This window comes from Balaenoptera borealis, assembly GCF_965194805.1.
Source record: "Balaenoptera borealis genome assembly, chromosome: 3".
In the NCBI taxonomy this organism is placed as follows: domain Eukaryota; kingdom Metazoa; phylum Chordata; class Mammalia; order Artiodactyla; family Balaenopteridae; genus Balaenoptera; species Balaenoptera borealis.
Genome location: NC_138866.1, coordinates 133,478,046 through 133,766,403, shown reverse-complemented (window position 1 = coordinate 133,766,403; position 288,358 = coordinate 133,478,046). Strand labels below are relative to the sequence as shown.

At 44.7% G+C, this 288,358-nt stretch overlaps 2 protein-coding genes, 1 long non-coding RNA gene and 2 pseudogenes across 15 annotated transcripts; 4 read left to right on the top strand and 1 right to left on the bottom strand.

Annotated features, from left to right (window-relative positions):
• The first annotated feature begins 107,752 nt into the window (after nucleotides 1–107,752).
• ALDH1A3 (aldehyde dehydrogenase 1 family member A3) lies at nucleotides 107,753–143,188 on the top strand. 2 transcript variants are annotated; one of them, XM_082385156.1, is made up of 13 exons: nucleotides 107,755–108,440; nucleotides 113,481–113,585; nucleotides 115,717–115,857; nucleotides 120,317–120,446; nucleotides 120,763–120,824; nucleotides 122,923–123,051; nucleotides 124,601–124,714; nucleotides 126,946–127,048; nucleotides 128,630–128,814; nucleotides 133,430–133,594; nucleotides 134,991–135,148; nucleotides 135,924–135,998; nucleotides 141,319–143,188. In XM_082385156.1, exons 1-13 carry the CDS (start codon nucleotides 108,342–108,344, stop codon nucleotides 141,389–141,391), a joined length of 1,539 nt encoding a protein of 512 aa, XP_082241282.1. In that variant the 5' UTR covers nucleotides 107,755–108,341; the 3' UTR covers nucleotides 141,392–143,188. The 2 variants fall into 2 exon arrangements, with proteins under 2 accessions (XP_082241283.1, XP_082241282.1); XM_082385157.1 differs by lacking the exon at nucleotides 124,601–124,714 and having other exon boundaries at nucleotides 107,753–108,440.
• A 2,596-nt stretch (nucleotides 143,189–145,784) lies between these two features.
• LRRK1 (leucine rich repeat kinase 1) lies at nucleotides 145,785–264,059 on the top strand. Of its 10 annotated transcripts, none has more exons than XM_082385126.1 (34): nucleotides 145,785–146,469; nucleotides 151,369–151,619; nucleotides 187,180–187,343; nucleotides 189,873–190,044; nucleotides 194,408–194,587; nucleotides 195,006–195,154; nucleotides 213,823–214,076; nucleotides 215,126–215,253; nucleotides 215,345–215,508; nucleotides 216,345–216,482; nucleotides 217,648–217,760; nucleotides 220,377–220,453; nucleotides 225,773–225,902; nucleotides 226,544–226,656; nucleotides 227,086–227,300; nucleotides 229,300–229,464; nucleotides 229,975–230,147; nucleotides 231,249–231,369; nucleotides 231,627–231,786; nucleotides 232,177–232,453; nucleotides 235,629–235,800; nucleotides 238,180–238,343; nucleotides 238,839–238,978; nucleotides 240,808–241,057; nucleotides 243,527–243,693; nucleotides 246,384–246,581; nucleotides 247,557–247,834; nucleotides 249,449–249,643; nucleotides 250,427–250,578; nucleotides 255,088–255,205; nucleotides 256,476–256,592; nucleotides 259,482–260,332; nucleotides 260,719–260,820; nucleotides 262,711–264,059. In XM_082385126.1, exons 2-34 carry the CDS (start codon nucleotides 151,520–151,522, stop codon nucleotides 262,886–262,888), a joined length of 6,075 nt encoding a protein of 2,024 aa, XP_082241252.1. In that variant the 5' UTR covers nucleotides 145,785–146,469; nucleotides 151,369–151,519; the 3' UTR covers nucleotides 262,889–264,059. The 10 variants fall into 10 exon arrangements, with proteins under 10 accessions (XP_082241252.1, XP_082241253.1, XP_082241250.1 ...); XM_082385127.1 differs by lacking the exon at nucleotides 145,785–146,469 and adding an exon at nucleotides 146,479–146,749 and having other exon boundaries at nucleotides 213,823–214,049; XM_082385124.1 differs by lacking the exon at nucleotides 145,785–146,469 and adding an exon at nucleotides 146,479–146,749.
• Nucleotides 162,948–186,912, bottom strand: LOC309626903 (annotated as a pseudogene). Its single transcript has 2 exons — nucleotides 186,814–186,912; nucleotides 162,948–164,309 (listed from the first exon to the last, which is right to left on the bottom strand). The product of its transcript is annotated as an uncharacterized misc_RNA (transcript).
• Nucleotides 264,060–270,821: 6,762 nt separating the features above from the next.
• Nucleotides 270,822–286,190, top strand: LOC309625548. Its single transcript, XR_014242587.1, has 2 exons — nucleotides 270,822–271,762; nucleotides 278,804–286,190. It is a non-coding gene; the product is annotated as an uncharacterized lncRNA (long non-coding RNA).
• LOC309625541 (polyadenylate-binding protein 2 pseudogene) lies at nucleotides 276,944–286,190 on the top strand (annotated as a pseudogene). Its single transcript has one exon. The product of its transcript is annotated as a polyadenylate-binding protein 2 pseudogene (transcript).
• Nucleotides 286,191–288,358: the final 2,168 nt, after the last annotated feature.

Here is a 288,358-nt window from a genome sequence, read left to right as displayed (position 1 = left end):
CACAAATGTTTGATTCTTTCCCTTTGTTTACCAGTTTTAGAATAACAAATTGACATTCTATTAGCCTACAAAGATAAAATAAGGTTGGGGTTTTGTCTTATTTTGTTTGTTTGCTTAACATTATGACTCATGGATTAAACATGTTTGATATGCTTCAATCAGTTTTAATCATTATTCTTCTTGATGCTTAATTTGTATTATCTTTGGTCAGTTGGAGCCTTCTCAAGTTGGCTCCTGAGTCTTTTTGGCCCAACCTTAGTAGTCCATGATCACGTCCTTGTTCTCAGACTTGACAGATTCCAGGTTCCTCTTGTTCATTTCCTGCATCAGACCAGGATTCAGTCACTTTTTTCAAGGATGCTGGTTCCTTTGGTGGAAAATGGAATTTAGAGACCAAAATCTGAACATTAGTGGTATTCATTGCTCCTTGGTTAATTACTGTTTTTAGGCCTTTGCTAGTGAACCAGAGCTAGAAAATTCTTTTTTTTTTAATTAATTAATTTATTTATTTATTTTGGGTTTCACTGGGTCTTTGTTGCTGCACGTGGGCTTTCTCTAGTTGTGGAGAGTGGGGGCTACTCTTTGTTGTGGCGCACGGGCTTCTCAGTGTGGAGGCTTCTCTTGTTGCAGAGCACGGGCTCTAGGCGCACAGGCTTCAGTAGTTGTGGCAGGCAGTCTCAGTAGTTGTGGTGCAGGGGCTCAGTTGCTCCACGGCATGTGGGATCTTCCCAGACCAGGGCTCAAACCCATGTCCCCTGCATTGGCAGGCGGATTCTTAACTACTGTGTTACCAGGGAAGTCCCCTCCCTTTTTTTTTTTTTTAAAGAAAACACATCATGAGTTTATATTGATATTTTCAAATTTCAATTTAGGATCACAAAGATTTTACATTAAATCTTGATTCCTAACAATATTAGTATAATTACTTATTTACTTCATCCATATATATATATTTATGCATGATTATTAACAGTTAAGATTTCCTTGTAGCTAATTTTTGTCCTTGGGGTATATCCCAAAAGAAATGTTCAATAAAATTATTGTGTTTTAAAAACATTTGCAGTTATACCTCTTTGTATGAATAAGCCACCAGCTCAGTACACGGATTTATTTCTTCCAATTGGCTTTTCTATTTTTATAAATTACTTTATAAATGTTCCTTTTATTTCATTTTATGTTCATGTAAAACATTGGCACAGCTGTAAAGTCAAATTTCAAAAACAGGGTACATTCAGAGAAATATAATTTCCATCCCTGTCCCTTCCACTATGTTTCTTCCTTCTCCAATAGGTAACCATATAAATATACTAGTTTTTAAAATGTATTCTTCAATAATTTTTCTTCATATAATAATGAATTCTGGAGATCATCTCTAGCAGTGTATAGATATATTTCTAATTGCTCTTACCTTCATAGTACCCTATTGAATGGAAGTACCATAGTTTATACACTTATTTTATACAATCCCATTGATGGACATTGAGTTGTTTCCTGTTTTTTTGCTATGAATAGCCTTGTACATATATTTTTCATATTTTGGCAATATGTCTTTAGGAAAGATTTCTAGAGGAAAGATTTCTGGTCAAACACTTACATAATTTTGCAGTATTTCCAACTGTCTTTCCATAGGATTGTAGCACTTGTTTTACTCCCATAGCAATTAGTTTGTTGTCAAACTTTTGGACTTTTTGTCCGCTAATAGGTAAGAAATTATAATCAGTATAATTTTCATTTACATTTCTCTTATTATGAAGAAGGTTGAGCATTGTACCTGTGTGTGAGGGTCATTTGCATTTCTTTTCTGACCTACCTGTTCATAATTCTTGTCCATTTTTCTGTGAGGTTGTTGGTGTTTTTCTTCTTTCTTTTTAGAATCTCTTTTTTTCATAGTTGTCATTTGGCCCTTATTCCTTATTTATGGTGGTTTTTTTTCTTTGTTTTTGCTATGCAAAATTTTTCTCTCATTTATACACTGTCAGATTTGTTAGACTTTTCCTTATTGCTTTTGGATTTCAAGTCATAGTTTAGGAAAGTTTTCTCTGCTCTGTAATTTTCAGGAATTCAGCCATTTTCCCCTATATTTTATATGATTTATTCCATTATTATTCCATATTATTAAATATTCCATTTAATCTCTGAGCTATTTGGAATGTATCTTAGTATCCAGGATGAGAGACAGATTCAGTTTTCTTTTCTTCCCTATGGCTATGCAGTTATCCCAACACCATTTATTTAAAAAGTCTATCTTTTAAGATGCCTCCTTTAGTATATAAATTTCTATGAGGAATTAATCCCATTTTTGGATTTTAGATTCTGTTCTATTAGTCTGCCTATCCAGTACTAATTCTACACTGCTTTTTTTAAATGACGAAGACTTTGAAATACGTCTTTATATTTGGTAAAGCTAGTTTCTCCACATTGCTTTTTCAAGGTTATCCTGGATATTCCTACTTGTTTGTTCTTCAGTTGAGCTTTAGAATCAACCAGTCTAGCTCCAGAAAAAAAAAACTGGGATCATGTTAAATTCATAAATTATTTTAGGGTGAATTGGTATCTTTTTGATGTTCAGTCTTCCTATCTATGAACATGGTATATTTCTTCATTTCTTAAAGTATACTTTTTTTCTTTCATAAAAGTTTTATATTTCCCTTGAATAGGTTGGGACATTTCTCATTAAGTTTGTAGCCACTGTCTTCTTTTTCTCCCTATCATCAATGAGATCTTCTCATTCATTGTTTCTTCAAATGACTTTTATTTATAGATATTTAGGCCATTGCTCTTGTTTATTGATTTTACAATCTGCTACTTTACTAAATTCTTTTATTGCTTTATTAGTTTTTCCATTGGTTGTTTTGGGTTATCCCAATGTATTATCATATCATCCACAAAGATATATCTTTTGTTGTTGTTTTTTTTTCAAATTCTTCTGCTTCTAATTATTTCCTTGTTTTGCTGCTTTACCTAATACTTCCAATACAACTTTACACAGTAGTAGTGATCGTGGGCATCTTTGTCTTGGTTCTGATTTCAATGGGAAAGTATTTTTGCCCTGAATGAGTGCTGCATTTCTCAAATGTCTTTTCTGCATCATAAGAAGACTATCATATGATTTTTACCCATAGCTCTATTAACATGATGAATCATATTTCTGTATTTCCTATATTGAAACACATTGCCATTCCTGGAATAAACACCATTTGCTCATAATGTATTATCTTTAATATGTTATTGGATTCTATTAACCTAGATTTTTCTTTAATATTTTCATATCAGTATTAATAAGTGAAATTGGTCTGTTTTAATTTTTTATAAAATCTTTCTCAGATTTTCAAATTGACAGTATGTTTGGCTAAATAAATACTTGGAAGATTTCCCTCTCTTTCTGTGCTATAGCACTAGGATTATCTGATTTTAAAGGTTTGCTAGAATTTCCCTGAGAAACCATTTGGGTTTGATGCTCTTTTAGGGGACTGGTGGGAGAAATTGTAATTACTTTCTAGTTAGTGATAATTGGTCTGTTTGGACTTTTTGAAGAAAAGGGGCCACTTCTGGTGAGTTATGACCTGCAGGAATTGAAGAAAGAAATGCAGATATTCTTTGTAGCTCAGGAACCATGGATACTGGTTTTATTGATATATGCCTTTGTTTTTATGCTTCAAACACTTAGTAAGAAGAAATAGTTCTTCCTCACAACTTGCATTAAATCATCTTGGAATTAGAATGTAGTTGATAATAAATTGTGAGACAGATAGTGTTCTCTAAGACTTTGCTTGGGAACAAAAATTTGTATGAAAATATGGGTGTGTACCTATCACAGAAGAGCTGGGGTCCCCAAATCACCAATTGCATATTTCAATTTCATATCAATTCAAGAGTTAGACTAAAATGTAAAGCTTTAAGTTTTAGTTAAAATCTCCAATAGAATTTATAATTCATTAAAAATGATTTTTTAACTCTGGTTGGCATTTGCCAAATGAGGATGTCTTACTTTGCTTTGGAGTTTGCAATTCTGTGCTGAGAGGAACTTCATGAGATTTTAAGTGCTATTTCTTTCTATTTCACTCCTAAGAAATCACAATCCTCCACTCTTATCCCTCACTAACTTTTTCTCTAGATAATATTTTCCACTAGAACTTTGGGGAACTAAGCAGATGCATTTGGATTCCTTTGTCCAAACTAATGACTTGTTTCTGGACAGAAAAACGTTACCATCAACAGGATTTAAAAAAAAAAAAAATATTATAGTGTTTTGTTCAGGCCAGCAGTGTGGGATGGGGATTTAGTCTCCAGATTTGCCAAGATGTTTATGCAGCAGGAATGTTACTTATGTAAGCCTGGAAGTGTTCCTGATGGGTTCAACTCCCTCTCCCATCTCAGCTTTTTTTCATTAAAAAGTTGATTTTCCTTTCATGATACCACATTATGTGGCTAAAAAGAAAAGAAAAAAAATTGTTTACTGTACAAAATAACCTAACTGTCCGCAAAACATCCATTTGGTTAAAGGAACCACAAAGAGTTCTGGAAAACTGGGCTGCAAATTGTTTTTTTCCTTTTGGCTTGGCTCCTAACTCACTTCCTATTGCCCCCCCCCCCCCAGAAGCAATCAAATTCAGATTTGGGAAAAAAGAAAATATTTTTTAAATAAAAGAAAAAACAGATAAACAAACAAAGAAAACACACTCTTTTACATTTTTTTCCTGGGGACTGCAGATAAATTTCCATGTAACAGAAAAGTGTAAAAATGAGGGGAAATCATAAACGATAGGCATTAATAAAGTATATTATAAATAAAATCTACATTAACAACTGTGAGAAACTAATGCAGTATAGGATTAGAACTAACCTTGACACAGGTAAATAAATATCTACATATTTATATAATCAATCAACAAAACTCACTGAAAGCAAATAGGGCATTTGGGGGGTGAAAACAGAGATGACTGTGAAAGTCATGAGGCCACACTCCCATCCCTCCCTACTTACCTCATCCTCCCACTTTTCTGTGTGTGCTGCCCAATGAGTCAGTCAAGATGATAAACTTAAATGATCTTAAGCAGATGTGTGTCAACACTCCTTGATAAAATCATGCCAGAACCCTATACCAGGCTGTATTAGCACCCACCCCTCAATAAACCAACAGAGTCCCATCTAAGTTGGTAACAATTCCAGGTTACACTCACCAAGCGCCCCTTCCCTGGGGACTTCTGTGACATCAACAGCTCAGAGGGGAGATATTCTTCACAGAGGAGACCCTTAGGGTGGGTCTTGAGGCACTGGTATGAGTTTATCTTCTGCCCATGGCTCTGTGAACCTCCTGCATGAAATGTTGGGGCCAAGGCTCTATGCTGACGTGGTTTTCACCCAGATAGCAATGAGGCTGAGGCCATAATCCTGAGACATTACCAGTCTTTTTCAGTGTTAATCATTGGAAAAGAGATGGAAACTCAGCCTGAAACATCAAGGTGAAGGGGTGGGGTCCTATTCTCTCTCTTTCTTATTAATTCCTCCAACTAATATATTTTGAGCAGACAGGTACTGGCAGTACTGCCACATACAGCTGAGAAGTTTGCACGCTGCACAAGGGTGCTTTATCCAAGAGTCATCACCCGCATGGTAGATATCATAGATTTGCATAGATTTGCAGTTTTTTGGAGGATACCAGTATAGTATCTTGAATAAGGGATGCCTTTTCCCCAGTTACACAAAAGTGTTACCTATGCTTGAGGTACTGGATAGATGGTTTTCTGTGGTGGGAATCCCAAGATGCGTGGGATAAGAAGGCTTCTCATAATTCTGGGTTTTGCTGTATGTGTACCAGGGCAGAGGGGGTTAAGATGGTGAAGACCAAGGGAAGAGGATGACCCCGGCTCCCAGGCCCACGCCCCTAAACAAGCCATATCATATTGGCCATACTGTCTGGAGAAATGCTATACAATACAAATACAATATGAGACACAAATGCAAGCCGCATATCTCATTTCAAATTTTCTGGTAACTGCATTTTAAAAAGTAAAAAGAAATGGATAAAATTAATTTTAATAAAAGAATTTATTTAATCCAATATGTCTAAAGTATTATAATTCAACATATCAATATAAAAAATGATTAATGAGATATCTTATACTCTTCTTCTTTTTTTTTTAACCAAGTCTTTGAAATCCAGTATGGATTTTACACTTTCAGCACATCTCAGTCAAGATCAGCCACGCTGGGCTTCCCTGGTGGTGCAGTGGTTAAGAATCCGCCTGCCAATGCAGGGGACACGGGTTTGAGCCCTGGTCCGGGAAGATCCCCCATGCCACGGAGCAACTAAGCCCGTGCGCCACAGCTACTGAGCCCATGAGCCACAACTACTGAAGCCCACGCGCCTAGAGCCCGTGCTCTGCAACAAGAGAAACCACTGCAGTGAGAAGCCTGTGCACCCCAACGAAGAGTAGCCCCTGCTCACCGCAACTACAGAAAGCCCGCACACAGCAATGAACACCCAATGCAGCCAAAAATAAATAAATTAAATAAATAAATTTTTTAAAAAAGATCAGCCACATTTCAAGGGCTCAGTAGCCTCCTGTGGCCAGTGGCTCCAATATCTGGTAGGGCAACTCCAGAATCTTGCTGGTAATCATCTGATCCTCTCCCTGGGTCGAGGGTGAGGCCTCCCTACCAGAAGCAGTCAAGCCTGGCTGTGGGTCTCCGAAGGACCGGAAGTGTGGATGGGCACGGGGGTTCCAAGGCAGGAGCACAAGAAGGCGGGTGTCCCAACCACCCCCGTGCCACCCCACCCCCCAATCACTCTTCCTCACGCCCAGAGGCCTGGGGGTAAGGGATTGAGGGAGTGAGCACTTTGTGGATCTGCAAGGCATTCCGACCCGGTGCTGTTCACATCAGAGGAAGGAACCACAGACCATTCTTCAGGGAGCCACATGAGTGAGCAAGTTCAGAGAGGCAGGAGGCCGCAGGGCTGGGTGGCCTCCCTGCAAAACTTGAACGCAGATCGTGGTCACAACCACCACCACCACCACCACCACCACATCCCAGGCTGGCCCTCTGGTCTCCGCAGTGGGCACCCGCCCCGTGGGAGGTAGGGAGTAGCACCCTGTTTTGCTAGGAGGAAATAGAGTTTCAGAAACACAAGTGCCTTGTCCAGGGCCTTACAGATGGGGCAGGGAGGCCACAAAGCTTCTCCTGGACACAGGTGGCAGTGTCATCCACAGGGTCCAGAACTTTGGCCAAATCCTCTGGTCAGGTAGCCTCAGTGACCCTGTCATCCCACGATGCAGCCTCATTCACATAGCCTACGAAAATAAACTGAGACTCAGGTTCAGATTGCTACATGTGGGACGATCCCTGCTTGCCCCGACATTCGTTCGTCACAATAGCCTGAGAGGGAGGAGCAGTTGAGTCTGTGTCCATTCATCCCAGGGCTCATTTGGGATACGTGGGGCCGTAGCAAGGTGCTTTGTCCCTGGCTGGGTGTGGGTAAGACCTCAGGAGTCGCCCTGAGCAAGTAGCTAGGGACATGGGACAGGCGAGGAAGGAGAGAAAGGACCAAGGGTGATCAGATGAAGGAAGAACAGAGGAAGGTGTGTGCGTGTGTGTGTGTGTGTGTGTGTGAGAGAGAGAGAGAGAGAGAGACACACACACACACACACACACACGGGGGTTGGGGGCAGGGCAGGAGAGGAGAGGCAGGCAGACACACAGAGAACACTAGGGTCTGAGGACGGAGATGAGGGCTCTGGGAAGGGCAGGGGGATACCCAGCAGAGTCCTCTGAGTTGAGGCTTAGGGAAGAAAGGGAAGAATTACAAAGCAGAGAAATGATCAGGGATTAGAACTGTGGTGGGTGCTTCTATCTAGGGGTAGAACCAGGGCCACTGAGTGCAGAAACCTGTATTTGTAAGAACTTTCTGGTGGGCCCAATCAGAAATGAGCTGACTCCAGAGGCATTTAAGTCTGTGCACAGTGACATCTTGGCCAGGATAGTATTGACTGGGGGCTCAATGAGATGTCCTTGGTGGGATGGGGTGCTGACTTCAGCAAGAGAGCAAGGAAAAGCACAAAGAAGGAAAGCCACAATCACCCTGGAAAGCTCCGTGTATGTCTTTTTATGCATTTTAAAAATAATAAAAGAAAGATCTGTATGATAAAAATTACAAAATGCTGATCAAAGAAATCAAAGAAGACCTATGTAAATGGAGAAACATCTGTGTTCATGGAGTGGAAGACTCAGAAGAGTCAAGATGTCAATTCTACCCAAATTGATAACAGTTTCAGTGCAATTCCCATCAAAAACTCAGCAAGGTTTTTCCAGACACGGAAAAGCCAATTCTAAAATTCATATGGAGAGTGAGGCACTCTAGAAAACAATCTTGACAAAGAAGAATGAAGTGGAGGTGTCACTTGTAAGCCTTATCAAGGCTTACAATAGAGCGGCAGGAATCAAGCCAGTGTGGTATTGGCAGCGGAACAGAATGGAGGCCCCAGCGCTTGGAATTCCTTGACTTGTGAGTGTTGATCCATCCCATGGATTCTGGAGTCTCTCCTCTCTCTCCTTCTCCCTGGGTGGTCTAATTCTGGTGGGCATTTCCGCATCATCCCAGCATGGGGTGGGGTAAGCTGGGTGGCATGCGAGCCTCCCCTGCCCGTCCTCTCTGCACCGTGATACCCCTGTCTCCTCTCTGGGCCTGGGCCTCCATCCACCCCTCAGAAGGACAAGGCCCGTGTCCTTGCTGCTGACCTCGTAGCTACCCCCACACCCCTCCTGGGAGCCCCAGGAACACTGTGGATGCCCCAGGGCTGCTCTGGCGAGGGCAGGTGCCACCTCACCTCTATCCCAACCTCCTCCACCACTATGTTTCTCTATATGGCCACCAGCAGGGCCTCCTCACACCAACCAGGACACTGAGGGAGGCTGTCACCCCCAGAGTCCCAGATGGAAGGTGGGGAACAGAACCCCTGACCTGGCACCCCTCAATCCATGAGGGTGGGGTGAGTGGGGTGAGTCACCCCACAGTCCTGGGATGTTCCTGAGGCCTCTCGGCCAGCAGGAACCCCTTGTGATGCCATCCCACACCTGTCCCATCTGTCCTGGGTAAACCCTATACTCTGAGTCTTCCTGGGACAGAGCTGAGCACTTTGCTTTCTTAAAGCAATTGTTCTGCGTGTGCTTCTGAGAGCAGAGTTTGCATGGCATGGTGGGGTCTTCCCCTCCTGGGCCTCAGTGGACACCTCTGGGTCTTCCTTCCCCAGGAAGTCAGCCTCAGCCCCAAGGTCAGGCTTGAAAGAGGAAATGCTGCAGGGCAAAGAGGGAAGGCCAAGGAGGAGGATGGTGGCCACACATCTCCTTTTCATTCTCTACTGCAGACCCTGCCTGCTGCCTCCCTGAGGAGAGGAGGACCGTCTCTGCTCCAGCAGGCGGACAGAACACAGAGCAGGAAAAAGTTCTCTCTCACTCAACTTGCAGTGACAAGCCTGCATCCCCAGACCAGCAGCAGCGTAGGCACTCGGAGAGCACGAGGCCAGGCCTGCAGCTGCCTGGAGCCCCACAGCAGACTCCCTGAGGAAGTGCTTTGGTTTGAGGTCTGAAGGATGAGCAGGACTCGATAGGTGTCCAAAGGTGGAAGAGCCTCCAGGCAGAGAGGCAGCCTGGCTGAAGGTCCTGGGGCAAGAAGAAAGAGCTGACAGCCAGCAGGTGGGCTGAGGCAGCAAGATCAAGGTGTGGGGAGAGGCTGGGGGACAGGCAAGCCCCCCTGCCACCCATGGCAGGTACTTGGTCTTTATTTCAGTGTGTTTTCTACTTCATTCATTGAACTTGAAGTGAAGGGTAGAGGGTTTGGAACACTTGGCTCAAGTCCTTATATTGCCGCAACTCCCCACAACTCACCCCTGGCCCAGGGCAGGTGCTTAGCCAATGCTGAGACTAGCAAGCTATGGGGGCTTAGACATGGAGCCCCTTTCGTCTTGCTAATGAGAAAATGTAGGCACGGGGGTTGAAGGGTCCTGGTCAAAGTGGACTTAACCCTGTTCTTATTCCCTTTCCTTATAACAGCTCCCCAACTTTTCCTCCGGACAGCAACCCCACCACCACTATTTTCTATCATGTGGTTCTGTGGCCCAGCATAGCTGCCTCCATTCTGGAGGAAGGATGTGAGCAAAGCCACAGTGCACCGGCTGGCCATCATGATTGGCTCAGGGATGAACATATGGACAAATTCAAGCCAATAAGAAGTAGCCTAAAAACTTGTTTGCAGCCTATGATGTAACCCTGGAGCTGCTGAAAGGCTGGTCTTTGGAAGAATCTGCCTGAGAGTGAAACCAAGTCAAAGAAAGCTGAGTGAGTGACAGTTCCTTGATGGCCTCGTTAGAGCACCTGGATCCAGCTATGCCTTGAACTTCATCGATGTGTTTCATTTTTTGCTTAAGACAGTTTGACTTGTGTTTCTAGTATTTGAATCTTGTAAGTTCTGGCTTGGCTAATCTAGCACCCCTGGCCAAGCCTCCTTTTCCTCATTCTCTTCTTGGCCAGTATAAAGAATGGAGCTTTCCTGAGGCTGTTTGTAGCATGGAGCACTTCCACTTGCCTATGACCTCCAGTTAAGGGGTTGCTGTTTGAGAGAATCTCATTCTTCTTCACAGAGCCCCTGGCACTGCTGTTTTGCACTTCTACCAATATGGATCAGCCCCACACTGGGTGTAGGATGCATTGCCAATCCCTGTGGCCCTGTGCTCACCCAGCCTCAGACCCCAAGGTCCTCTTGACCTTGCAGTGCAAGGGGCTTGAACTGAGAGAGGATGGATTCTGAGACTCCACAGCCCAGTCGTTGCCCACTGCCCCAGTACCTCCAGTGCCTCTCTGGCAGCTCTCAGGCCTGCCAGCACGGACAAGGTATGAACACATGTTGCTGGGGGGTGGGGAGGAGGGTTATTTTCTCCAAAGGCCTTTTCCAAGCCAGAAAGAACTGAAATGTGAGCTCCCCCTACTTTAACCACCAGCAGAACTGCCAGCGCATCCAGGCTCACTCCTCCTGTGTGTTGGGAGCCCCAGCAAGCACACGGCCACCGCAATGGAAAATATCCCCCCAGTGGAGGATGAAGACATCAGGGGCTTCCTGTGTGTGAAATAAGAAAAAACAGCCCTGCTAGGGGGTTGGGTTCCACTAGCCCATTTTCCTCAGTGAGTCTGAGGTCCTAGGAGAAGAATTTGACATCTCTAAGCCTCAGTCTCTCTACCCATAAATGGACATAGAAATACTTCCTCTCCTGGTCATTGAGAGGAAAAAGGATGGAATCCACGTGGAGGGTTTAACACACTGCCTGGCGCCTGGCCAACGCTCAGCTCTCCGTGAATTATTCTAGCTGCAGCAGTTATCCCACGAGGCAGTCACCTTCGTCACCCCCCTAATACAGAGAAGAAGGCAGAGGCTCAGTGGGGCAGGCAGCTGCCCAAGCTGACAGTGGCAGCCCAGGTCAGTGTGAGGGCAACACGCAGGACAGGTGGCTTAAATGGGAACACGTGAGAAGACTGGGCGGAGAACAACCGTTATGGGCGTGCGCTAGAGTAATAATGGGGCTTCATCCATTTCGGGAGGGTAGTCACTGAGCCTCCCAACAGGCCCCTTCATCTGGGGGTCTGGGGCAGCGTGGAGCAAGGGTACTCTGGGAAGACCAGCATCCCCGGATGGGGACTGGGGACGGGGTGGAGTTTGGGGGTGGGGGCGGGGTGCAGGCGCAGAGGCCGGTTCCCAGGCTCGCTGCTGCAGATGCTCTCCCCAAGGAGGAGGCGGACGCTGTAACTGGCTCTGGGGGCCCTCGAGCTGTTCTAAAAATAAAACAAACTGTCCAACTCAGGTGAGAGTCAAGGCTGAAAAGAGAGAAAGCCCCCAAGAGCCCCAGGACATGTGCTATTGGGTGAAATAATTAAGAAAACCTGCCTGATCTCCCACGGAGACATAAATCATCCTGTGCAGCTAGGGACTGATACTCACTGCTGAGCTCCTAATTCTTCACAGCTGTCCCCGCGAGACACGACTGGGGGGGAGGGAGGGGGCGAAGTGTGAAGCAGGAAAGGGGGGATGGTGCCACAGAGGCACAGAGGGAAACAGAGAAAGGAAAAGTGAGACAGACAGAGACTCACAGCGTGAGACAGCGATGGAGAGCTCAAGAGGGAACCCACTGACTGAAGGGGATGTGAGCACTGCGAATTGAGAGGATTAGGGAAATTAAGAGGATCTAGTGAGGTCTGGGTGTTCCTGGTCCAGGAGGTCTTGGCCTGGCGCTGGCCTGTAGCCCCCGTGAGCCTGGGCAGCACAAGGCAGCCTGGGCAAGGAGGCCACAGACACCAGCCCAGATCTCATCCTCTCTGTTCCCTCCTAAAAGGGAGCACGTGGACAGTGTTCTCTGAGGCGGGCACAAGGCTGGGCTCTGGACACGGCCTCACTGCCTGAGCTCCTCACAGACCACCCTGCAGGTGAGGAGAGTGAAGTACATCCCCCGGGTGGGGAACCAGGCTGGGGAGGGTGCTGCAGGCAGGCTGGCCCGCTGCCCCAGGCCACTCCTTCCTGGAGACCTGAGAAATGCCCGTTTAAAAGCTAAAGGCCACTGAGGCCAAAACCCACCCCTGCCTCTGCCTGTGGGAGAGCCTGTCCTACCTGCCCTAAGGATCGGAGGGGAGTGAGATGCCTGCTCCCTGTTCCCCAGAACATCCCTGAGGGGAAACCTTCACCCCGCTTTACAGATGAGGAGCATGAGGCTCAGAGGGCCTGAGCATCTTGGCCAAAGTCTCTCAGCTGGTGAGAAGAGAGACCAGGAAACCAGAAACTAGAGGGGATTTCTCCCCCTCCTTCCCTCCCCCAACTCCTTCCTTCCCTCTTCCCTCTGCCTCCCCCTCCCTCCTCCATCCCACTTCCTGTCTTCCCTTCTTCACTCATCTGTGTCTCCCCCATTTATCTGTTGACTACAGAGAGGAGAAGACAGCAGACACAGAGTAAGGAGGGGAAGCACCCATGGCCTTGGGGGAGAATGGCCAGGCTCCTCCTGCTCCAGCACCAGCTCTGAGCATCCTGCATGAGGGCACTAAAGACCCTTCTGTAACAGCAGAGACACCTGAGTGTCTCTGCTCCTCCCTGTCCAAGCCACCTGAGCTGGTTAGGGATGAAGGAGCTTGCAGGGCAGCCTGGAAGGAAATGAATTGCTCTTCGGAGCAGTGAGGGCTCAGAGCACACCATGGCCCACAAGCCCTGCAGACCCGGAGGCAGGGGTGGGCTCCCGGCACCCCCTGCACACCCAGGGCTGACCCAGGCTGAACCAGTCAGGTGCCCAATCTCAGCCTCTCTCCCCATCTCCCTGTCTCTCATCTGAGGGGTGGAGGGGTCTCTGGAATTCCGATAGAGGCCTCAAACTTCACTTGACCTGCATTTGAACCCTGGGTGCATGTGGACCCATGCATTGTGCATCGAGCTTCTCTGATCATCAGTTTTCTATAAAACGGGGATAGAGCCACCTTGAAGACAAGTGACAGTGGAGGGTGGCCGGTGTGCATGATGCCTTTCCCGAGCCTCTCTCCGCAATGGTGATGGGGTCGAGAGGGTGTGGCTTAGATTTCTTTACAGGCATCAGGGAAAGAGCTGCAGGAATCTGAGGACTAAGGGAGGAGAGGGACATTCTCGAAGTCCTCAGGGAACTGCAGGGAAGCTACTTCCCCAGGGCAGGAGACAGTGTGCTCCCCTCCTAGCCCAAGGACTTAGTAGGGCTTTTTGGAACCTTGCTGTCTTTGCAAATGCCCACGTTGCTTCCCCAAGAGCCCCCAGCCTCACCTACCAGAGTAGCCAGTCTTCCACTACTTAGAAGCCTGAAATGTGGGTTGTAGGGGGATTTAACCCTTTTCTAATCTCTTCTGCTTTATTGTTGCTGTTGGTTGTTATGGCCTAGATGAATCCACATGGAGGCATTAGGTCAGCATTTCAGCCTGGGCCACCTGGCCAAGTCCATTACAGCACTGCCCTCCAGGAATGGCCAGCAGCTGCCCAGCCCACTGGCCGCCTCCACAAGTCCTTCCCTCCCAGGGGTGGCCAGAACGACCTGCCCAGTCCATCAGACTCCACCCCAGGGTGCAGAGACCTCCCCTGCTACACGTGGGATCATGGGAGGAACCCGAAGTCCCCGAGGACCCAGTGCCTCCGTGGAATACCCTGACCCAAGATGGAGCAGTGGGTGGCAGTCCTACGAGTGGGCAGCCAGACGGGCCTGGGAGCCAGATGGGCCTGAGTGCCAGTCCCAGCTCCTGACAGCTGACGACAATCACAGATGTTACCTGTCACTCTCACTCAATGCCAGGAACTTGCTCTAAGGGCTTACATTAATTCTCACAAGAGTTCTGTGAGATGGGTCTCATGACATCTCCATTTTACAGAAGAGGAAACCAAGGCACAGAGCAGGTAAGAAAATGCCCTGGCAGGATTTCCCAAGGATTGGTAGTGTTCAGAAAGGCCCCTGCAGGGTGCTGGGACCTAGTAGGAGTCCAGAGGAGAGAAACCATCATTATTGCCCCTGACACAGTCCACCAAGAGCTGGGACAGGAGCTAATGAGGACCCCTGACATCAGATGAGGAGCATGAGGCTCAGAGGGGCTGAGGCTCTGCCTCCCCCTCCCTCCTCCATCCCACCTCCTGTCTTCCCTTCCTCACTCATCTGTGTCTCCCCCATTTATCTGTTGACTAAAGAGAGGAGAAGGCAGCAGAAGAGGGCATGTGGGCCTGCTACCCTAAGGCTGATGAGAAAATCAGAACAAATGGACCAAACATCAGGAGAGCCTTCCTGACCCCACCACCTCCTCCTGCCACAGCTTTTATCCTTGGGGAGGTGCCGGGCCACTGACAGCTCTGACTGTGCCCATCCAGCCCTGCAGAACCCAGGACTCAGGACCACCTGATTCCTAGCCAGCCCTCCTGGCTCACAGGGATGCCACTGTGCCTCCTCATTCCTTGGGGACGTCACCATGCTGACCCACATGTCTGTGATGGGCTTCCGTTTTGGAGAAGTCACTTTAGCTGAACTGCAATAATTTGAAATTCGCAGGAAGAAACCAAGGCACTAATGGGCAGCTATTTTTCATCTGCCTGCTACAGGAATCCCATTCTAAACTCTTCAAGGCTCGAACGGGGTTTCCATCTACTTACTGATTCTGCTCCAACCTCCATGATTAATGGGGAAATCTTTGCACTTCTCCCCATTCATTGGCCACAGGTGACCAGGTCAGGTATAAACATGGAATACTGGCTGGACCAATCAGAGGCTTCCCCAGGACTTTTTACTTGGGCAGAGAGAGCCTCAGTCTGGCTCCTGGCCAGAAGCTGGGAGGTGTGTGGGGCAAAGCTGCCCAAGTGTCACATGTCTGGCTCTGAGGAGGAGGGCTGTCTGAGAAAAATCAGCTAGCTTAGGAGAGGGAAGAGTCTTGGGGTGTCAGAGGCCTTGTTCTAGTTGTCCAACACAAAAGTATTAATCCTGATAAAAGGAGTTTCAGTAAAGTAAAAATGACAATAAGAAAAAGGGACTTTTTTAAACTTCTTCATGGGAAAACAATCATGAAATGAAATTACTGTGATGGAATTAACTCTAGAAAATACATTCTTCTCTAAAAAATGAATATTGAAACACTTTCAGCTAATAGTTTTATCTTCATAAACATAGAGTCAAAAGCCCATTGAGATGGTGGATTCAAACCATTTTCCTCTTGTTCCTTCCTCACCCACTCCCCCATCTGCCCTTTCTTATATACACTTCATATGAAAATAGCACATTATTCCTAACTTTTATTTTTAAAAAATCCCTTAAGTGAATCCCTTGGCAACTCATAGATACCTTCAAGTTACTTTATGTTTTCAAAAGTAATCTAAAGTTGTCAAATTGCAACTACTTAATATCCAAGATTTTGAAACAACTCATATGCCCATCAATGGATGCATGGATAAAAAAGATGTGGTATATATCTATATATATATATACACACAATGGGATATTATTCAGCCACAAGAAAGGATGATATCCTGCCATTTTTTGACAACATGGATGGACCTTGAGCACATTATGCTAAGTGAGATAAGTCAGAAAGACAAATACTGTATGATATCACTTATATGTGGAATCTAAAAAGGTCAAACCTATAAAAAATTTAAAAAGCAAAACAGAGAGTAAAATGGTGATTACCAGGAGATGGGGAGTGGGAGGATAAGATTGGTGGGTACAAACTTGTAACGAGTACTAAATAAGCCATGGAAATCTAATGTACAGTGTATTAATATAGACAATAATATTGTACTATAAATATGTAATGTGATAAATATCATTACAACAACCAAATTACAATATATAAATGCATCAAAGTAGCATGCTGTACACTTTAAATTTACACATTACATGTCAAGTTTATCTAATAAGAAAAAATACTCTAAGTTTCCAATCTCGCCCCTTCATTTTCCTCACACTGTTTGTTCAGTTTCCCGATATTCTGTCCAATAAAAATAAGTCAGTGTCATCTTCATTATCATCACAGCTTGTCTCTCTGAAGATGAGAGTGTGTCTCTTACAGGACTAGTCTTTGCCAGGCCTTTCCCTCTCCGTTACATATGGCCCACCCACGGGTGTACAACGCCAGGCAAGGAACTGGCTTGGTGTAGAGTGGGCACCTGGTTCTTTCCCTCATGGGAGGGCAGCATTGACATCTCTGACCACTCTGGCCCAGAGGACTGGGGTAGGTCAAGGTCAGAGGTGGCCTGGGTCAAAGTGAGATGTCTGAAGCAGCTGCCAGGCAAGGAGAGATGCAGGACAGTAACTTCCTCCAGGCAGCACAGGCCCCATATTTCTCTGGTTGGCCGCTCCAGGAACAGAGTGGTTCTGCAGCCACCTCCTTTTTCCTGAGTGTAAGGCCAGGGCACCAAGGACTCCAGATGCCAGCTTAGAGGTTGGAGGTCCTGCTTTCTATTTTTGCACTCTTTTTTCAAGGTGCAGATATTATTGACATATAGTGCATTAGCATATACTTGTATATATTGCGAACTGATCACTTCAATAGGTCTAGTTAACATCTATCACCACACATAGTTACAAAATTTGTTTTTCTTGTGATGAAACTTTTAAGATTTACTATCTTAGCAAGTTTCAAGTATACAATACAATATTATTAACCATAGTTCCCATGCTGTACATTACATCTCCATTACTTATTTCCTGTATAGCTGGGATTTTGTACTTTTTAACCTCCTTCACCCAACAAATGATGTTTAATAAGGGCACACAGTGGGCTAACTTGGCTTGCTGTCCTGGATTTAGAGAGATGGAGGGGGAGGGGGAGGGAAGGTTGGGAGGGGACAGGGAGGAAAAGGAAGAGGAGGTAGGAAGGGAGGGAGGAAGGAGAAAGAAGCATATCACACAGAGCAGAACAGAGTGAAGCTCTGCCCTTATTAGTCAGGCTTTTACAGTGAAGATGCCCAGCCCCATCTGAAGACAAGTCATCTCAGAATTGGGAGAAGTTAGGCAGGTCTGGGGCTCAGAGATGGACTCCAAGCCCCGCGAACCTGGGAACCAGGAAGAAGCCCTGGGCCACCATCAGTCAATCATTGGGATAGCCAGGCCATGTGCTAGCAGGAACAGGGAGGCTGCATTCTCTGGACACCCTGGGGCTGAGGACAGTGGGGAGGCATTGCTAGACGTGGTCAGCCACACCATCGATGCACCATTAGACAGCAGCATCCTTGAGCCGGCTCATTACGGCTCAAGGAGAATGCTGTGAAACGTTCAGAAATTTTGTAAGCTGCCTATTAAACACAGCTTTTATTAAAAATTGAATTGTAAACTTCATTAAATAAATTGTATCAAAAACAAAGATAATACTCAAAACTCATCAAACTCATGACTTCCTAATTAATTTCTCTATATTACAATTGAGTTTATTTACATCTATTTACAACTTACATGGTGCTTATATGGTGGAAATACCATGTCATGTGTGCTCTGCACATCTCTTCCCAACTCCAGGTTCAATCATGTCTAGTTGGCGGGAGTACGTACACCACAGACAAACACTACGAATCAGGGTGCATCTCCTCTTCCCCCTGGGAGCGCTGGCTGTGAATCACACATGACATTTCAAGAATACTGGTTTCCTGGGGCTTCCCTGGTGGCGCAGTGTTAAGAATCCGCCTGCCAATGCAGGGGACACGGGTTCGAGACCTGGTGCCGGAATATCCCACATGCCGCGGAGCAGCTGGGCCCGTGAGCCACAATTACTGAGCCTGCGCACCTGGAGCCTGTGCTCCGCAACAAGAGAGGCCGCGATAGTGAGAGGCCCACGCACTGCGATGAAGAGTGGCCCCCACTTGCCACAACTGGAGAAAGCCCTCGCACAGAAACGAAGACCCAACACAGCAATAAATAAATAAAAATAAATTTTAAAAAATTTAAAAGAGATAAGCAAAACATTCTCTCTATAAATTTGATAAAAAAAAAAAAAAGAATACTGGGTCCCTTTGGATTCATCACACTGTCTGTTCTATGGAAGGTGCTCAATAAGCAGCTCAATTTTATCGACGGGTATTTAATAAACAAAGTAAAGCACAGTCAGGATTTATGGCGATTGTGCCCTTCAAACGTTCCAGGACAGTTTCAATTCAAATACTCATCCCTGTGATCAGAATAGGGGACCTAACTAGGTTTCAGAGCCAAAGTCAGAGTCGACGAGGGCACTGCAAGGTTAGTGGATAGTTCACAGACTTTTCATTCTCTCTTTTCTCCATCCCCACAGCCCAATCAGTCTTTTCTTTGTACATTAATTTCACTTTTAATCCCCCAAATTTAGGTCCTAGATACCTCAAATTACCTTCTTGTTTACAGACTTCAAGCTCTGATGTTGAAATCTTGAGGAGAAACAATCAGTCTCTTCCAGGGCCAGATCTGAAAATAAATTAATAATAATAATAGAACTCTCAAAACTTAAAACTCCATTGCCTAAACTAGGCAGCTCAGAGCTCAAAATTCAAATGACTCACAGACCATGCAGCTGGTGACCACCACCCCCCCAAGCTAATTGAATTTAAAAAACACAAAGCTTAGAGATGCCTGGTCTCTCCAAGAAGCAGACGCGCGCACTTCCTCTCCCCCAGGCGCTCTTGGCCACATGAGGCATATAAAAACCCCATTTGGAGAATCACTTGTTTCCCATGTGGCTCTTCAGTCAGTGTAATTTAAGAAACATAGAATTCATGCACCCAGATTTGGAAGTCACAATTGGGACACACCTGATAGGGAAGCTGAAGGATTGGAGGGGTGGTTTTCCTCTGTGTGTAAGTCCCTGAGCTGGCTCCTTGAGATTGAAAACACCTTCTGCAGAGAAGAGGTTGATAAACACTTGGGGGAAAGTCGATCCATAAATTCCAAAGGGGATCCCAGCCTGCAGTGCCATCAGGAGTTGGAGGGAGAAATCAGAAGGAAGGATGTCAATCTCAACCTCCATATGTTCCTTCTCTAAGTCTGTGAGTCTGCTTCTGTTTTGTTTGGGATTGACATGTACACACTCCTATATTTGAAATAGATAACCAACAAGGACCTACTGTATAGCACAGTAAACTCTTCTCAATACTCTGTAATAACCTAAATGGGAAAAGAATTTGAGAAAGAATAGATACGTGTATATGTATTATATAACTGAATCACTTTTCTGTATACCTGAAACTAACACAACATTGTTAATCAACTATACTCCAATATAAAATAAAAAAATTTTTTAAATGAAAATAAAAAAATATTTTTAAGTGTAAAAAAAAAAAGGAAGGATATCAGTACGCTGACTGTGCTCCTCTCTGAGTGGTGGGGTTGTAGGGATTTTAGTTTCCTTCTGCACAGTTCTCTGAATTTTCCAAATCCTCTGTGATGAACAGATATGGCATTTCATTTATAATTGCAGTAGGGAACATTCTTTCAATCCATTCTAATTTTGATTGAGGTATCCACATGCCCAGCAAAAGCGTATTCACTTCCTGACTCTCCTGCAGCTCAGTGGCCGTGTGGTCCAGATCCAGAGGAGAGACAGGTGACCAGCTTGGCCAGAGTGGCCCTCGGCCTGTTCTCCCTCCTCCTCCTTCTCTCCTCCTCCTCCCTTGCAAAGTGAGTGAGAGCTGGGAGGAGCTCAGCTCCCTGCTTGTCAGCTGCTCCTCCCAAAACAGGGCCTGCCTTCACTGGACACAGCCACTGACCGTTTTGCTTCCCAAAGCAGAGAGAGTCTTCCTCCAAGATGAGCTTGGCTTCTACCTCTGGCCAAAAGGAAAAATGCTTTTGTGGCTTCTAGTTTCCAGCCCCTCCATTTCCAGGACTTCTGGGCCTGAGAGCCCCCTAGATACACCCAATTAATGAAGGACCACCCAGCTGCTCGGTGTGGGCCTCCCAGGTCAGGGGCACAGATCTCCGGGGTCTATTCCATACCCTGCGGCAATCTATTCACTGAATCATTCATTCATTCCTCGACAAATGCCTCCGACCCAGGCAAGGTTCAGTGGGGACAAGACTGTGCATTCATGTAGAGATGCTAGCTAGTAAACAGATATAGATATAGAAACCTCAGGTGATAAAAGTGCCATGAATAAAACTATAACAGGGCAGTGGGATGGGAGAGGCTGCCCAGCTAAGGTAGTCAGGCACAGGGCTGTGTCATTGCCCTGTCATAGATAAGCAGGGGTCTGATAAGAGTGAGGGGTGAGCAGTTTGTAAGCTTAGGGAAAAGACTTTAGGTAGCAGAAACAAAAGGACATGGGGTGGGAGAGTGAAGATGGGGCAAAGTGAAAGTAGCATCGACATACATACACGATCCGCTCACTGCTTTGCGATGACCTAGAGGGGTGGGATAGGGAAGATGGGAGGGAGGCTCAAGAGGGAGGGGATATGGAGACATGTGTATGCATATGGCTGATCGGCTTTGTTGTGCAACAGAAACTAACACAGTACTGTGAAGTCATTATACTCCAACAAAGATCTATTAAAAAATTAAAAAAAAAAAATTCCTAAGGCCTGGAAGTGGAAATCAAATAACAGCCAATGCATTGTACAATATACTGGGCACTATTTTTTAGTGCTTTAAATATTTTACTTATTTAATCCTCACAGTGACTCTTGGAGAAAGGTGCTATTATTATCCCCATTTTATAAATGAAGAAATGGAAAACCAGAGAGGATAAGTCATTTGCCTAAGGCCAGACAGCAAATCAACATCCTATCATTTTCTATTTTATGGATCCAAATACTGGTTTCAGGGATAATAAACATTCAACCCTTCTTCTGTAAAATCATAAGACTATATCTAGGTCTTTAATGTCTAGGAATATCCTATTATTCTGTCGTCCCTTTTGGAATAGGTGATGGGATCAATTCTGTCTTACCACTATTCTAAATATCCGGATGTAACTGACAAAACATAAGTTAATTATTTAATCCTACCAAAGCCCCTCAAATGTGTGGGCCAATTGGTGGACAGTCAGCTGGGAATTATGAAAGTCTGAGTCCTGGAATATGTTGAGGATGCAGGTTCTTGTCTTTTTTTTATTAACAGTTTTATTGAGATATAATTCACACACCACACAATTCACCCACTTAAAGTGTACAATTCGATGGCTTTTAGTGTGTTCACAGGATTGTGCCTCCATCACCACAATCAATTTTAGAACATTTTCATGACTACACAAAGACACTCTGTACCTGTTAGCAGTCACCCCCACCCCACCCCAGCTGTGGGAAACCACTAATCTACTTCTTGTCTCTGTGAACTTGCCTATTCTAGACATTTCATATAAATAGAATCATACAGTATTTGTCCTTTGTATCTGGCTTCTTTCACTTGCCAAAATGTTTTCAACATGGTTCATCCATATTGTAACATGTATGAATACTTCACTCCTTTTTATTGCTAAATAATATTCCGTTATATGAATATACCACATTTTATTTATTCACTCATCAGTTGATGGATATTTAGGTTGTTTCCATTTTTTGGCTAGTGGGAATAATGCTGTTATGGGCATTCATGAACAAGTCTCTGAGTGGACATATGTTCTTCATTCTCCTGGGTGTATCCCTTGGAGTGGAATTGCTGGGTCATATGGGAACTCCATGGTTAACCAACTGAGGAGCTAGGATGCAGCATTACTACTCTCAAGCCATTTCTCTCCAACAACTGCACTCATACCTGAAGGGTGTGTTTGAAACCAGGGGAGGGAGAGGGACATTGGTTCTCATAAAATTTGTTCGGCCTGCTCTGGTCATCTTCTTTAGACAGTCAGACACATCTTTCTTAGAAAATTTTGGGGACTAAGTGTTCTAATTAATGACATTTTATTACTAAAGAATATTTTGGGGGGCTGGCATTGTTTTGCTTCTGCTTAAAGGGTAACTTCACACACACACACACATCCCACCTCTGGGAGTCAGACCCTTGGAATTAGCCATTTGGCTTATTCTCAGTGGGAGGAGAGAGTCAGAATGGAAATAAGTGGATTTCCTCCTTCATAAGCAAAGGCTTAGTAGCTATGCCCTCCTTCCCCATGTCAAGGTGAATCCCCCCGTTGCCCCATTACTGCTAACGATCCATGAGAACGGCCAGGACACTCTGGCTGTCAGGGCCTGGTTACAGGCGCAGGGCTGCCCAGAGCTTAGAAAAGCTCAGAACAGGCTCTGCCTTCCACCCCCTACCCCAGGTGTGTCCAGTCCACAGGGAGATGGGCTGAGGCCCCTCCAAGGAAGTGGAGGTCTAGCCAGGTGCTCCTCTCTCCCAAGTCAGTGCCGCACTTAGAGGCCGGCAGGCTTCCAGGTGGGGAGTGCAACATCCTGACGTCTTCAGGGCCTGTGCAAAGATCCAGATGTTTGGCGTCGACAGCCCCCAAACCTGGGGGATTGAATCTGACACTTTTTTTATAGACTGTAGGCACAGCTGTCCAAAGGAAGCTTGTCTTTATTTGCTCCTTCTCTCCCAGATTGAGTGTGCTTTGAGTTCTGATTCCAGCAACCTTTTGGCAGCTCTTTCTTCCATTCTTATGCTGGGAAAAACCCAAGAGTCCCCCAACCCCTATAAGAATGGGGGAGAGCGGGGGGCCTGGCCAATTTGATGGAGCAGTGGGAAGGGGGGTGCAGATGAAATAGTGACATGGGAGGGGAGGCCCTGCACTGGATGGGGGTTCAATAAACAATCTTTGAGGTCAGTCTCCATTCTAGGCTTCTAGGACCCTAAGACAAGTTCAGCAGACCCCACTCCTAGAACCCAGAAAGAGGTACTTCCTTAGGAGGCCTTAGAGGAGGCATGAGACACAGAGAGGATGAGAGCTGGAAGAGATCCCACAGGGGACCCTGCTTAGTCTCTTTTCTTCTCCCAAGTCATTCTTCTCCAGCCACCCAGCAACCTCAGCGTCCCCTCTGACCCGCTGGACAGACCACCTGCCTTTCCCGGGACACACCATGCTCTCTGCTGCCCTCCTTCCCTTCCTCGGCTGCCTGTGACTCTTCCTCATCCTTCTTGGCTCAGGCCCAATGTCCCCCTCCCTGCGGCCTTCCATGTGCTCCCAGGAGAGCAGTTGCCTTCTCTTCCATAAGCCTGGGAATGGGGCTGCACCTCCACAGCAACGTTCATCATCTAGTGTGTCCCCAGGACAGGGACAGGGACCGTCCATCTCCACAGCTTCCTCCCCTGCCTGGAGATGGGAACAGGATAGCAACATGATAGCTCAATGAAAGTTAGTCTGCATGAAATGAAGTGAGGATCTGCCAGAGGACAAAGAGATGGTACCAGAGTCAGGCAGAAGGCACACATAGGAAGAGGGGAGAGAGGTCATCTCATGGCACTGGGGCTGCAAGCTGGGCACCTGCAATTTGGGAACACTTAGACCTGCATCCTCTGAGGTTTTTATTTTTTTAAAAAACAACATTAAAGTGTCAACTTTAAGAATCAAAAGATGGTACTTAAAAATCCAAGTTTCTGGTGTTGAGTAAAAAAAATCAGAGGATCCCAGCAGGAGAGGCCAGAGCTGGGCAGGGGCTGCCCCCTCAGCCAGGCTTAGCTAGACAGCCTTTTCCCTCAGTGGATTCTGAGCTGGGCCTGTACGTCCCCTTCTATGCTGGGAGGTGTTGAGAAGGTAGTTGCTTTGAGAATGGGTGGACAGAAAAGAACCTCCCCAAATTTGGGTTGGGGCCTGTCCGGGATTTTAAATCACACTCCAGAGCTGCCTTTAGCTTCCCAAAAGGAAAAGAGACCTCAGAGGGTGATTCAAAGCAGCCTCCGCAGCCCCGGTGCCTGAATCTCAGGTTCTCCCGCAGCCTGGGCCTGCAGGAGTTCTGCATAGCATTGCTCGATGTTTTCCCTGTTTTCCAGAAAACCAGAGCAAGTGGCCTGCAGCAGTCCTCACAGGGGTGTGTGGAAGGCTTGCCCAGCTTCCGGCATGGACCAGAGAAGCTCATCCCTCAGTTTTTACTTCCTGTTGATTTCTGTTTATTACAAGTCCATTCAATGAAATTTAATTTGTTTTAGTTAAAAACATCAATAAAAGCAAGAGGCACAGACTGGGGGTGGGTGAAAGTGGGTGGAGGAGGTAGGGAGGAGGGAGGGAGGGTTCCAGAGGGGATCCAGGAAAGGTTGGGGTTTGGGGAGGGGTGACGATGTGCTCATTATTTTGATGGTGGTGACGGTTTCACGGAAGCCCACCTGAGTCTAAGTTATCAAATTGTGCACTTGAAATGGGCACGGCTTGGTATATGTCAGTTATACCTCAAAGAAGCTGTTAAAAAAAAAAAAAAAAGGACCAACAGAATTTAGTTAAAAGGTGATGGCTTGACATGGAAGCATAAACCTCATTTGTGACTCCTATTTGGACAGTGTGTTGAGCATTTGGGAGAGTGGGTCAGTAGGGAGAGAGGCCCAGGGCAGGATTCAGAGGCCCAGGGGCCAGGGAGGGTCCTGGTACCCTCAGGAAATCCTGCCTTTTCCTCACATATGCCCCGCCTTGTCCCCCTCCTGGGGCTTCCTTCTCCCTGTCCCCTCAGAAGGGGGGCTCTTCCAAACCCTGTTGGGAGGAGGAATCCCCCAGCAGATCCTGCCTCCCAGAGGCCCCTCTCTGGAAGTGAAAGGCATGGGACCCGCACCCTCCCTCCTCCTCTGCAGCCACCCATGTCCTATGAGAGCCGCCTGCCAGTGGTGGCCGGCTCGCCACTGCAGCCTCTCCCAGGGGCTCAGGGCTCTGTTTTTGTCTTTGTTGAAACCCACAACGTACAAATCAATAACAAGTGTCTACGAAACAACTAAAGAAGTAAAAATGAGCAGCCCTGTGCCAGTGACAGAAGTTCAACTCTACTGAGCACTCTTTCTCCGCCCCCCTGCTCACCAGCCCCTCCAAAGGCCCGCAGGGCAAGCTGTGGACCAACGTGGGTGGTCGGCTTGCCCAGAGGCCCCTCCAGTCCGGTTCCTGTGGGCAGCCTGGGATCGCTGCTCTCCATCTCCCTAATGAACTCTGACGCTCCTGGAAAGCATTTGTTTGCATAAAATATAGCTAGGGGAGGAGTGGGTGAGTGGAGAAGGAGGGGCACAAGGCCTCTGGGGAAGGTGGGGACAGTGCCCTTCAGGCAGATTTGCCCTTCTGTGATGGTGCTGTCTGGGGACACTGGGCTGGGCTGGGCTGCAAGGCATGCTGGGACCTCCACTGTGGGTGGCCACAGGCCAGAGAGAGCTGATCTTACTGCAGGACAGTAAGGGAAGGGGGCATCGGTCCTGTGTCCAAAGAGGTTAGACACCTTTGGCCTTGTTCTGGCCACTTCAATGGTACTCAAGGGTTTGGGGGCTCCCAAAGGCGGAAGTGAGGGTGAGGAAGTATCAGCAGTCAGGCTGGGACAGCTCCTGGCTCCAAGTGGTCAGTATCCTAATCATAGGGTGAGACTGTAGGTAATGGGGCAGCCCTTGGGGTCTTAGGGAGAAGAGGATGACCAGGACCTGACAGAACATGGCCAAGGTGGCAGCATTCAGCACAGGAGATCTGGGTCCAGATGCAGATACCTTGGTCCTACCCTTGCTCTCAGGCCATCTGTCCCATCCCTGCACCCTAGCCTCTCATTATCAAGCAGGCACATCACCCCCAGTCTGCCCTGCCCCCCTTCCCAGCACATCTCCTGTTTCCCCACATCTGGACTCATTTCCTCCTCCTGGACTTGACTCTTGAGAATCACCTCTTAGCTTTGAATATTCACTGCCCTCATAGCCCACAAGGCAGCCAGTCCCAGGGGCTACTCAGGTGTGGTGTCAAACACCCAGTAGCCCAAATCAGCTCTGGACCCTGTCTTGTAGCAAGGATCATTCAGGTGATGTCCACAGCTCCACTCAGGCCTACAGGTGAGACTAGATGAGAGCCCAGTGGTGTGGACTGGACTGGCACTGCAGCCCGGAGCTGGCAGCTCACTGGAGCTCAGGATCCGGCCCACCCCAGGCACCTCTCTACCAGACAGTGCTAGGGGACCCCAGGGGGCCCCTGTCCTGCTCTGGATTAAGTCCAGAATTGGCAGTGTTGGTTGAGCAGGGAGTTGGATAGAGCCTGTGGGAACCAGCCCCAGTGACCATTTGGTTACCTATTGCTTCATAGTGAACCACCTCCACTCATACATCGGGCAGCTGATGTTGGCTGTCAGCTGAGACCTCAGCTGGGACATCTCCATGTAGCCCCTCAATATACATGGGCTTCCTCACAGTATGGCAGCCAGCTTCCAAGGACAAAGGGTCCCAAAAGGGAGCCTGGTGGAAGCTATCTTGCCTTTTATGACCATGCTTCCCAAGTCATGCTGCATCATTTCTGCCTCCTTCTACTCGTCAGAAGGGGGTAATTCAGCATGGCCCAGATTCAGGGAGAGGGGAAGCAGACTCTACCTCTTGATAAGGAGGAGTGTCAAAGAACTTATGGACAGGTTTCAAAACCTCCTGGGTGACTCCTGCTGAGCTGGGCCTGGGGGAAAAAGGCAACAAAACTGAGGGTAATTTCTGGATTTTAACCCCCCTCATTGCCTAGAGGAAACCCTCCAGGATCTTCTGCCCCAAGCTGGCTCTCCTACTGTTGATGCCCTTATAATAAGCTTGCAGCTCAAAGATGTCTGCTCATGGGGCTCAGACACTAGAGACTCTTTAATGGGTGTGACTGGCCTTCTCAGCGAGTACCTGCTCACCTAGGCTGGGCAGTCACACCCTCAGTACACAGCACAGTGCTCACGCGTCGTGGGGAGGACAGTCCTGCTGATGGTGTGCCGTGAGAAGGGTCACGAAGGCCTCCTCTGGATTCTTGCCTTTGTAGGGGAGGAAAAAACTTTTTCCTCTACCCTCTTAGGTTCTTAACCTGGAGACCTGCAAATTAAACTTACAAAAGACATGTTAGCAAGAGAAAAGAACAGATGGAATTACATATGTATGCACAGGACTTCACAAAGAAATGTGACTCAAAGAGACTCTCAGAATTTGGAGCTTGTAATACCAATTTAACAAGAAGCTGATAGAAGAAAAGACAAAGGAAAAGAGCCTGGGGCTTCTAGGGACGGTGAATTGTGGGAAGATAAATATATGGGAGAAAGTAACAGAAAATAAGGGGTATCTCAGTAAGATTTGTTTATGCAGATTCAAGTCAGAGCAGCCTCCAGTAATGAGTGGTCTCTTCCTGGTATGGGAGAAGGGAAGGGAACACCTTCACACACGGAAATTTATGCCCTGCCTTTAGACAGATAGGGGCATTGGAGAGAGCTTTTACTGTGTCTGCTGTTTCTCCATTGCCTTCAGCTCAAAATAATCCTTATGTCAAAGAGGCCCGTTTTAGAGTGGCATATTCTGATCCCTTCACCATCCTGTCACAGTGCCTTTGAATCTCCCCACCACACTGGCTTTGCTGCAGCAGGGGATGCATGATATGCATGATGGAGTAAGACAGTGTAGGTGAGATTCCCAGCTCTGCCCCTGACCAGTGGTATAATCTCTGGCAAGGCTGGCCAGCTTCCTGAGCCTGTTTCCTTTTCTGTAAAGCAAAGGGAGTCTCCAAGGAAGCAGTCTGAAGCCTTCCATGAGATAGGATGAGAACAGGGATTTCTGAGCCATGCAACACGTCACCCTGAACACTTTAATGGATACGATCTTACTGAATCCTTAGAGTTCTTTCATTGCGTGGATGAGAACATGAAAGCTCAGTCCAGTGCTTGGCCCAGGTCACAGAGCCCATGGTGGTAGCTGGGGTTCCTGGTCCCACGCAGCCGCTGCCACTGGCAGTGCTCACTAAGGCGATAAAGCCTGACGTCCCTTTTTGGTGCCCAAAGGTCCTAGAAAGGTGTGGATGGACGGGAGGTTTGCAAAGGGCTCTTGGCCCTTGGGGAATGTGGGGCTGGAGTCGGGGGAACGTTGTTCTCAGGGCCAACCATCTGGAGTGTTGGAGAGGAGTGGAGCAAAGGGGGCTCTGCCACTGCCCAAGAGAAAAGAAGCATCAAGACCACTCAGTGTGCTCCTATGTAGAGTGGGACCAGCAGCGCCCAGCTCCAAGGATAAATGAGACACGTGTGTGCATGGGCAAGCAGCAGGAAGCCCTCACCACACCTTGGTTGCTCCTAATTTCTCCTCTCTTGCTTTGCACCCTTTTCGCGTCCAATGATTCCCACCATCGTACTCATCAGAGGAGGTTCCCACATACCTAAAGAGGGTGTCCTCATGGGATTCTCCCCTGACAGATCCCCACCTACCTCTGGAAACTTGCTCTCCTGCTTTTCCTTCTGAGAACCTCCAGTCAGTCTCTTCCAATCCCACAGCAGGCTCCAGGGCTGGGGAACGGAGGGCAAGAGGGGACCCTGAGGCAGGTGGGCGGGATGGGAGTGGGAAGTTGTGGCAGCCTTCTTTTGGCCGCCTGGAGCATCCCTGCAGTAGCTCTGGGACCCCAAGCTGGGGCTACACACTGCACACCTTGCATCTTTACTCCCAGGAGTCAGGCAGTCCCGACAGACTGGGAGAGCATGCTCGTCAATGTCGGTGAGCTAGCTGAACAGCGAGCGCCCTTGTGTGGATTACAGAAGGTGTCCCTCTGGGCAGTGGCAGCCCACAGGCATGGCTTGGCAAGTGGGCTGTGGGCTGAATTTCAAGTCAAATATGCCTCCCAGCTGGGCAACTTTGGCACAACACAACTGCACAGCTGAACGGAATGGCCCTGAAATAATTGACACTTCCTTGTCACATGAGGAAACCATTCCCAGCAAGGGAAACTCCAGTTCATTCCAAGGCCTGATTTTCCATCTAGAGGAAGAACTCCTTGAGGGAGGCAATGGCCTTGCGATTCCCCTCTGGTCCCCTCTCTGCCTCACAGAGAGTGGATCTGTGGTCCCTGTACCTGTCTCTGCTCTGATACTGTGGACAGCCCTGAGTCAGGATCTCTCAGCAGATGCACAGGATCTGGGTGAACATGGGGACAGACACAGTCTTATGGAGGCAGTGTGGGCTCCTGGTTGCCATAGGGCAGTTCTATAGCAAGGAGTGAATGACCCTTCACAGCTCAGTGCACCCCCACTCCCCACAGAGATGGGGAGTTCCAGGAGGGGGGGATGAGCTCTCACTGCCAACAGGCTCCAACTGGAGGACACAGGAATATCATGGAGTCTGCTGTGTGGCCTTGAAATCACACCACGTTTATCCCCTGCCCACCCTCGGTTAGATGCTTTGCCACAGTGCGTGTGTTGTGGCCCCTCCACACCCCTCTGAGGGATGAGAGCTCATGCACGTTTCACAGATGACTAAACTGAGAGGCAAGAAAGGAGAAGAGAAATCCTTGCTCCAGATCTCCAAGGGGGTCACATCACACCGGGATCTTTGGCCTCCATGTCCCCTGTTCCTTTCTCCACCCCTCCTCCCTGCATCTAGCCACCATGGATGTGGAAGGAGCCTGGGATTCTGAGTGGCCAGCGTGTCTTCCAACAGAGGCACCCAGCGATGTCCTGATCATCCTTCCATGCATTCTTCAAGGGCAGCCTCTGTAGCCAGGCTGACTGGAGACCTGAGAGGGCCCCTTAATATCTCTGCACTTCCATTTCCTCATCTGCAAAGTGCAGGTGGCCGTTACTGCACCCAAACACTTTGAGAACTAGAGAGGAGACCCTGGCCAGCACACACACAGGCTTCAGAAGCAGCAGTTATGAGGGGCATGGGTTGCAGCATCCATCCTCAAGCAAGCATTTTCACAGCAAGGACTTCCTGGAATATTTCTTTTTTTTTTTTTTAAATTAATTAATTTATTTATGGCTGTGTTGGGTCTTCGTTTCTGTGTGAGGGCTTTCTCTAGTTGCGGCGAGTGGGGACCACTCTTCATCGCGGTGCACGGGCCTCTCACTACCGCGGCCTCTCTTGTTGCAGAGCACAGGCTCCAGACACGCAGGCTCAGTAGTTGTGGCTCACGGGCCCAGTTGCTCCGCGGCATGTGGGATCTTCCCAGACGGGCTCGAACCCGTGTCCCCTGCATTAGCAAGCAGATTCTCAACCACTGCGCCACCAGGGAAGCCCTCCCTGGAATATTTCTTTTATGAGGCTCCCTTCTTCAATTGGCTCTCCCCCTTAATGTTGGGGAGAAGCCCCAAGGCATCTAGTGACTTCTTTTGCTTCATAGTCAAATATGTTTCTCTCACAGAAACTACTAAGACCTTCGTCGATCACCACCTTGTAAAATTAACCAGTGGATGAATGGTAAACAAAACGTGGTATACTCATACAATGAATGCCATTCAGCCTTCAAAAGGAAGGAAATTCTTACACGTGCTACAACGTGTAGGAATCTTGAGGGCACTATGCTAAGTAAAATAAGCCAGTCACAAAAAGATAAGTCCTGTATGATTCCACTTATATGAGTACCTAGGGTAGTTAAATTCATAGAAATAGAAAGTAGAATGGTGGTTTCCAGGGGCTGAGGGGAGGAAGGAATGGGAAGTTACTGTTTAATGGATACAGAAGAGTTCAGTTTTGCAAGATGGAAAGAGTTCTGTGGATGGATGGTGGTGATGGTTACACAACGATGTAAATGTACTTAAAACTACTGAACTATACACTTAAAAATGGTTAAGATGGTTACATAATAATTTTATGTTACATGTATTTAACCACAAAAATTTTTTTTAATGATTTCTATAAAAAAAAGAAATAACTGCCCTCCAATCCTAAATTTGATAAGACATAAATTTGGAGATTCAAGAAGCTCAGCCAACTCCTAGAAAAACAAATACAAAGAAATCCAAGACAGAGTACAACAGGGTCAAATTTTTGAAAACCGGTTTGTTAAACAGAGTATCTTAAAAGAAGCCAGAAAAAAAGAAAAGATGTTTTATGTACAAGGGAACAAATATTTGAATTATCACTGACTTCCCATCAGAAACTATGGAGAACACAAGGTATTTAAAAGTTTTTGAAAAGAAAAATGGTTAACTTAGAAGTTTATGTCCAGTTAAAATATCTTTCAAGAATAAAGACAGCATAAAGATGTCTTAAGATAAAAGAAAATTAAGAGAATGTATTGCCTGCAAAAACGCAATATAAGAAGTGCTTCAGGAAGTTCTTCAGGCTGAAGGGAAACAATACTGGAAAATACTGGAAAATTGAATCTTTAGGAGGGAATAAACATCAGAAATGGTAAATATAAACACTTTTTTTCTCTTAATTTCTTTAAAATAGAACTGTCTAAAGCAAAAATTATAACAACATCTTGTGGTGTAATGTATGAAGAAGTAATACATATGGCAACCACAGCATGAAAGCGAGGGAAGTGGCGAGTGGACCTATACAGCTTCAAGGTTTCTACAGTTTATATCAATAGTACAATATTAATAGAAAGTAACTGTGAAGAGTTAAGCATATATAGAGTAATCCCTAAGACAAGTATATAAAAATGCAGAGATGTAGCAGAAAGCCAATAGATAAATTGAAAAAAAAAAGTTTTTAAATTTTTAACTCATAATTTTTTTAAAAAGGGAGAATGAACAGAGGAATAAAAAAGAGAGAGCGGGAGAACAAACCTAAAACAATTAAGCGGTAGACCCAAATCCCACCTCAACAATAAATGTAAAGAAAATAAACACATGATGGATTAGAGAGCAAAACCCAACTATATGCTATTTATGAGACACAATTTATATAGAAAGACACAGATAAATTGAGGGTAAATGGATGAAAACAGATGTACCATGCAACCAGCAAGCACAATAAGACTGGCATGGTTATGTTAATATTGGTTACAATAGAACACAAGACAAATAGTAATTATCAAAGATAAAGAAGGGCACATCACAACAATAAAAGGGTGAATACATTAGAAATAATAATCATAGATATGCTTATGCCTAATAACAAAGTCTTAAAATACAGGAAACAAAAATTGATAGAATTAAAGAGAAAATTAGATAATTCCACAAACAAAATAGAAAAGTTTATCTCCTAGGAGTAGTTAGAAAAACTAGACTAAAAAAATCAGTAAAGACACAAATGATATGAATAACCTATCAGCCACTTTGATCTAATTGATATTTTTAGAACAAAATACCTAAAACTGCAATATACCTAAACTTCTTATTAAGTTCACATAGTTCACTCATTAAGATAAACCATAGGCTGGGTCATAAAACAAAGCTGAATAAATTTACAAGGATTTAAATCATATAGAATATGTTCTCCGATTACTATGAAACTAAATTAAAAATCAATATGAATAAGATACCTAGGAAAACCCTAAATATTTGGCAACAAATAACACACTTCCAAATAACCCATGCGTCAAAGAGTAAATCACAATGAAAATTTCAAAATACTTCAAACTGAAGGATTTTTTTTTTTAAACTACGCATCAAAATTTGAGATTCAGCTAAAACACAATTTAGAGAAGAATTACAGCTTTAGAGGCTTATATTAGAAAGGAAAAAAAGATCTTAATGATCTGAGATTTCACCTTAAAAAGCTAGAAAAATAAGATCAAAGTAAGTAAAGGAAATACTAAAGAGCAAAACTGAATGAAATAGAAAATGACACAGAAAAAATTTTAAAGCCAAAAAGTGCTTCATTGAGAACATCAACAAAATGATAAATGCTAGCAAAACTTAGGGGAGAAAGAAAGAACACAAATTACCAATATATGAATACCAGGAGCGAAAGAGGAAACATCACTACAAATCCTGCAAATATTCAAAGAATAATAAAGAAATGTTATAAGCAGCATTATACCAAAATATTCAACCACTTAGATGAAGTAGAGAAATTCTTTGAAAAATATGATTAACCAAAACTAACACTAATTCTGAATAGCCCCATGTTAAAGAAATTGAATTCTACCCATAAAGAAAACTCCAGGCCCAAATGGTTTCACTGATGAATTCTGTCAAACATTTAAGGATAAATAATACCAATGTTATGTAAACTTTTTGAGAAAATGGAGGATGAGGAAACACTTCCTAATCCACACCCACACGTAACCTTAATAAAAAGACATTACAAAAAGAAAGAAGAAAATTACAAGCCAATGTTCTTTATTAACATAGATGCCAAAATATTATCCAACAATATATAACAAGGATATTACATCGTGACCAAGTAGAGTTTACCCCAGTTACGCAGGGTTTGTTTAACATTAGAAAATCAATCAACTTAATTCAGCATATTAACAGACCCACGCTCCCCCAAAAAAGAAGAAAATTCTGTCATATTAATAGATGCAGAATAAATACTTAACAAAATTTAAAACCTATTCACATTAAAACTCTCAGTTCTTAAGGAATCTTAAGTACTGTATCTTAAGTAAGTACCTTAAGTATCTTTAAAAAGATACCTTATTTGCTACTTCCTTAATCTGATAAAGAGCATCTGTGAAAAACCTTCAGCTATCATCATACTCAATAGTGAAATATTGAATGCTTTTTCCCTAACCTCAGGAAAAGTCATGGAGGCCCCCCATGCCATTTGATTCAACATTGTATTGGAGAGTCTAGATATTCCAGTAAGGCAGGAACAATAAATAAAAAATATCAATATCATACAAGTGACACACTGCTTACATAGAAAAATCCTAAAATGACCAAGAAATCAACTACTAAAAATAATAAGTATATTAGCAAATTCACAGACAGTAAGGTTAATATACAAAAATCAGTTGCAGCAAACAATTGGAAACTGATTTTTTAAATATGATTTTATTTATAATACCTTAGAAAACGTAAAATACTTGGAGATAAATTTAACAAAAGACATGAAAGACCTTCATACTGAAAAATATAAAACATTGCCGAAAGGAATTAAAGAATATCGAACTAACAAAATGGTGATGTATTTCAGTGTCACAGATTAGAGGATTCAACATAGCTAAGACATCAGTTTTCTCCAAGTTGATCTACAGATTCAATGTAGTCCCTATTAAAATTCCAGAAAGCTTTTTAAAAGAAATTGACAAGCCTCTTCTAAAATGTATATAGAAATGCCATATAACTAAAATAGCCAAAGAAATCTTGAGGAAAGGAGAACAAAGTTGTAGGACTTATCTTACCTAATTATGACGCTTCTTTTAAAGCTATAGTAATCAAGACTATGTGGTACTTGCCCAACTACCCACAGATAGATTCATGGAACAGAGTAGAGTTCAAAGTAGACACACATTCATCTAACCATTTGATTTTGGACCAATGCACCAAAGTAATGCAACAGGAAAAGAAAATCTGTTCAAAAATGGTGCTGGAATAACTGGATATTTATCTAGGGGAAAAAAATGAATGTTGGTCCTTGTCTCCTACCATACATAGAAATTAATTTTAAATGGACCATAAATTTTTTACAGGCAAAATATGATAGAATATCTTCATGGCTTGAGGGTAGGGAAAGGTTTCTTAGACAAAACAGAAGGCAATAACAACAAAAGAAGAAACTGGTAAACTAGACTTATTTAAAATTACAATCTTCTTCTCATGAAAAGATACCGTGGGAAAATGAACAGGCAGACCACAGAGTGAGAGAAAATATTTACAAAATATATATCTGACGAAAACTAGGACACTTAAGGTACTCCTACAACTTAAGAATGGAAAAGAAAATTTAATTTAAAAATAGGCAAGTGTGAACAAAAGGAAAGCTAGATTAGAAATAACATCATATAAAATAAAATTTAAAAAACAAAGTAAAAGTATTAAAAGACACACAGAGTTACATTTAATACTAACAAATGAACAATAGACCTACAGGGAAAAATAAACAAATCCATAATTATGGTAGATGTTGGCACATCTCTCAAAAACTGATATACCATCTAGACCAAAAATTACAAAAGGATATAGAATGAATAATATAATTACAAATTTAATATAACTTTGCATCCAATAAACAAACAAACAAAAAAACACATAGAACAGTTATAAAAATTGATTACACATTTGGTCACAAAGAAAGTCTTGGCACATTCCAAATATCCAACATCATGCAGGCTGCATTCCCTCTTCATGATGCAATAAAATTAGAAATCAACAACAACAAAAAATTAGCTAAAAACATCCCATGTTTGAAAACTAAGACTCATACTTTTAAGTAATTCATGAATTAATAAGGAATCATAATAGAATTATAATTTTTCAACAAAATGAAAATAAAACTATTATGTATCAAAAAATATGGGATACAGCCAAGATGATACTTAGAGGAAATGTTCCAGTTTGACTATATTTAGTAGAAAATATGAAAGACTGAAAAGATGAGTTTAGAATAAAGGGGCAGAAATTAATGAAATAAATAAAAATCAGGGTGGGAGAATCATAGATAATAAATAAAACCAGAGGTGTTTCAGAAGACTAATAAGATTTTTAAAAATTCTTTAACTGGACTAACTGATTGAAAAAGAAGGTAAAGCCTAAATGGGTGGGATAGGGAGGGTGGGAGGGAGATGCAAGAGGGAGGGGATATGGGGATATATATATATACACGTATAGCTGATTCACTTTGTTATACAGCAGAAACTAACACACCATTGTAAAGCAATTACACTCCAATAAAGATGTTAAAAATAAATAAATAAATAAATATTTAAAAAGGCAAAAAAATCTTTCCTTTAAAAGAGAAATAACTACAGATACAGAAATTTTTTTAATCAAGAAAGATATTATGAACGTGTTAAAACTTTTGAAAAAATAAAGAAAATATAGACTATAAATTGCCTAAATTGACACAAGTAATGGAAAATTTGAATAAATCAATAACAATTAAGAAAATCAAGTCGCAATCCACAACTTCTTACTAATTTTTTAGGGTATGTTTAAATCAAGTTGTTAAAGAACAGATAATCTCTATTTTTACAAGTTATTTCACGTAATAGGAAATAAGTAAATCTGTTTGTTTACTTACTTATTTATTTATTTATTGTTCCTAATATTTATTTATTTATTTTCAACATCTTTATTAGAGTATAATTGCTTTACAATGTTGTGTTAATTTCTGCTGTATAACAAAGTGAATCAGCTATAGGCATACATATATCCCCATATCCCCTCCCTCTTGTGTCTCCCTCCCACCCTCCCTATCCCACTCCTCTAGGTGGTCACAAAGCATGGAGCTGAGCTCCCTGTGCTATGCAGCTGTTTCCAACTAGCTATCTATTTTACACTTGGTAGTGTATATAAGTCAATGTTACTCTCTCACTTCGTCCCAGCTTACACTTCCCCCTTCCCGTATCCTCAAGTCCATTCTCTATGTCTGTGTCGTTACTCTTGTCCTGCCCCTAGGTTCATCAGAACCATTTTTTTTTAGATTCCACATACATGTGTTAGCATACTGTATTTGTTTTTCTCTTTCTGACTTACTTCACTCTGTATGACAGACTCTAGGTCCATCCACATCACTACAAATAACTCAGTTTCGTTTCTTTTCATGGCTGAGTAATATTCCATCATATATATGTGCCACATCTTCTTTATCCATTCATCTGTCGATGGACACTTAGGTTGCTTCCAAGTCTTGGCTATTGTAAATAATGCTGCAATGAACATTGTGGTACATCACTCTTTTTGAATTATGGTTTTCTCAGGGTATATGCCCAGTAGTGGGATTGCTAAGTCATTTGGTAGTTCTATTTTTAGGTTTTTAAAGAATATCCATACTGTTCTCCATAGTGGCTGTATCAATTTGCATTCCCACCAACAGTGCAAGAGTGTTTCCTTTTCTCCACACCTTCTCCAGCATTTATTGTTTGTAGATTTTTTGATGATGGCCATCCTGACCAGTGTGAGGTGATACCTCATTGTAAGTTTGATTTGCATTTCTCTATTAATTAGTGAGGTTGAGCATCCTTTCATGTGTTTGTTGGCAATCTGTGTATCTTTTTTGAAGAAATGTCTATTTAGGTCTTCTGTCCATTCTTGGATTAGGTTGTTTGTTTTTTTGATATTGAGCTGCATGAGCTGCTTGTATATTTTGGAGATTAATCCATTGTCAGTTGCTTAATTTGCAAATATTGTCTCCCATTCTAAGGGTTGTATTTTCATCTTGTTTATGGTTTCCTTTTCTGTGCAAAAGCTTTTAAGTTTCATTAGGTCCCATTTGTTTATTTTGTTTTTATTTCCATTTCTCTAGGAGATGGATCAAAAAGGATCTTGCTGTGATTTATGTTATAGAGTGTTTTGCCTATGTTTTCCTCTAAGAAGAGGTTTTATACTGTCTGGCATTACATTTAGGTCTTTAATCCATTTTGAGTTTATTTTTGTGTATGGTGTTAGGAAGTGTTCTAATTTCATTCTTCTACATGTAGCTGTCCAGTTTTCCCAGTACCACTTATTGAAGAGACTGTCTCTTCTCCACTGTATACTCTTGCCTCCTTTATCAAAGAGAAGGTGACCATATGTGAGTGGGCTTATCTCTGGGCTTTCTATCCTGTTCCATTGATCTATATTTCTGTTTTTGTGCCAGTACCATAATGTCTTGATTACTGTAGCTTTGTAGTATAGTCTGAAGTCAGGGAGCCTGATTCCTCCAGCTCCATTTTTCTTTCTCAAGATTGCTTTTACTATTCGGGGTCTATTGTGTTTCCATACAAATTGTGAAAATTTTTGTTCTAGTTCTGTGAAAAATGCCATTGGTAGTTTGATAGGGATTGCATTGAATCAGTAAATTGCTTTGGGTAGTATAGTCATTTTCATAACGTTGATTCTTCCAATCCAAGAACATGGTATGTCTCTCCATCTGTTTGTATCAACTTTAATTTCTTTCATCAGTGTCTTATAGTTTTCTGCATACAGGTCTTTTGTTTCTCCAGGTAGGTTTATTCCTAGGTATTTTATTCTTTTTGTTGCAATGGTAAATGGAAGCATTTCCTTGATTTCTCTTTCATATTTTTCATCATTAGTGTATAGGAATGCAAGAGATTTCTGTGCATTAATTTTGTATCCTGCTAATCTAACAAATTCATTGATTAGCCCTAGTAGTTTTCTGGTAGCATCTTTAGGATCCTCTATGTATAGTATCATGTCATCTGCAAACAGTGACAGTTTTACTTCTTCTTTTCTGATTTGGATTCCTTTTATTTCTTTTTCTTCTCAGATTGCTGTGGCTAAAACTTCCAAAACTATGTTGAATAATAGTGGTGAGAGTGAGAAACCTTGTCTTGTTCTTGATCTTTGAGGAAATGGTTTCAGTTTTTCACCATTGAGAATGATGTTGGCTGTCAGTTTGTCATATATGGCCTTTATTATGTTGAGGTAGGTTCCCTCTATGCCTACTTTCTGGACAGTTTTTATCATAAATGGGTGTTGACTTTTTTCAAAAGCTTTTCTGCATTTATTGAGATGATCATATGGTTTTTCTCCTTCAATTTGTTAATATGGTGTATCACACTGATTGATTTGTGTATATTGAAGAATCCTTGCATTCCTCGGATAAACCCAACTTGATCATGGTGTATGATCCTTTTAATGTGCTGTTGGATTCTGTTTGCTAGTATTTTGTTGAGGATTTTTGCATCTATGTTCATCAGTGATATTGGCCTGTAGTTTTCTTTCATTTATTTGGTCTTGTAGTTTTTTACCTTGCTCCTTCATCTGTAATATATTTTTTGTCATTTCTTTTCTTTTTTTTTTTTTTTTTTTAATCAGTGGGGCTGTATTCCTGTCTTACTGGTTCTTTGGCCTGCGATGTCCAGCACTGAAGTTTGCAGGTAGTTAGATAGAGCTGCGTCTTGGTGCTGAGATGAGGACCTCCGGGAGGCCTCACTCTGATTAGTATTCCCTGGTGTCTGAGGTTCTCTGTTAGTCCAGCGGTTTTGACTTGGAGCTCCCACCACAGGAGCTCGGGCCCAACCTCCAGCCTGGGAGCCAAGATCCCACAAGCTGTGTGGTATGGCAAAAAAAAAGAAAGAAAGAAAGAAAGAAAGAAAGAAAGAAAGAAAGAAAGAAAGAAAGAAAGAAAGAAAGAAAGAAAGGAAGAAAGAAAAGCAGTACAATATCAAAGAATAAAAAACAATAAAATTTGAAAGATAAAAAATATACTAGGAAAGATAAAAATATAATTGAAAAACTGCAACAAGGTAAAATAAAACCACAAAAAAAGGAGGAGGGGGAACAAGCCAAAAGGAGAAAACAATAACAAAATATAAAGAATAAAATAAAATTAGAAAAATAAAAGATTTATTAGGAAAAATAAAAATATAAATGAATCAACAACAATGAAACAAAAAAGTAAAACAGAACCCCAATGTAAAAGAGGAAAAAATAAGTCTTGGCTATGGGACTGGAGTTTAGGCAGGGGCAGGGTTTAGGGTGGTGCTGGACCTAGGTGGGTGTGGGGGTGATGTTTGAGCATGAGGCAGGGCCTCTGCTTAGGACCTGTGGAAGGGGAGAGGCAGCATGTGGAAAGGAGGACCTCTGAAGTGTGGAATTCCGGAGTTTGGAGGTAGGTCTCTGAGTGAGGATGTGTGGGTGGGGTTTGGACCCAGCGCATTGGAGGGGGTCTCCGAGTATAGAGTTAGGGCCCTGGGTGGGGTGTAGGTGTGGGGCTTGGGTTCTACACAGCAGGAGGGAGGCTCTGAGGGCAGAGGATTAGGCTCGGGAGCCCAACAGGCTCCCCAGTGCCTAAGTTGACAGGGAAAGCCACATTCCCTTCTGTTCCTCTGCACCCCACCCCCACCATCTCCCCCAGGATCTCTCCCGTCACCGATGGATCCCTAACCGTGGGTGGGTCCTTCTGGGTGTAGGAAATCCTCCCCTCCCCCAGCCACCCCTCAGGGGTGCTGGTCCCATAGGTCCAGCCTTTACTTTTGCTCCCCTTTCCCTCCCTCCCTCTCCCTGAGGACCTGCGTGGCTGGAGGGGGCCTCAGTGTGCAGAGGATCAGGCCCCGGATCTCAGCAAGCTCCCTGGGGCCCAAGTGGGCAGGGGAAACCTGGCCACACTCCCTTTTGATCATCTGTCCTCCCAATGGTCCCCCATTTTCCCTCTTTGGGCATTGGATCCCTTCCCCTCCCCCAGCCACCCCTCAGGAGTGCCAGTCCCGTCCCACCTCCAATTCTCCTCCCCCTTCACTCCCCCCATGCCCCACATCCTACCCAGTCACTGGGGGTCCCTCCCATCCCCTTAGGTGTCCATGGTTCCACACCGGTGCCTGGTAGGTGCCTTAGTTGTTCATTTATTTTTGAGGCAAATATAATCTGGGGTAAAATAAGAACTGGAGAGCCTCCAGAAGAAAAGAAAATTACAGGCTAATCTCACTGAGGAATATAATTGTAAAAATCCCACAGAAAATATTAACAATTCTAATCCAGAAGTGCATTAGAATAATGATTTGTCATGACCAAGTCAGGCTTTTATACCAGGAATGCAAAGATGGTTCTGCCATGAGAATAAAAGTAGATATAATTCATCTTATTAGTATATTTAACATACTAATGAAAAATCATAAGGATCTCTCAAAAGATACAGAAAAACATTCAATAAAATTTAAAATCATTCACAAAAAAGCCCATAATGCCTAAACATTAAAAGAAATGTCTTGAAAATGACAACTGGTAGTTATCAAAACCTACTTCAGACAGCATATCCAATAGTGAAACAGCATATTTAATAGTAAAAAAGTATGTATTATCACCACTACTATTTAGTATAGTACTGGAGTTACTAAATGATGCAATAAGCTGAGAATAAGAACTAGAAAAGTAGACAAAATTATAGATAATATAATCATCTACATAAAGAAAAAATCAATGGATAAAATAATAGTATTAGTAAAACAGTGAAGAGAGGATACAAAGTTATAAAAATCAATAATATTGCTTTAAATGTGCAATAAGTAACTAGAAAGGTAACATTTAAAATTTCACAATTGCAAAACATAGGCATATAACATCCAGAAATAAACCTAACAAAAATGTGTCAAATTTACAGAGATAGTTACAAAACTATGAAAGATATAAAAGAGAAAAACAGTTAGTCACTGTTCATACATAGAAAGGCTTAATATTGTAGAGAGCTAGTCAGTTTCCCTCCAAATAAACATATACATTAAGTGCAATTCCAATGACAATTTTTGGGTCTTTTGATTGATCTTGAAAACAGATTCTAAAATTTGTCAACTCTCTTTGGTTGTTCTTTATATTTTCTAAAAACTTCTTGTAACTTCTCACTCTGTACATCCATTCTTTTCCCAAGTTCTTGGATCATCTTTAGATCATCACTCTGAACTCTTTCTTGGGTAGATTGCCTATCTCCACGTCATTTAGTTGTTCTTCTGGGGTTTTATCTTGTTCCCTCGTCTGGAACATATTCTTCTGCTGTCTCATTTTGTCTAAATTTCTATTTGTATTTTTATGTATGTGAAAGGTTAGTTATGTTTCTCGACCTTGGAGAAGTGGCCCTTTGTGGGGGATGTCCTATGTGTCCCAGCAGTACACTCTCTTCTTATCACCCAAGGGCCAGGGACCAGCTGGTCCCAGGGCAGGCTCTGATCTGTGTTTTCAGACTCGGCTCTGCAGGCTGCTGGATCATAGTTTTCTTGCTTCTGGTGTCTGCCTCCTGGTGGATGAGGCTGGTCTAGAGGCTTGTACATGCTTCCTGGTGAGAGGGGCCGGTGCCTGCCCACTGGTGAGTGAAGCTGGGTCTTGGCCCTCTGGTGGACAGGGCTGCATTTAAGGACATGTCTAGAAGTGGCTGTGGGCTCAGGAAGTCTTTAGGCAGCCTGTCTGTTGATAGGTGCAGCTCAGTTCCCCACTCCCATTGGTTTTTTGGTCTGAAGTGTCCTAGCACTGGAACCTACTGGCTCTTGGGTGGGACCAGGTCTTGGTACCAAAATGGTGACCTCCGGGAGAGCTCACGCCAATGAATATTTCCCTGTACATCTACCACCAATGTCCTTGTCTCCACAGTGAGCCAGCCACAGCCACCCCCTGCCTCTCCAGGAGACCCTCCAAGACCAGCAGGTAGGTCTGGTCCATGCTCTTATGAAGTCACTGCTTTTGCCCTGGGTCCCAGTACACACAAGACCTTGTGTGTGCCCTCCAAGAGTGAAGTCTCTGTTTCCCCCAGTCCTGTGGAGCTCCTGTGATCAAGTCCCCCTGGCCTTCAAATCCAAATGCTCTGGGGCCCCTCCTCCCAAAGCCAGACCCCCAAGCTGGAGAGCCTGACATGGGGCTCAGAATTCTCACTCCTGTGGGATATAATTATCCTCCAGTGTGTGAGCCACCAACCCGGGGCAGGGGGTATGGGACTGATTGATTATATCACGAATGCACCCCTCCTACCATCTCGTTGGGTCTCTTCTTTATGTCTTTGGGTGTAGAATATCTTCTTTTGTAGGTCCCAATCTTTTTATTGACGGTTGTTCAGCAGTTAGTTGTGACTTTGGTGTCCTTGTGGGAGGAGGTGAGCTCAAGGTCCTTCTACTCTGCTACATTGTCCCTCCTCCCAGATTCTATAAAATTCATATAAATTCATATAAAATAATAAAGGAATTTGAATAGCAAGATCAATTTTGAACACTGTCATCAAAGAAAACCTCACCCTACCAGACGTTAAGCTATCTTACAAAGTCAGTGTGGTATTTGTGCAGACACTGACAAGTAGAGCAATGGATTACAATGGAGCACACAGGAAGAGCTTGGGCATTTATCAGAAGGCAGTGTTTGGTAGTGGCAGCATCGATATGCCTGGGGAATAGGCACTCAGACCCAGAAAGACAAATTCCAGATGAATGCTGTGAAGGAAAGGAAAGAGGGGCAGTAGCAGGAAGGAGCTGTGGGAACAAGGCAGTTTTGTTTTGGGGTGAGTGTGTGTGTGTGTGTGTGTGTGTGTTTTAATGACCTGAGTGCAAAAAAACCAATCGGAAGGACCCAGGTGAGTGGCAGGGTGTAAGCCTAGTAGAGGGAAAGGGTGATCTCTGGGCTAACTTTCTGGAGCACTTGGGAGGGGATAGGAGGAGGGCAAGTTTTCATCAGGTCCAGGAAGAGGAGGCAGTTTCTGTCTCTTTATTCACCACTGTTCCATGCACATTCCCTGGTGTACAGTACCTATCTACACTTTAGCATACAGATAGGTAGATTCCATGGGAGCCTTCATGTCTGTGAAGGTCAAACTCAGGGAACTTACCAGCTGCTGCCACTCAAGGACAAGGACCACGGAGGAATCATCAGCTCCAAAATAAGGGAGGAAGGCTGCAAGCAGAAATCACCATTAAATGTCTACCCAGTTAACATGTCTGCATGTGCAAAGCAACTCCACTCTCACGCAGTGAAGTATAAATGCATTCAGTGAGGGGCGAGGTGCATTACTGGGTTTGATTTAATGTTGGGTGGGACACTTCAAAATATGATTCTGCTGAAGGAGTAAGGTCTCAAACTAGTCCCACCTGTCTCTCCACTGGTCATTCGTTTTGTGAACTAGAATGAAACAAATACACAGATTAAAAGGGACTGAGAAGATACCTGGCCCTCATGCCTAAAGGGAGAATCAAGCTAGACCAAAGAGGTGGGGGACAGGTGGGGGCTTTGGGGAGACAAGGGGGGATATGTGACCCAGGGAAGCCAGGGAGAATAGAGCTAGGGAGTGAGTGAAAGCTAAACAAAAAGTCCTGGAATAAGCCCTGGGGTCAAAAGTCAGGCTGAGCATTTCAGTTATTCTATCTGAAGGGTGAGCAGAGAGAAGGGAGATGGGCGAGCAGGACAGGAACACGGCAGGAGGCAGGGAGGAGGTTCTAGGCCTCAGGGTGAGCAGAAGGCATAGGCCCAGGACTTCATTCCCAGGCAGAACTGGGTGGGCCCAGGAGAGAGGCACAGTCTAAGAGGGGCATACAGTGCCAAGGGAATGGAGAATTGGAGACAAAAATTATTCTGCAGACAAAAATCTGGGGTATCTGGAGCAAAATAAAAAGGAACCAGTGGCTGTCTGGGGTCCAGAAACAGCAGTTATAAAACCCAAGCATCTGTAAGGACTCAGAGTTAATTTGGCAATGTCAACTGTGGCCCCGTGGAGGTGGGAGTGGGGGTGGGGTTTGAGTGTTGCTGGAATCCTCAAATAATGTCCCCAAACCAATACTCCTAGGCCTGTGGAAGACATAATTGCTGTCCATGAGGTTGAGTGTTTTATGCTCTGTTCATTCATTTTGGCCATTGTATCTGGGCTCTATGACAACTGAAAAGTTCCAGAATAGTCCCACCATACAAAAGGTCCCCCTGGTCTTCGGAGCCGGATTGTTTCAGACCTATAGGAGAGGTGCTGGTGCCCCGGAATGAGCTTCATTTTCTTTGACAAGAAACCCAGCCACCATGGGTTGTTTTTATCATTATCTCTGTAATTATCATCATTGGCAGATGTGAGAATTTCCTCCAAGCAAGTAGCTTTGTACCTGTGAGGAACAGGGCCCAGAGTGTGTGTGTGTCCCTCCATCCCCTCGCATGGTGTTGGGTGTCGGTTCTTGCATACCTGTCCACCACCTGCCTGGGACAAGCAAGGCCCTGAAGCCTGGGGTCTAATGACACAGCATTAGCCTTCTCTGCTCTCAGGTGTCTAGGCCTCTCAGGCACCCACCCCTGGGAGCACAGGCAATGTAAGTGCCGTTGGGCTATTCAGCCAAAACCTGGGGGCAGTGATTCTGACAGGGCTCCAGTTTCCCTTGTCACTGTGGGCAGAGATTAGCCACCCATCTCCTGCAGGAAACACAATCTGGCAGGCTTATTCTCCGCTGAACAACAGACAACTGTCCCTACCCGGCGGGCTGCTCGGCTGCCTGCCCAGGCCAATGCCAGACATGGAGCAGGAATCCCAGGAGCCCTTTCCAGCATTGCTGTCTCCTGGGCCCAATTAGGGAGGTGGCCTGGGCCTCCAGGGATGTTCTTGCGTGACTGGCCCCACTGCCCAGGCCTCTTTCCCACCACACATCAAAGGCGACCAGGTTAGAACCTACTTCCCCTTAGTCATAGGCACAAGTTAAACAGTCTCAGGTGTCCTCTGATGTCCCCTCTGCCTGTGTTTATTTTTGTGTTTATCCCTACAAATAGGTCACAGCATTTCCTGCGATGCTGAAAAAGGCAGAGCAGGCAACAGCCTGGATTTAACAATAACCAAATAGAAAACAAAACAAATGAAAAAACTCTCATCTTTGAAGCCAATAACCAGTATCTAGATAGTACCAGCAAACACTAAGACACTCCCTGGTCAGTTAGCTTTGAACCAAAGGGAAAAGTGGCCTTATAGCCAGCACAGCAAGGCCTGTGCAGTGAGCCATGCCTGCTTGCCCCTTTGCAGCACTGTCATTTAATCACGGTGAAGGCTAGTGGCCACTTTGTATGTTGTTGGCAGCAATAGATCAGATGCATTTCAGCAGCCCAGAAGGTTCTCTGATCCTTGCTTGTCTCTGGAAACAGATGATAGGCACAGAGGACAGGATGGGGAAATGGAATTTTGCCTCTGAGGTTAGAATGTGCCATTCCCAGCAGGGCCAGGCTGTGCTCAGGCTGCAGTTGCCATGGAGGTGGGTGTGGCTCAGGCACCAGTGCACAGCCCAGCAGCAAGTCCTTGGGATGGTCGGCTGCGGGTGCCTGTTGAGCATGGCCCTCTGTCCACAACAGGTTAGGAAGCTCCCTGCCACACCCAGCAAGCCCTGAAGCAGGACAGCACTGAGCATCTCAGGGCCCTGACTGCTCTCTTTTCCTACCACACAAAAGACCTACTGAATTCATTAGGCAGTTTCCATCCTCGGGTTTAATGAAGCTCCTTAGGGCCCATTCTCCCAAGCTATTTCTTGAGCAGAGCTTAAGAATATGTCCTGCGACTTTCACCAGCTAATTATATGTGCACAAGGATCTGTGAGCTTGAAGCTTCCAGTGGCCCTAATGGTGGGTCCAGAGGACTTGTTTGTCCACCCTGGGTCACCCATGGCTGAAGGCACCCAGAGGTCATTAAGAGCCTCCAGGTCTGAGAGGCCTACTTCTGCCACATTGGGTGTTTATTAAGGATGTCAATTCAAACTCCAGCTATTTGGAGGCAGTGGGTGCTTTATGAATAAAGACATTATACTTATTTATAGGGACAGTAAACCAACCTGGGAAATATAGCTCAAGTTTCCACCCTCGGGCTCTGGATGAACTTGGGATATCAGGCCAGAAGGCATTATTTCCTGTCAACAATTTAAACTCAAATCTACCAACCAGGAACACTGTGAATAAACACACAGGGACCTGTAAAACACGGAACTGTGGGCGAAAGTGAGTTTATCCCTCCCAAGGCCAGATATCAGATGTTCACTTCCCAGGCTGTGGGGGACCTGGTAAACAGCCACTAGGGAGCTTCCTGCCCTTTTAGTGGTTTAGTGGAGTGGTTCTTGAAGCAGATGTCCAATGTGAGGGAGATGTTGATGGCAGCTCTGGGTCCTCTGGCCTTTGAGGCTGAAATAATGGAGAAAGCCCAATAGGCCAGAACAGGAGAGAATGACTCCATGGCCAAACCACTGGACCTCAAATCTCCTACACAGAGTAGCACCTTCCTTAGTTTACAACCCTTTGTTATAATATGAAGAACTTAAAAATGTTATTAAATGTGTTGTTTTCAAGCCAGAGTCCAACAATGCTTAGAAAGGCTCTTCTGAAGAAAGTTTTTCTCAATCTCTTTTCTAAACTTCACTTTTCAGAGCGTGAGACAGAGGCAAAAAGCTCTCTTCTCTCCCCCACATTCCCACCTGTCCCCACCATGGCTAACACACATTACACTTGATCACTTTGGGAAACTCTGGAAAATGCACATCCCAAAACTAGTACCAAAACTTGTTACCTGCAGCAAGGCTGCAGGTAAAACAGAGCTTTCACAATTTAGTTTGAGATTTGCTAGTGTTTAGTCTTTCCATGGAGCTGGAAAAGGGTAGAAATAATGAATATAAGAGCAGGAATCAATGCAATATAAGACAGAAAAAAATAAAGAAAATCAATGAAAGTAAATATGGTTCTTTGAAAAAGTCAATAAAATTGGTTAACCTTTAGCCTGATTGACCAAGAAAAAAGATGGAAGAAACAAATTACCAATGTTCAGCCAGGAGGTGGGGGGTGGGGTGCTTTTGAAGATATCAGAAGGATAATAAAGGGATGCTATGAACAACTATATGCACATATAATTTAACAATTTAGATGAAATGGACCAATTTCTGAAAAGCCACAAACTACCAAAATTAAATCAAGAGGAAATAGACTACCTAAATAGTCCTATATACCTATACCAAAGAAATTAAATTTCTAGGTTAAAAACCTTCCAAAAAGGTAAACTCCAGGCACAGATGGTTTCACTGGTGAATTTGGCCAAACACTTAAAGGAGAAATAATGACAATTCCTCATAAACTCTTCCATAAAATAAAAAAAGAGGGGCCCTTCATAATTCATTTTAGGAGGCCAATATTATTCTTATTGTAAAACCATACAAAGATAAGTATAAAAAAAACCCCACAAACAAATATCCCCATGAATATAGATCCAAAAATTTTCAATAAAATGTTAGCGAGTTGAACATAGGAATATTAAAAAGAATCATACATCGTGATCAAGTGGAGTTTATCCTGAGATAAAGGTGGCTCAACACTTAAAAAGTAGTTAATGTAATTCACCACAATAACAGACTATAAAAGTCAGGATTTTTCAGAAGAACAGAACCAATGGGATACACACACACACACACACACACACACACACATTCATAACAAAATAAGGATGAAATATTCATGACAATTACAGTTCTCGTTTCTGTAACTGATCATGTGGTTATAATTGGTATTCATAGCTACCTTACTCTACTACCCAATCCATATTCTCTTTGCCTTCAGCCAGCCACGACCTCAGTTGGTCGTCATTTTTTATCTGGTGGTGTAACCCAACCCTTAATTCTAGAAAGGTTTGGACAATTAGTAGTCCTGCCTGGATTGGGTTGTTGTAATTTTCCATTGACCTTGATCACAGGGCATAGTAACACTAAGAGACACTTAGTCACTTATATTCCAGACATAATATTCTTTACCTCTATTGTACAGTAGCAGTCCAATTTCCCCTTGGTGATCAGGATCAATCACCCCAGCCAGCACTGTGACTCCCTTCTTTGCATATTGATTCAGAGACATGAGGAGTCCAAAATGGCCAAGTGGCAATCTTAACTTCCAGTTCAATGGAGTCATTATTGTGTCTCTTGGTGAAAGTGTTCCTCCCTCTGGAACTAAGACCTCTAGACCAGCAGAGTATAAGGTTGTGGGGACAGGAAGCAAAATTTTTGCTACTGGATCACTAGGGGGAATAATAAATGGTTCCACTTCTATTTCTACCCCGTGATTCCTGGACTCGTGAATCCTGGCTATGGGGGAAACAGCGTCATATATTGAATGTTGATTCAGAGCATAAGCAGCCATCTGAAGAAACTTGCTCCAGCCCTGCAAGGTATTACCACTCAGCTGGCACTGTAACTGATTCTTCAAAAGATCATTGCATCATTCTATAAAGCCAGCTGATTCAGTATGGGGATTGGCAGGGGACAGGTCAAGACTAGTGAATTCCATGAACATGAGCCCATTGTCACAATTCATTTGCTGTGAAGTGAGTTCTTTGACCAGAAGCAGTGCTGTGTGGAATAACATGACAATAAATAAGACATTCTGTAAGTCTATGGATGGCAGTTTTGACAGAAGCATTATGTGCAGGACAGGCAAATTGATATCTAAAGTGTCTATTACAGTAAGAAGAAAACCCTACCCCTCCCATGATGGAAGTGGTCCAATATAATCAACCTACCACCAGGTAGCTGACTGATTACCCTGGGCAATGGCGCCATACCAGGGACTCAGTGTTGGTCTCTGCTGCTAGCAAATTGGGCACGAGGCCTTGGTGAATGGAAGTCCATGTTGCTGAGCCCATGCATGCTCTCCATCCCCACCACCATCACTACTTTTTTCATGAGCCTATTGGGTGACTAGGGAAAGAGGCTGACAGGTATCCACAGAACAGGTCATCTGATCCACTTGATTATTAAAACATTCTTCTGCTGAGGTCACCCTTTGGTGAGCATTGATATGAGACACAAATATCTTCACCTTTTTCATCTATTCAGAGATGTCTATCCATATCCCTCTTACCCAGACTTCCTTATCACCATTTTTACAATTGTGTTTCTTCCAGGTCCCAACCATCAAGCCAAACCATAGGCCACAGCCCATGAATTGGTATATAATCCCAGGTCTAGCCATGTCTAGTTCCAAGCAAAATGAGCAACCAGGTGCACTGTTTGAAGTTCTGCCAACTGGGAGGATTTCCAGAAGGAGGCTGGAGAGCTGTGGCTGTCCACTTCTGAGTGATGCCTTCATATTATGCAGAACCATCTGTAAACCAGGCCCAAGTTTTCTCTTCCTCTGTTAATTGATTGTAGGGAACCCCCCCATGAGGCCATAGGTACAGACTGGGAGGGAGAAGGTAATATAGCAAGAGTAAGGAACACAGGCATTTGGGCCACTTCTTCATGTAATTAACTTGTGCCTTCAGGGCCTGCTCTGGCCCAATCACATATATACCACTTCCATTTGATGATGGACTGCTGCTGTGCATGCTCAACATTATGGCTTGGTGTGTCACATAAAACCCAGTTCATGGTGGACAGCTCAGGTAACACGGTAACTTTATGGCCCATGGTTAAGCATTCAGTCTCCACTAAGGCCCAGTAACAGACCAAGAACTGTTTCAGAGTAGTTATCTGCAGACAGTGGAAGGGCTTTGTTCCAAACTTGAGCCTCATTGTAGCAAAGAGGGTGTGTGTGTGTTGGCAGGAGTGAAGGGTGTGTGGGTAGGAGGGTCGTGAGGAGAATCAGAATTGTCTTGCATGGCAACTGCCTGGGGTGGGGGGGCTCTTACAGTTTCCTCTGCCAATGTAGGATTAATCCCCTCAGATGGGGTGAAAAGGCAGCTTTTACTGGGAGTGGAGAGGCTGTTTCCTACTGGAAAAGAAGACTCATCAGAATTTAGGGGGTCAGTGTCCCCAGGTTCTTTTGGGTCTCCTCACACATCCCCATTCCAACTTTCAGGAAACCATTCCTTCCCAATGGGAATTACTTTAACAGTAGATGCCTTGCAAATTTGGAAATTCAATTTGCATTGTAAGTCAGTCACTCACTGGATGAGATTCTACCTTTGGTTTTCAGCCATCTCAGCCATGGGGTTACCGGAAATAAGGGTCTCTTTCAGGGCAGACATAGAAGCTTTTAGGTCATTTATTCAGTACTTGAGCTGGGAATTTGATTCCTGAGCTCATTCTTTTCTTTCACCACTTTACCCAGCAATGCTAGAAGCAACAAGCCAATCTCATTATACTCATTAGTTTGACAAAAATGTTTGAAAGTATCATATATATGGCCACTCAGATTCTTGCTTCGTATAAGTGTTTGATTAGGAATATCCAATGGTGATATTTTACATATCTCTATTGGCCAGATCATGCCATAGACTATCAGTGCTCTTTTTACTACCAAAAATAAAATGCTTAGTGTCTAGATTAAAGAGCCAAATCCAGAAACCCTGGAACCAATTCAGAAAATTTATTCTTAACATTTTGTTCCTCTAGAATCACCCTCATTACCAAAATATGTATTAGGCAGAGTTCTGTGGAGAAACGTAACCCACAGGAGATGTAATATATACATTACACTTGACTCTAGAACAGCACAAACTTGAACTGCATGGGTCCGCTTATATGCAAATTTTTTAAATAAGTACATACTACAGTACTATACGATCCATGGTGATTGAATCCATGGATGTAGAACGGTGAATATGAAGGGTTGACTGTAAAATTACATGCAGATTTTTGACTGAGAGGGAGTCAGCATCCCTAACCCCACATTGTTCAAGGGTCAACTGTATATTATTTTATATTATATAGAATATAATGTATATTCTACATAATATTATATATTATATAGAATATATATAATTATGTAGTTATTAATAGAATTAATACATATTATATTCCTTAGAATAAATAGCTAATTCCTTAGAATAATTCTCTTTACATATATGGCTAACTATAGTTATATGTAATATGTAAAAAGATTTATTCAGAAAGACTGGCTTCCCTGGTCAATATATTTTGTGTGTATATATATTTGTATATATATGTGTATATATATACAAATGTATGATTATAAACATAATAACTATAGAGATTTTATATAATAGACGTGAACTTCTATATATAAATATAAAATATAAATATATATATAAGGAGATTTATTCTAAGGAATTGGCTTACATGGTTGTAGGGTCTGGGAAGTCCAAAATCTGCAATGTGGGCCTGCAAATTTTTGGCCCAGGAGAGCCCGTGGTGCAGATGAAGCCCAAAGGCAGTCTGATGGAGAATTTTCTCTTGCTCAGGGAGGCCAGTCTTTTTGTTCTACTCATTCCTTTAACTGATTGGAGAGGGCCACCCACATTATAGATGGCAATCTGCTTTACCCAAAGTTCACTGATTTAAATGTTAATCCCATCCCCAAACACCCTCAAACTGACAACATAAAATAGCTATCATAAAGAATTAACAAGAAAAATCACACGATTATATGTGATTATATCAATACCCATAGAAAAAAGGATCAAAGCATAATTTTAAAAAGTAATCTAGGGGGCTTCCCTGGTGGCATAGTGGTTAAGAATCCACCTGCCAATGCAGGGGACACAGGTCCGAGCCCTGATCCGGGAAGATCCCACATGCTGCGGAGCAACTAAGCCCATGCGCCACAACTACTGAGCCTGCACTCTAGAGCCCACGAGCTACAACTACTAGCCCACGTGCTACTAAAGAAGCCTGCGGGCCTAGAGCCTGTGCTCCTCAACAAGAGAAACCACCGCAAGGAGAAGTCCGCGCGCCGCAAAGAAGGGTGGCCCCCACTTGCACAACTAGAGAAAGCCTGTGCACAGCAACAAAGACCCAACGCAGCCAAAAATAAATAAATAAATTTATTTTAAAAAATTTAGGCAAACTAAGATAGAAATGTACTTCTTCAATCTGATAAAGAGCATATGTAAAACAACTACAGTTAACATAATTCTTAATAGTAAAAGATTGAATGCTTTCCCTCTAAGACAGGAGCTAGACAAGGATGTCTACTTTTACTACTCCTATTCAATATCATACTGGAACTCTTGCAAATATAATAAGGCAAGAAAAAAATAAAAGATATTCAGATTTGAAAGGAAAAAAAACTATCTTTATACAGAGATGATATTATTATTTTATGTAGAAAATTCCAAACACCTGAGTTTTTAAAAAATCTCTTAGAACTGATAATTGAGTTTATCAAGGTTATAGCACACAAGAGTAATATACAAAATCAATTACATTTCTGTATAATAATAATGGACAATTGGAAACTGATTTTTTAAAAATAGTAACATTTACAAGAGCATCAATGTAATTCTTACATGCAAATATAACAAATTGTGTGTAGGATCTGTATGCTGAAAAATACAAAAGATCAAAAGAAGACTTAAACAAATAGAATGACATACTGTGTTCACAGATTGGAAGACTTACTTAAAATGTCAATCTCCCTAAATTGATTTATAGATTTAGTCTTAACAGGATTCTTTGTACATAAAGACAACTTGAATCTAAAGTGTATATGCTAAAGTTAAGGAACTAGAATAGCCAAAACAATTTTGAAAAAAAGAACAAAGTTCGAGGACTCACGTTACCTGAGTTTAAAATAGGTGATAAAACTCCATTAATCAATACAATGTAATATTGGCAAAAGAATAGAGACACCCATCAATGAAACACAAAGAAAATCCAGAAATAGGCCAAACAAATATGGTCAACTGAATTTTGACAAAGTTGCAAAGGCAGCTCAGTCAAGAAATAACAGATTTTTCAATAAATGGTTCTGGAACAACTGAACACCATGTGCAAAAAAAAAAAAAAAAAAAAAAAGAACCTCAATCTACATACACCTCACACCATATTAAAAAGTTAACTCAAATAGGATCATAGACCTAAATGTAAAACATGAAACTATAAAACTCTTAGGAGAAAAATCTTTATGACCTTAGATTAGTCAAAAAGTTCTTAGACATGACACCAAAAATAAATTTTTTCCACTAAAAAAATTGATAAATTGAAACTAATCGAAATTAAAACACTTGCTCTGCAAAGGATATTGTTAAAAGAATAAAAGGACAAGCCATAGACTGGGAGAAAATATTTGCAAATCACATATCAAAGGACTTGTACCCAGAATCTATAAAGAACTCTCAATGATAAGAAAAATAATAATAATAAAATGAGCAAAGCACTTCACCAAAGGAGACAGATGGATAGCAAATAAACACATGAACAGATGCTCAATAGCATTAACTATTAGGGAAATGCCACCACACACCTATTAGAATGGCAAAAAAATAAACAAATGAAAGACCAAAAACATGAACAACACCCAGTGTTGACAAGGGTAGAAAGCAGCTTTCAAACATATATTGTTGGTGGGAATGCAGGATGGTACAGCTACTCTGGAAAATAGATCGGCAGTTTGTTACAACAAACTATGTTTACACGTAACAACTTGGATGAATCTTGCAGGCATTATGGTTAGTGAAAGAAGTCACTCTCAAAAAATACCTACCGTGTGATTCCATTTATGTGACATTCTGGAAAAAGCAAAACTGCAGTGATGGAGAACAGATCAGTGGTTGCCACGAGCTAAGGGCAGAATAAGGATTTGACTACAAAGGGGCAACACAAGGGATTTCTTTGGGGTGTTGAAATTGCTATGTATTCTGTCTGTGATGGTGGTTATAAGAATCTCTGCATATGTAAAAACTCACAGAACTGTTCACAAAGAAAAGTTAATTTTATTGTATATAAATTAAAGCATTAATATATATTGATATATATATGTTTCAAGTTATATATATATAACATATAAATGTACGTATATAATATATATATATATCTGAAAGTCATTATGTAATATGAAACTGTTACTGATGAGCTAGAAATTTTTTAAATGAGGAAAAAAGAAAAAAATCATTTTAGAATGCTTAATTATACATAATTTATTGATGAATAGTCTGTACATTTTACAAAATTGTCATGGGAATTGGATTCCTAAAATTACAGTTGTCACATTTCTTGGGTATAATTAGATATGGAATAGCATTCTACATTGTTTAAAAAGAGGGAGTTGGGGAGAAATGTCAAAACTTTTCTGTCTGGCTGAAATGATAGGTCAAACAGCACAGAAATTTCTTTGGTTTTGGAAACTGGCATTTGGGCCTAGATTGTCCAATTATCTGGGCCATCAGCCTCAAGTCTGAGCTGTCCACAGTGATGCTTTCTAGGCCCAAGGCCAAGGCCTCTAGGCCAGGAAAACCCTCACTGACGTCAGGAGGCTGAAACTGGAGAGGAAGAGAGGGAGGGATCCTCCCAGGATCCATGCCTGCCTTGAAGGAGATACTTGACTCTTACTGTACAGGATAAGAAGGTTACCTTTTCAAATTAGTTCACAATGATACAGCATGTGGAAATTCAGTAAAAAATCCCAGTGCATACTTTAAAAGGAGCCCAGGATTGTGGAGCTGGAAGGCTTCTGTCTTGTCCTCTTTCCAACAGTGTATCTCTTCCCCAACAGAGCCCACAGTGAAATCCCTCCCAAACTGTGGAACCCTGAGGTGAAAGGTCCCCTTGAAACCAGCACCTTGGAGGCAAATCCAGTTGTGATTAGAGATGGTGCTCAACTTGGGACTTCAGTTTTTTAAAGAGGCTCCCATCTTCTTTATGAGTGGATACAGATCTTATTTCCATAAAGCCTTCACCAACTAGTGGGAGATGACTTGCCAGTGTTTGGCTTTGTCACAACTTATTGGGTGATTTATACCTTGAACTCTGTGCCAGCTTCTTGCAGCAGCCCACATGGACTGATATGAAGGGCTCTGGAAACCACCTACTCTCCTAAATATCTCCTCCATTGGCCTCCAAAGATATCCCAAATGCCTACAATATTTACCCTTTGAACCAAGTTATTAAAATGCAAATGTTAACCAGGATGGAGTAATCCATTAAATCATCACCATCCAAGTGGTTGGCTATTCCATCAAGGAGGAGAGCCCTGGGGAGATGGGACTGTTTTGGGGGAAGAAAGCATTTAGAATCTAGGACTTTGGGGCAGTCCTACATTTGAGGGGAATACGTCAATGTACTGGAGGCCTGAGAGAAGGGGAGCACCAAGGGACACATCTACACCTCACCATGTTTATCATTCCATTCACAAAGATCTCCCAAAGCACCTGTCAGGTGCCTGACTATGCCTTTCCTTGAGTTGCTCACACAGAGTGAGTTAAGAAAACTGGTATGGTTTCCACCTCCTGGCAGCTGACACATCAGCACAGACTATACTGTGCCAGATTGAAATATTAGAAACAGACATCAATTAATAAACTGGGGGTTTATGTTTTTACATTAATGAAAAGCAAATGGGTCAGTGTGTTTGGTGGAGGAATGTGTGAGGAAGGAATTGTGGTAGGAAATCAACACCCTTTATCTAAATAATGGGGGAATTTCTTAGTGGATACGTATCTCAGAAATGTTTTAAGAGCTGGGAAGCAGAGTGCTTTAGTGAGCTGTCAGGGAGTGGGTATTCTAACACAGACATGGCTTTGGGAAAAGGGTGGAACAGGAACAGAATGTGAAAAGATAAAGGGCTTGAATATTTAAGTGCCAGGTGGATACAGGCAAGATGAGGGGGTGGATGACAAAACCCGAAGAGGATGCAGACTGTGTGGAACAGGCTTCTGTCTTATCCCGTTGATGTCCCCTTGATTTGGGGACATCTCAGATCTCCAGCCCCTCAAAAGGGATGGCCTTTTGGCAGATACAGCTCTCCTTGGCTTGGGATTCTAGGCATCCTGGACTAAGAACTGGCAACTCTGCTGGTTCATGCCCAGAAACACTCAAAACTCATTTACACCTAGTCAGCCCATCAACAGCATCTCTCCCCTGACCTTTGAACCAATCCTGTGGGAACGTGGCCTGGCCTTCCTTGTTCCCTCAGGAACCTAACTTCTCTGTTTATTCTAGCTTATCTTTGGGGTCCATTTAAAAAAAACTTTTATTATGGAAATTTTCAAATACACTCAAAAGTAGATAGACTAGTTGAATGCACCCACATGTACCAATGAACAGCTTCAATAAGTATAAGTGACAGATAAGCTTGTTACTTCTACACACTGACTCTCCTCCCCACTTCCCCGACATACTAGATTATTTCAAAGCAAAGCCCAGACATCATACCATTTTGTCTGTAAATAATGAAGTATGTATATCCAAAAAGTTAAAGACTCATTTTGAAAAACTAATAATAAGTTCAATATCAGGATCACATCTATTTTTTAACAAAAAGCCTAAGTGCCATCAAATATATGGGATATCTCCTCAATGTGAGCACTGGAGTAAGGAATGCAAGAGCTATGGGTTAGGGCTCAGGTTCTGAGTTCCAGGATGGGGTCTTCCTAGAAATCTGATAACCTTGCCAGAATCCATTGTTCTAACTTTCAAGTCGCCTTGCTTTGCCTTCCAGCTCTGCTTTACTTGGTCCTACTGTCATTGTCCTCCATCTCTGTTTTAAGTCTAAAGTAGAAAAAAGAAAAATCTGCCTGTGCTTGATGAATGCCCCTGGTCTCTATTTATTAGCTGTCTGGTCTTAGGTCAAGACTTAGAGCAACAGTTTCCTCATCAATGAAATGAGATTAAAGCATTATATTGTAAGGCAGTGGTGATCATTGAGGACAATATTTGTCAAACACCTGCTTCACAGTGGGAGCTCAGAACTGTCCCTCTGAATTTGATTCTGAACTTGATGACATCCTGATTTGTTGACTTAGCATCAGACATCAACTCATCCTGTGTCCACCCAGGCAATGCCCATCTCCCTGCCTATGGTTTACTTTCAACCTACCTATATTATTATAACTGAAGTAAGTTTCTTATAGACAGCATATTGATTGGGTCATGATCATTAATCTATTCTGCCAATCTCTGGTGAATTTAGATCATTTACATTTAATATAATTATTGATGTATTAGGGCACTTAGGTCCATTTTATTGTTTTCTGTTTCTCATTCCACTGTTTCCTTTTTCTTTCTTTCTTGTGAGTTACTTAAACATTTTCTAGAATGCTATTTTTATTTATCTGAAGTATTTTAAGCACATCTCTTTGTGTAGTTTCCTTCGTGGTAGTTTTAGGGATTAAAATATGCATACATAACTTACCACAGTCTACTGGTATCACTATTTTACCACTTTGAGTGAAATGTAGAAATCTTACCATTTGGGTCCCTTTAGCATCCTCCCCACACTTTATAATATAATTGCCTTAAATATGTACTCTATGTACCACTGAGCACTACACTGAATGATGTTATAATTTTTGTTTCATCCACCAAATTTAAATTTTAAAACTCAAGAGGAGAAGGAGAGTCTATTTTATTTAACTCTATTTTACCCATTTCATTATTTCTGGTGTTTGAAGTTTCCTTCTATTATCATCTTTTTTCTGTTTGAAGAAATTTCTTTAGTCATTCTTCTAGGATAGGTCTGTTAGTGACAAATTCTCCTGATTTCCTTTATCTTAGAATGTCTTTATTATCTCTTCATTCCTGAAGGATATTTTTGCTTGATATAGAATTCTGGGCTGACAATTCTTTTCTTTCAGCACTTGAAAAATATGCCACTTCTTTCTAGACTTGGTGATTTTTGATGAGAAATCAACAGTCATTCAAATATTTGTTCCCCTGTATGTAATGTGTCATTTCTCTCTATGCTTTTCCTATGTCCTTAGTTTTCAAAAGTTTGATTATGATGTGTCTGAGCATGGATTTCTTGGATTTATCCTGTTTGGGATTTATTCTGCCTCTTGAATATAGGTTTATGCCTCTTTTCAAATTTGGAGAAATTTCAGGCATTATTTCTTCAAATATTTTTCCAGCCCCATTCTTTTTCTTTTTTTCTTGGGATTCTGATGACATGAATGTTAAATATTTTGTTATTGTCCCACAGGTCTTTGATGCTCTGTTCATTTTTTTCAGCCTATTTTCTGTCTTTCGTTCAGACTGGGTAATTTCTACTCATCTGACTTCAAGTTTACAGATTCTTTCCTCTATTATCTCTTCTTTGTTATCAAGAGCATTTAGAATTTTAAAATTTTGGTTATTATATTTTCCAGTTCCACATTTTCCACTTAGTTCTTTTTATATTTTCTATTTTCCATTTTTCAATTTGTTTCAAAAGTGCTCTTAATTGCTTATTAGAACATTTTTATGATGGTTGCTTTAAAATTCTTGTCAGAAAATTCCAACAACTGAATCATATCAGTTGATTATTTTTCATGTTGTGATTTTCCTGGTTCTTGGTATAATGAATGATTTTTAAAAAATTATATCCTGGACATTTGGGAATTATGTATGAGACTCTGAGTCCTATTAAAATCTTCCATTTTAGCAGGGAGTCATCTGTTTAGACTTAGCATGCAGGTCCAATCTTCTTCTTTTATGTGTTACCTCCAGGCTAATCTGAAACCCTGGGTGGTATTCTCTACTGTAGTTCTCAAACTTTTTGTCATGTTAATTCTGGTCAGTTTCATGTGTGGGTCACTTGGGGTCACTTCGTATACAGGTTAAAGAGTCCCTTTCTCTAGTCCTCTTCACTCTGTAATCCTCCCAACTCTCTAGTTGAGAAAGGAGGAGTCCAATCTGCCACTTCTGGGTGGTGGATGGAAGTCCAGCCTCCCCACTCAGCTTCCCAGACACCACTCTGGCATGGGAATCAGAGTGCTCCCTGCTACTGCTGGACAGGGGGTGGATGTCCAGGCTCACTTTTCAGCCTACACTGGCAATTGGGGGCTGGGGAGAGCTGCATTTGTGAGGTATTGTCAAAATGATTTCTGCTAGGCAGCCCTTTTCCTGGTCCTTTGACTAAGAGAGAGCAGACTTTTCTTGGATATTTTAAAAATCTGGACCTATTGGTGTTTCTGGGTTGTGAGCTTCTCCAGTGCCCAATCCAGGATATATGAAAGACAGAAAGAAAATCCAGGAACTCACTGCTGTGTTATTCCTCAAGTGCTGAGATCCCTAGCCAGTCTGTCCTCTTCTTTCTATTATTCAGAGGCTTCTTGTGTTTGTTTGTTGTTTTATAGCAAAGATTTTCAGTTGTTCTTATGGGAGGGTTAGGGAGAAATAAGCCTCCTCCATCTTGCCTGGCTGGCTTACCACCTGCAGAGGATTCTCTGGGACCAGGTGAGGATAGCACCACTTGAGCAAGAGGGACCTTTTCCAGGGTCAAGGAGCTGCTTTCTGACTTGAGATGGCTCCTCTTGAAAGTTCAAGGTGCTTGGGAGTCTTGGAGCCATCATGGAACACATTCTGGATTCCACAGTCATGGCTGAAAATGACTCTGCGGCCAGAGGCATCCTGGCTTGTCTGCGTGCATGGTGCCTGCCCCTCACTGTGCTGGGGAATCAACCTCAGTATCCTCACCACAGGACTTCTGTCCCCTGAACACCATAACTGTGCCACAGAACAGTCCCAATATCCTGCCTTCAATACCGGGAGACTGCAAAAGCCAACAATTAGGGAAAAGAAATCAGTCCCAGAGCTGCCATGTCAACCCTGTAAGCACTTGCTGACTTTTTTTTTATATATATATAAAAATTTATTTATTTTTGGCTTTGTTGGGTCTTCGTTGCTGCGCGCGGGCTTTCTCTAGTTGCGGTGAGTGGGGGCTCCTCTTCATTGCGGTGCATGGGCTTCTCATTGCGGTGGCTTCTCTTGCTGCGGAGCACGGGCTCTAGGCGTGCCGGCTTCAGTAGTTGCAGCTCACGGGCTCCAGAGCGCAGGCTCAGCAGCTATGGCACACGGGTCCAGCTGCTCCGAGGCATGTGGGATCTTCCCGGACCAGGGCTCGAACCCACGTCCCCTGCATTGGCAGGCAGACTCCCAACCACTATGCCACCAGGGAAGCCTCACTTGCTGACTTGAACTTCTCAGACTGTTATAAATTGAGGTGCTTGCAGTATTTCTTTATGTCTACCTTTGTCCCAGAGCAGAAAAATCACACCTAGGTAGAGAATATTTGTTTTAAAAAGAAAAAATCATATGAAACTCCAGTAATTATATTTTCTCACAGAGGAAACTATTGCTATACAGCAATACTATCATTATAGGTAATCTTTTATCACCTCACCTTTTTTTTTTTTAGTTGCTGGATTTATTTATTTTTGAATTTAATTTTATTTATTTTTTTATACAGCAGGTTCTTATTAGTTATCCATTTTATACATATTAGTGTATATATGTCCATCCCAATCTCCCAATTCATCCCACCACCATTATCCCCCCCAGCACCCTGCTTTCCCCCCTTGGTGTCCATACGTTTGTTCTCTACATCTGGGTCTCTATTTCTGCCTTGCAAACCAGTTCATTCATACCATTTTTCTAGATTCCACATATGTGCGTTAATATACGATATTTGTTTTTCTCTTTCTGACTTACTTCACTCTGTATGACAGTCTCTAGATCCATCCACGTTTCTACAAATGACCCAATTTCATTCCTTTTTATGGCTGAGTAATATTCCATTGTATATATGTACCACATCTTCTTTATGCATTCGTCTGTCGATGGGCATTTAGGTTGCTTCCATGTCCTGGCTATTGTAAATAGGGCTGCAATGAACATTGGGGTGCATGTGTCTTTTTGAATTATGGTTTTCTCTGGGTATATGCCCAGTAGTGGGATTGCTGGATCATATGGTAATTCCATTTTTAGTTTTTTAAAGAACCTCCATACTGTTCTCCATAGTGGCTGTATCAATTTACATTCCCACCAACAGTGCAAAAGGGTTCCCTTTTCTTCACACCCTCTCCAGCATTTGTTGTTTGTAGATTTTCTGATGATGCCCATTCTATTAGCTACTGGATTTAGAAGTTATATCCCCAAATGGCCCATGTCAAATATCAAAAAAGCTGCAGAATTTAAATCTTATAATTCATAGGTCTTAATGTACTTATCTCCAGGCTGACCTATCGGGAAACTGCAAGTTTCCACTGAGGAAATGTCTGCAGTGTCCCAGCAACACCCTTCCTTGATGGTGTCACTCCAGGAGTGAGCTTTCTGGGCTCATTTCCTCAGCAGCACACCTCTTTGGTCTCTGGCCCTTATGGAAATTCCTTTGCTTTTACTCTGCCCATTCTCCAAGAATTCCCCAAAGCCACTGTTCCCTGAAGAAACCCAAAACACCCTTGGAAATGGGGGTCAAGAGGGAGTTGGGCCATCAGTTGGGCTGCCCCAATGGCACTCACAGGGGGTGCCAGATGGTCGGTTCAATGGGAGGAGAATAGTGGAGAGTAAGGGATAAGGGGACAGGGAACTGCCAATTTTCAGGACTCTATAGGCAGCTCCACTAGCCTCACCAGGCACAGAGGCAAATGCCCTCAAGAAATTCATCCTTCCCTACCTGGCCTCTTTCTCAGGGAGCACAGGAAATGGGTACAAATTTCCCAGGCAATTTTAACACTTCTGGGATATTCCCTAAGAATGATGTTCAGTGATGCTGACATTTTAAATGCTCATTGATCCACGATCATTAGGATTTAACTCAGTAATGAACAGATCATAGACCCAGACCGGATTTTCTGAAATGTAGAGGATTTTTTTCCACAATTTTTGGAAATCCATAAGAATTCCTTTATCTTGTTTCAAAACATACTGGTTTGAGTGGATCTTTTCATTACAGATATCAAATTAAGCAGTTGGCTTCTGATGATCTTTTCTCCACCATCAGCCTGCTCTTTCTTTCTTTTCTCCCGCTTCCCTCTGCCCTCATTTTCGCAGATTTCCCTGGGTAAAGTCATCCAAAGATTATTCATAAAGCATCATTCTAGAACTTTACAGTAAGAAGTCTTTAAACTGTCATTAACTCACATGCCTTCATTCTAAAGGAAGAAATTAGGCCACAAATCATGAATACAGGGCAAATAAATAATACCTTGTCTCAGCTAAACCACATTTTAGAAACCAGCACACAAGTCACGTGCAATGTCAGACATTAGCAATGTCTTTAAAGATGTTATCACACCGATGACAAATTATGGTGAGTGAAGCATGGTGTAGCATCTGAGACGGGGACAGGAAAGAACATGAACTAGCCGTGAATGACTGCTGTTTGATGATGGAATTTGCAGGGTAAAAATATCAAAGCTCAAGACATGAAAATCATAATATTCCACGTGAAAGACTTTAAGTAGCAGAAGAATGTTCATGACTATAAAAAAAGGGTAGAAATAGTACACTGCAGTAGATTGCCAATGTTTGTTAAAAATTGATCAGAAATACAAGAAAGAGTGAGTGATGGTTTCTAACTAATTATGAAAATGAAGCATATCTCAACTAAATGGTTAACACCTGAGACAAGTGACATTTCATTCAATGTGTGCCCAGATGATCTAACAGAAAAATTCCACTTCCTTTTTTTTCAGGAAGCTATGGGAGGACGTGTTGCACAAAAATGAGAGAGTAAAGCAAAAAAGAGGACAATGTGGTTCCAGGAAATGAGATGCAATGAAGAGGAAGGTAAAGGAAATTTGTGGAATAACGATGAAGGGAATTCTGAGGCCAAGAGCTGTGCAGCAGGCCTGGAGTACTGTCTGTGAATATTGCAGTGGGATGGGGACTCTGGGTGGTGGGCTCCATTGTGCAATGGTCCTAGGGAGCTGGCTGGCATCAGCATGTGGGAGCCCACTGTTAAATATTCAGGAAATTTGCAAGCCATTATCTAAAATTAATTTGTATAAACTAATATTTAACTAAATTATATTTTAAAACAAAGGTAATAAATATTCAAAATTCATCTCTTTCTGATTATTTTACTACTTTTTCCTTATATTTATGTTCCTGAGGTTACTTACGGTTTTTGTATCTGGATGGTAGAAGTATATCATATGTGCCATTGCACATCTCTCCCCAACTCTTTGTTCAGTGATGTCACACTGGTAGCTTGAAATTGGCCAAGGTGGGAGTATTTATACTATGGAAATTGGCAAAAGTTACAAATCAGGCCTTGATTTATTATTTTGATGGTCTACGCTTAAGAAAATAATGAAGAAATGGTTAAGAATGTAGATTAAACTTTAAAATGTGTCCTGCTTGAAGCCATTATATTGTGAATAGCAGGAAAAAAACAAGGAAGTATTTATTCTTCTAGCATTTGAAAATGAATATTTGATATAGCAAAGAGGTCGCTCAAATCATTTAGGAACAAGACAAATGAAGTTCCAAAAAAATTCTTTATTGTTTCACTTTTGTCTTATTGATACTTAGTAAGATAAATGGAAATAGCAACTAACAATTATTTAAGAACTACACTCATTTGTTATGGATACAAGAGTTTGGCAAAAAGCAGGGAAAAAGTTCTATGAAAATAGAACGGCTATGTGGAAGTTACAACAAAGAGTAATTGCATATTTTATGGTTAATTGTATATTGTTTGCTACATGTTTTTATGTCAGCTTAGATGCACTTTGGCCCAGGACAAGCAAGCTACCTTACAGAGCCACCGTGAGAAGGAACCTGGGGCAGTATCAGGTCAGTCTGCTGGCCCACCTTCTTTGCATTAGTATCACGTGTTTACATGCACATAGCCTGCTAGTGTGTACATGGACCCTTAGCGTACACATAGCCTGTGCCTGTTTATAGAATTTTCACAGCAGGGCAGGCATCATTCTTATTACCCTCCCCTTCCATTTACAGACATGGGAACCAAGACTCCCAGAGGTTCATGGGCTACACAAAGTCACACAGTGAGAGCTTGCCTCAGCTTGCAGCCCTGCAAAACTGCACACCTCCCTGCGATGGGGGGCTGGAAGCTCCAGAGGTGGCTGGGAGTGCAGGTGAGCCCACCCCGTCAGCCCAAAAGGCTCTCTGTTCACCTAATGACATCATCTTCTGCTCTGCGTGACTGTGGTAATCCCATCCACCTCATTCTTTCCCTGAGAAAATAAATTAAAGCAGGGTCCTCTCGGTCCCCAACCCACTTAGTTGTCCTGCCTTCACAGTCTTTGTTTGAGAAACATTCCCCATGTCTTAAGACCCTTCAAGCATGTATCTGTCTTTCGGTGGTTATTTCTGGAATTCGGGCTTTGAAATTCCACTCCATTTACAAAACCTGTTTTATATGTGTCATGTATCTCAGTCACTCAGTCTACACACAGTGCCCTGTCCGCCCAGAGGAGAAGCTTCCAGCCAGTCTGCAACATAGGCCCCACAACCTTCACGGCAGATCCAGGAGACTTGCAGAACACCCAGGAGAGCGTGGGGTTACAACCAGCAAGGTCAGTGAACAAACAGCAGGGGGCAAGTGTAGATGAATGGGCACACAGACATCTGCCACCCTCAGGATTGGATGGTCCAGGCAGCCCCCAGGAAGCCTCATCTGGTTGTACTCCACAGAGTTGGGGCAGAGCCACAAATCAACCCCAACCTTCCCTGAATCACATTAAGGCTCTGAAACTGACATCTGATGCTGGCCAGATAAAGCCCTCTTCCTGCACTGTGTGCAGGAAGAATTATAGATTTTGTGCAGAATGCTTTTAATTTTTATCTATGTCAGGGCAATGTTTGTCTTAACTAAGCCCTAAGTTGTGTGATGATTAGTGCCAGGGCACCCTGGGCGGTCCTGATCAGGAGCACCGTCCAGTGAACCAGGATGGTCTTTTTCCATACTACATGGCTATCAAGCATCAGATTTTAATACTTTCTATGTATCCAGAGGGTTGACTACTGGGGATGGCCACGGTCTGCTCAGCCTCCTGGCACACACCTGAGTCCACCTCAGTGCTATTTGCAGACCCGTCTGAACAGGGAAAGCCAGGTCTTTTAGTAGGAGACCAAATCCCATGCAGTGATTTGTGAAACTGAAGAAGATACTACAAAAGCAAGTGGAAAAGTCATTTTAAGAGCAATCACCAGTGATAACATTAAGTTGTTCTGGGGTTTGGGATTTATTCCAGTTTATCTGAAAAGGCAGGTCGGTGAAGTGTGGTGGAAAGCTGGGATCAGAGATACCAAGTTTGAAATGAATGAGTTACATGACCTTGGACCAATCATACTTAGAATAGGGCTTGGCACATAGTTAGTGCTCAATGAATGTTAGCAAATTGTTCATTTTCTTTTATTGTTAATATTTGAATTTACATACAGTAAAGTTGACTTTTATTTGGTGCACAGTTCTATGAGTTTCCCCACGTGTAGATTTGTATATCCACCACAACAGTTAGGGTCCAGAGAGCTCCCTCACCCCAAACAATTCCCTCATGCTGCCCCTTTATAGTCAAACTCTTCCCCCAACCCAGCCCCCGAAACCACTGATCTGTTTCCCATCTCAACAGGTTTGCCTTTTCCAGGATGCCATATAAAGCAGTGGTCCCCAACTTTTTGGCACCAGGGAATGGTTTCATGGAAGACAATTTTTCCACAGACCAGGGCGGGCCGGTGGGGGGGCGGTGGTTTTGGGATGATTCAAGTGCATTACATTTATTGTGCACTTTATTTCTATTATTATTACATTGTAATATATAATGAAATAATTATACAACTCATCATAATGCAGAATCAGTGGGAGCCCTGAGCATGTTTTCATTTGCCACTCACTGATAGGGTTTTGATATGAGTCTGCAAGCAATTGATTTATTATGGTCTCTGTGCAGTCAAACCTCTCTGCTAATGATAATCTGTATTCGCAGCCACTCCCCAGCACTAGCATCACCGCCTCAGCTCCACTCAGATCATTAGGCATTAGATTCTCATATGGAGCACGCAACCTAGATCCCTCGCATGCGCAGTTCACAGTAGAGTTTGCGCTCCTATAAGAATCTAATGTCGTCGCTGATCTGACAGGGTGCGGAGCTCAGGTGGTAATGCAAGTGATGGGGAGTGGCTGTAAATACAGATGAAGCTTCGCTCACTCACTTGCTGCTCACCTCCTTCTGTAACCATGTCGTCCCTCACCCCAAACAACTCCCTCATGCTGCCCCCGATACAAAGGACTCATACAGTAGGTAACCTTTTGAGACTGATTTCTTTCTCTCAGCATAATGCCATTGAAACTCATCCATGTCATTGTGTGTATCAATAGTTCACTACTTCTTATGGCTGAGTGTACCATTCTTATGGCTTATTCCATGGTGTACATTTCTGTAGTTTGCTTATCGATTCATCCATCCAAAGACACTGGGGTTATTTAACTTTGGGGCAATTATGAATATTGTGTCTATATGTGTTCATGAGCAGGTTTCTGAACATTTTTTTGAATGTATTTCTATTTCTCTAGAACAAATATCTAGGACTGAGATTATTGGATCATATGGTAAGTATGTGATTGCATTTATAAGATACTGACACATTGTTTTCCAAAGTAGCCACAACCGCACCATTTTGCATTCTCATCAGCAACACATGAGAGTGACTGTTGCTCTGCATCCTCACCAGCAGTTGGTATTGCCAGTTTTGTTTTTTCATTTTAGCCATTCTCCTAGGTGTGGAGTGATATTTTATGATGGTTCTAATTTGCATTTCTCTAATGATGTTGAGCATCTTTTATGTGCCTATTTTTTTATCCTTACATCTTCTTTGGTGAAATGTCTGTTCGGATATTTTGCCTATTTTAAAAATCATGTTTTTTATTTTTCTACAGTTGGTTTGGAGAATTTTTTTATGTATTCTGGATCTTTTATATATTCTGGATCTAAGCCCTTTATCTAATAAATGATATGCAAATATTTTCTCCCAGTCTGTGGTTTGTCTTTTCATTTTAATAGAGCCTTTTGCAGAGCAAAAGATTTTAATTTTGATGAATTCCAGTTTACGAAGTTTTTCTTTTATTGATCAGTCATGCAGTTGATGTCATATATGAGAATTTTTGCCTGACCCAAGGTCATGAAGATGTTCTCCTGTTTCCCCCTATGAGGTTTATAGTTCTACATGGTCTATTTTGAGTTAATTTTTTATAAGGTAATAGGCTTAGTTCAAGAATTGTTCTTAGGTTTTTGTTTTGTTTTGTTGGCTGCTTGTGGATGTCCAATTGTTCTGTTGGCCAATATTAACATGAATTTTGTACCCCCTTTTTATATCAATTTTTCTATAAATCAAAGATCATTTTACTACCTAAAATAAGAAGATATATGTGAAAGGGCATGGCCCACTGCCTGGAATGTTGTTCATGGAAAAATAAATAAATGTTAGTTTAAAACACACACACACAGAGAAAAAAAATTGCAAAACAAATCCAAAGATTAATATCTGTCATCTGAAATTAAATTCTGGAATCACAAGGTAAAGTTTGCAGCACTAACTCAAAACCACCAAAAAGTAGTGATCACTGACTCCAAGGTGGCCCTCTGGAGACCCTCTTGGAGAAGAGTGTCCCCGCCTTTCAATAGAAATGAGGTCGTTCCCTTGTCCACTCCAGTTAGTGGTCAGATGGACCCACTGTTAAAATGCATTGACCTCAGCTGAGGTTGAAAACTGTCCTCATAAGATGTGGAGTGTAGCTTGTGTGTGAGTGTGTGTGGGTGTGTATGAAACCCACTCTTTCTGTGCAGACCCCCAGACTCTGCCTGTGCAGATCCCTCGTGGGAGCCGTGTTCATGTGAATGATTTACCCCAATGACTTTAAGACAATAGAACCCATGCAACAAAGGAGCACATTTCTTTTCTTTTTTTAATGTTTTTTTAATTCCTTTATCTATTTTTTGGCTGCATTGGGTCTTCATTGCTGCACACGGCTTTCTCTAGTTGTGGCGAGCAGGGGCTACTCTTCGTTGTGGTGCACAGGCTTCTCATTGCGGTGGCTTCTCTTGTTGTGGAGCATGGGCTCTAGGTGCACGGGCTTCAGTAGTTGTGGCTCATGGGCTCTAGAGTGCAGGCTCAGTAGTTGTGGTGCATGGGCTTAGTTGCTCCACGGGATGTGGGATCTTCCTGGACCAGGGATTAAATCTGTGTCCCCTGCATTGGCAGGTGGATTCTTAACCACTGCGCCACCATGCAAGTCCACATTTATTTTCTGACATGGTTAATATCCTGATTTAATGGTCCTCTTATATCACACACAGCACCCTAAATTATAGGGCAGCCCAGGCAATTATACCTCAGGATTTCGCCTGAGAGCAGCAGCACGGTTGTCACACAACTGCCACCGGGGCTCATGTGAGAGTGGCTGATGGAAGACTTCATCCCCTCCTGTGAGCAGCGAGCCTTGCCTCTCATTAAAGTAATCGTTTGCACCTCCTTGTTGCCCCAGATCACTGTCTCCTGAGATTTTTCAACCACAGGAAATATTATTCTGAACATATAACTTCTTCTGTGAAAGTTTACAAATGTCTTTCTTGTTGTTATTACTGAAGAAGCAAAGCCCATGTTTCTTAATTGTGTATTAAAGAAAAAAATCCCATCTCCTTGGCATGCTCTGAAATATTTCTGTTATAAAAGATCATTTTCCATAATGACCCTTTGAGATGAAAGTAGTTATGGCAAGGATTTCACAAACAGGAGTCCCCGAACTTGCTCCTAAACACTGCCAGGCTCAGAGTGAGGCCGATTAGGCAGGTTTAGTGCCTAACAAAAATTTGATTGGATGAGTTTGAGATGTTTACCTCCCTGGCATTAATTGTAAAGTTAATGTAAGGTAAAAAAGTTTACCATATTTACCATTTTTCAAGGGCTTACATCCAAGAAAACTGGTAGCAACCTCTGGTTGAATCTTTCTAAGGAGCATTTTTTAGCTTTGATCTATTTATTCAGTAAATAAAGAATGACCTTCAAGTAAACTAAACAGTTGAAAACATAAATTGTCTGTGAAATGAAATTTTACTTTTAAAAATAATGTCACACTCTAAAGCTTAGATTCCACTTCATAAATATGGGAAGCAAAATAATGTAGTTTCAATGAGACAAAATAAAGAATAACAGGTTATAAAAATTAGTATTCATAACAAGAAAAAATAGCCTAAAATCCTCTAATTATATCAATTTGATTTGCTAAAAGTAGATCAGGTTAGAAGGAGGGCCTTCATGAGAGAGAAGAATTGCAGGTAGATAATAAGAGGACTGTATTTTCTGCTCCAGACATTGTTTCACTCCATTCTGAACCCTCGAACTCTCTGCCTGACTCTGAGAAAGGATATATTGCCACTTTGGGGGGGAAGAGACTCTTAAAAAGCTATAGAAAGGCCTTAGTAATCATGGCTATGTCTTCCTTATGGCATTCCCACCATCACTGGTTATACGATCTGGGCTTTTATCTCATTTCCGATTTAGGTGAATTAGTTGCTGAGAGCCCTCAGTTTCCTCATGTGTAAAATGGGAATAAAAATGCCTATATTATAGAGTTGTTGTGAGGACTAAAGCCTTTAGTCCTCACGTAAAGCCACATGTAAAACCTTTAGCAAAGAATGCCTTGACATAGAGTGAAGATTCAACAAAATTTAGCTAGTATCATTGTCATGGTTATTATTTGATGGATGATACCTTGAGGTCATTCGAATTGGGAAATGCTGTATTGTTTCCTGAGCTGATGGTTGACCTAATCAGTGACAATACCAATACGTCCTCATTCTCTTTCTCTCTCTCTCATACACACAAACACACACACACCTCACATACAACTGACTTTAATTATAAGCTATTAAGCATTAGAATGCCTGGTTGCTTTCTGGCTCTTAATTATAAAACAATAGTAATTACTATAAAATAATAATTATTATTACTACATGGCACTGAAGTCAAGTACTGGTGGAATTTATAAGGGACATGAGCAAGCTGCCCTGAAATCCATATACAGCTGTTTTTGCTCTAAATAAAAGAAGCTGTGGAAAGAGAAGCAAAAAGACATAAAAGGCAAAGTACAAGGGAGAAATAACAGGTCATGTACTCTATCCCCTACTTTGAGCTGACCAACGCAGGGGACCCAGGCCACTCCCGCCAGCTGGCAGCAGAAGGAAGGCCTGGTTCAGGGGCAACTTAGAGCCTTAATGGAAAACACCCCTCAGTCCCATTGGAACTGTAGCCTGCTGTAGCTGATAGCATGTAATACAAAACACATTTGTCATTTTTCTTTATACCTAAATAAATAAATACCCAGGAGGAAGGGGAAGCTCACTACATATTTGGATTTGGTGATGTGTCTTGAGCAAGAATGCACACCCAAGGGCTGGCACAGAAGATGTGGACAGCAATCAGCCAAATGAAACAACCAGAAAAGACCCACCACGTTGGGACAGGGTGAAAAATGGCAAATGGTGTGGGCAATGGAACCAAATGAATCCCTTGAGAATTATATCATTTTTCATCAGATTGAGTCATTGTGGGAAGATTTGGGGGAGCAAGTCAAAATCCATTACTTACGGAAGCACTCAGGGCTAAAGTCACAGTTTTATAGGTTGTGTGCGAATAGTAATAAAACCCACGTTGTGTTTTACATGCCACGATTCTGAATGATTTGAAGTAACACCTTCTCTTGGAGACACACAGCAGAGGAGGGAGGCACCTCAGATTGTAAAACTGTTGGAGAGGCTCTTGACCTCTGCAGTGGCACGTGGGAAAGATAAGGGATGGAGTGTGACCACTCTGAAGGCCAAGGAGTAGAGTAGGGAGTATTGCCCATCTGGTGGAGATGAAGTTATCTGTTCTGAGGTTGTTGGCTAGATTGTCAATTTTCCTAGCTGAGAAATAGAGCTGAAAGTGATGGCCACCCAGTTAATGATATAAGTAATGTCGTGCTGCATTGTACCAAAGATATTATGTCTGCCAGGGACTGCAAGCGCATCCTATCTCAGCAGTGGAGACTAGAGTCACTTGGCTTCCTAAGATATGAAATACACAGACTTTGGAGCATATTTATGTCCTTTATATCTATATGTCTCTAACATTGCAATTTTTTTTCTAACTCCTCATTGAACCTAAACTTCTAAACCTATACAACCTCTCAAAATGACATGATCTAATAGTGCATTTTCTTTCATTTAACTGAAATCTCAATCCTGGTAAATTGTGAAAGTAAAGTTAAATTAGTTAAAAAAAAAAAAAGAATTGAACTTCTGAAAATGTGGGGAGACATGGCAGAAATGAAGAGTTTTGCTCTATCTGCTTTTGATTTATCAGGAACATTCAAGGCCAAACAATATTCATAGAGAAAAAGTTAACAGTGTTACTCATCTATAAGGACAGATAAATATTTTTCACAAATAAATGTAATCAGTCTTACAAGTGCTGTTTTTAAAAGCAACAAATTTCCGGTCCAAAATGAAATAGAAAACAGGACTGCAGAATATTAGAAAATAAAAATAATGAATATATGTTACAAAAACTATATGATATAGCTAAAGCAATACTCTGAGGAAATTTCATAGCCTTAAGTACTTAAATTAATAATATTTGCACTCAGAAATTAGGGAGAAAGCAATAAAATACATTTGAGGATATTACAGGGAGAGAAATAGTAAAAATAAAAGATGAAAAAGTAAAACACAGTAGAATTTCCAGAAAAGTCCAAGAGCTCTTCCCTCCCCTGCCCCAGTAAAATAAACAATTAACCAAATGAAGGAAAACAACACAAAAAGAAAGAAAAATATGGAAATGAGAAAATTCTTAGTGACAAAGGAAAAATTTTAAATAATAAATGATTACCCTGCTCAGTTCTACAAAAATAAATGTGAAAATCTATATGATTTTCTTAAAAAATATAAATTGATAAAAATAGAAATCAAAAGAGATAGAAATAGAAACAAAATGATTTGCATAGTAGAAATGTTTAAAGTTATCAAAAAGTTACTTTCCCGAAAACACCCAGTTCCGTTGTTATCATGGATAAATTCTACCAAATATCCAAAGTACAAATACCTTCAGTGCTCTTTAAACTGCGCTAGATTGTAAATAAAGAAGGAAAGTTTCCAAATTACTTATTATTTCAGAATTTTTATTTTGATTTTAGATTAATTTTTAGATTTACGGAAGAGTTGCAAAGATAGTTCAGAGTTCCCACACATCCTTCTCCTAGCTTCACCTAATGTTAATGTCTTATATAACCTGAATACATTTGTCAAAACTAATAAATTAACACTGGTATAAAACTATTAACTAAACTACAGACTTTATTTGGATTTCACCAGTTTTTTCACTAATGGCCTTTTTCTATTCCAGTATCCAAACCAAGATACTGTGTTTGTAATTAGCAAATTATTTTTATGAGGCAAAAAAATTATATAGTGGTAACAAAATTTGACAAGGCCTCCTAAAGGAAAGATATTAGATTTTGTTAGTGAGATTAATCTCACTAAGAAAAGCTCCAAAATGTCTGAATAATCCAGCCATGCTTTAGAAGAAAAATGCACCACAGCCAACTGGAGTTCATTCCGAGTTGTGAGACTGTTCCAACTTAGATAATCTATTAATATAGCACAGAATAGGTCAAAGAAGAAAAAGTAAATTAATTTATCCATAGCTTCAGAATAGGCATTTATTAATTTCAACATAATTCATAATTTAATATCTTTATAAGATAGAAACAGGCACTCACCTTGATTTTACACACACACATGCACAGCAACATTTTGCTTAATGAGAAAACATTAAAAGTATTTCCATTGATGACAGGAAAGAGACAAGGATGCTCACAATTCCTATGGTTATGTAAAATTGTACTAGAATTACTAGCCAATGTAATTAGGTAAGAGAAACAAAATGCATAAAAATTGGGAAGGAAGTAAATTTTTCATTATTTGCAGATGACAGAATAGTATACCTCAAGCACACACATACACACACACACACAAGAATCAACTGAAAAGCTATTAAGAGAATTTTATAAGATGGCTGGTGACAAAATTATACAAAAATCAGTAGCTTTTTTATGTGCAAGCAACAACTCATTAGAAAATATAACATAAATAAAGAGTTATAAAAAAACAGAGCGAGAGAATATATGGGACAGATATTCTGTCCCAGATATTCTGTCCTAATAAGAATGTACAAGTCCTATATTAAGAATCTTTAAATGATACCAATGGACATAAGAAAGACTTTAAAATGGGATAAACTACCTTATTATTGGGTAGAAAAACTCAATGTTGTAAAGATGGTAATTTCCCTAAATTAATGTGATCTCACTAAAAATAGTAAAAGGATCTCCTTTTTTAAAAATTACACAAGCTAGTGCTAAATTCACATAGAAAAAAAATAGACATTTGATCAGTTCCAGAAAAACTGTTAAAACTCAAGAGCAATGAGAGGATCGGCCCACCACATGTTAAAATTTTACAAAGCTGTAGTTTGGTTTTTGTGTACAAATAGATCAAAAGATCAAGGGGACTGTGTAATGAGTACAGAAACAGGCCAAATGCATATGGGAATTTGGTATATGATCAAAATTACATTTCAAGTCAGGAGGTTAAAAAGGTCAATGATTCAAAAATGGAGTTTGGGCACCAGGGTAACAATCTGCAAAAGATGATATGGAGATTTTTATCTCATTTTATTTAACCAAAATCTTCTTGATAGATGAAAAATTTAAACACATACAAAAGATAAAACTACCAAAATATTAGAATAAAACTCAGGAACATTTTAAAGAAATACCCTTGGATGAATAGATAAAGAAAATGTGGTATATACATATAATGGAATACTATGTTGCTAATGAACATGTTTAAAATTTCAGTTATGCAAGATGAATAAGTTCTAGAGACCCGCTCTACAACATTGTGCCTGTAGATAACAATATGATATTGTGCACCTAAAAATCTGTTAAGAGGGTAGATCTCATGTTAAGTGTTCTTACCACAATATTAAAAAAAAAAAAAAACTAAAAAAAATATAGTGTAACATAAAAAATAAAGCAATTGTTATATATAATAAATAAACAAACAAACAAACATCCTTGAGTGTTTTTGAAAGGCCTTTCTATACAAGACATAATATCCTGACATAATAAGAGTTATGAATCTGACCACACAATTCTGTTTGGGAAAATTTATCATAAACAGAGTCAAAAAAAATGACAACCTAGAGGGAAATATTTGTCACAGATAAGATAGAAAAAGGGTTGATTTCCATAATATGCCATGATCTGTTGAGATTCAATAAGAAATTGAACCTTTTTCCATGTAAAAAGGAATGTCCAACAAATGACTGCCTAACCTTAATCATAATTTAATCATAATTAAATAAACTTCATTTGATCTAAAAGTATAAAACTTTTACCTTTCAAATTGGCAATTATAAAAGAGTTTAGTTGTGCACACTGTGGTGAAGCAGGACTGTCCTTCACCAGCTGTGACAGGTGTAACTTCTTGGGAGGTAAACTTCACACTATCTGCACTTTGACTCAGTTGACATAGGATTTTATCCATCATTACACTCATAGAGGTGTGCAAAGACACACACAGAAGAAGATTCTCAGCTACAATGTTTGATCCAAACAACTTAAATGGTCATCAACTAGGAGAGTGGTTAAGTAAATTATGGTACATCCTGACAATGGAATATTACAGTTGTATAAATGAATGAGGAAATACAACCCTATTTTTATAAATAAAGGAAAGAAAAAGTAAAACTAAATGAGATATTATTTAGAGATTATTACATATGGAGTAAAATGATTTTTATAAATTAAGGGACTATGCAAGATTTAGATAGGATCTGGTTCTAAGCTGGGTTTGTTGGTTCAAGGGTCTAGGTTTTATTACTGTGCTTAATACCACATACCCCTTATATATTCTATTGTATCTGTCAAGTATTATGTAATAATAGCTGTTTTTAAGGAAAGAGGTGGCTCCAGGCAACAACATAGGCAGTAGTCACACACAGGTTCTGGGGTCAGAATCCTGGGTTGGCCCCTTCAGACTGGTGGCCTTGGGCAAGTCATGCCTTTGTTTCCACATATGTAAAATCGGCTTAAGTAATTGTACCCACCTCATAAGGTTGTTGAGAGGATTAAAAGTATATGTACAAGCACCGAGCTGGTATCCTGCCATTAGTACAGTGGAGGAATAACCTGCAAAATACACGGAGAATTGAAAAGAGCAGGAAGCAGATGTGAGTGAGTGGGCACTCCCTTTGGTATAGAAGGTTGGGGAGGACCACGCTTTGTGAATTCCTAGAATATTTACACTCACTTCTGGAGAGGAGAACTCAACTGGGAATTTAGGATGTAGGTAGACTTGCCTTTCATTGTATAGTTTGACATTTTTTCCCCCCCATGTGTATGAACTCCCTTTTTAATTAAACAAATAAATCTAGTATTAAGCCAGTAATAAGCTGAAAGCTTTCCTGCCCAGGCGAGGAGGAATTCCACATGCCCACAGCCTTTCTCTCTGCCCACTGATGCTTAAGCTATCAATAATTGGAGAGCTTGATGTCATGCCAGTCCCTGGTGGTGCTGACAGGCTCCAGCTCAAAAGTCCCTTTATTAGATCTTGTCCCTCAATAAAGCTTGCAAATTACTCTGATCTTAGTAGACAAAGCCATTGCTCATTCTCTGAATCTCTGAGCATCCTACACAATAACGTAAGAATTGGCGAAAATTACCCAAGATAAAGTGTCCTTTAGAACATCAAAGTCCCTGATTTCCAGGCTATAGGCTGCAGGTATGCGACAGGCCTGACAGGCCAGATGGACGGCAGAGATAAAGCAAAAAGTGAAATTCTCCGGTCAGAGAGCCTGTGTTGGATTTGGTGCTAGGTTTTCTGTGTAGAGGATTAATGTTATCCTTGGAGGCGTGAGCACACATTGCTTTTACCTTCAAAACCAGGTAATGAGCAGCAGATAACAATCAGAGAAGGAAGTCTTTAAACCCTCTGTGAGCTGCAAAGCTTTTCTCCTGCTGGGTTTGTTTAATTCTGGACCAGGTCATTTCAAACTGTGTGCACATATTTTCCATGTTTTGGCTCAATTCCTTGTTTCTAACTTTATTTATGATTTGGGCGTATTTCCCTCAGTACCATCCTCACTGTGCTTTCAGGAGCAACGGCAGCCTTGTCTGTGGCATGGAAGATGGGGTCTGGCAAACTTACCACTTTACTCAGTCGACATAAACACTGTACATAAATACAACCAAGATGGAAGCTTGTATGCATTCCCCAAACTACGTACACACCCGATCTGAAACCAGCAAGACGAGTTAGAAGTTTAGATATCCCCTCCGAGGAGAACAGTGGTGTCTTACAACTCACAGAGAAGTTGCTTAGCTCTAGCTGTCTTCCTGGAAAGGAAATATTTCACCATATAACAAAAAGAAATATGAAACTTTTTGTATTTAACAGCTGGACTATTGGCTTTACTCTGACTATTCCAGCATCAAGAGTTCTGTTCATAAAAATAAGCTCAAGTCACTGAATTGGAACGTGACCTCGTTTATGTAGATTATGGGAAACTAACAAGAAAGAGGTTGGTAATATGGAAATAGTAACAGAAGTTTCTGGTATAAAGTCAGAAGTAAAAAAATGTTTTAGTTGAATTCAAAGTAATCTTGATGTAAGTATAGTTTGTAAACATCATTGACCCACAATAGCCCTGGGACAATATTTTCAAGGAAAGCAGAAAATAACTCAAATAATTCCAGTGCTATGATCTCTGGCTGAGGAAATTTAGTAATTTATAGAATTTATTGTTTAGATAGATGCTTCTTGAACCTGGAAGCAACATGCACGTGGCTTGATCTGTGGGGAAATGCTGTGAAATAGAGTGGACGTCAAGCTGAAGGGTGTCTCTTGCAGAACACAGCTGTGTTGGAAAAGCATAAGGCATGGCGAATGAAATAGACAGATCCCCAAAGAACTGAATCCAAACTTGCATGTTCAGTTGGGCGCTGCCTCTTTGACAGGCTGGACATCCACTTCCATGATGGAGTTTTAGAACATTCTTGGAAATGTTATTTAATAAGCCTCCCCCAAAAAAGTGGTCTCTTTACTTTTCTTAGGATAGCAAAATGATTTTAAAATTAAAAATGGCATTACCTACAGTGATTATTTTTTCACCAGATCTGAATGATTTTAGAACTGTTTTCACCCTTAAAAACAAAGATTTTTCATCCCAGAGGAAAATCAAAATCCTGCACCACCTGCCCTGAGCTCTTCGGTCATGTTGTAGACAGGGCTGGATCTCTGGAGCAGAGCATTGTCCGCGGAAGAGCCCACTCCTCTCAGGATGATACTGGCTACTTGTGGAAGGGCAGTGTTTTTGAAGCATGGCCTTGTGGCCTCAGTTGATAACTGTGTAGTATGTGGTTCGCACCCTGAATGGCGTGCTCCTCTGGTGTCACGTCTGTGGAATCTGACTTACTGAAGGGCCAAACAGCCTTCGAATCGACAAGACCCAAGCCACACTTAGCCATTGTCCCCAGATCATTTAGGACTACTTTCCCAAGGTCATATGGAGTCACTTCAGAGGATTCCATCTACTGACCAAGACTTGCCCTTGAAGGAGCTCAGGTCACAGGTGCCAGACTCCAGCAGCTCAGAGGCCCTCTAGCATCATCAAGAATAGGAGGGAGAGAGAGGTATGAGGGACCAGAAGACAGCTGATCATGACCTTGTGCATCACAACCCTTTCAAGGAGCAGAAGCCTGGACACACCAAAACCCTCGATGGCGTATTTCAGAAAGACAGCAGGACATCAGGAATTAGAAGACTGCTCTGGTTTTTGGTTCATGGTTAGGTTCAGTTCAAGACCCTAATCAGAATAACTTCTTATTTACCTAAGATATCTTAATCCAATGCATAAACAACAAAATGACATATTTTCAACTGAGAAGTCACTCACTTTCCTGAAGTAACCTCACCCAGAAATAACTTCTTTCTTTCTATCACCCCCAAGAATTGACAGTTCGGAATGTTTGCAATGTCTTCTGATGTGGTTAAAGCATGTGTACATTTGGGATTTTAAACTTATTTTGAAAATGAGAAGAGAATGGGTGTCCTTGTGCAGGTGGACAGTGTCAGGGTGAGGGCATTGGGCAGGGCAGGAACCCGTCAAGCGACTGGTCCTACTTTGTGAGTGGTTATCATTATGATACTTTATAACTAAACAATGTTTCATACCATCTGTTGTGCATATTAATATATTTTTCAAATGAGAATAAAGGGGAAAATAAACATCTTCAATTGCTCTAAAAGAAAAACTGTGGTGTGTGTAAATACATAATATACACAGTGGAAAATTATTCAGCCATAAAAAAGAAAGAAATCCTGCTATTTGCAACAACATGGATAGACCTTGAGGGCATTATGCTAAATGAAGTAAGTCAGAGAGAGAAAGACAAAGACTTATGATCTCACTGATGTGTGGAATCTAAAAACAAACAGACAAACAAAAAACCTGTACTCATAGACACAGAGAACAGATTGGTGGTTGCCAGAGGCAGAGGGTGGGGTGGGCAAAATGGATGAAGGTGGTCAAAAGGTACAAACTTCCAGTAATAAAATACATAAGACCTGGGGATGTAATGTACAGCACGGTGACTATAGTTAAAAATACTGTATTGCATGTTTGAAAATGGATAAGAGAGTCAATCTGAAAAGTTCTCATCATAAGAAAAACAGTTTGTAACTATGTGTGATAAATGTTACAAAAATACAATTTTTAAAAATTTTAAATAAAAGAAAAGCTGTTATTTATTGAGTCCACACTCACCAGGTACACCAACCCCATCCCTGCCCTGCACAGGCAGGTGCTATTCTCCCATTGCACAGATGTGGAAACTGAGGCTTGGGTCAAACAGGCCATCCAGCTGAGAAAGGTCCAAGCTGGGACTGAGGCTCAGCCCTGTCTGATCCAAAGCTGGCATGCTTGCTACCCCTTGTGCCCACTTTGCATGGACCAAGTATTGGAAAAACAGGCTCACTCATGAACAGTCAGTGACATGGCCCTGACTTTCTTTGTTTTTGCTTTTATGCTCCTTGTTGCTGGATATTTTAAAAAGTAAATAACTCTCCTAATGCATGCCTTAAACTAAACTGAATTGTGAACCAAACCTGGGATATTAGTCAGACAGCATGTAATATTTTATAATTCTGATACATATCACTAAGTTACTTTCTCAAAATTACAGGATCAATTCCCAGTGCCACCAGTAGCAAGCCCACAAGCAATACCAGTTTTATTACAACCTTGGGAACCTAAGTAGGCCCCTTCCAGATAATACTCACTGATTTTCATGATCATTAAAATATTTAAAATGTTATACTGGGACAAAGTGAGAGAGTAGCATTGACATATATACACGACCAAATGTAAAATAGATAGCTAATGGGAAACTGCTCCATAGCACAGGGAGATCAGCTCAGTGCTTTGTGATGACCTAGAGGGGTGGGATAGGGAGGGTGGGAGGGAGGCTCAATAGGGAAGGGAAATGAGGATATATGTATACATATAGCTGAATCACTTTGTTGTACAGTAGAAACTTCACAACATTGTAAAGCAATTATACTCCAATAAAGATGTAAAAAAAATGTTATATATTTTCTGAAACGATTACAGTGGAAAACAATAAAACATCAAAAGAAATATAAAACAGAATTCAGGTATTATTCTGTTTATAGAATTTTAGAGCTCAAAAAGACCTTAGGAGGAGAGGAAAGCAGGAGACACTTCACCCTCATCCTTTATTTAGTACGTGAAAAGTCTGAGACTCATTTGCCTGAAGTTACAAATCAGGTCAGTAACAAAACAGATGGACAAAACAACTGAGGCCTGCTGGGCTTTTGATGAGAAGTCCAGAGCAAACAAGAGACTCCACCTCCTTCTCCTCAGGCAAAAGCCCCAGAAGGAGTAGGCCACTGCCTTTGAAAGGGAAGTCCGAACATTTCCTGGTGATTTCTGATGACTTGGATCAGTGTTAAAGGGCATTTCAAAAGCTGCCGCAGATAGTCTCTCAGTCCCACGGGGCAATGTATTCCGGACCTCTACCCACTTGGATCTCACCGTTTCTCCTTCCTCCTCCACCCTCCTACTTTTTGTTTTTAATAGGACCTTGGAACTAGCTCATTAGGTCAGATCCAAGTCATTTAAAGAACGACTTTCAAGTTGTACCTTTTAAGGAAAATGACTCCTGGTCTCCAGCCTCTATCTGTCATTACACTCTCATGCATCTCAGGGAAATTAGCAACTTGATTCTTCCCCCGGCTGTCATTTAAAATAAAACATTCTTATTTGCCATTCAAGAAAAAGTACAGTAAACCTAGCACAGGTGGATAGGGGTAATGAAACACAACTAATTGTATTCAGCAGGCTCTCAGTACCATATTTACCTGCATGTTTCTCGGTGGTGTAACTTGGGTATGATGAGTATTGGCAACTGGCAACAGTGCTGCCCATGCAGCATGCATGTGGGTGTGCAGTCTGTATGTGATGAAGGGAGCAAGGTGTCCCACAGAATGACCTCAGCATCCCCAGAGCTACCCACACTGTCCCTTTGCTGGATATACAGAACCAGCATGTGGTATCCATTCAACACAGAGCCTTCAATGAACACTGCTGTGTATGTATTGAGGTCTCTTCACAGAGGTGGTTGGAAAGGCACCTACATCTTCTGATAATTGATTTCCTCTGGCTAAATACGTGTTTTTCCAAACTGCATATTCACCCATGCTTACTGTGTGCTAGGCACTGTCCTAAGCACTTTGCTGATATTAAAATGTAGTGAGTCCTCTCAACAAAGCTACAGGAAGATTCTGCCACTCTCCCCAGATGAGGAAACCAAGGCACAAAGAGGGAGGATGGTTGTTGCAGATGAAAAGAGACTAGGAAGACACAGTGTGTCTTCTTAGATAATATTACAGTATCACAGGTACTAGAATTATGATATCTCAGTATTGTTCATTCTCTCAGGGGTGACTGCTGTGTTGTGTCATGCAGGGGAAAGTCCTTAGTCTCTAGGAAACGCATGCTGAGGTCTTCAGGAGTAAAGGATCATGATGTCTGCAACTTAATTTCAAATGGTTTACAAGGGCACACAGGATACAGAGATAAAGCAGATATGGCAAATGCTCATAGTCACAGGATCTAGGTGGGGAGTGCACAGTTATTCATTGTATTGCTCTTTCACCTTTTCTGTGTGTTTAAAATTTTTCATAATTTAAGTTGGAAAAAAAATGGATCTGATTATACTTATTTTGGAGTGTGCTGACTAAAAAGAGACCCATAACCAAAACTTAGAACATAACATGTTAGGGGCAGAAGGAAACTGAGACAGCCTATCATTTCAAAGATGAAGAAAGTAAACATATTTAATAGTTATTAAAATAAAGTATTATAAATATTCCCATTAAGTGTTTATTTATCCTTTTAATGGTTTTCACAATTTTGATAAAGTTGGAAAAAATTAAAATGTAAAGTATCTAAATATTTTACTAATTATTTTTTAAATGTTTATTAATTTTAATAAGTTAATAATATTGATAGATAATTACACAGTATAAATATAAATGATTAGCATATTCAGCCCATGTTACCAATCAAACTAGAGAACAGAAAGGTCCGGGACTTTACCAAAAGTATAAGTGGGACAGACCAACTTGAGTTTAGTTTGAAACAACTCTAGTGGAGGAAAGGCAAAAGATATTAAAACCTAGGAAAAAAGGGTGGAGAGAGGGTGGCATGTGATGATTTTACTGAGTACTTCTACTTTATTTGTACCATTCAGACAACACCTGCTACAATATGTATCTGGGAAGCCAGGTCCAACACTAATGGTCCAAAGCACATCTCAGCTGTCATCAGCCAGGTGTCCAGACGACCGCTTTGTGACCCGACAAATGTGCTTTGCCTGGACCAGTGCTGTATGTATAGGCATCCAGCATGGAGAGCATTCACCTGGGGGACCAGGGTGGAGGTGGGAGACTGGGAACATGGAACTGAAAGTTATCAATAACTCAAAGTGCCCACATTTGTGGTTTCCATCCTCTTCCCAAACCCTTATGTATGCCACCCTTAACCCCAACGTCCTCTCCCAGCCCCCAAATTGCTGACTGCAGGTCACCAGGAAGGCCCACTGCTCATCAGTTCTGGTTCCCCAACAAATGGACTCAAGAGAATGAGAAACAAAGACATAATCATTAGAACTGTGAGTTTACCACAATACCCGTCACCCAGATATTTTAAACGTCTCCAGATGTTGTCCCAGTTCTGCATCTGAGAAATTAGCCATGGGCACCTCTTGGAATTGGGAGCAAGAGTGAATCAGGGCTTGTAGAGCTGCCCCAGAAAGATTCTCAATCCTTCAGCATTTTGCTGCCTGGCCCTGGACTCTTTAAGAGGCTTAAGTAAATGCATCAGCAGATCTGGGCACCGATAAACACCTTTAATCACTCTCACATTACATGTACGTGTTTCTTAATGCTCTTGATTTTAGATAAAATATGTTCCAATAAATTCTAATACTTTAAGCCCTTCATATGTGTAAGTCTACATTATGAATTAATGTAGTAGTACTTTAAATAAAAATTCCTGGAAAGGCATGAATTAATATAATATGTTTAGGAAAACCTGAGGTATTATTTCAACCCATCTTGGGTACTTTATAAAATTATGTTCTACAGATACCAAATACTATAGCACCCTCGACAAATTTGTAGCAAGTGACTTTTGACACTTAAATGTTGACTTTTAGTTCTGTTACATAATGCTATTTGTTTGGGCTTTAGAGCTACACATTAGCAATTACTAGAAAGACTAAATCACAAGGAATAATATAACACACCTTGGTGTGTTATACTTAGAGAAATGCCAGCAAAACTTCCATGGCGACCCCGACCTCAGAGGTGGCTGGGGAACTGGCAGCCTATCATGTGAGGCTCTGCTCAGAAGGCTGAACACTGACCCCACTGAATGTTGCATTAATGAGCTGGGATCTTCCCCCCAGCTCCCTGTTTTGAGTTTTCCCAGTTACTACATGAATCAAATTACGGGCACCTCTGCTGGGTTTCCTGTGAAATAACAGATCTTACTGTAACCAAATATTACCATCTCGGAAAAACTTTATGCAACTAGCGAGGACACTTCATTCTCAGGCAACAGAGAAAAGCTTCTTTGTTTTGAGATTGAACACCTGGAACACGTTATCCAGGGGGGCCTCCCTGGGCCCACAGTGGAGAGGGGGCTCCCAGGACCCAGTCACACCCCTGCCTGTGGAGGGCCGGCCCGCCCAAAGCTCCGTGTGGCCCAGTTTCATCCGGCTTTGCGGTTAGCTGTAGCCACATGGCAGAGGGAACCCTGCATCTACATGGAAGGGCCACGCTGGTGAGGACCACAGAGCTGCGAGGCAGCGTTCCATGGGACAGAGGAGAAAGGGCTAAGTGTTCAGGGATGGGAGGCTGGGAACCAAATCTCCTGCCCCCAGACCGCTCTCACCCTCCTGAAGCATTTAACAGATAAGAATGCTGGCTGTGTGTCTGAGAGAGCAGGCAGACACTTGGCATGGCATCAATCAGGGTGTGCAGCTGTGGAGGGCTTCCCCTGGTAACCAATGAAACCCAGTGTTTCCACATTTGCTTCAAAACATTGACTTTCTGTAAGAAAACCTGTGTTGCTTCTTTTATCTTCACACCATGGCAGACCCAGCCGTCACAGGAAGGAATCTAACTTGGGACAGTTTGGAGGCGCAAGTTAAGGCTGGCATGTAGGGGTCAGGATGTGGAACCACGGCCTCACCCCTCCTTGTTGAGAGAACAGGAAGGCTCCTCAGTGTGGAGAGCCAGGGGCCATCCTAAGGCAAATCCTGTCCAAACACCAGTGTAACTTTTTGAAGATAATATTCCATCTTTGTTCACATCTTTTAGTCTTATCGTAATGAAATATAAGGTCTTTGCTGGAGGGGACACGCTCTTACTCATCTTTGGGCCCCTCACTTACGATGCCCAGAAGGAGTATATAGTAGTCACCCCATGTTACTGGAACTAGTCTTCTCAAACCCTCGTGTGAACAGTAGTGCCCTGAGATGCAGATTCTGAGTCAGTAATGGAGTCAGGCCTGACACAGCACTTTCCTAACAAGCTCCCAGGAGATGCTGCGGCTGCTGGTTCAGGCCACACTGAGTTAAAAAGGGATGTCCTAATGACAGTTACTAGCCTACAGAGCAGGCAATTTCCCACATTCAGTGAAATTCCTATCTTTGACTCTGAGTATCTAAGATAGTTGTATGAACATAGCTTTTTTTCACCCCAGCAAAAAACAACAATAATGTCTGTGTGCTTATTCTTGTGTCATTAGTTCAATCATTTACATGTGAATATGAAGAATAAATTTAAGCAACTCATCAGCACTTTAGATGAGGAACTGAGGAAAAAAACTTGAGGAATGAATACTTTTTTACAGAAAGGTGCACTGAACTATTGCAAATAGCAATGATCATTTTAAATAAATTTTAATAAATAAATAAATTTTAATGAATAAATAAATTTTAATAATTTTTTTATTTTATTAAATAAATTTTAATAAAAACCATTAACTTTTGCTAAAGACTCAGAAATAGGGGTGCTTGTCTTTCTGCTGTGTTTTGAGAGGGACAGAAAACCAGGTAAAGCCACTCTTAAGACTCTATCCTTTGCACAAAAGTGATTGGGAGCCTACACCTCACTGACCCTTTAAAAGTGCGTTCCTTTACTTCTTAACTGTTGATATAGGGTTCTATTGGTTTGCAGATTATTTCCTTAAAATGGTGGGAGTACTATTAATTATTTCCAGCCCAGTGCTCTGTTTCCAGAGACCTGGTGTGCTTCTACTCATCTAAGCTGATCTCTCTAGCAAGATGCAAGTCAGCTGCTTCATCTCTTTTTAAAGCAAGTTTAATTTACTTGATTAAAAGTATGCCTATGTTCAATGTGTCTCCAAAGGGTCAAGGAGAGACATTCATGAAGACTTTCCCTTTGAAATAAAATATACAGATTTTGTTTCCCAGCGTTTTCACGTCGATCTTCCTTGCTTTCTTAGTTTTCATGTAGTATCCAGTATCACAGAGGTTGGCAGCAGAACGACAGGGAAATGCTTCTGATGGGGGCCCATTCTCTGGGCTTGTAGGCGTAACATATATTTTACAAGAACAATGAGAAATCAGTGGGATTCACTTTTCACTGTTCCCCATGGAAGAAATTCTCGTTGCAGCAGAAGTGGGGGTGGTGGGTCAATGGTTGTGATATAAAGCCCTCAGCAGAAAGACAAGCACCCCTATTTCTGGGAATTTTCTGTCACTACGATCTCTTTCACAATGTTCCTTTGCCTAGATTGTTCACACAAACCATAAAAATTCATGAAGAAAAAGGAGCCCTACTGACCAGAATTCATTACACAATTTTTTTTTAAATGGAGTGTTTTCTATTTATTTGTATGTTCATATCGTTTAGAGGAAAATATATGACGTATATTATTTTTATCATGATGTGCAGAAATTCCTTAAGCAAATATGTGATTAGGAATTTTAAAATATAAGATGTATTTATATATAGCTTACACCCACACATTTATTTTTATTTAGCCAAAAGATTGAAACTGCACTTTCTTGCTCCTTTCTTTGGTTTCCTGTTAAAATATATAATCATGCAGATTTTTAATGTACCTAATAGCCCTGAGGAGACTAAGTAGTGATCTTTTTGAAACTAAAAATATTGGTAGGAAGCTGTTCTCTTCTTTTTTTCCCCAAATTCAATAGCTCAGCTATTCGTTTCCTGTTTCCAACAGCCAAGGTAATTAGACCATAATGAGAACTTTTTGCTTGGAGGATGACATCTGAAAGTTGAAACTATTTGCTGCACAAACCTTGACACAGAGGGAGGGGGCAGGGTTCACCTCGTCAGAGGGAGAAAGTTCTGCTGCTAGAATGTCACTCCCCTCAGATTATTTCTTCCTGAAAAGACTCTAAAATCCAGGAGGTAAAGTGACACTATACTGTTTTTTATGGAATGATCAATTCTTCATTGTAGAGGAAACATTTCTAAAAGCTCCAGAAAGAGCCAGAACATGCAGGAAAACTGGTTACCACTTGAACTATCTTTCTTTCTAGGCAGAGCACACATACAATGATGTGCACACATCTGAAAGGTATACCTTGATGAATTTTTCACCTGGGTATATATCTGTGTAACCACCACTGAGATAAAAAATCACAATTCCCACCCCTGAAGGCTCTTAACCTCTTCCTGTCATCACCCCACCCAAGAGAGCCCCCATCCTGATTTCTATCCTCCAGAATGGTTTTGCCTGTCCCTGGATTTCACGTAAATGGAGCCATGCAGTATACATCTTTCTGTCTGGCCTCTTTCTCTCAAGGTTATGTGTCTGATCCATCCACATTGCCCTGGCTAGTTGGGCTCTGGTGTCTTCACTACAGTGTAGTTTTCCTTTGTGTGCATATACCACCCTTTGTCCGTTCCACCTTTTATGGATGTTTGTGTATGTCCCAGTTCTTAGGAAGAAAGCTGCTGTGAACATTCTCCTCTGCATCTGTGGGTGATGGGAACACTCTTGTTCATGTCTTTGGGTGAACGTAAGCACTTGTTTTCCTTGGGTAAGAGTGGAATTCCTGGGGCATCCAGTATGTGCAGCTTTGGTAGATTCTGCCAAACCACTTTCCAATGAGGTTATATCAACCAGCCCTGCCACCAGGAGCCCATTGAACACTTTCTGAACATCAATAATGGGTGCAATCTCACCATTGAACACAAAGTCTCAACTGCTCCCAAAAGGAGTCACTGTGTTTGGGCAACAGGAGAGGGAGGAGAAAATAATTCAAAAACTGAAAACTACTCCCAGGGAAGCAACTGGCTCCAGGTTCACAGGCTCTGTCCAGGGTCTGACAGTGCCCCATCTCCCACCCACTCTGGTCAGGGAGGGCGGGCCAGCAGCGCTGCCTGGGCAGCTCACATCCTTAGGGCTTTTGGCCATGTGCGTGGCCGGGGCTCTCCTGGGACAAACAAGGCTTTCTGGGGTCAGGCTGCCTCTAGCACTGTCCAGCCCAGTTCATGGCCTTGAAGACTGACACTTGTGTGACTTGCCTAATTAATCCAGTGAGTCACCTGAGCCTTTCTCATTTAGGCCAAATTCCATATGTTCTCTTTTTCCAAAAATCTTTCTAATTATTGACCAAAAAGTAAATAGTGGGACTACTTAAGGAAGTCTGCCACCCTCACAGCCAGCAGTCCCCCAACTCACAGTGGCCCTGCTGCCCTTTCTGGGTCCTGCCTGCCCTGGGGACAACACCACATCCTCTCCACTTTACTCAGACCCTCGTGGGGCCCAGAAAGAGGCCTTTGGGCTCTGGGCTGTAACTAAGCCAGAATCCCAAGCAAGGTAGGAACCCAAAACACCACTCCCAAGCAATTTTAGAAATAAAGGCGACAGAGGTTGATACAAGACAATTGTCCTTACTGACAACTTTTCTGAACAACCACCATGATGTCATTTTTAAAACTTAATATACCTGCTGCTCTCTCTCCAAATTGAGAATCCTCCACCAAGATCTGTGTGGGTTGCCAAAGAGTGAAGCTGGAGGCCCTCTGACTGGCAGTGGCCAGAGCCTCTGGGTTAAGGCACCTTGGCCACCTCACGCCCCGCTTCCATCACTCCATTTGCCTAATTCCTCCTAGGTTTCCCCTAGAACTTCTGCTCCTTCCTCTAGACTCTAGTTTGGTTGGTTGAAATCTCTGCTGGGAGTTCCACATGGGCCAGGATGTTCAGCAGGCCCTTGGCCTTGAAAGTTTCATTTGTAACTCAAAGGGTTGGGTGCATAGTGGTTCGTAGTTTTGTGGTAGCATAAGGTTGGACCCCAGGCCCTGGAAGCTTATGTGCTTAGTATATGCTTAGTTAGTGAGGGAGCCCAGCTGTCTGTTCACCTCTACACAAAGGGGCATCTTCGGCTGCTTAGGCTGAGATCCCTGACTCCAACGGTCCACCCACCTGTGGCAGAGTTGAGCTGGGTTAAGCACGAGAAGAAGTTAGGGAGACTTTGTGGGCTTAAGTATTTCCCTTCTTTTGTTCTTTTTCCCTTTCAGTAGGAGACTGTTTTGAAAGGTATGCCCTACTCTCCTCTCACCCTCCTCCTGTTGACCAACAGGGACAAATGGAGAGGCCCAGCTACAAGTGAAGAGGGTTGCACTGGGACCAAATGGACTCGCAGCCCTGCAGATTGGTCCCAGAATCTGACAGTTAGCTGGAGAGCTCATGCAGGTGAAGGGATATTAAGACATGACCCCAGATTCTTGGATACTCCTCCCTTTAAGAGGCAATGCTTAATTCCCCTCCACTTAAGTGTGGGCTAGACTTAATGTCTCCATTTTCACAAATAGAAGAAAGCAGAAGTGATGGTGTGTGACTCCAAGACTATGTCTTAAAAGGCATTGTAGTTTCTTGCTTGTTTCTTTTTTTTTCTCTCTCTCTCTCCCTCTCCTCTCTCTCTTTCTCTTCCTCTCTCTCTTTCTCTCTTGGATCACTATCTTTGGGGAAAACCAGCTGCCATGTCATGAATACTCTTGGGCAGCCCAGTAGAAAGACCCACGTGGTAAGGAACCAAGGTCTTCTGCCAACAGCTATGTGAGGTGCCATGTTGGCAGCAAACTGTCCAGCCCAGTCAAGCTTTCAGATGATTCAGGCCCAGCCAACATCTTGACTGCATACTCAAGAGAGACCCTGATCCAGCATCATCCAGTTAAGCTGTTTCCAGACTCCTGAATAAGAAAATAAATATTTATTGTTTTAAGCCACTAAGTTTTGGGGTGATTTGTTACACAGCAATAGATAACTAAAACAGGAGGGTTTTAGTACTAATAACCAAATATTTCTGGTCTACCTTCTAATGGCAGGAGGATATATCTTTCCTCTGTGGAAGTTTTAGATATGGATATATAACTTTCTTTGGCTTGTGAAATGTGAGCAAGACTGATGTGGGTCACCTCACTGAGGGCACTTCAAGAGCCAACACACTGTCACCATCTTTCTCCCTCTACCAAACCAATCATCAGTGTTTCCAATAAGGGAACAATGCTTCATCAGCTTAGGGCCCAGAGTGGGGGTGATGTGTCACAGAGCTCCTAGCCAACTGACCATGGACATGTAACAGAAGAAGAAATAGGTCTTTGGGAGTTTTAAGTTACTTTTTGGGTGTTTGTTACTGCATCATGACTAGAACTATACTAACTAAAATAAGCAAGGCTACACAGGAATAGGAATCCTCCATCCCCCCACCTCCATCTCTTACCTCTCTTTGGGTAGGAGAAAGCCAACATCTCCATCAAGGTCAGCAGAATTTCACCCTTAACATGGGATTCCCACCATCCACACAGGGAACAGCACTTCCTCATGTCAGAGTCTGGTTCGGGAGTGGGTTGGGAGGTTGGGTACTGTCACCGTGGCTCTTGTTGTTTAGAACCCAGTGGATGGGAAAAGCTTGCATGTGAGTTAGAGGAGTTTAAGGTGTTAAAGGCCCATGTGATCCAGTTCTGAAAGTCACAAAGTCAACGCTGATTGATCCTTTGCTTTCTTTTCCGGAACCATAAAGAATTTGGGGAAAATTACTCTCTGGCCACCCAGAAAACAAAGGCCAGTTAGGGTTTGTTTTATTTTCTCTTCTTAGTAGACCAACCCCCAGTTCCCCAAGGAGCCAGTGTGGTTTGGAGCTTCCTCTGTGCCTGCCTGTTCAGCTCTTCTCCACAGACCCCCTGCCCAGCCCCTCCCAGCCCCCTCAACGGCCCTTCTCTCCTTCCCCAAAGCCCCTGCTCCTTCCCCCAGTCCTCAGGCTCCAGCCTCCTCGTTAGGAAGTGTTAGAAAGTTGCTGGAGTGAGAAATGAGCCTGTGAAAGCTCCTTGTCCTAATTAAACTTCGACAAGGAGAGTGACAAGAGGCGACGGAGAGGAAACGGGTGCCACCAGGGTCTCAGCCCGGGCCCAAACTGGGGAGGCCTTTGTCCTGCAGAACAAAAGCCGCTGTTTGCATGTGTTAAACCCCATCAAACCTCATCAGACCCAGGTGCAAAAACCCACATCCCAAATGCCATCCAGGCTTATGCCACCTTCTCGAGCACTGCCGGGGCCCCAGCCATCATTCCTAATCAGGACAGGGCCCCACATCAAAGCTGCACCCCCTCCACAGACAGCTTCTGCTCCAAGATGCATTGTTGTTACAACTTCCTACACTCAGCCCTTGCCTGACAAATTAGGGCACAGAGCCCCACCGTGGCATGGCTGGTCCCTGCTGGCGTTGTTAATGAGGTAGAAAGGGCGGGTTTGTCCTAGCCTGGGACTAACATAATCACATAAAGCTGTTGCTTTGGAACAGACTGAGCTGCCCCAGAGTCAATTTCCCTGAAAGCGACGCAGAGCAGAGCTTCCTGGGAGAAAACACAATGCTGCCTATTGTCTCTGTCGCTTCCTCTCCACCCTCCCAGCACTGAAGAATCTCCTCTACTCGGAGCCACAGCCCTGTGCACAAGCTGTTTGTGGATGTCCCGCCGCGGTTTCCAAAACCCCGTGAGAAGCAGTTTCTGGCCACAGTCATTGTTTCCAGACTGGCCAAGCCAGCTGGGGAGGAGAAGCCAGGCCCAGGGAGACTGTCTTCCCAGCCCTGGGAAGAGGCCAGGCTTGCAACACAGCACCCTAGCATCTTAGGGAGAACTAGATGCACCCCCATATCTGGGCAGCACCAGGATGGGGCAAGGCCCAGGAAGAGGCTCCCAAGAGGCCGGGTCCCTGGCTGAGGACAGATTGTGGATCATCTAGCAAGTCCTCAGAACCATGCTGGGCCCCTGACGACGAGCTTCCTGCCAGGACCAGGCAGCCATCTGGCCTCTGCCAACCTAAGCACCTCCTCCTAACCATTGCCCAGCCCCAAGGGTGAGGGCCATTCCCCAGAAGTGGTTGAGGTTGGGAGGAAGTTCCCGTCACCCTCACCAGCTGTCCTCAAATTCATCTCTGCCACCAGCCATGTGGTCTGAAGAACCTAGTTGGGGGGAAGAGGGGAGTGGGCTGGGGAGCCCACTGGGAGGGACCAGTGAAACATGGGGGGAACCTGGGCAGGAGGCTGGATGGCACGATGGAGCCACGTCTTCCCAGCTGTGTATTCCTGCTGCATTCACTGGGTCACCAAAGAACTCTGGAAGGCCACCAAGATTCTAGGTTGGTTAAGACATGAGCCCTCTCTTACTAGTCGGGGAGAGCAACACGTGAATGACCAAATACACACAACCCAAGGCGGGGTTTACTGAGGGTTGTTTCAAAGGTTCAAAAGGTGTCCTGAATGAGGAGGAAATAGAAAGGTTTGGTCAGGAGAGAGGAAGCCTTCCTGAGAGGGGCTGCCCTCACTCAGCCTCGGTGGGTGAGTGGAATCTTGCAGAGGGAATGGAGCAGAGGTGAGGTGACAGCTTTGCAAAAGCACTGCTTACAAAAGGGGTAAAAGCATGTGCTCTCTTCCTGGCCCTGAGTTAGCCTGTCTCTCCAACCTAGTCCTTGGCATCCATGGAAAACTGAGACTTTTCTAATCTGCAGCTGGCCCACCATGTCTTCCCACCTCCCCCTTTGCAGTGTGGTGTGTGTGGTGGGTACTCGAGAATACTCACTGATCCTGATGATGAAGCCATAGCACCGGGCCCCTGGAAACCCAAAGGGCCCACTTACGCAGATCGCTCTTGGACACTGGCAAGAGTGAAATCACTTGATAGGTATTTTGTCGTGTGTTTCTTTTTAACTATATAAAAAAAGGGTGGCTGTGCAAAACCCAACCCAAGAATATCTTGGCTCAGGCTCAACTAGATGAAACTTTAAAAAATGATTTAATGTTATGTTAGACTGTTGCATATTAAAGCAATGCAATGCCTTCTAAGAGATGAAAATCAGATCTGGTAGTGATGACTCTGGTGAGTTTAAAGAGTTATATAGCTCACTTCTCCAAGGAGCAACAATAAACATTTCACCCAATGTGTACAGCGGCCTGCACCTCTCATGATAGTATGAAATACCCTTTTATTCCCAGATTATGATGCTATTACCACCTTCTATTTCCCTTTCTGAGCCTCACATTTCCAAACAGCAACAATGCGAGGGACAGGAAGCTCCTGGGAGAAGGGAGTATTCAGGCCCGCGTCAGCTGTAGAGCAGGGCTATGTGATCACAAAATCAAATCGCTTCCCAGTAAATGCCAGTTTCCAATGGCTCTCTGGCCAGGGTTGCCAGGGGTCTGTGTTGGGTATGGTGCATCTCGAGCTGTGCAGCTGTGGAGACCTCTCTGTACAGAGGCATTCATGGAAAATGATTGGGCAGTCAGCCCACAGCAGATGTGATGGGAAATCAAGCCCGAGGAGCCAGGATGCAGCCTGGGAGGGGACATGAGGAACTGGGAAGCCTCACAAGGTAACCACAGGCGGAAACCCAAAAAATGAAGATATTTTCACCAGTTCCAGAAAATGGGGCTAACTTAAAATGCAACTCCTTTCCTTGAAGTGGGCTTGGCAGGTCCAGTTGTTGAAAGGCAAAAAAAAAAAAAAAAAAAAACATGTTTTCCATTTGTCTGGCTTGCATATCTAGCTGAGTTCTCTCCAGACCCCCTCACATGCTGAATTGATGTGTGGGATCAGAACAAAAGGAATTTAGAGTAGGCCTTTCTATAGGGCCCAGAGCGCAGGAAGTTGTAATTGTAAAATATTGCTTCATGCATTTATGATACAAAATCAGCAAACAGATAGTGCGGGGCCAAGTCCTCTCGGAAGTTACTAAAAGTCTTACAGCTGTAGCTTCTCTGGCCACTGCTTTAGAGGGTCACCTGTGCCCCTTGCCCTCAGAGGCTACCTGAGGGCGAAGAAGAGGGAGGTAAAGGTCCATCTCCCCTAACTTTGCAAGTTCCTCTTTCCCCATCACGTTCCAGGGCCTCAGCTCCTCACTTCCCTCAGCCTGCCAGTCTGTTCTGTAGAGTGGAAACTCGCTCATACCCAAGTGTGAAAGGGGACTCCAGCTTTTTTGGATGGAGGGGAAGGCTCATATTTTCACAGGTCTTAAGCTAAAGTAAGCTCCTGCTAGGCAGATGAGGGAACTATATTTAGGGACAAAAGGTCCATATTGGACTCCTGTGCGTTCCTGAAAGCTCCTTGAGATTTCTTACCTCTGGACTTTATGCAAAGGTTGCTTCTGCAAAGCTTTCTCCCTAATGAACTCATCCTTTCTTTCTGCTTAAAAATGTCACTTCCCCAGGATGGAACTTCTGTGATTAGGAAGTGGTCCCTGTGGCAGAAGCTGCTAGTTGCCAACCAATACCTATAACTTTTTCTTCTTGACTAACAGACCCCTATATTGTTGGGGGCAACAATGCGCCCAGCAAAAAAATTACATTTCCCAGGTTTCAGACATCTGTGGCCAAGGAGATGTAAACATCTTTTGGAGAGGGGTGGTGCTTCAGAGAAAGTTCTTCAAAAAAGGGATAGTTAAACCTGAAAGTAGGCTTTCTTCTTTGCCTTTTCCCCTTGGAATGTAGTCATGATGGTTGGAGCTCCAGCAGCCCTCTTGGGACCAACTTGAGGATGGAATGTACAAGCTAAGATGGCTGAGCTGAAGGAAAGACAGAAGACATCAGGCTCTCCAGTGACTGAGTGTGGAGCTACCTCACCAGCTCTTGACTTCCCATCTCTGCATTTCTTTTATGTGAAAATAAACCTCTATTTTCTTTAAGTCACCATGGTTTCCAGTCTCTCTCACCAGCAGCTAAACTAAACTATGTCCTCCTCTTTCTGCACTTCCCCATAATGCTATTCACACTTGCAATGTCTCATTCTGAGTCTGACTTCTCCCTGGTCTGTAAGAGCTATGAGATCACCAGTGTATCTGTTCTTTTCACCTCTGGAGCCTCATTGCCTGGCTTGGAGTCTGGCACATAGTAGCAGCCCTATAAATATTTGTTAAATGAGAGGCCCCTGAAATATGGCTCTGCCTGTGGATAGGCACACTGGGAGCCCCTTTCTATAGAGTTAATCAAGCTTCCAGGATATCAGGAGTCAAGGCCCATGAGAGGTGAGTGTTTAGACTAATTAGGGCTCAGAAGAGGGAAAACCACCTATTTATATTTATTTATAACAATAAAATGGCTATTTTTGAGTACCTGCTATATGCTAGGCACTATATTGGGACTTAACAAAAAAAATCTTTCCAATCCTCAGAGTGGATACTGTGTAGATAGCTAGCATTTCTTACTTTAGTATATGCCCCAGGTCTTGTGATCTATTGTTACATAATAAACTGCCCCAAAACTCAGTGACTTAAAATAATTGGCATTTTATAATTTCTCATGATTCTAAGTGCTGTCTGGGCCTCAGCTAGAAGGTCCTTCTGCTGGTCTAGTTTGGTGTCTCTCATGTAGCTACAGTCAGAAGATGGCTGGGTTTGGTCATCCAAAATGGCAGCTAGGGCTGATTGTTCAAGATGGTGACAGGTTTGGACATCCAAAATGGCTTCACTCACTTGTCTGGAGTTTTAGCAGGGATAGATAGAAGGCAGGCAGGACATTAGGATGACTGGTCTTGTCTCTTTCGTCTCAGGGCCTCTCCGTCTCTCTGTAGTCTCTCTACATGGTCTCTCTGAAGGATATCTGGACTTTTTACATGGCAGCTTAGGCCCCCAAAAGTGCAGAAGCAGAAGTTGCAAGACCTTACTTAAGACTGTAGTTAAACCAGAGGCAGAACCAGTCCAGAGTTAGCAAGGGAGGGACCACTCATGGACGTGAATCCCAGGAGGACCGTTCATGGGAGCCATATTTGGGGATTAGTTGCCCCTGCCACACCCCATGAATAGGTGTGACAATCTGTATGTTATAGGTGAGGTGGCCTAGGTTGAAAGGGGCAAGGGGGCTTGCCCAGGCCCCACACCACTGAGGGTAGGAATGGAACCCAAGGCAACCTGCCTCCACAGCCTGCCCTCTTCTTCACTTGGTCTTTCATACAAAGGGGTGTTCCTGAAGGCACATGTGAGGCCAAAGCACACACTGCCAAGGGTTGCATGCATGGGGTTGAGGACAGCTCTCTCCTCCATGTTTTAGATCTGTCATTTACAGTAGTGAGGGGGTTCTGGGAAAAATGTTGCCAAGATGAAAGGTGACTTGATGGGAGGCTCACACACAGAGGGACAGGGTCACCCACACCACCCCACACCCATAGCCATTGGCTCCCTCTGTCCACTCCATCCCATTCTTTTAAGATTTCTGCCTGTGCGTCATTATCGCAGGTGAAAACATATTCCCACACGCACATTACCTGCCTCACCCACCTCACCCTCTCCCTCCTCAGCCAGGAATTTCCCAGTGGGATCTCTGCAGGTGCAACAGGAACCAGGGGCCTTGAGGGGCGAGGTGCTCAGAAGGGGGGAGATGGAAGCACGACTCCAAGGCTGGAAGGAGCCCCTGAAGTAAGGTCCCCACAGAGCTTGAGGGTTTCCTGCATCGATTTTGCACAAATGTGTTTTTGGACACTCAGTTCCCAGGGAAGAGTAGGCCAGGCCTCCTGGCCTCAGAGCTCAGCCTTCAGGGTAGGGTAGGAGAAAGAATGTAATCAGAGTTATGGCTTAATGAAATGAACCGTGATGACTGTAAACAGACGTTTGGGATTTGGTTTGTTGTTTTGTACAAGGCATTACCTTTTGACGGTGACTGGTGTTAGGGTCAAGCTTCAAACATTTTCATGTCGCCAACAAAAAGACAGTGATGCCATTGTTACACTGTACTTTTCCACCTTAAAATGGGATTGGTTTTGTGGGTTGGGAAAGTTACCAAAAATAAGTTCTTTCAATCACAGAGGTTAACACAAAGGAAGTTGCTCCATCATTTGAAAGACGAGAGACTGTAGGTAAGTAAGTGCTGTTATAGACAAAGGTATGCCAGGCCACCTATACTCAAGCTTTTGTTATGTTTAATGCCCATAAGAGACAATAAACCCAGTACAACTGGAGGAGAAAAAGTAAGTTGTCTATTAGTCCCTATATACTGGGTAGAGCTGAAATAGCAGTATGTGATTGTTCATAGCTACATGCTATGTTTTTTGGGGGGTTTTTTTTTGGTTTTTTTTTTTTGGTTGCGTTGGGTCTTCATTGCTGTGCATGGGCTTTCTCTAGTTGCGTCGAGCTGGGGCTACTCTTCATTGCGGTGCACAGGTTTCTCATTGCAGTGGCTTCTCTTGCTGCAGAGCATGGGCTCTAGGTGCGTGGGCTTCAGTAGTTGTGGTGCACGGGCTTAGTTGCTTCACAGCATGTGGGATCTTCCCGGACCAGGGCTCGAACCTGTGTCCCCTGCATTGGCAGGCGGATTCTTAACCACTGCGCCACCAGGGAAGTCCTACATGCTATGTTCTAAGGAAAGCAATAACTAAAGAATGTTTTCCCTCTTGAGAACCAACACCCTAAACAGTATGCCCAGCGTGGGTGTGCCAAGCATCCTGACAACGCAGCTTCCTGAGTGCCAGTTCAGGGTGGAGGAGACAGATTGGGGGTGAGGTCGCCTCTCTCTCTCCTTTGGAAGGTGGTTCTCCTCTAAGTTGGTGACCTTTATTTTGTGTCCCAACACATAGGCCAGACACCACCAATAATGCCCAAATCAGGCCTCTTTTCAGCACTTCCAGATTCTGCAGCCATTCGAGGACTCCCTGAGGAGTTGCCTATCTTTAAAGCACACACTAGAATGCCTTACAAGAGAGATGCTGGGGGCCAGGCAGAAGTGGAGGGTCCAAAGGATGACGGTGCCAGGCAATACATTGGGCCACAGCTCACCAGCCCCTTGGCCCCAGTGTAATGCACACAAGCCTCACGTAGACTTGAAAGTTGGGACTTTCTGGTATCTTTGGTAGAATTGAGCCGATGCTGCCTGCTCTTATCTTACCCAAGTGGGGTGACAACACAAAGGTCCAAGTATGTGATCTTTGATTTCCTTTTTTTTTTAAATTTATTTATTTATTTATTTATTTTTGGCTGTGTTGGGTCTTCGTTTCTGCGCAAGGGCTTTCTCCAGTTGCAGAGAGCGGGGGCCACTCTTCATTGCGATGCGTGGGCCTCTCACTGTCGCGGCCTCTCCCATTGCGGAGCACAGGCTCCAGACGCGCAGGCTCAGTAGTTGTGGCTCACGGGCTTAGTTGCTCCGCGGCATGTGGGATCTTCCCAGACCAGGGCTCGAACCCGTGTCCCCTGCCTTGGCAGGCAGATTCTCAACCACTGCGCCACCAGGGAAGCCCTTGATTTCTTTCTTTACAAAAACCTTCCCTATACTCAGGAGTAGCATCTCTTGCCTCTCCAGAATGGCATAATATCTTGAATTGATAAGTAATTATGCTGCCTGGACATATTTTCCCAGCTAAGTTACAAACTCCTTGAGAGCAAAAGCCATATCCTATTTTTCTGTAGTCATCAAGCCCAGCTCATAAAATGCTTTAACAAAGTGTCAAAACTTTTGGCTTAGCAGAAGTCCATTTTGCTCAGGATTGCCTTACTACTTTTTGCAAGATACAAATCAAGAGGGTGCTTGGGCACTTATGCCTGAGGATCATGGTGCAGAGGAAAACATCCTGGACTGAGAATCAGCTAACTCTGTGACTATGGACAAAGGCTACCCCTCCGAGTCCAGAGTTGATTTGCCTGTGAAATAAAGAAATAGGTTTTGGAGATCTGTATGGCCTCTACTAGGTCTACTACATCAGCTAACCGTTGATAATGTTATTTCATCAATTAACGTCCCAGGAATGGATGGGAAGACAAGCAGAATTTGTTTGTATTACTCCAACCCAAAGCCTCATTTTAATTTGTTCTAGAAAGAGAACTAGTCCTGATACATTCACTGCAGACCTACTAATAAACTACCCAACTCACAGTTGATGAATATGCCAAATATATAAATGGTCATTTGCATTTTGAATATTTTGGGGCCCCTTGCGACATCTGCTACCAAGCTGTCCTGGGTCCACGACACCACCTGGTGGCTGGTGCGGGGATCTCTACAGTTGTGCACTTAGGTTCTGGAAGCAGGGTTCCAGACAATAAACCAACAATTTGAAAAGTATGAGAAGTGCTATAAAGACAGTAGAGTTGGGTGCTGTGAGAGAAGGATGGGGACACTGTTTTAGACGGGTTATTCGGGGAGGCCTTTCTTATGAGGCAGCATTTGAAATAAGACTCTCATGACAGAAGAGGTCACAAAGAGCATTCCAGAAAGACACAAGTGCAATCACGAAGGTCCTGAGGTGGAGACATGATGACCATGTTTTCAGAACTGAAAGATACCCTGCACAGCCAGCACCTGGCAAGTACACAGCATGGTGTGGATGTGGCGTAGAGCAGGAGGGCAGTCACAAGCAGCCTTGCAGGGTGGGAGGAGTGGCCTCACTGTGGGAGGGCTTACAGTCAGAGAGGAGGGGGCATGGTCCTGCTATGCTGTGTTCCTTCTGTGTCTTATGCAGTAAGGTCTACTTTAGACAGTGTTTCTTCCTAGTTCAGCCTTTGCTCGGGTATCTCCAAGCAAAGGCTGGACTAGGAAAAGTTCTCTTCCCTTAATCAACCTTCCTTTCCAACCCATTGGGAGCAAAAAGACCCTGACCTTTGCCAGTGAATGCCCTGCGGCATTGGAGAACCCCTCCTTGAGGAGATGAAGGGTGACCACATGCCTAGCCTGACCAGGCACCCTCACCTGGAGAGGCTTATTTTCAGAACAGCCCAGAGCACCAGGCCATCTACACAGCTGTGTGCTACTAAACTGTCCCATTTCACAGAGTAGGAAGCTGAAGGTTAGAGGCCTGCCCCAGGTCACACAGCCAGCAACTGCTGGAGCCAGGATGCCCGAGAATAGTTATTTCACCTAAGTCCATAATAAAATATGGAAGCAATGCATCGACTCAACATTCAGTGATTTTTTTTTTGGCACCTCCACTATATTGGCCACTTGGCTTGGCAACAGTGGAGAGACTAGACAGTGTCCCTTTCTTCACAGAGCTCAGTTTAATAAAGAAGACCAATACTGAATCAGTGACTACACAAATAGATGCTTAATTATAATTCTGTATACACAAAATCATATGTTTATTATAATGTAGCTACCCCCTTAGTTGGAATATGTACAATGCCTAGAGCTGATGCTCTTATGAAGAAGCTGGAGGCCCACTGCCATCTCCATGCTCTGGCCTCCTACCACCTGCTTTGACCATCCACTGACACACTTGCCCCTTGGATGTCACCACTTCAGCCATTCTGGGCAAACACCTTGTTGTAACCTGCTGCCCCCTGGGAGGGGAGTCTCATGTCCCAGTGTGGGCCTCTGGGCCTAGTAATATCCATCCAAGCCCCTCCAATGGGCACAAGGCCTAACCACCAAAGTGCCCTAAAAGTCCCCCTACCTTCCCCAAGTCTGTATTTCTTCCTGTTAAACCTGCCATCCTCAAGCCCCTGAATTCAAGATGGATATAAAGAACAATTTGTATTCCATGTAATGAAAATATAACCTCTTCATAGTATTGTCCTGGTATTTCTGGGCTTTGATCTTGTAAAACTGTATTGATTTAAATTCTGCAAAGCCATTCCCTTGGGGGCAGCTGAAGGAGCCTCTGAAGAATTTTCTTGGAATTTCCTTGGGCTCATGGTGAAATGTAAAGTCATCTTCAATCTGAAAAGTAACAACTAGAAAGAGATGAAGGACTTATTTCAGCCATCCTGACAAGGTGGGCTTCAGGTTGTGGGTGCAGGGGGCACTTTTCACAAGATGGTGCTTGGTGGCCCTCTCCTGCCATGATGTGCATGTGAAACTCCTGGGGCTCCAGTTAACATGCAGATTCTTTCTCTGGAGGTCTAGGGCAGGGCCTGAGAGTCTGCATTTCTAAAAAGCTCCCAGAAGATGGTGATTCTGCCAACCTAGAAGGGTACTTTCTAAGATACTTGTCAGTAGCTTGTTAGTGGTGCAGAATCCTGAACCCCACCTCAGACCGATGGAGTCTGAATTTTAACAACATCTCAGGGGATTCCTGTGCACCATACAATATGACAAGGCTGGTTTCTAGGGCTTCCCTGCATGCTGTGCCCACAGCAGACATAGCTAATCTATCACCACTCTGATGATGAGTTGAGATGCTTCTTTGCACAGTGCCACAAGTGCCCTACTCATGCCTGACAGTCAGCCTGGGAAAGAAACCTTATGGCTGGTCTGGACTAGTAAGATTAAGAAGAGTCAGCCCTCATAAATGGCTAATGAAACGGCAGAGAGAAACAAGTCAGAGCAAAGTCTGGCTTGCAGAAGCCCCCAAACCAAAAAGATTTCTAAAAGGATCCCAGGAAGTGTCTGCAAAGATGAGATGAAGCATAAATATATGTGAAGGGGAATGTTTCAGGGGGAGTAGGTCTAGAGTCAGCCAGAGAAGGGTCTCTGAGGTCTGGACCTGCTGAAAGCCACCTGTGGCATTGATCAGGGAGAAAACCAGGAAGAAGGTTCTAGAAGGGTTGAAAAGCTGCCCACCCAACTGAGAGTTGCTTGGCCAGGGTTGAAGGAAGGGGCTGGGGTCTGTCTCACCAGCAGGAGAGTCTCAGGGGGCATAAATGGGGCATCCCCTACACAGCAGGCAGAGACCAGCCCTGTCACATCATGATCTCATTTAGGTCTCTCGACCTGTGATGGAGGTCCCACCATCCCCTTCTGACAGGTGAGGAAACAGTCCCAGAAAGTTTGAATAAAGAGGTTAGAAAATGCCTTAGCGAGAATCTGACCCATTCTGTATGCTTACAAGGCCCATCTCCTAGGCTCATACATTTTTATCCTTTAGCATTAAAAAAATCTATTTCCTGCAGTCTCTTGGCAAATTTCCATTGGAGAGTCCTTGGCTGTCTTGCCTGTGTGAAGGACAGGGAGGGAGGAGGATTGGGTGGGTATCCAGGTGGGAGCGATGGTTGGGAGCTGAGGGCAGGCAGGACAGGTCTCTGTCAGATGAATGATGAGTTGGGCAGCAGTGATGTCTTCGTGTCTGTTTCACTGCAAGTGTGCTTGGTGTGTCACACCTGCTCTCTCGTTTATCCCCACAACCCCCTATCTGGGCAGGAACCGTGACTCCCATTTTCAGAAGAGGAAGTAGAGGCCTGAAAAGCTCAGGTGCCAGGTCTGAGTACTCCCTGGGCAAAGAATCACACCCACATGTGTCTGGTCTCAAAAGGCAGGACCCCTTATAGGCTCAATAAGAAGTGAGTGGGCTTTTGTGGGCTAGTCTGTACACTAATCTCCAGTTCTAGCATTGTGTCTATGATACAATTGAAGTTTGGGGCACTCTTATGTCAACACCATTTCTTTGTAAGTTGGGGAAGTCCTATTTCTCACAGTGGAAAAAACTTCACTGGCAACTTCCTACTTAACTTGGTCCCATCTAGTGGCCAATTGGAAGAGTGCAATGGAATTACTGGACATTGCTAGCAGGTGCAAAGGCTGGCACTTCCTGGGATAAAAGATGGGCTGAAATTCATAATAATTGAAGTGTCCGTGGAATTTATAAGATGCACATTTAAAACATGTGAAATCTATAATTCCAGTTTTGTTCCTAATGTTTATGCTTATTAACTGTTGCTGGTAGAAAATATACCTTATCCAATCCATCGTCTTTTAACTGATAAACTGTATTTGATGATAATATGATATGACATATAATTAATATAAATAATAGAATTAATAGAATATAAATAATATATGTAATATAATACAAGCCCAGTGCTTGCAGACATGCTCAATAATGAAAAACATAAATTTGAAAATGCTACAGGTCACTAATTAATCTAATCCCCTAGGGGTGGGATGGATGTTTTCGGATCACCATACTGCCATATCAAAAAACAAAAAACCGGGCTTCCCTGGTGGCGCAGTGGTTGAGAATCTGCCTGCTAATGCAGGGGACACGGGTTCGAGCCCTGGTCTGGGAAGATCCCACATGCCACGGAGCAGCTGGGCCCGTGAGCCACAACTGCTGAGCCTGCGCGTCTGGAGCCTGTGCCCCGCAACGGGAGGGGCCGCGATGGTGAAAGGCCCGCGCACTGCGATGAAGAGTGGCCCCCACTTGCCGCAACTAGAGAAAGCCCTCGCACGAACCGAAGACCCAACACAGTCAAAAATAAATAAATAAATAAATAAAGTAGCTATAAAAAAAAAAAAAAAGATGCTGTTTAAAAAAAAAAAACAAAAAACCAGATAAAAGTATACATAAATAGCCTTCCCATCTGTCACACCTAAACATATGCTAAGACATGATGTACTTTCTAGAGACTTTCTAATCACAGGGGAACCTCAAGAGCTCCGACTGAGCAACTCTTACACCACAAACACAAGTGCAGGAGAATCCCCAGGTCATCTCATGAGAACACAGATTTTAACAACCTCTCCCACCCTTTCTCCACTGCAGGATTCAAGTAATGGCAAAAACCCAAAGGAAGATTCTTTGGTAATTGATGCTTCTTTATAGGGAGTCCTGGCTGAAAGGCAGGAGGAAAGTCTTGTCACTGTGAGGTTAGGATGGATGAGCCCAGGAGTGATTCGCCAAACTAACACACTCAAATTAGTTTTCAAACATTTTGGGTTTGGCAAACTGTATCTTGCTAAGCCCCCTTTCCCGACATTTTTATACCCCTGTGGATTTCAAGGAAAATTTAATATGTATGTTTCGGATTCAGTTCGGCTTAACTCAGCACAATTGTTTAGTGAGAGCCACTTTGTGTCCAAGAATCTTCCAGAACCCTTTTATAAGCCCCTTAAACAACCTTCCTTCTAACCAGGAAGTGTGTTTTGTCAGGAGTAAATTGAACTCAAACGCCCAAATAATTCAAATTTGGTTCAGAACTCAGAATCCCCGAATTTTTAAGAGGGTTGGAAAGTTTACAAACAAATCTTCATGTCACTGAGAAAGTCCCGTGGCGGTACTAAGATGTGTAGAGTATTACGAGTGAGATGCAATGATTACATGTAGTGACATTTTATGTGCTTTAAAGCCAAAAGTCTGACTTTTTGCTGCCTGGATCCAGTGCTGGCCTGCCCAAGCAGCTTCCAGGTCTGGGTGGCCCAGGACCTGTGCGGTCCCATCAGCTTTCTGAGTGTTGGTACCTTCCTCAGCAGGCTGGAGAGTGAAGCCGCAACAGCTAACACCCACGGGCACCATAGAAAGGTGGGCTACCTGCCCAGCCCCATGAGGGCCTTTGCAACAAAAGGTCTCTCTTCCCTAGATAGGACCTCACCATCCAATTTAGGCAGTTAAAGTTGTAGATGAATCAATGAGCTAGCTTCATTTATTCTATCCCAGGGTTAGTTTTGTCTTTTCAAAAAATTTTACTGTAAACCTGAGCACAGAATGTTCAGAGCATTTGATTAAAGCCAAAAACGTACAGATGGTGATAAGACTTTTTTTAAATGTGCTGCTCTTTCTATACAAACATGACATAATTATTCCAGTTGAGTTTAGAAGTTTATTTTTCTAGTCATGGTGATGGGGCATGGTTTAAATAGCCAGCTGTATCTCTTAGTAATGAGGTTCAGCCACATGTAACAGAAAGCCCAAATAGCAGGCTTAAATAAGACAGGGATTTACACTTTGTTCACATGTAAGAAATCCAAGAAAGGAAATCCAGGGCATAAAGCCTAGTTCCAGGGTCATCAAGGACTTGGGCTCTTCCTGTGTGCCTGCTCCAACCTCCTTACCATACAACTTCCATTCTCCGCATTGCTTTATGGTCATAAGACGGCTGATGGAGGCCCAGCCCTCATGTCTATGTTCCAGGCAGCAGGAAGAAAGAAGAGCCTCTCAGCTGACTCAGTCCCATGTAACGAGCTTCTTTAGAAGCCCAAACCAAAGACTTTGGCTTATATCTAATTAACAACTACTGTCTGTCAGAGAGGCTGGAAAATATGTTTTATCAAAGCACATTGCTGCCTTCAATAATATAAAGTTCCACCAGCAAGAAAGAAGTGAAGAATTGGGTGGTCAATCAGTTGTCTCTACCTTACCTGCCATGCTCTCTCCTGCCCTTTTCACAACTCTTAGTCACAGCAGTTACTGGTGGAAGGTGGACCAGGAGAAAATTCTGGCAGCCATGAACTGTCAGGCTGAGTGTGTGAGACCTAATCAAAGCCTGACCCACAAAGATTCTGATGTGTCTTCTTTGCTTTTAGGTACTTAGTTCTCTGCCTCCGCCTGGACTAAAACTGATTTACCCCAGATCAATATTGTGTGTGGAAGATCTTCCCTCAAGGCCAGAAAGGACTAGAGGGGCTGGAGGGGTTGGGTGTCAGCTGGCTCATCTTCCTCAGGCCTGGGCGTTCCTGCCTCTGGTGTCATCACTGATGAAATCTTGCAGGAAAGCAGATGTGTTTACATGTTCCCTGAGGAGAGAATGATGTAGTAGCATGGGAGTCTTAAATTACAGGGAGCCTGAAAGGCAAGTAGTCCCCTACTCAAGTCAAGTTTGGGCAACATTGAACAATACACATGAAACGTGGCATCCACTTCATTGACACCGATTGGGAGGTGCTCGCAGTAAAGTCTTTCCTCACACCGTCAGCCCAGTCTTTAGCCAAGAAAAATGAGGTGAGGTCACCTGCACTGAAGGGCCACACTGCTTCCCTTCTTTAGAGAACCACCTTCACCCAAGGAGCCTGGCTTTCCATGAAAGGCTCCCACATGCCCAGGTCCTGGAGGCTGACGTTGACTCCTGGGTGCTGGGTGAGGTGAGTGGCCTGTGGAAGGCAGCTCTGCAGCTGGCCACCAGCTCTGGAGGTGCTGAGGGCCCTCAGCAGGCCTCTGGGAACCCCCAGTAAGGCTTAGGTACCCGACTGGAAATGAAGTAAAACAAAATGGGGTTCCGTTATGATCATTCTCCTTATCATTATGAATTACATTTGCTACAGACCTCAATATCTCCCACAAAGTTTATGCATTTAAAAATGAATTAGGTTGAGATTTTGGAGGGGGTAGGATATCTAACTTAAATTTTATCTCAGTCTTTTATCTTCATCTTTATTCATGATTATTTTTATTAAATGTTCATCAAACTAGTAAGCCCTCGGCGTGAGATGTCCTGGACTTATATAATTTGAGATGCCAAGAAGCCAAGCAGCAGACAGCCACAGCACCACCACAGAGTTGAATACAAAATACAAATACTATTTTTACAGTGAAATTAGCAGAGTGACTATTGCTTGACCAGGGAAGTTGGTGGAAGCCAGAGAGAAGGCAGGGAGGCTTGCTAACTTCCCAGAAGAAAGCCTGCTAAGAGGAATCAATCTCAAGGAAGAATACGAAAATGAGGAGCTGGCATGTATACAGCACTTTACAGCTTATAAAGCACCATTTTCTTACTTTAGCTTCCCTAAACACTATAAAGCGAGATTATTTTACAGAAAAAGAAACCGAACCTCAGAATGAAGTGTACAACCGAAGGGCACACAGCTGGAATCCAGGTCAGGGATGTGGTCAAAAAGGTTGGGCCTCTAAAGCTTTAGATGTTCAGGCAATCCCCCGCCACCCAGACATCCAATGGCTGATAATGGGAGAAAACAGTCTTTCCTCCTTTCCTGGCACCTATGGTCACCACCTCTGAGGCTGGTACCTAAGGGTTTGATTTCTATACAAGGCACACCTGGAGGGATGCTGCTACCATTTTGCACCTATACGTTTGCTGTGCTCTCTGCTGCCCCAGTGACATGGGGCCACAGTAGACAGGTGCTGCCTTTGGTGAAAGAAGGGTGCAGAGGCAGGTAAGAGAAATCCCTCCTCCACACCCTGCACCATCCACCCACACACAGTCTGGCCTTGGTTCCTCCACTGCAGGTGATGTCTGGTACAAGTATCTGCATGCCTCTGTTTACTTACCCGTAAAATGGGGAGAAGAGCATCTTGCTTTCATCCCTCCTACTGAGTGGCAAGACGGGAGCAGAGGTAGCCTGCTGGTCTGAACAAATCTCGAGCCAGGCCCATCCTCCTAACCTGCTCTCTGGGAGCCGTCTCCTATGGCTGAGTACCCCCCTCTGATCCCAGGCTCCCAGGATCATGTGGGTGGTTGTCAACAGGAGGAGCCACAGGTGAGGTTGTTGGCCCCCAAGGCCAACTGCTGCTGGTCAGGAGGGTCTGTCTCCAGACCCTGCAGGCCCTGCTGGGCCCAGGCACCCAGACGCTGGGGCTCAACATCCAGGTAGAGGCCCTGGCACAAGACATCTGCCCACATGTTTCCAAGAGGCCTGAGTGGGGGCCACGGGGCCTGCCAGGCAAGACAGGGAGCCCAGGGACTGGCAGGAGCATCTAAAGAAAGAGACAGCATTGTTCTGGGACTCATCAGTGTCAGTAAACCTGGCATCAAGAAAAGACTCACTGATGTCGGTCAGCCCCGGGGGACCCATTATCCCCTTTCCCTGCTTCACCTGTGCATTCTAAGCCACAACAGCATAGGACCCTTTCATTCCCAGAAGGCAGGTGGTCTGATGACAGGTTTGCAAAAGTTTAAAAGCTTATTCCACTATCTAGGACACTCAGCAGCATTGCAGTGAGGAAGGAGAGAGAGGACAGAGATGGACACTGAGACCCCCAAAACAAACAGGAGCCTCAGGACAGTAAGGAGTGTCCGCATTGCTTGGCACTTGAGATTACTCACAGAAGGAAATGGACTGAGGGGCTGAGGGTTCTGGGGATTAAACCACTGCTTTTGTCCTCCAGTTGATGCCCCACAGCATCGTTCCAGAAACCTGAGGGATGACATACATGAGAAGCCGCTTCCATGTCTCAGATAGGACCTGGAGCAAGTCCCTGGCTTTGGTGGAACGTTTGAAAGGAGCTGGACGTGCTTCCTTAGCAAGTTGAGCAACCTACGCGATAAGCGCTTCAACACTTAAAGCTGCAAAGATCTCACGTGCTTTCTCTTTTGTTCATTTTTTTAAAAAAAATAAGGTATAATGTATGCCTTTAAAAAAAATCAGAACAATTGCATCCCAGGGCCTCGGGCTGGAGCCCCGCTGTGAGCCTGTAAAGGTCAGGGGCCCGGCCGCGCTGGGACGCCACAGCACGGGGCAGGAAGGGCCAAAGGCTTTTCCTTAGCCTTCTGCCCCTCGGCGTGTGACGCCCAGGGCCGGGGGAGATTCCGCGCCCGCTTGCCCGCAGTCCCGGCACGGGCCGAGTGGGGCGCGCCGGGCGTCGGTCCTGCAAGCCCGGCCCCGGCGTCTGGACTCTACGCCGAGGCACGTGGGCAGCGACGCGGGGCCTCCCCGCGGGGTCCCCGACCCCCGACGCGGCGCAAGGCCCCCAGCGGGCGGGAGGGCGCGCCTTCCCGGAGCGCGGGGCGCGGACCGAAGTTGGGCGAGTGCACGGAGCGGCAGCGGGCCGGGGGCGGCAGGTGCCGCGGGCGGACTCGCCAGCCAGCGCTGCGGCCCCGCGCCCCCGATTCCTGCCCCGGCCCGCTGCCCGAGCCCTGGGACTTCCGGGGCCCGGCGGCGTTTCGGGAGCTCCTCCAAGGGCAGCCTCCGGGGCGGGGAGCGCGCGGCGCGGTGGCCGGGCGGGGGGTGGCCGGGTTCCCGCAGGGGCGGCGGGCGGGGTGGGGTGAGGCGGGCCGGCCCCCTCCCCTCCCGCCCGCCCTCCCTTCCTCCCGTCCTGCAGCCAATTAGACAGCCCCCTCGGGCGGGAGGCGTGGGGCGCTCCATAAAGCGGCGCGGAGCTGTCACCCCGCGAGTAGGCTGCGCACCGCCCAGGCCGGAGCAGGCGCCGAAGACTCGGGTGCTTCGGACCCGGGAGCGTGGAGGAGCCATGGCCACCACCAACGGGGCCGTGGAGAACGGGCAGCCGGACAGGAAGTCACCCGCCCTGCCGCGCCCCGTCCGCAACCTGGAGGTCAAGTTCACCAAGGTGAGACGGGCCCGCGTCCCACCCGACGGCCGCCTGGCTCCGCGCTGGGCTGCCCGGCCACGGTGGCGGGGACCAGTGGTCAGCAGGCCGGGAGCCCCGCTGCTCCGCTCCGAGAGTGCGGGGAGCTGGGGCGGCGCGCCCTCAGCTGAGTTCGCCTGGCGCTCCTGTGACTCGAGCCTCTCCGCTCAGCCGGGTCCTCCTGAAGCAGCCTTCAGCACTGGGCATCCCGGGCGGGCGTCCACCGCGCACCCCAAAAGGGACTCCAAGATCCGCACCCCCAGACGGGCTCTCGGGCGCGAAAACCGGGCGAGGGAGGCTCTGCGGCGGCCGCGCGGTGCCAGGCTGAAGCCCGGTGCGGCCCCGACGTGCCCCTGCAGGGCCCGCTTTGAAGGCGAGCGGTGGTGCGCCGTGACTTGGGCGCGGTGGTCTTCCCGCAGACCCTGCGGCGTAGTTTCCGGGGCTGAGGGGGTCGGGCTTCGAGAAGGTCAGAGGGTGCCTGAAAACACCAAGAGCCGACTTGAGAGGTCAGGCTGCCTCGGAAGTGTCCGGAAACGTCAGCGGGAGCAAGCGGAGAGAAGTCGGGCACCTCCTGTGCTTAGCTCTTACCAGCTTACCAGTAGAACGAGGGCTAGTAGGAAGGTGCTCACTGATGAGACTGTCCCGGAGCCCAGAGACCTTGGTCTTGGCAGATCATGGTGTCAGATCTGGGCCTGGGAAACCGCGGGTGGCAGGGCCCCATCGCGCCGCGGAGTCCCGAGGCTCGCTGTCCTTTTTGCGCTGTGGACTAGGAGGCTGGAGCACTGGCAAAGCGGTGAGAACACCTGCCTAGGGCAGAAAGGAAGATGGCGAGGCCTGGAGCCCGGGCTGAGCAGGGCTGGGAGATCCGTTGCCAGCGGGGAGCGTGTCCCCTCCGGTAGGAAGACGCCCCGAGGCTGTTTGGAGGCCGTTGGGCTGGCGCTGGGGGCACCTCAGGGGTGCAGGCCAAGAGCCACGGTTGGCTCCACTTTCCCCAAGTTTGTCTCCTTTATTTTTGCATCTTATCCATTGCCCCCAACTCCAGCTGACACAGCACTTAGAAAATTCCTCCATCAGTTTTACTTTCACAAGTAGCAATTATGTCTCAAATAGTTTTTAATCAAGCAGAGAAAGTTGTAGGCCACTATGTGCGGCCTTCAGATTTTGATCTCTTGGCGCTTATTGTCGGCTGGACCTCTGATCGCATGACATTAAAATTAACTGTTTCCAGAGGGCTCTGTAATCAACAGAGGCACTTCGATGGACATTATTTTTAATGTAGTTTCCTAAGTAGTCTCAGCTTCAGAGTGCAAATTCCAACTCATATTCTGGGAACAGTGAAAATAGTACCTAAATTTTTTTAGCCCCTAACACTCGTGGTGGTCACCTGTTGTTGTTGGTAGTAGCATTTTGTTTTATTTTTATTTTATTGGATTTTAAAAAACAGTATAGAAACCGGAAATTACATATATTATTTTCCTATTCCTTTTTACCTTTTTTTAGTGCTATCAGAGCAATGGAGCCACATATGGAAAGTTACCTTTTTGTGTGCAATTCTTTCTGTCCCTTCACAAGTGTAAATGCAGCCCTTAGGTAGAGAGGTGCATTGTAGCACATTCACAGAGTGACTGGTGTTTGTTGTCCTGCTGGGTGCCCCCTCTTCTTAGTGGAACAGAATCGGGTTGTGACTAAGGCTGAGGGAAGGGCATGAGGTGGAGGGGGCTGGAGAGCCAGGATCCTTAGTGGCTCCTAGGCAATGATGACTGCGGCAGCCTGACAGTAGGCTGCTGTACCCTCCTTTCCTCTGGAGGGCAAAACCTCTGCCTCTCTGTCCTTGCTCCAGGCCCACCTCCACAGAGGCCTCCTCCTAGCAGTTGTGGGGTTGGGGCAGCCTGTGTGGTTGTGACTGAGGGTGGGGAGCCCAGGCAAGCAATGCTTAGGGAGCCCCTGGCTGCAGAGGCAGCCCACAGGGCTGAGGAAAGAAGCGGGAGAAACAGAACTACTGTATCGAGGCCCCCGAGGCCTCCGAGGCCCCCTGACTGTGGAGTGTGTGAGCAGTAACGGTCTGTTATTTTTCAAACCTGACTCATGGTGCTTCTTGTTAATGGAGGACAAGCTGGAAATGGTGGGTCTGAGCCCCAGCCTTGGGGGACCATTTCCCAGGGTAAGTCCAGTCTCCAGAAGGACGAAGTTCCTTTGTTCTCATGTTTTAACACTGGGTTCTGCTCTGTGATTTTGGTGAGGGGGGTCCCCCCCAAAACCCCCACATAGGTCTCAGAGGGTAGCAGCCCCTTTCACTTCATAGGGCCCCTTCCTTTCCTTCCAGTAGCAGAAATTCTTTTTTAAGATTTTCTGGCTCATTAAAACACTGGTTTTTATGATCTCTTTTATGAAAAATAAAATTCACTCAAATTTCCTTTTCTGAAAATATATTCCTTTTGAGTATAGCTGAGGTCCAATGGAAGTTTCTATAAGTGGCGTCAGCAGAACTCACTTGTGTAACCACCACCTTAGCCTCTTCTGGGGCACCCATATCTTGACAATAGCTGTGGTTTTCCAGCTCAGTCTGGATAGTATACCACTCCATTCCTTCAAAATGTGAATCCCGTCCACTCAATGTAACATAATTTTATTCCTCTATAAGTTTTGTTTCATACCAATTCACAAGTCAAGGGGAACAGTTTTTTTCTAGACCCATTTTCCTGTTTGGGGGTTCAAAACAATACAACCAGCATAATTGGTAGGCCACACTTACCCCTTCCTCATTTGTGTTTTTGTTTTCTTTTATTGGATAGAAAAAGCAACAGTAGAAACCACTTACAAAATTACTTACTAATGTAGTATAAAGAAAAAATTTTTGCTAAATTAGAAACATTGTGATGGGAAAATATGAGTAGAGTTGAGCAGTCTGAATTTTTTTTAAGTTGCTGGTTAGAAAGGACTATGGATCAATGTCATGAACGACCAAGTAATTTTTTTTTTTTGGAGGAGCATGCTTGGAGATGAAGTATAACAGACATCTGATCATTGCAATCTGTTTTTATCCCCTTATTTATATTCTCTTCTACCACCTTCTCATTTTCCCTCCTCCTTGGAATTGATACCAGGAAGGTCCTAGAATCAGCAGTTTTCACTGACAGTCTCTATTATCTAACCCACGAAATTTCATCTTCCGACAAATGGGCCTCTCTTCCTGGCTGCACTTTCCTCCCCACGCTAACTTAACTCCTCTTCTCTACTTATTAATTTCTCACTGTTACCGAGTGACTGCTTGCTGAATGGCAAAAGTGAACTCTTGGATTTGGTTTCAGCTGGAAGAATAAACCTGTAATTGTAGCCTGGCCTTTTCCGCGCGCTTCCCTGGGGGCCTGGCCTCACGTTGAAGGCGCTGAGCTTCCAGAAGTCAGATGGGCACATCTCACGGTCGAGGGTCGCTCTCAGCTCTGGACCCCACACAGGGAGGCAGGGGCCCTCTGCCCACCTGCCCAGCCAGAGCTGGCCTTCTGTGCATTGTCCCCACCGCACTCAAATTTCCCTGCTTTCCAGGGAGAGTTATCAAAACAGTGCACCAGCGGCTTCCCAGAGCGGGCTTCCTTCCCTGCGAGCTTAGGATTTTTTACAGGACAGCCCAGGACAGAGAACATAGTCAGACTGCACACTGGATGAGTTGGCTCCCCTCTCATCCATCCTCACTGGGGAGTCAAGTATTCCAAATGAATGAAATTCATAGTCATTGAAATTAATCCTTGTAGTGATGCAATTCTCTCTTTAAATGACTCAAAGATATGCATAGAGAGATAGAGATAGAATAAATGCGTATAGAGATGTGCATATAAACATATGCATATAGATATAGAGATGGAATCTGATGAGCTAGTTCTGTACTTAGAAATTATTGATGGCATTTTACTTGATGGAAATGCTTCTAAAGCATATCAGTCATGTTTGTGACTGGGGTCTCTCTGATGCCACGATGGGCTCTGATGACAAAGTTGTCCCAAGCTGGTACAGCAGGAGATTGCCTGTCCTCTCACTGGGTAGCCAGGACCTCCATTCTGTCAAAACATGTTTTATGTATTATCTATCACCTCTGTTCCTAGTTCTTTCCCAAAAGCTGTCTCTTTTAATGCTTTTTTAAGGCAGTTAGAACTTAGGGTAAACTAAGAGTAAATAGTACACACATTTCAGTGCATGGACTTGTGGATTCTTTTTAGTTTGCTCATGATGTCTTTTTCTTTTTAATGTCTCTATTCTCGGCTGTGTTCTAGATAACTGAGTCTCTGAACTAAGTGATTTTTGTGAGTTAATTCTTTGGTTCTGGATATAAGCCGTTATTTGCTACATATGTTAATATAACCAGAACATTTCCTAACACGGATATTTATCTTTGTATTCCAATACTGGCTTTTATTAAGCCCAACATGAAAATAGACATTTTAAAGAGAATGGGGGAGGGGGGCTGATGTGCATTAATGAGGGCTAAAGGGTTATAGTAAGATTCTTTTGTATAATGCCAGTTCCTTGGTGATCTAGCTGGGGGTTGCAGCAGGAAGGAGGGAGAAGGTAGTGCTCACTGCTGACATACTCTTCAGGGACAGGTGGATTGCTTGGCACCATATATATATATATGCATATGTAATCTTCCCCCGAACTTGCTGAGTGTGTAAAATTTAACTTATACCGTTTATGTAACTATCTAACCCTGCTATTTCTCTGTGAATCCATCTTCTTGTTTAAAAAAAAAAGAGAGAGAACATTTTAGAAAAAAATTCTAAATTAGTTTTATTGTGACAAAAATGTAGTTCTCTGAAAATGTATTAAAAGTCAGGAGACTTGGATTCTAATTCTGAGTGTGCTCCCGGTTGGGCATGTGGCTCCATCCCCCTTCCAGGTCCTACCTATAAAAAAGGCAGACAGGTAGGTTGGAGGGACGGAAGGAAAAGACGTTACCTAAGGTCCTCAGTATGTTGGAATTATATGATTTTGATTTAAGCCTAATGCATTACAACTTCCTTTCCTGGTTAGATATTCATCAACAATGAATGGAACGAATCCAAGAGTGGAAAAAAGTTTGCCACATATAACCCTTCAACTCTAGAGAAAATATGTGAAGTGGAAGAAGGAGATAAGGTGGGTGACCCCCCTCCAGTAATTCAATTACAGATCACTAGAGGAAAAGGAAACGCTTCAGCTGAGTTATACGGCAGAACTGGCCCACACTGAGGTTGGACCTAAGCGAGCTGCTTCTCAGACACTTGGCCCAGAATGGGATCAATTAGGGACGATGTGCTGCAGAGTCACTCTCCTTTGATAGATGTTTCTCCATCTATGAGGATGACCTCAGCTATCCTTATCACGTGGCTAAAGGAAAGGTTTTTATCAACTGTTTGATACTGGTAGCATTAAATAATCTTTCCAGAAAGTATTTCCGGCTGGTGTGTTTCACCAAATGCGGCATTCTGGCAGGAGACACTTTAAAAAAAAAAAAAGACTTGAAGGAAAACGACTTGCTAAGTCATGCAGAGGTAATAATGTCATGCAACTGCCAGATTTCTTTTCTACCAGAAACTTAAATTATCTTGTAAAGCTATAGTCTATAACCCTATTTGATAGTGCAGGGTATATTTTATAAGCTATATTATATGTATACATTATATATTATATATATATAAAGCTAAGGGACTCCTGGATGTGTCCTTGATACATTTCGAACCATAGAGTATCTTTTGAATATGTATCATTGGGGGAAAGGTTGAAGGTACAGCTTTTGTAAGGAGCGAAGGGAAACGTAACCCTCTCCTCAACCACTAGAGTACTCATCTGATGTTCTTAAGTGTGTAGGTAATGTTGAATGTGAACAGGGTGAATGACACATGTGTAAAATAGGCTTGAATTTGATCCTACTAGTGATGGTTTTGTGATAGGTATGCAATGCACAGTGTTTCCACCTATACATACCCTCCCATGTGCAGCGCCCCATGCTAAGCTCTGTTTACAAAGATACTAGCACTGAGGAGCTCGTGTGAAGATGTGAGGGTGTAGGGGTGGAGCATGATGCTGAGCAGGACTCCCAGGTGCAGTATACAGGTATCAGGGAGGAGAGTAAGATCCCTGCCCCCAGCTCTGGCTTGTCCCATGGTCTGAGTGACTGTTCCAAGCACCAGAAGACAGAGGCTGGCCTGTTCCTGCAGCTGGAGAGGTCCTGGCCTCCACCCCAGAGCCTGGGACAAGGAATTCAAACTCCTAATATCTCCCTTGCCAAAGCTTCTGCTCACCTCCAAACCCACTTTGGAGACACAGAATCTTGGTGGAGTGTCCCTCTTGACTGGTGCCAGGGGTCCACTGCTGGCTGTACCTCCCTAAGGAAGAGAGGTTCAGAGGGTCCTGGGGGGTGAGCCCCTGCCCATCAGCAACCAGAGCCTCAAACCCCATTTTCCTGAACATAAGAATGGGTGTCAGGGAATTCCCTGGCTGTCCAGTGGTTAGGACTACGTGCTTCCACTGCAGGGGGCACGGGTTTGATTCCTGGTTGGGGAACTAAGATCCTGCATGCCTCGTGGCACGGCCAAAAAAATAACAATAAATAAAAATTAGAAAAGAATGGGTGTCATTACTCTAAACAGCTATCATTCTTTCCCAGTAAAGAAGAAGTTTTGATTGTAATTCTTCTATCAGTGCATAAATGATCCAGTTCTTTTTCTATAAAATCATCACAGTTCTGCTCCCAGGGGGTAGGTGAGGTGAGGCTAAAGGGAGAAAAAGTCCCTGATCCTCCCCATCCAGGGACTTTTTCAATGTGGTCAGTTCTGAGATCCAGAGGAGGACTCGTACCCCCGTTCTTGCTATTGGACTGCAGTCCTCAGCTGGAGTAAAATGCCAAGACAGACATTTCCCACCTAACTGGTGAGCTGTGGGAGTGTGTTTGTATCCAAACTGAGGTAGCAAGTAGATGATCTTTTCCTACTTTGGTCACCAAGAAAAATAATAAAGGGCAGTGGTTTTATGACTATTTTAAAAGCTTTGTATAATCAGAAGGAAAGTTAATCCTTGGCCATTGTAGAAAACTTGAAAGACTTAAGATATAAAGAAGAAAAAAACCACTTGAAAGCCCCCAGCCATTAAAGTGATTGGAAACCTTGCTGTTGCTCTGAGCTGCCTGCTGCCCCTCCTTCCTCTGCAGCGGGCGGAGACTCTGCTGTTCTCCGACAGCTGAGCCCTCAGCGAAAGGTGACACACTCTCTCTATTGTTTCGGCCGTGCAGCTCGACGTAGACAAGGCCGTGGAGGCTGCACAAGCCGCCTTCCAGAGGGGCTCGCCGTGGCGCCGGCTGGATGCCCTGAGCCGCGGCCAGCTGCTGCACCAACTGGCGGATCTCGTGGAGAGGGACCGCGCCGTCCTGGCCGTGAGTACATGCACACAGGGGAGGCGTGGGGCCAGCCGGCCTCCCTGAGGGCCCACCCCCCTCAGAGTGTGGGAGAAAGGACCTAGGGTGCTGTTTTGTGTGGCGGTGGGACTGCTTGGTCCTTTGAGGTGTGGCTTTCCGGCCATAGGCAGGCGTCTATGCTACTGGACGCATACTTTTTGTTTTGAAGTCGGACTTTTGTCCCCTGCAGCTCATCTTCTTGGCCTGGAGGAAGTTCAGCTCCATTAGTGGTTCCCAGACTTGAGACGTTCACGGACAGCTAGGCTGGGCTGGGCTGTATCCTGGTCCCACCTGCACAGTTATGAACTTAACTTGTTTTCTTACATGAACTCCCTTTTAAAGTGAAATTTAACCTCATCCTAAGTGACAGTATCCATTAAATTACAGGTTTAATGTGCTGGTGTATTTTTTCTAATACTTATTAAAATAAATGCTACCACTTAACATAGAAAAAGTGTCCCCATATAGCTTAAAAATCACCCCTATTTCACTCCTGAAATGGGCAGTGGTGAGTGTGTGTGGAGTGATGGTGAGGGCAGGATAACCTAGTTATAGGAAACCTCAGAGTATGAAAGACCTAGGTTCAAACCCCAGCTCTGCCACTTACTAGCTGTGTGACTTTGGACAAGTTGCTTAACCTCCCTGAGCATATGTTTCTTCACGAATAATGATATCTGAGTGTTGTGAGAACGATCCATTTAAAATCCTTAGCAGTCCCTGTCATGCAGTAAGCACTAAATAGATGATAGCTATTATTAATAATGCTATCTGAAGACTCAGGTTCTAACCTCAGCTACGTGTTCTCCTGGCCAGCAAATTTCTAGCACCTTAGTTCCTCAGCTGCAAGATGGGGATCTTTATTCATCCCACTGCGTGAGGTTGGCCTGCTCTCATGAGATGGGCTATGAAGACATTCAGGAGTTGTAAGTACAGAATTTAACGAGATCCTCAGACCTTCTTTTGGTCTTGCAGTGGGTGTTTGATCAGAGGAAATCTTGGGGCCCCCTTGTGCCTTGAGGTCCTTTGCAGCCTGCACACGCAGCCCTCATATGGCTCAGACTCCTGTGTAAAATTTGCCCCAGACCTGGAGGCCCAATTGGTAGGGGAGGAAATCTCCTTTTTGGTCTCTGATTTGGAAAAATGGTTCTTTCCTTTCTTGATCTGATGCCAGGAATGAGTAGTCAAGTGGACACCTGCGTGGAGGTCAGTGCCAGCTAGGACTCTGAAATTGCTCTTGACCCTGAGTGTGTGTCTTGGGGTGGAGGGTGGAGAAACTCTACATTTCGGGTGCTCCTTTGGGGTGCGTTGCCCTGAGGGTGCATCCACACAGAGAGAACTGCACCTTCCTTCCGCCCTCCCCAGCTGGCCAGCCCGAACCCGGGTGAGAAGAGCTCCCTCCCAGGGTCAGTGTCTCTCTCCGCAGAGCCTCTGGTTTCTTCCTGCAATGAAAGCCAGTCTCAACTCTCAAGCTGCCAAACTGGCTTCTTCAAAAACATTTCTGTTTTCACCCAGCATGAGCTCATCGGTCTGCAATGTCCGTGAGGACTAATAGCAGGCGGGAGAGGATGTGCCTGGGCACCCTCCCCACCCTGTCCTCAAGTGTCAGTATCATCTTGGGGAGCAGTGGCTGCAAGGCCACCTTTACCTTCAGTCCTCCTGGCTGTCCTGGAAAGACTGGTGTTAAAGCACACAGAGCAAGTCCCCTCTGCCATCTGACCTCGCTGCCCGCAAGAAATAAGATCCAGTTCTTCGCCACATTGTGAAAGGGACAAGAGAATGACTGGCAAATACAGTTTTGAAAACCCAGACCACATCACGGGAAAGCATGTCCTTGATGGGGTTTTCCTGCATTCTCCCGCACAAAGTGCCGCTTTCCGTCATGTTCTCTTGCCAGCTTGGTGGCTTTGACAGAGCTGGGCAATTACTTTGTGTTCAGTGTTTGGAGACCATGTGGCAGATCCAGCAGCCCCAGCTCTCTCTCTCCCTCACTAAGCACCTGGACCCAGACTCTGGCACTTCGGGCGCTCATCTTGGTAGCCTCGAAATAGGGGCTGTCCCTGTTTGCTCTCTCCTCAAGCAGAGCCCCACTTCTGAGCCCCTCATTTAAGCCTTGGCGCTGGGGCGTCTGAGGCATGTCCCACAGCACTTTTCCTTCATTCTTTAGTATCTGAGGGTTACCATGTGTTAATTTTTCAAAAGGCATATTTTTCTCCTAAAATGTTAAAAGAAATAAACTTAGAAGCAGCTGTGGTTCCCACATGGTCCAGACACAATAATTGTGTAAAAGTCCCAATGAGTAGCTAACACTTGATCTCTCAGATTCAGGCCTGTGTACTCACCTGCGAATCTTTTTTGATTTTTATTTTTTTAAAGAACTTCCTTTCTAAACCTGTTGTGACCCAGTTTTGCTTGGACAGATTCCATAACACCAACCTGGCAAATTCCTGTTGTCATTCCAGTAAGCAAACGTGACTAAGTTAATAATAAAAAACAGTCAATGCTTGTTGAATGCTCCTCATGTACCAGGCTTATTGTGGGCACTTGACCTGTAGTATTTATTATCCTATTTGGAGAACGCTGAGGCCCAGAGAGTTTAGGTAACCTGTCCTAGTTTATCCAACCAGAGAGAGTAAGCCAGGGCTGGATGTGGGCAGTGGCTCCAGGCCTCGCACGTCCCCACAAAGCTCTGTCCCAGTCTCCTGCCTTTCTCTCCCATCCCAGAAAAGGGCCAAGAGTAAACTCCCCATTCCACTGACAGACGTGCGGATGCTGTATGGAGCAGCTGGGCCCTGGAGAATTTTGGCATTATTTGCAATTGTTGGGTTTCCCCGGGAAAATGCAAGTTCCAACTTGGAATGTAAATCAATAGGAGCCAAAGGTACAGTGTACTGGCTGTCACGTTGGCCTGACTTGGTCCCTGAGCAGCATCTACCAGGGGTGAGACACACCCCAGACCCAGACCAGCCCTGTCATCTCTAGCAACACACAGCCCTGTCTCCTCGCTGTCCCCAGCTGAGGATTGTGGAGCACCTGTCTGGCCCTAAAAGGGAAAATGATGACAATAGTCAGAGCTGTTATTATCATCATTTGAACAGTGGATGTGGCTGTTACTATGGGTAGACAGTGCTGTTAGTGCTTTATGTATAGGACTCCTCTAACCTGCACGCTAGTCCTATGAGGTAGGTGCCATTACTGTTATTGTTGTTGTTTTGCAGATGAGGAAACTGAGGTAGGGAGAGATTCAGGGACTTGCCAAGGCCACTTAGCTAGGAAAGTGGTTGCCTCCTGTTCAGAGAATTCTTGGTTCATTCCTGAAGCAAAGATAGAGTAGCCCAGCCATTCATGCGGCCATCCTACATCCTTTGCAGATGCAAATGTCCAGGGGCAGTGGCCTAAAAAGCAGTCACTGCCCTTACTGAAAGTCAGATGCCCCAAATTCAGTGCCAGCCATGCCGCCTACCCTCTGGATAACACAGATGAGTTCCTGGGCTCTGTTAGCCCCTGTGTCTGCACCTTGAAGTGGGAGCAGAGCCATCCATCTCGGAAATGAGGCATATGCGAGTGCACACGGAGGGGCCTCTCTTCCTTTGTAAATCATTCTCTCAGCCCAGTGACTCTAAAATGAGAATCCTGCCCTGGGCTATGTGTCAGGGTGGCCACTTCCTGCAGCCATGGATGACGGGAGGTTTCAGTGCTGGGCTCAACTGGGGCCGCTTGTCTGAGGGACAAAGGGGTTCTCTTCAGCCTGGCTGGAAACAGAAAAGAATCCCTGCCATTGAGTGACTGTGCGCTCGCCTGAGGAGTCACCCCTCACCACCAAAGGCCAGTCTGCTCCCTTCCCACCGCGCAGCGCATCCGGCTGGCAGCCCAGTGCGGGAGGAGCTCGGAGTGCGTCTTTGTGCTGGTGGCACGACCCCTCTGGGCCCCGTCACTCTTTCCACAGCTGTGCTGGTCAGCAGGGCCAAGAAGAAGGAACCTGCGTCCCCCTTTCTCTTTTGTTAGAGGAGCTGGTCCCTCCCCAGCCACCCCCTCAAGTCCTTGAACCTTCTGAGAGCTCCCCGGAGCGCACAAACCCATGTGTCCAGGTCCCACTGCTGGGGCAACAGCACTCCAGACAGATGACAGAAGACCAACGCTGAGGTGTATTCCTTCCCAGCAAGGCTCCAAACCAGCCTTGTACCCACTGTCCTTCGTGGGGAACCGTGCCTGTGCTCTGGCCAACCCTCCAGGCTGAGGTGTTTTGAAAGAAAAGCAGTCCTTGACAGCCTGGGACAGGTCTTATTTTAAATGAGGCATCTTGCTTTCTGATGAGTCCCATGGCTGTGAGGTACTGAGAACAACGTTCTAGGACTCTGCTCTGTCTCCCTGCCCTGTCTTTAACAACCTGACAGTTAAAAGGAAAACTGTGTCTTAAAAATATGTTGTCTTACTATTGCAGACCCTGGAAACGATGGACACAGGGAAGCCGTTCCTTCACGCCTTTTTCATCGACCTGGAGGGCTGTATCAAAACCCTTCGATACTTTGCAGGGTGGGCAGACAAAATACAGGGCAGGACCATCCCCACAGGTGAGCCAACTCAGGACTCTCAGCCTCGTCCGGGGTCTCTTAGGGGTTCTGTCTTCTCACTCCTCTTAAGAGCAGCCCCGGGTCTTTTCCCCAGAGCATCCTTCCCACACCCAAAAAGGAAATGGCACTATGTCAGTCCTTCCTCTAAGGAATTTTACTTTTGAAATTGAGTTAAAAATCGCTTCATTGTGGAACAGATAAGACTTAGAGCTGACACTTGGTGGGCTTCTGGGTTTCTTTCTTGTCTTTTTACTCCTTAATATCCTTAACCTAGTTTCATGCGAGCACGTTCTTCTCTGTTTAATCTCTTTTCCAGATGACAACGTTGTGTGTTTCACCAGGCACGAGCCCATAGGTGTGTGTGGGGCCATCACTCCTGTAAGTATGGCAACTTCTCTAGATAGATCTGTATAGATCCCACCCCATTCCCCTGTGGCCTTTGGAACCAATTTCTAGTGGGTTTTGATTCGATTGCACTCGTATTAATTGAGCATTTGCTCTGTGGCATGGAGCTTGGTGCTTGAGGGTCATCAAGATGGATCAGACCCCATGCCTGCTCTCAAGGGGCTGATTCCAGGAGTGCAACAGAAGACACATGGATTCAAACCAAAGGGGTCAGGGATGGCCAGCTCCTCTCGGGCAGTGGTCTCTCAGCTGGGCCTTGAGGATAAGAAAGAGTTGTTCAACAGGAAAAAGGGGTTTCTGAGCAGTAGGAATGGCCTGAGTGAGGGTGTGGAAGTGTCTGGACTACTTGGAGGGCAGTAGCAAGATAGCTGGTGAGATCAGAGCTTAGGTGGGGACAAACTGAGGAAGAGGAGGAGCAGCCAGCAGGTGGTGCTGGCTCAGCATCCAGTATGCCTTGCTTCCCAGGGCCCAGGACTTTATTCACTGGGCCGTGGAGAGTCTGGCAGGTGCTGGGGATGCTATGATGCTGCCATCTATTGGAGGAAACACCAGGCCACTGCACCAGCTTGGGAGGCAGGCGGCAGTGTGAAGAGGGTTGGAGAAGGGCTCTGCAGGGGCCAGGCAGACGTGTCCTTCAGCAACCAGTTTTGAGAGCCGGGAAATGGTCAGGCCAAATGTGCTCTTGCCCATCAAGTTGGGAGGGATCACCTAAAGATGGGTGTAGATTGAGAAAAGAAGAGGGCCTGGGACCAATCCCACAGACCACCAGGGAATCCCATGGAGAAGTCTGAGCAGCCAGGGTCAGGGGCCTCCCAGGGACGTAATACATTTCCAGAAAGAGACTGTAGTCAATGGGGTCATCTCCTACGTAGGAATTCAAAAAGACAGAAACACAGCTGTTAGATGTGCTCCCCAAGAGAGGCATCGGGGGAGTTGGGGCTAATGGAAAGGGAGCTGGGCACGTGGGGATGGCCCTTCCAAAAGCTGCAGTGAGAGAGAAGGGAGCTGCTACAAGAGGCAGAGGCCAGGAGAAGGTGCAGATTTGCTTGTAGGTGAGGAGAACTGGCATTTATATGCTAAGGAGTGGGGATCCAGAAGAAGAGGGGACCCCGATCACTACTGGGGGAACCCTAAGACAATACCTGCTGTCATTAGCCAACCACACAGGCCCCTGGGAAATGGGATGTTATCTTTGTTGTCTAGTGGTAGGAATTCCAGACAGAGCTGGGGGAAGAAATCCAGCTAGCCATTGGTCAGCCCTGCAGGTGGGACATCATTGGAGTATAAGGAGCCAAATGGACTGTTTGGGGGGTCGGAGGTGAGGCACGGCTAGAATCAAGCTAACTGCGCTCTTGGAGATGCTCGGTTTCATCTCGTCTCATCAAAGATGATACTTAGGCAGCAGTGTAGTGGAGGAAACAAGCCTGGCCGTGAATCCTGGCCTTCGTCTGAGGCACAGTTCCTCTGTGCCTCAGTTCCCTCTTCTGTCAACAGGAGCGGTAATATGACTGCCCCACGCAGGTGTGTGGGGATCAAATGAGTTCAGATTTTGGAACCGCACTTGGCAGACAGTGGACGCTCAGTGGGCGAGAGTGCTTGTCAGGCCTGATGTCACAGCAATTTCGATATCCCTGCCTCTGGGGTGAAAGGATGACAAGAAAGCATTTCCCAAGGTGTATTTCACCAAACACCCATTCGGTGGGGGTTAGTATGTGTTCTGTAAGGAGAGAAAGAGATCCTGTGGCATTTGCGTTTAGGAGAGGCAGGGCTTGTTTCTATGGGACTTTTCGGAGATGTTAACATGCTGATGGCATTGTAAACCTCCAAGAGGAGAAGGTAGTACACCTATAGCAGAATCCTCTTTGCAATGACCACCTATTAGCGTCTCCCAGAATGCAGTTTAGGAGGCGCCAGGCAGGAATGCAGTTCTGATCATCGCATACTCCTACGTTACCTCCTATACCCCAAATCTAAACCATGTAAAGCAAGTGCTCCATGGAGGCATCGCAGGGCCTCCAGGACAGCGTAGTAGTGGATCTGGGCCCCCCAACCACTCTGTGTTCTGCTGCAGTGGAACTTCCCTCTGCTGATGCTGGTGTGGAAGCTGGCACCCGCTCTCTGCTGTGGGAACACTGTGGTCGTGAAGCCAGCGGAGCAGACTCCCCTCACCGCCCTCTATCTCGGCTCTTTGATCAAAGAGGTAAGACATCCAAAGAGAAAATATTCTGTGTCCTCAATTACATTCCCACTCCCAGGAACCAGGCCACCGTCACAAGATAAGTCTGCCCCATGGAGCTGTGCTGTGCGTGCCAGCGCCAGCCGGCTTCCAGCCGAGTGGGAAGGGAATGCCTCCTGGGTTTCACTTGGCAGCTGCTCGTTCCCTCTCCTGCTTGCGGTCGCTGAGCTAGAAGAGACTCCGTTCCTCCCACTGATCCTAATGAGAATACTTTACTCTTATTATGAGTTCAAACCCATGGTTTATGACCAAATATTTTGTCTAGAGAATTTACAGGAGGGTCACTTGGGAGGCAGGTTCTTCGGGCCCTGCACGTGTGGTGTACGAAATGGTCCGTTCTTCTCGTGGGTGGATGATCTCGCCACTCCACCTGGAGGGGCTACTGCTGAGCCCCGAGCCTCCTCACCAATGCTCTGCTCTCGGGTGACCGTCCTCTCCGTGGCAACCACCGCGAAGGGAAATGAACAGCCCAAAGGGACACCTCCTTCCAGACACACCTGGCAATGTGTTTCAGTCATTTTGTCCCCAACTCGTATGTTGCAAAGAGTTTTAAAAAGAAACAGGATGAAAAGAGGGATAGGAAGTAAGATCCATCCATTCCACTTCTCAGCTGGGCTAATACGACCGGAAAGCAAGACCTTTATTACTTAGATGTAAGGCTGCAGAGCCAATAATTGACCAATTTCCCACTTTCCTTTGACCCGTGATGTAGGACCTGATGACATCGTAGTAATGAGACTTACAGATTCTAAAGTCACAACTGTTTAAAAAAGTGTTTAGGAAAACCAAAGACTCAAGCACGATGTTGTAAAATCTTGCCTTACTAAAATAATGTGTTTTAATGAAGACATTGGCATCCCCCAGGGGTTCAGCATGCCCCAGTGGTTCAGTATCCCCCACCAGTTCATTTTTGGTGCTCTTGGTTAATAAAGAGGACCCAGCATATGAGGAGCACCAAGATGAATGTGAAAGAAAAGTCGCTCCCTACCTTCAGGATGTGCTGGCTCTCGGCGTGACCCAGGTTCAACAGCAGGGATTCTGAGGGAGTGAGACCATATTGCCATTTGGAACATTAATGGGGCAGATTTTAAAAATGAAAGCTGAAGCACAGGAAGGATATTTTGCAGGTACCTCCGAGTTGGGGACTATGACCAAGGTGTCCCTTCTCCCCGCAACACACAGACAGACACACATACACAGACACACAGAGACAGACCCATATAGACACAAACATAAACACACACAGAGACAGACCCATGCAGACACACACACACAGAATGGTGCTCTGCTATGAAACGGCCACTGCCGTTTCGCTCAGAAGCCCTTTAGGGTAGGCAGGGCCGCCCAGAAGGAGGGTGTGTGCCTCGCCCTGGCCCCACCCGCACACTGGCTGACTGGGTCTGGTCCTGGGGTGGCGATAGGAACCAGGCCCAACCTTCCAGGTGAGGGTGCTGCTCTGCTCAGGGACCTCACCCAACCTCCTCTTCTGAACACCATCTCAATTTCCTCCCAGGTGGGATTCCCTCCGGGCGTGGTGAACATCGTGCCAGGATTTGGGCCCACAGTGGGAGCAGCAATTTCTTCTCACCCTCAGATCAACAAGATAGCCTTCACTGGGTCCACAGAGGTAACCCTCCTCGCTGACTATGGGGGACAATGGCTGTCACTGAGAATTCTCCCTTTAGAGGCTAAACTATGATGACCCCATTTTAGTACATATTTGTACTAAAAAAATAGTACATTTTTTAACAATCAGTTAAAAAAAAAAAGTTACTTGTCCAGTTTCCAAACTAAATAAATATCTAATTTATTTACTCAGAAGCCTCAGAAGAAAATATTAATAGATAAGATAAAATAAAAATTGAAATATCCATAGGATAAACAGCATAATCAAGGTTAAAAAATAAGCCTAAGGTGATTGGCAATATTGTAGTACTGATCGTACATTTGAAAGTGTAAACTTTTGTTTCAGAAATTCCATTTTGAAGCAACTACTTAGCAACTACTATTCTCATGAGCATTCAAGGACATACTTTCCAGTATATTGTATCCATCCTATATGATGTTTTACAGCCGTTACAATAAGGAAAGCTGTCCATGACCTATTGCTGAAGCACAAAAAAAAAGTAAACTGTAGGAAAGTATATACTATATATACATGTATATACCATGTAGTAAAAGGGTGTGTGTAGAGAAATAGAAATTGCCTGGAAGGACTCCCAAAAAATTCTTACTGTGGCCTCCTCTGGGGCAGGTCCTCGGGCATTAACAGAGTGAGGGGAGATAAAAACTTTCCCCTTTAATTTACACACATCTATATGTGGGAATTATTTCTAATGAGAAAGTACTTCTTCTGTACTTAAAAAAATAAATGGATAAAATTTCCCAGGCAATAAGTGCTCCCATCTCCCTCCTAGTTTAGTCCAGCCGGGGGCCCAAGACCCACTCCTATGGCTGCTGGACAATAGCTGGAAGACAGGGGACTGAGGGGGATGGAGGGGCAGAGAGGGTCCTGCCCCCCGACAGCTCCTATGTCTTCCCAGTCTTCTCACCCAACAGCAGAAGTGTCCCTGCCCCTGCCCCTGACCCTGCCCAGCTTCCCTCTCTAGGTGACTAGAGCTACCCATGGGTCCAGCCGGGTGGGGCTCTCACCAGGCAGCCAGCCTCCTGCACAAGAAGGTGGCTTCTGTGACCCCAGGGATTGCTCAACTGACAGGCGTCTCCCTAAGAGGGGTGCTTCCCACCGAGGCCCCCAGCTGTGCCTCAGCCGCACAAGAGATCACCGGCCCACAGCAGGCTGGTTTGCTTCAGGTACTCTCCCTGGGGACAGTCCTTATCACCTGGATCAGGCCATCCACACCTCCTTCAGGCCATCACCCAGGAGCTGGCCAAGGGACTTCCCTGGCGGTCCAGCGGTTAAGACTTCACCTTCCACTGCAGGGGGGGCGGGTTTGATCCCTGGTCGGGGAGCTAAGATCCCACATGCCTCGCAGCCAAAAATCCAAAACATAAAACAGAAGCAATATTGTAACAAATTCAATAAAGACTTTAAAAATGGTCCACATCAAAAAAAAAAAAAAATCTTTAAAAAACAATGCACTCTCACCTTAGTTTTGAGGAAATAGCCTCAGCCCTGAAAGAGCCTAGCTCTGCCTCCTGCTGGCTATCCAGCGCTAGGCCCCGTGTGCACACTGGTCTCTGAGAGTCTTCCAACTCAGAAGTTGGTGGCACCCGGCCCAAGACAAGTCACTACTGTGTGCTGGGCCAAGCCCACCTCTAGCGGTGCAGGGGATGGTAGGTACACGCGGGAGGTTGGACATTGCAGTTTGGTGAGTGGTCCTTCCGTTACTTCATAGCGAAGCAATTCTCTCCCTACCCCCTGGGGGCCCTCAGTCTTAGGGTGTGTTTCCCATCCTAAAGGTTAACTCCCCTATTTCCCTAATTCTCAGAGGTTCCCTCAGATTATACCAAAGGACCACACAGACCCACCTCCCCTTGGTCCCTTGAGCTGGACCAGCCTGCTGCCGGGAGGGACAGGCACCAGAACAGGTGATAGCCAGCTCCACCACTAGCCAGCTGTGTGGCCGTGGGCAAGTCACTGGGCCTTCGAAGGCTCCCCGTCCACCCCAGTATGTGGAGCAACTCAGATCCGGGATTCCAGCCGTGTCAAGGTCTGATCCGAGAGGAAATGCTGGGAGAGGCCCGGGGAGTGAGGGGACAGCATCAAGGCCCAGGGTGCCTGGGTAGGGAGGCCGCAGCCCAGGCCATGCCACACTCATGCCTCCAAGCTTGTCCAGAATGTGTGGGCCACATCCAGCTGTGTCCGAGGCTTAATGTGGTATGGTTTTTATCCTGAAGGTTGGAAAGCTGGTTAAAGAAGCCGCCTCCCATAGCAACCTGAAGAGGGTGACACTGGAGCTTGGTGGGAAAAACCCCTGCATCGTGTGTGCTGATGCCGACCGTGAGTCTCTCCCCTTCCGGGCATTGCTGGGGCTTTACAGGACCCGTAAATCTCTCCCCACTTCCTTGCCCAAATCAGAACCAATTGAGAAAGACAAGCACACACACAATGGGGATGTTTCTCCATCTCGGGTTATCCCTCCATAAATAATAGGCAGATGGAGATCCAAATGCCAGCTTTACTGCTGGTAGAAAGCTGCGTTGGAGGAGGACATGTTTCATGTGGTAGCCAGAGAGGCCACCTGTTTCTGCCCTTCATGAGTTTGCCTTCCCTGTCCTTGCAGAGCTGGGGCCATGACAAGCGGGCTGGGGTTCTTCTCCAGAGCCCCCTGTGTCGGGGGAGAGGGGGAAGGCCAAGAGGAGGAGGAGCAGGGCATGTGCTCCCCCCACAAGCATTCATCATTCTACCCTCCAAGTCGGTACTTCCTATGATGCTTTCAGGCTCTCGAAGACTTGAGATGTTTCTTCCTTCTTTGTCTCAGATCTGACAAAACAGAGGCCAGTGGCAGGTGACCCTTAAAGATATCCTGCTGGCCTGGGTGCTGTCTCTCCCGTCACTACCTCTTCCCTGGGAAAGCCACCCTGCCCAGCAGCTTGGGGGCAGTTTGTGTCTCATGACATAATATTAAAATAGACACTCTTCTTGGTTGTCATGTCCAGAAGAGGGAAGAAAGGGCCACATCAGACATTCATCGACCTGCTGACATGGTCCGCTGCCAGATTTTTCGTGTGACTTCCCAAGTACACTAAAACACCTTTGCCTTAAAGAACAGCCTCCCCCACCTGCCCACTGGTGCCAGGAATTCCTTTCATGGAGTACAAAGCCTTCCACTCCACACTCAGATAAGTTTGGAATTGCAAATATCCCTGAGAAAAATGACCCTAGCACAATTTCTCGCCAAGGTGTAAATAACTGGTTTCAGTTCTACTCCTTGAAGCTGGCTTTCAATGGGAGAGAGGACTGCGTGAGGAAACAAGCCCCAAGGAAAGAAAGGGAGGCTGGGTGTGAAGGTGGACTGCTCATTTTTTGCCTGGTTTGGTGCTCCCTAATGGAAGCATCATCAGTGTTGCTAGTGGTCTCTGGAGCCACATGGAACAGTTCTGGGTATTGCCCCACTGTGACCCACATTTGGAGTTCCAAAGAGCTGGACTCCTGTTTTGCATTCTTGTGCCTCCATATCTGGGTGCTCCTTCTGCACCTCAGCTCACCCTCTTTCCCTCCCAATGAGGAAAACTACAGCTAAAACACAGGACTACTGTCTGAGGGTTGGTTTGATAAGGGTCCTGTAAGCAAGTGAGGTCATGGGCAAGTGAGGTGAGGATGTGACAAGTCTCTGTGCTTATTAGTGCAGTAAAGACACTAAGTCCTGCAGTCAGGGGACCTATTTAACCCCAAACTCCATGGATCGAAAAATCCCCTTTCCCATCCTCTCTGTTTGGGAAGTGCTGAGCAAAATTAATTTCTGAAACGTAGCCATCCCGGGGCCTGTTTTCTCATGTGGGCAATTAGAGTTGCAGCTGTCGCCAGTCCGGCCTTAACAACTTAATCACTTCCTCTTCCCTCACCGCCCCCTCTCTCCAGTGGACTTGGCAGTGGAGTGCGCCCATCAGGGAGTGTTCTTCAACCAAGGCCAGTGCTGCACGGCCGCCTCCAGGGTGTTCGTGGAGGAGCAGGTCTATGACGAGTTTGTCAGGCGGAGCGTGGAGTTCGCCAAGAAACGGTCCATTGGAGACCCCTTCGACGTCAGGACCGAACAGGGGCCCCAGGTAACCTACTGACGTGTCAGATCTTGAGGTGCACGTCTGGGGGCTGAACCAGGCAGGCCTCTGGCCCTGGCCCTGTACAGCTCTGGTGCTCTGTGACTCCAGGGGACTCCCTTACCCGCTTGCCCAGCCACTTGAGGCTTTTGTTCAGACGCTGATCAACAGTTCAATCCCATCAGGTCTTGGTAGTGTTATGAAATGGGGGTGGACACACAGAGCTCTGCTCTTTGCAGCAGATAATGCTGAGCTCCAGACCTTAGTAGAAGGGAGGCATTCCCGGTTCATAAGTCCATGTGACTGCACCCTCCAGCCAAAAGACCAACCCTTCTCTGAGCCACCAGGGTCCCCAGGAGAGAGCCTCAGGCAGAGGCTGTCTTGCCTGGCTGGCCTCTCTGCAGAAGCGAGTTGTAACCCTGGCTGAAAGGCAGCAGAGTACAGGTGGAGGCAGCTGCTGGACCCAGAGGCCTCAGCCTGGAGGCCCTTGAGCCCATGTGCATTACAGGACAAAGTGACCATCAGAAACCAAAGAATCCCACTGGAAAGGGCTCAGAGGATGGGGATACATCTCCAGGCAGTAGGAACACGTCTCTGGAGACCTGGTTTTTGAAGCTGACGACAGGATGAAAATGATCATAACCACGAGGTTTAATAACCTCTTTAAGAGGGCAGGTCCTGTATCACTTTCTTACTAAGTATGCAGTGCGGCAGATGGATAAATATTTAAAAGAGGGCAGCCTGACCATCCCATGCATTATTGAAATAGAGTTCAACAGCAGCCTACTTTGCTTGTAGCCAAAGTCCTGCTCCAGCCAGGAAATTTCAAATCACATGTCAGGACTCACCCAATTTGTGTCTGTCCCGGGAGCTGGCTACTTACCCACTGCGTTGGCACCACGTGTTTCCACAGGAAGCCATGGATCTGAGGGCAAGTTTGGCTCTGTGATTTTGTGAAAGCCACAAGCTCCTTCCAAACCTCAGTTTCCTCATCTGGAAAATAGAGTAATTGATGAATATTATGAAAATTTCAAGGCACTTAATAAGTTTTTATTTTTTAAGGGGGTGGGCATTAAATGGCAGGCTCCCTGATCTAAGTGGCAGCAAATGTCTGTGCATGACTTCAAGCCACATCAGTTAGGTCTTGCTTAACCATCTTGGCTGGGGATGGGGAAGGACCATGTGGAAGAGGTGTGTTTCTGGCTACAGTGCCCACCCCTGTCTTGCCCCATCCCACATGCTCTGTGGATCTGGTGCCACGTGACCCTGGTGCCACGTGACCCTGGTGGAGAGAAACATCTCCACTTGTGGCCAACACTCCGCATCCTGTCAGGCCTCAACCCCAAACCCAGCAGCCAGTGACACAAAGTTGTCCATCGGCCTTGGTTGGATTTCAGGTATGAATACAGACATGGCCACAAATCATTATCGAATCTGCTGTGATTGTAAAGCTAACCCAGAATCCGTGGGAAATATGTGAGCTGATCCCATTCTAAGGAATCCCTTTTACCCCATCATTATTCATAAGTCTCTTTCCAAGGCTTCAGGCTTGACTTCTGAAGCCAGATATAGAAATCTCTTCCAAGACAGCACGGTGGTGTTGATTTCATCAGTGCTTTTGATGCTGCTGCTGAAAGTCCTTTTGAAAACTCACTTAAGCCATCTAACCTCAGCATATTATTTTAGGATGTTGTTGGGTTTTTTTTCTGCCAAAGTGCTTTTTCATCTACATTAATAAGGCTTTACTCCAAGAGGATTTACAGCTGTCTAAATAGTTCTGTCTGTCTCATGCCTGTAAAACAGCTAGCTGACCAGATAGGTGTCCACTGCAGGCAGCCAGAACACTCCAAAATTATTCAGGTTTGTTTGGCAACTGAGCAAAGATGTGCACAGACTCACGCAGGCCACCTGGTGGGGGGCGGGGTCCTGCATCCTCTCTGTCCTCTCCTCTCCAGCAGAGCCACTCGCAGACTTGGCTGTCCGCGGGGCCCTATTTCTCCATCTTCGGTGCTGTGCCCTGGCACAGCCTTCACTTCCCAGCATGTTCTTCTCTCGCACTGTGAGGCACCAGCTGACATTCATGGAGGATTATTAGATCTAAACAACACATTCACACGGACTTGCCAGGAGGAGTTGAGTCTGGACGGTAGAGTTTCCATGGGGACCCACCGCTGGCTTCAGGACAGACAGTCTTGGAGGCAGAACATGGTCAGCAGCCGCTGAGAGTCTGTAGTTTGATGAAGCCCCACAGGCTCTTGGTCTCCAAGGAGAAGGAGAGAGCAATCCTGGCACTTTTAACCCAAGACTTGGTTAAGACTTCCCAGAGAGAAGTTGAGGGAACCTTGAGATATTATGAGATCTGCTGCAGTTTGAGTTACATTTTAGGTGGCAGTACATACACATGGTCAAAACCCAAAAGACATATAAAGGTCAGTAGTGAAAAAGCTTCCTTCCATTCATTCATAGGCATGGTTTTTACCCTTCCGTCCATGGGTATCCTGTGTTCTTAGTTCTTAGAAGAAAATTCTCCAGAATTTCTGTATATACAAGCAAAATTGAGTATGTATACAAAATGTAATATGAATTCTGGTTTCCCTTGTTTTCACTCAAAATATCTATACACAGTACTGTTTTGCACCTTGATTTTTGTCCCCTAACAAGAAACTTGAAGAGCTTTCCATACCATACCAAACCATGGGAACTTTTTTATATGTACATAGACTTCCACTGTATGAATCCAACAGAATTCAAGTAACACGTACTGATGAGTATGTGGGTGTGTGCGGTCACGCACGGTGCCACAGAGTAGTATGTCATTCCACACATACGCAAGGAAATCCACAGGACGGATTGCCCAAGTGGTACTGCTGAGTGAGAGCACATTTATGATTTCTACAAGCATTGCCAAATTACCTTCCAAAAGGATGAACCAACTTACGTTCCTACCAACCTTGTATGAGCTTGCCTGTTTCTCCAGCCTTACTAACAGAAACTGTATGGAGTTTTGCCCATCTGATAGTTAAAAATGATATCTCATTTGTTTTTAATGTACATATATCTCTTATAATGAGTAAGGTAGAACATCTTATGTTTAAAGGCCATTTATATTTCCTTTTTTATCAACTGTGCATGTGCTTTGCATATTTTTCTCTTGTACTGCTGATCATTTTTTGTCACTTCTAAGAATTCTTTACCTACTAGAGAGATTAGTGCTATTTCTATATGACTTGTCAGTTTTTTCCAGTTTGTTGTTTTGCCCTTTGACTTTGCTTATGCTGTTTTCACCTTCTTTTTTTTACGTACTCAAATTTATTAATCTTTTCTTTTGGCTTCTGGATTTCAAGCCATAGAAAGGCCATCAGCACTCCAAACTTATGGAGACATTCTTCCACATGAGAGAATTTGAAAACTTTTTATGACTTCATCTTTCATGATTAAGTCTTTGATCTACCTGGAATCTATCCTGGTACAAAGTGTGAGGTATGGATCCAACTTGGTGTTTTAACACTGGATCCACGTTTCATAAGATGACTGGTCAAAGGGCTTGCATGGTTTGTGCTCACCCCTTCCAAGAAAGCCAGCCTACTCCTCAGGGACAGACAGTCATCCAAATGCACCATTGGGTTTGCTTATTTTTTTATTCAAATTTGCTTAAATTAAACCACTTTTTTATCTGAAAGTCACAGCTACAGCAAACCTATCTAACAAAGCTCTGTCTCTCCCAGCCAGAGGGAGGGGATTTGCAACAGGGTCAGGGTCAAGAACAGGGTTCCCACGGATTCGGGAAGAGGGATCATTTTGGGTGGGAAGAGCACTTTCCCCCTTGAGTCTCCCAGAGAGGTGCCCTTTGCCAGCCGGTCGAATACAGCATCCACAAGCTGGATGTTAGGCTCGTGGTACAGGGTACACCCCAGCCCAGGAGACCCCTAAACAAGGTGACAGAAGATGGAGCCCTTCTGATGAGCTGGCTCCCCATCAACCAGGAGCAGCCCCTCTACCTCACCTTGTGCCTCTACTCTGTGTCCAGGGGTGATGAGTAAGGTGGTCAGCTTTACGTCTCACTTCTCTGCACTGTGGAGGGAGAATTCCAATAACTGTTGGTGCCCTAGGAGCAGGGTGCAGGGTGGCCAGTTAGAATACATGGCACCCAGTTCAAATAAACAGTGAATACATTTTTAGCGTAAGTGTTTCCCAAGTATTGTTTGGGATATGCTTATACTTTAAAAATCATTCATTGTTTTTTAGGAATTCAAATTTAATTGGGCATCCTGTGGTTTTATTTGCTAAATCTGGCAACCCTAGAAGGATGCAAGAGTTAGAACAAAGAATGTGACCACTTCAGATCTTGTTTCACCCACGGATTTGCTTAACAGCATGGAGGGGGTCAGACGTATGAATAAACCTACACCTGGAGAGGATGAGAAAAGCCCATCTCTCCCCTGCTCCAAAGAGCCCAGATTTGTGCATCGGAGGAATATTTGCATACAGGGAACATCTGGTCCATGAATTTTTTCTTGGCCAAAACATGATGGGTAGGACAATGATCACATAGGAGGCCATTGGACACATAAGTTGGTAGTCACCTCCCAGAAGGAAGCCGGGCTTACCTCTCACTGTTTTGCAGATTGACCAGAAGCAGTTCAACAAAATCCTCGATCTGATTGAGAGCGGAAAGAAGGAGGGAGCCAAGCTGGAATATGGGGGCTCGGCCATGGAAGACAGGGGGCTCTTCATCAAACCCACTGTCTTCTCAGAAGTTACCGACACCATGCGGATCGCCAAAGAGGAGGTACTGGGGCTGCAGGAAAAACCATGTCCCGTGGGGCCCTGTGCTGAGCTGGGGCCCGGGGGGTGGGGAAGGGGGCTGGACCTTTCAAACCGGAGTCTTCTCCAGGGCCCAGGGATCCCAGAAATCTTTGTGAAGGGACTGTTTTCCTTTTTCCTGTGGCCTTTTCCCTCTCTTTAGGGGTCCTTTGGGAAGCCGTCCTGCTCCTGGGACCCCTGAGCCCTGTGTAGAGTTTGTCCTAGTCCCCAGTTCCACGCATTGCTCATCGTCTCCAGGGAACAACAATCCCTCTTCTGTCTTCTAACATGTCCTCAGGTTAGCCAAGGGTGGAGGGCCATTGCAACCTGTGCATTTTGTCAGGAATAGAGCCATGGATTCAGGGCCCAAAGCTGCCTTCAGTTCCCCCAGACCGAACTTAAATGACAAGTGTTCATTCCAAAAACGTGTTCTGGCTAGAAGTCTCTTTGAAGTTTTCCATCATGAGCATCCTTAGAAATGGTGGAAATTAAGGTGACCCCCCCAATAAGAGTGTAATTCTAACTGTGTCTTTCAGTGCCACTGTTAAGCTAGTTAGAAGTGGTTCCCACCTGAGTCCCAGGTGCTTGGACCCCGGAATGTGGCCTTTTGGGGCACATGAAAGAGTGAATCACTGTCGAAGTCTTCCTGGTTCGAGCCTATTATACACTTTCTCCTTGAGATTTTTATGGGTTACTAACTGTACCCTGATGGCATGAGACTCAGCTCTTTAAACCTCTCTATGACAAGCTCCATGGGAACCAGGGCAGGTATTTCAGCAGGCTGACCCTGTCCTGCTGGGCTATGGTGCCGAACATTGAATCAGTTACAAGCTCCTTTCAAAATCACCTTTAAATGTTCAGCCTGTAGCTCTTTCCTTTCCTTTGTTATGTTGTAGATGGTGAGGAACACTGCCTCATTCCCTCCCCTGGGAGTTATTAGGGAAACATTTTAGGTCATCTTCATTGATAGAAAATGCAGCACCAAGAGACCAGGACCTGCAGTCTGTGCCTGCAAACACCCTTCACAATAACTTTCCAAGAATGACTTCCAAGGTTTTGTCTTCAGTGCATCCCAGCATGCAGGGGCTCCTCCAAAGCTTGAAGTTGGGGCTTCTAGAAGCCCTGACCACATTGAGAGAGCTTCGACCCAACGTATTATTTTGGTTGTTATTTTTTATTTTTGTTTAATTCAGTCTTTCCCTTCAGATTTCAACCATCACACAGCTAAAAAGATGTTTGGACTCTCTCCTTCAGTTATCCTCTTCGTGCGTGTGAGCACTGTGGGTGTTTTTGAAAAAAGCATAAACGAAGGAAGTGCCTGCTCAGGTCATACATGCTTCATTCCAGCAGCCTCTCACTGCCATTCTTCCAATTAATCATAGATTTTTGGACCGGTGCAGCCAATACTGAAGTTCAAAAATATCGAAGAAGTAATAAAAAGAGCAAATAGCCTTGAATACGGACTAACAGCAGCTGTGTTCACAAAAAACCTCGACAAAGCACTGAAGCTGGCTTCCGCATTAGAGTCTGGAACTGTCTGGTGAGTAGAGCATGAGTGCTCGGCCCCCTGAGCTGCCGGCCAGCTGGCTTCCTTACCCTTCTGTTAACAGAGAGCTTTTAGTCGTATATTATGTGCCAAGCACTGTCTAAGCACTTTGCTCCATCCTCGTGACCACCTTCTGAGAGGGGTACTGTTATCACCCCCATTTCACAGATGAGGAAATCAAGAGACAGAGAGACTGCGTGACTTGTCCAGGGTCACACAGCTAGTACGTGGCAGAGCAGAGCTCAGGACCAACTGTCCAGCTCTGATGCCCATGCTCTTGACCACCGTGTTGGGCCACCCCTTATTTTTTATTCTAATTCTAAGAGCAGCACATGCTCTTGTGCAAAGTATGGATGAAAGTCCCTGTTTCACCAATAATTCTGCTGATTACACTATCCTCATTTTAAAGATAATATTAGAAGATAAATATGAATTGGAGGCCAAGAAGCAGGAGAACTGTGAGGTCAGGCCTGTCTCATTTCAGAGCTAATTCTTATTCCCTTCGCCATAATTTTCCTCTCCCTTTTTCTCCCTTTGTCATTCCCTTCCTACCCCAGTGAGAAGCTTTATACTTCAGAATATTCAATTTTAGTTTCTGGTGGTAAGAGCAAGAAGGCAGAGATCAAAAACACTGTTTTCATGGTTAAAACCTTGACAAAAAGTCATCCTTTAGGTGACGCTCTACACCAAGTGCCTAGTAACTGCAACACCTGAGGTCCAGCTTGGTCCTCTCCTGGTGACCCTGAGCCTCTCTTTATTCTCTCTCCAGGATCAACTGCTACAATGCCATCTACGCACAGGCTCCATTTGGTGGCTTTAAAATGTCGGGGAACGGCAGAGAACTGTAAGTGTTTCTGTCTCTCCATGCCTGTCCGCAGGGCCGACAAAAGATACCCTAGGTCCACAGTGTATGGTGAATGGTGGCCCGCCCTCCAGTCCACTGAGCCCTCCCCTGTGCTGTGCTTTCCCCCTGGGCTGGGCCGTGTCCCCCATCTTCTCTCCCCTTCCTGCCCTTCCCTACCCTCATCCTCACGCCACCCCAGGACCGACCCCCAGCCTCAGCATATGTGTCCTCCCCAGCACCCATCCCATGTGGAGATGTTCAGTAGGTACTTGACCTAGGCCCACTGCAGGACAGGGCAGAGCTGGGAAGTGCACTTTCCACCAGACGTGGGATGTCATTACTCAATCAAACCCTGGCCCTCAGCAGGGAGGATGGGCTCTCTCCCAGGTCAGGCTGTGGCCCTTCTGCCCACTAGCAAGTTCCCAGGGACAGACCGTGGGTGACTCTTGCTCCTCCTCAGTGCCTCTTCAAAGGGATACTGCAACATGCCAGGCCTCCGAGCCTCTGTCAAACCCACCACACACTCCTTCATGGTGCCCTTCTGTCTTGCCCTTTGGGAGGCTGTGCTCCATAGACCTAGACTAATGGATGGGTCTTCCGTGTCTGGCCCAAGATAAAAGGCCCAGGCCTAGAGCTGGATGGAGCGTTCTGGGGGTGGGCACGCTGTGGTTTCCAGCCAGATGCTGCCTTCTCTCCCACATCTTTCTTGGTGGTCGTTGGGGTTTTATTAGCCTTTGTGGACAAATAGCTTGTAGGATCAATCTTCCCAGGGAAACCATCTGTGACAACACACAGGGTCATTCCTGGAACATCTCAAAGGACTCCGAGCTCTTCCTCTTATTTAAACAGTTTGTATTATTTATATACAGATGCATCACTTCGTACTTATTTGTACATCTTCCAGTAGGAGCACTCAAATGCTTCCCCTTGGCTTGGGCCTTAGTGGGGCCTTTGGGCAGCTACCCTTCCAGATTCTTAATCAAGATGTATGAAGGAATGAACGGGGCTGGCTTCCATCCCTGAGCAAATGCTCTTGACCAGTCTCCAGGGAATTCGGGGCCCTTCCCCCTTCTCATTCCTTCTTTCTCATTCATCCTGACTCGTGGCAATACACCAGAGCCATCTGAACATCTGAGTAGAGTGTGTCCATTTGTGTCCCCCTAATTCCTAAAATTGGTTTCCCCTTCCAGAACCTCAGTAAGTTCTTGGCCATGAAGACCCTTTACAGAAACCTTGTTCCCTCTGCTGAATGGCTTGTTTGTGTTGTGTTCTGTGAGCCTCTGTTCATTACCTCTTCACACTCACCTGTCCACGAGGGACATGAGACCTGGGCTGGGGTTACCCGCATCACCACTAGGGCCCACCAATAGCACTGGCCACAGCTGACACTCTGACGACCTCTATCTGAGAGCCTTGCACATGTTAAGGCATGCCATCATTACAACAGTCCCTGGGATAATCTGAGTCCATTCAGGCTGCTGGGACAGAATACAGTAGACTGGGTGGCTTAAACAACAAACATTTATTTCTCCACTTCTGGAGGTTCAAGATCCAGGTGTCTGTTAAGGACCCTCTTCCTGGTTCACAGGCAGCCGTGTTCTCTCTGTGTCCCCATGGAGTGGAAGGGAGGAAAGTATTCTCTGGGGTCTCCTTTATAAGGACACTAATCTCATTCATGAGGGCTCCACCCTCTTGACCTAATCACCTCCCAGAGGCCTCACCTCCTAATTTCTTCACATTAAGGATTAGGGCTTCAACATTTGAATTTCAGGGGGACACACATGTTCAGTCTACTGCAGGTAGGTACTACTGCTACCCCTGTTTTTGGATGAGGAAACTCAGGGGTGCCCAGAGAGGACCTGTGCCTTCCCCAGGTCACACTACCAGTAAGTGACAGAGTTGGGATTGAACTCTTAAACCCACCATACCACAGGGCCTTGCTCAGCAGGGGTCACCTCTGTGAGCCACCTGGGATGAAGCCAGCCAGGGTATGCAGGGTCATTTGTCTCCTCGCTCTGCTGCTTCAACCAGTCATGTTGTGACAGCTGGGGGACCCAGAACCCCACAAGGCCCTCCTCGCAGAGGCCAGGCACAGCCTCCTCCCACAGCAAGAACTTCAGTCCCCAAAGCAGATGTCCTTGGATGCAGGAAGGGTGTGTGGGGCCCACCTGACTTCTAGGCAACTGACTCACACCCACTATTCCCTCACTGCCTTTCTCACCTGCGTCTCCCTCCCCATCCCCGGTGGCACCGCCTGCCCGCTGCAGAGCAGGGCCGGGGAGTATCCGCTGCACTCAGTCCATGTGTCATCCTACCGGTTAGCCACAATCGGGACTTTTGTGGATGTCTGTTTTTTCGACTCTTGGCATATATCTTCCCAAAGCTTTTGATAAAGTACTTTAACATAATTCACAAGGAGACTGGAAACTGGCTTGAAAACCAATGTCCGTTTTCAGTTGTCTCTAATTAATGTCTTCACGTTGCAGTAAGTTCCCCTTTTTTATGCTGGAGCACTATGCGGTGGATTCCATGGTTTTCCCCATCCCTGGCCGCCTGGGCGGGGCTGGCTATCTGCCGCCCACCCACGGACCCCTCTGGGATCTCTCCCTGTACAGGTCTTGGGATGAAGCCTGCAATTTCTCTTCCTCCTGGACACTGTTCTTAGTTCTTTGTTTTGCTTTGCAATATAGTAACAAAAAAGATCCACACTGTAGAGACACATGGAAAGTCAAGGTCTCCCTCCCCTGACCCTCAATCCCATTTGTTAGAGGTAACCACTGTCCCATCATCCATTTTATTTATTTTGTTCACTTGTTCATTTGTTCACTGGCATATATTTACTGAGCACCTTTGATACCCCAGGCATGTGCTAGGCTCTGAGCACACAGCAGTGAACTCTATAAACAGCAGTGCCAACGCCCCCAACATTCTGGTGAGGTCCAATGGGAGAAAGGCTGAGCTTATGGATAGTGAGCGCCAAGGCGGTCACAACTGGGTGAGAAACCATTTAGGAAGTGCCACAGGGGGTCAAATAAGAATGACAAGAACTTGAACTAGGGCAGTGACTGCAGGAATAAAAAGAATGAGGTGATTCATGCACTTAATCTTACAGGAGTGATTTCATATTGGACTTACTAGTTATGTGCTAATTCAACATGATTTTATCACTTGGTTTGCTTTTCTTTTCTTTATGCAGTTGAGAAATCAGTAACTACTTTGAATTTTTACCGTGCAATACTATGTGCTCATTTTTAAAGGTTATTGTACATTTTCTATGCATACAATGGATGTAAACATGTATTTTTTTTCTGTTTTCAAATGACTTAGGAGGAAAATACTTTGTGCTCTTAAGAATGGGTTTTGGATATCCTATCCTTCTTTTTATTGGTGGTCTCCTATGATGGACTTTTGAGTTATTTCCAAGGGGTTTTGCTGCTACAGACAATGCTGATGTTCTTTCTTGCGCATAAATCTTTATGCACTTGTGGGAAATTGTTCTCAGAATAAATTCAGAAAATTGGATAATCCAGCACATGAAAAATGGGCTCCCACTCTTTTGGTTTGCATTCCTCTAATTGTAAGGGGTTGAGCACCTTATTAACACTTATTGATAATCTTTATTTTTCTTCTGCAAACTGACTATTCATGTCTTTTGTTGATTTTTCCTTTTTTTTTTTTTTAAATTTGTTCGTAAGAGCTTTTTGTGCATTAAGGAAAACAGCACTCTGTTTCTCACACAGTGTTGTAAATGTAATTTTTTTCTAGTTTATAATTTGCCTTTGGGTTTTTTAATGGAGTTTTCTGCTCTGCAAAAGTTGAATTTAGCATTCTGTATATGGCTTTTATATTTTGTTATGTTTAGAAAAAATTACAAAATAATTCACCCATTATCATGTATCATTCTTGAACTTCGTTTTAGGACACTACCAAAGAGCTCAATGACATATTAACAATAAAATAATAATATTACTTTCTACCATTTACTTTTTACCTAGCACATAGTAGGTAAATTTGCTCTATTTGAATCAATTCTAATCATTATAACTATAGGGAGGTGATGGTATTCCCATTTTACAGATGATGATATTGAGGCTCAGGGAAGGCAAAAAAACTTGCCTAAACTGTATAGATCCAAGCCAGTAGTTATCCAGCTTGAGCTACCTCAGAATCCCATGGCTTGTTAATCCCCTGGCTGTTAAGGCACAGATTTCTGGGCCCCACCCCTAGGTTCAGTAGATGTATTAATTTTCTATTGCTGCTACAATAAATAACCACAAAATTAGTGGCTTAAACAACGTTAATGTATTATCTCACGGTTCTGAAGGATAAAAATCTGACACGAGTCAGCTAATTAGCAATTTTAGTTCCATCTGCAACCCTAATTCCCCTTTGTCATATAACCTAATATTTTCAAAGGTTCAGAGAATTAGGATGTGAACACCTTGAGGGGGGCATTATTCTGCCTACCACAGTAGGTCTAGGGGACCTGAGTCTCTGCATTTCGAGCAAATTCTGAGGTGAGGCTGGTGCTGCTGGTCTGGGGGCCACACTTTGAGAAGCACTGGTCTAAGGGATGAGATGGGATTCTGTCTCAAGTGTTTCTAGCTACAGAGCCTCCATGGCCACCTCTTTTCCTAAACAGGTACACACTCTTATTTACATAATGGCAGAGCAAGTGTTGTAGAGGCTTTTAAATTGATCCAAAGCCACCTCTCGGTTCTGGGAAGGGGATCTGCCCTAAGGATGACTCATGATGCCTGAGAAGGGTCACTGGACTCTGCAAGACTTAAGGAAAGGATGTATACCAGAAACACAGACTCAAAGGCTGTGGACTCCTTCGTGCCCTCTCTGCTAACGTCCGCGCCCCTCGCTGCTCCATACTGGCCTCATTCTTCTTACAGCTGGTCCCCAGCTCCAGGTCCTCTATGTCCCTGCCCATCATGGATGCTCTGGCCACATACCCAGTCAATACCTTCGGGCCTCTGCCTCTTGTGTCTCTTCAAGCAGCTCCACCCAGGGATTTACCACTTTGTTTTAAATCCCCTTCATCCTTTGAAGGCAAACCCTTAGTCCTTCTGAATATTTCAGAAGCATCACACACACACAAAACTTGACATTTAACCTTCAGTTACATATCCAGGTACTTAAGCTTACTAATGGTCTTACAGTCCTTAGACTCTATTAAGTCCTCACATTCTGGCCTTTGCACAGACTCCAGACTGCCCAACAGAATACAAGCCCGTGAAGTATTAGAACTCGGTTCACACAGAATGACTAAGTGCCTGCCCATGTTATATCTCCCTCTTTTCTGTGATCACAGAGGTGAATATGCGCTGGCTGAATACACAGAAGTGAAAACTGTCACCATCAAACTCGACGACAAGGACCCCTGAAGGAAAGGCAGGCTCCTTCCTCAAACATCTGACAGCTGAATGTGGCAGATCTAACTTGCTGAAGAGAAACCTACATTCTGACCTTCCTGGGATACTTTCTTCTGGAGACTTTAAATCTACTGGATTTGAACGATTTTTATTTTCCTCTCACACTCCTGTTTTATTGACCAAAATGTTGTGTGTGAAATTGTAGTCCTGCCTGGGGATGGGACTAGTGGCCATTTCTGTTTTCCACTTTCCACCAGATCCCGGGGACAGTGAGGAGGCTCAGGGTGTTGTCAACAGGAAGTGGTATTTGAAGTATCGAGCAGTAGCTTAAAAATGCTTTGTTGACTCTGACTCCAGTAAGAATTTGGAAAAAAAAAATCCCTGCGTGTTCTGCAAACAGGGCTCTGTACCTGCGGGTTCCTCAGGGTTACCTGCCCACAGAACAAGCCCCTTCTACCATTCAGTGGGAAGGAATAGCACTAAGTTTTAAAAACATTTAAAAACAAGGTTGGGAGTATCAGATGTGGGGAGCTTTGGGGAAGCAAGTACCATGGAAGGGTCCTGAAGGCCTTGGTTGTGAACGGTCTTCAAGGACTGTATCTTGACATTGACAATGGGACTCAGCTTAAAACCAATACTGCCTTTGGAATGTGACCAAATCAACAGCCCAAAGAGCTTATCTAATGCTATGTCATTGTCTACCTTAACCAAGGCACTTTCTTAGGCAGGAAATGTCGCTAGTGTCACCATCGCTGCTAAAGACCCAGTGCTCTGACACTACAACAGTATAGCAAATCCTCGGATCATTAAGTCCCACATTTTACAAATTAGAGCCATAATTTGCTTTTCCCAATTATGCATTTCTACCACTTGCCTATGTAGTTTTCCTTTTCTCCAGTTGGGGTATCAACACTTTAGTAAGACATACACAACTGAAAAGACTGCTGTTATAATACAGCCCTGGTTTTTCAAAGTCCTATTTTGATATTAATTAGTGATTGATTAACAAATAACATCTGGACTTCATGGAGGAACTGGGTCTGCTACTACAGTGGCCTGAGCACAGCAATAACAGGTTGTGAATTTTTCTTTTCCTCTTTGTGTATCCAAAGGATGTGCAATTCCAAGTTTTAACTTGGAAAACTGAAAGTGTTCCCATATAGCTTTAAAAAAACAAAACCAAACTGAAATTGTTTTATTCAGATACTTTTACTATTACTAACTAGTACTTTTCTAACGGTGCTTATGTTTGAGAATTAAGTTATGTTTGAGAATTAAAATGGGGCGGCAGTAATAAAATGGAGGTCAGTGTCAAAACCAGTGTATGTATAGAGAAAGTCTTATGTGAAGTGAGGTTATCATTCTTGTTGGAAATATGCACTATGCAATTCACCTTCTCTCAATCAGTTAACACATCCCTTAGACTATCAGTAACTTGTTAAATCAGGATTTGACTTCATACACTGAATTTTCAGGATTTTATCTAAAGTAACTATAAACACTAACCTTGATAGTAATACATTAGAGGGTTCTTATTCTTTCATTGTACAATAATGCCTTTAATATGAAATGCTACATTATTTATAATGGGTATAATGTATCTTTTTATAGTTGTAAGTAAACAGAGGTGATGTATTTAACCTTCTGTAATATACTGTATTTATCTATATAGTATTAGATTTCACTTCTGTTAAGGTTTACTCCTGTGGTATGGTTTAAAAAATCTACTGGCCTGGGAATTCTGACCCTAACTGCAGATTGTGTTCAACAATGCAACAACTATAAAATAAAATCAGATATTTGAGAAAATTATGTTTTTTCATTTAAAGATCAGACCCCTTTTAATTCTGAGGTTGAACTTTTTCTTAGAACTTTGGTACAAAATGGCTTGTAATAAAGTGGTATCAATCACTTAAGGACAAAATTACATTTGCTCAATCCATCAAGTCCCATGCTTAGCTTGAGTGTGAAACTCACTTCTATGGTTTTGGGGGTGGACCAGGCAGCAAGCTTGGCCTCAGAGGCTCTGCATCTTAGTTGGTGAAGTTGCAGCTGTCATCTGAGCTGACTGAGTCCCTTTTTATCATAAAGTGATGAGGAGATGTGAGTGTGGGAAATGGTGGGGAAGATCGCACGGGGATTTAGGGAAAACACTGTATCCTGCAACTGTGTGCACAAGCATCCATTTTTGCCACTTTTCTCCACGAGGATCTCGGTGTCTGGGTTTAACTTACCTAAAGTTTCTAAGGCTTCAAACCAGTAAGCCTTAATCACTAAGTCATACGCTGACACTGAGGTTGGATCAAGAACATTCCTGTATTTGGTTAGCTCCACCAAGTTCAACCATGCCTCTCGTGTTGAGAGTCCATATCATTTTGGCCATGTAGAGGTAAAGCTCCACCCTTTCAGAGAAAATTTAAGGGAGGCTTGGATCAGATCCCTTTTAATATATGCACTTGTGTATGCTTTAATGCATTTAGAAACTTCCCATTTCCCAATCAAAATGTGAGCCGAAAATTCAAGGAAAACGGCATTACCTTCATTTGGTTTACCATGAAGTTTTACCATGAAGGTAACCATTCTGAGGACATATACTGGCTGTGGTGTGTGTACATGTGTGTGTGTACACACCTGCCCTTGTGTGCCTGTCAGGGTGGGGCACAGTAGGTTGGCACATTCTCTAAAAGTGGACCCTTTGGAATGCCCTAGCTTCTCCTGATGGTGGACCAAGCCCTTTTAATGTTCTTGCTCCTAGCATGTGGCTGACTTGAGCTTGAAGGTGGATAATGAGGGATATTTTTTAAGTATCCAAAGAGAAATGTCTGAGGAAACAGAATACCCAGCTGAAGGGAGGTGACTAGAAGAACTGAGGGGTCAGTCAATCACCTCACCTTCAAAAAGCAGAAAGGGTAGGTCAGGGAGGTAGCGTCCAACTGACCCCACCTTAGGAGGGGTCATTCCAACATGAGATGCTGGTCAGCGGGGGTCAAGAAGAAGCAGAAAGAAATCTTAACTGACCTGTAACAGTCACCTCATGCAAACCTCTAACACATGCCAATGGATAGAGTTAAATGCTGGGATACAACCAGCTCGAAACAGGCCACCCATGTGACGAGTGTCCTGGCTATTTTCTACAGTGGAGACATTTCCAAGCCAATTCCCAAGCTCATTTAAAAGGGAAATTGCCCTGAGAAAACCATAATTCAAAAAGAGTCATGTACCACAATATTCATTGCAGCACTATTTACAATAGCCAGGACATGGAAGCAACCTAAATGTCCATCGACAGATTAATGGATAAAGAAGATGTGGCACATATATACAATGGAATATTACTCAGCCATAAAAAGAAATGAAATGGAGGTATTTGTAGTGAGGTGGATGGAGTTAGAGTCTGTCATACAGAGTGAAGTAAGTCAGAAAGAGAAAAACAAACACCGTATGCTAACACATATATGGAATCTAAGGGGGGGGAAAAATGGCTCTGAAGAACCTAGGGGCAGGACAGGAATAAAGACGCAGACGTAGAGAATGGACTTGAGGACACGGGGAGGGGGACGGGTAAGCTGGGACGAAATGAGAGAGTGGCATGGACTTACATACACTACCAAATGTAAAATAGGTAGCTAGCGGGAAGCAGCCGCATAGCACAGGGAGATCAGCTCGGTGCTTTGTGACCACCTAGAGGGGTGGGATAGGGAGGGTGGGAGGGAGACGCAAGAGGGAGGAGATACGGGGATATATGTATATGTATAGCTGACTCACTGTTATAAAGCAGAAACTAACACAACATTGTAAAGCAATTATACTCCAATAAAGATGTTTAAATAAGTAAATAAATAAATAAATAAATAAATAAATAAATAAATAAATAAATAAATAAATAAATAAATAAATTAAATAAAAGGGAAATTGAATTACCCCCATCCCCGTGGGCTACGTCAGCTCCCTGGTCTGCGCACTGGGCGTGCGCTTCCTCACGGTGTCGCTAGATGGCAGGGCCGCGCGCCTTGCATGGGGCGCCGCACCGCCATCGCCGGGCTCACCCAGAACCGTGGACGCCACGCCCTGCAAATTATTAGGGACTTTTCGGTAGCAATCATACTGCCTCCTTTTGCATATTGGAATTAGAACCGCAGTGGTGAGGGCAGGATTGAAAAACTGCACCCACCCTTTTGGAAGGGAGTCTGGTCTAGGAGAGCTGGAGGGGCAGCCTCTAGGGAGCAAAGCTAAGCTGCCCCGTGGCCCCCTCGGCAAACAGGGGCCCAAGGAGCTTGTCCAAGTGGTCACTGCCCGGATTGTCTGAAAGGTCATGTGTGGGGGTGGGGGTGGGGCTGCAGCTGCCCGGCTTTTGTTGGTGGCAATTTGTCTCTCTGCCTTGAGAATGTTCCAGTCATAACATTACATAGGAGGAGCCTGGGGTGCGGGTCCTGCCAGGGTGCAGAACCATCCGCTTTTTTCCAAGCAGGCTTCTCTTTCTCCGGTGGGCACGTGGAGCCGAATCCGATGCCTGCCTGCAAGCATGGACGTGCATCTTTATGATCTGCGTTTGGATAATGCCCTCAATGGTGGGAACATACTTATATTAGGTTGAAACATAATAAATTGCCTACACTCCCTCATGTTTATCTACCACACCACCCACCAAAAAATCCCCAATTTAAAATGATTCACCAGTGACATCTTTGTATATATCCATAATTAAAGTAGTAAATTCATGTGGTGGAAGGGGTTCCACCTTCCACCAAACTGGAATAGTTTGCAAACTATTAAAGCTTTAAAATTACGTATTTCTAGTCTGCTCTATAAAGAGTTGTACACAAATGAATATTCCCGTCTTTTTAATATTTACTGCCAGAATCTACGACCCACATATAGTAGTCAGAAGTTCATCAGCTAATCTTGCTGCTGAGCCGAACAGAGGGCCAGGGAAAGCTGGGTTGAGCCGAAAACCAACCAATCTCACCGCTGCTCCTGCCCCGCGTGGAGAGCAGGGTACCCAAACCTGGAGGAGACCTCGCGCTAGAAGGGCCCGCGGGCCCTGTGGTCACCCGGGCGGGAGCAGTGAGTGTGATCACCCGGGGTTTACGGTGAGGGAAACAGAGGCTGGCGGCCGCAGGGACTCCTCGTGCCCATTGTGGGGAGGCCTCTCAGCGGCTGACCCTCGCCCTGCTCGCTCTTCGCGCCGCCCGGCGCCCGCCCTCCTCAGGATTGAGGAAGTGTGTCTGGCCCAGCCCGGCCCCGGCGCGCAGCCCGAGGCGCAGGGGCGGAGGGCAGAGGGGCGGCCCGGCCCCGATCCGCCGCTGTCCTCCCGGCCCGCGCGCAGCCCCGCGTCCCAGGCGCCCGCGGCCCTGCCCGCAGTCGCCGCAGGTAAGTGCTGACCCGGCCCGCACCCCGTCGTGGACCCGCCGCCTCCTGCTGCGACCCCGCGTGGAGCCCTGGGCCCTGCAGCCCAGGCCCGGGGCGCGGGGCGACCCCGGGCTCACGGCCCCGCCGCCTCCCGCTGCGCTCGCGGGGTGCCGGGTGTGGGGGCCCAGGCGGGGAACCCGAGGCCTCGCGGGACGGCACCGGGGCGGGGGGAGCAGACACCAAGCAACAAAAGGAAAATACACCAGGACGTCTACACATTTCCTCCGCCTTGGGAGAAAACCCCTTCCTTCAAGTTGGAGCGGGCCGTGTGAGCGCGCGTGTGTGCGGGAGTGTGAGTCTGAGTGTGTGGGTGTCGGAGAGGCACTGCCCGGGAGGCTCTCTGCCGGCACGGCCTGGCAATGCGAGACGGCCGAGCGCCTTCGCCCTCCGCTAAGTCCGGGGCACGCTACTCGCCCGAGGGTCCGGATAAAACCCGCCATCTCCTTGGCGGTCTCTGCGGCCGACCTTCCAAGGCGGGGGCGCAGATGAGTGCGGTCGGGGGTGGGGGAAGGCTGGGGGTCGGAGGGAGATGGTAACGGCGGAGTACAGGGATCTCTGCGGTCGGTCCACCCTGCTCCTTCACGTTCTGAGGCCATGAAGTTTTTCTCCCACAAGCACATCACCCTGCAAGGATCAGAAAAGTAGAAAAACAGGAGCGTGCAGTTTTGTTTTTAGCGAGCCTCTCACCAAATGCACTGTTTTCAGAGTTTGCTACTCACTCCCATTGTATCCAAATTCCCCGGGCATTAAAGGGGCAACTAGAATATACACGGTTTTGAAAAATGTTTAACATTCAACTCCTTTTGTGGTCTGACTTAATTATCTTTGTTTATGTCCTGGAAGAATAAAAAATTAAGTTAAAAACATACAAACCTCACACCTAATGTGTCCCTACAGGAGGTTTGGGGGTCTGCCAAACCTCTCCCACCCCCAGGCTTCCACACCTCAGGTAGTGGCCCGTAGTAAACGCAGCTGCTCAGATAAAAAACATGGGAGTTGTCTTCCATCCCATTCCCTCGTCCCTTGAATTCAGTTGTTAGCAAGTCCTGTTGGGTCTACTTCTCACATGTGTCCAGGTCCATTCCCTTCTTTCTCACCACCCCACCTAGTGCAAGGTACTAGCATCTCTTTCCTGTACAATTGCAGTAATTCCCGCCCCCCACCCCCATTCTCTATTTGGCAACCAGAGTAATTTATTTTTTGAAAAAAGGTAAATTAGAGAGTGTCAGTCCTCTGCTTGGAACCCTTCAATATCTTCTTCTTGTGCTTGGCATGAAATCCAGAAGACCTCCTTCCCTGCACATCCCCCAATTGATCTGGCCTCTGCCATCTCAGACCACCTGGCCACTGCCTCCCCACCCAGCCAGCCTCGCCAAACCCAGCCTCACTCTCACATCCCTCTCCCTATGTCCTTCTTTCGGTTGCCACTGTCTGTGTTCCTACTTTATCTGTTTAATTACCCCTTTAATTTACCTGGAAGTCTCTACTGGCACTCCAGGTGTCAGAGACCCTTCCTATGTGCCTACCTTGCTCACTGCTTCATCTTTACTCCCAGAGTTGTCCAGGAGGCACCAAATGCATGCAGGTATAGAGACTGAGTGGTGAATGGACAGCCTTAACTTGTTTGTGGCTTTAGACTCATGAAAGGCTTCTGTTCTCATCTGGGATTGAGAACTACACATTTCTCCGGTTTGTAGCTCTGTAATATTTTGATGTCCACAAATGCATTAAACACATTTTGTAGGTCAATTGTTGACCAATATTGGTCAAGGGATGCCAATAGTGCAAAGGGGTGTCTCAGACCATGGGCCAACCATTTTGACCAGGCTTTTCAAAAAAGAGCTGGATGATAAGAGCATTTCTAACACATTTCACTTGCAAGTGTCTTCCAGCTCTTTGGCAGTGGCAGCCCTTTCCAAGCCTCCTGAAAAGACAAGTGAGCAGGTTCAGGATGTTTCTTCCATGTCAGAAACTTTACTTACTTAACTGTGTCCTCCCCACCAGCTGTAAGTTTCATGAACTCATGAAGCTCACCCCCCATGGAAAGGTCCCAATAAAAACATTTGTAGAAGGAATATCAGGTTCCTTTTTTTCTTTTCCATCAATGGTGAGGTTTTGAAAATTATTAAAATAATTATTATTGCTGGACACTTCTTGAAACCCTCTTTAGGATATATATACTATAATGTAAAGAAAACATGTAACTTGCAACCATTATTTGTTGCATTGATCTGAACCCAAAAGAAGCAGGAAGAGGCAAAGATCCGTTAGAGGGCAAAGATTGAGCAAAACTTGAGTTACTTCATCTTAAAACTTCTACCTTAGAGTCTAAGCCAAAATACAAATTATAACTGAAAAACTGCTCCAGTGGCAAAATCCTCCACTGGTAAAATGATTTTCAAAAGGAAACTGAAAATGAAAAGGGGAACAAAATGGCTGGGTGAAGGTTGGCCTAAAATATTCTTAAGATTTTTTTTTTTAACTTAAAAACATATATGGTAAGACACTTCTGTTTTCAGAAGGAACGTCTACTAGCATTTGGATTTTTCAGGTGTTGTTGGGTATAATTGGTAGCTGATATTGAGAGGCGTTTGAAAGCAGATAACAACTGTGCGCCTTGGTTTCTGAATGTTGCTGTGTGATTTGGAGCCTTTATTTTAAAACGGAGATTCTGTTTTGCTACTTCTCCCTGTCCCCTCTCAAGCTGATTTTCCTAATCAGGTTTTGCAATTTACAAAGCTTTGATTGTCTCCTAAATAGTGTCCAGATTGATCATTCCTTCCTTCCTTCTTGGACTTTTCAGGCTCCCAAACTTCAAATACGGATTTTCCCAAGTGTGATTTCTCTAAACATTTTGCTCTTTAGTTCAGAAAGGTGCAGGCTCACAAAGGGCAAGACCTCTGGTTCAGGGCTTTCCCAGCCCCATCTCCCCTTGCCTATAAGAGTACAGACCACCTGGGCCAGGGGCCTGATTTCCAGGCTCTAAGATGAGAAAGTTCCGGTGCTCTCACAGCCTTGTTCCTGAACCCTGTTCAGGGTACCTTCTAGAACCTGCTCACTGGGGAGACAGTGGGTCTGCCCTCCAGCATTGATTTTCTGAGCTTGTTTTTTGTTTTTGTTTTTTTTTGCTGTGTAGCATGTGGGGTCTTATTTCCCCAACCAGGAATTGAACCCATGCCCCCTGCATTGGAAGTGGGGAGTCTTAACCACTGGACCACCAGGGAAGTCCCCTTCTGAGATTGTTAATCAGAGGGCAGGTGGGAGACCCTGCTGGCTTCCCAGTCCTCCCACTATTATTATTGCAAGTAAGAACCACCTCCAGTCCTATTGTAGAAAGTGACTGCAGAAACTTGACCTTGCTGAAAATCTCACAGCAACCGGGCAAAGTTGCCTGGGTGCATGTCTGTTTTTAATAGATGATGTTGTCTTAGGCATCATTTACATGACCTTAATTTTCTTTTTGGACTACCCTATCACCCTCTAATTCAGAGTTGTCTATCTCAGAGAACAGCTGCTAATTACACCATACTTTTTATGTCTGTACTATAGACACCACATGAATGCTGGGAGAGACACATGCATTTCATATGGTCATCCCTTCCCATCGTGCAGTTCACTCCGGGCCCTGCCAAGCTGAGCCTGGATCTCACCCTCAAGGTGCTTCTGGTCATTTAATCAGCATAGCAGCCTGTGTCCTCGTGTCAGGGACCCAAGGTCAGTGGGAGCCCAGCATGTGAGAGCAGTGCCTTGCCTCATCACAGTCTCCTTAGTCTTAGGAGATGTGTCTTAATCTAACTCAGAGTTTCTCTGGATAATTCTCGGCTGTGAGCGGCTGTGCTCTGTGCTGTAGGATGTTCAGCAATGTTCCTGGCTGCTACCTGCTAAATGCCTTTAAGCACCCCCACCCCCAGAGGTGACAACCAAAAATGCCTCCAGACATTGCCAAAGATCCCCTGGGGTGGTGGGGGCAGGTAGAATGTAGGGAGCTCCTTTCTGTTATCCCCCAGGGCTCAAACTGACTTGGCTTGATAACTGGTACCAGTGCCTTCCAGACCCTTCTCTTTGAGATTGCTGCGTGATTACCTCTTTGTCATTACGTGCCCACCTCTGGGCTTCCAGGAGAGTCTGTCCTGGGCAAAGGGAAGCCTTGTTTTGTGTACGTGTGTGTCTGCCCCACCCCAACTGGAGTGTGAACCCCGGAAGGAAGGAGCCTCATTTGGTTGTCTTGGTGTCACCATGCCAGTGACTATGAATATGTGTTGATGGAGCAGTGATTAAGCCCTTTACCAGTAGGTGTTCTACAGTTGTTTGGGGTATCTGTACTCTTCTCAGGCAGATTGGAGAAGCTGGGCAGATTGGAGCCCAGCTGTGAGGTGGGGTGGGGGACCTCTGTCTTTTCACTGCCGCCATCTGACCGGGTGTGACTGGATAGATGGAATGTGAAGAGAAGTGTTGCAAAAAGGGAGAGGAGGAACACCAATGCGTATTTACGTGACCTTATAAATAAGTATGTACTTGGGTGCAGGAAGTGACTTGACAGTTAAGAAAAGCTTTCTGACTTGATGTTTTTTCACCACTAGGATGAGACAGCTTTCCGCTCAGCCATGACGGTGTGTCTGTGACTTGGTCCACCCTGGACTGTAAGCCATGACTTAGTCCACCCCTCAGGGAGCCACGGCTGCTGTGACCACTGCAGGAACTGACTGGCGAGAGCGGCCACCTCGAGGCTTGATGGTTGGAATGTCTCGGCGACCACCCAGCATGTACTGGTGTGTGGGGCCAGAAGGGTCAGCCGTGTGTCCAGGACGCGCCATGGAGACCCATAACAGCGGTAAGGGCAGGGCTGGCCAAGCCTGCTTTGCATGTTCTACATACGAACAATGGGTTCTCAACCAAAGGATATAAATTGCCAATTATTTGATGAATTGTATGGTTTTTCAATATAAAACATATCATGGGATTCTCACTGAAATTCTAAACATTGAAGGAGCCATGGGACAAAATTTATGTGGACTTAAGATTTATGTGGATCTTAAGAATCAGGGCATCATTTCATGTTGGTTAAAAAGATTTTTTTTTAATGGGGATTTGGTTTTGTGTTCTCACTATACAAATAATATGTTTATTAAAGAAAAATTGAAAAAAGAAAAAAGAAGTAGAAAAGGTAATCACCCAGAGTCCCACTGCCCTAAACACAGTTAATATCTAGGTATGTTGTCTTCTAGTCAGCTTCTCTGGGCTGCAGGGACTTTGTTTTAACTTTATTTACTTATTATAGTGTATATACTTCAGTATCCTACTTTTTTCCCCTAACTTTGTGTCAGTCACCTAGCTTGTGTGATCCAGTGAAATATCATCTTATTTGGGAGCGCTGTGCAAAATGATTGACCTAATTCTTACTCTCCCACTGGATGTTTTGGGACATTTGTGTTGCCTCTAGTTGCTGACTCAGACCAAAATCATTCCATGTCCATCTTTTTATACATGGTTTTAAGATTATTTCCTTAAGATAGATTTACAGAAGCCGGACTATTAGGTTTGAACGTTTTTAAGCCTCTTTACACATATTGCTGGATTGTTCACCAGAGTTGCATCACTTTTATCCCCAGTAGGATATCATTGATATTGTTAACAATAAATATTTGTTAAGCCCTTAGTACATATGGGGCAATGGGTTCAGTGTCTTAGGAAGTAACCTCATTTAATCCTCACGACCACCTATAAATGGTACTTTTATCCCCATTTTATAACTGAGGAACATGAGAATAAGAGAGATGTAGAAACTTGGTCAAGGTCAACAACTTGTAATGGGCAGAACTGCCCTTTGAACCCTGTCTTAACCCTGGACTCTCGTCCTCAAAGTATAGGTCATCCTGTGGGATTTGAGAGGACCTGTGGGTTTGCACCTCTGTGGAGTTAGCGATTCAGTGTTGTACCTGGCTCAGTAGACATTTTGTTCAGTTACTTAGTGTTTTTTCTCCATCGAAAATGCCCAAAGTCTAACTAAGGTGATGATTCTGGAAGATTTCTTTACACATAAGTCAGATTATGAAATGAGAAAAGAATTTGCTTCTTGACATTGTCCAGCACTAAATGTTGCCAGAGTGTTTGACTTGCGCCTTTTGAAAGGTTTTCTTTTTTTTTTTTTTCAGATGTATGCCCTTTTTCAGTTGCTTGTTAGGAAGGCCGTGCCTTATTAGCATGAGATCAAGGTGACATGCGTGGAATGCTATTCCTGATTTTGGGTAGAACCTCTTTCCAGGGCACTCTCAGCTGCAGTATCCCATCTGCCTCTCCTCAGCAATCCTGAGGAATGATGGTGGGGGCAAGGATGCTGGGTCCTTCTGGGACTCACTGGGTGGGTGGCTGTGTCATCTGAAAAAGCCCCGGAGGAGACTCTGCCCCGTCCTCGTCCTGGTCAAGAGCTGGTGGATCTAAGCGAGTGCTTCTCCACCCTGGCCCCCAGAAACACTGGGCAGTGCCTAAAACTGTCAGTGCACAGGCACCCCCAGCTCCACTGGAGCAGCATCCTGGGGGTATTTTTTAAAAGTTCTTGCCTCCCCACCACCACGATCCTACTGTGCAGCTGGGGTTGAGAATCAACTGGTCTAAATGATTTGGACAAGCAAATTAGAGCAGCATTTCTCAAACTGCAGTATATACTCCAGTCCCCTGGGGATCTTGGTGAAATGCAGATTCTCATCCTGTGAGTCTGGGGGCACCGAGAATCTGCGTTTCTTACAGGCTCCCAGGTCGTGCCAGTGTTCCACCAACAGAGAGGCAAGGCTGAGACCTCAAGGTGCCCAGGAATCCTCACTGACTCTTACAGTTCCTGGGGACCTGGGTCAAGGGACCCTGGACAGACCTGGAACCAGCCCTGCCTCCAGGCCTGAGGTAGGACAATAACCAGAGAAGGTTCATGTGCACGAGAGGCCAAAGTGTTGACACTCCTAGCCCTCATTTTTCTCCTTTGAGGTCTGGATCTGAACTTTACACTGCTCCTACAGCCAGTTGCCTCTCCCTGACAGCTGTGATCACCAGGTGGGAGGGAGCAGGCTCAGAAAGGTCTTTTCTGCCTCAGGGGCCTCTTTCCCCAGTGGAATCTCAGGACTCCACACCTCCCTGTTCTGGATGAGCCTCAGGACACACACAAGGCTTGAGAAGCCTATGGGAATCGTGCAGCCCCCACTGCTACTGTTCTACTGCTTAGGGCTGGAGGGTGCTGACAGGGGAGGTGATGTCCTGTGAACACTGATGCTCAGGGTTGTGTTTAAGCACAGAAGAAAACACATAAACCGCAGAGTTGAAGAAGATGAGAGAAAAGTGACCTGAAATACATTGTAAAATTCTGTCCTATGGCTCAGCATTATGGAAATTATGAAGAAAGTACAAATTTATGCCCATTCTCCAAGAGTTGAAAGGTCCCATAGGTGGTAGCCAAAGAGCTGAGTGTGGAGGGCCTGCCCTGGGACCCGCAGGGATGAAACCCTACAACACTCCCCTCCTGCTGGCAACGGGCTGCTTACATGGCTTAGCAGCCCGACGTCAGGCCCCTCCTGGCCTCTTGCAGCTACTGTTCAGCTCACCTGAGAGCAGTGAATGAGGGCAGCAGAGGACCCACCCTGCTTTCCTGCCAGGTCCAGGGGAAGACAGTGACACCACGGGGACCTGCGTGGGTACTGGGAATGCTGAATCCATTACCTAGGGCTCTGGATTAAGGAGCCACTACTAACTACCTGTAACCTAGAGTGATGTGTACTTCTGTCACTGTCTTGTTTAGAACCCCACAGCCGGTTTATGACTGTTTCCTTTCACTGAGTGAGAAGGGGTGGGGAGACACTTCTGGGACTCACACAGTGTGATGAGGGCTCAAGAGCCTGTCTGTGGGGTTCATTAGGCCTGCATTCAATTCTTAGTTCTGGGTGACCTCAGCTGAGTGGCTCAACCTCTCTGAACCCTGATCCAGACAGACACAGGATCTTAGTGGGATGTGCCAATCAGCATTTATTTCTGGCCTCCTGGCCAGCAGGGGTCTGGGGGGTGCTCTGCTGCGTGCTGCAGTCTGCACTCTGCTCCATGTGACTCCTGAGACCAGCAGCCTGGCAGGGCGCCTTCTTCCCTGCCAGTTGCAGAGGTACAAGCGGGGAAAGCAAAAACATTCCATGTCTCTTAAGGCCTAGGCTCAGAGTGGCACGCTGTCACCTCCATGCCTCTGCCCTTGGCCAAAGAAAGTCACATGGAGGAGCCCAAGTGAAGAGCTCCCTGCACGAGGAGGCCACAGCCAGGCTGTGGATTCAGGCAGAGGGGGAGGATTGTTGTCCATCATTCATCTACCGTGATAGGAGTTGGTGGGCTTCAGTACTTTAAAATTGTATCTTATTTACATATTTCTATTTATTTATTTAAGCAGCCCACAGAGCTTTTCTCTCATGAAACTTTACCTGGAGCCCCAGCCCATGTGACAGCTATAACAGTGGAGTTGCTTTGATGGGCAGTCGTGGAGGGGTGGGGGTGGTGAATCCCACCGCTGATCTTCACCTTGATCCCAGAGCTCTGTGGGCCCAATTTTAAAACATCACATGTTGGATTTCATTTTCACAAAATAGAACTATATACACCAAGACCATAGCCTGGGAGCAGGTGACACTCAAAGAGTAGCACAGTCACTGGGGATTATAGCCACTGCTCTTTGCTTACCCATAGGGGTACAATGAGCATGCGTTCTTTTGTGGTTGTTTTGCATTATTTTTGCAACCAGAAGAATAATATTGCAACTTATTTTAAAAATTGTTTTCTCTTTAAGTACAGAAGTTTTGTCATTAGGATCCAACCTGCGTACCTCCTCCCTCGTTGGGTGCTCATTTCCAAGATCAAATTTGCTTTAACTGGCCTCTTTCCCACGAATTTCTTTCTGGATTAAATGGGGCAATATTTGACTCCAGGAACCTGCAGCTGTGCCTCCCATGGGGCCCACCCTCTGAGTTCTGTCCCCATTGGATGAGCTGGATTTTTTTCTGCCCCACCTTCTCCCCAGAGGAGTCATGCCTCCCCTCCCCTTCCCCCCAATCCACCAGCCTCACCCCAGGGATGACCGTTGCAGACCTAATTCCCAGCACTGCCTGAGGGAAACTGATTGTCAGAAAGAGGACCAGTGGATACCCAAGTTATTCTCGATGTAGGAGCAGCTCTCTCACCTTTTAAAAATCCTTGGAAGATACCATGCTTTGTAAATAATGTTATCATTATACTTCCAAGTAGAGTTAGGAAAAGATCCAAACTTTAATAAAATTAGTAAAATTCTAACTTTTTACTTTTGGGCTTTTGGTAGTGGTCTTGTGTGTGTGTGTGTGTGTGTACTGGGTGTGTTTGTTGGTGCCTCTACCTGTTTTGACTTACACAGTTCACCTTGTGCTTGTTGAGAATGGTTAACCCTTTCAGCGCCCATGAATATGTGAGTGCTTCTCCAACTGCCTGTGGTGCCATGTGGGCTATGTGTGCCTGTTCTATGTTTGTGCAGCACAATTGTGCCCCAGAAAGGTGTATTACAACCTTACTAGTACTGTCAGCATTCAGCTGGCCTTCAGTGCAGGAGGAACGTTTAGAGAGCATGGATGGGTTCAGAGTGTGTGAGCTGAGAGAACGAGGGTCAGTGAGATACTGGGCCAGGACTGCGGACCCAGCCAGTTTGACAAACATGTCATTAGACATTCTTCCACGTCCGTCTCACACCAGTCAGAGTGGAAAAACCTGTCCTATCAGCTGAGGTAAGGCTCCTGGGGAGCAGAGAAGTAAGGAAACTTCTAGATAATTCAGGCTGAGAATGCTTGGTGAGACTCTTCAGGATCATGAGGGTGAGGGGCGCTTGGACAGACATCACCTGAGGTGGTCCACATCCCCCACCTCTCTGTGAGCGGTCCTGACTTCTGCTGCCTGCCTCTCACAGCATGGACCAAAGAAGAAGGAACATTCCGGAGGGCCTTCAAATCCTAGGTTTTTACATAGCTACTTCCAATGTCCTTTTCTTCTTCCTTTGGCTTTTTCAAATCTATTTTGAAAATAACTTTTTAATACAAGAGCCAAGTAGATTTGCCCGAGTGGGGGCTCTGTCTGCTTTCCAGAAATAGAAATAGGAAATAGCGTGACTAGGAAGTGCCCCTCCGGTGGCAGCATGCTTTCTTAGTGAGCCACTGTAGGAACTCCTACAAGGGGCAGATCCATCATTTTGTGTGCCTTTCAGAGTGTAACTGCCAGCCCACATCTTAAGATGTTCCTGGACTTGGTGTCCTGCTCATGCCTGCTGGGAGGACAGGGCTTTGCTGGGACTGTGGTGAGCAGGGTGCCCTCTCCAGCCTGGCTGCAGGAGCAGCACTGGGCCCCCTAGGGACTGTAGCCATTGTCCAGTAAGGAATCCCTTACTGAGAGAGGTGAAGAGGAGGGAAGCTGAGTGGTGGCCCAGGTCGCAGGAGAAACGGCCGTGGGCATCCATCCATGTGGGAGCAGTTAACACAGCTGTGCTTCATGCCTGTAAAGTCCTGCCCAATGACAGAAGCTCTGGGTTTGATGGGGCTTTTAATATTAACCTAAATCTGAGGCTTAGATCATCTGATTATTTGTTCGGAATATGCTTGCTTACTTCTAGCAACAGGGAGCTGACTCCCTCTCAAATATTCCAACCTTTCTGTGGGCTGCTCTGTTGGGAAGCGTGTGCTGCTGCAGAGGCCAGTCCTGTCTCCACTGCCTCTAGCTCCACCTGCCTAGGCTGATTGGCATCCCTTAACTCCTTTCTTGAAATAACTAACTTTGATGCCTTGCCCTCCCTGTGGATTCCTTTTTAGGCTGAGCAAACCATCCCACTGCCTTCAAGAGCAGGCAGCCCGCAACGTTACACATTTCACTTGGATATCACCAAGCTTTTGCCTTTTAGTCTGTGGACTAACCGTTAGGCCATGACCACCTGGGCCCAAGGTGAAAGCAGCCTCCCACCCCTTCCCTCCACCCTGTGTGTGTGGGCTCTCTGGAGTGCCCCATCCCCCCACCCCGTTCTAGGCGGCCAGAGCCTGAAGCTCACCCAGGGCCTCAGCCCACCTTCCCCTTCCCCACATTTGCCCCTGACTCCTTCACCAGGGCAGCTACTCAGTGGCCAGGAGAGGAGATTTTCTTTCCAGCTCTGTGCCCTGGCCTCCACGAAGAGGTCAGTGGCCTGTGAGCAGGTGCCTGCGTGGACGTCCCCAGGCCCCGGTGCAGAGGGATAATGATTTTCTCCCACTTCCCTGGTTTCCTGGTCCACATCAGCCAGACTCTGAAGAAACTAAAACTGGGATTTTTATGAAATTCTTTAACTCTGGGAATTGAGAGAACTAAATAACATATAAATTATCACACCCAATAACATTTAAGTCCAAACTCTAGTATATGGATTTCACACACATTTTCAGGAACCCTGATGAATGAAAATAGGGGCTTCCAATATTCCTTAGAATTCCCAGTTCTGAGTCTGTTCACCATCCTAGCTGCCCCTGTGTTCAGTTTCTCCAGATGCTACTTAACCATCTTGCTATTTATTGACATTTGTTATAAAGAATAAAAGATAAAAAAGCAAAAAACAGAAGTGTGCATCTCAAGCAGTACAATCCTTCCTAAGCCCATAACCCTGATGTTATAGAAGGAATCACACATTAGTTAGAAATTATATTTTCAGTTGTAAATAACTTTTCAGGATTGTACTTCATTTTGCTAATTCTTGCTATGTTTGTGCCTCGCAGCTTTTATGTCATCTACCATCGTCCAGCATCCAGTGGCCAGGCATGTCACCAGGTGTTGGTTTAAAATCAATTGCTTACCTATTCATTTCAGGAGAACCAAAACCAAAAATAACTCAGCAAATAGAGATATTTAAAGGCATTGAAAAATTTAGTCCATTATTTTGAACATAGAACCAAGTGATGATGCAAATTTGAGGTTAGAATTTGAATACATTTTGTATTCAAGAATGACACTCTTCAAGTTCCTTTTAGTAGCTCATTTTGGACTTCAGATGGCCCTGTGAGCTCTTAGACACGTGGGTGGCCACAGGTGGCCCACACCTGGGAGTTAGAGGTAGAAGAGGCCAGGGCAGACCCTTCAGGCTGTTTGCACCCCTCCCTTCTTCTGTCAGAATCAAAAGGCTCCAATGGGTGGTCGCCCATGTCCCCATGCAAACATCACCAGCACTTCTGGGTTCAAAAGCAAAAAACAAGCAAAGAACCCCTGCCTGATAGCGGGCAGGGGCCTCCCCGAAGTTATGAAAAAGTTACTTGTGTGTAATCACACACATTCTCATGTAAAGTCAAATGCCATCCTGCCCAGGTGACCACTGTTAGCTGAGTGTGTTTCTTTTCCATCATCTTCCTACACTCATGTCCATACACAATTCTTTTTTGTATATATTTCTGGGTTTACATGCATAACATTCAATTGTACATGCATTGTGCAACTTTTGTTTACTTGAGTGATGTACATCTTGGAGTCTTTTTCATGTGCATCATGTTCCATAGTGTAAATACAACAATATTTATTTAATCAATCTGCTATTAAAGAGCCTTTAGATTCTTTCCATATTTTGCTTCTTACCATAAGAGTTGAGTACACCCCAGCAGAATGGCAGGATCAAAGAGTAAGCACATTAAAAATTATCAAAGTAATACACAGCCCTGGTTAAGGAAGCAAGTGATACAGATGGACTATAAGGCAAAGCCCCAGTGTCAGCTCCCAAAAGTGTCTGTATTTCCTGTTTCTGGTTCTAGTTCTTCAGGTCATCACCATTTCTCTACATAAAGAATATGCCTGCACGTTTCTCTTGCTCCATCCGTTGAGACAGAGTCTGCTGCCTGCCTGCCTGCCTGCCACGATAGAGGACGATTTCTTTCCCCTAGCACCACACCTCCCAGCTGCTCCCTCCCACTTAATTCTATCAGTGTGGACTCATCTCTGGGTTGCTTTTGCAACATTAAATGATATGTTTACATTGCTATGACTTGGCCTGAGGACTCAGTGTCATCCATGTTCTGTGGGGCTCAGGAGACGCACACGTCTTCCCTACTTTTTACCTCCACCTGGTTCCCACCTCTTACTCAGAACTCTTATTCTGAGCCCTCAGTTACCTGGAGCACATGAGTGAGAAAACTCAGAAAGGGCTATGGTGGCACATGTGAGACTCGATTTTCCTGAAAGCATCTTCCATTGGTCTTCCCCGTGATCCCAAGTGGAAATCATTTGCCTTTAGACCTTGGAAGAGCCTGCTCTGTTGTCCTCTGATGTGGTCTGATTCTCATTGCTTTGTGGGTGACCTGTTTTTTCCTCTCTAGAAGCCTTTAGAATCTTCCCTGTATGTCTGGTCTTCTGAAATTTCATAACAAAAGACCTGGGTGAGGGTCTTTTTCCTTCATGCTGCTTGGTACAGGGTAGGTCAACAATTTATCCCTTTTAGGCCTGGAAAAGTCCTTGTATTTTCATTGATAATATTATCTTCCTCTGCTTTTTCTCTTTATTATTTTGGTTTGTTTGCTTTTCTGGAACTCCTATTGGTTATCTTTTCCCTCACGTTTTCCAACCCTTCTTAACTTCCAAAAGGTCTTTCCTATTCTTGATTGTTTCTTTTCATAGCATTCTGTTCCTGTGACATATATGCAGTATCTTCTTGAATTCTCCTGAGGATCCTAATTGGCATTTATTTTATTTTGATATCAATCTTACTATCTTCTCAGTTAATTTCTTAATTTATTTCTTAATATAAATTCATTGATTAAAATAGACATTTTTACAATGAATTCCAGACAAACCAATAATTATAGGATTCAAAGCATTATTAGGGAAATTTGCAATCAACTAGAAGGCTGTTACCAGAGCTCTAGAAAGAAGGCCCAGGGTAGCCCAGGATTGTGGGGCAGGAAAGGAAGAAGAGGATGGAGTGGGAATCTTTTCTGAGGACTTATGTAACAAACTACCCCATAACTCGCTGGCTTAAAACCACAGCAGTTTATGGTTTCCCGGGATTCTGTGAGTCAGGAATCAGCAGGGCTCAGCAGGTGGTTCTTCTTGCCTCACTCACATGTCTGACAATTCGGTGCTCCTCACCGTGACTGCTCTTTCCACATGCTCATCCAGACGTCCACCCCCAGCCTGTTTACAGCTTAGCAGTTGAATTCCCAGAGCTCAGAAGCAGAAACTCTGAGGCCTTGCTAAGGCTTATGCCTGAACTGTCTCTTCATCGCTTCTGCCGCCCTCTGTTGGTCAAAACAAGTCAGAAGGTAAGTCCGGATTCCATGCAGGATGGGAAATATTAGATTCCAGCTCCCAAAGGAAGGAATGCCAAAAGTTTGTGGTCATCTTTGACACAGCACACCACAGAAATCGGTAATGCATTAGATGTGAGGAGTAAAAGAAAAAGGAATCAAGGATGTACCCACACTCAGATTTAACTGATATTACTATTTAGCCATTTTTACTTCAACAATTATTTTAAGAAGTAAAACATGACAAGAATAGTTAGAGCCCCCTTTGGAACTCTCCCTGGTAACTGCTCTTCCTAAACCCCCAAAGGTAGCCATTATTCAAAGTTAGTATGGACATTTTGCCATGTTTTATACCATTGTTAATTATGTCGGTGCCTATAAATACATAGTATTGTTTCTGTCCCACCAGGCAGTCCCCTCTGGTCAGCAAAAATTCTATAACATCACCTGCCTGGGTTAAGGAAGAGGCTTCATTGAGGGAGAGGAAATCACAAAGCCTGGGTCTGCAGGATGGGTTGCCTGTGGTCCCCAGTCTCTCATCCTCTCACAGGGAGGCTTGCCAGGGCATCTGCTGCATGGGAGTGGGTTCCATTCCAGCAGAGGGTCCAGCATGGATCTCCACTCCCAGAGGCTAGCCTGTTCATGACGTGTCAGGGTGGGTACTGGCTGCCTATAGGGGATCACTTGGGGCTGTGGGATGTTATAGAACCTCCAGGCACTAGACCCATGGAAACTGAGCTTGGATGCCATCCCTTCAGCTGGGAGAAGTGGGCATCCCTCAGCTGGCTCATTGTCCAGGTTTGAGGAGTGGCAACCAGAGTCACGTTTGGGCAGTCCTGCTCTTTTCAGAACAGTTTCCATATTTAAGATTTTAAAATAAATATTTTCATACTGTGCCAATCTTTTTGTAATTTAATTTTTTAATCAACACTAAGTTTGTACTGTATAAGAGCTTTATTTTCCAAGAAGCTAGATAAAATCTTTTACCTATAAAACCATCTAGGCCTGGTGCTTTTTTATGGGTAGACTTTTAAATTATTGATTCCATTTCATTAAAGACTGTAGGTTTATTTAAATTTTCCATTTCTTCTTGAGTTAATTTTGTGAATACATTTTTCTAGATAGTCACACATTTAATCTAGATTTTCAAATGTATTAGCATAAAGTTCCTAGTGGCTTCAGGATTTAAAATATGTTTTTAGATGATATCATTTAGTTTTCATAGATACATCGTATACTCGATATAAAATTCAAAAGTACAAAAGGGAATACAGTGAAAAGTATTCCCTCCCACTCTGGTCCCTAGTTTTCCAGTTCTCCTTTCTTCCAAAGAATCAGAGAAAATAGTTTCCTCTCTCTTTTTTTTCCTCAGAAATCAGTTTCTTAGGCCTAGATTCAAAATGGCTTTTTTCTTTTCATAAATCTTTAGCCTAGGCAGAATTTTGAAATTGTTATGTTTTTATCTCGGTTTTTTTTTTCCATCTTTTATATTATGGAAAATTTTGAATGCATCATAAAAGTGAGAGAATACTGTAATGGACCTCTCTGTATCCATTGCCCCAACTTTAGCAATTATCACACATAGCCAATCTTGATCTATTCATATTCCCTTCCATTTCTCTCTAGATTATTTAGAACCCAATTCCAAACGTCATATGTTAAGAAGTGTTTTAAAAAGTCTAACCTCAGTACATTTTATATACATTTTTTAAAATAAAAAATATGGGCTTAATAACATCAGATATCTAGTCAGCATTCTAATGCCCTTGATTGTCTCATAATTTATTTTTATCAATGGTTGACTTGAATCATGTTTGTTACTGAGTCTCTTAATTTCTACCTTTCTCCCTCACTTCCTTTTTCCTTGCAATTTAATTGTTGATAAAACCACATTGCTTATCCTTTGTAGTTTCCCACAGTCTGGATTTTGGTGATTGCATCCGGTGTGGTGCTCCTCTGTGCTTCCATAGATCCAGAGGCTTGATTACATTCAGTAAGGCTTGGCAAGAACACTAAATAACTAGTGTTGTGTATTTCCTATTGTTTCACCACAGGAGTCAAATGATGTCTAATTGTGTCTCTTTGATGTTCAATTTTTCAGTAATTTTGGTCTTGTCAGCGTGATACTTCATCATAAAGGTTGTAATGGTTTTTCAGCTTTTCACCTAATGATTTTATCAGTCGTCAATCGTTGCTTTATATCAGTTATTTCTTTGGGGTTGTGAAGTGGTGATATTTTAAGTCTATCATTCTTTCTTCATCTAGCTGAAATCTATCTCTAAAAAAGGACTTTCTCCCATCAACTCTGTGGTACCTTGAGATACGGTTTGTATGTGAAAGTCAGGATGAATGAATCTTTCCCTTATTTTAATTATTCCATTTTCTGAAATGGATCAATTCCCTAGCATCTTTCAAAGGTGACCAATAAAGTGTGTCCTTTTAGTATTATTACTCATTCATGGATTTTTACTTTTTTATTTCTGATGCTAAAATTATTCATCTTTTGCCATCAGAAGCCCCTTTGGGTTGGTTTCTCTAACTTTTGACATGACCCCAGGAGTCTTTGATAACATCCTTGCTTTCTGATGTGACAAGATATTCCAGGCTCCTGTGGTCCAGTTCCTGTCCCAGACCTGCCATCTGCCATTTCTCATGATTTAATTCTCTAGTGTATATTTTTGTCTCCTTTCTCATTCCAGATATTGTCCGTATTTTTGCTACCCCCCATCCCCGTTTCTTATTTTTTTGATCAATCTTTCAATAAGATCGTTTCATGAGTCCTTTGAAAGAAGCAGCTTTGGGTTTTGTTGTTGCTTTTTTAGTTTCTTTGCTTTCTATTTATTTTTTTCCAACGAAAGATCTCACATATTTATTACTGAGCCAACCCACTAGTGCAGAAACATTGAAACAAAGAGGAAAATTATTTTCCCAATAAAACACATCCAGCTGTCCAAATAGTAGTGGTTTTCATAGTGATATGGATAAGATGCACATGACCTTGATACAGCAAAAATACGCGTGCCATTTCATGTGTGATTCCTTATAGACCCAGATTGGGTCTTCTACAATGTCTTCTCTTGGAGTTGTACCTGATTTTATTACATTTTCATCTGAATCCACTGGAGAGTAGGACGATTCTGCTTCTGTTTCTTGGCCAGGAATCGCTTGATCCTGAAAGTCTTGGGAGAGGACAGGGCGAGGAACAGAGTCAACCACACACACCAAGATGGCGGACAAAAACTCTTTGGTTTCTATTTAATTAAATTTTTTTTGGCTGTGCCAGGTCTTAGTTGCAGCATGCGAGATCTTCCTTGCCACGTGTGGGATCTTTGTTGTGGCATGCGGGCTCTTAGTTGTGGCATGCAGGATCTAGTTCCCTGACCAAGGATGGAACCCGGGTCCCCTGCATTGGGAGCGCAGAGTCTTTTTTTTTTTTTTTAAGTTTAACATTGGAGTGGTTTATTATATTAGAAAGCTTCTGTAAGTCTCAGAACGATAATTCTTTTTTTTTTAACATCTTTATTGGAGTATAATTGCTTTACAATGTTGTGTTAGTTTCTGCTGTATAACAAAGTGAATCAGCTATACATATACATATATCCCCATACCCACTCCCTCTTGTGTCTCCCTCCCACCCTCCCTATTCCACCCCTCTAGGTGGTCACAAAGCACGGAGCTGATCTCCCTGTGCTATGCGGCTGCTTCCCACTAGCTATATATTTTACATTTGGTAGTGTATGTATGTCAATGCCACTCTCTCACTTTGTCCCAGCTTACCCTTCCCCCTCCCCATGTCCTCAAGTCCATTCTCTACGTCTTCATCTTTATTCCTGTCCTGACCCTAGGTTCTTCAGAACCATTTTTTTTTTAGATTCCATACATATGCGTTACCATACGGTATTTGTTTTTCTCTTTCTGACTTACTTCACTCTGTATGACAAATCTAGGTCTATCCACCTCACTACATCCACCTCACTTCATTTCTTTTTATGGCTGAGTAATATTCCATTGTATATATGTGCCACATCTTCTTTATCCATTTATCTGTTGAGGGACCCTTAGGTTGCTTCCATATCCTGGCTATTGTAAATAGTGCTGCAATGAACATTGTGGTACATGACTCTTTTTGAATTATGGTTTTCTCAAGGTATATGCCCAGTAGTGGGATTTCGGGGTCATATGGTAGTTCTATTTGTAGTTTTTTAAGGAACCTCCATACTGTTCTCCATAGTGGCTGTATCAATTTACATTCCCACCAACAGTGCAAGAGGGTTCCCTTTTCTCCACACCCTCTCCAGGGACCACTGGACCACCAGGGAAGTCCCTCTATTTAATTAATTTTTGCTTTTATCTTTATTTTCTTCTTTTTCCTAAATTCACTCCTCCCCTCTTCAACTTCTTGAGTAGTATGCTCTAACTTCTGAGAACCCATCTTTTTTTCAACTTGAGAATGTTTCTTATTTATTTGAGTACATGGTTCTGGAATTCTTATTAGACACGTTTTGAAAAACATCAAGGATCATCTTCCATGTCTCTTTAATTTTTTTGTCTGTACTTTAACTTCTTTGTGTCTTGCTGCTGCACCCTCTGCTTGGTTTTCCACATTGCTGATTTGTCCTCTAGCTCTGTCCGTTATACTCTGCCACCCACTTACTGTGTTTTACAGATCAACTCTTTTGTTTTAATCTCCCAGCTTTTCAGTCAATTCTTGTGTATGGATGCTGTGTCCTCCTGTATCTCTCCAAGATGTCAGTCATATTTATTCTGAGGTCTTGTTCTTGCTTTACTAACACTGGTACTAGATGGAGATGGGCCCCCAAGATTCTGGAAAGCCAGAACCCAAGATCCTGCTTAGGGGAGCTCAGGCACTGACTCAGTCTTTTCCTCCCAGATGAGGGTAGTGGTTGCTGACAGCAAGTTAATCATCAACCAAAGAGTCCAGAGTTTGTCCACACTCCCTTATCTCAGTGACTGGGTTATTTGTGTAGGTTTTCCCACTGAACAGTAATGTAAGGGTGCAGCAAGAGATGCAGGCTCTCAGACCTGGCAAGACCCTACCTTGCCTAAGCACTGTCACTGTCAACTGCTCACTTCCCCTTGGGGACTCTGAGGCCCAAGGGGGAACTGCGGTGGGATATGCCTCATCCTCTCCTGCCCTGGGGGGTCAACATGCTCCCAGTGGCACTGGATCCTTGGCTAAATAAGCAGGGAACTCAATTTAGCTTTACTTTCTGTGTGTAAGGATGGGGGTGGGAGGGGTCTCTTCCTGCCCTGCTTGCAGGCTCAGTTATCGGAACTGGGTGCTTCTCCTTTATGGCGTTCATCTTCCTCAAATGTTTGTGGGTACATGGTTGGATGTTGATCTTTGTGTTTGGGATTCCCCATAGCTGTCTGTGAACGCAGTTTTGGTCAACGCAGCCTGCAGATAGGGGGGCAGGGAGACTGCAGTGGGCTGTCCTGGGGGTGCACCCAGAGTATGTCTTCTGGGTGGGGGACTCCACGAGCTGCCTGAGTGTCACCCACCACCTAAGGTTCCACACTCCCTCTCTAGTGCACAGGGGGCAGAAACCTCTTCCCCCCACTGCCTGGTGCAGGCTGGAGAAAGGCTTACTGTGGGTTTTCCCTCCGAGCAGTCCCCCTGCTGGTGGCTCTGGGGGCCTTGCTTCCCGTATGCCCTCCAGGCAGCCTTGGAGCACTCCTGAACCTTGCCTACCTCATGCACGATGGTTTCTGGACCTATTAGGTCTCCTTCTTGTTTTCTGTGCTCACGTGGCTTGTTGAGTTTGGTATATATATATGTATACAACTTTTAAGGACTTGGGGCAGGAGGTTGTGGCTACAGCCAGGGCTAAGCCTGCTGTCTGGATCCTATCTCCCAGCATCTCCTTGGCATCTCTGAGGTGTGCAATTTGCAGGAGAAACTGAGTGATGGTGTCAAGGATGTGGACTTTGCAGTCGGAAGGAGCTGGGTTCAAATACTGGTCCCTCTGCACCCCAGTCCTCGTCTGTAACACAGAAATGGTTAGAATCTGTTTGCAGAATGCTTAGCACCATGCGAAGTGTGCATGCTTGGTAATTACTCAGTAAATTATGTAGCCTCACCTGGACTCTAGTTCTGTTAACTGAAACTGATAATAATATTACACTGATAAAAATGGGGAGGTCCTTAAAAATGGGAGGTCTTTGATTTTATTGGGCTTGAAGCCATAGAAAGCATGGAATTTATGTGTCCAGTCCTCATTTTCGAATGTGTCTATCACTGAAATGTGATGACCCCTAATCTAATCATCAAAATTGTTTTAATTAAAACTGTTTAAGTTTTAATTGAAAATGTTTTCATTAAAGTCAAAATCTTTCCTCGCCTTATCTTCAGAATGTTTTTTTTGACCAGATTAGCAAAATCTGTTTGTTTCCTACTAAAGCTTGTAGTTCTAATATTCATGAGTATCTTTTAAATGTTCAGCTGAAAGCTGTCCATAAGGAGTGCCTTGAACTCATCGAGAAATAGTGATGGCTGAGTCAGGTTTCGGTGGGCAAAGGGCCACAGTAGCAGAACCCAGGCATTCTTGGGATGTTTGTGGTTTCTGAGGAATCATGGAGCTTCTTGCTTTAATAATCAGAATATCACTCATAAAAACAAAGGGCCATATTGTTGTCTGGCCAGGGTTTATATTAACTGAAGAAGTTTGTACTATGTGAGTGGGCATTTCCATAGAGGAAAATAGCTGTGAATGTGGCAATCACAGAGCAGTCTGGTCCAACTCAACCACAGGCTACAAACCCAGCTGCAGAGGAGTGCGGCACCCAGGAATGTAAACTCTTGCTCAGGCTGAAGATCTTCTCTGCGTTTTTGTCTCAGTTCAAAGGGGTGAGGCTGCAGGCGTTTGCTTCTGTTAAGCATTATCTTTTATGCAGATACATTTGTGGTGTTTGCTTTTAACTTTTCAGAGGCCACGTTGTAATCACCCAAGGGGTTCCCTTCAAATCTACGAGTTAAATACATCAACTCATAACTCTGCGAGCTACAGAGGACCCCTGATCCTGGCTTATTGCTTTTTTTGGTGTGCCTGCTTTGGGATTTAGAAGGCAGATGGCAGTCCCTGTTTTGAGGCAAATCAGCTGGAGTCAATTTTTGTTGTTTGAACTCGAGGGTGTGTATCTCTGCCTGAAGACATGCAGAGGAAAAGGCAGAGCAAATGACTTCATGTATTTCTCCTTGCCAAGATCTTAAAATTTTAGTTGTTTGAATATAGTCACACAGCTCAAAAACCATTCTTTGATTTTTACATCCTTACAGAATGTCTTTATGTGTAACAAACAAAACAAATATAGATTCTTATTTTCCCTCTTTTGTACAATGTGTAGCTGATCACACACACTGTTCTGTACCTTGCCTATTTCTTTCACACATTCGTGCTATCATCATCATCATAATCATTCTTTTGACAAATGCACAGAATTCTATTGTGTTGTACCTCAGTTTATGTAAGCAGTCTCCTTTACTGGACATTTGGGCTATTCTTAATATTTTGTTATAACAAACAATGCTGTGATGTCTTTTCACATGTATACAAGCGTATCTACACAATAAATTCTCAAAGTGATGGGTCAAAGGACATATGCTTCTGAAAATCTGCCAGATAGTGCCAAATCACCCTCCATGGGAGTTTTTCCTGTTTACCCCCATCTTCCACAATGTATGTGCTTGCCTGTTTCCCTATAGGCCTGACAGCAGTGTTTGTTATCAAATTTTTGGTTTTTTCTAATCTGATGTGTGAAAAATGGTGTCTCAGTATAGTTTTACTATGCATTTCTCTTATGATAAGTGAGGCTTAGCATGTTTTAGTGTGTGTAAGAGCTGGTTATATTTACTTTTTTTGAACTCTCTCTTCATATCTTTTGCTTATCAACCTCTAGGACCTCGTTGATCTTTCCTTATCTTTCGTAGGAGCTCTTCGCATTGACATTGTATCTAGTGGGTAACTAGATGCCCTATCCAGATCAATTTACAAGCCCAGAAGAACTGAAATGAGAACTTTGAATGTCCAAGGGGCTATAAGTAGAAATGTTTTGCTTTTTTCTTAATTATTGAATCAATATAAATTAAATGTACACTGTCTAGGGGAAATCATGATAAATATACAGGATCGTATGAAGGAAACTTTAAGAATATTTAAGTAAATCTGATAAGGGGTAAATATCCAAAATATATAAAGAACTCATGCAACTCACTATAAAAAAAAAAAAAAACTTGATTAAAAAATGGGCAGAGGACCTGAACAGGCATTTTTCCAAAGAAGACATACAGATAGCCAACAGGCACAGGAAAAGATGCTCAACATCACTAATCATCAGGGAAATGCAAATCAAAACCACGATGAGATACTACCTTATACCTGTCAGAATGGCTATCATCAAATCATCAAAATGTCTACAAATAATAAATATTGGCAAGGATGTGGAGAAAAGGGAACCCTTGTGCACTGTTGGTGAGAATGTAAATTGGTGCAAACACTATGGAAAACAGTATAGAGGTTCCTCAAAAAATTAAAAATAGAACTACCGTATGATCCAGCCATTCCACTCCTGGGTTCATATCCAAAGAAAATGAAAACATTAATTCAAAAAGATATATGCACCCCAATGTTCACAGTAGCATTATTTACAATAACCAAGATATGAAAGCAACTTAAGTGTCCATCAGTAGATGAATGGATAAAGAAGATGTGGTATATACGTACAATGGAATATTACTCAACCATAAAAAAGAATGAAATTTTGCAATTTATAACAACATGGATGGACCTGGAGGGTATTATGCTAAGTGAAATAAGTCAGACAGAGAAAGACAAATACTGTATGTTTTCACTTATATGTAGAATCTAAAAAAATAAAACAAACAAGTGAATATAAGAAGATAGAAACAGACTCATAGCTACAGAGAACAAGCTAGTGGTTACCAGAGCGGAGGGGGTGGGGGGAGACAAGATCAAGGAAGGGGAGGAAGAAGTATGAACTACTAGGTATAAAATAAATAAGATACAAGAGTGTAATGTACAGCACAGGGAATATAACCAATATTTTATAATAACTTTAAATGGAGTATAATCTATAAAAATATTGAATCACTATTATTGTACACCTGAAACTAATATAATATTGTAAGTCAATTGTACTTCAATTTTAAAAATGACATATAGTCCTCTTGTATAGGAAGACAACATTGTAAATATATCAATTCTCTACATGTTGATTTTATAATTCAGTGCAATTGCGGTTAAAATAAAAACAGGATTTCTTTTTAGAACATGAACAGATTTTTTGATGATGGCCATTCTGACCGGTGTGAGATGATATCTCATTGTAGTTTTGATTTGCATTTCTCTAATGATTAATGCTGTTGAGCATTCTTTCATGTGTCTGTTGGCAATCTGTATATCTTCTTTGGAGAAATGTCTATTTAGGTCTTCTGCCCATTTTTGGATTGGGTTGTTTGTTTTTTTGTTATTGAGCTGCATGAGCTGCTTGTAAATCTTGGAGATTAATCCTTTGTCAGTTGCTTCATTTGCAAATATTTTCTCCCATTCTGAGGGTTGTCTTTTTGTCTTGTTTATGGTTTCCTTTGCTGTGCAAAAGCTTTTAAGTTTCATTAGGTCCCATTTGTTTATTTGTGTTTTTATTTCCATTTCTCTAGGAGCTGGGTCAAAAAGGATCTTGCTGTGATTTATGTCATAAAGTGTTCTGCCTATGTTTTCCTCTAAGAGTTTGATAGTGTCTGGTCTTACACTTAGGTCTTTAATCCATTTTGAGTTTATTTTTGTATATGGTGTCAGGGAGTGTTCTAATTTCATACTTTTACATGTACCTGTCCAATTTTCCCATCACCACTTATTGAAGAGGCTGTCTTTTCTCCACTGTATATGCTTGCCTCCTTTATCAAAGATAAGGTGACCATATGTGTGTGGGTTTATCTCTGGGCTTTCTATCCTGTTCCATTGATCTATGTTTCTGTTTTTGTGCCAGTACCAATCTGTCTTGATTACTGTAGCTGGAGAGGGTCTGGAGAAAAGGGAACACTCTTGCACTGTTGGTGGGAATGTAAATTGATACAGCCACTATGGAGAACAGTATGGAGGTTCCTTAAAAAACTAAAAATAGAACTACCATACAACCCAGCAGTCCCACTACTGGGCATATACCCTGAGAAAACCATAATTCAAAAAGAGTCCTGTACCAAAATGTTCATTGCAGCTCTATTTACAATAGCCAGGACATGGAAGCAACCTAAGTGTCCATCATCAGATGAATGGATAAAGAAGATGTGGCACATATATACAATGGAATATTACTCAGCCATAAAAAGAAATGAAATGGAGGTATTTGTAGTGAGGTGGATGGAGTTAGAGTCTGTCATACAGAGTGAAGTAAGTCAGAAAGAGAAAAACAAATACAGTATGCTAACACTTATATATGGAATCTAAGAAAAAAAAAAAAGGTCATGAAGAACCTAGTGGCAAGACGGGAATAAAGACACAGACCTACTAGAGAATGGACTTGAGGATATGGGGAGGGGGAGGGGTAAGATGTGACAGGGTGAGAGAGTGGCATGGACATATATACACTACCAAATGTAAAATAGCTAGTGGGAAGCAACCGCATAGCACAGGGAGATCAGCTCGGTGCTTTGTGACCACCTAGAGGGGTGGAATAGGGAGGGTGGGAGGGAGGGAGATGCAAGAGGGAGTGGGTATGGGGATATATGTATATGTATAGCTGATTCACTTTGTTATACAGCAGAAACTAACACAACATTGTTAAGCAATTATACTCCAATAAATATTTTTTTTAAAAAAAGAACATGAACAAAGAATAATAAATTCTACCTAGAAAAATAAGCATATAAGAATAGCCAAGAAGATTCAAATCAGGAGGAGGTCAGTTGAGAGGAGGACAGAGTAGTTCCATCATATGTTAGAATTATTACAATGCCATAGTAATGAAATGTGTTGGAGAGTAGAAAGGGAAAGGACAGGGAAAGCAATGGGACAGAGTAGCAACTCAAAAATAAGCCAAAATGGGACTTCCCTGGTGGTCCAGTGGTTAAGACTTCACCTTCCAATGCGGGTTCGATCCCTGGTTGGGGAGCTAAGATCCCACATGCCTCACAGCCAAAAAAAAAATAGGTCCAAATACACATTGCTTTTGCTTTACTATTTAGGATTTCAAATTAGTCCAGAAAAGAAAGTTTACCTGGCAATAGGACAAAAATAACATATTGCTTTCTCACTTCCACACCAAAATCAATTTCAGATGAATCAAATATTTAAACATAAAAATGAACAACACCATTAAAAGTCTAGGAAAATGATAAATTAAAATAATTTTGGAGGGAGAGGGACTTTTTCCGAAGCACAGCACAAAACCCAGATATCATAAAGGAGAAGATTAATAAAATGATTACATAACAATTAGAACTATTCTGTAGAAAAGCCTCTCAAGTGACAACCAACAAATAGGTAAAAACTATCTTCAACATATACCACAAAGAGCACTGGCAAATCAATGATAGAAAGAATATTCCAATTTTCAAATGAACCAAAAAATAGAATTAGAGAGTTTAGTTCATTGAAAAAGATAGAGATGATGGGTAAACATGAAAATATGCTGAATGTCATTCATATGGAAAGAAATGGAAACCAAAACCAATTATGAGATATGTTATTTTGCTTTGCAGATTGGAAACAATCAGGAAGTTTGATATTATTTAAGACAGCAAAGATATAACTTCTGCTGTTTTGCATATTTTATTTTAAACTATATTGAGTTGATAATTAAGTAAGGATATAATTGATGCAACTTTTGGAAAAGCAAATTGGCAATCTTTATAAAAATCAAGGCTGACTATATCCTCTGCTCCTTCCACTGCTAGGAATTTAACCTGGAGATACAGTTCAGGTGAGAAATGCACATGTAGGGATGTTCAGCACAGCAGTGAAGGGGATTACACAGAACTAGACATGCCCTAAATGTCCATCAATGAGGACAAAGGGCTACCATGAAAACAGGTATGCTGGATCTCTATGTGCCGACACAGAACTTTTAAGTGAGGGAAGCAAGTTGTAGAACATAATTATAGTATATTCCATTTGTTAAAAAGGAAGAAGAGGAGAAATGAATATATATGTGAGATGCAGGGAAATCACTCATAGCCTCTGTATTCCAAGGAAACTCCAGCCTGGAATCTTAAAACAAAATCAAAACGCAGTTTAAATCTTTACTGAAGTTTCTCAACAGGACATCCACAGGGAATTCCATTTAAAGCATACAGCCAAGCCTCTGAACTCCTTTGCCCCGATCTTTCCCAGAAGTTCACAAAATGCAGTCTCTATCCTCAATCTCTAATCTTGTATTCTCAAGAGACCTCCAGGTATTTCCCCCAAAGCCAACCTGTCTTGTCTTGGTGAGTATATGTCTGTCTGTCTGCCCTGCTTCTGCTCTTTCCAGTGCAGACACCTCAGCAGCCTGCCCTGCCCGCCTTGCACCAGAAAAGTGCACTCTGCCTAGGAGAATGAGGAGATAGAGGCAGGACACCTCCTTGCAGGTTTTCTCCTCACCATCAGTACTTAAGGATGCATGGAGATTATGGATGGGCATGGGGAGAATCCTTGGCAGTTACCCATAAGCACGGGGCGTGGGCCTCTCCCTCTTCCAGGAACCACAAGTGCTGCACTTGTTCTTCTGCACTGTGCCAGAGCTGCCACTTTGGGGCGTAATTCAGGCTCCTCATTTGCCCTCAGCTGAGCCTCTGCCTTCCCAGCTCTAGGATGGGGTGAGCAGACCCAGCACACAGGGTCACTGGGGGCTGGGATGTTGTGTGTCCCACCCAGGGGGGAGGTAATGGGAGCTGCCCTGAGAATCACAAAACAGTAGGAGATGATGCCCCAGTATATAGAACTCTTTCTCTTTCCTTCTTACCATTGCATAGGACTCTGATTACAGAAGTCCCATAGTTTCTGTAACCAGTTCTCTATAGATGGACATCTAGATTGTTTCCCCTGCAATAATGATGCAATAAATAGTCTTGTGTAGACATCATTTTGCATTTTTGCTGTTGTATCTTTGGCATAAATGTCTAAAATGCAGAGTGTTGGGCTAAGAGGGAAAATGCAGATGTAATTTTGCTAGGTATTGGTAATTCCCCTCCATGGAGGTTGTGCAATTTTGTATTCCCTCCAGCAATGTAAGAACATGCTTCGTTCATCATATTAACCCTTTGTCTGTAATATAGGGTTTTCTTTTCTAATTGGTCATTCTAATTTTCTTTTCTCATTTGTCATTCGTCCTTTTATCTAGTTTGTGTGTTTTAGGACACATAGAGTTTTGTGGAGATTTTTCCTTATGTGTTTAAATTGTGTTTGTCCATAAAACAAGCCTCAATAAATTTAAAAGGATTGAAATAAAACAAAACATGTTCTCTGACCACAGTGGTATAAAATTAGAAATCAATAACAGAAGGAAATTTGGGAAATTCACAAATATGTGGAAATGAAACAACATGCTCCTAAATAACCAGTGAGTTAAAGAAGAAATCATAAGGGAAATTAGAGCACACATTGATATGAATGAAAACAAAACACAACATGCTAAAACTTAGAGGATGCATGTAAAGCAGTGCTTAGAAGGAAATTTATAGCTATACCCACCTATATTAAAAAAGAAGAAAGATCTCAAATCAATATCCTAACCTTCCATCTTAAGAAACTAGAAAAGAAACTAAACCCAAAGCAAGCAGAGGGAAGAACAAAGATTAGAGCAGAAATAAATGAAATAGAGACTAGAAAAACAATAGAGAAAATCAGAGAAACCTACCAAAAGTTGGTTCCTTGAAAAAAATATTTACAAATTTTCACTTAGAATGACCAAGAAAAATAAGAGACAAGGCTCAGATTACTAAGATCAGGAATGAAAAGGGGACATCACTGTCAACTGTACATAAATAAAAAATAATTGTAAGACAATACTATGGACAATTGTACACCAACAAATTCAGTACCTTAAATGAAGTGGATAAATCCTTAGAAAGACACAAACTACCTAAACTGACTCAAGAAAGAATAGGAAATCTGGACAGACTTATAACAAGTAGAGAGATTGAATTAATAATTTTAAAAATGCCCCACAAAGTAAAGCCAGGCCCAAATGACTTCACTGGTGAATTTTATCAAGCATTTAAAGAATTGGTGGAAAGGAAAATCCAGAAGGGCCTGAAGGTGTCCTTCTCTTTTACCAGGAGAATTCTGTGCCCTGTGGCCATCCTGAATGATATTGCAGATGGGCAAGATTAGAGTGAACCCCTCACTGGCACACAGAGAGCTCTGGAAGCCCAGTGAGTTGAATTCAAGAAGTTGTTAATGAGCACTTACTACGTGCATGGCACAGTGCTAGGGACACACGATGCTGATTGAGTATCTGCAGGCCCAGCTTGCCGGCAACACCAAGCAGAAAGGAGGCAGCCAGATCCTCACAACAGGGGTGGTCCCAGTCAGGCCAGGTGCAGACAGAGGGAGGAGAAGGAAGCCCATGGGAAGGGCCCCAGGGATCCCTGGGGGGTAGCATCCATACTGGGCCTGGAAGCAGGGAAGGGGTGGGGCTCCTTCCAGGAGGGAGAGACACAAGAGTGAAGGCTGAGGAAGCCTGAGGTCCACAGAGAAAGTGGGGGTGCAGTGTCAGTGCCTCACAGTTGCCTGGAGTTGGGGGGAAGGGGACAGGCATCATGGAAATAACCCCCATTTGTGGGCCGGTCCTTTTATTTTGGGGCTCATGCATTTTGCAATATTGTTATATGTGTCATTTTTTGTTTGGGGATTTTGTTTCGTTTTTGTTTTTCACAAGAAGATGACAAGATTCAGACATCTCAAATACTTGCCAAGACCATGCAGCTGTTGAGCAATAGACTGGAACTTGAACCCAAGTCTTCTCATTTGAGTACAGTTCTATTTCTGTTGCCACGTGTGTTAGCATGGTTCACAGTTCTCAGTAAAAGACACTACTGGAAAAATCTTGGTGCCTCATCCTAAAGTTCCCTCTGGATTGAGATATTTTCTTCTTTCCTTGTGTCCATCTTTGCCAAGAGGAATTTGGATTTAGTTAGAAATTTCACTTTGTTAATCTGAAAAGTGTATTTTAAAAACCTATTTTTCCATTATAACAGTAACAGAGAAATAACTGGAAAATAGAGGAAAGGGGAAAAGATCACCTCAAATTCCATCACATAAGAAAAACCAAAGTTATCATCTGGGGTCTTTCCTTCCAGTCAGTTTTCCTGTGTTGCAGGGTCCCTCCATGTGCTCGATGTGATAAGCATTTTAATGCATTTCATAATTGACAAAACCACCATTCTTTGCTATACTAAACCATACAGAAATCAGCATCTTTATGCACATTTCCTTCTGTTTTCCTGCATAGTGCTTTTTTAAAATAAATTTATTTATTTTATTTATTTATTTTTAGCTGTGTTGGGTCTTCGTTGCTGCGCATGAGCTTTTGCTAGTTGCGGCGAGCAGGGGCTTCTCTTGTTGTGGAGCACAGGCTCTAGGCACGTGGGCTTCAGTAGTTGCAGCACGCGGACTCAGTAGTTGTGGCTCGCAGGCTCTAGAGCGCAGGCTCAGTAGTTGTGGAGCACGGGCTTAGTTCCTCCACGGCATGTGGGATCTTCCCAGACCAGGGCTCGAACCCGTGTCCCCTGCATTAGCAGGTGGATTCTTAACCACTGCACCACCAGGGAAGTCCTTGCATAGTGCTTTTTAAATGTATAGAATTATTCCCTTAGTCACTTCCCTGGAAGCAGGATTGCTGTGACAGAGGTTGGCCCAGCCCTCAGTGGGCCCAGCCCACAATCACCTCCCCAGAGATCAGAGTATGACTATTTCTTTTTATATCTTCAGATTGCACCTTTTTATATTATGTGAGTATTAAATAAAGGAACTGTCTTACTTCTGTGATTTTTGTTTCCTCAGAAGGACGGTTCATCTTTCTTGACCAGTTCAGTGTCTGTTGACCATCCCAAGTCTCTCGAACATGGCATTTGTTGTAGATGTTTAAAAGTAAAATCTGGACTTCCCTGGTGGTCCAGTGGTTAAGACTCCGCACTTCCACTGAAGGGGGCACGGGTTTGATTCCTGGTCGGGGAACTAAGATACCACATGCCGCGCGTCACGGCCAAAATAAATAAATTAATAAAAATTTAAAACCCAGTCTTCTTTAAAAAACAAAAAAGTAAAATCTGGGATAAACAACAAGGTCCTACGGTATAGCACAGGGAACTATATTCAATATCCTGTGATAAACCATAATGGAAAAGAATTTTAAAACAGAATGTGTGTATATATATATGTATAACTGAATCACTTTGCTATACAGCAGAAATTAACACAACATTGTAATTCAACCACACTTCAATTACAAAAAAAAAGTAAAATCTGGGAAGAATACAGCTTCACACTCTAGCTCTTCCTGCCTGTCTCATCAAGGTGTGTCCTCAGGCTCTAGCTCAGCACATAGTGAGTATTGTTTATAAAATGAATGAGCAATAAATAAATGAATTTTGGGGAGAGGAACTAAGTGTTGGAAAGAATTCATCTTTGTAGCTCTGTATTTCTGTGTCTCTCTTCCACTGCTACTGAATTCATGGAGGAATTGGTTTCCATATCCTCTCTGGTTTTTCCATCTAATGAGACAGAATCATCTTACCTTTTAGTTCCTACATGTTTGCCAAGGACATTACATTCTGAATAACTGCCCCATGTTTGGCTGGGTGCACCCAGCCTGGGAAGTAGGGGGTTGGACTTTGACGACAGGTGCCAAGGGTTCAAGTCCCATCTCTGCTGTTAGGAGCTGGGTGGAGGCACTTTCACTAATCACCTGGAGCACTGGTCATCTGCTGGAAAGTGGTGATGAGAACCCCTGCCTTGCATGGGTGTTGGGAGGAAGGCAGATGTATGCAGGGCATTTCTTATAGCATCTGGCAGTACTCAATAAATGGTACCAATTACGGATACACTAAATGTTATCATAGACCATTTTATTTTCTCTTTTAAAGTCCATGACACCTTTGCCAGTTATTGTCCGGGAAATTTTCTTGTTCTCTTTATTTCCAGAGCAACTGAGTCAAGACTTGGTATACCCAAGAGTTGCTTTAGCTTAAATAATACCATCAAAGAACTAGTTCATTAAGTCAGACTGAAAGTGTCAACTTTGTGCTGGATACACTTCATTGTTTTCTTTTTCCTAATTTCAAAATCAATACAAACTGATGAGAAAAAGGGAAAGATATTGGCAAACACAGAAAAACACAAATAGAAAAAAATCTCTGATCATTTCACCTGCTGCTATCATGTACTTGTGTTCCTCAGCTTTTCTTTCTAAACAGAGAGAAACAGACTAAATTTTTATAAACAAAACTAATAGACTATACTCATTAGAAATCTTCTTTTTTTCCCAAAATAAATTCTTTCACTTTGCGTATTTTCAAATGATGTCAACCAATCTTCTGTGTTATATATTTTTTCCATTTTTCACTGTCTGTGCTCCATATTCTATTCTTTTAGCTTAATATTGTATAAGTCTTTTCTGTACTTTTCCTTAGTCTCCATTATCATCAGTTTTAATGGCTGCATGGTAGCTCCTCATTTTGAAGTATCTAGAGGTACTACTATTTTCGTCGGCTCAGGCTGCTATAAAATTGCCACAGACTGGGTGCCTTAAACAACAGACATTTATTTCTCACGTCGGAGGCTGGGAAGTCCAGGATGAGGTACTGGCAGATTCTGTTCTTGGTCAGGACCCACTTCCTGGTTGCAGACGGCCATCTTCTCATTGTGTCCTCATGTGGGACAGAGAAGTAAGGTCTCTGTCTCTTCTGGGAGGGCACTAATCCCATCATGGCGGCTCCACCTTCATAAGCCAGTCACTTCCCGGAGACCCACCTCCTAATACCATCATACTGGGGATTAGGGTCAACATGAAATTTAGGGGGACAAAACATGCAGTCTGTCTCAAGTATTAAACTGGAACGAAGAGAGACACAGATGTAGAAAATGGACGTATGGATACAAGGGGGGGAAGGGAGGGTGGAATGAACTGGGAGATTGGGATTGACATATATACACTACTATATATAAAATAGATAGCTAATGAGTACATACTATATAGCACAGGAAACTCTACTCAATGCTCTGTGGTGACCTAAATGGGAAGGAAATCCAAAAAAGAGGGGATGTGTACATTTAGCTGATTCACTTTGCTGTACAGCAGAAACTAACACAACATTGCAAAGCAACTATACTCCAATAAAAATTAAAAAAAAAAAAAAAAGAATGTATAGGGGAATTCCCTGGTGGTCCAGTGGTTAGGACTCAGTGCTTCCACTGAAGGGGCACGGGTTCGATCCCTGGTTAGGGAACTAAGATCCTGCAAGTTGCGAGGTGTGGCGAACACCCCCACCTGCCCAAAAAAAAGATTGCATATATTGTATAACTGAATCACTTTGCTATACAGCAGAAATTAACACAACATTGTAAATCAACTATAATTCAATTTGAAAATGTTTCCTATGGGGAAAAAAAATAAACTGGAAAGAAGAGTAGTAGGATTTCTATGGGCTCTAGGGTCACAAAGACTGCTGCTGTCACTCTTGCCCCTGCTCCTTGCCTGCCTGTCACTGTGAAGTGTCTTCATCTTGGCCTCCCTCATCTGTAAAATGGCAGCCATGACACCTACTCATAGTGTTGCTGTTGATACCGACCAGGGTTCTTGGCCTTCCTTAATCAATAGAAATTGATCAGAGGCCAGACAAGAAATTCAAGCAAGACTTCATTGGGACCTCTGATGTAGCAGTGGGGAGCAAGAACAAACAAGAGTTTCCCTTTCTTGCTCCACTCCCTGAGGGGGGCGAGCTGGTTCCTTATATGGGGTGAGGGTAGGGGTGTGTCCAGGGGTTCAACAGGAGGGGTGGCTTAGGTGTTTTGCCCACCTCTTTGGTAGTATTGTGTGCAGGGGGCATGCATAGTACCCTGCTTTTGCTCCCTGCTCCTCAGAAGTGGCAGTTGGCTTTTTTGGTCTTTTTGTATCTTTTTGTCCATAATTTGCCCCAAGTACACATGCACGCAGTTATTTTTAGTCCCTTATAGTTTCTTTGTATTTTGTAACTCCAAAAGACATATGTCCAGGTGCAAGCATTGCAGCACTACAGCAAAGGGTCCCAGGTCCCAGCCTGTCTCAGTAAGCCTTCCCACATTGACAAGTGTACAATTTTCACCACACTCTGGCCAGCAATGAATATTAGAACTCATTAAATTTTTCACTGTGTCAGGTGGACATAACATGGAATCTTAACAATTAATTGTATGTTTTGTTTCTAAAGAAAACTGCACTTTTATGTGCGATTTCCCTCTGCACAGCCTGCTCATAGGTATAACCGCCCATGCCCCTTTTATTAACAAAAATTCATTTCCAGTGATTTGGTAAGAATATCCACAGAGAAGTTTTACATCTGTGCTGGGAGGCTTTGCTGGTATGAGAAACGCTCAGCCTGCGTGGCTGGAGCTCTGCTCTGCGTGAGTCGTGAGCCAGGCCCCTGGTGAATGCCACTGCTGTCTTTGCTTTCTTTTCTGATGCTGGGTCTGATGGCCCAGCTTGATGGGGCTGAGCACCAGCCATCTGGAGTCAGTGAGGAATTACTGCCGAGAGTCACCCTGAGGTCATGTCGCCCTCTACACCCCCCCAACCTCTGCCTCTTCCCCGAAGAAATAAAGGGTTGGATTTCACCGTAATGTGACCCAGAGATGAAAACTGCTGCTGAGGCTAAACCCCTAGAGTGACAGCTGGCAAAGAAAGAAGCATCCTTCTTGCTGGAGGCCGGTAAGCCCAGGGCAACAGTGGGTGAGCCACTGCAGTGCCAGGAGGGCGTCACCTCCAGGGAGGGACAGCCCCCAACCCCCGGGTTTGGCCACACAGGGACTCGATGGAGGATGGCACAGGAAGGTCATTAAACAATTATGACCAGGTCAGTAGCATCCTAAAGTTTACTCTTGTTTATTCTGCAGTGACCTCTGGGTTGTTAGATATATGTTTACCTTTTGCTACTCTATTGATGGAGGTAAATGTAATTTTTTAAAAAGTATATATTCAAGTAAAACGTTAGTGTCTTTTCCAGGATGTACAGAGGATGCTACAGATTTCGAATCAAGAGAGAGCATTTGCCTTCCGTCATGCATGCGTTCTTTGACGGGGATGAGAGAATTAAATGTATAATATATATACATAAGAGACCAAAATTTAGAACTGATAGAATTAAAGTCACTTTCATATTACCTCTCCATTGTCCTAGATTCGTAGGAAAAAAGCAGTAGAGAGAGAATTTTATTCTGATTATTGGGTTGGGAGGGATGAGTTAACAAATATTGTTCTAGAAGAAAAGGTAAGAATGTCTCTTTAGGATATAAGGACAGAACAGACTCAGAATCAGCAGACAAAGGAGGACTCTCTTTAAGATGGGGAAGGCCACAGTGAACTATTAGTGTAAGTGACATGGCTTGTACAGCCAGACATCACTCTATAACATTCATGGAATTCTGTTTTATTACTTTCCCAAAATAAAAGAGAAGAATAATTTCTGTTAGTTTTCCTGTAGTCAGAATAATTTGTTTTTCTAAAACTTGAATTACAGAAATAACATTTAGAGATTGAGTTATTAGCAACTAAAAACATTTCTCCTAGAAATGGCTGAATATGTGAAATATACAGTGTTACTGAAAGTATTTTTTTATAACTAGAATATTAAATTGAAAGTGATTATCAAGGACTAAATGATGTTCTGGTTTCATAGGTTTTTAAATATTTTTTAACCAAATACTTTTCACATAATGAACTTTAATTTACTGTCCGTGTCCAGCATATTTAAATACCAGGCTGTGTAGATATTAACATTTATCACCCACCAGGAATATGTTCACTTATCACCTCACATCTTACTGTAAATATTTCTTGTATTCTTGAGTAAGTCTACATGTGCTGAATCCATAATGCTACTCATTCACTACATTTATAGCTTCCCCTCACTCGTTCTTGCTTCTAATTACTTCTAATTGACACTTTCCTAAAAACAAACAAGCAACACTGACCAAACCTTAAAAATAAAAAAGAACTGTGCTAATGGTTTCCCTTTCTCCTAGTTTTTTGTTACCTTCTTTGTTACGCATATTAACTCTACATTAATTCAAGATATAGAACCATCACCCAAAGAATTAAGATGCCTGGCTGTAGTATATATATGTATATGGAATTTTCATTGCTATTTAGGAAAATAATTACACCTATTGTAATAAAGAACAAAAAGGATTTTTTAAAAAATTTGACACTGAATCATTCTAATGTTCTACTATTATTTTCCTACTAGTCCTAGTTACTTGTTTGCTACATTAATATTGTATTGAAATAGAGTAAGTTTGGGGGGTTATATTTTTAGTATGAATTTTAAATCTGTATGAGCAAAATATTTAGAACTGTGATGTTTTACTGTGTAAAAGAATATAATTACAGATAATGGTTGATTAATAGGCACAAATAACTAAATAATCTCAAATAGTATACATACATACAATTACCCCGATTTAAATTTAAATCAAAGGACACCAATTCTCAAATATAAAACTGTAGTATTTTTGTAAAAAAAAATTACTATTAAAGTAAATATTTACCTCTAAGAAACGGTGTTTCATGCTGGGGAGGAGGGGTTCTGCCTTACATGATGTATCTCTGTACTATTTAATTTTCTTCAATGAGAATGTATTCTTTTATTACTTATCTAACTTCTTTAAAGTTTTAAATAAAGCAGTCATATAATTCCATTACAGGGAATTTAGGAAATAAAGAAAAATCTTTTCTAATCCTATCACTAATTCCCCCCAGCCCATCATTAATACTTATCATTAGCATTTTGGTCTTTTTTTTAATTTAAATATATGTTAATCATTCTCTTTATGATTTCAGGAAATTAAATGAAGTTGGCAGAGTAAATTAAATGCATATGCATTACCTGATGTTTTCCCATAATGTCCTTCCAACAATTTGATTGGACCAGACCCCCCAGCTCTTGGGTCAGTGAGAGTGTACATGTGTTGTCCATGCAACTTAAGAAAATCAGATTCAAACTGAAAACACCACAGTATTAAATATATATATATATGTAAATAGAACTTAGCAGAGTCTTGTTTCTTACTATGTCATTTATTCCACATATGTTGCATTATTTATAAATCACGTTAAAGTAAAACCACCCTTGTAATTTCACATGCATCCTATGTCCTTGGTTCTACCTTCTCAGTGTTGCTTAACTTGGGCATAAAGGTGAACTTTTTTATTTATGTTCCTAATGTGAACAGAAGAGGTTACTTTATACCTCCTCACGCACGTGCACCTGTCTTTTACAGAGATAAGGAGGATATTTGTTTAATTCTGAAAGATGAGCAGCGACATAATTAAGTGCCTCTTCTGATGGATGACGCGGCCGTGGATTCTGCCTTCTTCTTACCCTGCCAATGGCTTCTCCCTGCAGCTGACTCTCAAATGTCTTAGTCTCTGACTGTTAATAATCAATGGGGACTGTTAGTGTGTGATGGGATGTGAAGCTGCCTTATTCACGTATATAACCACTTACACACTAAGCCCTTTTTTGATACCCCTTTCCAAAAATGCATAGCCAAAAAAAAAAAAAAAAAAAACCAGTAATCTCCATTCAGACACAGCAGTCTTGTATTGGTGTTTCAGGAAGGATGCAGATTGTGCGTGACACTCATGAAATCCACTTAACGTGGATTTTCAGAATGGTTGCCTTTGAAATAGTCATGGCTTAGAGTGAGCTGTAAAGACCCTGGATGGTATCAAGGGGCTTTACTGTAAGCAGCTTGTCTTTTCCTTTCTCCAGAGCAGGATTTTTCTGGGCTGGTGGTGGAGCTCGTTCAGTATGCCATATGGCAGGCCTTCCATTTAGGGTATGTTATTCTGATTCACTTCTCCCAATATTTTGTTATGAAAAATTCCAAACATACAGTGAAACTGAAAGAACTGAACCATGTACATCCAGATACCCACCACCTAGATTTTACCATTAACATTTTCTAAAATTGCTCTCATTTCTGTCTGTTCTTCTATCCATCCATCAATCCATTATTTGTAATGCATTTCAAAGTAAATTGGAAATATCTGTACTTTTCACCCTCAAGTGCTTCAGTATTCATATTATTGACTATAGTTCAATATTATTTATAATTTTTTAGGTAAAGTTTATATAAAGTAAAATGCACATATCTTCATTAGACTATTTGCTAAGTTTTAACAAATACCAACACCTGTGTACTAAAAACATCATCAAGATAAAGAACCATCACCCAAACAATTTCCTCATACCCCTCCGCTGGTAAACTTCATGACTGTCCCCACCCTCAGGAACCACTGTTCTGATTTTTTTCCCACCACTGATTAGAACAGAATATAAATGGGATCATTTTGTGCAGTCATTCTTTCACTCTGCATTGTGTTTTGAGATTCCCATCAGTCATTTCATGGATCAGTAATTTATTCCTTTTGATTGCTGAGTAGTTACTATACTACAGTAGTTATTTATTCATTCTCCTGTTGATGGACACCTTTGCTATTTACAGTTTGGAAATACCATGAATAAAATTGCCATGAACATTCTTGGATATATTTTTTACACATATTTTTCTTGGGTAAATACCTAAGAATAGAATAAGTGAGTCATAGGGTACGTATATACTTAGTTTCATAAGAAACCACCAGACTTGTTTCCAAAGTGGTTGTACCATTTTAGACACAACCAATAAGGTATGAATGTTCTCATTGCTCCATATCCTCACCAAGTATTGTCAGTATTTTTAAATTTTAGTGATTTTGGTGGGAGTGTAGTGGTATTTAACTTGCATTTCCCTAATGATTAATGATACTGAGCTTTTAGAATATCTTCTGTTCAAATCTTTGCTCATTTTTAACTGGGTTGTTTGTCCTTTATTACTGAGTTATAGGAGTTCTTTCTATTTTCTGAATACCATTCCTTTTTTGGATATATATTTTGCAAATATTTTCTTCCAGTATGTAACTTGCCTACTCGTTTTCAAATAGTAAATAGTTTTTAAATGGTAGATCAACCTTCTCATGAGCAGAAGTTTTAATTTTTGTTAAAGTCTAATTTAGGAATTTTTTTCTTTTCATGATTATTACTTTCTGTGTCCCATCTAAGGAAGCTTTGCCTACTCTCAAGTCATAAAAATATTCTCCTGTGATTTTTTTTCCTAGAAGCGCTACAATTTTAACCTTTATGTTTAAATCCATGATCCATCTCAAAGTAATTTTTGTGTGTGGTGAGAAGTAGGAGTCCGAGTCTCTTTTTATTCAATGGATGTGCAGTTGTTCCAGCACCATTTATTGAAAAGATTTTTGCATTTCTCATTGTATTGGCACCCTTTATCAAAAATTAATTGGGTGTACAAGTATGGGTCTATTTCTCAACTTTCTATTCTGTTCCACGGATCTATTACCACACTGCCTTGATTATTATAGTTTTATAGTAAGACTTGAAATCAGGTAGTATATGTCCTCCAACTCTTCTTTTTCAAGATTGCTTGGGATATTACAAGTCCTTTGAATTTTCATACAAATTTGAGGATCAGATTGTCAATTTTTACCCCCAAAAAAGCCTATTGGAATTATGGTAGGGATTACATTGAATCTATAGATAAAATTGGGGAGAATTGACATCTTAACAATATTGATTCTTCTAATCCATGAACATGAGATTTCTTTCCATTTATATAGGTCTTGTTTAATTTCTCTCAGCAGTGTTTTATAGCTTTCAGGGTATAGATCTTGTCCATCTTTTTAAAAATTTATTTCTAAGCATGTAATTTTTATGCTATTGAAAATAAATTAAAAAAATATTTTTCCAAATGTTAGCTGCTATAATGTGATTTGCTTTTGTGATGTCAATGTTTGGAAGCCAACCTTCCTCAGCATTTACATTTTTACAATAAAAAAAACCTGTTTTTTTATCCCTTCAAAGAGGTAGCAAAGAGATGGAGTGGGTTTAGCCCCAACCTCAGAGCTGGTGAACCAAACTTCAGTCCCAGTTTACCTCTTACAAGCTGTGTGAACTTGGCCAAGAATGATAGAATTCTGTCCCCGTTTCTGCTGTCACTCAACACAATCAAAATTTAACTCCTCATTCATTGCAGTCTTTTCTGTAATATCTGTAGAGATGAAACTTTTAACTCTGGTTCACTAACACATTTGAAAATCTGGTAGAAGCCTTAAATTTTCTCCCCAGAGAAATGTATACACACACACACACACACACACACACACACACACAATTTCTGTGTGCAACTTTAGGATGTGCAGGAAGTCTCTGAAGCCTTTTGGGATCCACAGACCTCCTAATTATGAAGCCTTCTAGAGTGGGAGCTCTAAGGGCTGACTGCTTTCACTTCTGCGTCTTCAGACCCAGCAGAGTATGGAATGAGGGCTGCCATTCTAAGTCCCATGCCTTTGTGGAGTTTTCTAGGCAGAGAGGGTCTAGATTTCCACACCCACAGGATCTGACCTGCCTTTCTTCCTCCACTAGATACCATATTCCTCTGAGGGATATAGCAGTGGGACAGTTTGGTGGGCTACCAGCTCTCCTACCAAAGCCCTTGCTTCTCTGTTGCTGTTGGTAAGGTCAGCCTGGCAGTTCCCTGCCAGGCAGCTGCCCCGGGTGCCCTGGACCCGCTCGCTCCAGGCCATTGTCTAGCCGCAGAATCTTCCCCGAGCTGTGTTCAGCTTCCCCGTGCCTTCACAGATGGCCCCATGCAGGAAGGGCCTCCAGCAGGGTGCAGGTGCCAAAGTCTGCTGTACTTGGTGACATTGGCAGCATTTCAGGGCAACCCCTTTCTCTTGCTAAAGCCTCCAGATTTATGTCTTGGAGAGCACATCCCACTCTCCTCTCTGATGATTCCTACAAGCAGCGCTGGCAGTGGAGGTCATGCTATGTGTGTGCTTCTGTCCACCCAGGTGCCGGGGACATGGGCAGCAAACTATCCATGCCAGGTGGCGACACCACAGCACGGAGCCCCAGGACGGAAGGCATTCATGCCGCATACAAGCGAGGAGACGCCAGCAGAGCCCAGCACCTGCTCAGAGAAGCTTGTGATGAGAGCACGTCCCAGCTGGAAAAGGTAAGGTCAATGCCAGCCCCTCTGGCCAGAACTGGGGACCCAGGTTGGGCAAAGGTTACCACTAAAGTTGTTTTCTTGTTATCATTATAATCATAATGAGGATTTCTATTGTGTTCTGAATACCTTGTTTCTCATGTAAACTTATGGGTGCCAGTCCTTTCGAGTGGACTTCTCAGGCTGTCATCACCTAAGCACACTGCTCCTGCCTTCCCAGGGGACAGGGAGGGGGTCACAGAAATATAAAGGACAAAATGGCAATCTGAAGGTTTAACTTAATATATTCTTTTACACTTTTTTCCACTATAAAAATAGCACATGCTCAAAAAAGAAAATTTTTTAAATACATAAAAGTAAAGAAAAAAAGAACAAAAAAGTATTCATATTCCTAATCCATCCAAACAATCCCACTTAGCATTTTTGGTATACTCTCTTCCAGCCTGCTGATCTGAACATTCATTTTGTCGTTGTTATTGTTTCTAATATAGATACAAGCCTATTTATGTATAGTTTTGCATACTGCTTTTTCTCACATAATATTATATGAACAATTTTCTGTATAAGTTCCTTATGAGCGTCACCTTCAATGGCTACATGACATTCCATCTAGTAGAGACAGTGTTACTTACCTGGCTATTCCTTTTGGTTAGATATTTGTATTGTTTCTAATTTTTTACTACTATAAATCATGCTGTATTGAATGTTTTTTGCCTAATCCTTTTCTTATTGTCAATATATTTTCTCAGCCTAGGTTAACAAGAATTGAGAATGTGGGTATGAGCAATTTTTAAATTTTAAAACACATGCCAAACTTTTCCAAAAAGCTTGTGGAGATCAACCCTCTTGCCCACCTACAGCTTGAGAAGACCATTGCCACATTCTGGTCCTTGTGGGAAATTCTTATTGGCTGTCAACCGTGGAAGCACTTTACTGATGTTTTGTGTGCAATACTTTGATTAGAACAGGTTTAATGTTTCCATATAATTAATAGTTGGAAATAACTCAATTACTAAACCTGCTCTCAAAATTGTAAGAGAATTTTTTGGGGGGAATTGGCAAGTACATGTGCTTGAGAATTATTGAGGGGAGGGCATTTTTGATTCCTCCCATTATGAATTCACAGCATATATGGCCAAAGGCCTCTCTTCTTATGGGGAGAACTGGGATGCACACATGAGCAGGTCAGACTTGTTGGCCCCTTGGGTTGGCACTGGGTGGCCTCCCACAAGGAGGGCTGTTCAGCAGACAGCCTGGAGTCTGTGCCTCCCTCTGCCCATGTTAGTAGTCTGCCCTGGTTGTGATATCATGCCCATGCATTCATGGGTTGGCCGACTCACAAATTCGTTAGCATGGCTGCCCTCTGTGAGCTGGGTTCCTTATACCCACTTCCCTCAATGCCTGCCATGAAGGAGATTAAGGGGAGTTGTAATGATCCCCATTTTATTATGAGGGAACTGGAGTACAGTGCTGTCAAGGCACTTGTCCAAAGACATATAGGTGGTAAGTGGCAGAGCCAGGATTCAACTTGGCATGTCCGTTTGGCACCAACGTCAGTGTCCTGTGCCTGACTCTTCAGTGGAGAACCAGCATGACATTGGACCGAGGAACCCACAGTCTAGCAGAGGAGCCAGAGACATGGGGGTGGGGACACACAAATACAAGATGGCTTTTGGGGGACAATGGAATAGTCTAGCTCTTGCTGGTGGTGATTGTGATTGAGTTATACCTAGTCAAAATTCATGAAAGTGCACTAAAAAGGGTGAATTTACTATGTATAAATTATATCTTAAGAAACCTGACTTTAAAGCAATACAGGAGAGCATGTGTTCAGGCTCAAATGACCTGTGTGGCAAGATGAATGTGTCCATTCAAGGTACTGCAGCCTGGGTGAGAGAACCGAAAAGGCTTTAGCTATGCAGAGACGGTGACAGAGGCCTCCCAATGCAGGAGACACTGTGAGCAAGGAGATGGGGCATGTGCTGACCTTTGACTGAGAAAAAGACCAGGCTTCCTGTGAGAAGAGGGCTCTCAGAGGCACAAACCTAAGGCACAGGACAGCAGCCCTGGCTTGCACATTCAAATAACATGAAGAATTTTGATACCTGCCTGAGATATCTTTCATGATGCTGTTCCAAATAGAATATGAGACATTCATAAGATCAAATTTTCTAGTAGTCACATTAAAAATGTAAACAGAAACAGGTAGAATTTTAATAATCTGTTTTATTTAACCAGCATATATTAAAAATCATCATTTCAACATGTAATCAGTATAAAAATTATTGACAAGATAGTTTACCCTTTTCATACTAGGTCTTTGAAATCCCATGTGATTTTACACTTTCAGCACATCTCACTTTGCATGAGCCACGTTTCAAGCCTCGTCAGCCACATGTGGCTGGTGCTGCCGTCCTGGGCAGCACAGCTCCAGTCTTGCCCATGGACTTCGTTAAGCATTTAGAGTCAATTTTCTTGGCAGTTCCCAGCAGCACTCGTCTTGCTGACATCCTGCCCCTGTTCTGTTTTGACCAGGGCCAGCTCCTGAGCATCTCTGCGGCCTATGGGGATCTGGAGACCGTCCGGTATCTTCTCACCGAGAGACTGGTGGAGCTGCCAACGGAGCCCACCGACGACAACCCAGCCGTGGTGGCAGCACAGTTTGGGCACACTGATGTCGTGCAGGAGTTACTCGAGTCTTTGCCAGGTAAATCCCAGAGCATGAGCTCTTCACCACCTCTCAGGGACCCTCTTTTCTTAGGAACCAGGCAGGCATTTGGGGGGGCTGCACTTCAAAATGTTTATGCCTTCACACTGTTTACCAGTCATGAGATCCAGAAATCTGGGAGTATCCTTTAAAGCAGTTTTAGGTTCACAGAAGAACTGATGAACAAGTACCGAGAATTCTCATATACCACCTCCCACAGTTTCCCTGTTATTTGCGTTTTGTGTGAGAGTGGTACAGTTGTTAAAATTGATGAACCAACCAATATTGACACATTATTACTAATTGAAGCCCATAGTTGACATTAGGGTTGTATATCTATGGCTTTTGACAAATGTGTAATGACATATTTCCACCATTATTGCATCATACAGAATTGTTTCACTGCCCTAACAATCATCTGTGTTCTACCTATTCATCCCTCTCTCTCCCAACCCCTGGAGAGCCACTGATCCCTTTACTGTCTCCATAGTTTTGCCTTTTCCAGAATGACATATAGTTGGATTCATACAGTACGTGGCCTTTTCAGATTGACTACTTCCACTTAGCAATATGCATTCAAGTTTCCTCCATGTTTTTTCATGACTTGAGAGCTCATATATATATATATTTTTATTACTGAATAACATTACATTGTCTGGATGTACCATGCTATGTTGCTTTTTTAAATAACAAGTTAATTTTTTCTCTGGTGGACTCAAGGTGTCCTGGTCTCCTTTGATATCCCATGATGGCCTTGGATCTGTGACACTGATCCAGGCATCACTGCAGCTATAGGCTGAGGCATTGCCTTAGCAGTGGTCTTGGGAGTTAGGATTTTGTGAGGGAGTGGGGCCAGCTTCATGGGTATGTGACAGTGCAGTCACACAGGGTCCTGAACTTAGAAGGGCCCCACTCTTGGTTTAACACTCTGAAGTTGCCCTCTTGAAATTTTTTTTTAAAGATTTTTTTTTTTGATGTGGACCATTTTTAAAGTCTTTATTGAATTTGTTACAATATTGCTTCTGTTTTATGTTTTGGTTTTTTGGCCATGAGGCATGTGGGATCTTAGCTCCCCAACCAGGGATCAAACCCACACCCCCTGCATTGGAAGGCGAAGTCTTAACCACTGGACTGCCAGGGAAGTCCCAGCCCTCTTGAAATTTTTAATAATTTTTAAACAAGGGACCCCATTTTTTTTGTTTTTTCTGGCTGCGTTGGGTCTTTGTTGCTGCGCACAGGCTTTCTCTAGTTGTGGCGAGCGGGGGCTATTCTTCATTGTGGTGCACGGGCTTTTCATTGCAGTGGCTTCTCTTGTTGCAGTGCATGGGCTCTAGGCCCGCAGGTTTCAGTAGTTGCAGCACGCGGGCTCAGTAGTTGCGGCACGCAGGCCCTAGAGCATGTGGGCTTCAGTAGTTGTGGCGTGCAGGCTCAGTAGTTGTGGCTCGCAGGCTCTAGAGCGCAGGCTCAGTAGTTGTGGCGCATGGGCTTAGTTGCTCCACGGCATGTGGGATCTTCCAGGACCAAGGATCGGACCCATGTCCCCTGCATTGGCAGGTGGATTCTTAACCACTGCACCACCAGGGAAGTCCAAGGGATCCCATTTTTAAGTTTTGCATGGGACCCCACAATTATGCAGTACTACTGTTAGGGGGTGTCCAACTATGTGCTTTGAGGTAGATTTGTGCTCAGATTTGGTTCCAAGCTGGCATGCCTCTCCTGTGCCTGGAAGCAGAATGAGTTTATGAACAGAAATCAGGGCACTGTTAGGGCCCATAGATGCTGTTTGGGTCGAGCAAGTTATAGGAGGGCAGGAAGGAGCCCCCAAGGAGCCAAAGCTGATTCCCTTTCCTCGGGGATCTCCAAGAGTAGCTCTGTTCTAGTCCCAAAGAGTCTATGCCAGCTGACTCACTCATCTCGTTGGACAGCTTACATTTATTGAGCATTTTCCAAGTACTGGACACACTGCAGAACTTGATAGACACAGAGGCTTTTTGAAAAGGTGATCCCAGTCCTTTAGTAGGTCCTGGTCAAGCAGAGGAAATTGAGGCAGAAAGGTGTAACCATGCGAAGGTTGAAATATTTACACAGTGGTTTGCAAGCACACATCAGGGAATGGTCTTGTCTGGGTGCAGGCTGGAGTCTTCAGAGGGAGCTGACATCTGAGCCAGGCTTTGCAGGCTAAGTAGGAGTTTACTTGGCAGATTAGCAAGGGAAGAGCCTGGTTTGCCTGCTTTTGCAGAGCAGGGAGCTTGGGTGGACCTGAGCATGTTCTCAGCTGCTCCCAGGGGTGTCCTGTCTTTAACTCAACGTAGGACAGAGCTGCTGAGGACTGAAGGAGTCCAGAGCATTGTGCTGGGCCCTGTGGGGAGTGCAGAGGTGGGCAAAACAGTTTGTGTTCTCTGGGAATTCCCAGCCTGTAGGGAAGGCAGCCACTGTCGGGAGTAAGGTAAGACAAGAGGCAGCTAGAGAATGAAGGCAGGGTTCAAGAAGAGGAGGGAGGAGAGGTCCATGGGGTGTGGGTACATCGTTGTGTAATTATGAACATCATTTGAAGGACATCATTATGTAATTCCTGGTCTTGTAGCTGAGCAGGGCTGAAGAGAAGGAGGAGGTGGAAAGATGCGCTCTATGAGTGTTGCTGGATTTGGGCCTCATAGAATACATGCAGGGGTTTGTATGGTTAAGAGAGCACCCTTTGGTTTTAGATAAAGCAGAACTTAAGGCTTGACTTTGCCATTTACCAACTGTGGGACCCTCAGCAAGTTCCCAAGTCTCCCTGAGCTTCGGTTTACTCATATTAAAATTATGACTGTGAAATACAGGGCCTGCCTCCTAAGACTGACACACTTACATCCTCAACAGAAGTTAGCAGCATGACGACTGCACTTCTCATAGCTAGATATCTGGTAGTAATGGAGAGGGATAATTTGTTTTCTGTTCATATACCTCCTCCTTTGAATTGTTCATTTTAGTTATCAGTTGAGGGCAAAGAAGGGACATTTATTTAGCACCTGCTGCAGCCCAGGCATGATGCCGGGTACCTTATGTGTTGGGTTTTAATTCTTGCCTTCTCTGCCTCACCCCTATTTCCTGGTCAGTTTCCTATCACAGAGGGAGGGTCACTCTCTCCAGGCTTCAGAGCACTTTGATTCCTGAGGACTTTCCACCTCTGGAAGTGAGACAGTGTTATGATGCAATTGGGAAGTGTCCATGTGGAGGATGAGATCGTTTTTCCATGGCAGCTAGATCCAAAAGACATTGCACTACTTTGAACTTGAAGATATTGTAACATTTCAGCCCACGCTCTCTCTGTTCATTCAGTGTGTTAAGTGTTATTTTATCCTGGAATTAAGTAGGCAGTTCTTTCAGGGAGTAATTCTCTAAGTTTTAGGCTGATCTATTTTTTTCATCAAAGTATTTTTGTAACTTATGAAAGTAATATATGTATATTACAGATAATTTGGAAATGCAGAAAAGTGTTATTCCTCTAAGAACATAATGACATATCATAATGAGTTATGTCAGGCACTTGACAGAGGTTATGACAATTTATTGAGTCAGGCACTTGACATACACTATGTCGTAATCCTCACATTAAACTTGGGAGGTGGGTTGTTATTATTCCCACTTTACTGATGGGTAAACTGAGTCACAAAGAGAATAAGAAATTTGCCCAAGATGACACAGCTGAAATATATTTTTTTAAATCTTTATTTTTGAGGTCAGATAAATTCACTATGTTTTTTTAAAATATTTATTTATTTATTTATTTGGTGGCACCAGGTCTTAGTTGTGGCAAGTGGGCTCCTTAGTTGTAGCATGCAAACTCTTAGCTGCAGCACACATGTGGGATCTAGTTCCCTGACCAGAGATCGAACCCAGGCCCTCTGCATTGGGAGTGCAGAATCTTATCCACTGTGCCACCGGGGAAGCTGAAAAATTTTAATCCTCAACTGCCTATCTCCAAAACCCATATCCCTAGGTGTGATGCTGCTCTAGGGATGAGGTCAGGGCTGGGGATGAGGAAGATAGTAAGGGGATGCTCACAGTCCCACTACCCAGAGATAATTCTGCAACACTGAAGGTAGTTCTTTCTAGTCTTATTTCCATTGTTAAGATCACACTGTTTTGAATGCTGCTTTTGAATGCTGCCTTTCCTCAGTTGGTGTTATTCGATGACCAGGTGGGTTATAATGATGTGGGGAAATGTCATATGCAATTCAGAGGGACTATTCCATAGACACTGTCAACTGGACGGAAGCGAATTTCAGCTGGAAATAGGGCTGTGATCGAAGGGGATTTCAGAGCAGGAACAACCAGTCCCTTTAGCCACCCTCTCCCTTTGTCCTGTCATCCCCGCCAGGTCCCTGCAGCCCCCAGCGATTACTGAACTGGATGCTGGCCTTGGCCTGCCAGCGGGGGCACCTGGCGGTGGTGAAGCTCCTGGTCCTGACGCATGGGGCCGACCCGGAGAGTTATGCAGTCAGGAAGAATGAGTTCCCTGTCATCGTGCGCCTGCCACTCTACGCGGCCATCAAGTCAGGTGGGTCCCCAGTCAGTCCGCCCATGAAAACCATCACCCTGTCGAGATGTGGGCCCATCCTTTACACTCAACTTCTGCTCTCCAATGGCCTTTGTGGAGGTTTTCGCAACTCCATTCTTTGCTTCTTCAAAAGGTCTGCCTCTTTCCTCCTTCCCCCTACTCACTCCTGCAAGGGGATTTCAGTGACAGGGACCAACCATGGCAAATGGGACCATCTTAGGAGGCACTTCAAAGGGCAAAGCCCCACAAAAGTTCTGTCACTAACAGGAACCTTCCGGCGTCAAGGGAGGTAATAGAGAAGTTCAACAGCACCAGTGCCCTTTTCATTTTTATTTCACATGTGAGTGTCTGCCCTTTTGGACAACTGTGACACACCCTGCATCCAAATGCCCTTAGCTCTCCACTTTCTATCCTTTAGGGAATGAAGACATTGCCATATTCCTGCTTCGGCATGGGGCCTTTTTCTGTTCCTACATCTTACTGGACAGTCCTGACCCCAGCAAATATCTCCTCAGGAAGTATTTCGTCGAAGCAAGTGCCTTGCCCAGCAGTTGTCCGGGAAAAATAGTGAGTAGTCACTGTCTGTGGATGAACGGATAAAGAAGAGGTGGTGTATATATACAGTGGAATATTTTTCAGCCATGAGAAAGAAGTGCATCCTTCCATTTGCAACAACATGGATGGACTTTGAGGACATTATGCTGAGTGAAAGAAGTCAGACAGAGAAAGACAAATACTGTATGTTTTCACTTACATGTGGAATCTAAAACAGGCAAACCATAGAAACAGAGTAGATGGTTTGCCAGCGCCTGGGGGGTGGGGCAAATGGGGAGATGTTGGTCATATAGCCAAAGTGTTGGTCACTTCAGCTATAAGTTCCGGAGATCTAATGTGCAGCACTGTGATTACAGCTAATAGCACTGTATTATATACGTGAAAGTTTCCAAGAGAATAAAGCTTAAATGTTCTCACCACAAAAATGAAATAGTAATTAGGTGGCATAGTACAGGTGTTAGCTAAGGCTATAAGCAGTAATCATTCTGCAGTATATAAATGTATCAAATCAACAGATCATACATCTTAGCTTATACAATGTCGTATGTCAATTATTGCTCAATAAAACTGGGAAAAAAACACATACAGGAATTAGTTCTAGTTAGTTTACCATTTTAATAACAAAAATAATATTGCATTGTTTACATTATCTTCAACTTGACTTTTTAAATTTAGCACTCTATCACTGATTCCCCCTAGATCAGTCAATGTGGCTACATCTCATTCTTTTAAATACGTGCCTTAAGTCTAGAGTGAATGTAGCTTGATTGACTCAGCCCTTTTCCTGTTGGTGGACATTTAGATTATTTCTGGTTTCACACTTTCACCAGCTTTACATGGGGGTATCTATCCCCATACTTTGGCCAGCACTAGATGTCCAGGAGCCTTTTAATTTTCATCGCTCTGATGGGTAAAAATGGAATCTCCATGTTTTAATGTCCACATTTCTATTCTTAATAATATTGAACATCTTTTCATATCATCATCAATTATTTGCATTTCCCTTTATGTGAGTTGCCTGTTACAGTTTGTTGATTATTTTTCTCAAGGATTACTCACCTTTTCCTTCTTGTTTTGAAGAGTCTTTTTGTATGTTAGAGATTTTAAGCCTTTGTTTATCATACATGTTGCCAATATTTTTCGCAATCCATTATTTGTCTTCTGTTATCTTTTGAGATAACAAAGATATAAGAATATATAATCAAATATGTTTGTTTTTTCCTTTATGGCATTTGGTTTATATAAGAAAGTCATTTCCCCCTCGATTTAATATAAATATTCTCCTAGAATCTTTTATACTATTTTTACTCATTTATTTTTTATATTTTAAGCTTTAATTTTTCTTGTATTTATTTGTATATGTGGTTTGAGGGAGGGAATCTAGCATTCCTCTCTTCTAGGTGGATGATCAGTTATTCCAGCACAATTTTTAAAATAAACTTTGATTTTCCCTCTGAATTGAAATGTCACTAATGCCATTTCCCCCAATATATACCTGTATACATTTTGGGATTCTCTGCACTGGTCCACTGGCCTATTAATCTGTTTCTGTTCAAATGCTATACTGTTTTGATTATAGGCATTTCATTTAAACCTTACAACCTGTTAATGCAAGTTTTCTACTCCTTATTTGCTTTTTTCAAAAATATCTTGACTGTTATCAGACATTCGTTTTTCCATTTTGTGCATTTCCCATGGTGACTCCCATGGCAATTTGTGCTGCGTTTATGTTCTTTGATGGGATTTTATAGTTTTCCTCATAAAGATTTCCTGAACCTATTTTGTTTATTTATTATTGTTTTTGCCACTGTTTGAATGGAATATATATAATTCTTACCCATTTCCAGCCTAATGTTGCTGGTACAAAGGAAAGCTCTTCTGTTTATTTATTTGTTTTACCCAGTCCCCTTACCAACTTGTCTTACTAATTCAGTTTTTAGAGGAGTTCCTTGAAACTTTTAGGTATATTATCAAGTCATCTGCAAATTTAAAGCAGGTTTAAAGCAAGACAGTCTTTTCTAATATTTATTTAACTTACTTTATTTCATGGCTTACTATCAGCAGAAATGTCAAAAGTTGAATCATCTGAAAAGAGCAGATGTATCTCTCTTGTTCCTGTTTTTAAAGGTCTTGGCATCAGCAGTTTATGGTCATTTGCTGTAGATTTTTGGTAAATAGACTTGTTATATTTAGGTAGTTTCCATGTGTTCCTTTTTGCTTAGGATTTTTATTAGGAAAGGTTGCTGAATTTTGTTGGATCTCTTTTTAGCAGCTATGGATATATTCACATAGCTTTTCTACTTTAATTTGTTTATGTAATGAATGATGATGATAGATATTGACCCAATATTGAAATCTTGTAATAATGCTAATTGGTGTTTTTACAGCTGGATTTGACCTATTGATATTTTATTTACAGTTTTTGCATCTATATTTATAGGTGAATTGATCTATAATTTTCTATTTTTATTATCTTTATGAGATTTTGGTATAAGACTATGTTAGCTTTACAGAATGACTTAGGGATCTTCCCATTTTATTACAATCTGGAGAAGTTTCATAGGAATTATTTATTGTTAAAGATTGATTAGATAAAGTAGGTCTTTGTTTTGGGACTTCTTTTGAAGTCATTGATCAGTTCAGGTTGTCTGCTTTTGCTTATGTGCAGTTCAGGAGGTTATATTTTGGTAGAAAATCATCCATTTCCTTTAGATTTTTTAATTTGCCATCATAGTGTGTTACATTTACCTTTTTTGGTAATTCTTTTCTTCTATATTTGTAGTTATACTCCCATTTATGCTGTTGATTTATGATGTTGAACAGTTTTACTTTTTCTCTTTTGAATTTAATCAGACCAGCCAGGGATTTATATATTCTAGTGGTCCTACCAAGGACCTAGATTTTCTTTATTTTTTTATGATTTATTTTGTTTGTTCCTTCATTCATTTTGGCTTTTATCTGTACTGAAACCTTCTTGACATCTTCTCTGAGTGTTTGGTTGATGGTGTTGTGGTCAAGGTGAGGCTCTGGCAGGAGACTTCCTGGCTCTAATCCGGGGTCCAGGCCTCACTACTCTAGGACCTCCATCTGGTTACTTACATCTCTGGGGCTTGGTTTCCTCATCTACTGATTTTTATCTAGTTCTTCATATAATTCTAGAAGTTTTTGCTTCATACACCTGGTTTATGGCTTTATGACCCATTTTAACGTATTTCATTATATCAAATATCTGCCTTAATCCTGTCGATGCTTCTATCCTTAAAATTGGGTTTGTCTGCTCTTCACATGGCCACACTGCTCTTTTTTCTTTGCATCAACCTTGTTTAAGTTTCCCCAGCCTTTATTTTCAGTTTTTATTTTGTCTTAGGTGTATTTTTTGTAAACAGTATTGAGTTTTTAATCCCATCCGAGACTGTGTCTTTTGAAAGAGGAACGCACCCAATTCACATTTGTGTGGGACCTGTCATATTGGTTTATTCCTCCCCTCTTTTTGATTATATGTATTGCTATTTCCTTTTTACTTTTTTCTTATCATTGCTGGTTTCCTAGTTTCTAGAGAACACTGATATTCTATTTTCCATAACTTGTTAGCTCTCTGTGCCTTGGCTGGTCTCAGTTATAAACAGAGTTAATCATTGTATCTACCTTGGAGGCCAGGTGTGCACTTAGCACAGGACCTGGCACATAATAAGAGCTCAATAAACATTAAACATCAGCTTCATGTTGCAAAAGGAAATAAATAGTGATCATCTAACCCTTACATGTGTGTAGTGTTCAGTGTTTTTCCCAGCACTTTCTTTTCATATGTGATCCATACAACACTTTAGTAAGAATTGCAAGAAATATAATCTGTTTACCAGATGAAAGTATTGAGGTTTAGAGATATTCTGTTACTTGTCCAAGAACAGAAAATATTAAACAGTGATACTCAGACCAGAACCTGAGCCTTCTTAACTTGGGGATTTTCTCATTTCATGATTCCTGAACTGCACCTCCCAGGTCTTTCATGTAGATCAGTTGTTCTCACACTTTTCTGTAATTGGAATTCCTGGGGGCTTTTTAAAAATCCTGATGCACAGGCCATACCGTACACTAACTAAATCTGAATCTCTGGGATGGGACCCAAATCAGTAGTTTTAAAAACTCCCCAGATGATTCTAATGTGTACCCAGTGACTTGCATTTTCTTGGCTTAAGGTTAAAAGCAGAAATGGTTGACATCTGTATCTGTGATCTTTTCTACAGGTAACTCCTGCTAATTTGCCAAGATAGGGATAGAGCATGGAAGTGATTATTGCATTCTGCAAAGGAGAAGACAAAGAAAAGACAATGTTGCTTTTCTTCTCCTTTGCCCTTTTGGGTAGAATCGGAAGAGAAAATGAAATTACAGTGCAGCCTGAGTCATAAAGACTCCTTGGGCTTCCCCAAAGCAGGTGGTATTTTTTTTTTTTATTCAAGTGAATTTCAAACTCAAGGGCCTTGCAGTGTGTGCAGCCAGTGTGTGCAGTGTGTGCAGCCAGTGTGTCTGGCTGCCATGATCTCTAACCTGTGACAACACTTTCCTTCTGTGCTGCCAGCAGAAGAGAGGGGGTTAGCGCGGAGGGGTCCAGTGTCAGGAACGATGACTCAGAAACCAGAGGTAAGTGCTTCGACCTTCCCAGGTGTGCAGTGGAGTTGAACTGGCATTTTTTTTTTTTTTTTTAACAGTAAATCCTTGTTGCTTATCTATTTTTTTTTTTAATTTTTTTTTTATAGCTACTTTATTTATTTATTTATTTTTATTTTTGGCTGTGTTGGGTCTTCGGTTCGTGCGAGGGCTTTCTCTAGTTACGGCAAGTGGGGGCCACTCTTCATCGCGGTGCGGGGACCGCTCTTCATTGCGGTGCGCGGGCCTTTTCACTATCGCGGCCCCTCCCGTTGCGGGGCACAGGCTCCAGACGCGCAGGCTCAGTAGTTGTGGCTCACGGGCCCAGCTGCTCCGTGGCATGTGGGATCCTCCCAGACCAGGGCTCGAACCCGTGTACCCTGCATTAGCAGGCAGATTCTCAACCACTGCGCCACCAGGGAAGCCCCTGAACTGGCATTTTTTGTTCAGAATATTAGACAAGGGCAGGCACTGAAAGGGTGCTTTGCTGCCATGTGTACACAGCCTGAAAACTCCCTTGCCTACTGGCATTCGTGGCAGTGACCTTGCTGAAGCAGTCATCTTGTTTTTTTCTGTATTTGTGTTCTGCCTCCCCCACTAGCTAGTTGATATTTTTTAATGTAATTGCTGCCTCTGTGGAAGCCACGGCCAGTCGAGGTTCACCACGCCTCTGTGTCAGGCACAGCCTAGTTCCCAGGCTGCCAGAACCTGCCTCTGCTGGCAAACGGGGAATGGCTGAGAAGCCCACGTTGATTTTCCACTGGCAGCGGGCGGGCTGCTCAGTTAGGTTTTGATGGTGTTTGGAAAGGAAAGTCTGAGAGCGCACACCACATGGTCTGGACACTTTTAAAAGAGCAAAAGCGACGCCAAGTCAGACCTGGCCAAAGCCATTCCTGGCTCTGGCTCATGGGTGCCCTTCTGGAAAACCGCCAAACCTTTGCCTGAATGTTTAATGAGTCGGCCTGTGTTCCTGGTGACTGTCCTGTCAATGTTTGCTTTGTTGCCATGAGAAACAACACTTTCATGCTGGCACACCCGGGAAGGAGCAGGAAAACAGAAATGCCAGGAGAGGCCTAAGCGGGGCCTGAACTAACCACGGTGTTTGTCCCATTCAGCAGTTAGAGGGCTGGGCCGGAGGGCACGCTGGGCTGTTCTGAGTATAGGAGTAAGTGCACAAGAGCTGAAATTGATTCTGAAACTACACAGCTGGGGAATTATTAATTTTCTTTACAAGTCCCTAATGATTTCAAATCTGGCAGCAAACCTAGAGAGGATCACTTATTACTACTACTACTACTACTATTGTCATTTTTGGATCAGCTCTGGCTTATGATGTACCTTAAACATTCCTAGTGACTGGCCATTCAGATGCCTGTATCTGTGCCCAAGCACAAACATCCTGGCTGCACATTTTGGGAGCTGAAGCAGCCCTTCTCCATCAGAGTGATCTGGTGGGTCTGAGGATTTGCATATATAGGATACTCAGAAAGGGCAGGCTGCAGCAAGTGTGGTTGCTCAGCCTTTGCTGGGGCCTTCATGAGCAGCTGACCAAGGGCTACTGACATTGTGAGCACTAAGGCTTCTGGGGAACATCCTTGCCCAAGTTTAGGCCTAGTGTTTGGTACAAGAGTCTTATTCAAGAATTTTACACTTTCCAGAGCATTTCTACATCTACACCTTGCACCTTCTCAGCTCCTCTCGTCCTCCTCACAGCAGGTGGTACTGTCTCACAGAGCAGATGTAAGTCTCTGGGGCAGCAGGGCCCCAGCAGGTGAGAGGCAGCACTGGGAGCAGCCTGACTGCCTGTGGTTCGGCCTTTTCACCACTGGCTTGTGTGAAAGGAAGAGCCTTCACCTGCCTTCTGAGAGTTATGAGATCAAACTCAGAATTATTATGGGCCTCTTCCATCAGCTCCACTTTTCCTGTGCCCTGAAATTTAGCCAATTATCCTACTGTTTTCTCAAGTTTCCAAATACCAAATCTTTTCCCACTCTCATGCCCCATTCATACGCTTTCTCTATGGAATAGACTCGCCACTGTGACGTTGTCCACATGGTGAGTGCTTCCTAGAACTTGAGAACAGATAGCGAGGGTCACAGGGTAGAACAGCTGAGCAGGTGCACTGTGTAACCATTCAGGTAGGTGTTCCTGGTGGCCTGTCCCACTAGATCATCAAACGTAATACAAAGCAGCAGTTATGCAAAACACTTACATTTAGTTTACAATGAGAAAATGATTCATAGAGATGCAGAAATACTAAAACTATTATTTGAACTTATGTGACAAACTAGAAAACACAATAAGGAAAGAATAAGAAAACATTATCAAATGTCATTGGAACTATTGGATATCAGCATAGACAAGTACATTCATAATGATGTAAATAAATTCCAGACAGGTAAGAGTTAAGCACTGGAAATTCATCAGAATATACTTTCAAAAAGCAAATTTATTCCAGTTATAGAAGAAAATGATTCCATTTCAAAATTTTAAAGATATATAAAGATGTATAAAGACGTATAGTCACAAATAAGATAAACGATATATATATATTAAAGTTATTTATAGTAAAATATAATTTTACTATAGTATACTAATATAGTAAAATATAATTTTTAAAGAAATTTTAAAAAGGAAAACATTAGCAGATACTTGAGAATAAAGAATTGACAGAAACTGAAATCCAGAAAAGACCATTGACGCAATTATATGTCAGTTGATAATTGAGTTTAATTCAGTCAGTGTTTATATATCACCTACTAGTTGCTTGGGACTCAGCAGTGCCCAAGCCAGAGCCACGGCCCTTGCTGTCACATTGCTCACAAATGCCCTTGGGTAAGAAGTTAAGAGATACGAACAGTTAATTTACACATGAGAAAACACAGATAGTAAATCATGGCATGGAAACATATACAATCTTATTGGCAATTACAAAAATTCAAATTAAAATGACTTGAAAGTACCATCACATACCTATTAAACTCGCAAAAATAAATATAAATGCTGAGTAAGGCACTTGGCAGTGTCAAAGAGAAAGGGACACCAAAGCCTTGCTGCTGGCACTATAAATTGGTTCCGTATGTGTGGAAAGTAATTGGCGTCATGTGACAAAAGCTATAAAACTCTTTTCTCCCAGAGAACAGCTCTGAATTTGGTATTTCCTTTCTGAAAGATACCTCTAGGATGTAACTCAAAAGAAAAAAAACGTAATTGCCACAACTGTACTGCTCAAAGCACTGCTATCTATAAGAGAAACTAGGAGAACAAAACCCAAATGTCCAGCAGCAGGGGGAACTCTACTGGCCATGATTACCCGCAGGGTGGACACCACACAACAGGGACAATCGTGCCTGTCTCCTCATGCTCAGCACAGCGCTGCTCCTGGACACCAGCACTACCTCCACACCTCAGCCGTACACCACGTCCTCAGGAAAGCCTGCCCCAGCCCACAGGCCGGGTCACATCCCCCCTTCCATCTCTTAGAGCTTCCTGCCATTTTATTCAGAGCACTTAACAAAGTTTGGGGTTGTCTGTTCTGGTGACTTTCTTGTTTAATGTCAATTCCCCCATTTGACTGGAAGCTTCGTGAAAGCAGGGATTTGTCCAGCTTTGCTCACCCTATGTTTGCCCCTCAGTGTAGGGCCTGGAACAGGATGAGGAGTTGGATGCTTGGATGGATAGATGGATGGATGGATGGAAAATGGGTGGGTGGGTGGACGGATGGATGGATGCATGGATGGATGCATGGATGAATAGGTGAATAGATGGATGGATAAAATTTTATATATGTAGTAAACTTCCATTTACATAGGACTTCATGACTAACAAAGTACTTTGCCAAATATTCTACTTTAATCTTCTATACAAGTCTGTGAGGTAGAAATTTTTGTCTTTATTTAAAAGTTGAAAAAAATAAATAAATAAATAAATAAATAAATAAATTTTTAAAAGTTGAGGAAACAGGGTTCTCTCAACAGTAAGTTGAATAGCTTAGTAACTGCAGAGATAGTATTTTTATTTCTTGTTTTTTTCTCTCTCTTGCATATTGCTATTGGCAAAATTCTTGAGTTGGAAGGGAGATTTTTTTGGTAAGTTTCCTATTTTTCAAAGGAATGACTGAAATACTACAGGGAAAAAAGCACAATGTTGATTTAAAACAAACATTTTTTATCTATTTTTAAGAATTTTAGCGAAGAAAAAGTGATAAATTTTATTAACTATGTTTTGGCGTTCAGATGATTAAAAGAGGGCCACTTTTCTTTAACAAAATGTGCTGATGGTTTTCCATAAGTTACCACCAACAGTGCTATTTTCTTGGTATAGATCCTCCTTGGTTGCAGAACTGAAACCTTTGAGTTCACTTGTTGATTTCCATTAGGGAAGATTTTGTTACAGTTTTTGTGTCCATGTGTGTACATGCAGTTGGCTAGAATTTTAATGGCTCTTGCAAAGTAATTGGTTTTACTCATAAAATAAAGTGAGTCTTCTGTTAAGGAACCATGTATGTAACACAGAGGCTATTTGTTCTTTGAAGATTGGATTGAAAAAGAATTACATTGAATTAGGGGCCTTTGGAGAGTGATTCTTTAGTTTCCTTATTTGTTTGTCTCATATACATTATTTTGTTTTTTCTCTTATTGTGTCACTTTGAGAATTTTTTATTTTGGAATTAAATTTTGCATTTCAACATCATTATTTGGTTTGTTAGCTCTGGCTGAGGACATCTCCCACAACTTAAACATTGTTTTTCAGCAGTTGTTAGATTGTCATTTTCATTCTTAGATTATTAAAGTACTTTTACTTTTAGTTAATTGATTATCAATTTTATTATTTTCCAACAACTCTAGAATTGGTTTTATTTACCAACTTCCTTGTTTTTACTTCATTTTGGTTTTTCTATTTTTAGTCTAATTTTGTTTTCATTTCCCTGCTTTCTTTTAGCTTTCCATTCTAAGCAGGGCAGAGCTAGTTTATCATGCTTCACTTTTTCCTTTTCGAACTGTGATCAGAGTTGTTCGTTTTTTTTCCCCATTACTTGTGATGTTTTTGTTGTTCTAAAAATATATTCTACTGTTGTGAATTGGTTTTCTCTCCTACCCAAGCATTATTTGAAAGGGCATTTTTAATGGCCAAATAATTGGACACCTTTTAATTCTGCTTTCATCATTGGTCTCTACCTTTACTTTGCCTTTGTCCAGGCATAAGATATGTAGGAGGCTTGCCCTTTCCCCCCCTTTTTTTCCTTTTAATTTTGCTTCTTACACAGAATGTAATCAATTTATGTGCAAGTTCGTACTGATTTGAAAACAGAATTCGTTCTCCTGTCCCCTAGTATTTGGTCATCTCCCATTCTTATTGTAGTGTCCTCCATTCATTTTTTGCATATTTGACCTATCATATCCTGCTAATATTTTTCTTGAATTTTCATGGGTTTGTTTTTTACAAATTTGTCCTGGGTTGGAACACAAAGATTTAGCATAGTTGTATTTTGGGGGTTGTGGTTAAGTGTCTTTATCATTATTGAGTCACCTTGGTTATCTCTCCTAATGCCTTTGAAATCGTGTCAGCTATTCCATGGCCATGTGAATGAACATGGTGCCTGGTAGGAAGGGACCAGACAGAACATTAGGCACCTGAATCGTGATCCTGGTTCTGTTACCTTCAAACAGGTCAACTCACTGAGGCTCTTTATGTGCAAATTGTGCTTACAGGGTTACTGTGAGGGTCATTTGAAAAAGTTCTGTGCATGCATTGCAAAGAGTCACCAGGAAGGTATTATCATGTGATCACAGCTCAACTTCCAGAAGGTTCCCCTACAGGGTTCAGGTTTGAGTGTGCCCTTGGAGGCAACAGACTGTTCCGTGTTTATTTAAAATGCCATTGTAGGTTTGCTTGTAAGTTATTTTTGTACTTACATTTCTCATTGATCTGGCTTCCTTGGTTATGTTTCCCTTTTTGTTTGTTTGTTTGAAATTTTATTGGTAGCTAACAACTACTAATTCTGACATTTATAATATTTTTAGCAGGCAGGCTTTTGTCAGAACTGATTTCATTTTTTTCCTCTCACTAAGTCGTTTAATTTAATTTAAGTCATTTAAGTGAGTCATTTAATTTATCTTCCTTCTGAGTTTAGAAGGAAGGCTGTCCTCCCCTTTTCTCTTTTCCTCTCCCTTCTCTTACTCCCTTTAGTATTCTCAGGTGATTTTCGAAATTCTCCTTTTACACCATAGAGTCCTCCCAGGCTTTTCCCTAAGTTAATGACTGGTTTTACTGTCCTTTTCCCACCTTTTTATTATGTTTCTAATCTGCTTATCTTAAGAGACATCCTTCTAGCTTTCAAGACTCTCTGCTTCTTTCATTTCCTTTCTTAATCTGTGGGCTTCTGTTGATGGAAAGTTCCGAATTCTCAGGTCTTGACTTCTCCAATTGTCATTTGACTTGTTACCATCTGTATCAGTGCCACCGTAACAAAGTACCAAACACTGGTTGGCTTAAAATAACCGGAATGTATTGTCTCGAGTTCTGGAGGCTGGAGTCTGACATCAGGGTGTTGGCAGGGCCGTGCTCCCTGTCACAGCTCCAGCGGAGGACCCCTCCCTGCCGCCTCCTAGTGTCTGGTGGTTGCTGGCAGTCCTCAGTGTTCCTTGGCTTGTAGACCCATCACTCCAGCCACATGCCATCCTCCCCGTGTCTTCTCATCATCTTCCCTCTGCACACGTCTGCCTCTGTGTCTAATCTCCCCTTTCCATAAGGACACCAGTCATACTGGATGAGGGCCCACCCTAATGACCTCATTTTCACTTGATTACCTCTATAAAGACCCTATTTCCAAATAAGCTCAAATAAGCTTTTTCTCAGGTACTAGGGATTCAACATATCTTTTTCAGGGACACAGTTCAGCCCATGACACCATCCTTGTGGCTGTCGCTCCATTGCCCTTGGCCTGGTTCGCCCGCCGTGGCCACCTCACGTGCACAGGTAGATAGCCAGTCAAGGTCCAGGCTCCTTCTCATCCTTTCACTTTCAATGCCCCCTCCCTCCTGAGAGCCTGTCCCTGCCAGGGTGCAGGTCCTTGAGCAGTAGGCGTTTGGAAGCCTTGCATGGGGGGTTCTCCAGGGCCGAGGATGTGGGGAATAGTCCTCGTTTGCCATGGCCCTCACCTGCACAGGGAGACTGGGCCAGAGTTGCTGTCTCCAGCGTGCTGATCCCCTGTCCAGCTGACTCCACCTCACTTAGAGCCTCCTCTGACAGTCTGGGCTCCCGAAAGACACTTGTAGGCTTGAAATTTACCCCAACTTGTTGGCATTCATGCACAGATCCCCTTCTGCACAGTCACTGACATCACTCAGGTGGCCTGGGATATGTCTTCAGATTCTGCGACTGGCTCTGCTGCTCTGAGCACCTTCATTTTTAGAGTTTCTTTTGGCTTGTTCTTCAGACCTTTTAGTGAGTCTGTTCCTTTCAGATTAGACCTGTTGGTTTTGCACTCCTCCGGCTGTCTGGTGCCCTGACTGTTCCTTCACATGTCAGAAGGTGGCTCTTGTCTTCCTGGCTGGTTCAACAAGGAACCACCACCCAGGAATCTGCTTACCCACAAAAAGAAAGTTTTGGGTTTTATGTAGGCCAAGGGTTCATGAATACATTTTAGAACATTCTATGTATTTCTCCGCCATTTTAACACGTGTGTCTTGACTGGAAAGACTAATTCTACTGACTGCCTTTTTTGTGTCATGCCGTACTGTCATTGAGCTCTCGTCTGTCCCCTCAAGGGACAGTGAGATGGGAACACAGGGAGAAGAGATGCAGATTCTGCTTTGTGGGCTCAGTAGAGACCTAGTAAGGAGGCAGTGTTGGAACTTGCTCTTGTGAGTTCTCAAAATTGCAGAGGCATCCCCCCCACCAGCATTGGGGCAGAGAACCCTTCTCTGTGTCTGCTCAGGGGCCAGTTGCCAGCCCCACAGTTCTCAAGGTTAAAGCCAGCCTAAAAACATTGTCAATTTCAGCCCTTCATGAACAATTATATTCCTCAACCATAAGGGTTGCACTGACATAAAAGCATGAGAGATGTCATTGTAGTCCACTGGCTCATTCACTGTGATATTTTTGTATGGAAGCTTCAGGCAGCATTATGTAAAGGCAGGTAATTGCCCTCCTGGACCACAGCTTCCATCGCAGGACAAGGAGACCTTCTTATGCAGAGGTAAACCCAAACATCACTTTCTGTAATGAGCCAAGTGCCCTAGTCCTTCTTGAACTGGTCCTGGTCACCACCACTGCCTTGGAAAGCAAGTTTCTTAAGTCATCGTACAGTGTCTTCTGGGAGAGCAGTACTTACTTCTGTTTGGCCCAAAATTGAAAGGGCTCATGCTTAAGGACCAACATGAGCATATTCTCTGTTTCCTCCGGAGAGATGTGCCTTAACCATGGCATTGTTGAATTTTGGGGATCTCCACAGCCAGCTGTCTTTGATTTTGCAGTTCAGCGTGCATGGATTTAATTATACAATTGCTGGCTTCTCCCCCTCAGAACCTGGTTTATTGTGATCCTGCCCGGACTAAACATAAATAAGTAATGAGGGCTTGCCCAGCTACATTTCCATGTCAGGTGTACTGTGCATCCTTTCTCCTTCCTTCTTCCCCTCTGCCACTTTGGAAAAACTTGCGCACCCTATAATGTTCGTGCACCAAAAGGAAAGTAACTTGTATAAGTGAAAGTTTTCAGACTAACCCAAGACCAGGTACAAATCCTACATGTTTTTCCAACCACCATCCAGCCCAGAAGTCTTTTCACAAGCATGTCTGAATTCTGAGTGTGTCATCATGTTTTCTGACTTCTTGCTTTTTACTACCTCTCCCTGGGCTTGAGTTTCACAAATTTCAACCCTGCAGAAACTCTGGTGGGTGTAACGCCTAGAAAGAGCTCAGTTTTAGGAACTGGCAACATCTGCTTCCTCCTCTTCCTCATGTCTAGAGAATTCAGTGCCACACACAGCCACTCTCTTGTTATTGATGATTTACTTCTGATAAATAGTACCTCCCAAAGAAGCACAGGAGGCTTCCCTGCAGGTGTTCTTTCCTGGCTTTCTGGTCAACATCACATACTCTTAGTCCTTGAAAGGTGACTAGATGCACGTTCAATACACACACAGCTCTTCCCTTCGAGACATAAACTCCCTGAGCCGGTTCCATCTGCAGCATCCATATCTTCAACCCCAGTGCCTGACAGGCTGGCCTGCACTTGGCAGTGCTCAAGTAAACGCTGCTGACTGTGAAGCAAGATGGCATCCTTGTTACCTAATTGGGGGCTGTAACACAGACACTTACTGGGGGTGAAGAAGGTGGTCCTTGCCCCAGGGCTTTCAGGATTAGTAGGATTTAGATAGGAGGGCAGAGGGCTGTGAACTCCAGGGGAGAGAAAGCAGAGCAGGGAGCACCCTTTCCCCTTTGTCGTGGTGGCAGGACAGGGTGCAAAGGCGGAGGCCAGCCCACCTGCAGAATCTGGGATCCTTGAGTGACTTCATGACACCCACAATCAAAAGGAGACCAGCTCTCTGGTGAAAACTTGCAAAACTCTCTTAGCTCCAGTCCCACCAACCTTGTGTCTCCTGCAGCCCCAGAGCACCCTGGCAGCCCTTTGGCACATTGGCCAGTCAGGTACTGACAGTAAGTTCACTGTCAGGCCCACACAGCCTTCCTATGAATTCCAGTCCACTTTCTGAGCCCTATGGTTCATTTATGAACAGGCAGTTTCTGTACTTCAGTTGGCAATTTCCCCTTGGTCTTGAACCCTCTGCTCTAGGAGTAGGCCCATTCCCCAGTTTCTTCTACCTAGAACAAATTATTAACCCCACCAGCCATCTGCCAACAGGAGCACAGAGGGTGGGCAGAGGTTGTGGAGGAGACAGTGAGACAGAAATTTGGGAAGTGATTGGGGCAGATTGTGGAGGTGTGGGGCTGTCTGGGGAGGGAGTTCAGGTGTTCTGCTGCAGGCGGGCTGGGGCGCAGGAAGGCTGAGGGGTTTGAGTAGACCTTGGTATTTTAGGGTGATCGTTCTGGTTAGAGGTGTTAATAGATGGATTGCTGGTCCCAGTGGCTTGATTCTTTTCAGCACACAAACATTTATTGAGTGCCTGCTGCATGCTAGGCACGGTGCTGAGCTTCACACGCAGTCAGACAAAGTGCAGCACTGGAGATGCATGCAGTCCGGGTTCTGGGTGGCCACACTGCCTGCTGGGGCAGCGGAGACAGAGATGACCCTTGGGCTGACTTAGTGCAGCACGGAATCCGCAGGCAGGTTCGTATAAGGGGAGTTGAGCCTGATAGCGCCTGTGAAAGTACCCACCTCCACCTCGACTGGCCCAAGGCCCCACATGGGGTTAGTTAAGCAAACACAGGGCTCCAGTCTCCTGAGGCTGAGCCTCTGCTCCTTATGCAGTTCTAGGCTGCAGCTCCAGGGTCAGAGGGCAAGAAGGAAATGCAGGAGGAAGATTGCCATTGTCAGGACAGAACATCTCAGCTGATCCTCCAAAGATGTGCTGCAACTGGTTTATGTCACAATAACAACCTGAATCTTTCCTGTTGTTTTATTTATTTTTGATGGCCCTTAGAGAGTTTTATTTATAGACACCTAAGGTTTGTTATTTAAAACCAAAACCAGCCTCCTTTTCATCTTGCATTTGACTGCCATTTCAGTTCAGGTCCAAACTATTTGATATTGAATGACCAGAATGGCCACACAGGGTAAGTAGAGAAAGTCAGACTGCAATCTCGACACCTTGGATTTATGTCCAGCTGTCTGGCCCTGGACCTGGGGCCTGGATGTGTCTTTGAGAACCCAGGAAGGGGAGGCAGCCAGATCCTTAGAGGGCCTTCTTTGACTTGGCATTGCAAAGACTGGCATGGCTCCTAGATTGGCTGTCATGATTATTCCAAGGCTCTCTGTGGGAAGCCATTGTCCTTCTCAAGAGTATAAGCCAGAAAGAATCCTGGGTCCAGAAGTGACCTAGATATCATCTGGTCCAAGCTGCTCATTTAACAGATTAAAACCAACAATAATAAGGTGAAGGGTGACACAACTATGAATTTTTATGTAAAGATTAGGAAGAAGCCGATGTGACTGGATTCAAGTTGGAGGCATCAGAATGCACTCATGTTAAATATAGGGTTGTGTTGGATCAATGGGCCAAGAAGCAGTGACAACCCAATAGCAATGAGCATACCCAACACCTAGATCTTGGTTTCTAAATACCATTTTCTGTTAAAGGGAATCAGGGCTGGTACTTGGAAAGGACCAGAGGAAACTTGAACATCTTATTTTATCAGGAAGTAAGTGAGTACCCAAAACTGATAGGGATATGTCAGAGGAACACAGAAGTCCCCTTGATGGGACTCCCAGTGGTCAAATTGGGGACTACTTGACCATTGAAAGAAATAATGATAATAATCAATTATAATACTTTGAATTTAAAAAGGATCTGTGAGTCCATAGTAATATTTAAACGGGTGGGGAGGGACATACTTCTGTACAGAAGAATGACAGGTAACAAATGTAGACAGAATGGTAGTTTTAGAAAAATTACCACCTTGTAACCACAAATGTACTAAGTGAGTCAGGCCCTGATCAACAATGGATGCTGAAATCACTGGGTAAACTGATGTAGGAACATAAAATATTCACAGATAGTCTCAGAATATCACCCTGCAGATTGCTGATTAATCACAAAGAGTAAAATGGAACTTTACAAAGGAGGGATCTGACAGATACCACCTTAACCAAGGGATCAGACCATTAGTGAAATAACCTGACATCAGGTGCCCTCTGGTGGAGTTCAATTGGTAGGACTCAACATTGTCTGAGATTTTTGCCAAAAATGCTTAACTTGAATCTAAACATTAGGAAACAACTCAGTAAATTCAGATTATGGAATATTCTAGAAGACAACTAGAATGACCTGAAAACTTAACAATGCCCAATTTGGAAAAGACATTAAAAAGCATGAGGATTCTTCTAGATTAAAGAAAATAGAGACATGTCAACTAAATGCAATGTGTGATTCTTGATGGGATCCTGGATCAAGATACAAAATAGTTATAAAAGACATTTCTGGGGTATTTGGGAATATTTGAACATGGATTGTGGATTTGATAATGTATTGATTTCATTTCTTGAAAATGATAAATATATGGTTGTCACATAGGAAAATATTCTTGTTCTTCAGAGATATATGTTGGTGTAAAGTGCCATGATAGCTATAATTTACTTTCAAATGACTCAGCAGATAAATGAAAAGTGTGTGTGCTTGTATATGTGTGTAGAGAAAAAGAAGAAAAGGCAGATGTGGCAACATATTAACAATTGGTGAGTCTACAGTGCAGGGTGTATGAATGGGTAATCATGTGTCCTAGTTCAACTTCTCTGCAGTTCTGAAATTTTTCAAAATAGAAAATTATGGGGGAAAACAATAATGACAACAAAAACAGGCCTACACGTCAAGTCTAAAAAAACCCCAAAAAACAAAACAAAACAAAAAACTGAGACTAAAGCTCCATTCTCTTGACCCAAAATCCAGTATACCATCAACTGTCTCTCTTCATCCAGGTGAATGGAGAGAGAGACAGGCAGACAGAGACAGAGCCTCTCATCTACTTGGTTCAAAGACCAGAGCTTTGAGAGGGTGTAGTAGACCGAGCCTTTCCAATCCTGGCAAGTTAGCTAAGGGGGCGACAAAGATAAGGCACATATCGCCACCTTGTGGCCAGATAAGGAAGTCTGTCTGCTGCTGCCAATTTTGAAAGCAAACTTACCCCATGTTTCTGGTGTCTTTCCCAGTTGTTACATTTTCCCATTAGTGAAGAACTAATTTTTGTTTCTCTAATTTTCTGATATGGATTTCCAGCTGCTTTAGAGAAACAAGCCAAAAAGCCGATTTCCTTTCCCAGAAACCTCACTGAGCCCCAAATTCTTTGATGATCAAGAAAAAAGAGAAAAGCCCTGCTCATACACATTTAACCAGATCTCTTTTACCACCATATGCCAGCAAACTGCTGGCCTTTCTGACCCAATCAAATGAGAAAAGCAAAGGAGATTTATTCAGAGCTTTTGGTGGCAAGTGAGTCAGCCACTGTCACTTGCATTTTGTCAGAGGAGTGGGGAAGCTTTATGGTGGATAAAGGAAAGGTTTCAGGTGTGCCCTGACTAGAGGCTATTGACGGGGAAGCTGGAGGCAGCTAACTAGAAAGGGGGCGTCCTACGTGATGGGTTAGGGGGCATATTTGCCTTTCCCTGGTTAGTCTAAGTTGGAAGCAGGGACAAAATTAGGGAAGCTGTCACTTATCAATCAAGTCCTGGACATTTGGGGCCAATTGTTACAGAAGTTATTGTTTAGCTTCCTGGATTGTTACTAGACATTGCAGTATGACTTCTGGCAAGTTTGGCTTCCTGGACTCTTTATTATAGATAAGGGGGTTAGTTTCCTGGTAGGTTGCTGCAGGTTGTGGGTCAAAGTTCTCTTTTTTATATATGGTCTGGCCATTGTCTGTATATTCAGTCTCTCACTCTGGAAGCAGCTCATCCACAAAGCACCCAGCGTGGTGTAAGCAGCTGCAGGCGGCAACTGCTCTAATCACAGGGAAGAGTGCCGTGAAGGGAAGTGAGAAGACCAGGTTTGGGTCTAAGCCTTCTTCTGCAGTCTGGGGAGGCTGCTCCAAGCTTGGGTGGGCTCCTCTGTACAGAGCAGGGGCCATTCCTGTTGTGTTTCCCCCCTGAGGGTGATAGCCCTCTAAGAGGTGATGCTAAGCCCACATGCTCCCTCTAGAGGCTGGAGAGTGAGTAGCTGTAGCTGGGCAGAGATTACCTTCGGGTTGCAGGTGCAGGAGGGCATAGGTACCTCCTCAGGGCCAACGTGGTCCCAACCTCTCGGGACTCTGCTGAGATGAACAGACAGATTCACACTTGAATAAATCATTGCTTTATTTCAAGTCTGCACGAGCCCTGGGCTCATCGCTGGTGTGTGCTTTTCCCCTTTCTCCAATATCCAGGCTCTTCGTGTGAAATGGTCCCACCTCAAGCTGCCCTGGGTGGATCTGGACTGGCTCATTGACATCTCCTGCCAGATCACGGAGCTGGATCTGTCTGCCAACTGCCTGTCATCCCTCCCCTCCATCATCCCCTGGGGACTCATCAACCTCCGGAAGCTGAACCTCTCAGACAACCACCTGGGGGAGCTGCCCAGCGTGAAGTCATCAGACGAAATCATCTGTTCCAGGTGGGCTCCTGCCCTGCAGCCCCTGGGGTGAGCCCTGGCCATCTGAGCCCCGGCTGCCACCACCACCCTCCTCCTGCACTGTCCTCTTCCTGCAGTCATGCTCCCTGATTGTAGTTGTTGCTTTTGAAAACAGATTTTCAGCTAAAATAAGAGAAGGAAGTTCTGCCTGCCCTTATGCAAGCTCTTGGGCACAAGGTCCCCACCTCCTTTCCACATGAATGCAGAAAGATCTGTCTAGTAGGGTGGCTCGTCTGGCCCACGTTTCCACTACTTGCTGGCAGCCACGCAGGCCTGCTTGCCTGAGGTGCCCAGTCTTGTTCCTGCACACAGGAGTCAGAGGAAAGGGGCTGGTGGAAACAATGGGGCCCAGACAACCCAGCTTTTGGTCCACCTCCCAAGGAAAGTGGGCAGGGCCTCAGAGAAACAGTTAACTTCACAGGACTCTGGCAGCAGCCTGATGGTGTAGGCAGCTCCTGTCTCCTTTTCTGGGAGGCCTTAGGAAGAGGCCCAAGCCTCCTGCTGAGGCTGCATGGGGAGAGGAAGGACCTTACCTTCACTGATGTATTGATGATCATACCTGCAAAGCCTCATTCTATATGGGATTTGAGCTGATTTCAAAAGCTAAGGCTCTAAGTTAAGTAAAAAAGAATGTTGGAAAGAGCTTAGGGTCAGCAGTAACTCATGGGAAAGAAGGCTGCACAAAAAATTAAACAAGTGCCACGGAGTGGGGGTCTTTAACCAGGACAGACTTGAGGGTCCAAAAGGTTAAAAGCACTGCTCTCTGGACTTCCAGGAGCTTCCAGGGCACCAGCTTGTTCTGTTATCACATATGTGAGAAAGGTTACATCCCTATTGGTCAATGAGACCAGGAACCACCAAAGAGAGATTTGGTTTTCTTTGTCTACACATAACATAGTGACAGTAATGCAATGAATAAAAATCATATTGCTATATTTCAATGCACATTCTTTATCCTTGTGCAAGGAGAAAAAGAAACATGTTTACAGAGAAATATGTACCCGTGATGCTTTACCTCTTTCTTCTGATGCCTTGACTTCCTTCTCCCCCAACTACAGGCTACTCGAAATTGATATTTCCAGCAACAAGTTGTCCCACCTCCCACCGGGATTCCTGCATCTCTCAAAACTTCAAAAACTGACAGCTTCAAAAAATTATTTGGAAAAATTGTTTGAAGAAGAAAATGGTATGTTTTAGCATCAGTAACCTGACTTATTTTGTCATTTTCTTCTTGATTGGGCTGTTTTTACAATTCATCCTCTTTTATTTTCCCCTAGCCACGAACTGGATTGGTTTGCGGAAGCTACAGGAACTCGATATTTCTGACAATAAATTGACAGAACTCCCTGCGCTTTTCCTTCATTCTTTCAAGTCACTCAATTGTCTGAACGTCTCCAGAAATAACGTGAAGGTGTTTCCAAATGCCTGGGCCTGCCCCTTGGTTAGTAACTTGCCGAAAATCGTGAAAGGAGCTGTCAGTCCACATCCATGCCAGCCTCACAGAGCTGTGGGTGCGGGGCACACTGCATCCCCTCGGCGGCCACGCAGTGGTGTCCTGTGTTATAGACAAGCATGTTACTCAGCATCCAGCAGCTGAGGGTCTCAGGCAGGTAACTCACCCAAGAGCCAGCGCACCTGGCTCTGGGTTTGAGATTCGCACCGTAACACCCACAGGACTTTCCACAGCTACAGCCTGAACTTTTGGCCCAAGGATGAGTTCTGTCCAAAAGGTGGGGTCGTTTCTTTAGGACAGCTGTAAAATAAGAATAAAGAAGAGAAGAATAGTCTGCATCCATAGTGCTGCCCATTAAATCGTGGTTTTGTCTCTTGGGAAGTTTGCTTGTTAAAACAGATGGAACAGCATAAAGAATATTTGTGTTTTATTGCTGTTTTCAATAGCAAATGTGGAAATTCTCCGTCTCTAACATTAACATTTCTAGTTTAAGCATATTTGTGTGGGACATGGACTCCTCTTCAGAGCACTGTCCTGAATTGTCCCATTATTTCCAAGGACAATGGGCCAGATGTTCTTGAGGGAAGGGAAAGGACCATGAGCCACCTTGGTCTCCCCAGGAAACCATTCCCATCCCTTCCTTGGAGCAAGGACAGGAAAATGGGGCAAGGATAGTCTGTAGCCTCTTAATTAGCTGAATTGTATTTATTACAGAGCCTTATTGTAATGGTCTTGTTTTTAACATTAAATTTGGAAACAGTCTTTATCATAGACACCACGGCATTTAAAAAGCTAATTAATTCTCTTTCTCATCAAATTCCTAGAAATGCTGCAAAGCATCCAAAAATGCCTTGGAATCTCTACCAGACAAAATGGCTGTGTTTTGGAAGAACCACCTTAAGGATGTGGACTTCTCAGAAAACACACTCAGAGAAGTTCCCCTGGGACTTTTCCAGCTTGATGTAAGTCTAATAGCACCTTATTTCTCATTTTCAGCTTTTGTAAGAAAATCACTCCACATTGCAGTGAAACCTGTGTGCTTCTTCCGAGCTTTCAAGACAAAAAAAGTTGAAAGAAAAGTTTAACTGTCAAAGTCATGCATGGTTGTGTGCAAAGAGACTGAGAGGAAATGTGCAAAATGAAACAGCTCTGGGGGGGTGGCAGGATGATGAATTTTTATCCTCTAGAATTTTCTTCAGTGTTGACAGTTGAAGGCCCAGCCCAGCAGCCCCTCGGACTGACCTCTGGCTCTGTTCCTTCCCGGCTCCAGGGTGAGCCCACCAGGCCTTCTGGTGTGTGAAGCCCTGGCAGCACGGCAGGGCGGGGCCTTCTTGTCCCTGCCCTCCCTCTACGGAAGTGGCAGAACTGGAATTCCCAGATGTGAATTCAGGAAGTGCCTTTTACCAGAGCCGTGTGTGTGTGTGTGTGTGTGTGTGTGTGTGTGTGTGTGTGTGTGTGTGTACACGTGCGTGTGTGTCCCAGCATGGGGCTGCCTTCTACCTTTAGGTTGTTCACACATCTGTCTGTTTTTCCCACTCCACTGGGAACCTTTGAAAGCAGAGCATGGATCCTATTCACTACTTGGTGCCCAGGGCCAGCCCCAGGTGGGAAATTCTGCATTACTCTGAAGGCATCAGTGTCAAGCCAGCAGAGGGTGCACGACTGGGGCGGGTCACCTTCGGTGTCACTGATGCCACCTGACCCCTGTCCAGGGCATCACCTGGGCCAGCCCAAGGAGGCATCATGCTGTGCCCACCCCCCTCCTGTGGTAACACAGTGGCCTCCAGGACCTTCAGACTCATCCACTATTCCCAGGACAGGTCCACAAATAATTGTCACTCTTAAGAAACCTCAATTCTGATAAGTACTTAGATTCCGTTCTTTCTTGAATAATTGCCTCCCATTGATCTGAAGGGAAGGATCTTCTATTAATTATCCCATCTGCTCTGTTTGCTATAATTTTATGAGTTTTAAGACACTGTGAAGCCCCACACGGTTGGAATCTTTGTGACAGTGAATCGATTATAATCCTTTGGCTTCCCTTTGCCAGGGAACTGACGTTCCCTTCAGGTCTTCTGCCCCTTTGGTATTTGACATCGTCTTTGCTTCTCCCTCCCTCTGTCCCAGGCCCTCATGTTCTTGAAGTTACAGGGAAATCAGCTGGTGGCACTGCCACCTCAAGAGAAGTGGACCTGCAGACAACTCAAAACCCTGGATCTCTCCAGAAATCAATTTGGCAGGTAAGCAGGGGTCTCTGTCCCCAGCAAGTGCTCAAATGTGTGTGTAACCCCAGTCAACAGACCCATGGGATGGTGTCTCTACCAGCCTGCTGAACAGCCATGACAAAGTGCCATAGGCTGGGCGGCTTAAACAACAGGCATTTATTTCTCACAGTTCTGGAGGCTGGAAGTCTGAGATGGAAGTGGCGGTGCGGTTGGTTTCTCCTGAGGCCTCTCTCCTTGGCGTGGGGACAGCTGCCTTCTCCCTGTGTCCTCCCTCTGTGCCTCTGTGCCTGTCTGTGTCCTGATCTCCTCTTCTTTTTTTTTTTTTTTAACATCTTTATTGGAGTATAATTGCTTTACAGTGGTATGTTAGTTTCTGCTTTATAACAAAGTGAATCAGTTATACATATACATTTGTTCCCATATCTCTTCCCTCTTGCATCTCCTTCCCTCCCACCCTCCCTATCCCACCCCTCTAGGTGGTCACAAAGCACCGAGCTGATCTCCCTGTGCTATGCGGTTGCTTCCCACTAGCTATCTATTTTACGTTTGGTAGTGTATATATGTCCATGCCACTCTCTCACTTTGTCACAGCTTACCCTTCCCCCTCTCCATATCCTCAAGTCCATTCTCTAGTAGGTCTGTGTCTTTATTCCCGTCTTGCCACTAGGTTCTTCATGACCTTTTTTTTTTTTCCTTAGATTCCATATATATGTGGTGTTAGCATACTGTATTTGTTTTTCTCTTTCTGACTTACTTCACTCTGTATGACAGACTAACTCCATCCACCTCACTACAAATAACTCAATTTCGTTTCTTTTTATGGCTGAGTAATATTCCGTTATATATATGTGCCACATCTTTATCCATTCATCTGATGATGGACACTTAGGTTGCTTCCATGTCCTGGCTATTGTAAATAGAGCTGCAATGAACATTTTGGTACAGGACTCTTTTTGAATTATGGTTTTCTCAGGGTATATGCCCAGTAGTGGGATTGTTGGGTCGTATGGTAGTTCTATTTTTAGTTTTTTAAGGAACCTCCATACTGTTCTCCATAGTGGCTGTATCAATTTACATTCCCACCAACAGTGCAAGAGTGTTCCCTTTTCTCCACACCCTCTCCAGCATTTATTGTTTCTAGATTTTTTGATGATGGCCATTCTGACCGGTGTGAGATGATATCTCATTGTAGTTTTGATTTGCATTCCTCTAATGATTGTTTGCAGATGACATGATACTATACATAGAGAATCCTAAAGATGCTACCAGAGAACTACTAGAGCTAATCAATGAATTTAGTAATGTAGCAGGATACAAAATTAATGCACAGAAATCTCTTGCATACCTGTACACTAATGCTGAAAAATCTGAAAGTGAAATTAAGAAAACACTCCCATTTACCATTGCAACAAAAAGAATGAAATATCTAGGAATAAACCTACCTAAGGAGACAAAAGACCTGTATGCCAAAAATTATGACACTGATGAAAGAAATTAAAGATGATACAAATAGATGGAGAGATATAGCATGTTCTTGGATTGGAAAAATCAACATTGTGAAAATGACTCTACTACCCAAAGCAATCTACAGATTCAATGCAATCCCTATCAAACTACCACTGGCATTTTTCACGGAACTAGAACAAAAAATTTGGCAATTTGTATGGAAACACAAAAGACCCCAAATAGCCAAAGCAATCTTGAGAACAAAAAATGGAGCTGGAGGAATCAGGCTCCCTGACTTCAGACTCTACTACAAAGCTACAGTAATCAAGACAGTATGGTACTGGCACAAAAACAGAAATATAGATCAATGGAACAAGATAGAAAGCCCAGAGATAAACCCACACACATATGGTCACCTTATCTTTGATAAAGGAGGATCCTCTTCTTATAAGGACACCTGTCAGATTGGATCAGGGCCCATTCTCATGACCTCATTTTAACTTGATCACCTCTTTAAAGGCCTATCTCCAGATACAGTCACATTCTGAGGGGCTGGGGGTTAGGACTTCAACATATGAATGGGGGGGGGACACAATTCAGCCCAAAACAGTGTCCTCCCATTTCTAATTTTTAAAGGATCCTGGAGAATCTCCTCATTTTTGCCTCACCTATCATTCTGTTCAAAAGTTTTTGCCAGTCACTAACCAATGTGTATAGAGATTGAATAAAAAGTACCCTCCAAGGTCTTCTAATTAAAGGGGAAAATCTGGGGATGAGCCCTGCTGGTCCTTGGGGCCCTGAAGGCCAGCCTTCCTGGTTCACTTGCTGAAGACCACTTCTGCAACATCTCAGTGGAACTTATACTCCTAAGAGAACTCCCTCAGTGAACAGCATGAAGTAACAGCCACTGATATGAGCATTCCTGCCAGGCACAGAAATGCTAGCACCTGCCTGAGATGGAAAAGCTCAGGAGTGGAAACCACCAGTCCTGCCAGCTTGCTTTTTTCCGAAAAGACTTCTGAGCACCACTTGTGTTGTTCATGCTTACACATCAGCTGCAGGGGCCCCAAACACCCTGCCGATGGAATTTTCTCCCTTCTCTATGTGTGGCATTGTACAATCACAGCCAAAATAGAAATGTCTTTGCCATGCTTTCCTCAAATTTTGACTTTTTTCTCCCTGCAGAAATGAAGATGTACTTAAAACAAAGCGAATTTCCTTTTTTACCACCAGAGGCCGCCAGCGTTCCGGGACAGAGGCAGGTGTGTGTGTTGCTGCTGGGAGATAAGACAGCTGGGCCAGGCCCTGCCCCTGCTCTCCTACAGGCGGATGGCCCTCCTGTTGGGCTTTCCCTTGCAGTGCCCTGTGGGAATGCCAGAGGTGCCCATGCTTGACTCAGAACCCTGGGAGTACCTGTGCCCATGGCACAGGTGCAGGATGGCCTGCAAGTGTCCTGAAACCCCCTTTCCTGTTTGCAGCCAGTAAGACTAGTAGCTACTGTGTGTGGATGGCCTGCAGGGTGTGAGAACTGCCCTAGATACCTTACATGTGTCAGTCTTTCTTTAACCATCATGTGATGTATGGGTTGTGGTTTTCCATTTTGCAGATGAGAAAACTAAGCCTCCAGAATGTCTTCAATTCAGGCTTCCCTAGCAAAGTACCACTGACTGCATAGCTTAAACAACAGAAATATATTTTCTCACTTTTCTGGAGGCTGGAAGTCCAAGATCAGGGTGCGTCAGTTTCTGGTGAGGGCCCTCCTTCTGGCTTGCAGACAGCTGCCTTCTTGCTGTGTTCTCATGTGGCAGAGAGAGAGAGATAGAGAGCCCTCTGGTATCTCTTCTTATAAGGACACTAACCCCATCATGGAGACCCCACCCTCATGACCTTGTCTAAACCTGATCACCTCCCAAAGACTTCATCTCCTAAACTATCACATTGTGTGTCAGGGCTTCCACATATGGATTTGAGGGGACACAATTCAGTCTGCAGCACAAGGGTTGACTGATGTGGTCACATGGCTACTGAGTGCAAGAGCCAGGTCTCAGCCAGCACTGTGGAATCCAGCACTGGGGCCCGGGGGCAGTACTATGAAGTCCTTACTGCCACACTATGGCATCTTGTGAGGTCCACATGGGAACACAGCCACCCTTGGCCCTGCAGGCTGTCCTGGCTGGGCTGAGATTCTGGAGGAGCTTGAGGTCTTCCTCCAAACTCATTAGAAACAGAACTTTTCCTAGAGTGTTTGTATGGTCACACAACAAGGCCAGTTCAGCAGAGAATGTTTCTAGGAAAACAGTTCTTTTTGTTCATTATCTTCCGTAAGGTACAGGGGGAGCTGTGGACCTGTCCCTCAAGTTCAATCACCAGCCCTCTTTTTTAATCTGAAAACCAGGAGTTCTAAAGCCATCAACACTCACAGATATATCCCTCTAGATACTGTCCCATAGAACTGGAACCAATATTTAGGTTGTTTTAAATGTAATATAACTTTTTTCTTCAGCTTGATCAATCTATATTGACAAGTGCTCTTTGAGTATAGATGGTGTGAGATGGGGATAAGAAATGCCACAGAGGCCAAGACACATTTGCAGGAGGTGAACTAAGTAGTCTGCCTACCTGTTGCCCTTTTTTGATGAACTACTGTATACATATGATATGCATACATCAGTCATGTAAGAGTGTTTTTACGTAGGATTGAAAAAGTAACACATCATCAGTGGAACAGAGTCCAAAAATAGACCTAATATAGGAATTTAATATATGATAAAGGTGGCCTTTCAATTTAGTGGGAAAAAGAACGTTTTATTGTTTCAATAAATAGTGCTGGTATAACTGCTTGTCCAGCTGAAAGGGGGGAAAGCACAGCACTAGATGCCCTACCTTACATCAGTTACAAACATCTCCATGCGGATGTTAGCTTGAAGCATAAAAGAAAGATAACATTTAAGAGAATAAATGTATAATTTGGGAAGACCTTTAAAAGCTAGGTGGGAAATCCAGAAGTCATTAAAAAAAGAGCAAAATCTTGGGTGTTGTAAAAATGGAAAATCTTTGTTCAGTAAAAGGCATCATAAACAAAGTCATAATGCAAACAGACTGAGAGGAAATATTTGCAACAAAAATTGTTGCAACATAAATTGGCTTCAGTCCCTAATATACAAAGATGGCCCACAAATTGATTTTTTTTTTTAAAGTCAACCCAATAGGCAGAAACTGGGCGATGAATATCAACAGTTCACAGGAAAGGAAGTCGAGATGGCCCAGAAAGAAAGGAAAGGCCCTTAACCTTGCTACTAGGGAAATGCAATTTGGAATTTCATAACTGATCCTTTTCAAAACAAAGGGCCTTTAAGACTTTGTAAATTGAGTCCAGACACAGGGATTTCACTTGGAAGGAAGGAGAAGCAAACACTTTTTTCTCATGGATGCCCAAACAGGAGGGTAGGCACGAAAAGAGCTGCTAGTATGGATCTCGGCCACACTTCCACCGCTGTGGGTCAAGCCTCAGGGGTTGCAGTTGACTAGAAAGGTGTCTCCAGTCTAGAAATGCAGAGCATAGAGATGTGCACAAGGAGGTGCGCCCAGCACCCTGCGGGACCAGCCACTTTCTCTCGAAACTGCCAGAGTTCAAGGCCAGAGGCACACAGTGAAAAGTGGGACAGAAACATGTACCTGTGTTCTGGAGGTCCTGCTGGTGGCCCGCAGGAATGTGTCTGGAGCTAGGGGAGGGGCCACACCTCTGGGAGTTTCCCTGGCAGAGATGGATGGTGCTGTGCTGTTGGCACATGACAAAAGCCTCTTGATTTTTTCAATTTCGAGTAGAAAGTTGAGGCCCACACCTGGTGAAAAGGAGAGACCCACTGCAAACGCTTTTCCTCAGCAGGGTTATTCTCTCAGGCTGTTGACCTCGGGTAAGGGATTAATCTATACTTGTTTGCATATGGATAGTAAAACTCCAGCTAGATTTATGTACATTCAAGTAGTCATGTTGGCACAGTGGCCTTGTCCAAAAATAATTTGGACAGCCATTTTTACAGTAAAATTCAGACCAGCCGAGTCATAAATAGCTTATGAATAAATAATTACGGCTCATAAATACCTTGAGCTGTGCTCTGCCCAGCCCAGTTTCCAGAGTTTCCATTCTGGGCCAGGAGGTCTGTGTCAGGTGTTGCCTCTGTTCGCAGTATAGGTCCTTTATTCCATCCGTCCATTACTTAAAGAGGCTTCATAAACACCAAGGTGAAACTTTAAAATTGGAAAACACAGAAGCCATGTGTTCAGAACATGTTCTCTGGGAAGAAAGTGAGCCTTTCTTATTCTTGATGTTCTTTCCATGGGAATTAGGGCTGAAGTTGATCATTCTTTTTCATTGAAAAAAAAAAAGAAGTCTTTTTGAACATTTTTCTTGTAGAACAAGGACTAGTACAAAGCTGTCTTTAAAAGTCTGTTACACATTTATTTCCATAGGGGCCATTCGCGTGGCACTAGCTGGGCAAATTTTCCAGGTGCCAGTATCTGTATTCTGTTATCATCTCGCCCAGAACATTCTCTGATGCCAGGTTACCCCATTACCATTGAGACTGCAGCTACATGTGTGGAGAAAAGCCAGAGTTAAGGGAGGAGCTGTGATCAAGGGCAGAGGAACATCGTTTCAGCCCTGCAAAAGAATTCTAACTTCTCTATCTCATGTGTCTGGCAGAGAACCGACTGAGAGGGCTTTGAGGCAGTTGTTTTACCTTGAATTTGAGCTGAAAGGGACCCTCAGGGGTGTGCTCTCCCTGCCTTAGGAGAAAGGAGAAGGCACTTCAGAGGTTCTGCTGCAATCCAACCCTCTGATTCCCATTGGTTTCCAAGCTCTCCCCACATTCTTTCTCAACTCACACACTCTGGTGCCATGGAAACAGCAAATTTGGTGTGATTTTAATAGTAATCTCATAATTAGCTTAATTAATGAAATTACTTAAATATACTAGAGAGTTGACTTGTTTTTCAGAGAATGCCATCCTAGGAAGCATAAAAACCAAGCCCACATTATTATTTTTCAGTTAACTAGCTTTTTTAATTGAAGAAGTAATACATGTATATGGTAAACAAAATTTCTGAACTGCACCAAAGGGCATGGAGTGAATATTCAGTCTCCTAGTGTTACCAAAACAAACTCAGGTCCACTCACCCACATGCAGTAAAGCCAATCTACTGACACCAGGTTGTAGTGAAGGAAAAGTGCAGTGTTTATTGCAGGCACCAAGCAAGGAGTCGAGGCAGCTAGTGCTCAAAAGGCCTGAGCTCCCCAAAGGCTTTCAAGGAAAGGTTTCTAAAGACAGGGTGAGGGAGGGGGATTATGGGGTGTGTGATCAGCTAGTGGACATTCTCCTGATTGGTTGGTGGTGAGGTAATCGGGAGTCAACCTCATCAACCTTCTGGTTCCAACCGGTCTGGGGACTATGTGCTTGTGGGCAGCATACAGTTAACTTCTTCCACCTGGTGGGGGATTCAGTATCTGCAAAACAGCTCAAAGGACATGGCTCAGAATATTATCTATAGCTCTTGAGGAGGAACTAAAGATCCTTGACTTTGTCTAATAGCTAAACTATTATTTTGTCTTGCTTGACTGTTTTCCTTTCTTTCTGCATTTTCTCAACTTCTCTGATGAAATGTACTCTTTGGAACTTGGGGAAGCCTAGGAGGCTACAATTTTTCCACCGACAAGAGGCAGGAGGAGGACATGGGGTTCGGAGGGACTGTTCTGGGAAGGCCCCATAGGGTCCTGCTCCATTACACTAGTAATTCCCTTCTCCAGAGAAAACTATGGAATTTCATGTGTCTGTGGTAGCAACTGTGTTTGTGTCTGACATACATTATAACATATACACCACATATGTGTATCTGTGGTGTGTATACACATGCCTATAACAGCATGTAATGTATACATATGGGTGTGCATGTGTGGTATGTGTACACATGCTTATAACACCTTATAACATATGTGCATGCACATAACTTCATATGACATATGTATGCATGTGTGCATTGTGGTATGTGCACATAACATCATATAGCATACATATGTGCATTGTAATGTGTATGCACACATGCATATAACATACCTAAATTCATGGGAGGGTGTTTGCTCTCATGTTTGCATATGTTTTGTGGTACACAAGTTAAGCCTTCTAGATACCTAATTCCACACCTTGCTTTTTTGATTTACCAATAGCTCTTGAGTATCTCTACATACCCATACATGTAGACCTGCCCTGTGCTTTGTAATAGTTGTATATAATCCCATTACTCGTTTAACAAAGTCCCTGTGGGTGGACATATAAGCTGTCTTCTACCTTTGCTGTTACAAAGTGTGCCATTGAGTGTGCTTGTTCTCACATCTTTGCCATACATGCCAGGATGTCTGTAGGACTGTTTCCTAGAATTAGAATCCCTGGGTCCATGAGATGAGCACCTTATTCTGATAAACTTGTCAAAAGTGCCCTCCAGAGGTTGTACCAGTTTATACACCTCCAACACTGTGATGGTCCAGAATTATTTTCAAATGTACAGTCTGCTTTGCCATTTCTTTGCAGCATGTGTGCTGGAATTTCCTGCCTTCCTAAGTGAGTCTTTGGAAGTCCTTTGTCTGAATGACAACCACCTGGATGCAGTCCCACCCTCGGTTTGCCTACTGAAGAGCTTATCAGAACTCTACTTGGGAAAGTAAGTACACAGCCAGAGCAGTTGCACTGGCTCTTCTGGCCCAGGGAAGCAGAATGTCCTTGTGTAAACCACCTGAGGACACGGAAGCCAGGGAGAAATAATCCACCTATGTACCAAGAAGCAGCAGTTGGATTTTCAGAGCCAGGCTTAGTCAAAGAGGCAAGGGAAGGGAAGGCAGAGGTAGTGATGCAATGATGCCTTCTTTGCTATTTCACTCATTTATAATGAGAAGAACTCCTCAATCATCCATCCTTTCATTTACTAAGTACCTACTGCCAAGCATTGCTGGGGGATTCAGACAGTGTGCAAAACTTGATGAAAATATAAAATAATTCAGGTTACATTGCCTTGTCAAGAAGAGGTAGTGATCATCCTTAGGATAGTGTAAATGATAGAAGAGATGGGAAAGTTGGGGGAGGGGACCCCGTTCTAAGCCATGGGGATTTGCAGAAGACAGAGCTGCCATTTGTACCACTGGCTTCCCAGGGAGAAAGGCTTTGGAATTTGTATTTAAATGGAACATTTGAAATCAGGGCCCAAGATGTTGGGCTTGGGGTACAGACTGTCAGTGGCCCCCACAGGCCCCAGAGGCTGATGGGCTGCTGTGTGTGTGTTCTCCCATGGTGTGTGTGTGCCCTCAGCAATCCTGGCCTCCGAGAGCTCCCTCCTGAGCTGGGGCAGCTGGGCAACCTCTGGCAGTTGGACACTGAAGACCTGAACGTCAACAATGTGCCTGCAGAGATTAGAAAAGAAGGTAGGGCTTCCTCAGCATCACCCCCTCGAAAAGGCACTCAAGTCCAGTTGTTAAGGACCTGGGGTGGAAACAGCTGGGGGACCTATGGAGCCCACCTCTGGCTCCCGTGTTTGGGAAGATGCTGTAAAGTTATCCAGAAATCAATGGTTGCTGTGGACCGTTGTATTGCAATTGACCATGTGATCAAACTATCTATGACCTGTAGGAGCAAGGATGCTGTCTTTAGATCCTTGACTTTTAGACTTCACTTTTGGGGTGATTCATATCATGCCTTCCCTCCATAGACCCAATAGTCTTCTCAACTCACCCAATTAGAACACACAGAAAGTGTTCCTTCCAGACAGGACTTTGTTTCTCAAGAGATGTGAGCATGTTCCCTCCTATATGTCAGCAGCAGCATCCACTCTCCCCAACTGTGATTTTGCACAGGCCCCAAAGCAGTGCTGTCTTATCTGCGTGCTCAGCTGCGGAAAGCGGAAAAGTGTAAGCAGATGAAGATGATCATCGTGGGTCCTCCGCGTCAGGGCAAGTCCACCCTCCTGGAGATCTTACAGACGGGGAGGGCCCCCCAGGTGGTGCACAGCGAGGCCACCATCAGGACCACCAAGTGGGAGCTCCAGAGGCCGGCTGGCTCGAGAGCCAAGGTCAAGGATGGTTGGCGTGCAGAGTCCCTGTGGGAGGGAGGTTGCTTCCAGGGCCCCTTCTCCCTCCTCTCCAGAGAGCCCAGGATTTTCTCAGCCTGGTATCTGAGGCCCAGGATATTTGCAGGGGTCACTGTGTGTGTTTCAAACCAGCTCCTGCCAAGGGCAGTGAATAATTTCTTAACGTGTCCTTGTAGTTTTTCTGTCATAGCTAAGCTGAGGTTCCAGGCCAGTGTTTCTTAACCCTGGCTGACAGTTAGACTGCTTTGATGAGATTTTAAAGACAGCAGTGTCCAGGCCCCAAAGACTGTGATTCAAATGGCCTGGGACGGGACCCCTCCCCAGGGCTGAGAATGAACTACTGCTGTAGGAGTGAGGTATACTAATACCTGCCCCTAACAGGAAGGCTGAGAAGGCAGCCCCGGCATGAATGCACTGTCCTCCTCAAAACCTGCTTTCACCCCAAGTTCTGAAAGGTCTAGTTTCTAAGCCCTATTTAAAATGAGTCCTTCAATGAACCTATTAATCATCCTGTTTTTCATTCAGTATGAGACAAATGAAAATTGTCTTGCACTTGAATCAGAGAAAAGAGCCTGTGGAATATTGGTGGGGTGGACTATAGCACAGGTCTGAGTTATTTCTCCCGGCACAGGAGGTGAATACACACCAATGATGCCTCCCTTACCTGTTGCCGTATTTGTGGGTACACGTAGCCACACAGGGATACAGGTGCAAGGAGGCTATTTGTGGAAAACTCAGCGACCTTGAGGCCAGAGGCTGCATGATTTTCCCCACAGCCCCCAGCACAGGGCCAGCTAGAGATCAGTTTTATTGCAGAGTCTTTCACACAAAATCACTTGAAGTCAGGGAAATCCAATTCGAGTCATGAAGCATTTAAGCTGAATGTATATTTTAATATGGACTCAGAAACTAGTTCTCTAGAGAATGGAGATCTGCCCATTAGGGCCAGATAATTAACACCAGCCCTGCCCCCTTCCCCAGAACACCCCAGGAGTGAACCTAGCATGTCCAAAGGTTCTCGAAAGTAACCAGAATCTGGATTCTCTCCTGCTTTTTTAAGCAATTATTCCATGTCACTTTCTTCCAGCTGTTCTTAAGCAAATAGCTGTCCGAGGTCTGAGGGGTGAATTAGTATTTCCACTTTTCCTGACCTTTGGCCGCCCCCACTTCCTTTCTACCATCATTCAAGTTTCTCCCCACCCCTTTCATTGAAGGACAACCACCTGATCTTGTGAACACTGAGTTCCGTAACTCTCTGTGTGGCTGGGCCTTCAGCCAGTTTAGAACAGCTGTCCATTTTCATCTTTACACCAAAAAAGCAGGTCAGCACGCTGTGTCTTGGAGGCCAAACTGCAGCATGGTGGGAACGATTCTTTGCCACAGAAAAGTGCAGCCTTAGCTACTCGGGCCAGATTCTGACCTCATAAAACAATAGAGAAACCACCGTTTACACAGCCTTTCCCCGAAGCCCAACAACTAATCTTTTGTTAGATTCCCACATCAGGGCCATTTCCCATCATCCTTGGTGGGCACTGCCCTCTGACCTGCACAGTTCAGAGGCCTGTCTGCTTGGCCTTGCCCTCACTCGGATGGAGGTTATGCCTTGGTGTGAGCACTGCCGTCAGCCCCCGGCTTCCTCTGGCAGGATGTCTCCTAACCGTCTGCAGCTGAGATGGAGGCAGACAGTGCCCTCCGACGTTCTGCAGACGCCTCTGCCCACGGGACCCAGGCTTCCAGGAGCCCCTGCTCCCATAGCAGTAGATGGAAGCCCCCAGAAGCCCACCTCCGAACCGCTGGGCCCCCTTCCCTCCCTCAGATGGCTGGTTCCTGAGGAAAACAGCAGGACAGGCCGTGCTTTTCCACAGCTGTGTTTTACCAGGCCCCCATGTACAACGTTCATAGTGATCAGTTATCTCAATTTGATTGACTAAAACCCTGGTTGCTAAAATGTCTCCCTGTTGCTGCCTTGTTGCTCAAGTAGGTTGAGTCTGTGGAGTTCAACGTCTGGGACATCGGTGGCCCCGCCAGCATGGCCACGGTCAACCAGTGCTTCTTCACGGACAAGGCCCTGTATGTGGTGGTTTGGAACCTGGCACTGGGGGAGGAGGCTGTGGCCAACCTTCAGTTCTGGCTTCTCAACATCGAGGTGAGGGAGGGGGTGCCAGCCCTTCAGCTCTCAGTCCTCAGGACATTGCAGGGGCCCCGCCGCTTCTTGGGGGGGAAAAGGAAAAAAGGAAATGGTTAGGGAGAAATGCTTTGCACTTTGCTGGGCTGTCACGAGGCCTCAGAATCACAGGTCACTGTGAAGCACTTAAAACCCTCCTGGGCCACATGGTTGATGGTGCTCTTGTACTTTTGTGCTTCCTTAAATTTAAGAGCCCCACGTCGTGGACCCAGGAGGGGAACGGGGCTCCCCTCTTCCAGTGGAAAGGTGACGTGGGCCAGAAGCTGGGGCGCTGTCTGAAGGGATCAGAGATGGAGGCCCCAGGGAGGGTCACGGGCCCTCACACACCCCCTAGTGCGTGGCAGGCCCTCGAGGTTCTCAGAGAGGAGTGCAGGGTGCAGCGGGGTGATGGTTGAGGGCCAGGGCATACAGGGTGGGCACATCCACTGCCTAGGGAATCATTCCCGTCCCCAGCCAGACTCTTTCTCACAGGCCAAGGCCCCAAACGCTGTGGTGCTGGTGGTGGGAACACACCTGGACTTAATCGAAACCAAATTCCGCGTGGAGAGAATCGCCACGCTGCGCGCCTATGTGCTGGCGCTCTGCCGCTCACCCTCCGGGTCCAGGGCCACTGGCTTCCCGGACATCACCTTCAAACACCTACAGTGAGTGTCCCATGGCATCCTGCTCGTCCCCACCTGTCGCGGGGCTGTGGCTGCCAGCCCCTCACTTGTCCATCTCCCTGGGGACGCCTGCTCTGCCTGCAGAGGGCTCCTGAGGCAGGGGCTGTGCTCCTCTGTTGCCCTGTCCAGGGTGAAGGGTGGCAGCTGGGCCCCCAGAGAAGATGCAGCCCTAGGGAGGGTGAGGAGCTGCCAGAGGATTTACAGGGCAGGGCCTGGAGACACTCTCTGTGCTTCCTGTCCAAGTCTCCCCACCCCCAGGGCCAGTGCTGAGTGTGCACGGCCCCAGTGGGACCACGAGATAGAAACTCAAACACCACCCATCACATTTGTTGATCATTGATCAAGAACAGACCCCAGGTGTGGTCCTGGTCCTCCCAGTGTGTCTGAGTGGTCCAGAGGGGCTGGGATGGGGGAGGGCCACAGGGTGGGGTTCAGAATGGGCCAGTGTTGGTGGGACCAGTGTCCTGGGCATGTTGATTCTCCCACCCTGTCCTTGGATTCTCATGACAGCTCTGCAGGTTATGGAGATTGTTGTGCCCACTTTGCAGATTATGAAACTGAGGCTCAGCTAGTAAGTGTTCTCTGACTGCTACCCTGGTGGCTCTTGGGTTCCCTCGCTCTGGGTGAAGTGCCATGGACATTGGTGCATGGGTCAGCCTGGAGACATGCCATGTGGCTCAGAGTACAGGATGGGGCTTTCAGGAATTCCTCGAGTGCCCTTGAGAATACCCCCTGGGGCCTGCGATGATAGGAGTGCTGGCTCTGGGTCAGAAACCTGAGTCCCACCCAAGCCTGCTCCTTTCCAGCTTGTGTCCTTGGGAGTCACCTTGTGCCTGCATGCCTCACTTTCCTCCTCTGTAAAGTGGGCACGTTGGGAAGACAGACTAAAGCAGCACATTATGGTGCCCCCAGCACCATGCTTTGCATCAAGTAAGGCCTCATTAAATTTCTGTGTCTATCTCTCATGAGTTTTCTCAACTTGCCAGTGTTTGGGATGAAACACTTAGGAAAACAGAGGCACTGCAGTGCTTGTCAGAGAGGGGAGGTACGATGAATAAGCACGGTTCGTTTTTGCACTCACAGTGAGCTTTCCTGTAAGAGCCTGGAAGGTCAGGAAGGGCTGCGGCAGCTCATTTTCCACGTCACGTGCAGCATGAAAGACGTGGGCAGCACCATTGGCTGCCAGCGACTCGCAGGGAGGCTGGTGGGTACCTCTCATCCCCTTGAAGCCAGAGGGGCCTGCTTCCCATGTGTCAGGGGAACTGTACCTCCCTCTCTCTTTCTACTGTAAAACCCATGTGCTGTATATACTGTGTGGTCCCCATGTGAGCAGTTTCTTGGGGGAAGGGAGGGGTGGGACAGTGACAGGAAGCATTCCACCTACTCAGTCCTCTGGAGGGTGGCAGGTGAACCAGGCTGGCTGGGCACACCTGAGGGCCCAGCCTTGCCCACCTGTCCCAGATACCCAGGAGCTACCTGAGCCTCCAGGAGGCCGTGCTGGCAGAGCAGCAGCGCCGCGGCCTGAGCGACGATGTGCAGTACCTGACGGACAGGCAGCTGGAGCAGCTGGTAGAGCAGATGCCTGGCAATGACATCAAGGACTACGAGGACCTACAGTCCGGTGGGTGGGCTGGGAGGGTGGGCAGGGAGAGGGGATCAGGTGGGTACCAGCAGGCACAGGCACAGGGCCCTGGGGAGGGGCACTCAAAGTTTTCACTGCTCTGCGCATGTCTGCAAATGACTGCAAAGACACTTCAGGTATCAATTTCGGCTCACAAATCAATTTTAACGAGTAAGTGAATTTGCAAAGATGGAATCCATGAATAATGGAGATCAGCACATTGGCAAGAGTTACAAGATGCCTCTTGAGAACATGTGAAGGGCCCCATGTGTTGGGAGTGTTGGTTGCTTCCTAAGAAGAATCTGTAACCTGGCCCCCTTAGGAGGAGGTCACCCAGAGTCCCTTTTGCCCTTTGTTTGACACTGTTCCCTCATCCCCTCCCCTGGGCAGCCATCAGCTTCCTCATTGAAACCGGCACCCTGCTCCACTTCCCGGACACCAGCCACGGCCTGAGGAACCTCTACTTCCTCGACCCCATTTGGTTGTCTGAATGTCTGCAGAGAATCTTCAACATCAAGGGCTCCAGGTCGGTGGCCAAGAACGGGGTGATCAGGGCGGAGGACCTCAGGATGCTGCTGGTTGGGACCGGCTTCACAAAGCAGACGGAAGAGCAGTATTTCCAGTTCCTGGCCAAATTTGAGATAGCCCTGCCCGTCGCCAACGACAGGTGAGGCCACGGACTGGGCTGTGCTGGTTGCTCCCTAGAGGAAGGAATTAGGGCTGGGACCACTGGTGGCTTGAGCAAGATTTCCAGGGACGGGTCATGATAATGACCTGCCTGCCTGGGCTGGGGCAGCAGGGGGTGGGCTTGGCCGGTCCCCCGGCTGGCTGCTCCTTCCTGTGCCTTGGATGTCTCTTTTCAGGGGGTTCAAAGAAATCCATTTATTGAAAAGGTGTAGGAAAACATGCAAGAATGGCAATGGCATTAAAGGTAACTTTGGGAAGTTCATGCTTTGGGAGGTTGATTGCTTGGTTATTTGATGAATAAAAATGGAGTAAGTAACAAAGATGTGTGTGCTAATTATACAGCCCAGCTTCAAAATGCAGGGAGGGCAGGGGCTGAAGAGGCATGTGGGTTAAATCTAATGATGCTCTGACCTAAACCAGCTTGGTTCTTAGGGCCTTCTTGCCCTAATTTCAGTTTCAGCCATTTCCTGGGTCTGATGCTGATGTTGGCCCTGAGGCAGTAGCCAGGATGCCAAATCCACAGACCTTTTCCATTCATCTGTCATAGAACTTGTCACCACCCTCCCTGCCCCTCAACCCCAGAGCTCTGGGGAGATGCCCACAGGAGACTCCCAGGGAGCTGCCCTGGACCCTGTGTGGCCAGCCCAGCAATTCCATCAGCACAGACTAGGTCTCCTGGGAGCCAGCCCTGGGCCACCTCTCTCTGAGATTTCCACTTGGTCTTATGACTATGGGAGGGAGCCTCAGTCCTTCCTGTTCCAGCTTCATGAGGGCCAAGATTGAGTCCTAAAAAGAGAAACCCCAAAGAGGAATTCAAAACCCACATGATCCCTCACACCATGGCCCAGGTGTGTCCTTGACTTTGGCCCATGAAAAAGCACACAGTGAAGCAGCCTGTGAGTTTACAACACTGCCAGAATCTGACAATTTTCTGGTTATTTTATCAACAGGTTAGAGGAATGAGGAGATATTAGCACTATGTAAAAGCAAGTCCCAACTTCCTTTCTTTTCTCATCTGTAAAATGGGAATAATACTATTATCTACTAGTATTATAGTCATTGTGAGGATTAAATTTGATAATACATGTAAACTATGAGAAGTGTCTCCTGCACCTGTGAGCTTCAAGGACATCAAGGATTATCAGTACTGTTATTGTTTCCATCTTTGTGTTAAGTGCTCATAGCCAATGGTGTCTGGTTCCATCTAAAGTCAGGAGTGTCCAAGCATTTTCCATCTTAGCACAGGTATAATGGTTCCCTTGTGCTCCAGGGACAAGGAGTTCCAGCTCCTTGCACCATAAGGTTTTATATGGTCGACGACACTATCAACAAAAACAAAGGCATTTGCTGCTCCTTTTAGAGCATGGTTTTCAACCTGCAGTCCTAAACGCCTCCAGTCCCTGGGAAAGCCTTCAGGGCATTTCTGAACCTCCCTACACTTCTGAGTGTTTGTGTACCTTCCAGGTGGGGACTCGCTGGCTCTCAGCACTCAGGGAAGGCTCCTGCCCGACTGCTGAGACAACCTCAGGGACATAGTGTGAGCCGGCTCCGCAGTGCAGGCACCACACAGTGCCCAGGTCTTCACAGACTCATGTTCAACAGGCACATGAAGAACTCACTTCTTAATTCCCCAGGCTCTTCCCCTGGGACAGGCTTGCCCTACTAGTGATCACTTTTAAGGAGGTGCCAATGGTCTCCCAGGGCTCCGCTCACCTTGAGCAGGGCTTCCATTGCCAGTCAATTTAAATCTCTTCACTTGCCATGCTGGCTTCTAAGTCTCCTCTGCCTTCAAAAATATTGAGCACCTGCTCTGTGCGCTGCGTACTGGGGCACCTGGGTGCAGAGCATGCTCCCTCCCCTTGCCCAGGGGACACCTGCCAGGTAGAAAGAAGCAGGAAGCTGCAGCACACAGGCAGTGTAGGGGGTCCCGTGAGATCCAAGCTGAGCATGATGCAGGCGGAAGAATCAGGATAAATCACACTGGGCACTGACGAGGGCCTCCTGTTTGGGGAGGTCAGAGAGATAAAGAAGGACTTCTCAGAACTTAAAGGACTAAATCAGGGCATCTGCTGGAGAGCACCTGGCTGTGGAGAAGGCACTCTAGCTGGGGTGGTTGAGAAGGTCCTTTCACCCAAGACCTGTAATGGCTGAAAAGGACCTAAAACTTCACCATCTGCCCCCTGTCCATCCTCCTCTAACCCTCTGAGGTCAGTATCCTTTCTCTTCCCACATCAGGGAAGCAGAATTGCAGTGAGGTTAAGCTATGTGCTGAAGACAGAGCCAGGATTGATCCCTGGGTGCTCCGCCCACCAGGCTGTCATTGAATTTTCCTTCTAGAATATTTTCAGGGCTCCCTTTCAGAAAGTTCTAAAGACGTTTTATAGGACCTAAACTGATGTATTTTTAAAGGATTAGGAGAGCTGAAGGCAAACCTTTAAGTAAAGGGCACATCCAAGGCTCTGCCCAAGGCCGCCTCAGCTCCAGGGCACACAGAAGATGCTGGTTTTCAGGGAAATCTTAGAGGGACCGCCCCCGTTTCAGCTGTTTCCGAATAATCACAGTCATGAATGGCTCACTGACACTGTGATTCAGCGCTTTTATGAGTAAGAGTGCTCTCATAAAACATCGCTCTTTTGCACAAACAGCCTCATTCGAACTTTTAAGGCAACTTTGTTGTTTCAACTGGTCAAGAACAATAAATAGCTTCTAAGGCCAAAAACGTTTCTCTGACCCCAATATCTACATTGTCCTTAGAACTGTGCAGCTGTATTTGTTTTTCCTTCACCATCCAAAGTTAATTTTAAGTGACTCCCCAGTCGCAATCCAGTTTACAGAGAATTAACTACTATTTGCTGTGTCTGTTTATGACCACAGATGTTTCCACGTCTTCCCTTAGCCGTATTCTAGTCTCTATCTTAGAGACGTCAATAAACAGATTCACTGTGCCTATCTTCATTTTCTCTTGGAGCATTAATTTGAAGCATATAAACTACCCCCTCTATCTAAAAATAAGATTCCAAGGCCCTGGGAGGAAGGCACCGGGCAGCCTGAGCTGTTTCAGCAGAGCCTGCCCAAGGCCAGTCCGTCTGCTGGGGTCAGGGCCCTGCAGCGGAGCTCAGGCCCCTGGTTCACCAGCCCCCTTTGGTGTGTTTCAGCTATCTCCTGCCACATCTCCTTCCATCCAAACCTGGCCTGGACACCCACGGCATGCGGCATCCCACGGCCAACACCATTCAGAGGGTGTTTAAGATGAGCTTTGTTCCAGTTGGCTTCTGGCAAAGGTTTATAGCACGGATGCTGATCAGCTTGGCCGAGATGGACCTTCAGGTAGTTGCATTTTCTTCATGGGGCAGTTTTTGCTTGCATGCGAAGCACCTGCAACTGTGCCCTGGTGGGAGGGAGGGAGAGAGGAAGGGAGGGAGGGAGATGCCCTTTGCTGGAGGAGCCTGGCTGAAGACCCTTCTCCTGCAGCAAATCTGCTGACTTAGGGCCTGGAGGCCAGTACAGCACGGCTGCCTTCTCTCCTCTAAGCCACAGACCCACTTGAATCATTCTGTGAATACCAAATCAGTGCCTAGCTGGTTTGGAAAGAATATCCCATTAGGAGCAAGGGTTCTAATCTAACCAACATCAACATCCACTGGAGGGCTTGTTAGAACACAGACAGTTAGGCCCCACTTGGGTTCTGGCTCCGTGGCTATGGACTGGGACTCAAGAGTCTGCTTATCCAACCACTGCCCCAGGTGATGCTGCTGGTCAGGGACCACACCTGGAGAACCATGGCCTCAGAATCATGGCTTTACCATTCAGGCTGTGACTAGACTCCCCTGGGGAGCTCTAACAGACACAGATCAGACCCAGACACAGACCACTAAGTCAGAATCTGGGGGTGTGGCAGCCAGGGATCAGTATTTTTTAAAGCTCTCCAGGTGACTCCACTGTCCAGTCAAGCTTGAGAACCACTGGCATAGAACTTTAACTTGGTCTGGGAGCAGTGAAGACCTAACCCAAGGAGTGCTTTTCTGTGGGTTCACCTGGTGTTGTGTTGAAGGAAGTCCCGGCTGTCAGTCAACATTCATTTCATGCAAGACAATAATATGGAAATAGTGGTTGGCTAGAGTGGTGGTTCTCAAAGTGGGGTTCCTGGGCCAGCAGAATCAGCCTCACCTGGGAACTTGTTAGAAGTGCAAATTCTCGGGCCTGCCCCAGACTTGCTGCATCAGAAACTCCAGGATGGAGCCCAGGGCTCTGTTTTTCACAAGCCTTCCAGCGAATTCTAACTTACTTTACAGTGTGAGAACCCCTGACATAGCCAGGACTGTTGAATAATTGACATTAAACTCAGTATGAGTTTGCTTTTGCCATGTTCTAATTATAAGGCCCTTATGGAATTAAACTTCTTGTATTAAGTAAAGATATTCTTTGATCTTCCCATTTTACTGAAATGTTCAAAAGTAAATGGAAGAGCCTGAAAATGCTTTGGCGTTTTCTCACACAGCTCATGTTAGCGGGAGGGAGACTTGTTAGCAACACAGTTGGGTGCACTGACAGATGGAAGGAGTGGGCGCATAGGCTAGCTCTCCCAATGTTCCCATTCGGTCACTCTTCCCTCCCTTTGAACTCTTCTTCCTGCCACGTTCTAAGTGTGAGGTCACCAAGCACCAGCATCGTGTGAGGCCTGAGCTTCCAAGTGGGCTCAGTGGCTGGCAGGGTGTGGGCCCAGTTGGGTGTGGAGGCAGGCGCCCTTCCTGGCAGCATCCCTCACTCAGAATTAGGAAAGAAGTCCTGTTGAAATTCAGATGAGGAAAAGGAGTTCAGTCTCAGAAGTATCAAAGGCATGCAAATTCAAGCATTGATAAAATACCACTTGTCACCTATCAAATTAGCAGAGAGCTAACAGCCAGCCCCAGAATCAGGAAAGTTCACACACCATGGTCAGTGAATATACAGCCTATTCACCTTGAAAGCGATTCCTCACTAGGCATCCAGAGCCTGAAAATGTTCAAACCCTTTGACCCAGTAATCCTACTGCTATAAATCTGAACTATAGAAATCATTTGAAATCAGAGAAAGCTCTGTGGTTTTTCATGTTCATATGGCTTATCTGAAAGAGCAAAAGATTGGAACCAACCTAAAAGTCCAAAGAAGAGAATGATTCAGCAAATTACTATACTTAATAAAAATTGAGCTTTAGAAAAATGAATTTTATGAGTTTTTAACGACATAGGAAAAGCAAAGTTTTTAAAAGTATACACAATTAGAAATTTAGAAATACAAAATTACAAAATATGGCCTCAGCTGTTTTATAAACATACAGGTAGATAGGAAAAAAACCTGGAATAAAATATACCAAATTTTCATGATCTATGTGTTAAATTGGTATTTCATTTTCTCTCATATTTTTCTGTATTTTCCATATTTTCTAAGGTAACTTTTTGCTTGTAAAATCAGGGAGGGAAAAGATTTGAAAAAGAAAAGCCTGTTTTCAATCTTTTAGGGAAAACTTGTTCCCAGAGTATCCTGGAGACCCCCTCAGATAATGCAGCATTTCATTTGGCAGCAGGATGAGCGGTGCAGGAAGGAGGGGGTGGGAAGATGGACGGTGGTCCTTTATCACGATGGGGCCAGGCCAGCCTCTTCACAGCTCTGCCCAGGGCCAGCGAGGAGCCCGGTCTACTTAAGCAGGGTCTTTTCTCTGTCTTTCAGCTTTTTGAAAACAAGAAGAATACTAAAAGCAGGCACAGGAAAGTCACCATTTACAGTTTTACAGGAAACCAGAGAAATCGCTGCAGCACATTCAGAGTGAAAAGAAATCAGACCATCTATTGGCAGGAAGGGCTCCTGGTCACTTTTGATGGGGGCTACCTCAGGTAGGAACATTTGGGAGCCCCCCTGACTGGGTCACCACGGTGCTGTAGAAACGGGCCCCAGGGCAACCTCTGCCGGGAGACCGTCCACTTGATGTCCAGAGTTCTGTTCCCGAGGGCAGGTCATCATGGAAGCTTGCTAGAAGCTCTAGATGTTCCCACTTAAAACTCACAGTTGCCACTTGTCGGATGAGAAACCTGTGGTTCAGATTGAAAAAGCTTCCCCAGGGTCACACCTAAGGGTCAGATCCCAGCCTGAGCACCCCTTCCTGCAAAGTCCTCATTGTGTCCACTTCACCATTTTGGGGACAGTGAGGGGACAAGGCAGGGCCATGCACGTAAGTACACAAACACAGGGGCCTCCTCTGACAGTCCTGCCTGGGCCCCTGTGGAGGGGGTCATCCCTGGGGGTTGCACCCTCGTCCTTAAGGCAAGGAGATTAAACTAGGGCCCTTCACAGCCGATAACAATGGACCCCTTTTTGTTTCTGGGTTGCAGTGTGGAATCCTCGGATGTGAACTGGAAAAAGAAAAAAAGTGGAGGAATAAAAATCATCTGCCAATCAGAAATAAGGGACTTCTCGGCAATGGCTTTTATCACAGACCATGTCAACTCCTTGATCGATCAGTGGTTTCCTGGTAAGGAAATGTTTTTGAACCAGGTCTTGGCTCATGTTAATATTGCTTTATAAATCGGGGTAGGGCTCCTTATTTGGAGAACAGAAATCCCACTGGGATTCAGCCCAAGGGGACCAGAGGGGTCCTAACAGACCTTTGGCAGAGTCTTGAGCCCTGGGGGAGTCCAGCTGTGGGCATGGGTGGAGGTGCTATGAGGAAGAAGTGGGCCCAGACCCACGGGTCCTGGGAGGGATTTGGCCTCTGGCTGCCCACAGCGTGGGGGAAGAAGAATGCCCCAGGTACCGCACATGGTCTAGGAAGACCCTTGATGTGAGCCTCACGTGTTCTTGTTTACATGGTAAGGACAGGGCTGCTGAAATCCAGGGGGGAGCCCGCAGCTGGAGATTCATCCCTTGTGCAGGAGTGGGAGGGAAGGCACCACACCTGCCAAGGGTCCACATTTTCCTTCCCTGCCTTCCCCAAACCCCCGAATCCCAGCAGTGATCAGCCACCCACGTAGCCCTTTCCAGCCCCTTTGATCAGTTTCTTCATTGACAGTCCACCCAAAGAAAATACTTTTTGAAGTGAAACTCTTGAGGTCCTCTGTTTGTTTTGCTACTGAAGCGGAGACAAACCCACTGTGGGGCATCCTGCAGGGAGGAGGCCATCCAGTCAAAACCAGGCAGCCTCTTCCCTGTGAGCCCTCAACTCCGGAAGCCTGGAGACCAAGAGAGCAGAGAGCGAGTTTGGGATCCTAGTGCCGCCTCTGGCCTGCTAGTCCAGTCCTCTGGCCTCCTGAGCTGGCTTCCTCACCCGTACACCATCCCTGCATCCTGGGAGAGCATCAGAAGAAATGCTTAAGAAACAGTGGCTGGGCGTGCTCCAGATCATACTCTGGACACCCGGGTCTGTGGTCCTTTGGGTGTTGATGGGAAAGGTGACCCACAAGGAAAAAAAGCTTAGAAAGGAGCCTAAGGGAAGGTAGTTTAGTGTGTGGGTTGGGGCAGTTGGGCGGTGCTTGGCCATACAGCGGGGGCCTCTAGGCCATTTGAACCCTACGGGCCCTTTGTGATCTCCCCACAACAGGTGCTGCTGGGGATTTGACTAGGGCCCATCAGACAGGAAGGACTGAGCTGAGGGCCTGAGACAGGGCTGCCTAGACACAGCACCACCAGCCAGCTGGCAGGATGTGTTACACACATGTGCCTAGAAAATTCTATGAGTCCACCCTGCACAAAGCAGGACATCAGCTCACCTTTCTGGCATCTCCACGGGACAACTTGGAGGGTGTTTCTTTGTACCTCCTTTCAGGGGTGTGCAGAAAAGCTGTGTCTCCTGCCCAGGGGAACACAAGTAAAATGACTAGATTTTGTCTATTATAATTTGTACTCATTTCTCCTCCTGCATTGCTCTTCTAGAAAAGATCATAGTAATTGCAAGCCTTATGTTTCTAATTTTAAGAACGGCTCCTTACTGGTTGTGGTTTGGTCATTGGAGTGTGGCATAGCTCAGACCCAGCCTGCAATGTCCTTCCGGGGCCCAGCTGTGCAGGAGGGATCCCCAAACTCTCAGCACCCCCTAGGCCAGCTACCTCTGGGTCTAGACCCCCTGGAGACTGTCCAGTGCATCCCTGGCCCCTCCCTGCAAGTGTCTTTTAGGATCGAGGATGGTGCTCCCCAAAAAGGAACCCGAGTGCGGCAGTCATGTTTCAGCCACTCCCTGGGGTCCAGGCCAGGGCAGACAGACCCCCTCCTGTGAAAGGCTCACCCAGCCTGGGGGTACAGATGCTGTTCAGGGACCCACCTGCAGCCGCCTTTGTGTGAGCTGACTCCTGCTGTGTCCCCATTTAGCCCTGACGGCCACGGAAAGCGATGGGACCCCATTGATGGAGCAGTATGTGCCCTGCCCAGTGTGCGAGACCTCCTGGGCTCAGCACGCCGACCCAAGTGAGAGATTGGAGGATGTGCAGTACTTTGACATGGAAGACTGCGTGTTGACAGCCATCGAGCAGGACTTCATCTCCTGCCCCAGACACCCCGAACTCCCCGTGCCTCTCCAGGAGCTGGTCCCTGAGCTGTTCATGACCGACTTCCCAGCCAGGTATGCCACAGCGCTGATGCACAGGACCCACTGCTTCCCACCCAACCTGAGGTGACTTTTAGGTTCCCGGCCTAGGCTGCCTGAAGGGAACCAGGCTGTCAGCTTTCTTTTTGAAGCCACACAGGCCCAGCCAATAGGCAGAGCACTTGGAAGTTGAAGTCATCCTGGGACCCCACACCATTTCTCCCTCACATTAGCTGGTGCTCTTTTCCACTGAGCTGGCCCTCCTCTCTGATTCCTACTTTGCTGCTGGATCAAGGAATAGAAGACAAATATCCATTGGTGTCCAAAAAGGGGGTGCTCCCAGATGTACCGCCTCATTTTCTTTTCTTGGCAAATGCTGACTCCTCACTGCTACCCTGCAGCTGAGCATTTAGATCCCCTAAATCTGTTACTAGAGATGAGTCTACCTATATTAATCTAAGATAATAACTGGAGAGAGAATGCTGGAGAAAAGAGAAAACGTTTTGTGGTCCCACCCTATAGGAAACAGTCACAGAATCCAATTGCTTGGTAAAAGATGGAATCTTCTGTAGTCATGGAAACCAGAAGCCATGATTTGGTCTCCCTGGAGATAATTTGACATTGGTGGTTAGCAGTGTTTTTGGAGTTGTGAAATCCTGTTGTTTTCTTATTCAAAGGATTGCTATTTGGTTTCTTTAAAGAAACCCTTGGGGGGGTGAGAATATTTGTGTTGTCATTTTTCCAAATTGCTCCCCCACCCCAAGAAAATGGATATGGAGTACTCCGAGATATTGCAGGATTGTGGTTCCAAAGTATGCTTCTGGATGAGTCTATCAAATTAAGAAATCACTTCCTACATTGGAAAAATTTTCCCCATAGATCTTTTTAATATTCCCATTACCTCATTGGTAGAAATGACAACTAAATACCACTCTTCTGCAAAGTGACTTACCTTTATCTCTAGATCTTCAACATGAGGGTTGTCACGTCTTGGAGACCACATGCAGAGATCTATATATGTGCGAATCAGATTTCATGGTGGGATGCCCGATTAGGCAGCTCCAAATTTTAGAATTTTCATTTATTTGCTGAACCTTGTTATGTTTTATACCCCCACTGAATCTGGGCTATTGAGTCTACTGTATGGAATCTGGAAAGCAAAGCCAGATTGGTTGTCCCTGTTGGTTTGGATCTAATTGCAGGCTATAGCATGGTTCTTAAACCAGGGTACTTGGCTGGGAGTTGAAATGCCCAAGAATATGAACAGAATTCACAATCCAGCAGAGACTCTCTGGAAACTTTAGCTATGGCCCAACCATGGCCCCAAAGCATCACACTCCCTGACTGGGAGTTTAGGCAGGTGGGGGCAGGGGCAATCTGTCATCCACAGAGCCTTGTCCTGTGTCCCCAAATTACAAGAGTCCTAACAGAAAGCCCCAACAGATCTTCAGCATTGCCACTGTTCCCTGTCTTATGAGGCTTCCAAGTGCCCACACTTCCCGAGCAGGTGGTTTTAGAGTGGGCACTTGGAGAACAGCCCAGTTCATCTTCAGCTGCATCACCAAGGTCTACAATGGGTACAGTTGCATCTGCCAGGAGTGTGATGTGGTTGAGCTGTGCAGAGTCTGAGCAGCTGCAAAATCTGTTCCTGGAAGACATGGGCAACAACTGCATGGTTGGGGGGTGGGAGAGGGGCATTGGTCTGTTGGGCCAGGAGAGCTCCAGTGGAGGCACCCGGCAGAGGTAGCTGAAGAGGAACACTGGGGGACCTCAGCAGAGCAAGTGGAAGCCCTGAAATGGGAGGGCATCCGGCTGCCTTGCCCGCCCTCCCTCCCTCTTTCTCTCCCTTCCTGCATCCCTCCCTCTTTCCCTCCCTTCCAGAAGTGACTTGCAATATTTCCAAAAGCCCGACAGAAGTCCCCCTTTTACCTAGGATTAGAACGCACAGACAGGTGAGAAGATCTAAACTCCCTGCCTTTGGGTAAAATCCTAGCCATCAATTGTGGGGACACTGGCCATGCCGATCAGAAGCTCTATATGGCCATTTATATAATTATTGGCTTAATAAAAGGAAATGAGGAAACAACTAACCTAGGAGTAAATAAATGCAGTTTGTCTGATGGATACTAGCTCTCAAAGCATAGAACCTTTTGGAGGAAAATGTCCAAAGGAATTCTTTTTCTGTGTCCGCCACCTTCAGAGGCTTCACCCTAAGCCACTCACCATCCATACCTCTGAGGCCATTCCTGTTATGAGCCCATTTTATAGAGGAGACCAAGGCTTATCAGGGCTGAGTGACCTGCCCAGGGCTGGGGTTTACCCCATATCTGTGTGACCTCCCGGTGGCTTTGAACCCTGACTCTCCTCAGTGGGAACTAATGGCCAAGCACATTCTTGTACCCGCCCAGCCCAGGACCCGCCTCCCACCTCAGCGGGCCTCTCCAGGTTATAGGGGGCGGGTAGGGAGGTCTGTTCTAACCCCCCCACATACTGTGTTTCCGGCAGGCTCTTCCTGGAGAACAGCAAGCTGGAGCACAGCGAGGATGAGAGCACTGTCCTGGGCCAAGGTGGGAGTGGCACCATCATTTACCGGGCCCGGTACCAAGGCCAGCCCGTGGCTGTGAAGCGATTCCAGATCAAGAAATTCAAGAACTTTGCTAATGCCCCTGAAGGTAAACAGGGCCCTGCATTGTTTCTTTTCACACGTGTTTTCCCTTGGTCCAAACTTGCACCACCTTAGAGACCCCTGAGGCCACACAGGCAGGGGAGGAGGGTGAGCAAAGCCAATGTGGGCCCCCCGGGTAGCCCCGCTTTATGCCTGGCAAGATGTGGACCAGGCCTGAGGATCAGGCTGAGCAAGGCCTAGAAATTGCTTTTGGAGATTACTTTCTTGTCTGGACCTGAGCCCCCAAGAGCACGGGCCATCCTTACAATTTCCATCTGCTCCATGTCCAGCGCAGGCCTGACACGTGGTGGGCACACAGTCAGACCTCAGGTGGACCTCTCACCCTGGGCCACCCCACCCAGCCACTAAAGGAAGGACGGTGAACACTCCAGATGGATGAATTGGGAAGCCAGCATGGGTGGCTTCTCCCTTACCCCCTCCACCTGAAGGAGGGCACACCCTCTTGCCTTGGCATGCTCAGGTCCACACATCATGCGCAGCTCAGAGATGTTCTAGAGCAACACGTCACCACTTAATGCCCAGCTAGGGCAAGCGCTAGGAGGCTCCCTCCCTTCCAGCCGGCTGGATATCACATTTCTCACTGCCCCTAGCTTAGCATGGTTATCTTCATGATCACAAGAGGAATTTACACTCTTGGTAGAAAAATTAGAATCATAGAACAATATAAAGAAACAGATCAGAAAGAAAGAGACATGGGGCTTCCCTGGTGGCGCAGTGGTTGGGAATCCCCCTGCCAATTCAGGGGACACGGGTTCGAGCCCTGGTCCAGGAAGATCCCACAAGCCGCAGAGCAACTAAGCCACAACTACTGAGCCCTCTCGCCTAGAGCCCATGCTCTGCAACAAGAGAAGCCACCACAATGAGAAGCCCACACACCACAACGAAGAGTAGCCCCCGCTCACCACAACTAGAGAAAGCCCGCATGCAGCAATGAAGACCCAATGCAGCCAAAAATAAAATAAATTAAATAAAATAAACTTTTTAAAAAAGGAAGAAACAAAACCATAGTTATATGCAGAGAATGTAAATCTAAGAGACTTTATTGACAAACATCATAGCCAATAAGAGTTTGATAAAGTTGTTAGACGTGAGCTCAACATCAAATTTGGCAACACTGACCCATTAGAAAATGCCTTCCATGGCAGCAATTAAACCATAAAGTATTGAGGAATAATTAATATATATCATTCAATTTAGTTCTCATCTAAATTCCAGCAGGGTGTGTGTGTGTGTTAAATCTGACTGATTCTAAAATGCATGTGGGGACTTCCCTGGCGGTCCAGTGGTTAAGACTCCGTGCTTCCACTGCAGGGTGCACGGGTTCGATCCCTGGTTGGGAAACTAAGATCCCTCATGCCACACAGTGTAGCCAAATAAATACATAAAAATTTTAAAAATAATGAAAATAAAATGCATGTGAAGTGACAAAAACCCAAGAACAGCCAAGAAAATCCCACAACGGAAGACAAAGGAGAGAGGCTTGCCCAGCAAACGCCTGACTTATAAGTCTCCAGGCATTAAGGCAGTGTTCTCCTGGGGCACAGCTGGGCCTGTCAAGGGAACAGAGAGAGCCTGCATGTGTGTAGGAGGCGAGGCTGGCACGTGGCAGAGGTAGCGTTAGGAGTCAGTGGGAAAGGCTGACTATTCGCTAAACTGGGGCAGACTTGGGTCAGGCTTCGACCATGTCAGAAATACATTCTTAATGGTCTAAAGACCCAATGTGAAAAACAAGACTTTTACACTTAAAAAACAAGTTTGTCTGGCACACGCATAGATCTGGCACAGTTGATACATTTTAACTGCCAAGATTTTCTTCATGCTGTTTAAACTTCCATGTCCAATGATCCCTGATTTTAAAATCTGAACATAGGGGAGGGACAGATCAGGACACAAGAAGACAAGCAGGACCTGGTGGACACTGTTCGGTGACCTCAGGGCTGGCCACAGCCTGGTGGGTGAGCAGTTGGTGGGAAAGGCCCCTCAGGGGGACTCAGGCAAATGCCTTCCCTGAGGGATGCATTTCAAGGACATTGGGAGAAGGTTACAGCACAGCCCACTACTGCCCATAGACCTTTCTCCTCTGGCCTGAGGTGACGTGTCACAGGCCCATGGCTGCCCCATGGTTTTCTCTCTGGCTGACAAGAGAGTGGTAGTCCTTTCTGCCCTTCATGGTCCTGGCTCCTGGCAGGGAGTAAGGTGAGCAGCAGCGACCAAGCCCCCAGCATCCCTGCAGATGAGCAGTGGAACTTGGTTACATGCCAGACGTGTTGCCTGAGCCAGGCTCTGGGTGACACTCGGGGATGCAGGATTGGAATAAGATCCAATTGAGACCCTCAGGCAGCCAGCAGCGGGGTGGGGTGAGGGCTAAGAGAGTGGGTGACAAGGGTGGGGGCATGTGCATCAAGGGGATAGGAATGCCGAGTGTGACAGGACAAGTGTAGACCTGAGGAGGGGGCTTGATACCAGCCTGGATGCCTCAGGAATGCGTACATTTGGTGCCAAAATTGGGTGACGATATTGCAACCCCAGTTATGTTGAGTGACTTAAAATGTAAATCCTGGCCCTGCCCAGCCCCTCGAGTCCCCGTGAGGCAGCTCTGAGTGTGACAGGGCCCCCACGCAGAGTCGCCCTACGCAGGCTCCCCAGGCAGTGGTGACAGCCATGCTCTCCCTGCAGACACCATGCTGAGGCACCTTCGGTCCACAGACGCCATGAGGAACTTCTCGGAGTTCCGGCAGGAGGCCAGCATGCTGCACGCCCTGCAGCACCCCTGCATCGTGTCCCTCATCGGCATCAGCGTCCACCCGCTCTGCTTCGCCCTGGAGCTCGCCCCGCTCGGCAGCCTCAACACCGTGCTGTCCGAGAATGCCAAAGGTACCCACCATGCCCAGAATCTTCCACAGAGCGCTGCCTGGGGCCTGCCCCGGCCCAGTTCAGCTCCTGGGAGGACAGAGAGCCCGTGGTGGGCAGCTCAGGTCCTGGGGAGCCATCTGTGGCCGGGCACACCCACCTGTGGCTCATGTGCCACTCCCAGTAGGTGATAAAAGAGCTTCTCCAGGCCTAAGTGCTGGGCAGTGGTGTTGGCGAGGCTGCAGGAGTTCACAGTTTGGAGTCAGAGAGAGCCATGTTCCGAGTCCAGGCTGTCTGCCGTAATCCAGGAAGTTGCTTAATTTACTCATCCGTAAAAGGAGGATGATAATAGCCCCACTTGGAGGGCAGTGAGAGCATCAAAAGAGGCAGCCCAGGGAGGCCCGATCAGCAGCAGCCTGGTGAGCCCAGTAGCCACATAAATCTCTCCTTTGCCCATAACTCACCACATCTGTCCACGATTGTTAAAAATCTGAGACCCTGGGGTCAGTTTTATCTTATATTATTTTTTAACAAAAGTTTTAAATATTTACCCTGAGAAATGGGTAACTAAATTCCAAAGAGCTGACAGAGGGAAAGAGGTAGCTGTCTTTTAACTCAGCAAGAAGAAATGCAGTTAAAATCAATTATTCCTCCCCCAGTGGAAGAGATTTTTTTTTAATGGAGTTCTTATACCTGCAACTCACCCCTTGACATTATAGCAATCTTGGCCTGAGATGAACTCTAGGAATTTTGAATCCTTGCTCTTTTTGGTAAAAACACCAACAATTGCAGAGATGCAATTCATGAGATGACATGAAGCAGTAACAACAAACATTTCTAACCTAAATAATCTTAAGAAGGTCGTTCTCTGTCTCTTCTGGCATCCATCCTGGAGAGCAATGAGAACGCGTCAGTAGAATATAAAGTATTTGGGGAGACAGAGGTAAGAAAAGAAGAGAGTTGTTATGATGATAGTTTGATAATTTTTTCTTTGCAAAGATTCTTCCTTTATGCCCCTGGGACACATGCTTACCCAAAAAATAGCCTACCAGATAGCCTCCGGCCTGGCCTACCTGCACAAGAAAAACATCATCTTCTGTGACCTGAAATCAGACAACATCCTTGTCTGGTCTCTGGACGTCAAGGAGCACATCAACATCAAGCTGTCAGACTACGGCATATCCCGGCAGTCATTTCACGAGGGCGCCCTCGGCGTGGAGGGCACTCCTGGCTACCAGGCCCCAGAGATCAGGCCTCGCATCGTGTACGACGAGAAGGTACGGGCCCTGGCCCACTGCTGTCCCCTGGCCCAGGACTGCGTAGTCCTGGAGGCACCTGCAGCTTCTGGGCTCCACATGCCACCGAGCACACATCTCTCCCTCTCCCGTGCTCAACCACAGGCACTGGCTTGAACCAGAAGGGCACAGAGGCCTGTATCTACCTAGTAATGTCAAGGGTGACTTCTCCTTAGCTTCAGAACAGTGACCTAGCCTCAGAATACTCAAACCTCAGTTCAGGAACATAGTGAAGGCTGTGCACAGTGGACAAAAAGTCCAAGACAGAGATGGGTCCGGATTTGTGTCCCAACTCTGCCATTTAAATGTGCAAAATGGAGACAGAGGACCAGCCTCACAGTGACTTGTGAGGAACAGACTGATAAGGATGGTAAAGGCTCCTGGTCAAATCAAAAGGCAGCATCACCAAAGCCAAGAGAAGAGAGTGAATTCTGGCAGGTTAAGCATGGCCAGCGTTGGCTGAGACGAAGGCTAAATGTTTGCCTTCTTCCCTGAGGGCTGTTTGGTAGATGCAGGCACACAGACAACTTAAAACCATCTTACAATGCTCACCTTGCATCTAGTGCCAGCCCTGGTTAATTAATCAGCCAGCAGTGAAACTCCCCTGGTCTGTAATTTCTCATTATTTGGTGATTTGCAGATGGGTCATTGATTAATTGCTTCAAGAATGACCCAAGCATATGTGGGTTAAATCGGCACCTGTAGCTATTAACCAAGATAGAAAAGGAAAATCAGAGTGACAAAAATAAGCTTCTTAGTAACAGGTGACAAGGCACCTCATAACTAAATTTATAACAGAACCTTCACATTGAAAATTCTCAGGTCTATCTTAGCCATTCTCCTGCTAAAAAGTTATTTCTTGACCCTCATGGAGACCTGTGTAACTCTCTCCTTTAGGCACATTTTCATGACATTTAGAGGAATCAAGATGTTGTGATCTGGGAGACTTTCCCCTCTTTATGATTTGCATGTACTCCTACTACCAAGCATGTTAAACCAAGAGTTTGCATTTTCCTGCCTTGTTTTTATACTTAAGGGAAAGGACCATGGCATCCTTCGAGCCCTTAACCAGTGCCTGACAGCAAGTTTTCATTATGTGTTTAGTGGATGGATGGATGTATGGATGGATGGATGGATGGATGGATGGATGGATGGATGGATGAATGGATGGATGAGTGGATGGAAGGAAGGAAGTATGGGAGGATGGATGGGTAAATGGACAGAAGGACAGTCAGATGGATGCATATATGGGTACATAGGAAGATGGATAGATAAATGTGCAGAAGGACAGGTGATCAGGTGGGTGGCTGGCTGGATGGATGGATAGAAAGAAGGGAGGAAGGAAGGAAAAAAAGGAAGAACTGGAAGATAGATGGATAAAGGGACAGAATGATGGTTGGTCAGATGGTTGGTGGGATGCTTGGACAGGTAGAGAGAGGTAGATGGATTGGTGAAATTGATGATTGTCTTCCTTTGGACAGGGCCCATGTTTTCCTTATCTAACGTGTCTCCCCACTCCCTCTGTCTCTCAGGGCCAGCTTGCAAGATCTGCTGGGCCCAGGCAGGGGGTCTGACTTGGCTTGCCTCTCTGCCTAGGTAGACATGTTTTCCTATGGGATGGTGCTCTACGAGTTGCTGTCAGGACAGCGGCCTGCGCTGGGCCAGCACCAGCTTCAGATTGCCAAGAAACTGTCCAAGGGCATCCGCCCGGTTCTGGGGCAGCTGGAGGAAGTGCAGTTCCATCGACTCCAGGCGCTTATGATGGAGTGCTGGGACACAAAGCCCGAGAAGGTACCTGGGGGCACAGAGCCTGGGGGCCTGGCAGCTCCTGCCAGCTGGTGGAGGCTATGGGTCTCCAGAGTGCACATGTATGGCTGCCTGCCCACTCTTCACTGAGGGTCTAGAACAAATGGGGCAACCCTTTTCTGCTTATCTCTTCTACAAAGAGATATGTATTGCTTCTAATACATCCAGTTCATTTTCTTTGAGTGGGTGTCACTCTCAGGAAAAATGAAGTTTCTTTTCCTCCCCAACTTTTGTGTTACATCATCATGCGAATAAAGCAAACCAACTTTTATAGCGATACAGCCCCCATGCAAGAGCAGAGAGAATGTACGTATCTCTTTTTAAAGTATGGGAAGAAGGTTGCTCATGAGAAGCAGGAGCCATATTATCATTTTGAAGCTAGTTGTTTTTGGAAGAGACCAATGGTTTCAAGGTTAAAACTCATTTATCAAATTAGATGATGCTAGTTTAATGCACTGAGAGTAAATGAGGTCTGAGAAAAATTATTTTCCAGATTTTGTGTCCCTGGGCATGGGGGTTGGAATATCAGAGTTTAGGCTAACCTGACCACCTGACTTTGAGTTGCCATGGATAACGGTGACCCAGACCCTGGAAGGGTTTGTTTCTGGTATCTGAAGTTGTTTTGGCCTCTTGTTTTGATTGGGTCCTGAATAAGCAGATTCCACTTCTTCCTTCCTGGTTCAAGACCCTTAGTTTCAAGGAAAGAATGGGCATCCATCTGGTTGTAAGTGACCCTTGCTCATGACCCTGCTGGCCTCTCTCCCTCAGCGACCACTGGCCCTGGCAGTGGTGAGCCAGATGAAGGACCCAACCTTTGCAACCTTCATGTACCAGCTGCCCTGCGGGAAGCAGACGGCCTTCTTCTCGTCCCAGGGCCAGGAGTACATGGTGGTGTTCTGGGATGGGAAAGAGGAGTCCAGGTAACGTCTGAGGCCTACCGTGCCCTGCTGGTATCAGAATGCGGGGGGGGTGACCATGGACTTGGGGAGCAGTCATGGATGACCATGGTGAGAGATGTTTAGTGGACAGTGGGTTGAAAGCCTGATGGAGTCTGCTTGAGAGAGAAAACAGTCCACAGACATGCACGTGTGGGTTTGTGGATAAGAGAAGCAGAGAAAACGTGATGTCTGCCACAGGGACGTGGGGGGCGGGGGTCAAAGGAGGGTTTTGTTTTAAGATGGGAGTTATTTGCAGCTTGATGGTAGAGGAAGTAAATGATGCTGGGGGTCAGGAAGAGAAGAAGGTACTGGAGCGGAGTTGCTGAGTAGAGAGAAGGGAAGGCGTCCCAGGACCAAGCAAGAGGGATGCCCTTAAATAAGAATTCATGCCCCCCCCCACCTTCCAGGTGCATCTCTTTTTCTTAGTGATGTGGCAGGAAGGACAGGGACATTGGGGAGGGGCTTTGCATATTCAAGGAGAATGACAGAGAGGCCAGGGACTTGGAAAGATAGTATCAGAGAGATTTTGCAGAAAAGCACCATCCTGTGTGAGACCCTTCAGTCCTGGCCAGAGGTGTGGCCTCTCCCACCTACCTAGAGTGACATCTTCAGAAGCAAGAGAGCATTTCGTGGCACGAATAGTCTTCTAGGAAGCTTAGTGCAACATTTGCAGGTGCTCAAATCTGATAAGGCTTAGATAAAGCAAAGCTTAAGATGCAGTGAGATAAATGGAAGGGACTTTGCCATTTCCCTAGGTCACTATTGGTAAGGTTTTCATCAGGTTTTATGTCACTGGGACTGAGTGTTCTGACATAAGATGCGCTCTAAGAAAAACAAAACTGCCCTAAAAAATAAAAATAAAAAAATATATGTAAAAAGTGTATACATATATGTCCATATATACGTAAAAAATACATATATATGTAGGTGTGTATATACGTATATACATATACACATAGTCAGTAATTATAATGTTGGTGATAGTGTTGCTATTTTAAGGCATTGCTTATAATTGTAGGGTAAAGTTAATGAGTAATTATGTTGGTGCCATGCATTGCAAATTGTGATACTCAGCATGCAAAATATAAAAGATAGGTTAAATGAAAATCCTGTAGTTCTGAATTTAAATTGGGTGGATTTGTGAGTATTTTAGCTTTAAGAAAAATGAACTCATATTTCCTAGCTCTGCCCATTGAAAAGGCCTAGAAACAATGACCAACCAAATACTAGTGAGCACCCCTAGGATGCAGATGGTGGTCTCTAAGTGCCAAGGGGAACCAAGGCTTATTGGAGAAGTGGCTGACTCCAGATTTGGGGCAGGAAGTGGACCTGAAACATCTGACACACTGGAAACAAGGATGCCATCAGAGACTTGTGAGGGTGGATCAAAGGGACTCAGGAGCCAATCTGAATAGGTTCCCACTGGCCAAAGATAGGGCAACCAAGGATCAGTAAGAATAAATATCTGCAATGAATTGAGACACATCAAATTGTTTAAATTCATTAGTTTCTAATGCTACTTAATAAAAAATAATAATTTAAAAATTTTTTTAACTTATAAAACTCCTCATTGATCATCATTGGAGGCTCCTAGCTCCTAGGGAACAAACCTATTATTTTGAAAACTAGTCTATACAGAAAGAATCAAGGTTTTATTCTGCCTTTCCTATGTGAACTGTGCCCCATAGTAGCTAGCAAAAGAGATGATAGGAGGAAGTTTTTCTTTTTAGAGTAAATGAAGCTAATAAATGAAGAAGAAATGCTAGAATTAGAATGTCAGCATTTTGTAATCTCTATTGAAATAATGGATGTAGGCAGTTATCATTAATGATCAAAAAAGGAGCAAGAACCAGACATTGTGTGCCTCTCAATAGAAATACACAACCCCAATGAGGAAGTATTCTTGCCTAAAAATTCAGATGGAATCTAATCAAGGCTCAAGATCGGGGACAGGAGAATGAGGTAGATGAAACCCTGGGATGCAGGAACTCCACAGGACACCTCCCAGTGTCTTCAGCACATGACCTGCTAGGGGAGAAAGAGAAGGAGGGAAGGAAAACCTATCAAAAGACTGAGACATAAAAATCAGTGGAAATGTGGGCTTTCTTTCACTGCTGATTCAAGCAAACTGAAAACAATGATGAGAGAGTTGGGGAAGTTTGAATACTGGATATTCATATTAAGGAATTATTTTCTCTTTTCTTAGGTGGGGTCATGCATTGTGGTTAGGTTTCTAATCATCTTTTTTTTCCTAATCATCTTTTAGAGATAAATGCAGAAACATTATAGATAAAAGATGATTTGGGGGATTTGCTTCATAAGAATCTGGGGAGAGAAAAAAATTGGATGGGGGCAGAGATGAACTGACATGGCCATACGGTGATAATTACTGAAGCTGGGTGATGGCCACATGCGCCGTGATATGCACACTGTGAAAAAGAAGAAAGGAGGGAGGGATTGATAGGTGGGGCCTGGGCCCTCTGGTTTGAACGACAGCACATGGTTTTCAAACTCCTTTATGGGCACAGCATCCCGATATCACAATGCTTTTGGTGGAATGTCACAATCTCAGAAGACCAGGAAATATAGGCATATTGCCTATCATGAAAATAAAACCCTCTTACTATTAAAGAGTATAAATGTACACATAAAATAAATTGAAATGCTCACCAGTGTATATAAAAATAAACCCAATTTTCCCGTCAATATTTATTTCCTCAACAGACTCTCTAAAATCTTTTAAACAAATAGAGAAAATTTTAAATTATTAATCTTTTTATTTCAGGGATTTTTACAAATCAGTGGAAAAAAATACTAAAATCCAATAGTAAATAGGCAAGGAACATAAGTATCCTTTGAGAAAGGTAAACAGAGGACAATGAACATATTTTTTAACATTTGAACTTTCCGGTAATCAAAGAAATATAAATTCAATCTGCAAGATAACTTTTTTTTCTTGCTCATCATGTTGGCAAACTTTTTTTTTCAAAGATAATAATGGATGCTACTGAGGGTGGGTCATACCTTACTGGTGAGCATCTAAATTTGCACATCTGTCTGAAAACCAATTTGTCAGTATGTCTTAAATGGCTTCGAAATACTTATACCCTTTGACCCAGTAATTGCTGGTCTAGGAACCTTTCCCAAGGTTGCAGGGATGTTGGGGTGCTCAGTGCTGCTTCTGGCATGGGCCCTGCTCCACCCCACCGCCCAGCAATACTTTCTTCACCTTCTCAGTCTTACAGACTCACCCAGGATATTGGAGACAATACTGCTCAGAGCTGTAAAAGCTTATCTCCAGTGGCAAGGGGAGGCCTCTCTCTGTGACTTGGGAGGGTTTTAAAAGCTCACCCCCAGCCTGAAGAAGGGGCAAGCTCACTGGAAGGTGAGGGGAAGGAATTATGGCCAGAAGCACAAAGGGCAGTGAGCCTGGGAAGTGAGAGTGGAGGGGGAGATGAGACCATCCTGAATTAAGGAAGGGAAGTGGGTGAGAAGAAAGGGGGGACATGCAGAAAACAGGATACACATAACAAAATTCTTGTTGGATAGAATAGGGGTGTGTTATCCTTTAAGTTTCTCTATATTTTTAATTTTTTCCAAGTTAAATGTAAAGTTATTTATAATATCCTAGTTTTATTTTTTCAATGCATAGAAAAAAGACTGGAGAAAAAGGGGGGAATATAACTTTGAAGAAAGTTTTCATTTGCTGATTTTTCACTCATCTCTTATCATCTGCGAATACACGTTATCAGTCAACAATGGCAAGGGTTTCCAAAATTTGATGGCAGAAAAATGTTACATTGAGAACTGCTATCCACTCAATTGACTTATTCCCTTGGACTGGGGAAAAGATCTGTGTGGCCTGGGTGAATAACCGACCCCTGCCCCAGCTGCAGTCTTCCCTCCAGGCAGTGAACATGCTGGATGCCTATCAAAGACAGTGGGGAGATGGTGATGCTGGGGAACATGGTGGGGCGGGTGAGTGAAGGGCCACTCTCATACACAACAGCTTGTTAGCTCTCAGAGCACTTATGTTGGGGGCCCGTTTTGAGACCCCCAGTCTACTCTGCAGTTCCCCCATCTGTCTCTGGTTGACCTGACATACTCTGCTGTGTGTGTGTGGAGGGGGCGCGGGGGGGAGACATGGCCAGTGGGAGGGCAGGGAGCGGCCTTAGTGCAGGTACAGCCCCCTGGTGTCCCTTCATGCTGTGGGCAACTTTTTGAGCCCTCAAAGGTCACAGAAAGAAGAGGGTCTTTCTTCTGCTTGGGAATGGCCTTTCTCTGCCCAAATGTTCAAGCATTACCAGGCAGGCAGAACCAGGCTCTTCCCCAGCCATGAACAGTCCTTGAGTCTCTTAAAACATGAGAAATTGGACCCTGGGCTGGAAGGGGTGGACAAGGCCCACAGCTGATGTCCTCCTCCAAGGCTGCTGCAGGCCAGGCCAGGGAGAGGGAGGCCTGAGCTGACTGCACAGTTGTTGCCGATTGTAGGAACTACACAGTGGTGAACGCGGAGAAGGGCCTCCTGGAAGTGCAGCGCATGAACTGTGCGGGAATGAAGCTGAGCTGCCAGCTCAAGGTCCAGAACTCTCTGTGGACGGCCACCGAGGTAACCACCCCTCTGCAGGGCTCTCATCGAGGTGCTCGACACCAGCTCCTGGGGGGGTCCCATTTAGCAACTAAATATGCAGGACACCCAGGTACATTTGAATTTCAGATTTAACCCCAGCCCACAACTGTGAGACCCCAGAGCAATGCCAGCAGCCCTGTGAACAAGCAGCATCTCTGGGATTCAGCTAAGTGTCAAGTGCAGAATCCCGGCAAGAGGAGAACCCCAGCAGGTTGGCGAAGTGACTGGGTTTCTTATAACATTGCCTGTCTACACAGCAAATCCACTCAGCTCTGAGGCCTCGCGCCTTCATGTAAAAAGGTCAGCAGAAGGCACAAGGAACTGTCTTCTGAGAACTCCAGAGAGGAGTGCCCTAAAACAAATGCTCTGAAGCTAGTGGGTGGGGGTGTATGAACTGGTGCAGCCTTTCCAGATGGCAAGTATGGTTCAGATATGCATCAGAAATCTCAAAAATATTCATACCATGTAAGCCTCTGTAATTTTAGCTTTAAGAGTTTGTTCTAGGGAAAAAACCAAGACACACACACGCACACACACTCAGACTAGATAGGTGTATAAGAATGCTCATTCCAGTATAATTCATAGTAGTAAAGACTTGAACAGAATAAACATCTGACAACAGATGAGCCAAATTCTGGTACACCTGAGCGATAAACATGCATCATTCCCTCATAGACTAGGTAGGACAGGGCTTCTGCCTGCACTGATCGTCCTGGGAGAAGAAAAGTGTGGAAACAGCATAGAAGTGTGGTCCCACTGTTGGGAACGCGCACACACACCAATACCCACGGAAAACTGAAAGTCTGGGCCCCAAATCCCAAAAGTGGCTTTCTCTGGGTATTAGAGTATGGGCGATTTTGTTTTTCTTCAGAATATTCTGTAGTTTTCAAAGATTTTACAAAGAACAGAAATATGAAAACAACCAACCAGAAAGCCTCAATAAGTTACTTTCCAAGGTGTAAAGGGCCTTCTGAGTGCACCCTAGGAACCGGCAGGCTTGTTGCAGCCCAGCTCTCATGTTTTTTTTTTGTTTGGTTTGCTTTGGTTTGCTTTGGTTTTTAAAGTCTTTATTGAATTTGTTACAATATTGCTTCTGTTTTATGTTTTGGTTTTTTGGCTGTGAGGCATGTGTGATCTTAGCTCCCCGACCAGGGATCGAACCCACACCCCCTGCATTGGAAGGCGAAGTCTTAACCACTGGACCGCCAGGGAAGTCCCCCGGCTCTCACGTTGACTGTCTCCTCCGCAGGACCAGAAGATCTACATCTACAGCCTCAAGGGCATGTGTCCCTTGAACACGCCCCAACGGGCTTTGGACACCCCAGCCATCGTCACCTGCTTCTTGGCGGTGCCTGTTATAAAAAAGGTGAGGTAAGGGGGAGGTGGTGCCTAGGTCTCTGATTCTCCCTTCCCCGTTCCATTGGGCTGGTGGGGAGGGAGCAGAGCCATGCTCTTCTGGATCACCAAGCCTAGGTCACAGTCAGCCTTAGAGAGACAGGAGATCGGGGCCATCATTAGTGGGCTAAGTGGAAGGCTTGCATTCTGCATGCAAATGCCACAGCCCCAGTTCAGGTGAGATGCTTTTCTGGTGCAATTGGTGTCAAGGAGCAGTTGCATGTGTGCCCTTCCCCTTCTGAGAGCAGGGGCCTCAGGAGCCTGGCCCAGCACCTCCCACAGCCACTTGGTCACCGGGCCCTGGCAGGCCCCCACCCCTGTCAGGCAGCCAGCTCCCCTCCACCTTCAGCTCTGCCTCCTCTGGAGTGCTCAGCCTCAGTCCCAGAACTCAGTCCCTCTTTGTCCAGCATGGCCCTGAAGACTCATCACCTCAACTCCTAGCCACTGCCTTTCTCAAATGAATCTGCGAGTGGTGCCTTCCCCAGCCCTGGGCCCCGGCAGTGCTGCTGATCCTCAGGATCAGACCCAGCCCACGGGCCGGCCAGGGCTCACCCCCTGCTGCCCCCTCACACCCCTCCCCACCCAGCACCGCACTCTGAGCAGGCCCTTCCCTCCAGAATTGACCCTGCCACTCAACACCTCTTCCTCTTCATTTCTGAAGATCAAGTGCTGTGACCACCCCCCCCCCAAGAAGCTGCCCCTACCCTCACCCCAGCTCCTCAGCTGCGTCCCCAAGGCTTCTCTGGCTTCCAGAACCCCTTTGTGGGCCCTGAGGCGCCTGTTTGTGCAGCTCCCTGCTCGAAGGGTCATTATTGGTGAGGCTTTGTTAAAACATGTCGGCTATTATCATCTGATTCCAGTTCTCCCATCTGCAAAATGGGTGTAAAAGAGATTGAGAGGAGGATCTCTGGGCATAACGTACCCAAAGCTCTGGGCCAGCGCACTGAGTAAATTTGAGCATTATTACTACTTCCTGACAATCGTGAAATATATGCACTCTCCTCTCCACCCCTCTACAGTTTCATTTCTTAAGAAACTGAGATCAGGGACATCCCTGGTGGCTCAGTGGTTTAGAATCCGCCTGCCAATGCAGGGGACATGGGTTCAATCCCTGGTCCGGGAAGATGCCACATGCCGCGGAGCAACTAAGCCCGTGTGCCACAACTACTGAGCCTGTGTGCCACAACTACTGAAGCCCCTGCACCTAGAGCCCATGCTCCGCAACAAGAGAAGCCACTGCAATGAGAAGCCCGCACACCACAAGGAAGAGTAGCCCCCGCTCGCCACAACTAGAGAAAGCCCGCACGCAGCAACGAAGACCCAACACAGCCAAAAATAAATAAATAAATAAATTTATAAAAAAAAAAAAAGGAAACTGAAATCAACCTTAGAGTCATTTTTGACTGTGGCCGCACGGGCAGCTGGGGAGCTCGGGACCTGGTTGCACTGAAGCACAGAACTCAACACAAAGTGTTATTTAAAGCCATGGCTGGCCAGAGCCCCAAGCCAGGGCACCACCACCCGCTCGACCGGCTGGAATAAAGCTGGCTCTGTGCAGAGCCTCCCTGCCAGTCTTCCCCTCAGAGGCCATGCTGCCCTGTGGCCACGGATGACAGACCCCTGCATTCTTGCACACGCACATCCACACCCATCTGGGATGTGGGACTCACCGCCTGGCTGGGGCCCAGAGCCGGGACTGATAGAGACCTTGCTCCTATTTGCTTTGGCTGTTTTTTTTCCTTGAATCTTGAAGGTGGTTTTCAGTAAGCTAGAGGCTGGTTCACTCATCACCTTGGACAGCCCAACTTCCCAGCTCCCAACAAGGGGGCTTTCTGCTGCTTCACCCTCCCTGGCACAAGGCCCACGTCTCTGCTCTCTCCCGGCTCTGGCTTTGTTCTCCTGAACTCTTCCTGGCCAACCCCCCAACCCCACTCAGGCGTCTAGGCTGCTAAGCTGCTCTCCATTCCCAGCTCCGCACAGATGCCCTGAGGAGGCCTGGGCTGGGCCCAGCATTCAGCACAGTCTCTGCAACTTTGGCCTCTGCCTGATGACCTCTGGTGGTTGTAGAAGAGCACATGCCTCATTGCGGGGGCGGGAGACACCCCAAGACCCCATCAATGCCTAAACCACAGGCATTTCAGAGTAGATGTGGTAAGCGGGGAATGCGGCATAGTGGCCAAAAAGTGCCTCCACAAGAGGGTTGAATTTGGAAGTGATTTCTTCAAGAATTAGTTCAGCAGCACGTGTTGTGACTTGAACATAAAACTGGGGGGAGTCACAGAGGTGACTGGGACTCAGCCCTTCCCTGTGCAGGCCAGTGCCGGGGGCAGTGGTGGGCATGCAGACCCAGGCCTGCTCTTATGGAGCACCCGGCTTGTGGGGCAGCAGGCAGGAGGCCAAGAGCAGACCCATAGGGTGTCCACAACTGCTGTCACCTTAAGGAGCAGAGTTCAGAGGAAGGAGGGCACCACATCCTGCCTCAGAAGGAGGCCCTGGTGACCTGAAGGAGAAGGCAGCTCCCTCCTGCTGGCATTGCAAGAAGTCCAGGCTGACCAAAGGCGAGCCGTGTGGTCCAGGCAACATGTGCCCCTTGCTCGGGTGCCATGGACCTTTTTCTTCCTGCTCACAGGAGGGGGGATGGGTGTGGCTTTTCTGGGCCTGAGCTGCACCTCCTTTGGGAGCATACCCAGAAGCTCCCGCTGGCAGCTGCTGCCTTTTTAGGAGCTGGATTTTCCAGGAAGTGCTGGTAGAAAGCACATGCCCGCCTGGAGTACGTGCAGAGATGAGTCTTGCACCGACTGTTTCTCTCCCGGGTGCGCGAGACGCAAGGGCATCAAGCATCCCTGTCTTCTCCCCACAGAATTCCTACCTGGTGCTGGCAGGCCTGGCTGATGGGCTTGTGGCAGTGTTTCCCATGGTGCGCGGTGCCCCAGACCACAGCTGCTCCTACCTGTGCTCACACACAGCCAACAGGTCCAAGTTCAGCATCCCAGACGAAGACGCGAGGCAGAACCCCTACCCCGTGAAGGCCATGGAGGTGGTCAACAGTGGGTCCGAGGTCTGGTATAGCAACGGGCCGGGCCTGCTGGTCATCGACTGCGTGGCCCTGGAGATCAACAGGCGGCTGGAGCCCTACTTAGCCCCTTCGGTGGTCACATCAGTCGTGTGCGGCTCTGAGTGCCACGGGGAGGAGGTCGTCTGGTGCCTGGACGACAGGGCCAACTGCTTGGTGATGTACCACTCCGCCACCTACCAGCTGTGTGCCCGATACTTCTGCGGGGACCCCAGTCCCCTCAGGGACGTGTTTCCCGTGCACCCAATGGGCCCGGAGCCCCTGGACTGCCCCACAGCCAGCCCGAAGGAGCCCAAGAAGGACTCCATTGCAGACATGAGCATCATGTACAGCGAGGAGCTGGGCATGCAGATCCTGACCCACCAGGACTCCCTGACCGACTACTGCTCTATGTCCTCCTACTCCTCGTCTCCACCCCACCAGGTGCCCACGTCCCTTTCAAGCCTACCCTGCTCCCCCGCAAGCTCTTCCAGCTTGCCTTTCTCCACTGACTGCGAGGACACCAGCAGGCTGCTCGAGCCCACCACAGGCTCCGACAGGTCTGAGCATGACCTGAGCCCCATGGATGGCGAGGCGTTCAGCCAGCACCTGCAGGCTGTGAAGATCCTTGCCGTGAAAGATGTCATCTGGGTCCCCAGGTAGGTTTCCCGACAGGGAGCATCATCCTGCACCGCCCACTGCTCTTGCTTTGGGGGCAGAGTGAGGGGAACCTTAAGGTACTGTCAAGATCCATCAGGAGCTATTCCCTCTCCTCTGGAACGGGAGGGAATCTCTTTAGCAAATCTAAGAAGGGCCGCACGAAAGCCCATCAGCCCTCCAGAGAACTCAGGGCACCACAAAGGAGAGCCACGGTCAGGTTTCCTACTGGGAAAGGCCTTCTCGCCCTGCTCCGGGGCCCTCTTGGTAACTCAATCCATTTGCAGAAGCTGCGTTTGTTCCCATGCTTTTCTGCACACCAGCTCTGTTTCCCCTGGAGAGCACAGCCCTAGACAAACGGTTCCCCTTCTGGGTTTTGGTTTCTTAGGCGTGGTGGAGATGTTATCGTCATTGGCTTGGAGAAGGATGCAGGAACCCAGCGGGGCCGAGTCATCGCTGTCTTGAAAGCCCGAGAGCTGACTCCGCACGGGTAAGACTGAGGGCAGCTCCTAGAGGACCCAGGGTGTGGCGTAGGGAATCGAGGCCTCACTGCCACCTCCCTGCATGATGGCCGCCGCCCTTCTGTCCTCCACCAATAAACATGGCGTTCACCACTGTGGCCATAGACGGAGGACGAACAGGCAGCTCCTAGGGGATCAGCAAATACTAGGTGAACCGGCCATCACCCACTGGTCATGGCTGCCTGTTTTGGGGGTGCCCGGAGCACCTGTGGACCAACTGCCCTGCCTGGGGTATGCCTCCAGTGCCCAAGCTCAGCTGCAGTTGAAATGGGGATCCAGTTGATTCCCCGTGCCTCCTGCCAAACAGGAGAGCCCTTCCTGAGGTGCCTCTCCTCCCATACAGCACCAGGTGGAGCCGCACAGCCAGACCACGCCAACCTTTGCCATGCCCATTCCCAGGCTCAGCTGTACCCATCTGCTGGGGGTCCCACCAGGAGGCAGGCCAGACTCCATTGTGAGGGTCATGCTGGGCAGGACCCCCTGTCCAGACACAGTCTGCCTGACTATAGAGATGGAAGGCTGGTGCCAGCCAGTGTTCCTGGAGTCGTCAGGCAGCTGGCAATGTCCACACCCCTCACTTTGCTGAGTCCCACGTGGTTAATCTCCCTTATGGAGAAATCGCATTCAGCCTGTTTTCCCCGGAGTAGGATGATGACAGAGGAAATGTCTATGGCACCCGGGCCAGTGACCCTTGCCCTGCAAGTGATACTGGAGACAAGATCTGGGTTTGCTGCTGAGCACCAGCTGAGTTTGTGGGCGGCAGTAGTTCCCAGTTCTCAGGTCAGGCTTCCAGGGAAGCAGGCAGGTCTGTAGAGCCCGGGCCTGTTGACCTCAGAGTGCCCACCATTAGTTCCCCTGAATTTTCTCCTGGTGTTGTTTTTCCTATTTGCCCCCCAAAGACAGGTTTACCAAGAGCCAGGTACTCTCACTGTAGGGAGAAAGCAGCCCAGGCAGCCAGCAAAAGGGAGGCCAGCTTTTTGAGATGCACCTGAGACGTTTATTTCCTTGGCAAATAGCTACCAAGTGCCCGAGACATGCAAGGCCTGAGGGAGTGGAGGCCCCTGCACATCCCAGTTTACATGCTGGCCTCAGTGCCAGGCAGGGCACACAGGGCAGAGGGAAGAGATGCAGGCAGTGTGTGCTCGGAGGTGGGACACACAGCCCCGCAGAGGCCCAGAAGGAAACTTGTAGTGTATGCCCAGATCATGCAAAACAATCCACAGGCTCAAAAAAAATGTACATAGTTAGGACTTGTTGGTACAGGTTTTTTGCCTAATATATTGCCCTGTATTTCCTAAGCATGTGGAAACTTAGAAAGGGAGAAGAATCATGCCTGGGCTGGGTGGCAAGGAAATTGAGTTAAAGCTTAAAATCTGTCATGGACCATTGATGAGCAAGAACTATTAGGTAGAATTGATAATTCTGTCCTCCCTCAGCATCTGCAGGGGATTGCTTCCAGGACCTCTGCAGATACAAAAATCCGAGGATGCTCAAGTCCTTATATGTAAAATGGCAGAGTACAGTCAGCCCTCCGTATCTGAGGATGCCAAACCTGTGGACACAGAGGACTGACCATTTTTTCTGGGCTCTTTGGGGTCTGAGGTGCATTAGGGAGGATACCTGCTCTGAGGTGAACCTGAAATGATGCCCTAGGTCCCTTTTTAGACTTTAGAAAGACTGCCCACAGGCTGGACCACAGAGGGAGAAGCAGTGTGTCCCAGCACATTGGTGGTGCCAGGCTGGGGTGCACAGATGCCCACTTAACCAGGCTGTATCCTCCGAAAAGGTTCAGGGTGAGGGTCACAGCCCCGACCAAGTGGGGACCCCTGTGGGTTTTCTCAGACCCCCTCTCTCTGCAGGGTGCTTGTGGATGCTGCCGTAGTGGCAAAGGACACAGTTGTGTGCGGCTTTGAGAACGAAAAGCTGGAGTGGTGCCTGGCTGTCTGGAGGGGCTGGGGCACCCGGGAGTTTGATGTTTTCTACCAGTCCTATGAGGAGCTGGGCCGGCTGGAGGCTTGCATGCGGAAGAGAAGGTGATTCCTGTGGAATGAGCATTTCTCGGACCTCGCCAGCATGGGCCAGCAGCCTGACCTCTCCACCTGCAGCCTGCAGCCCTCTAAGGACCCAGGAGGCAGACTGGGTTCTCCTCTGAACCACTTGCTGCTAAGAAGTGCTGAGAAGTTCCCACCCCGCCCAGGTTGGGGGGCGTTGAGGGTTCTCCTATTCTAGGGCTGAGTTCCCTGGATAACCCCATCCCCCCAATACTGGTTTTACAGCCCAAGGGAAGACGGTGGGGTCTGATTGGGCCAAAGTCCCCCTGCCTCTTCCATCCACTCTCAGGGCTGGGCTGGGTCACACGAAGTGGGGCTGGGCCTAGCTGGCATAATGGGCCTCCCCACTTTCACCCCCAGGTCTGGGGTGGAATTACACTAGGGGCTCTCAGTTGGGGAGCAGTTCGGGGCAGGGAGGGAGGAGGGCTGTGACCCCTGCCCCTTCCCCCGGTGGCTCCCAGGCTCTCAGCACATTTCTCAAGCTCCTGAGTCCCCGGGGCCCAGGGCCCCGCTCGGGAAGGCTGAGATCAGATGTCCCCGCTTGGGAAAGTCTCTGTGTGAAAAGCCTTAGAAGGACCCCAGCAAGGAGCACTGCCCAATCTGGGGAATGAATGAGTTTCTTTAAGTGACAGGGCTGGAAAGCCAAGAGCCAACACAGGGCCGAGAGCACCGACTCAGCCTTTACATTCCTCTCCTGTCGACAGGAGGCAGAGAGACTCAATCATCAGGACTTGAGAAAGGGCCTGTGTTTACAGCTTTGTGAAATAAATTTGGATGCAGCTGGAGCATAAACCCTGTTTGTTTGCACATAATAATCTTGTTTATCACTTTAACAAATTAAGTCATATCTCAATGGTTAGGACTCTGTGAAATCACATCATATGAGGCTTATATCAAATTATGTATTTACTATGCAACACATACAGCAGAGTAAAAAAGTGAAATTGTTAACAGGGGGATGTATGGGTATGATGGCAAGAACTTTCATAAATTACGCACACACTTGCATGTACACACCTATGCACATATGTTCACATCATTACCAAGAGTAACCATTTGAGGCTGCTTAACCCAGAACATGAGTGTGAATGTGAGATCATCCTCCAGTACAAGCTGTTGACCTTTTTCTAAAATTAAATTATAAAAATCAAACTTAAGATTTTGCTGGTGTATGTGGGCAAATGTGATTCCTTTCATCTCAAGAGTGAAGTCACGGCTTTCTGTCTGTAGAGTACATGTAATAACAGCGCAGACTCTTCCCACCCAGGCCCACTCACTGCCCCAGTGGGAGGGGCAGCCCCTCCTTGGCCCATGGCAAGGCTGACCCTAAGCAGTTTCCATGGGCAGAGATGGGCTGTGGTCTCCCCGCTTCCTTTTAGTGGCCTCAGGGGGGCTGAGGGTCTGAGCCTCCCCATGTCACAGCCATTGGCCCCTCAGCAGTTTCTTGGAGGTCACCACTCCCCCTTTCTTCTCATCTCCGCACCCCATGGCTGCCTAGTTAACTTCTCAAATGCAAACCGGGTCCTGCGCCTCCTCTGCCCCAAACCTGTGGTTCACATCCCCCTCAGCCAGACTGCTCTGAGACACTCAGGGCCCCACGATCGGGCCCCAGCCTGCCTTTCCACGCTCGCCCAGCCCCAGGACTAGCACAAGCTGCGGTGAGTGGAGGCAGGAGCTCAGCTCATGGCCTCTCAGAGCCAGCGGAGGGGGCTTCTTCACGAAGTTAGAAACCATACGGAAATGGTCCATGAACTTGAATACCTAAAACTTAGACACTTAAAGTGGAAAAATTACCACAAACTCAAAAGATGGACAGTCAATCAGGAAAAATATATTTGTAACAAAAATGAGAGACAAATAGTTGGTTTATCTTTTAAACGAAGAGTTTGTACCTATCGATGAAAAAGAGAAAACGCGAGAGGAAAACAGGTAGAGGATATAACACTCAACCTCACCCAACAGTAAGATGATAATCATGGAGACAACAATAAAATGCTATTTATGGCCCTCATGTTGGCATCCACATGGAGCTCTGAGGGCACCAGGCAGAAGGACCAGCACCCGCAGAGGCCCTGTGATGGGATGAGCTGCTGCGCTGGAGGGCAGGTGAGAAGTGGGTGTGGCTGGAGCATTTTGTGGGAAGGGAGATTGCGGGGAGGGCGGACAAGGCATAGCATCAGAGGCGTGGGTACCCATCAAAGCAACTGGGGTATTAGCAGGGGGATTAGATGATCTGTGTATTTTTTTATTTTTTAATTTATTTATACATATATTTTTTGGGCTGCACTGGGTCTTTGTGGCTGCGGGCAAGCTTTCTCTAGTTGCAGCAAGCGGGGACTACTTACTCTTTGTTGCGGTCCGCGGGCTTCTCATTGCCGTGGCTTCTCTTGTCACAGAGCACAGGCTCTAGGGCATGCAGTCTCCAGTAGTTGTGGTGCGTGGGCTTAGTTGTGGCTCACAGGCTTAGTAGTTGTGGCTCACAGGCTCTAGAGCGCAAGCTCAGTAGTTGCGGCGCACGGGCTTAGTTGCTCCACGGTGTATGGGATTTTCCCCGACCATGGATTGAACCCGTGTCCCCTGCACTGGCAGGCGGATTCTTAGCCACTGCACCACCAGGGAAGTCCCTGATCTGTCTTTAAAAATCACTTTGGCTGCTGAGTGGAGGAGGGACTAAAGGGGAGGCACTCTACAATGGGGCCGCTCCTTCAAGGGCATTTGGGCTGTATCTACCTAAATTTCAAAAGCACATACCCTAAGACCCTACCCTAGCAATCCCACTAAATATTTGATCCTTAACTTCTGTGAAAATGTTCCAAGTTATAGAACAAGGATGTCATTGGAACATTGCTTATAATGGTCCCAAACAAGTGACAGCCTAAACCTCTATCAGGAAGGAAGTTGTATAATGCCTGTACCTCCAACAGTGCCATACTCTGCAGCCTTTCAGAGATGGGGCAGTGCTAATGGTGCTGGTCTGACATGTCCTCCGAGGTATAATAAATGTGTTGTTTTTATAAAAAGCGACTTGCAGTACAGTGTGTATAGAGTTACTACTTGCATTAAAAAAAAAAAAAAAAAAGTTGTACAGCTATATGTGCATGCACAGGGAAAATATCCTTGAGGATGCCCAGGAATTAGGTAGACATTTGTTGCCCCTGGGGAGGAGAACTGAGGAGTAGTCCCTTTGTTTTTACTTTATACCTTCCTCCGCACTGTTTGAATTGTAAAATAGCCTTCTTAGGAAGGTAAGCCAGGCTGGACCCAGGAAGGGCACACCTTGGCTTTGGTGTCAAGAGGTAATGGGAAGCCCCCCTATGTCCCCTCTCCTCCATGGAGGCACCTGATCCCATCGAGGGGGTCAGGTCCCAGGGCCAGGGCCATCAATCTGTCATGTCCTTCTGACCCTGGGGCCATGGCTGAACCAGAACTCACCCTGGCTGTCTTGCGGATGCAGGCAGAGTTCTGAGCTGAGGTCCAAGCAGAGGGACATGCATGAAGGGCTGGGGACAGTTGACCAAGATCAGTGGGCTCTGACCCCATTCCACTCTTGCCAAGAGCACATGCAACCCAGTTGCAGGTCAGACTCCTCCCCTAGCAGAGGGCAGCCCAGCCTCTTCCCGCCCTGCACCTGGGAAGCAGCAGCCTTTCTGATGACTGGTTACCAGCTGCACCACCACCACCTTCCAGTGCCACCGATTGCTCAGACCTGCAGAGTCTCTGCGAGGACCCTGCCTGGTGGCGGGGGGGCGGCGGGAGAACACCAGACCCCCACCTGCCTACACAGCGCCTTCGTGGCTGGGAGTACATCCTGCAAAAAGCATTCAGTGAGCCCCAAAGGGGATGCGAGGTGACACGCAAACTCCCCCAAGGCTCAGGAAAACAAGGAAACATGGAAATCCTGCCCTGGAAGGATCCACATCTTCCAGCATGTCAGGGCCTGGGGCCTCAAGTTCTCTGCACCCCTTTGTACCTGACACTATTTCCCACCCTTGGCAGAATGGAGCAGTCAAAGGGAAATGGGGGAAGGGGTGTATTAGTTATAACAGCACTTGGAGAATCACAGAAACTGCTCACTGCACCCCCTTCTGCTCAGTTAACAGACCCTGCTTTTGTTGGTGTATCAGCTCCCGGCCTCCCTTACAGGGAGGGGTGGCCCTGGGACTGAGCTCGGCCAGGGACAGTGTGGAGATGCCTGAGTAGGGCTTGGGGAAGGTCCATCAAAGGGCTGACTCATCAGGAGCCTCTTTGACCCTGCCCCTGCCTCCCTGGTCCTTGCTGGAGCAAGAGGGCAGGGCTCCCCTGGGGGTGCAGGGAGGACCTGGGAGAGTGATAGAGAGGCAGCCCTCCACGCCAGCCCTGGCTGCCTCCCTTCAGGCTCCTTGTCACCTCATAGACAAGGAAAGTACTTTCTTGTTTAAGAAAATATTTTCCAGCTCTCTGTTACTAGGAGCCACATGCAATTCCTAAACTTTCAGGTACATTTTCCACTAGCCGAAACAGAGCCCTGAGACCTAACAGGTTATGCTCTGGAGCTGGTCCTAACAAGCATCTGTTCAAGTTTGGGCAGAGACCTGAGCAACAAGGGACTGGAACATTCTGTGGCCAGACATGCCTAAGAGCTTACTTCTGCATCATGAGCGCTGGGTATGGCCTATAGATCTTGTCACTGGAGCAACCACAGTTACAGAGGGCGGTCTGGGGCTTCATCCTAGTTGTCCAAACGCCAAAACTAAGGCTGTGGCATCCTGCAACTTTAAACATTCTACCCCAGGCAAGCTACCCCTCCCCTGTGGCTCTGGTTTCTACTCCGTGAAATGGCCATGACAGGTCTTACCCTCCGTCAGGTTTGGTTCGGGACCAAGAGAGATGAGTATGTGACAGTCCAGCCCCACCCCTGACTTAGGGCCAAGACTCCTTCCCTGCCCCCCAGTCATGATTACCATCTCCCCTACCTGGGATGGGTATCCAGGACCCTCACCCAGGGGGACACAAAAGTCCTCTCTGCGAACTGCTTAAGGGAAACACAAGCGGTTCTGTTCCTGTGAAACAGCCCAACTTTAAAAATAAATCTGTTTTTTTCTGAAGTATCAAGAAGACTTTTACTAACACACTTTACTTGAGAATTGAGTTAAGGTGTAACACACATCACAATAGATGAAAGCTGGTGTATGGATGCTAAGAAGGCAATAGGAATGTTTAGGAGCCCCGTTGGGAGCACATACTTTAAAAAATGAAATAGGAGTAATGATAGCCACACAAATAAAATAAAATAAATTTCCACTTTGCCATCCATGGTCTGTGTCATCCTCAAGGCAATCACCAATGCCCCCCAATCTTCCGGGCCTGTGATCTGGCTGCATCTTCCAACCCCAGCCTTCAGGAGAGGCCATGTGACTAGTTCTGGCAAACAGGGCATGGGGTGAGTGGAAGGAGTGCCCATCACCTGGGGTGAGAGCACTGCGTTGTGTGAGAACCTCCAGGATGCTCCCCACTCAGTCCCCAGGACCTGCAGCTATAGTTGGTGGTTGTTCAATCAGCCTGAGTCCTGGAGAGGTGACTCAGAGTGCCCCAACACCCCGCCATGGACACGGAGCAAGAGCAAGAAGTGAACCTTGTGGTTTGTTACCCAAGTTCACCTGGCCATCCTGCTTGATACAGGATGCCGACATCCCACCCACCTCCATGCCCACCCCCCAGCACACTCATACGTGGGTCTCACACCCTTGGCACCAGGCTCCACGGTGCTGTCCACTCTGCCTTGCTGTCTTCCCCAGACTGAGAGCTTCTTGAGAAAAGGGACAGGGAGGAGAGGTCTAAATGGGCAAAAAAGGCTCATCCTAAAAGAAAGGTAAGGCATGGGGGAACAGCACCATAATCTGTGAAACGGAACATCCATGTGATATCACAACCTTCAGTTGTGAGACCAAGAGTTGGGACACTTGCTTGCCTTGAGTGGTGAGTCAGATGGCTAGGATGGGCTTTTTAAATCATGAGTGTTGTTACTTATTAAAAAAGTAAATCAAAACTAGTATATAAAATTGTCAAAAACATTTTGGAGCTCTGTCATTAAAACTGGCTTATATAGTAGCCCTTTCATACATCACCATTCTCACGTACGCCTCTAGCTCTTAGATCTGGCCCTACTGCACTTCTCCACCAGAGTGAAGCAGGGCTCTTTGGAAGGCAGCTGATTCCATGTCTGCACACACTCACACACATATGCACAGACACACAAACACATGTACATACAAACACACACACACAAGCATACACACACTATTTAAATAGAATGGACCTGAGGCAAGCTGGATATCCAAGGATTTCAGGAGCAGTATTCAAAGGACAAAGGGGTCCACCTTAAAGGGGCTCAATCAGGCTGAGTTGTGATGATATGTTAACTAGTTAATTGAATAGTACGTGTTAGGGAACCATTGACCAAAACCACCCACCTTGACCAGGCACAGTGATAACCACTTGCATCAGCTGTCTTGCAACAGGAGGTCCTGATAAGGAACATGGTGCTGCCACCAAAAACCAGGAGAATATGGGAGGGGCTGAAAGGAGGGAGGAGACACCAGTCCTTATGTCCTACCAATCTCCCAGAATCCTTCTTTCTGGAATCCATCTTGGCTGAGATGTGAGCGCCACCAGGAGGGACCCTGAGTCAGACTGTGGGCCAAGCAAAGTGGCAAGAGACAACCCAGAAACTAACCCCATTACCATAAAACCTGAGACTGTGAGCCACATGGCAGAGTAGTTCTCCTGGGTTTCCTTACCCTGCTGCTCTATGCCCAAGCACCCCTTCCCAATAAAGTCTTTTGCTTTGTCAACACGTGTGTCTCCTCGGACAATTCATTTCCAAGTGTTAGACAAAAGCCCACTCTTGGGCCCTGGAAGGGGTCCCCCCTTCCTGCAACACAAGTTGTAAAAAGTTGGAATGATACTGTTACTGAGTCCAAGCTCACTCTGCACACCACACGGCAGGCCAACAAGTCGGAGATGAGCTAGCTGTTGAGGCAAGGAAGACAACTTTATTCGGAAAGCTGGCAGACCAAAAAGATGGTGGGCTAGGGTCCCCAAAAACCATCCTATCAGGGTCTGGATGCCAGTTTCTTTTATAGAATCAGAGAGGGAGAGGCAGTGGGGAAGTAAAGTAAAAACGGCCATCAGCCTTGCAAAACATCTCCTGGGAGGACCAGCTTCAGTGAGGGAATGTGTTAATTTCTTCTTTCTTGCAGCCATTCACAGGTGGGCAGGGTCAGATTGTCTCCCTGTGAGCTGAACAGAGGCACTTTAGTTTAACATTCTGGCAGAGGGGCAGGCTTCCCTGAGGCAGGGTATGATTATAATAACAAAAGCAACAAAAAGCAAAGTTAAAGTCAAAGAAACAGATCCAACATGAAGTCCAATTTAGCTCTTCCCTGTTACAATTCCCCACTGTCAATGTCCATTCCACAATCTTGTGGGATAAGGGGCGACGACCACTCTTAGCTACTTCCTGCTGTGTAGGGGCAGTGAGGGGTGATCGTGGAATGGAATTGATCAGCATTGGGCAGGGGATAATTCTTAGAATTTTTAGTAAATAGTACAATTCTCAATTATTTGGACCTGATGCTGTGCTGTTCAGTAGAACAGGATTAAACAAGTAGATTGACCCATCTTTCTCCATCTGTAAGGAAACTGCAATCTCAACACTTATCCTTTTTGAAGAGCAACCTTAAGTCTTCTAAGGGTTCACAAACCCACTGCTCTCCAAGCTTCTCAGGAGTTGGGTCGTCTTTTGATGATGGTGGTGCAGCTTTAATCCAAGTATGATGAATCCAAGGTTTTATCCCAGCCAATTTGACAGATGAATGCGTGGTGAGTAATACCACATGTGGTCTTGTCCACCTTGCAGGCAGGCCCTTGTTGTCTCCAGGTTTTAAGGAGACAGTGCTCAGGCCCTTGTTGTCTCCAGGTTTTAAGGAGGACTCGATCTCTGGGTCAGAAAGAATGCAAAGCTACCTCAGTTGGATAGGCAGACCTGCTGGAAGCAAACTCATGAACAGAGGTTAGTATAGTGCCCAAAGCTTTAACATAATTAGCAACAGCTATGTCTTTCAGAGCATTTACAGATTCCCCTGCCTGGGCAGACACCTAGAATGGCCTACCATACAATATTTCATAGGGGCTTAATTTAACCCTGCTTCTGGGAGCCACTCTGATCCATAGCAGGGTAACTGGCAAGGCCTTATCCCAAGTTATATTAGCCTCTTGACATATTTCAGCAATGCTCCTTTTCAACGTATGATTCATTTTCTCAGATTTTCCTGTTGATTGTGGTCTCCAGGATGAATGTAACTTCCAATTAATTTGCAGTGCTTTAGCCACTTATTGGGTTATGCTAGAGACAAAAGCAGGCCCATTATCACTCTGGAGGGTGTTAGGTAGTCCAAACTGGGGAATAATTTCCTTAAGGAGGACTTTAACCACTTGGGAGGCTTTTTCTGTCCGGGTGGGATATGCTTCCACCCATCCTGAAAAAGTGTTCACACACACCAACAGGTATCTGAAGTTTCCCGGAATTTGAGGTATTTGAGTAAAGTCTATTTGCCAGTCCTCTGTGAGGCAGGTCCCTCTGTGCTGGGTCCCCATCTGGGGAGGTCTGACAACAGTTTTGGGGTTATTTTTAGCACAAATCATACAATTCCGAGTGACTCGCTGGATGGTCTTTTGTAGGTGAGTTCCCATTATATAATTTTGAATCCATTGCAGGTGGCATCTCTCCCATAATGGGTACTGTCATGAATGTGCTTCAGCACAGTGTCCAAGAGGGCCTCAGGAATCAAAACAGTTCCTGGTGCATTACATTTCCAGCCAGGTGAGTTACGGTCAAGAGTGAAAACCCACTCTTTGGCCCTCTCCTTGTCCTTTTCTGCATACACTGGCTGATATTTTGACAAGTCAGTCTGCGGAAGAAGTGACCCTATCATGGCTTGATAATTGCCTTCCTTTGCTGCTTTCTTTGCAGCTTGGTCAGCTAACCAGTTGCCCTTTATTATGTGAGTCTCACCCTTCTGGTGGCCTGGGCAGTGCATTACGGCCACTTGTGAGGGATTATGGACTGCTTCTAATAGTGACAGGATTTCAGAAGCATGTTTTGTGCCTTTATTGTTTGAAGTGAGAAGCCTCCTTCCTTTCCAGATCGCCCCCTGAGCATGCACCACAGAAAATGCGTAGCGGGAGTCTGTATATATTTACTCGCTTCCCTTAAGCGAGGAGCAGGGCTCTTGTCAGAGCAATGATTTCTGCCTTCTGAGCTGAGCTCCCCGGGGGCAGGGCTTTTGCTTCAACAATGCTTTTAAGTGTTACCACCCAGCACGTGGTTATATACCCGTCAGGTCGCCTACCTTTGTCCATGAAGCTGCTTCCATCGGTGAACAATTCCATATCTGGCTCAGCCAAGGGTAGGTCCATTAAGTCTGGTCTGCTAGAGTACACTAGCTCAATGACGTGTAGGCAGTCATGCTCTGGGGATTGTGCAGCATCAATCCGGAGCAATGTGGCTGGATTTAGGGCTGAAGTGACTTGAAGTCTTACGTTGGGATTGTCCAGGAGAATGGCTTGGTACTTTCCCATTCTCCCAAAAGTCAGCCAATAGGCCCCTTTCTGTTCCAGCAAAGAAAGGACATGGTGAGGAACATACACAGTGGTGGGTTGCTCTAGGGTAAGCTTCTCAGCTTCCTGAATTCTGTCACAAGTAGCTGCTACAGCTTGAAGGCCAGGAGGCCACCCCTTAACAGTCTGTTCTAGTTGTTTTGAGAAGTAAGCAACAGGTCGGGGGATATTCCTCAGAGTTTGAATTAACACCCCAAAGCTTATGCCTTGTCTCTCATGTACATACAGTTTGAAAAGTTTCTTTAAGTCTGGTTGTCCCAAAGCCAGGGCTGAGACTAACATCGTTTTTATCGTTTCAAAGGCTGTTTGGCACTCTTTAGTCCAAGTAAGGGGCTCAAGATCATGTCTCTTCAGTGGCTCATAGAGAGGCTTTACTATGAGCCCATTGCTTGGGATCCAAATCCGACAGAACCCTGCCATTCCCAGAAAGCCTCTCAGTTGTCTGTGGGTCTTGGGTGCTCCTAAGCCTGCAATTTCCTGCTTTCTGTCAGGCAAAAGATCCTGCTGTCCTTGAGAGAGGACAAAGCCCAGATACGTGACTTGCTGTTTGCATATCTGGGCCTTTTTCTGGGAGACCTTATATCCACAGTTAGCCAAATAGTTCAGGGTTCTGATAGTATTTTGTAGACATTTATCATATGTAGGGCTCACTATGTGCAAGTCGTCCACATATTGGAGCAAGAGTCCTTCGTCCAATATTAAGTCTCTAAGGTCTCTAGACAACGTCTCCCCAAACAAGGTAGAGGAATTCTTAACTCCTTGAGGCAGGACTGTCCAACAATACTGTTGGACTACCTGCGTTTCTGGGTCTTGCCATTCAACAGCAAATAGCTGCTGTGATTCTTCTACAATAAGAATGCAGAAAAAAGCATCTTTCAAGTCCAGGACTGAGAACCAGCCATATTCTCCCAGAATAGTTGTGAGCAGAGTGTATGGATTAGGCAGCACAGGATGTAAGTCTTGGACTACTTCATTAATAGCCCTCAAATCTTGGACAAAGCGATACTCTGCTGAGTTTGGCTTTTTGACCGGGAAGATAAGGGCGGTATATGGGGACCTGCAAGGTCTAATCAGTCCTATTTTCAAAAACTTCTCCAGGATTGGCTGAATTCCCTTTTGAGCCTTTTGTTTCAGAGGATATTGTTTTAGATTAGGTGTCCCAGCATCCCTTTTTAACGGGATTTGTATTGGTCTTGTGTTTTTGGCCTTCCCCGGAGTGCCATCAGCCCACACTTCCAGCCTTACCTTTTCGTAGACCTCTGTGGGAAAAAGCTCTGTCTCCTTCTCTGGGGTTTCCATGAGTACCATTTGTAGGCTTAAAGTGTACTCCGGTGGGACCCTGATGTCAAGCTGTTATGGCGAAAAGGTTACTTGAGTGTTTAATTTACAAAGGAGATCTTGTCCCAGAAGGGGGATTGGACACTCTGGCATATATAAGAAGCTATGTCCCCTAGTTGGCATTCTAGAGCTTACAGAAACAAACGGTTCTCTACTTCTCCAGAAACTCCCATGACCAAGATAGACTGAGATGTTTTCTGTGCCACCTTGGTGTTTACCACAGAATATGTGGCACCCATATCTATTAGAAAGTCAATCAACTTGTTCCCCACTGTCAATGTTACCCAGGGGTCTTGTGGGGAAATTAGAATCAGACGCCTCAGGTCCAAGGGAGTCCCTGGGCCTCTTCATTCATTATCAGATTGCTCCTCTCTTTCTACCATATGAGAGGCTCCTGTCTTCCTTCTATTATTCTTTTGTCTAGGGCATTCTCTTTTCCAATGCCCTTCCTCCTTGCAGTAAGCACATTGCTCCTTCCCCAATGGTGGCTTACCTTCCTTTAGGTTACTCACCTTCTGGGAATTCAATGCTGCTGCCAGAAAAGGTGCATTCCGTTTTGCATCTTCTTGCTTTTGTCATTGTTCCCTGTTGTTGAATACTTTAAAAGCAACATCTACTAATTGAGAAGGGTTCATTCCAAATACACCATCTAACTTCTGTAATTTTTTCCTTATATCTGGGGTGCTTTGCCCAATGAAAGTCATACTATCCTTACATTCTCAGGGGTCTCAGGGTCTGCATCCATGTAGCGCTTATAAGCTTGATAAATCCTTTCCAGGAACTCTGATAGAACCTCATTTGGCTTTTGTTTTATCTCCTGAATAAGAGATTGTTTAAGCTCTTTTGTCTAGGTACCCCCTTTTGAAGACCCACTAAGACACATCCCCTGTAGTGTTCTAGAAGTGGCATGCCCCCATTATTAGGATCCCAGTTAGGCTCAGCAATAGGGACTGCCAAATTTGCTTCTGGAGTTCCATTTGGATCCATTAAATGGAGCTGGTGCACTTCCTCTCTACTATCCTCCTTTCATCCTCAGTAATCATTATATTCATAAGAATGTGAATGTCCGCCCAAGTGGGATGGTGAGTGGCAAATATCGAGGTGAAAAGTTCAGTCATATTGAGTGGGTCCTCTCAGTAAGCAGGGTTATGGTTTTTCCAGTTAAGCAAATCCTAAGTCGAGAATGGATTCTGCATCCATAGGAGCCCAGCTGGCTGGCCATTTGCATTACAGACTCCTACAGGATATCAGCACAAGGGAAATTGCCCTGCTGCAGAAGTTGCTCTCAGTCCAAATTGGGTGCCCTGTCGGGCCTTAGATGGTGATACTAAACCAGGTCCCTCTGCCACCGGGGTTACCATAGAAACTTCTATTCGCTCCCCATGAGTGGGGGAAACAAGAGGTAGTGAAAGGGGTGAATATGTTGGCGGCATGGGGTGGGGCAGTTGGAGCAACTGCCAGGGCATGCAGCCTGCTCGGCCAGTGGGGGAGCTGGATGGGCCAGAGGGGGTGTTTAAGGTCTGGAATAATATGTCCCCACTCTCATTTTCTCCCCCTTCCCCTTGTAGAACAGGTTCTCCCTTGGGTTTCCTTTCAGACCATTGTACCATAAGGTGGCAGTCCTCTGACTCCTTCCTCCTGATGCAATAGTATAAATGCTTCTACATATGGAATCTCACCTCTTTTCCCTGCTCTTTTGCAAAACACTTCTAACTGCCAGATCGTATGATAATTGAGTGAGCCATTCAGGGGCCCATCGTTCTTCTGATCCTAACATATATTGGGTCCACACCCTATTACAATAGTATATCATGTCTTTCTTAGTCATAGGCTCATAGCTATGTTTTGCCCATTTATCTAATATATGCCCCAAAGGGCTATCCTTCAGGATAGATGGAGTATTTCCCTTTTTTATAAGTTTGATAACACCAAAACACGAAAGACGCAGACAAATTCCAACACAAAAGGCACAAACAAATTCTAGCATCAATGCACACAAAACCAAAAGAAGACCAAGACCAAAACCAACGAACTAGTTTCCAATGAACCAGTTCCCAAAATCAGGTAGAGTCCAACAACAATTCCCCTCTCCAACAGGGTACCCCAACCAAATTGGCTTGTCCTGTAAAGGAAAAGTCCAAATTGAGGGGGGAATATGTTTCCAGTGTGCACGCCAGAGCGACTTACCGTCCAAAATCAAATGGAGTCCGTCGACTCCTAGAAGTTTGTTGGTTCCTTGCTTCAACTGCCAAGCGCTGGGGTAGCTGGTGTCGCTTCAGGGAACTTTGAAGGGAAGATCCTCAAGACAAATGGACCTGGCAGCTGCTAGGGTCTTGCCCCAATATTCCTTGACTGGGGCCAGCTAGCCATGAGACACAAGGCTCCTGGCTGGCTAAGCCAAATTTGTTACCGAGTCCAAGCTTGCTCTGCTCGCCGCATGACAGTCCAGTAGTAAATCAGAGACGAGGTGTTGAGGCAAAGAAAATGACTTTATTCAGAAAGCCGATAGACTGAGTAGATGGCAGGCTAGGGTCCCCAAAAACCATCTTATCAGGGTCTGGATGCCAGTTTCTTTTATAGAATCAGAGAGGGAGAGGCAGTGGGGAAGTAAAGTAAAAAGGGCCATCAGTCTTGCAAAACATCTCCTGGAAGGACCAGCCTCAGTGAGGGGATGTGTTAATTTCTTCTTTCTTGCAGCCATTCACAGGTGGGCAGGGTCAGATTGTCTCCCTGTGAGCTGAACAGAGGCACTTTAGTTTAACATTCTGGCAGAGGCAGCAGGGTTCCCTGAGGCACGCCATTATGTATGATTATAATAACAAAAGCAACGAAAAGCAAAGGTTCAAGTCAAAGAAACAGATCCAACATGGAGTCCAATTTAGCTCTTCCCTGTTACAATACCAAAAAAAGAGAAGTTATTTACAGCATGTAAATTGTAGCTGTAATTTAAAAGATATGTATAATTTGTGATCACTTTTAAAGACAAGTATTATATAAACCGGTATTGGCTCCTTCTAGTAAGTGTAGAATATTAGCTTATAAAACATTTTTTTGAGCGGCGATGACGGCGGCGGCGGTGGCGGCGGCGGCGGCAGCAGCAGCGGGGTCTGCGGGCGGTCGGGGCTCCGGGCCGGGGCGGCGGCACCATCTTGTGCCCGGGGCCGGTGTGGAGGCCGGGGAGGGGGCCCGGGGGGGCGCACGGGACTACGGGAACGGCTTGGAGTCTGAGGAACTGGAGCCTGAGGAGCTGCTGCTGGAGCCCGAGCCGGAGCCCGAGCCCGAAGAGAAGCCGCCCCGGCCCCGTGCACCACCCCTCCAACCCCCGGGAGCTCCGGGCCCTGGGCTTGGCTCGGAAGCCCCCGGCAGCCAAGAGGAGGAGGAGCCGGGGCTGGTCGAGGGTGACCCGGGGGAGGGCGCCATTGAGGACCCGGAGCTGGAAGCGATCAAATCTCGAGTCAGGGAGAGGGAGGAAGAAGCTGAGAAGCTAAAGGAGCTACAGAACGATGTAGAGAAGCAGATGAATATGAGTCCACCTCCAGGCAATGCTGGCCCAGTGATCATGTCCATTGAGGAGAAGATGGAGGCTGATGCCTGTTCCATCTATGTTGGCAATGTGGACTCTGGTGCAACAGCAGAAGAGCTGGAAGCACACTTTAATGGTTGTGGTTCAGTCAACCGTGCTACTATACTATGTGACAAATTTAGTGGCCATCCCAAGGGGTTTGCATGTATAGAGTTCTCAGACAAAGAGTCAGTGAGGACTTCCTTGGCCTTAGATGAGTCCCTATTTAGAGGAAGACAAATCAAGGTGATCCCAAAACGAACCAACAGACCAGGCATCAGCACAACAGACCAGAGGTTTCCTGCGAGCCCGATACCGTGCCCAGACCACCAACTACAACAGTTCCCGCTCTCGATTCTACAGTGGTTTTAACAGCAGGCCCTGGGGTCGTGTCTACAGGGGCCGGGCTAGAGCGACATCATGGTATTCCCCTTGCTAAAAACCGTGTGTATTAGGAGGAGAGAGAGGAAAAAAAGAGGAAAGAAGGATAAAAAAAAGAATTTAAAAAAAAAAAAAAGAAAAAACAGAAGATGACCTTGATGTTCTTTCCATATTTTTTTTTAAAAAGAGATATGCTGTGGAAGGGGGGAGAATCCCATAACTAACTGCTGAGGAGGGACCTGCTTTGGGGAGGAAGGGAAGGCCCAGGGAGTGGGGCAGGGGGCTGCTCATTCACTCTGGGAATTCGCCATGGACACATCTCAACCACGCAAGCTGCTCCCCCTGTCTCCCTGTCCCCCTTTGCCCCCTTGTGGGCTGCTCAAGGGTAAGTGGGCATGGGTGGTAGGAGGAGTTTTTTTACCCAGGGCTCTGCAAGGACACCAAACTGTTCTGTTACCTTCCCTCCATCTTCTCCCTAGCTTTCACAGTCCCCTCCTGCCTGTTCTTGTCCTGCCAGGTCTACCACCCACCCCACCCCTCTTTTCTGGCTCCCTGCCCCTCCAGATTGCCTGGTGATCTATTTTGTTTCCTTTTGTGTTTCTTTTTCTGTTTTGAGTGTCTTTCTTTGCAGATTTCCGTAGCTGGAAGATCTCTGATCCACTCCCAGCGGCTCCAGTGTAAATTCCCCTTTCCCCTGGGGAAATGCACTACCTTGTTTTGGGGGGTTTTGGGGTGTTTTTTGTTTTTCAGTTTTTTGTTTTGTTTTCCTTTGCCTTTTTTTCCCTTTTATTTGGAGGGAATGGGAGGAAGTGGGGACAGGGAGGTGGGAGGTGGATTTTGTTTATTTTTTTAGCTCATTTCCAGGGGGTGGGAGGGTTTTTTTTAATATGTGTCATGAATAAAGTTGTTTTTGAAAATAAAAAAAATAATAATAATAAAAAACATTTTTTAAATCTGTGTAAGAGGAAAACACAAACTCAGGAAAAGTCATCTTGAAAGGAGATGACTATTGCCCTTGATGACCAGCTAGAAACAGGGTCTGCCGTGAGTGGTGGGCAGATCCAAGAGGAGAGGGGCCTGCACACTCGCCCTTCTGCCTGGAAAGGAACCTCAAGTTGTCCTTTCTGGAAGATGTGAACAAGATGTGTTTCTCATGATGCTAGCAGAACAGGTCAACATAGCCTGTGGGTGGGACAAATGGCAGTTAAAGAATGCCTCACTTTGGGAAGTGGACTACAAAAAACACAAAGCTTCATGAAAAGCTTGAGCTTGAAATGTCCTACAGATTTCAGTGAGCAAAGGCTTCACGCAGCTTGTGCAGTCACCTTGGGAGGAGCTGCCAGAAGCCCTGCCCAAGGGAATTATCCACAGCCCAGGTCCTGCATCATCAGCATCTGAGATCTTTTCTCACTGGGGTCTGGAAATAACATCCTGTGATGTGATTTATAATAAGAAATATGTATTTAATCTTTGTCTCAGTTTCTGGCAGAGTTCCTAAAACCCTTGGAATTTCCTATGTGATAAGAGGGATAAAGGTGTCTTTTTTTATGTTAATGAGTGACTTTTAGATGCACCTAAGGGTAAGGGCTGGTTGCCAGGAGAACCAACCATGTGATCCATGTGATTAGAGAGTTGGAATTTTCAGTCCCACCTCCTGACCTCCAGGGAGGGGAGACGGGCTACAGTTTGAATCAATCAGGAATGGCCAATGATTTAATCGATCATACCTTTGTAATGAAGTCTCCATAAAAACCCAAAAGGACAGAGTTGAAGAGCTTCTGGGTTGGTGAACATATGGAGGTTTGGGGAGGGTGGTGCACCCAGAGAGGGCATGGAAGCTCCACACTCTTTCCCTGTACCTTGCCCTATACATTTCTTCTACCTGGCTGTTCTTGAGTTACATACTTTTATAATAAACTGATAACCTAGTAAGTAATATGCTTCTCTGAGTTTTGTGAGCCACTCTAGCAAATCAGTCGAACCCAAGGTGGGGCTCATTGGAACCTCCAATCTACATCCAGTCGGTTAAAAGCGCAGGTGATGACCTGGACTTGCAATTGGCATCTGAAATGTGTGTCAGGGGCAAGTGGATGGCAGTCTTGTAGGAATCTGATGCTATCTCTGGGTAGATAGTGTCAGATTTGAGTTGAATTGTAAGACCTCCAGCTAGTGTCAGAGAATTACTTGGTGGTGTAGGGAAACCCCCTTCTCCCATGTTAGAGTGCAGAGCTCATACATTGCAACCCTAGAAAGGCTCAGAAGCCATAGGAAGAACTATGAATATGAATAAGAAGACGGTTAGTGCAGAACAAGGAAGAAAAATGTGAATCTAAGGCAGTAGGTAGCATTTGGGTCACAGTTTTATAGTGAGTACAGCACTCGACTGTTTCTTAGCATGTTCAAAGCACTGAAGGTGGTCTGTATTTTAGACTTCAATTTTAATTGTTTATAAGTGGGATTCAATAAAATTTTAAATAATGTTTAATTGGGGAAAATTGTCAATACTCAGGTGTTATGTGTTAGATATAAAAGAAGTGTATTAATATTTAGAGATGGGTTATTTTTTCATGTTTAATAGATTCATGAGCCAGATAAATTGGGCATCAACAATGTACAGACAGTAACATGTGAACCCAACAGCATGCGCATAGCTGGCTCCCAGACTCGCACCCAGGAAATGCTCACAATCCCAGAGTTAACTGAAGGCAGAGGGATGGCCATGGAGATGCTTTGGGTTTGCTGTCTTAAAATGCTGGAAATCCCCCATTTCTCTGACCTAGGGGCCAGAAAGATCCAGAGGATGACAACATCATTTTCAAGCCACCCCACTCCAGGATAGACCCCCCCCCACCTTCCCTGCACCCACAAAAGACCCAGAAGAAGTGAGTAGTGGGAAGAAATATCAGCACAGGTGCCTTGCTGGGCACACTTGTGTGATTCTGCAAAGGCAAACCTTCAAGGGGTGACACAGAGCTGCAGTTTGGGAGGCCAGGGATGGCCTGACACCATCCCATGGGCCATGCACCTCTAGGACTTCCCTTCCCCACCCTGGGGACTGCAAAAAGGAGACCCAGATGGGAGCCCATGGTCTGCATCATGGCCCACTGTAGGTAGAGTTTTTATATGTGTTCTTATCAGCTTAAGATAGGTTGTTATAAGATGTTTTCTGTAAGCCTCCTGGTAACTACAAAGAATAAACCTGTAGTAGATGATACAAAGGTTAAAAAGAAAGAAATCCAAGCATAACACTGCAAAAAAAAAAAAAAAAAAAAAAAAAAAAAATCACCAAATCACAAAGGAAGACAGTAAGAGAGGAAGAAAAGAATGAAGGAACGACAAAAAAGCTAGAAAATAATGAAAAAGATGGCAATAGTTAGTCCTTACCTATCAATAATTACTTTAAATATAAATATAATATTTTATAAGAACTATAAATGGAGTATAACCTTCAAAATTGTGAATCACTATATTGTACACCTGTAACTTATATAATATTGTACATCAACTATACTTTAAATATATGTTTATATATATGTTATATATATATTATATATATATATATATATATATATAATTCTCCAATCAAAAAAAACAATGAGTGGCTGAATAAATAAAAAATAAGACCCAACTATATGCTCTTACAAGAGACTCACTTCAGCTTTAAAGACACGCATATGCTGAAAGTGAAGGGATGGAAAAAAGTATTCTAGGCAATAGAAACCAAAAAAGAGCAGGGGTAGCTATACTTACTTATAGCAGACAAAACAGACTTTAAGACAAAGAAGACTGTAACAAAAGACAAAGAAGGTCATTATACAGTGACAAAGGGGTGAATTCATTAAGAGGATATAACAAGTGGAAATATATATGAACCCAATATCAGAGCACCAAAATATATAAAGCAAATATTAACAGATCTGAAAGGAGAAGTAGACAGCAATACAATAATAGTAGGGGACTCCAATACCCCATTGCAACAATGGGTAAAACACCCAGACAGAAAATCATTAAAGAAACATCAGACTTGAACTACACTTCAGATCAAATCTACCTAACAGACAAATACAAAACGTTCCATCCAACAGCAGCAGAGTACACATTCTTAAGTGCACATGAAACATTCTCCAGGGTAGATCATATGTTAGGACACAAAACAAGTCATAACAAATTTAAAAGATCGAAATTATAGTAAGTATTTTTTATAACCACAATAGTAAGAAACTAGACATCAATAAGATAAGGAAACCTGGAAAATTCACAGATATGTGAAAATTCAACAACACATGCCTGAGCAACCACTGGTCAAAGAAGAAATCAAAAGAGAAATAAAAAAATATCTTGAAACAAACAAAAAATGGAAACACAACATATCAAAACTTATGGGATGCAACACAGCTCTAAGGGGGAAGTTTATAGTGATAAACACCTACATTAAGAAAAAGAAATATCTCAAATAATCTAACTTTACACCTCAAGGAACTAGAATAAAAAGAATATAATAAGACCAAAGTTAGCATAAAGAACAAAATAACAAAGGTCAGAGCAGAAGTAAACAACGGACTAGAAAAACAATAGAAAAATCAACAAAAGTGAGCTTGCTTTTTGAAAAAATAAACAATATTGACAAACATTTAGCTATACTAAGGAAAAAAAGAGAAGACTCAAATAAATCAGAAATGAATGAGGAGACATTACAACTGATACCACTGAAATACAAAGGATCATGAGAGACTAGTATGAACAATTATACCCCCAACAAATTGGGTAACCTAGAAGAAATGGGTAAATTCCTAGAGACATGCAATCTACCAAGACTGAACCATGAAGAAATAGAAAATCTGAACAGACAATAACAAGTAAGGAGATTGAATCAGTACTCAAAAATCTCCCAACAAAGAAAAGTCCAGGACCAGGTGGCTTCACTGGTGAATTCTCCCAAAGATTTAATGAATTAATACCGATCCTTCTCAAACTTTTCCCAAAAATTGAAAACGAGAGAACTCTTCCAGACTCATTTTACAAGGTCAGTATTACCCTGATACTGAAGGCAGACAAGGACACTGCAAGAAAAGAAAATTATAGGCCAATATCTCTGAACATAGATGTAAAAATCCTCAACAAAATACTGGCAAACCAAATTCAACCGAATTCAAAAGATCATATACCATGATCAAATGGGATTTATCCCTGGGATGCAAGGATGGTCCAACATATGCAAATCAATGTGATATACCACATTAACAGAATGAAGGATAAATATCGTATAGTAATCTCAATAGATGCAGGAAAATCATGTGACAAAATTCAGCAACCTTTCATGATTAAAAAAACAAAGCTCTCAACATAATAAAAGTTATATATGACAAGCCCACAGCTAACATCATACTCAACAAGACAAGTATCTTACTATCACCACTACTATTCAACATAGTACTGGAAGTCCTAGCCAGAGCAATTAGGCAAGAAAAAGAAATTAGAGGCATCCAAATAGGAAAGGAAGAAGTAAGATGGCCTCTGTTTGCAACTAACATGATTATATATATAGAAAACCCTAAAGATTACACACACACACACACACACACAAACTGCTAAAACTAATAAACAAGTTCATTTAAGTTTCAGGATACAAAATCAACATACAAAAGTTAGTTGTGTTTCTATACACCAAAAACAGACTATCTAAAAATGAAATTAAGAAAATATTTCCATATTCAATAGCATTTAAAAGAGTAAAATACTTAAAAATAAATTTAACCAAAGAGATGAAAGATCTGTACACTGAAAACTATAGAACATTGATTAAAGAAACTGAAAAAGACAGGAATAAATAGAAAGATATCCAATGTTCCTGGATTGGAATAATTAATATTGTTAAAATATTCATAGCAATCTACAGATTCAATGCAACCCCTATCAAAATTCCAGTGGTATTTTCCACAGAAAGAGAAAAAAAAGTCCTAATTTTGTATGGAACCACAAGATCCCAAATAGTTAAAGAAATCTCAAGCAAGAAGAACAAAGCTGGAGGCATTACACTTCCTGATATCAAACTATATTGAAAAAAATATAGAAATCAAAACAGTATGATTCCAGAAAAAAAACAAAACAAAACCAGACAGACTTGTGGGACAGAATTGAGAGCCCAGAAATAAACCCACTCATATATGATGATCAACTAATCTTTGACAAAATCACCAAGAATATACAATGGGCAAGGATTGTCTCTTCAATAAATGATCTTGGAAAAATTGAATATCCATATGCAAAAGAATAAAATTGGCCCCTTGTTTTACACTGGACACAAAAATCAACTCAAAGTGGATTTAGGACTTAAATGTTAGCCCTGAAATTATAAAACTCCTAGAAGAAAACATAGGGGAACACTCTTTGGCAATGGTCTTGGCGATGAATTTTTGGATTTGATACCAAAAGCACAGGCAACGAAAGCAAAAATAAACAACACTACTACCACTACAGACAATAGCCATTAGGTATATGAAAAGATGCTCAACATCACTAATCACAAGGAAATGAAAATCAAAACCACAATGAGATATCACCTCACACCTCTTAGAATGGATTTATTATAAAAAATCAAGAGATAACAAGTGTTCGTGTGAATGTGGATAAAAGAAACTTATATACTCTTGGTGGGAATGTAAATTGGTACAGCTATTATGGAAAACAGTATGGAGTTTCCTCAAAAAAGAATTTAAAAGAGAACTACCATATGATCTAGCAATCCCACTTCTGGGTATATATCCAAAGAAAATAAAATCGATATCTTGAAGAGATATCTGCACCACCATGTTCACTGCAGCATCATTTCTAGTAGCCTAGATATGGAAATAACCTAAGTGTCTATCAACAGATGAATGGATAAAGAAAAAATTGTATATATATACAAAGGGATATTATTCAGCTTTTAGAAAAAGAAGGAAATCCTTCATTTGCAACATTAGATGTTGCAGCACTGGAGGACATTATGCTAAATGAAATAAGCCAGAGGCAGGGGTGGAGTCAAGATGGTGGAGTAGGAGGACATGGAGTTCACATCTCCTCACAATTAGGGTACCTAACAGGCACTGGTGGGGCACCCTGAACCCCTAAGTGGACAGAAGAAACCCCCAAGCTACCATGCCAGGGGTTGGGCCTGAGCTCCTGTGGTGGGAGCACTGAGTCCAAACCGCTGGACTAACACAGAACCTCAGGCCCCAAGGAATATTCATCAGAGTGAGGTCTCCCAGAGGTCCTCATCTCAGCACCAAGACCCAGCTCTACCCAACTGCCTGCAAACTCCAGTGCTGTAAGCCTCAGGCCAAACAACCAGTCAGACAGGAACACAGCCCCACCCATCAAAAAATGAGACAACAAAAAAATATGTTACAGATGAAGGAGCAAGGTAAAAACTTACAAGACCAAATAAATGAACAGGAAATAGGCAACCTATCTGGAAAAGAATTCAGAGTAATGATAGTAAAGATGATCTAAAATCTCGGAAATAGAATGGAGGCATGGATTGAGAAAATACAAGAAATGTTTAACAAAGACCTAGAAGAACTAAAGAACAAACAAACAGTGATGAACAACACAATAACTGAAATGAAACATACACTAGAAGGAATCAATAATAGAATAACTGAGGTAGAAGAATGAATAAGTGAGCTGGAAGATAGAATGGTGGAAATAACTGCCAAGTAACAGAATAAAGAAAAAAGAATGAAAAGAATTGAGGACAGTCTCAGAGACCTCTGGGACAACGTTAAATGCACAACATTCGAATTATAGGGGTCCCAGAAGAAGAAAAGAAAGAAAAAGGGTATGAGAAAATATTTGAAGATATCGTAGTCGAAAACTTCCCTAACATGGGAAAGGAAATAGCCACCCAAATCCAGGAAGCGCAGAGAGTCCCATACAGGATAAACCCTAGGAGAAACACACCAAGACACATATTATTCAAACTAACAAAAATTAAATTCAAAGAAAAAATATTAAAAGCAGCAAGGGGGACTTCTTTGGTGGCGCAGTGGTTAAGAGTCTGCCTGCCAATGCAGGGGACACGGGTTCGATCCCTGGTCCAGGCAAGTCCCACATGCTGCAGAGCAACAAAGCCTGTGCACCACAACTACTGAGCCTGTGCTCTAGAGCCTGTGAGCCACAATTACAGAGCCCGCATGCCACAACTACTGAAGCCCACGTGCCTAGAGCCCATGCTCCACAACAAGAGAAGCCACCCCAATGAAAGGCCCGCATAGAGCAACGAAGAATAGCCCCTGCTCACCACAACTAGAGAAAGCCCACACACAGCAATGAAGACCCAACACAGCCAAAAATAAATAAAAAATAAAAATCATTAACCTCTAAAAAATAAAAATAAAAGCAGCAAGGGGAAAAAATGTTCAAGGGAATTCCCCTAAGGTTATCAGCAGAATTTTCAGCAGAAACTTTGCAGGCCAGAAGAGAGTGACAGGATATATTTAAAGTATTGAAAAGGAAAACCTACAACCAAGATTACTCTACCCAGCAAGGATCTCATTCAGATTTGGCAGAGAAATCAAAAGTTTCACAGACAAGCAAAAGCTAAGAGAATTCAGCACCACCAAACCAGCTTTACAACAATTGCGAAACACAAGAGAAGAAAAAGACCCACAAAAACAAACCCAAAACAATTAACAAAATGGTAATAGGAACATACATATTGATAATTACCTTGAATGTAAATGGATTAAATGCTCCAATAGACTGGTGGAATGGATACAAAAACAAGACCCATATATATGCTGTCTACAAGAGACCCACTTCACATCTAGGGAAACATACAGACTGAAAGTGAGGGGATGGAAAAACATATTCCATGCAAATGGAAATCAAAAGAAAGCTGGAGTAGCAATACTCATATCAGATAAAATAGACTTTAAAATAAGAATGTTACAAGAGATAAGGAAGGGCACTACATAATGATCAAGGGATCAATCCAAGAAGAAGATATAACAATTATAAATATTTATGCACCCAACATAGGAGTACCTCAATACATAAGGCAAATGCTAACAGCCATAAAAGGGGAATTCAGCAGTAACACAATAATAGTGGGGGGTGTTAACAACACACTTACACCAATGGACAGATCATCCAGACAGAAAATAAATAAGGAAACACAAGTTTTAAATGACACAATAGACCAGATAGATTTAATTGATATTTATAAGACATTTCACCCAAAGTGGCAGGATACACTTTCTTCTCAAGTGCACATGGAACATTCTCCAGGATAGATCACATCTAGCATCATGAATCAAGCCTCAGAAAAATTAAGAAAACTGAAATCATATCAAGCATCTTTTCTGACCACAACTCTGAGATTAGAAATCAATTACAAAAAAAACTGCAAAAAACACAAACGCATGGAGGTTAAACAGTGTGTTGCTAAATAACCAAGAGATCACTGAAGAAATCAAAGAGGAAATTTAAAAATCCATAGAAACAAGTGACAATGAAAACACGATGACCCAAAACCTATGGGATGCAGCAAAAGCAGTTTTAAGAGGGAAGTTTATAGCAATTCAATCTCACCTCAAGAAACAAGAAAAATCTCAAATAAACATCTAACCTTACACCTAAACCAACTAGAGAAAGAAGAACAAAGAAAACTCAAAGTTAGCAGAAGGAAAGAAATCATAAAGATCAGAGCAGAAATAAATGAAATAGAAATGAAAACAATAGCAAAGATCAATAAAACTAAAAGTTGCTTCTTTGAGAAGATAAACAAAATTGATAAACATTTAGCCAGACTCATCAAGAAAAAAAGGGAGAGGACTCAAATCAATGAAACTAGAAATGAAAAAGGAGAAATTATAACTGACACTGCAGAAATACAAAAGATCATAAGAGACTACTACAAGCAACTACATGCCAGTAGTTGACAACCTGGAAGAAATGGACAAATTCTTGGAAAGGTACAACTTTCCAAGACTGAACAAGTAAGAATTAGAAAATATAAACAGATGAATCACAAGTAATGAATTTGAAACCATAATTAAGAACCTTCCAACAACAAAAGTCCAGGACCAGATGGCTTCACAGGCGAATTCTATCAAACATTTAGAGAAGAGCTAACACCTATCCTTCTCAAACTCTTCCAAAAAATTGCAGAGGGAGGAACACTCCCAAACTTGTTCTACAAGACCACCATCACCCTGATACCAAAACCACACACAAATAACACAAAAAAAAGAAAATTACAGACCAATATCGCTGATGAACATAGAGGCAAAAATCCTCAACAAAATACTAGCAAACAGAATCCAACAACACATTAAAAGGATCATACACCATGATCAAGTGAGATTTATCCCAGGAATAAAAAGATTCTTCAATATACGTAAATCAATCAATGTGATACACCATATTAACAAATTAAAGAATAAAAACCATATGATCATCTCGATAGAAGCAGAAAAAGCTTTTGACAAAATTCAACACCATTTACGATAAAAACTCTCCAGAAAGTGGGCATAG

Bases quoted from the DNA above. Each gene is read 5' to 3' on its own strand.
- ALDH1A3 (XM_082385156.1), top strand. From the start codon at position 108,342: ATGGCCACCACCAACGGGGCCGTGGAGAACGGGCAGCCGGACAGGAAG. The intron at 124,715-126,945 runs GTAACCCTCCTC...TTTATCCTGAAG, and splicing joins CCTTCACTGGGTCCACAGAG to GTTGGAAAGCTGGTTAAAGA. The intron at 128,815-133,429 runs GTAACCTACTGA...ACTGTTTTGCAG, and splicing joins GGACCGAACAGGGGCCCCAG to ATTGACCAGAAGCAGTTCAA.
- LRRK1 (XM_082385126.1), top strand. From the start codon at position 151,520: ATGGTTGGAATGTCTCGGCGACCACCCAGCATGTACTGGTGTGTGGGG. The intron at 194,588-195,005 runs GTGGGTCCCCAG...TCTATCCTTTAG, and splicing joins CTACGCGGCCATCAAGTCAG to GGAATGAAGACATTGCCATA. The intron at 232,454-235,628 runs GTGAGGCCACGG...GGTGTGTTTCAG, and splicing joins CTGCCCGTCGCCAACGACAG to CTATCTCCTGCCACATCTCC.